Consider the following 217,107-nt stretch of genomic DNA (forward strand, 5'->3'; position numbering starts at 1 on the left):
GACAAGAGCCTAGCCCATGGGTAGGCAAACTAAGGCCCAGGGGCCGGATCCGGCCCAATTGCCTTCTAAATCCAGCCCGTGGACCATCCGGGAATCAGCGTGTTTTTACATGAGTAGAATGTGTCCTTTTATTTAAAATGCATCTCTGGGTTATTTGTGGGGCATAGGAATTCATATATATTTTCCAAAATATAGTCCGGCCCTCCACAAAGTCTGAGTGACAGTGGACCGGCCCCCTGCTGAAAAAGTTTGCTGACACCTGCTCTAGCCTAAAACATGGGGAGACCAGCTGGTTGGGAGAAGGGTGGCCTATGTAGCCTGGGACCTTCTTAAGGGAAGACCCCGCTGGCTTGCTCGGCAGTCGCTGCAGGCCCTCTGAACCTCTTCCCCCCAGACGCTGAAACAGGGAGTGTGTTTTTCCAAGACCTGCGAGACGTATCTTGACGGCAGTTTTTGTTTTGTTCCCCATATTGGGGTATGAACACAATCACGTGCATGAGGCGCAAGCGAGGGGGCTGCAATGTAGAAATCCCTTAAGTGGGTGGGGGCGAGGAACACCTCAAGCGGATAGGGCGGAGAGTGTTTTCTCTCCTCTCCCTTAAGCAGTTGCATTATTCCATATATTTTTTCCTTCATGCTCCCTTTCTCCCACGCCCGCCCCCCCATCCCCTCCCTTGCAATTACTGGTAGTTCTTTCTGACGAAAGGTAAATGTGACGCAGCCTGACCCTGCCTAAATCTGAGGCTCTCTTTATGCACCTTTACCCCTTTTCAAACCAGACTGCTGTTTTCGCTTGCAGAATCGGTCTTTGCTCACAAGTGCAAGCGGGCGAGCAATTCCTGCTGCACCGCGACCCGCGAGCCTCCCAAGTCCCTCATTCAGACGCGCCGAACTCGTCCACCCATTCCCAGCAGCGCGCTTTTGCAACCCGACTCCCGAGTGTGGGCAAGGAAGGAAGGGCAAGGGCGCTTCGAGGCCTGCCACTGAGCATGCTCGGAGTGCCACTGAGCATGCTCGGTAGCGTTTCGATGGTTAAGAGAAAAAAAACCAACAACTTGACGGGTAGCGGAGAAAGGGAGCTCAGCTAGGCCGGTGCGGTTCTGACCGGGCGCCGGGCGCCGCAGGTTTTTTTGCACGCCATGGGCAAAAGGGATAACCGGGTGGTGAGTAAGTCGCGCCGCGCTGGAGGGGAGGCCTCTGGGGGGCGGCGAGACTCTGGAAGGAGGCCCCACGGCGGCTCCTCCTGGACTGGGTGGGGATGCTGGACCCGGGAGTCAAAGACTTGGGGTGCAGGGCGGAGGGGAGGCAGGTTGTTATGGTTTGGCGATCACCTAAGAAGTTTATTTGGGGGGACGGGGACCTGATGTTGGGATGGACTGTGCCAGACATGCACACGGCAGGTCTTTCTTTCTCCACCCCCCGGTTGGGGAATCCGGGATGGGGAGGCGGTCATTAAAATATATATTTATTTATACCCTAATGGGGATCGTGGGACCCTTCTGCGCCCCATTGGACTTGGAGTGTCTCTGAAGTACGTAGGTTAAAAAAACATGATTTCCTCCTGCAAGTAGCAGGTGGCAGACAGGGGATCTGTTGGGCGTGCAGATCTAATTGCAATGTGGCAGGAACTTAACCGTACGGGGCATTTTGCGACTTTGCGTAAGGATTGCGACCCTGTTTCCTAGTCCCTCTGATGTTTACACTTCCACTTTTGTGATCCTGTTTGAATACGTAATTCCGGTGCTTTCTTTGGTGTGTTTTTTCACCATATGGGTATAGGGTTTTGATGTTTTGAGGCTGGCCAAGTAAACCTAAAGGCAAAGCAGGAGTGACTAAATGATATCTGCAGCTGTCCTAAGCAAAAAAATAATAATTGTATTCAAGCTGAACCAAGGCCATTCATTGCTATTAGCACAGATTGGAAATGTGAACGGTTGCACTTTGTGCATTAGCATAGAAATGTTCTGAAGTGCCTGGGGAGGAAGGAGGTTTTAGTGATCTCTGCTAAATAGAATTCCTTTGTTGGGTAAAGGCAGATAGCTGTAAGCAAGCTCAGGTTTCTTTCTGAGATTTGATGCTGAAAGGCCCCCTCCAGGGTTGTTTTTTTTGTTTTGTTTTGGTTTTTTTGCAGGTGTACAGTATTCTGAAACCTGTCATTGACACAATAAGGTTTATGTGTGTGGGATTTATACAAGACCGTCAGCACATCATTCCACTTCATTAGCTGTTTGGAAATGCTTCCCCACCGTTACTGCTTTATTACCATCTGGAGAAGCACTCTTGCACTATAGTGCAACAAAAGCAGGCAACAAACACACTGGAACACTAGTGGTATAAAAAAATTACAGGATTTCAACAGGAAGCAAGGGAGTTGCGCTATTTGGAAATGAAGCATTATGTCTACCCCAAAGCTATTGCATATGCAAAGAATGTTGAAAGTAGGGTATCATCATGAGCACAAATAAGAATAAATGCACAGTAAAGAGAATGTCTGGAGGGGGCCTTACTTGTACAGACCTCTAGAAGTTGTTAGATACGAGTAACTAAGGCCCCTTCCAGACATCCTCTTTACTGTGCATTTTTTATTATTTGTGCTCATGATATTATTTATTTATTTATTTATTTATGTATGTATTTATTTATTATCCCTTATGGGCTGTGTTAAAGCTATATATGTAATTTGTGGCATAGTAAGAACATGGCAATCTCAATTGATTTCTAATTTTGTACAAGTTAGGCACTGTCCAAATGCAAAAACTCTGGCAGCCTTTCTCAACCTGTGGGTCCCCAGGTGTTTTGGGACTGCAAGTCCCATCACCCCTAGCTAGCAAGGCTAAAGATGAGGGATGATGGGAGTTGTGGTCCAACAACATCTGGGGACCCACAGGTTGAGAACCACTGGAAGGGCTTGTCCATGCAGTAGTCTGCCTTATGGTCATTGGGGCTGTAAAACTTAAAACAGAAAATGGCGAAGAGGAAATACCTGCTGCTGAGGTAACTCAAAATTATATTGCTGAAATAAAGAAAGTTTCAGGGTTATTTTTGTTCTGGTACTCAAAATCAATTCTTGGGCTGGCTCAGAATTTTTTAATTCTTAGTGAAAGGTCTTTTGTACCAGGATCCAGTTGGTGGCACTCGAGGGGCTAGCAAAAAACGAAGTAGAAATCCTAGGAAGCTGTGTTATTCCAATTCAGACCTTTGGTCCATGTTGCTCAGTCTTGTCTACACTGATCGGCAGTGACTCTCCAGGTTTCAGACAAGAGTCTCTCTCTGCCCAGCCTGGAGATGCCAGGGATTAAACTTGGGACCTTTTGCGTGCAAAGCAGATGTTCTGTTGTTGAGGCATGATCCAGTAGATCCTGCAAGCTTGAAACCTGTCCATTCTTGTTGTAAACCAAACTCAGAACTAGCTTTGTGTCAGAACACTTCCTCATCCCTTCTCCTTCTCTTTTGCACCATAATTAAATACTTACAGGGTTCCTTCAATCACAGTTTTCTGGTTTGGATATAATGTGAAACTGGTTTTAAAAGCCCTTCAAGTATTGACTTATGGGGCAAGAGTGAAAAGAAAAGGGAAGGGGAGAGGAGAATGGAGCATTGCAGGGGGCAGAGAATAAAACTAGGTTATGTCTGAACCAAGCCACTCTGTCCTTCAGTAGCCCAAAGCAAGTTAGAACCTTTCCATGATGTGAGGATAAATAAGGGACTTCTGTGGGCCAAATGTTCAGTGCTACTGAGTTGTATGGTGCTCTTAAAATTTGCCCAGGCTATAAATATTATCACTAATTTCTACAGCCTTGGTTGTGTGCCAGTGTTTCTTGAACAGAATGATTTCCAGAGGCTGAGTGTACACAGCTTCTGCCGGAAAATGAGACTACAGAGAGAAAAGGCAAAATGAATGACTATTTAGTGCTTGTTATGTGTTCCATTTAAAAATCAACACTCTTTGATAGTCAGAGAGCAGCTGGACTTGGAAAATAAAGCATTGGTCCCCCCCTCATAATTTTGTCACAAAAGACAAAACAGCAAAATCAACCCATAAGGAAGTCTGTGCACTTGTCTTCTAAGAATCTGCTAGCTGCCTGAAGAAGACTGTTGTTGTTTAATTTAAAAATGCTTTCATTTCTCTCTATAAATAGGAGGTTGGGGTGCTATTTTAATGTCAGCAAAGTGGAATGACTTTGAATTTATCGCTTTGTAATCTTTCAGGCTTATATGAATCCCATAGCGATGGCTAGATCACGAGGTCCTGCTCCATCTTCAGGACCTACCATACAAGACTATTTGAACAGACCAAGACCAACATGGTATGTATGGCCATAATGACTTTCCTCCTTTTCCAGAGCCCTTTTGTTGTGAAGGAGAATGGGACTTCAGTTCCGAAGGCCATCACCTGGTTTGCATGTAACTCTTAACCATAGCCAAGTGTTATGTTGGTTTTAACTATGGTGTATCCAAACAATTCAAGTATGTTAACTACGAAAACGACTTTTTCAGACAGACTAAAGTTTAGAGTAATCACAGTTTGTTTTGGTTCAGACATAACAACTAACTACAGTTAGTTGAAGTTAGAAGCAAATGCTCCCAAGCTCCTTATTGTGGTCGTACCAAAAGAGGAGCAGGGACAAAGTATAGTTTATTATCACATGCCAGTGCAGCCAATAATAGGCCAAGTGAATCCCACGGAATAATTACTTGCATCTAAGTCATACATCCCCAAACTCTGCCCTCCTGATGTCTCGGAACTACAACTCCCATCATCCCTGGCTAACAGAACCAGTGGTCAGGGATGATGGGAATTGTAGTCCCAAAACATCTGGAGGGCAGAGTTTGGGGTGTATGATCTAAGTAGCCTCAGTAGGTTTTGGCTTGAAGGCAGTTGCCCAGACTAGATAGATGGATAGATGATAGATAGATAGATAGATAGATAGCTTGGGTCATAACGTAAGTTAACAAAAGGAAATTCATGAAAGGTAACTTTCCCATGGCCACCTCCCTCCTGCCATTCACAGTGCCCCATCCCATATTTTTTCAGGATTTCCTCCCCACCAACACTACCTTCTGGAGAAGATTTTCAGGGGTCATCAACTTCCTTAAGTTAACTTAACTAGGGTCCAAGCCTGTTGTATCAGATATGGTGAATTTACAACTGGCTGCCTTGAAGATTTTAATAAATCAGGGCTTTATATTGTTTTGTTTGCGTTAAAGGGAAGAAGTAAAAGAACAACTAGAAAAGAAGAAGAAGGGTTCCAAAGCCTTAGCAGAATTTGAAGAAAGGATGAATGAGGTTTGTTATTGCTTTAACTTTATGTAGATAGATTACTTAAGATTTTTTTTCTCCTGCTCTACTCTCAGAAGCATAATGAAATTGTCTTGTTATCCCACCCCAGCCATCTGCCTGCCCTTTTACTGTATTACTTTAAAACTGTAGCAGAGTGATAGGAACTATTGCTTATCTCATCCCTTGCCAATCCAATATTATTGCTAAATGCTGTTTCCCCCTCCCCAGGAAATGATAACATCTAATTTGTAAGGCCTCCATTTTGCAAGCTTCCACTGTGAAAACTGCAGATTGTTCTGCTCAGCAAGAGCTAAAATGGAAAGCTCTGTCAGACCTTGAAATACCTTTGAAATGTATTCAGATAACTCTGACAAAGCTATTAGGAACCATTGTGCTACGGGAACATAGTGCCCACGAAGGAGCGATCACTACCAGCAAACATAAAATTCTTGCCAGAAGCCTTAAAAACCAAGGAGAAAGGGAAGAGCAAAGGGAGGTTAACAGACATAGCACTTATAGGTACGCATTCCTAGGAACAGCCGCTGTAGCCCAGTATGTGAGGACAAAGCCTTGTTTTTTTACACTAGAATAATGACCTTTTGGAGAATGAAGACTTATTAGTGACACCAAGGGATTTAGATGTTCAACATTTCTTAGGATGGGTGGAACGCTATGTAACTTTCTCCAAGTTCTTAATAATATAGCTTTAAAAGTTTGTGAGAGCAACTTTTAAAGAAAAATATTCAGGAGAGAGAAAGGCTGAATATGCTCCAGACTGCCCCAACCCCTTTAATAATATAATGCTAGTATTGTTGATATTGTTAAGAGAAAATGCTGGTTATTTTTGTTGCTTTATGGTTAGTTAGGGGTTTTTTAAGGTTTTACTATTTTGTTATGCTTCTTTTTTATCATATTTGTGGGGGGTTTTATAATATTTGTGGGGGGTTTTTTAAAAAAAATATTCAAGGCCCGACATACTATACCATTTTAAATGACAAAGATTCTTGTGGCATCTCAAAGACTAAGAGTGCAATTCTGTGCACATCTACTCAGGCATAAGTCCTGCTGAGTCCATTAGGACTTCCACTCAGGTATGTGGGTACCCTATACCTGTAAGTCCCAGTGAACTAAATGAGACTTACGCCTGAACAGAGGCATCTAGGGTTGCACCTTAACAAATGTATTGTGGCCTACGCGTTCATGGACTCGAGACCACTTTATCGAGCAGACCCTGCTCCGTGGAAGTTTCAACCACAATAAATGTCCCAGATGTTCCAGCAACAATCTTAACACAGCTTTCACTGCAAATTCCCCATCAATAGCCTTCGCGTATCCATGGCTTTGAGTAGATGCTTATTTGTTGAAGGGAGAAGCTGACTGCCTGCTCTGCGTGAAATTACAACTGATTACTTCCAATGTTTTTGGTTTTTTTCAGAACTGGAAAAAAGAACTCGAAAAACATCGGGAGAAATTGTTAAGTGGAAGTGAGAGCACTTCAAGGAAGAAAGAGGTAAAACAGCTTTAGCATATTTATGCAAGGGCAATGGGGTCTGGATCTTTGAATAGCCTTTGCTGTTTGGCAGTGCGGCAGTGCAACTCCTACCAAAGAACACATCACTGAATGTAGAACCCTAACTTCATTGGTGACACACACGCATTGACATACTAATTCTAGATTATTTATTTCCTTTTAGAAGAAGAAAAAGGAGAAGAAGAAATCCAGTAGGGTGAGCAAAGATTTCAGGGTGTTTTTCCCCAATGTACAAGTTGATAAACATTTTAACTTAAGGGAGTTAAGTAAACATGTGCAAGGCATTCTTCTCCAACCTTGAGTCCCCAGGTGTTTTTAGATCATATACCTATCTCATCACCCCTGACAATTAGCTTTGCTGGCTGGGGATTATGGGCATTTGTCCAACAGTATCTGGAGTTCCATTGTACAGGAAAGCTGGTTTAAAGGGAAAAAATGTTTTTGAAGGCTGTTTATGTGTTGTTAATACCTCATCTTGGCTTTAAACCCAAATGATGCATCTTTAGTTAAAGAATGTATCCTAATATCAGTGTTTAGTAGTCAAGAGAGTAATTGTAGGGGCCATCTTCTTGGGCTGTTCATTTTTGTATTTATCTAACAAATTCTGCATCTCACAAATTTACGTTTTGTTGTCTTTGGTCAAGTTGTCTCCATCTTCCTCTTCCTCATCAAGCTCTGATTCTTCCAGTAGTTCTTCTGATTTTGAAGATGAGGTAAGAATGCTGTTAACTGAAACTGTCCCATTCTGTGAAATTGTGCCAGTTCCCCCTTTTCATCTCAATTATTTTGATATGTTTGCATTCGAATGTAGGGGAAAATAAAAACTCCAGTGTGTGTCGTTTTGATCAGGAGGAAGGCAACCTTGTTAGGAACAGGTGTTTTTTTTCAAGTCTTCTACACCCTCATCCTAAGTACATTGGCTTGGATTGAGTTCTTGTACATGGGATACTACATATGGGATGCTCCTGCTGGTACAAGTGACTGGGTGGTGGAAGGATTTCTGACCATTTCTCCTGCAGCCCCCTGGAAACCTGCTCCAGACCATCTGGAACTACATTGAAGGAATGGGAGTGGGGGCTGCAGTCGAAAGGAGAAAATCAATAATTTTGCCTCTTTCCCTTCCCCTCCCTCACACGGAAGCCTATGCTATATTGCAGGCCCTTGCACATTTGAACAGCGGAAGGAAAATGTAGTCCAATCTGTTAATGAAAACCTACAGATAACCATGCCCATAGGAAAGGAATTAGTCAGGCTACTTAACAGGCTCCTGAATTTCGGGTTAGGCTGCTGTTAAGAGGGAGAAGCTCAGTTGTTGCCATGCATAGGTTGTGGGCTCCCAGCCATTATTCAGAAGTAGATCTCATCTGTTTCATCCATGTAAAGGCTCTCATCTTTGGGGAGGGTCTTCTATTGACTCTGCCAAGTCCTTCCGTACTCTTCTCCAAGCTCATCTCAACTAGATAACATGGTAGAGGCTTTGCAAACTCGCCCATCAGAGGTGGTGAGAGGGAGCTACAGCTCAATAAAGTCAGTAAAAAGCCTGTGGCGCTCCTTCAAAGGGAATGACTATTGTGTTTAGCATGTGGGTGTAAGAGACTTCTTGCTTTTTTCCCAATTCAAAACTACTTATGTTATTTTTACATGGAAGAGCAGAAACAGGCTGTTAAATAAACAGCCAGCAAAAATGAACCTTCTGTGTGTGGAAGAGATGAAAATGTGCATTGATTAAGTTGTTGATGGCCCTTAAAGTATTGGTGTGCCTAAATGTAATGAGCTCTAAGCATCATTGCAGGATTAAATGTTTAGCATGCATTGTTCTTCTGAAGATGGCAAGATAGAGTGCTGCAAAAGCTTAAAAGGCTGTGTCCTTATTAACACTGTGCAGGCCAAAACTGTGTATTAGGCAGCCATCTCATGTATTAAAGCCCCAGTGACTGCTTCTTGTCTGCAAAGTAGCATCAGGTGGGGTAATTTGCAGAAGAGAAGGCAATTACTGGAGTGGGTGTTTACCTTTCTCCACCTGCTGTTTGTCTCCTGCAACCTGCCTTCCCCCCCTAACCTAGGTTCCAGTCCTGTATAAGATAGAAATGTGGATATCGCTACCCAGCTGTGTGAAAAGTAGGTTGGAGGAATCTTAGTGGAAAGATGTTGAGGGGTAGGCACCCTCTCCTCTGCTTCCAGCTTCTTTGTTGCAGATCACCTCCTCCTCATGCACCCTGGTACACAAGATGAACACGCAAAGTGTAGTTCTGGCCTCAGTTTGGCTTGTCACAGAGTAGAATTGTGATGTACAAAGCAAGCCCTTGGCCAAAACAATGCATTCAGTGTTGTTGTTCAACAAAGAGAAATGCAAAAAGGCATCAAGGGAGTTTTAAAAGCTTAAGCACTCTGAATGGAAACCGAGACCAATCCACTCCATGGTTTCCAGAGACAAGTGATCCAACTAAATATAAAAAAAAACCAGCAGCCAGAACAACAATAAAATGATTAGCATTAGTAGACAAAACATCAAATCACTGTGCTGGGGAAAGTATCTGGTAAGGGTTCCAGCAGAACCCTTCAAGGTTTTGCAAAGTAAGAAAAACAGGATCCAAACTAGCTGAGCTGCAATAATTAGTACATTAATAGTTCAAGTTAGTCTGAGCTGAATATGTATCTTTTTGTACTGATACTGTCGATACAATATTATATCCACTTATCTGGGAGCAAATCCCCATTGAACTCATTTTTAAACAGGTGTTTATGCAGCTATCAGTGTACTTTTATGGGCTGCATCTGCCCTTTTAATTTTTCACTGAAAGATTATGCTAATGACCTTCTGGATGTTTAAACTTGAGTCAACGAGGCAAGAACTGTAGTGTTTGGCTGGACAATGAAAGCTGTTGGATTTAATCTTGATGACTAAAAAGCAGGTTGCCTGTGTAAGCTTCAGCCGTCCTTGTGTAGCAATACAGCCGATGCCCAAATGTTCCAAGCGCAATGCTTAGATAAAGATTTGCCGTGAACAAAATCAAACCGTTTTCTTAAAATATTTGTGGCTAGGATAAGAAACAAGGGAAAAAGAGAAGAAAGAAGAAGCACCGCTCCTCACGGAAATCATCTGAAAACTCTAGTTCAGATTCTGACTCGGACGGCAAGGTAAAGTGTCCTATTGTATTAGTCACCTTGACATTTTCCTAAGATACCCAGTAGCGGTGTGAGTAGTGGTACAGAGCCGCCCACCCAGCACTTGGTGGTGTTGCTACTGTTAACCTGGATGATGCTGGGGTGGAGTAGCAGTGAAGATGGTGCCATGTGGTGGCACTGGCAAGAGAAGCGGATTGGTGGGAGATCCTACTGCCCCACCATACACATTGCTACTGAAGATACCTTAAAACTTCGTAGAATCTCATGGCACCTTAAAGACAAATAGTTCATGGTGGCAAAAAATAAAAGAAAATTATGGACTTTATTCCGCTTCATCAGATGCAGTATCTTAATATCCCTGCTTTTGTTTTCCAGAGTGATATTTCCAAGATCAGTTAGAAGTGGGTGGGTGGGTGGCACGTCGTGGGTGTGTGATAGCATGTCACAGGGAGTGTGCCGTTCCCTTCTGTCCTTTTGTCTAGATTCACCTACTGGCAAATGTAGTTGCTGACCAACTAAGAACAGCCTTACCCCCCCCCCCCCCGTACTGTAAGAATAATACAGCAGCTGTTTCTACATGACTGGAAGCTTTGTTATGAACATCCATCTTCCAGAGTACCAATAAATTGTTAACTGTGCAAGAGTCATATTTCTCATCATAGGAAATGTTTAGACTTCAGGTAGCATTGATTTTATAACCACTGACAGCACAAGGGCTATCTTTTATACCATAACTACTTTTCATCTCTTTATTTAGGACAGCTTAAAAAATAAAAGGGCAAAGGAAGACTATGAAAGAGAAAAGGTAAAATACTTTCATAAATTGTAAAACAACAACAACTACCTCAAGACTTAGGGTTCATGTAGAAGCTCAGTGTCTCTATTCAGAGCACTTGTCAGCTGGAATTTGATTATCCAGATTTTCATAAGTGCTTCTTTCGCTTTTGGAAATAAGACTTTGACAAACAGGGCAAACTTTTCTGAACCGTGAATGTCAATGAGCGTCCTAATGGGCTGGGCTTTTTCTGAAAATTGTGGTGCAATTCTCACTTCTCGTCAGTGAATTTCTGCCATTACTTATCAAAATGGCTAGTTATTATGCACCTTTATTTGTATAAAGCAACTTTCAGGTTTCTTATACTGCCTAGCATCTGTCTGTCTCAGGAGACAATAGAGGAATGTACCTCTGGGGGTGAAGCCAAGCTGTTAGAAGGTTGCAGCTCCTCCTGGGGCTGTAGACCGATATGGAAGAGACATGTTTTGTTGCAGCTGGGGCAGACAAAGGTGTCCAGTTGTGCTGCTGCAGATGCACTATGGCGCTTCTTCTCTCTGCGCTCCTCCCAGTGGTCATTTCTCCTCTGGTCACTGCTATGAATACATGAATGCATTTTGTCCTCTCAGGTTTTAACTTTTAATTTTTAGGTTAAAGTCTCGTTGCCCTTGAATAAATGTTCAAATGAATTTTAAGCCAGTTGTTCGTAATACAGTGGTACCTCTGGTTATGAACTTAATTCGTTGCAGAGGTCTGTTCTTAACCTGAAACTGTTCTTAACCTGAGGTACCACTTTAGCTAATGGGGGCTTCTGCTGCCGCCGTGCTGCAGTGCGCGATTTCTGTTCTCATCCTGAGGTAAAGTTCTTAACCCAAGGTACTGCTTCCGGGTTAGCGGAGTCTGTAACCCAAAGTGTTTGTAACCCAAAGTGTTTGTAACCCGAGGTACCACTGTATATTCCTCTGATTGTTCAGTACACAAAATGTGGCTTTTATCTTTCATAGGATACCAAAAGCCTTGAAAGGAAAAGGAAAAAAGCAGATCGTGGGGATGGCATGTTATCAACAGAGTCCTCATCAGAATCAGAGCACACAGAGGAGGTTGGTATGCCTATAAAGCCAAAAGCTAATGTAATAACAAATGAATTCAGCAAATAAACATCCTGTTCAACTTGTCCCTTCAGAGATATGGGAGCTATTTTGTCATATGTGCCATTCCAGGTGAATGTGAATGAATAAATCATATGAGCAGGACATCCTTCCCATCTGGATGTTCCTAGTATGGGCCTCTGTGGATGCTTTTTAATTGCCACACACACACACCATACCTGAAAAAAGTAAGAATTGTGAAGCTGTGTACAGAATAGCATACTTTATAGTTGGAAAAATGAAGATTTCTGCATATTTGAGAGAACAGGAAATGTTATTTCTCCACAGCAGTACTAGACAATATTGGTATTTTGCTGTTGTATGTGTATTTCAGCATATTTGAAAATATTACTCTGCTCCTCTCCACATAGGTACCAGCAAAAAAGAAGAAAACCAGTGAAGAAAAAGAGAAAAATGTAAGCATTTTCCTGCTTATCAAATAACCTCCAACAAAAACTGATTTTAAATTTAAGACTTGCATAAATATGTGTTGGCACAAACTCCTCCTGGAGTTTCTCTGACGTAAGCATTTTGGCATAAATGAGAGCAGAATTTTATTTATTGATTTATTAAATTTACATCCCTCCCCTTTCTCCCAAATGAGCTGAGGGTGGCAATCACCTGACTGGCTGCATTGCTTTATATCCTACTTATCCTGACTTTGTATATGGCACAGAAATAAGGACCTAAACAATGAATTTGCATTGAATCAGACCATTAAAGACAGTGCTGCCAACTGTGCTTGCTTGGCAAAAGGTTTCCAAACAACATCGCCTGGATTTTTAGCTAGATTTTTCTCCAGCTTATTTGATATGCCCAGGTTTGACACTGGGGCCTCAAACACTGTTTTGCATAGTAGGTGTTACTCTCTATTTGGTTTAATTTCAGAATAGCTTTGGTTAATCCTTCCTTTGAAAACACATATGCTTAGTCGGGGCCTATATCTGAGTGAATCGACTGCAGTATCCTGTGACCGTTCATGATATTTTACATTTTCTTAAAGGATAAAACAAAAAAACGGAAGAAGCACAAGAAACATGGCAAAAAGAAAAAAAAGAAGACGGCCAGCTCAAGCTCTTACTCAGAATAACTTCAGTCAAGACTCTCTTCCCCCCAACACCTTCTTATCAAAAGTGCAATGAGACTAGAGAGAACTGCAACTGTGAAAATTACGACAAAACTTTACCAAACTGCATGAGTTCTCTTGTGTATTAACAATATTCTAAACTTTCAGCTTGCCCAGTGCAGTTGGGCTGGAAATAGCCATTGTTGTTGCCTGATGCTTAAATATATGTAGTATTCCCCACTCCCCTCGTCCCCGGTGACTGGCGTTAAATGTTTTGAAATAAGCCCTGCACATGGCTTAATGATGTAACAGCAGTGCAAAATAGGGTTGGTACAAGAAAAGGGTTTGCCCATTCCAGGGTCTTTGTATGTGCACCCTGCACCCATGGGTCCTCCTGCATTTTAATGGATTCACACACGTAAACAACTGTGCATGTAGATCAGCCATTTACTGTAATGACTGGGCCAGCCCTTACGGACGGGACACCCTGCCTGTGCACCTCTTCCCATAAAGCAAACAATGAATTTGGGTGTTTTTATTTTTGAACGGGTGGTTAAATTTTCATTATATTTTTTTACAAATATGCAAAATTCATTATCAAAGATGAACACAGCATAGCAACTCCTGTGACATTTCATTACTACTGATGCCATTTTTTGAAACAGGAATATGTCAGTAACCTGTACAAATGTCAGTTTGTGTGTATGTATCATAATTTTGCTCTCTTTTTTTAAAGTGGGGGGGGGGCATGGATGTTTGTGTTCTCTTGGATCAGACAGCTTATTTTGAATCCTTGCAAGCAGCACCAGTGTTTGCTGATGCTGTTGCTGTGCTTCCAAGGGTACTTTAAGCAGCCATTTTTCTTTCTGAATATGGGGTAGATTCCACCGAGAAGACCTTTCCCTGTGAAAACTAAATAGGACCCGCAGAAGAGCAGTTGTGTTGATGACTGGTTACGGAAAGGCTAGATGCGATTGGGGACAGTCGCTTTTGTTAATTTACATGGCCACCCCATTCACGTATAATAGTGTGGAGTGTCTAATTTTTATAACAAAAACCACATGTGACTGAGGAGAGCTGAAATGTGGCAGCCTTCTCAGTTGTGCTTCATTGCTCCCCCCCCCCCCTTGTCTGGCTCACTTCTGGTATTGGAGCTGAGCCGGGGAAACGGTGCATAGAGCAACAAAACTTGGAGAGGTGACAAAGGAGGGTGGGGGTGGGTGGGAAGAGAGGCTACCCCCAACTTTTGCTGTTTAAAAAAGACCCTACCCTCCTCTCCCTGTCTCTTTATGCATGAACAGGCACGCGAACAAATGCGATTTGTCTGTTCCCATCTAGTCTGGTCCTTGGTTTATTCGGAACCTGTAGCACATGGTGCTGGGATAAGCAAGAAAACACCAGCCTAAAGTGGCATACCTGACACCCCAAAAGTGAGGATTTTACCCCTGTTGAATCAAAATAATACTGAGTACTTAACATTATTTGAGGTGGCATTGAGTTAATTGATTTCTCCCCCCCCCCAGCAAACACTGTTGCATTTATTATTATTATTTGTGTTGTCATTAAGGTATTTAGAATTAATGTTCTGCATGATTTTGTCCCATTTTTAAATTAACCAATAGAGAAATACAGTTGTAATCGATGGGATTTTTAAAAAAATTAATTATGTTTCACATGCAGCATTACTTACAGATTTTTATTGCATCCATGCCTATGTTTTAAATGCACACTTGCTGAAGATATTTAGCATGTAAAAAGCTGAGGGAATGATATCCAACAGCTTCATATTGAAGCTGATTTTACTCTACACAAGTTCCGTGGCAGACCTGTTATGCAACTATGTCTTGGTATTCAAAATTACTGCCAGACACATAGTAAAGATAATGTTTGAAAAAATTATTCATTTCTGCATTGTCTCTGTGTGTCTCTGTGTGTGTCAAGGGAGAGGCAGAGTGTGTCCAAACAACTGTATTGGTTGCTTTTTTCAGAAATAAAGTGTAGCACCATATGCATGCTATGGTAACAAGAATAGCTGAAATGAGCTATATAAATTTGCCTCTCCATAGGGACCAGCCCTAAGATTGAGTAATGCTTGCTTCTTCAGCTGCCTGTTAAGCAGATGAGCAGAAAAATACAGTGATACCTCGGGTTACAGACGCTTCAGGTTACGCGTTTTCCAGTTACAGACCGCGGGAAACCCGGAAGTACCAGAAAGGGTTACTTTCGGGTTTCACTGCTTGCACATGCCCAGAAGCACCAAATCGCGTCACACACGTGCGCAGACACGGCGCTGCAGGTTACGAACGCTGCGGGTTGTGGACATGCCTCCGTCACGGATTACATCTGCAACCCGAGCTTCCATTGTATTAATTTGGGTCACTGCAAAGGTAGAAAGTAAATTGTTACTATTGTTCTCAGAAAGCCTGTTTTGTTAGCCTTTTCAGAACACAGGGAGAAAAAGCAGTGGATCTCAAGGTTGGATACCTCCTCCCACCAGCTTCTTGTGGTGCAGAAGTTTTTTTAAAAAGCAAATTGCTGTCAAGATGGCGTCCAGTACTATGGTGGGATGTACTATCTTGTGGGAAATCCTAAGTTCCTTTTGACTCAAAGCCATACATACGTAAAGTGATCTTGGGCTGTCTAAAACTAGTGTAGGCTATACACAGATTACTTTTCAGATAACTATGTGTAGCATGAGGATTACTTGGAAGTTTATCATTGAATTCTTTGAAGATAACAGTAATACTGCACAGCTTCCTTGGAAAACAGTGTTTTCTTACCATTTCTAGCCATAGGGCAGAATGAACAGAGATTCTAGACCAGTGGTTCCTAACCTTTTTTTGGCCATGCCCCACCTAAGCATCTCTAGAATCCTGAAGCACCCCCCCCCAACATATAATTCTTATTATTGAAAAAGTGAACTCATATTCACATAGAGAACGCCTAAAAGGCCATCCACTGTTAATAACACATTCTCTAATTGCCCCCCTTTAAAATCAAATTGCCACCCTGTGGGGCGTGCCCCACGTTGGGAACCACAGTTCTAGACTCTGTACTGTAAGGTGCGTTCCCAAAACCTGCAAACTAAAAATGAGCCCAATACATCTGGCCAAAATCATGCTGAGTCGCACCTAGGCTCACACCAGCTTTAGATATCGGTGGAAAGCGAATTGTTACAGGTGAGAATTTAGACCTGGGGATCCCTGCACATGAAAGCATCATTGAAACATGCAGGATTTTGTCAGCAGCCAAGTAGAAAGAGTGGTGGGAGCAGCTGGCTCCAAAGGACAAAGAAGTTACTTGCTCTTTTTGGGGGGTCTTAATTACAGCTTAATCCTAGCCCCATACAAATCAGTGGGGCGAGTAACGAGGGTCTGGGGCGGGGATGTCGGTCTGGCGCTATATATGCCGTACCATATATTCTCCCTCCAGTTTCTTTTATTCAATGTCCATAGTCCCCACGGTAACCAAACCAGCCAAGCAGCCCGCCTTCCGCCCTGAGTTTCCTTCCCTCGGGCTATTCCTCCTTGGTTCACTTGGGACCCTAAAAACGCCACAGACAAGGAGCAGAGTGACTGAGGGAAGGGCGAGCCCCAGGGCGGCAAACGTTGCCAGCCTAAAGGGAGCCTTAAGAGGGTCGGGAGCGCCCGCCGCCTTCCATTGCGCCTCTCGCGTCGGGAGCGGCCGGGCGGGCGGAGCCTCCGTTGCCACGGCCACCGCGTGGCGGCTTGTGGCGTCCGCGGTCGCCCGAGGAGCCCCGAGATGAACAGGAAGAAGCAGCAGAAGCTCGCCGAGTCGCTGTGCAGAACCGCGAGGCACTGTGAGTGGCAGGCGGGCCTTGCTTCCCCACTCCCGCCAAAAATTTGTTTTTAAAAATGGCTGTCCCCGCAGCATTTGCCCTGACGGTTTTTACACGCGGTCAGTCGTTCAGGGCGTCGGAGCGAGGCCACCAGGGAGCCCCGGTTGACACGCGTGTTCGTGGGTGCGCCCACAGGGGTGTTGTTGAGCGGATAAAGCAGGGCCCTGCTGACCTCCACAGAGGAAGGCAGCGTAGAAATGCAATAATGAAAGCATACACGGGGGGCCCAAGGTCCACACATAGTTTTAGCAGCGTAGGATACGGCCCTCATCATTGGCTGGTAAGCCAGTTTCAGCAACTCCTAAGAAAGGCAGCAACCCCAAAATTTCTTTTTCAGGCTGCAATTCTACCTTGGGTGTTTTCCCCATTGATAACTTCTGAGTAGACATGCACAGGATTCCACCATGGAGCTAGAAATCCAGTGTATTCCTTTGGTTGCTCAGAGGAGCCCATGTTTTCCAATGCCCATTGTGTGCTGTTGTTTTTAATTTGTCACCATATCAACATGGGTCTCCTCCCAGGTGAATGTGCTCTCTTGCTTTTTGAGGTGAGTTTGGTGACAACACAGTGCCCTGTAGGCAGAATGTCTTGTCTTGCAAGGTTAGATCCTATTTCTCTTTCAGCTCAATTCCCCTGGTGTCTGAAGCCTTTTCTTTTTAAACAAGCTTTCGGTTTTATGGCTTTTTTATCTTTTGGCTCTGAGATCCCTATTTTTAACCCCTATTTTTAATGCTGTTTTTCCCCTCCTGGATTGTGTTTGGCATATATTTAGCGTTTTAAGAGGTATTGTGGGGGTTTTGTTATGCTTTGTTAGCTGCTTTCAATATCTCCTTTGGGAGGGAAAGGGGGGTAGAATTGTTTGTTTGTGTGTGTGTATATAAAAACATGTTGTCTGCCACATTGCAGCTACCCAAGAGTTGTAACTAACTTTCAAAACCATGCTAAAGACCAGGTTGTGACTGAACCCCTTTCAATAAATGTACTGTTGTTATGAAGATATACAGCACAATCCTAGAATCCTAGCACATGCCTACTCAGAAAGATCTGCAATGTCAAAGAGGCCTGAGCAAATAAAAAGGTCTGTATCTGATGCCAAAAGGATTCCACCCTGGACAAGACTTCCTGGGGAAAGCATACCAGAACAGGCTATAAATATTGTGGAGATTTTTCCCTTTTTTACCACTCGCTTATTGCCATAACTTCTATTTTATTTCATAGTCAATAAATTTGAAGTGGAATGTCTTATAAAGCTTTTCAACAATTTGGGGGTGGAACCCAGCGACCGGCATGCTGCTGTTGGTTTGGATCGTAACTCCTTTCGAAATATCCTGCATGTCACATTTGGTATGACAGATGACATGATTATGGACAGAGGTGAGATTACATAAATTCTTGCAAAATTGTGATATATGTAAAACATCTTTTAAAATAGCATCTCGCATAGTTTTGAAAACATTTCTATTCCAGTACCCTATAGTTATTCACAACATCAATAGGACACATGATAATAATTGTTCTGGTATTACATTAAATGCTTTACTGTTTGTTACTAATAACAACCCATGAATATGCATGAGTAATAGGTAGGTGCTGGGAGTACTGTTTGTGTTTGCCGTTTATAATGTGGTTTTTGAGCAACTCAAAAATGGCACCAATACAAATATTGCTATACAAGTTGCTATGTAGCTCGGGGACCACCACCCTTTTGGGGACAGTGGGGGAACATTTGGGAGTTTGAGAAGCTATTGTGGGCACAACATACACTGCAGTCATTGAGGCACACATGCTTCACATTCACTGCAATTGTGCATGCTTGCATGCTCCACTGCCGCTGGCATGCACATTCCCCACCCCCACTCCAACAATTAGGGTTACAAAGAATATTCTAACTTATTTCGAGTCTAGTTTGGCGGGGAGGGAAGAGAGGAGTTGATCTTTCTGGACAGTGCACTATTTATGTATGCATGTGAGGCTCACCTCTCCCAAAGGGTGTGGGAGAATGTGACACGTTCAATACCAAGATGAAAATCTGCCAGGCTTGCATGTTGAGCATGCTGCTTTATGGAAGTGGTAAAGGTAAAGGGACCCCTGACCATTAGGTCCAGTCATGACCGACTCTGGGGTTGTGGTGCTCATCTTGCTTTATTGGCCAAGGGAGCCGGCGTACAGCTTCTGGGTCATGTGGCCAGCATGACTAAGCCACTTCTGGCGAACCAGGGCAGCACACAAAAGCGCCGTTTACCTTCTCGCCGGAGCGGTACCTATTTATCTATTTGCACTTTGACGTGCTTTCGAACTGCTAGGTTGGCAGGAGCAGGGATTGAGCAACAGGAGCTCATCCCGTCCCGGGGATTCGAACCGCCGACCTTCTGATCAGCAAGCCCTAGGCTCTGTGGTTTAACCCACAGCAATTTACAACCATCAGGAGTGATGCCTCAACACCTTCCACATGTGCTGTGTCAGGAAAATTTTGGGATATCACAAGACAGAACAGAGTTTCAAACAAAGATGTGCTCTCCAAAGCCCACATTCTCAGCGTGTTCACACTCCTGTCTCAGAGACATCTGTGCTGGCTTGGTCATGTCCACAGAATGGAAGATGGCAGGATCCCAAAGGACGTGCTCTACAGGGAGCTGGTTTCAGGCACCATGCCTGTTGACAGACCAACTGTGTGTTACAAAGATGTCTGCAAATGTAACATGAAGGCTGGCAACATCAACCCTGCTGTGTGGGAATCCTTTGCAGATGAAAGTGCCTGGAGACAGAGAGTCAGGTGATGCATCCCTAGCAATGACCAGATGAGGAATGGCCGCTGGGAGGAACACAGAGAGAAGAAACACCATGGTGCGTCTGCAGCAGCACAACCAGACACCTTCATCTGCCCCAGCTGCAACAAAACATGTCTCTCCCGTAATGGTCTCTATAGCTACAGCAGGCACTGTAACCTTCCAACCGTTTGACTTTACCTCCAAAGGCACACTCCTCCATTGTCTCCTGAGACAGATGGTTGCCAACAGCATAAGGCATTTATACCCTGCCCTTTAGCCAACAAAACCATAAGAGCTATTTAAAATAAATTGGTACTAAGCCAAACCTCACAATTCAAAAAGATATGGCACACAAAGAAAAAGAAATGGGAGGATGGAAATGCAAGCTCAAGAACAATTGCTTCAAGTTATAGTTCTTAACTGTTCCTCCAAACATTAACTTGCAATAATTCAGCTTTTTCTAATTTGCTGAAAATGTCTGTTCAAAGTAGCAATCTTCCCCCAATATCAGTTTATTGGCATAGAATAGTGGAGACATTTGCATTAGACACATTATACTAACTCATTTTGAGCAGTAGTCAGTGTATGTCTTAAGTCCTTGCTCTGTGCAGCATTGTGTAGCATGACAAGAACATTTCTGTTGCTCTAATGAGGCAATTTAGATGAGTAGCAGTTAAAGTGTAAAGTATGCTACAGCTGTTAAAATGTCATCAGAAGCTATGGTTACTAAATTACATAACCGTGTTTTTAAAACTCCCACTTGGTGACACAGAATTGTTCCAGCATTATGACTTGGATCCAAATGCTACTTTAGGTTTACAAAGAGGTCACGGGCCCTGTAGGATTTGTTTTTCTTTTGCACAAAAGACCCCCTCCCCTCCTTTGTATGCCACATCAGAAGCTGCTTTTGAAAAAACCCCTCTGTTTCAAATACAAGTAGCTATATTAAAGGGGAACCTGGTTTTTTTTTGAGAGCTACAAATCTAGGGTCCAAAGAACTTGTGGATGAAGAATTGTTTTGAAAGTTCCAAAGGAATTATTGTGTATTTGAACCACGTAGTTTGTAAGACACAAAGACATTGGGTGAGCGATTAAAGAAAGGTAAAGGGACCCCTGACCATTAGGTCCAGTCGTGAGTGAATACTTTGCTGCAAATAATTTACAGTATTTTGAAATATACCATAACTTTTCTTCTCCTTTCAGTGTTCCGTGCTTTTGATAAAGACAATGACAGCTGTGTCAGTGTAACAGAATGGGTAGAAGGTTTATCAATATTTCTTCGGGGGACACTGGAAGAAAAAATAAAATGTAAGGTTTCCGTACCATTAGCAGGTTTTTACGCTAGTCTTAAAATCTAAGACAATTTAAATGACAAGTGTATTGCTAAAGTATGCGAGCAATTTACTTTTAAAAATTGGAATGTTTCATCACTCATTTTACTACATTTTTATCCTGCCTTTCTTTCAAAGTGCTCAGGTGGCATATGTGGTTCATCAGTCTTGTGCTTTTACAGTGGTGCCTCGCAAGACGAAAAGAATCCGTTCCGCGAGTCTCTTCATCTTGCAGTTTTTTCGTCTTGCGAAGCAAGCCCATTAGCATCTTAGCGGATTAGCGCTATTAGCGGCTTAGCGGATCAGCTGATTAGCGGTTTAGCGGATCAGCTGATTAGCGGCTTAGCGGATCAGCTGATAAGTGGCTTAGCGGATCAGCTGATAAGCGGCTTAGCGGCTTGGGGAAAGGGGGGGAGGGGGAAAAACCCGCAGGAACTCGCAAGACATTTTCGTCTTGCGAAGCAAGCCCATAGGAAATTCGTTTTGCGAAGCACCTCCAAAACGGAAAACCCTTTCGTCTAGCGGGTTTTCCGTCTTGCGAGGCATTCGTCTTGCGGGGCACCACTGTATTGTTGAAAATCCTGTAAGTAGATGAGGCCAAATTAAACTTAGGACAGGCCCTAAGTTTAATTTAGTTTATATGATGATCCATTTTCCAGCTGTGAACCAACATTGCTTCACAATGTTGTTATTTGCATCATAACAAGAGAATACAGTACAACAAAACAATAAGAATCAATCCTTTAAATCAATGGGGGAAAATATCGAGACATTTTGTTTTTGAATAGGGATTTGAACCCATATCGTCTCTGTTTAATTCCAACACTACAAAATTCCCTGACTGTGAACCCAGATCTTATGAACCATCCTAGTTTGTAGTTTAGGTCCTTTAGGTAAGAATGAGAAGGCCGCTCTTATAGCCACTCCTTCTGCACCTGTTTTTACAAAGTACTTGTCATGTATTCCATCACAAACTATACTGCCTTCACTATCATAGAGTATATATCATTTTGGGAATGGCCAGTCTACTGTAATACTGAGTTTGTTTTCAAAGAATTTGCTTTCCAAAATCTGGTATTGCATCTGAATATATAAGGCACGTAGATAAAATGTTTCCTGTTATCAGTCTTAGGATTCACTTCATATTCTCTCTCTCTCTCTCTCTCTCTCTCTCTCTCTCTCTCTCACACACACACACACACACACATATTTCACGAAAGGTAGGTGGTCCTGCAGGAAATGCAAAAGAAAAGTAAATGTATGAATAAACAGGAAGTAAATGTCTAGCTTGGGGGTGTATAGAGTTAGGTTGATTTAAAGCCAATATATGATATTTGACTATAAATATGCAGCAGCTTATTTGGGGGAGGGGGGAATTCCACAAAATGTCTAAAAATTGGCTTCAACAGAGCAGTTCTTGGTTTACTTACTTTAAATATAACCTAGTATCAGCTAAGTTCTCTCATTATGTAAAAGTGCTTTATTTGATATGTATGCCTGCTTTACATTAAATCATTTGTCCTTTCCAAAGATTGTTTTGAGGTCTATGACATGAACAGTGATGGATATATTTCACGGGAGGAAATGTTTCATATGCTGAAGAACAGCCTGCTAAAGCAGCCATCGGAAGAAGATCCTGATGAAGGAATTAAAGATTTAGTAGAAATTACTTTGAAGAAAATGGCAAGTATTGTAATGTAAATATATAGTTTCTCATGCTTTTGTAGCTTTTGTGCACGTACGTATCTATGTGCTCATATGAACTATTGGTTTATGGTAAGAGAAGCTCTGCACCCACATTTTTACAGATGAAAAAGAAGCACAAATTGATTCAATCTCTCCAAGAATACCTAAAAAGATAATTCAGCAGACCATCTCCTGAGTACAGTGGTACCTCGCAAGACGAATGCCTCGCAAGACAAAAAACTCGCTAGACGAAAGGTTTTTCCCTTTTCGATTTGCCTCGCAAGACGAAATTTCCCTATGGGCTTGCTTCGCAAGACGAAAACGTCTTGCGGCTTTGTTTCCTTTGTCTAAAAACAAAGACATGTTTTGTTTATAAAGTTAATTTATTTTCCCTTCAATTTTTGAACTGCTCTTTACAGTATGTGTGACTTTAAAGAGCAGTTAATAAACTGTTGTTGTACCAAATTTGGCTTTGTTTCGACTTTTTTTGACCATAGGAACGCATTAATTGATTTTCAATGCATTCCTATGGGATTTCGTGCTTCGCAAGACGAAAAATTCGCTAGACGACAAAAATTGCGGAACGAATTAATTTCGTCTTGCGGGGCACCACTGTATACTAATTGGCAATACCAGGTTAAAGTGCTTGCAAGAATTGGAGCAAAATACTTCTAAAGGCATCAGCAAGGCAGAGAAACATATACAATAGTAGCCAAAAGCATTTCATTATACTATGCTAGGAAGCTGACAGTGCATTTGTATCTCTACTCAAAATAAGCCCATTGGGTTCAATGAGGCTTACTCAGTTAAATGTATGTGCATCCTAAATGCAACTGAATTAACTAAAAATACCTGCTTTTGCAGGACTACGACCATGATGGCAAACTCTCTTATGCGGATTTCGAAAACGCTGTGAGAGATGAAAATCTCCTTTTAGAAGCATTTGGACCATGCTTACCTGATATAAAGGTATTTATGCAATTTATAAATGCCAGAGTTGATACAATCAGAGGCAGGTGAAGCTTGTGGGCTGCCTAGTCATGTTGTTATGGATACCCTTCAACTTGTGCAATATGCTGACACAATCTGCTTGGAGAAACTGTTTACTAGGCATTTGCCTTTCCTGATTATTGAGATCTGCCAGACGTGCGCTGGGTGTGTAGAGGTAGTGAATGTCTCCTTGAGATGATATGGTTCCTGCTGCCCTTCAAGAGGCACTAGTAGGCTCCCCTTTTAAATAGCCAATTTTTTTGGGAGAACTACCACCTTGTTTTAAATATTCTATTCTTGGGCAAGGTGGTGGTGCATGTGACAGCTGGACAACTCCAGGCAGTATTGGATAACGCTGGTTATTTGGATCCATTCCAAAGTTTTTCTTCCTAGTTTTGGAAAGAACAGCCTTCCTTCTTCTGAATATAAGGGGGGAGGGACACAGCTTTATCAGTTCTCTGCAACCTCAGAGGCTTGCAATATCATAAACCATAGTGTCATTCTGGGTGGTTTGGCACAGGTGGAATGTAGCTGTGGTGACAATGATTCTCAGAGGCGTTGAGGGTGGGACACTAACCACCATGGATGGAAGTCTACAACTAGTTCTTGATAGGGTTGCACTCCCCCCCAAAGAACCAAGTTTGCAGTTTGGGACTACTGCTGGCCTCTGGGCAGTGATTCAAAAGAAACAGAAATGCCTCCAATTTCCTGCCAAAAATACCACACTGTACTTAGATAAAAACTTAATAAATGCTGTCCCAGAGCAAGTTGTATGGAGCCTGAAGAACATGTTCACATTTCTACAAACTGTTAAACAGTTTGCAAACACTGTTGACACCTTTCTGTTTAGGTGCCTTGGGGGTCATACTTGGCCATGGCATAGGGCTACATTTCAAAATACAGTATTTTTTTAATTTTATTTTTAAGTGAAAAATCAGGATAGAAAGAAGTTTGGTTATGGGTGTTTTCAGAAGCACAAGCCCAGAAACTCCCAAGTACAGTCATACTTGTTATGTTCAGTTCAGGTTACATCTTTTCACGTTGCATCCCGCGGCGACCCAGAAGTAACGGAATGGGTTACTTCCAGGTTTCGCCGCTCACACATGTGCAGACGCTCAAAATGACGTCACGCACATGTGCAGAAGCAGCGAATCGCGAACCGCAGACATGGGTTGTGTTCTGCTCATGTTGCGAACGGGGCTCCAGAACAGATCCCGTTCGCAACCAGAGGTACCACTGTAACACGAAAAAACTGTTGTTGTTTTTAAATTGATGGGAGCCTCGAGAACAAGTTGTGATATGACATGGGAGTTTGCTGTTCACATTGGAAGGAGCAGAAATCCCACTGGGGCATGCACAATAAATGCATAATAAAGATTCCTTGATATAAGAGGAAAGTATTAAAAAATTACTGTTAAAGTATAGTGTTAATGTTTTAAGCTTCAGAGGTATTTTATATTGTATAAGACTAATCATATAATAAATACTTATTTTAAAAAACATTCTCATTTTACTTTACAGTGCAGAATGGCATTTGAATCACAAGCATTCCAAGATAGTCCCGATCTGTAGCTATACAAATGACTTATACTATGTGAATGTCCTTGAAAAGGATACCATTAATCTTTTTAAGTAAAGGCAAGTCAGAAATATTTTTCTCTATACCTTTTCCTCTATTTTCATAATGCCTTCATTTCAATATACTTGCTAGAAAAACCAGTAAGACATTAATGGAAAATATTTTGATGTGTCTACACTCTTGTGAAGCAATACATTCATAAGGACTACAAAAACAATGGAACAGGGTACATTTTAGTTGAATTTCAGCATAATTGCTAAGTTTATTAAATAAAATGTACAAAAATACTTTAATTATGCCAGATCAAGCCATACTTTCTAGTAAGAACTATATTCGTCGTCTTTGCTTTAATGTTGGCTTTGCTTGACTATTCACTGATATTCCACCAGATAGATCTGGAGTTTGAACTGGAGTCTGAACAGGAACCACAACCTAATATGGAAAGAGGAAACTAAACTTAGTACATTTTAATTATTCATTAAGCAGTTACTCTAGCTAGATCTTCCAGACGGTTAACTGAACTAGCTGTACAGCAGGGAGTCAAATAAGCAAATTTTCTAATGACTTGCAGCTATTTCTCGATTTACATTTCACCCTACAAATTGTGTCACTAATTATTTTTAGAACCAAAATAAAGAAGGTCCCCTAGGATACGAAGAAACATTGTTTTTGCTAATAATTTTTAGACCAATCTACAGCCATAAACAAGAAGTGCCAGCAAGCTAGTAACACAAATAGTCAACTTTACAAACCTTCCCTTAAGCTGCACAGTATTAACATTTAAATGAAAGTTCTCTAATGCAAGAAGAATATGAGGCACCTTTGTCCTTCATTCCTCTCTCAAGTAGCTATGCTTAAGAAATCAACATAAGACATAGAAGAGCAGCTTATCACCTTAAATAAACAACTGCTATCCAATTTCAGAACTACAGACCACATATTTTGAAAATATAGCATACCTCCTTTAGTTTATTACGAATCAAGTTTGCTGAGGTATTCAATGACTCATCCTCCAGGTCTATTTTAGGTGTTTCTGGTAACCTTGGACCAATAATTATTTCTTCACTATTAATGTCTTTTCCAAAAAGGGCAAGTTTGTTGTCTTCATCTCGTCTCCTCTTTCGTTCCTGCAGCTGAGTTGTTCGAGGCATAAATCTGCCAAGTCCATTAGTACAAGGAACCTTTCTTTGCGGGTCGCAGTGGGTTAATGTATTGTGAACTCCTTGCTGCACGCCCTGAGCCATTGGCGTCCTCTGGCCTGAACACTCAGCTGCTTCAGGACAGTCACTAACATTCCGAGGTGCTGCTAACATACTCTGACATTGCTGTCCTAAAGGAGATGTTACACTTCTCAGTGGCAATTCATAGTAGGATGATTGCTGAGGATGACCAAGATGTACAGATTGATTCCAGTTACTAGTGGCTGCCTGAGATGTACAAGATCCAGAAGCATCTAGCTGCACAGCCTTCTGAAAACTTGTACTGGAATTCTTTACCTGCAGTTGATCTTAAACATAAAACACAAGCCGTTAACATTTTGACTACCTATTATTTTTACATAAAAATACTTTTGAGTACAACTGTGCTACAATGGAATAATTTGACTTTAATACTGGCATTTGTATTAGAATCATAGGAGTTGGAAGGGTTCCCAAGGGTCATTTAGTTAAATCTTCTGCAATACAGAAATCCTGCTCACAGCGACCCTGGATGGGCTCAAACCACCAACCTTCTGGTTAACAGCCAGATGCAGTGACCCGTTGTGCCACTGAAGGCACAATTCAATGTTCATATTTTAGAGAGGACAAGTACTAGTTTTAACTACTATGCTAACTCTTAAAAATTTTTATTGGCAAAATGGAAATGTTCCTCCCAAAGTAGAGGTGTCGCCACAAACACCGCCAAGGAGAAAAACTGTTTAAACTTTCCACCTATTGTGGACTTAATCCTGCTTGTGGGGGAAGAGGCATGTGGCACCAATTTACAGTTCAAAAAAGTTCATGTTAAATGCAAAGGTGTGTTAAATATCATATTAGTTTGGCCCTGAGTTTACCCTGGAACAAATCGCAATGAAAGAGCCAGGTTTGTTTTATAAAGTTGGTGCTTGCCACCCTACACTCTTTAGGAGGAAGAGTAGGATATAAATTAAATCGTAATAATGGCTAAGTACAAGAGAGTCAAAACATTTTTCTACTAGACTAAGTAGCCAGTGGATAGGGTTTCCTTCATATTTTATATATGACAGTTGAGCAATAGTTCTGTCAGACTGATGGCTAGTATGCTTGTAGTCTAACAGCTTTATACATCCGTTAAAGGCAAACAATTGTTTTAATAAACTATTATTCAAATTGCATCCTGCAGATATCTCTGGCACTGGTTATGCTGTTTTCCTCTACTCTTTCCTTGTAGCACAGCATACTGTGGTGGATTTGGAGTAATACAGAATGAATTCAAATTTAACTAAGCGTACAAACCGAAGACATTTAATTTTAGAGAAGTATACAGACACAAACCTTTGCTACTAGTTGCTTTTGCTATATACTTCCTCCTGTCTTGTAGTTTCTCTCTAGTCTCCTGTATAGTCTCAAATTCTGGAGCATAGCACACATGCAGCAAACTGCCAAAGAAACTCCGTTCATCCAGTTTTCTTTTGGCTATCCTAACAAAGATGAAAGTTAAGTCAGACATTAAACACTATCCAGTTACAGCAGCAAACATTTTAAAATCTGTTTGCTCCTAAAACAAAGTTCAGTTATGGCATCACAAAAATCCATTTAACTTACACACAAATATTACTTAACAAAAAAGTCAACACTGAGTTACTGTAGGGTCGTGGGGGAAAGGAAGATGGGCTATTTTTGAAAAATTACAAATACCTTGCACTCTGTATTTTTTGGAACTTGATCAGGTAAACTTCTGTAAACTCTTCTGCTGGATAGTCATCTAGTGGGTTATATTCTTCAATGGTTCCATACAATGCAAATTGCTCAACTAGTTCCTTCATAACACCCAGGGCAGGCACACCTTGTATTAACAAATATCGAGATTCTAAGTTGATGGTATAAACCTGAAAAACCACAGCCACATTAATATTTTTTGCCTCAGTTACAATCTCAAGTACCTGCTTGTTAAAATATGCTTTTAAGTGTTATACTATTCTGAACTCAATCATCCATGGACAGCTCTAATGTAAAGCAACTCAATTAGTATGAGCGCTATACAGGAGAAGCAGAGCGTGTTCATTTAATAATGGTTGCCAACTGTAACCAAGATATTAAGAACAAGCCTCATTTTTTTAGCTGATACTACCCTAAATTGGTTATATAATATTTGAACAAATGTTAGTTATTGGTCAGTATACAAATGATGTAAATAAATAGGTATTTTAATAAATTAATTACTTGGTAAGTACCCTTAGGATAGCCCTTGTTCACCCAGAAATTGAAAATATTTCACCAACTATAGAATTACAAAGGTCATGGTGGTTATATGTCACCTTATAGATCATATGTGCTGCTTTTGGACTTCCCATAGGCATAATTGGTTGGCAACCGTGGGGAGCAGCCAGGATGCTGGACTATTTAGGCTTTGGCTAATCTGCGGGTGGCGCTGTGGCCTAAACCACTGAGCCTAGGGCTTGCCGATTGGAAGGTTGGCGCTTCGAATCCCCGCAATGGGGTGAGCTCCTGTTGCTCGGTCCCAGCTCCTGCCAACATAGCAGTTCGAAAGCATGTCAAAGTTCAAGTAGATAAATAGGTACCACTCCGGCAGGAAGGTAAATGGCATTTCCGTGCGCTGCTCTGGCTTCGCCAGAAGTGGCTTAGTCATGCTGGCCACATGACCCAGAAAAACTCTGCAGACAAACGTCAGCTCTCTCGGCCAGTAAAGCGAGATGAGAGCTGCAACCCTAGAGTCGTTCGTGACTGGACTTAACTGTCAGGTGTCCTTTACCTTTAATCCAGTAGGGCACTTATGTTCTTCTAACTTTTGTGCATGTGTGGCATTTTTTGCAACACCCCTGAAGCAAGTTACAGTGGGGGAATGTCAATGGATATCTGATGCAGAGATTCTTTAAAAGAACACGGTACCTTTTTCTGATCCAAGATAATACTTACTTTCTTAAGCAAGAATGCATAATCAGGATAATTTAGTTATGTCTTACAGTTGAGAGTTCCTAGAATACTAGGAAAATGTAACACTGAAGTGAGCTTACATCCAACCCTCAGTATAAAAGTACAATAAAACATCTCAACAAATATATGCCAATCCTAAAATACCCCCCTTTGGAGAACTGCATTTGCCACAGTTTATTCATCGTATACAGATACAGTGGTGCCCCGCAAGACGGAAAACTCGCTAGACGAAAGAGTTTTCCGTTTTTGAGTTGCTTCGCAAGATGAATTTCCCTATGGGCTTGCTTCGCAAGACGAAAAACGAAAACGTCTTGCAAGTTTGTTTCCTTTTTCATAACACCTTTAATACAGTTGCGACTTGACTTCGAGGAGCAACTCATAGAATGCAGTGTGGTAGCCTTTTTTTGAGGTTTTTGGTATTTTTGAAGCTTTTCCAAAACTTCTTTTAAACTTTTAAAACTTTTTTGGGGGGGGTTGGATTTTGGGTTGGGGTGTTTGGAATTCAAGGACTTGGTGTTGGGGAGGGGTTTGCAAGAATCTGGAAGCTTGTGTGGTTTTTTCCCTGCATTTTTATGATTTTCTGTGACCATTGGGCCACTGCTGTTTTTTTTTAAAAAAAAAAATCTGGGTTTGAATTTCTGTGTGGTGGGTGGCTGGGGGAACAGTTGAGGAGGGGTTTGCAAGAATCTGGGAGCTTGTGTGGGTTTTTTTGAATTTTTACGATTTTCTGTGACCATTGGGCCATGTTGTTGTTTTTTTAAAAAAAGTTTTCTGTCATGTTTAGAAACTTAATTTATTGTTCCTTCAATTTTTGAAATGCTCTTTACAGTATGTGTGACTTTAAAGAGCACTTAATAAACTCTTGTTGTACCAAATTTGGCTTTGTTTCGACTTTTTTTGACCATAGGAACGCATTAATTGAATTTCAATGCATTCCTATGGGATTTCGTGCTTCGCAAGACGAAAAATTCGCTAGACAAAAAAACTCGCGGAACGAATTAATTTCGTCTTGCGAGGCACCACTGTATAGAATGATCTATGTAGGGAGAAACAGCATCACCTATACTTGAATTTAGATTTGACAATTAAAGAAAATAATCCTATCAGTACACAATTGCTTCTAAAGAAAGACAGCCAAGCTGCAAGTAACAAATCGCTCTTCTGGCAAAGAAGTATTTTCATAAAGCAAAGTATTTGCTATACACTAAGAATTCCAAAGGAGGGGCTACTACAGAAGGTGGTCAACCACAAGCACAATCTATATCTATGGGAGCTAGAATTACTCCCTAGTTCCCTTGAAAAGGAGATTAGACAATTTCACAGAAAACAGCTGTATGAGTGTCTTCTTCATTTAGCCATGAGAGCTAAATGGAGCCTCCACACTCAGAGGCAGCACTGACCGAAATAAATCTATTCATTTGATTGTATATCAATAAACAGCAGTCACTGGAGGAGGAAAAGCTACATGCCTTTCTTGCGGCTCTCATGAGCATTCGGCTGGACATTAGGAGAAACATACAAAAATAACAAGAGCCTGCTGGATCTGGCCAGCGGCCCATCTGGTCCAGCATCCTGTTCAGTTGACCAACCAGATGCTTGTGAGAAACCCACAGGCAGGATTCGACCACAAAGAGCACTCGTCCCCTCCTGTGGCTTCCAGCAACTGGTATTCAGAAGCATTACTGCTTTCAACAAGATGCTGAAGGGAATTCGGTCTCATTCGGCAGGCCATTTCCTCCTGTCAACGTGGTTCGTTGACATTCTCTCAGGATCCATCCCTTGCTTTATTTGCGGTGTAGTTATGGGGCTTGCGTTTATTTCAGCAAAGTCCAGTCGTGTCAACTAGCACCCAACGCGCCCCCCTAGATTGCCTGCAGCCGCTTAGAGATCTCCCACTGTTTCCAACTGATTTTTGTCGGTCATTTGTGTTAGCATACCGCCTTCCAGAGGGAGGATGCCAGAAGACGTGGGGAAGGGAGCTGCGCAAACACACGCAGGTAGGCGGGCCCAAGTCCCCCCCCCCCCGCTTTACCTTCACCGCGCGTGGCCTGCGCCCCTCGCGATATTTGGCGCGCGAGGCACAGATCGATTGCTGCGCGTGGTGCTGATAGACGCCGCCGACTTCGCCTCCGCCGCTCTGGTCACCAGCCGCCGCCATCTTCCCGTCACCCGCCTCGCCCTCCCTCCCCTGTCGCACATTCCAAACGCCACTCGTCTTCCTCCCGCCGTCTCCCCGCCCCCCTCCCACAAAAACAACCAATCCGGTAGAGCTAAATCAGGTATAACGCGCTCTCATTGGAAGGCTGGGGTAAGCGGGTGAAAGTTGAGCCGAACCAGGAAACAAAACAAGGGACCGAACCGCTTCAGCCAATCACAGCGAGCGGGCAAAGAGGGTGGGCCGCTCGAGAAGCAGGAAGGAACAGCGGCGGCAGCAGCAGCAAGTACATGTCCTGCGGCCCTTAGCGCGAGCCGCACGGGGCTCCGCGCGGTCGCAGGGCCGGCGCCTGCCATGTGGGGGGTGGGAGGCCCCGGGGCAGCCACGGCGAGCGTCTCCTTGAGCGGCGCCCGGGACTGCTTCCTGCACCTGCCGCCTGGCTTGGCTTCCAGCCTCCGTCTGCAGCAGGTACAGGAACGCGGGGGAGGGTGGCTTTATCCGGGCAGAGAGGATCATGGGAATTCGCTCTGGCTCGTTTGTCTGAGGGCCTTTTCTATCTCCTCAGCCAGCCTCCCCCCCCCCCCATGTCATGTCGCTATGCTAACGTGGGCAGCCGTCTCGTTCACACGTTTGCTCTCCTCGTCGTCTTCTGGCGACGTTCAGTCGCCCCCTTTCTTTCTCGTCAGCCTTGCCAGCGTCCTGGCGTCCCGTTGCTATGGCAGCAGTGGGGAATGGGGGGCTCGGGGGAATCCTCTTTGCCCTCTTGGCGCTGTGGGGTGTGGTTCTCAGGTGACTGGGTTCAGGATACAATGGGGCCTGTGAGAGACTTTATTCGCAGGGCAGAAGGTAGAAGAACACAAAATTAAAGGTTCTTGTTATGTCATGCTCATTATGTCGCCACTGCAGTTTTTAAGAGTGAGAGAACCTGGCATCCTTTCTTTAGCTTCCCACAGTTTGTAAAGGAACAGGTGTCCCATATCTGACACTGTTGCTCTCTTTCACAGACATGCGCACACGGGTTGAACACCCCCCCCCTTTACCTTATATAGGGTACAGCAGCTGCTACATCAAATTAGGAGGTGCTCTTCTGTAAGGGTCCTGGTAACACTAGTGGGACGAAGTCTTAACTTCAGTGCAAAGAAGAATTATGTGAAATGATTTTTGCAGATATTCTTGAAATGGACTACTGACATTGAAATTAATTTAAAACTCAAATTATTGAATTTATCTGCTTGCTTCATAAAGGAACAAAAATATGCTTTCTGCGTCTAAATAAATGTTCTCAATAAAAACAGTTTAAAAGATTATTAAAATCAATAGTAGCCAAAAAAGATATAAAACATGGGTAACTAATGCACTTTCAGTGGTACACCCTTGATTCATGGAGGATATTGGTCAGGCTTGTTAAGCTTCACTGTTGCCTGTTAGTGGCCTCTGTAGCATCTTTCTTCCCCATATATATTACCCTTGCCAGAAGTCTGAATTGTTCACTTGCAGAGGGTTCCCCTACTCCATCACTCCGTCCATTTTATCTCCCTCTCTTCCTGCCACCCCATCCACCCTTCTTTTCTCCAGTCACCTCCCACTTGCATAAAATTAGGCAAAGAGTCTCATGTTCCTCACCCCTGAAATGAACTGTACATACATCTTTGTAGATGAAGGCAGAGTTTCATAATGTTCTCTTGTCATTAACACCTCCTGCAACATTGTTAGGTGTTTTGCCATTGCAGTATATTGGTGTTGGGAATCCTTGTATAAAACGTACATGTTCGTATGAAATAAGGGCTGAAAAGCATTTGGAATTTCTACATGATGAGTTGTGGGACGCGGGTGGCGCTGTGGGTAAAACCTCAGTGCCTAGGACTTGCCGATCGCATGGTCGGCGGTTCGAATCCCCACGGCGGGGTGCGCTCCCGTCGTTCGGTCCCAGCGCCTGCCAACCTAGCAGTTCGAAAGCACCCCTGGGTGCAAGTAGATAAATAGGGACCGCTTACCAGCGGGAAGGTAAACGGCGTTCCGTGTGCTGCGCTGGCTCGCCAGATGCAGCTTGTCACGCTGGCCACGTGACCCGGAAGTGTCTGCAGACAGCGCTGGCTCCCGGCCTATAGAGTGAGATGAGCGCACAACCCTAGAGTCTGGCAAGACTGGCCCGTACGGGCAGGGGTACCTTTACCTTTACATGATGAGTTTACAAACTGCAAGACTGTTGGCCTGGTTCAACAGTTGGGTACAAAGTCTTCAGAGTTTGTGGAACTCCACCAACCACAGCAATTCTTCCATTTGTTTCAGTAGAGGGATCTGACTGTCTTTGTAGACATCTCTTTGGACACATGGGTCGTTTTCTCAATTGAAGTAGATGAGGGAGCCCATTCATAGAAAAGCTCAGCACATGCATCCAATCAAACACAGGACTGCACTAATTTCATTAGCATTCCCAAAAAATCAATTTTTTATCATAGAATTGTACGGTTGGAAGATACCCTGAGGGTCATCTAGTCCAACCCCCTGCAATGCAGGAATCTCAACTAAATCGTACATGACAGATAGCCATACAACCTCTTAAAAATCTCCAAGGACGGAGAGTCCGCCAGCTGTCATGGAAGTCTGTTCCACTGTCAAACAGCTCTTGCATTTACTTATTTGCTCGAACATAAAAGATACACTAATCACATTAGTGTTACAAAATAATGTATGTTTTCTACAAGATTAATATCCTGTAAATAAGAATTCTGTACAGAAATGTGTCATATAAAGTTTCCCTTTGCTGAATAATTCTTGATGCTATTTGCGCTCTCACATATAGATAGCTGGAAAAAGAATTATGGGTACTACGGGCTGCTATGCTATTTAACATCTATCTGTTTTCTGTGGCATTAACAGGACCAAGCTGTGAAAGCGTCTTGGGGCAATCAGCCTGTTTTCTTGGGCTGGACAGAAATCAGACATTGTGGTCAGCATGCTGGAAATGTTGTAGAAATGAACAGACAACTTGCAGAGAAACTTGGCATCAAAGATGGGCAACAGGTTTGGAATGTCGATTTTTATTTTCTTGCCTGGACTACAATATTAAACTAGGCAAATATATTTCATAATCATTGGTCTCCATCTGTCTACTGAGTAATGTCAAAATTGTTTTTAGTAAAGCTTTTGCAAATAAGGGTTCACAAACCTGAATTGCAGGAGCTGGTGTTTAACATTTAGGGTAATACTGAAAATTGGACAAAAATATAGAGCAAGTAACTTTTGAAATGAGTGTTTTTCTATGGCTTCTATTCATTTGTACATTTTTGTTTGCTTTGTATCTGCAAAATATGCAGGCCCCAGTTTCAGGTTCTTTGTATTCAGCTGTGCAAAGGCAGCTGTGTGCAAAGATCTCAATGACAGATGGAGAGTACTGCTAGTTTTGCCAGTTACGATCTGTGATGGGAAACAGCAGTGACTGGAATCAGCCTTCCCTCTCCCCAAAAGTTTATCAGAACTGAAAGTACTTGTTTGAAAGCTTGTTTGAAAGTACTTGTTTGAAACCAGCACAACCCCTGGTTCTAAAAGCTGGGATTCCCCTTACCTTGCCTGGCACAGCATGAACCTAATCAATAAATATATAACATTGAGAGCTGTTTCCATGCATAAATTACAGCTGTTCTATATCAGGGTGATTTGTTCATATTTAGTGAGTTGATTGTTTCATGAACATGAACATGTAAAAGTGTCTTCTATCCAACCTTTTAGCATTTGACAATGTCCTGAACCAAGTCGCAAACTGCTTTTTAAAGGAAAACTGGGAAATGGTTTGTTGATTTTCCAAGGGGAACAAGCAATACTGCTGAACAATAAATGGTGAAAAACTTATAATGCAATTTGGTTACATGCAAGTGCTTGTGGTTCATCCCCATTGTCAGCAACTCCATGACTCACTTCATCTCCACTGCATTGTTTATGTAAATATATTGAGAGTATTTTTTCAAAAAGGTTTATTGTCTGGCAGATCTTCCTCGAGCCCTGTTCTCAAGTCTTGTCCTGTCAGCAAGTAGAAGTGGAACCCCTCTCAGCCGATGATTGGGAGATCCTGGTAATACAGAAATTTAAATTATTTAGCTCTCCTAATGCTTTTAAACAGGGTGGTGTTCTTCATTCCTGTCCTCTCCCACTCCCCCCCACTTCTAATGTTTATTCTGAGTGTTTCCTCTTGTTGTTTTCCTTATGGTTCAGATCCAGTTTAGTATACAAATTTCATTATGAAACACAATTGAGTTCTAATATGAAATGTTTTCTAACCTTCTGCAATGTATTGTAGGAGCTGCATGCTTTCTCACTTGAAAGCCATCTTCTTGACCAAATTCGAATAGTGTTTCCCAAAGCTGTCTTCCCAGTGTGGGTAGAACAACACACTTGTATTTATATCCAGATTGGTAAGTGTTCATGCAAGTCTTCCTACAACATTGCAGGAATAATTGTAAGGTGGCATGTGTATTAACTTGGCCTTCTTTAATTCCAGTTACTCTAAAACCTGCTGCTCTTTACGGGAGACTGGAAGCTCGTACAGAGCTTTTCATACGCCCCAAAGTACGTCAGTATGAAGGAAGTTCCACCATGCTGCCTTCCACAAAACGTGACATCTTACAGGACAATGTTCCTAAAACCATGTTGGATTCAAGAGCAACAACTGAGGAATCATGTGCCAAAGAAACTAATTTAAATACGGGAGTCCAAGAGCCTAAGCCAGATGCAAAGGCGTCATTAACTGCAAGCGTCCTGCCAAACATATGGAATTTAATTGGGAACATTTTCTCCTCTGACAAAGAACAGGAGGCTTCTCGTGACACAGGTGAACTGAATGCTGCCAAAGATGGGCTGCTAAACTTGATTCACATGGATTCTGTTTTCAGAGTATGCCAGATTCAGCCCCCCAGTGTGCAAAATACATTGGCAACATGTACGTTTCAGAAATGCAACGCCATTCATGTATTTCCATGGAATCTAGAATTCCCTGCTTTAGAAGCTAATATTAAAGTGTCTTACGGGAAAATCACTACACTGCTCTCTCCAAGACAGCAGCATCAAGAGTCAAAGCAGAATGTAATGTCAAAGAAAGAAAAACAGATGATCAATGGAGAAGACAAAAAGCAATCCAGCCCTAGTAAAAGTCAAGAATCCAATGAGATATCTATTGTACAAATAATATGGAATGGATTTGAGGATCTAAAGAGTGCTATAATATGTAATAACAACATGGAACAACTGCATGTCGGAAGAGTTTGGGTTAGTCCAATTTCAGAAGCCTACAGAAGATTAAAGATTTTAAGTCAAGTGTTGAATCGTTGCTTAATATTACATTTTTTTAAATGGTTACTTGGAAATAAAATCTACAGATTATAGTGGATTATTTTTAAAGAAGTGTCCACAGGATCACAGTGGTACCATCTCCAAGCCACAATAGTTGTCTTATAATAGTTCCATTAACTTCAATAGGATCTATTCTGAAAATAATAATAACAACAATAATAATTCATAAGTTATTTGTACCTCACCCATCTGATTGGGTTGCCCCAGCCACTCTGGGTGGAGCCCAACATACAGTTTCAAACCATCTCTTCTTTTTAAAAAATATACTTGTCTGGTTTGTTTTATTTAATTGAAATCATTATACTCCCTTACTAACTGAAACTGAGGAGGCTTAAATTACATTTGATGGATAGTCAGGGTATTTGAAATCTTCAGGTACATTTGAAATCATAAAAAATTAAGTCATTCTTAAGTTATACAAACTTCAAGTACAACCATGGTGGATATACCGTATTTTTCGCCCTATAAGACGCACTTTTCCCCCTCCAAAAATGAAGGGGAAATGTGGGTGCGTCTTATGGGGCGAATGCAGGCTTTCGCTGAAGCCTGGAGAGCAAGAGCGGTAGGTGCGCACCGACCCCTCTCGCTCTCCAGGCTTCGCGGACCTCTCCTCAAGCAGCGGGAACGTTCCCACTGCTTGGGGAGAGTTGCAGGCATCCCGAAGCCTGCAAGCGCTGACCTCAGCGCGTCCAGGCTTCGCGGATCTCTCCCCAAGCAGCGGGAACGTTCCCACTGCTTGGGGAGAGTTGCAGGCATCCCGAAGCCTGCAAGTGCTGATCCCAGCACGTGCAGGCTTCGCGGATCTCTCCCCAAGCAGCGGGAACGTTCCCACTGCTTGGGGAGAGTTGCAGGCATCCCGAAGCCTGCAAGCGCTGATCCCAGCACGCGCAGGCTTCGCGGATCTCTCCCCAAGCAGCGGGAACGTTCCCACTGCTTGGGGAGAGTTGCAGGCACCCCGAAGCCTGCAAGCGCTGATCCCAGCACGTGCAGGCTTCGCGGATCTCTCCCCAAGCAGCGGGAACGTTCCCACTGCTTGGGGAGAGTTGCAGGCATCCCGAAGCCTGCGCGCGCTGATCCCAGCACGCGCAGGCTTCGCGGATCTCTCCCCAAGCAGCGGGAACGTTCCCACTGCTTGGGGAGAGTTGCAGGCATCCCGAAGCCTGCGCGCGCTGATCCCAGCACGCGCAGGCTTCGCGGATCTCTCCCCAAGCAGCGGGAACGTTCCCACTGCTTGGGGAGAGTTGCCGGCATCCCGAAGCCTGCACGCGCTGATCCCAGCGCGTCCAGGCTTCGCGGATCTCTCCTCAAGCAGCGGGAACCACCGCTGGGCTCCCACGGCTTGCAGAGAGCTGCCTGTTTGGGGGCTGGGGTCGGGGGAAGCTCGGGCTGCCCCAGCCCCGCGCCTGGGGGGGAAATAATTTTTTCCCTTTATTTCCCCCCCAAAAAACTAGGTGCGTCTTATGGGCCGGAGCGTCTTATGGGGCGCAAAATACGGTACCTTTGAAGTGTGAAATGTGTAGAATAGTCTTCAGCATTTATTCTTTCATATTTCTTGTTTTTCTTAACTTTATTTCAGATACCAGAAGGGCTGAGAGAGAAACTACACATAGAAATGCATTCAGCTGTTAGAATCACATCACTGAAGTTGGATCCTAAAATTCCATCATCTATTAGATTGTATCCCAAAAAATCTTTAGTGAGTTTGCATTCTTGACTGTAATTAGTTGTTAAGCTGCTTCCATGTGTCTTTACAAGTTGGTGAAATTCATATTGCATTATGCTATTATTTGAGGCAATTTATTCCAAAGGCATTATCAACCTATGGTTACCAGTTCTTCATAAGAATATAAGGAGTTTATTTAGACCAGGGGTAGGCAACCTAAGGCCCAGGGGCTGGAAACAGCCCAGTCACCTTCTAAATCTGGCCCGCAGACGGTCCAGGAATCAGCATGTTTTTACATGAGTAGAATGTGTCCTTTTATTTAAAATGCATCTCTGGGTTATTTGTGGGGCCTGCCTTGTGTTTTTACATGAGTAAAAGGTGTGCTTTTATTTAAAATGCATCTCTGGGTTATTTGTGGGGCATAGTTCTTATTCCCCCCCAAATATAGCCTGGCCCACCACATGGTCTGAGGGATGGTGGACAGCTGAAAAAGGTTGCTAGCCCCTGATTTAGACTGTTGAGGAGCAGTAATGTCACAAGTGAACTAAAATGGTTATTGCATATACAATTAAGAGCTTGAACACTATAAAATTAAATATTTAAACTTTTTTTTCAGTATAGATTTTTCCTTAGGAAATAATAAAGAAGATAATCATAATTTGGATAAAACTGGGGCCACTAGTAGATCCGCAGATAATGACTTGCCTCAGTTCTTAGCACTTCTGACCCTTGTATACTTGAATGAGCAAATGTTCATTGTGTGAAAGTGTTAGGAATATTTACTGAACTAACAATGCTTCTCATCCTTTCTTCATTTTAGAATAAAGATATCAGTGACGATGAAATTAAAAATGCCTTTAATTTGTGGATAGAGGATTATAGCAAACTTCCCTTGCTAATAGCAGGCACGAATGATATACAATTAGCGCTTAAAGATGGTAAGCTGAACTGCCCTTAGCAGTGATTGTGAATATATTTCTACCCAATTATGAAAATATATTTGATTAATTTTTTTTAAATCACTAATTAAAATCATTAGTTATTTATCATTGTCTTTTCAATCTGTTACTTAAGTATTGTATTTAAATAAAGGTGCTTCCAATAAATAAAGATCCATACTCTCACCTATGGTCAACCATTAAATGGGTCTTTGCCAGTGAATCAAAGTGTAATCAATGCTTTTAGCCACAAAAATACTTACATACACATTGAAACCCTTTTGTATGAGCTAGTGTATAATACAAGATCTACAAGGTATTAAAATTTACTATTTTGTATCAGACGCAAATTGATGTGTCCATTATGTTTTGAAAGGTATGGAGGACTTTGTCCTCAGTGTCATTACTTCTGAAGAGGAGACGGCAAAAAATATTTACATCCTGAGTCCCAGCTTGTTGCAGAAGACAAATATGCAAGTAAATATCACTTATTTCAGGTATCCAATAACTTAAATTATATCAACAGTGCAATTCTGTTTATTAGGGTATCTTTTGTATTCGTTTTGGTTTTTGACTCATTGTACATGAAGCATTGCAGGAGAGGAGACTCTTGTGATAATCTGTTCATAAATTCAGTCACAATGAACATAATTGGATGATAAATTCAAGTTCCCTTAGAACATTAAAGAACGGTTTTGCAGTAACCTGCCCCCATCTTCCAAAGCAAGCTTGTAGTTCTCTCACTTCCTGATTTTTGAAGTGTGTTTATTGTTTTCTAATTTTCAGTTTTCTATATTGTAATGACAACTTTAATTTTCATTGTAGAATTGATGGAGTGAAAACTGTACAGCAGCTTTCCTGCTTCTACTAACCAACCAGATGTTTTGGACTACAGGTCCTACTGCCCTTGACCATTGGCCATGCTGAATGGGACTGCTGGGAGTTGTAGTTCAAAACTTCTGGAGAGTATTGGGTTGGGGAAGGCTGCCATAGAGTCTGGATGAACTTGGAATACAAGGAAATCTGAAAATCACTTGGTATTTTAAATGTAGTGTAGTAATTAGATACTATTTGGCTATTTATCCAAAGGACAAACCCACTACAATCCTGAGCTTCTTGGGAGACAAGTTTCTTCTATGTGATTTCTTACAGTAAAATCCCATTCTGAATTTTATTGGCGTATGTATTAGTATTTCTCTACTCATCCACAAACACACACAGACAGACAGACAGACAGCATGTTCTAAAAAGGCACCCTCACTTCTAAATAGTGACTGTCTTCTTTTGTGTAGGTTCTGGTACATCCTGTGACCTCAGTAGCCAATGGCAGTGGTGCACAATCTTCTTGTGAGCAGCTTCTTCCATGGTTTGGTCTGAACTGTTTGGGGTGAGACATTTTAATACTATCACAAATTAGAATAAAAAAATCAACAATAAAAAGCTGTGCAAAAATAAATATTAAATGTGTAATATAAATATGAAGCATGTTAGATGTCAATAACGTCGTAGCTAAAGAGGACATTAGATTAGCCGTAGAGTACTGTCAAGATTTAAACACACATATAGTTCTAATCTCATGACTCAGAAATTGGGCAAGTATTTGGCACACCTGTGCCCTCTAATACAGGTTTTGCTGGTGTGGTTGGTCTATCTGAACACACATAAAATGGGGTGCAGCAAATAGTGAAGTTGTATGCAGGATTATTTCTTCACATACATGGAAACTTTTTCAAAATGAATGTTTGACATTCTTAATGGCAGACATTATTCTGCAGTTGCCGCCATTGTGTGCAGTACAGTAGCAAATATTGCAACTGGGTCATTGGCTACAGTTCTATAAATAATCAAGACAGAGAGTACTCTAAAATAGCCAAGCTTTTAATTTTATACGATTGAATTTGACTACAGTACATTGAGAGGGCACTCAATTCTGTTAACATTTCCATTGCAGAGGAGTTGATAATTTAGCAGTATCTTCTTTGAAGCATGTATCTCACAGCCTTTTGAAACGACCACTGTCTCAAAAGCTAGCTCCCATATCTGCAGGGCTATGCAGTGGAGGTATCCTGATTACTGGAGCAAAGGTAACACTTTTACATTTCTCTGTTTTAGCACCCAATAAATTCTGGGTTTTATCATTAGTCCAATTCAAGTGGTTGTCAATCTTTCTGAGCATGTGAGTACATTTAGAATTTTGAGAGAGTGCCATGGAAATTCCTCCATCTGCATGCTTCTTTCCCTCCACCCTTGGATCACTCTATGTGCATGCACACATAGACGATTTGTTTTCCCAAGGGCTATAAATAAACATTGGATCTGGTAGACTTGAACAGATTGCTTTGAATCTTCATGATTTTACACCATCAGGTTAAATATTACAGAAATAGAAAACCCATAGTAGCAAACTTTGATAGTTTTTCAATCTGGGTATTATTTTAGGAGTTTTTAGCCCTGATTTATTTTACAGGGAAGTGGCAAGACAACTTTAGCAAAAGCCATCTGCAAAGAAGCATTTGATAGACTGGATGCCCATGTGGAAGTAGTTGACTGCAAAGCTTTAAGAGGTAATGGATACAACTGTCTCCCTTCTTGTAGGATGTTCAGAATACAATTAAACTAAAAGGGTAAGTTACCAAGTTAATTAGATCAGACCTTTTCAGTGACTCCCAACTTGTGGTCTGCTCTACCCAGGGAGACATGCCTAGCGCCACCCTTATCTGTTTTTGGGCACCAGGTGAATCCTTTTGTCTTAATGGCGGCATTGTGGCCCCTTTTAGTTGGGTGAGATCAGCAAGTCCTGATCTGTTTTATCTGTTCAGTTTTGTTTTTAGATTTTTATTGGAAGTTCTCTATTTGGTTTTAATGTAAGTTGCTCTGGGTCATTTTGTGAGAAAAGCAACTAACACATATAATTAAATAAATACTATTCCTAGTGTTTTTGTTTATCATAGCAACAACTGGTAAGAGTTTGGGCTATATTGAAAATGTGTCTTCTCTGTAGCCACCCAGTACGTTTGAACTTGGGTCTTATGCCCAAACCCTGAGTCCCACCCCACTGGTTTAATATTCACATTTTAGGCCTTGCTGTTATTAGATTGGTCACATAAGCAAGTAGGAGCCAGAACCTTCCTGTTTTAAAAAATCTATTTCAAAAGCAGCATCAAGAATATTGTCTGGGTCTTTCTTCCCTCTTTCCTCTGCCCACCTCACCCCAGTTTGAAATATGTGATCTATTTATATTATTATGTATTATGTCTCTGATGTTTGTACTACTTCATTTTGTGTCAATTAAGATGCAGTCCTGTGCACACTTAACTGGGGAAAAGTCCCACTGAACTCACTTTATTTTATTTATTTATGTAAAATAGGCTAGTGTATTCATCACATATTGCTGATGGAGGACTGAGACTGAGAGAATGGCTTGCCTGTGACCATTCTGTGAGTTTATGGCAGCAGAGTGATTCAGACTAGTGAATTATATTATTCTGCACCAGCTTTCCTTATATGTTCAGCAGATAGAAGATAGGAAATATCTTAAAGGAGGTCCACAATAGGGTAATTTTAAGACCTCTTGGTATAATGAAAATGTCATATACAAGCTAGTCTCTGACCCATAATCTTGCCAAATCATAGATTGTATTGGAAGTTGGCACATTTTTCTTCTGTGTCGTTCTAATCACTATATTTGTTTTTCAGGAAAGAGATTAGAAAACATACGGAAAAAACTGGAAGAAGTTTTTCTAGAGGCAGGATGGAAACAACCATCTGTTGTTTTGCTAGATGACCTTGATCACATAGTTGGAGTACCCCTTGCTCCGGAGCATGAGAACAGTCCTGAAGCTGTCCAGAGTACTCGCCTTGCTCATGGTAATGGTTTACCAACCATTACTGAGTTGTTTTTGCTTTAACTGTCCTGTGATTGGAAACATCTGACCTTTGCAAGGTCCTGAATAGATCACAATGTGTTGTTCATAGCTTCATGAAAGCTAGCAATATTTTAAACTTTGAAATGAATTTTCCACGCAATGTGGAGAAAACCACATTCCCTGCTCCTCTTGATCTGCACGGATCAACTGCAGAATGGGGAGCTCTGTTGCTTGTTTTTAGATGTGCTCTGATATGTGTGTGAAAGAGTATGCAATGGCCATGGCTGTTCTTTTTGCTACACCCACTGCTGCCATGCAGCCCCCGGGCTAAAAAGAATAGCCACCTCTGGGAATGTGCCCTGGCCCAAGTAATATTGATCTTTAGCTTTTGAATGTTTTTGAAAGAAACAGCATAATCCAGCACTTGCATAGTCTTAGTAATCAGCACAACTCTACATAGTGTATCTGTATTTGCAGGTTATCAACAATATATTCAGCATTTGGTACAATGTTATGGTTAAGGTTATGATTTGCTCTTGTATATTAAAGCTGTAATTCTTTATATGGAAGTAAACCTATTGAATTCCAGGGGACTTACTTATGAGTAGATAAGTATATGCTTGTGCTGTAATACTTCTGGATACAGTGTGGGAATGTGCTTTGTTAGGTTATTAACAGCTGATACAAAGAAAATTTCAAGCTTCTGGAACTTTATTGGAACAGACAATGCACCCAAATAAAAGAAGATGCTGTTTCTGTAACACTAAAATTGAGAGGTAGCTGCTATTTTATATGGCCATCAATCCATAAAGTTTGAATTGATTTGTATTTCTGTTCCTAGTTTTGACAGATATGATAAAAGAAGTTATTTCCATGCACAGTTTGATCGCACTCATTGCCACAAGCCTATCTGAGCAGTCACTTCATTCTTCCATGATTTCTGCTCAAGGAATTCACATATTTCAGTGTTTCCAACATATCCAGGCTCCAAATCAGGTAAAAGCAATAAATTATGTTTTAATCAAAGCATCTTAAAACCATGCAATCTAATTCCCAGTAATTTTGTTTAAGATCTCGGTATAAAATGTGATACTGTATGTTGAATGCACATATCTGCATTTTATTATTTCTTCAGAATCTGTCCGTTTTAATTAATTTGAAATTTGCCCAGTCTTCTTATTTTTCTTCAATTCTTTGAAGTTAGGCTACAGATAAATTTACTGTATTTTTTTTCCAGAGACAAAGATATGAAATACTTCATTCCATAATAAAAAATAAACTTGACTCCAATATAGACAAGTTTTGTAATCTTGATCTCCATCTAATTGCAAAGGAAACAGAAGGATTTGTAGCTAGAGATCTGACAATGTTAGTTGAACGTGCTGTACACTCATGTGTTTCTACCAAAGGAACATGTAAAAAAGAAGGTATGTATAATAATTTTATGAAGTATTCAGAAAAAATGTGCATAATATAATGTAATATTTCGGTGTAAAAAATCATAAAGTGAATGTGTTTATCCATTTTAACAGATTTGATTCTGTCAACATCAGACTTCCAAAAAGCTTTAGAAGGTTTTACCCCAACATCTTTGAGAAACGTTAACCTTCATAAGCCTCAGGAGTTTGGCTGGGATAGAATTGGTGGCCTCAAGGAGATACAGCAAGTGCTTATAGATACTATCCAATTGCCTGCCAAGGTATTTTTCTCTTACAGTTGTGTCTGCCATTGGTAGGTGTTTGTAGGAACACAGACCTTTGATGGTTCTGGCTTGAGGGGGTGACAGCTTCTTATACCAAAATGGACAAATATGCACCCATAGTACAGCCATTTCTCATTCATATGTAAGTTTGCAGAAGCTGGAGAGGAGAACGGTACAGCTTCTCAGCAACGGTATGTTAAAGGGCATAAACTAGAAGATTATCCCTGACGGTTATGCGCAGAGCTGAGGAAAGAATGAAGATGCAACAGCTGAGGATTATTAAGGCAGGAAGGTTCACGAAGAATCCTGGGTGGCTTAGCTACCTCAGATCATGCACAGTGTGGGAGGCAGTTATCTGGAGTTGCCAGCAGGGAGCAGCGGTGCTACAGACCTGACATCCTGTAAGCAGCATGACAGCCAGACCCAGGGACAGTGCAGGACAGCGTGGGCACATCCGTGAAGCCAATCAGGTGTTCTGCATCATCCTGCCACGTTCTGGTACATGGCAGTGGTGCTACTCCCAGGAGGCCAGGTTAATAATGGCACCCCTCTTCATCGGTGGCTGCTAGGGATGTATTTTCCTTATCTTCAGCTGCCTTGCATCAGGCATAGTGAAAAAATGCATACTTCTTATGTGTGCCAAATATTCCAGTTTAATGGGGCATTCTTTGGACTCAATGAACGCAGACTATTTCTTGTTATAGCCAACATGTCAATATGAGGTAGAGAAGGTATACCACTATATGTGTAGGGATCCGTACACACCACATTTGAAGTAGTTATGAACATGACCACAGAAATAAAACTCGGTGTGTTTTGTTTTTGTCTATATGAATAATAGACAAAAATAGGGATGCAGGTGGCGCTGTGGTCTAAACCACCGAGCCTAGAGCTTGCCGATCAAAAGGTCAGTGGTTCAAATCCCCACAACAGGGTGAGCTCCCATTGTTTGGTCCCAGCTCCTGCCAACCTAGCAGTTCAAAAGCACGTCAAAGTGCAAGTAGATAACTAGGTACCACTCCGGTGGGAAGGTAAAGGGCATTTCCGTGTGCTGCTCTGGTTTCGCCAGAAGCGGCTTAGTCATGCTGGCCACATGACCCGGAAAGACTGTCTGCGGACAAACGCCGGCTTCCTCAGCCAGTAAAGCGAGATGAGCGCCGCAACCCCAGAGTTGTCCGCAACTGGACCTAATGGTCAGGGGTATCTTTACCTTTATATCAATAATATGTATATGGCTCTTTGATCATTATTGAACTGTTTCATAATGCTCATGCCCCAGCAGACTAAACTGAAGCCTGGAAATGCAGAAAAACACCCAACACCTGTGGATGATAAAACACTTATGCAAATGTTAACATATATAGATGCATTTAGTCACATTTCAAAATAAGCATAGAGATGTTATGGTGACTCATTGGTTCCACCACAGATATGGATTTTGCCAAAATTGATATTATGCTGCATATCATAATAGTAATTATGGAACTACATGAATAATAATAGGATTAGGGTTATGAATTATTATTATTATTATTCATTTCATTTCTATACCACTTATGGTAATATTTTTAAAGAAAAAAAATCTCAAAGCGATTTACAATCGGCATTGATACATCAAAGAAAACAATCCAGAATAAAGCATTACTGATTTAAAACATTACTGAAGAAAGTCAAGTATACACTCAAAGCAACGTAATTAACAGGATATTAAAATATTACCTTAAAGGTTTCAAACAAAACATGACAAAAGTGGTCATTTAACACAGCAAAGTTAACAAAAAATAAAAATCTTAAACATTTCAAAAGAAAACATTGCTAAAGAAAGTCCAATATAAAATACACATTTAAAGCAAGATAATAAAACATTATCAATAAGCATAGAACATATCTGCTGCTGTTGCTGCCAGTCCTGCCAATGGTGGTTCATAGTGGGTGGTGGCTATGGAAACTCAGGATCCATGACCTCAGTCTGCACTAAGAGACCTCCAAGATGATCTCTGGCCTCTTCAGCATACTGAATCCAATTTTTCACACTTAGTTATCCTGCTCAGAGGTTCTTAAACAGGTGTTATTAAGGGATCATATACTTTTTAAAGCAGACACAATTTCTAAAGACTTCATATGTTTTCAGTATCCAGAATTATTTGCAAACCTGCCCATACGACAAAGAAGAGGAATCTTACTATATGGGGCTCCAGGAACAGGGAAAACTTTGTTAGCAGGTGTAGTTGCCCGAGAAAGTGGAATGAATTTTATCAGCATCAAGGTAAGAATGTAAGATTTTTCAGGATTTATTGCAGTAACTGAAAATACAAAGATGTGTTCCGTAAGTCAGAATCCAATAAAGTGATAAAAAATATATGCTACAGTTTGTCTTTCAGAAGCCCTCATATGTTTTAGTAAATTTATTTGTTTGTGATGCACACATACATATGGAATATGAACACATCTGGATTATGACCCATGGTATTTAGCCTAAAGAAAATAGTCCAACTTTCTACAGTCCAAATCAACACAGTCCAAACAGCAACCTTAAACTCTTGGGCAAAGTAGCTTCATTTTTGCCATAGATTTTTTTTTTGGCACACTACTTAATGGGTTTCAATTCCTTTCTGTCCTTCTGTGTGTTTGTTCTCCCCCTCCCCCTGCCTGCCCGCTCTTTAACAAGCAGTGTTAATGTGATCCCAGTAGAGTAGATCATAAGTAGAAACTACTGGACCAGTCTCATATTCAAGGTATGTTCCTTTAGAAACCTATATTTTGTAATGTTTTTAAACAGTCTGTAATTGCCATAGCCCAAACAGTACTTTGTTATGCCACAGTTTATACACTTTACTTTATAAGTATTGATTAATTAAATAGCTCAGGTTGCAGAGAGTATTCTTCTCTTTCTCTCTCTTTTTTTTACAGGGACCAGAACTGCTCAGCAAATACATTGGAGCAAGTGAACAAGCAGTTCGAGATGTATTTAACAGGTTAGATCCAGATTTATGGTGTTGCTGATAGATTCTGTTTTTGGAAGTAGTGCTGAAAATAGATGCTGGATTTGTAATGTGGAGAAGAAACAGGCTTAGTAAGTGTAAGTTGGGGAGGTGTGAAATAACAAGACTTGCTGATATCACATGTCCAATCTTGGCAGGGTCAGTTTATTCCTTTTGTCCTAATTGTGTTGTATTTATTGCAGAGCACAGGCAGCCAAGCCTTGCATACTTTTCTTTGATGAATTTGATTCCCTCGCTCCTCGAAGAGGTCATGATAACACTGGTGTAACTGACCGCGTTGTTAATCAACTGCTGACTCAACTAGATGGAGTAGAAGGCTTAGAAGGTAATGATCAAATCATCTCTGTTTCTTCCAGGGAAAGGTTAAGCTGGCATTTTATTAATAAAGTCCCTTTCTTTTTCTAAGGAGTTTATGTACTAGCGGCCACTAGTCGCCCTGATTTGATTGACCCTGCTCTGTTGAGACCAGGCCGATTGGATAAGTGTCTGTATTGTCCACATCCTGATCAGGTAAGAAATAAAACACTGTACCAAATATTGAAAGGAAGACTCACTTCTATGTGGATTAATGTCCATTCCATGCTTTCGATGGCTGAGTTTCCATGAACATAAGATGAAGTCGTTTTGAAACAGATTCAAGTTTGATTCTATTTTATTTTTTTATTAGATTGGTGGTGGTAGAATTCTATGTCAAGGCAATGATCTTGCATAGTCTAATGATTTCTCTCAGGCCTTTCTCATCTTAGGTTTGATGCTGTCGTCTGTAGGCATTGGTGTGTGTATTCTATGATCTACAGGTGTGTTAAAAAGAAGATCAGAATGTGGTAGTGGGTACAGAATCTGGCTTCCAAAGAATCTCATCGTGCTATTATAAAAAGCAAGTTGCAAGTCCCTTATGGTTGAGAAGAGATGCTTGAAAATGTATAGAAAATTCAAAATAATGTTTACATCACTGGGTCCTTCCACATGTTGTTTTACCTTCTCCAGTGCCCTTTTCCTTATTGGAAAAATACACAGAAGTCTGAAAAACAAAACATTAAGTACTGTCTAAGGGCAAGAAATCAGTATTTTATTAACAGGGTTACTTCTAATTTCCTTAGGCTTCCCGACTGGAAATTTTAAGAGCACTGAGTCATTCTCTCCCTCTGGCACATGATGTGGATTTTCAGCATTTGGCAGAAAAAACAGAACATTTCACAGGAGCAGACCTAAAAGCTTTACTGTATAATGCACAATTGGAGGCCGTGCATGCTAATTTTGGTTCAACCTTGCCCCAGGTAAGTGCACTGAAATTTAAAGGATTTCCTTAAAAATCCTTAAGAGTTTGCTACCCATAACATTTTTGAATGGTAAAAATTTTTCTCACTAATAATTTTAGGCTGCTTTTCCAGGCAAATAACAAATCCCAAATGACTTGCATTCCAAATATCCGAAGGAAATACAGTAATATAACATTTCAGACTTAAACTAAAACTCATCAACATTCCATTTATTTATTTTTTAACAGGGCTAAAAATAATGCAACTCAACCAAACCATCATGCTTTGGAAGGCCAGTTGAGAAAGAGTGTTCTTCATGGCCTTCTGGAAACCCTGAGACATAGAAATTTGATGCAGGTCCATGGGAAGATTCTTTCCCTTGTGGCCACTCAGCTTAGCAATCTAGGGGATGGGCATACCAGGGGAGACGCCAAAGCAGATTTTAAAGTGCAGGAAGTCCAGTAGCTTGGCCACAATCTGAAACTGGGCACTAAAATACTTAATATTCCAATTACAGTGGTACCTCTGGTTAAGAACTTAATTTATTCTGGAGGTCCGTTCTTAACCTGAAACTGTTCTTTAGCTAATGGGGCCTCCGAGCTGCTGCTGCGCCGCTGCCACCGCACGATTTCTGTTCTCATCCTGAAGGAAAGTTCTTAACCCGAGGTACTACTTCTGGGTTAGCGGAGTCTGTAACCTGAAGTGTTTGTAACCTGAAGCATTTGTAACCCGAGGTACCACTGTAATTTGGCTTTTCAAGAGTGGTGCCTAGAAATGTTAAGGTGATGTGCAGCGATTTGATTGTGATATTGTTGTACGATGAGATCCAGAGATCTGAATTTTAGCGTGCCTAAGGATTTATGACTGCTTTTATTTGAACAGCAAATTTATATACCAAGGATCACTGGGCAGTTTACAATTTAAAAAACACAAAATCACATAATGTAATAAACAAAACAATAACCCCCCCCAATTTAAAAGGCCATAGATTGTTTAATTAGCCAAAAACCTGAAAGAAGAAGAATGTTTCTGCCTGGTGCCTAAAGATATGTAGTGAAAGCACCAGATCAGCCTTCCTAAGGAGAGCATTCCACAAACAGGGAGCCACCACAGAAGAGACCCATTCTTGTGTTGCCACCTTCCCAACTTCTTGTGGGGCAGGCACACGAAGAAGGGCCTCAGAAGATGAGGGTCCTGATTTGTTCATATGGTGAGATGTGGTCCTTGATGTATTGCAGTCCTGAGCACACTGCTAACTTCAGCACACTGCTAGCTCTTCCCTGCCAGAAGACCAGAAGATAAAGAGCCACACAGACATCCAGAATGAGGGAAGTGCTACGGAGTTGGAAATTCTAATTTTGTTAATTTCCATCCGCAGGAAATAGGTTCTAGCTCAGATAGCGATCTCAGTCTATCATCGATGGTTTTCTTAAATCAAAGCAGTGGATCAGATGATTCTGCTGGAGATGGAGAAGGAGGCTTGGAGCAATCTCTAGTTTCTCTTGAGATGTGTGAGCTGCTTCCAGAAGATCCAAGGTCCAACATCTATCGTCTTTACTTTGGCAGCTCCTATGAATCAGAGCTCGGCAATGGAACTGCTTCAGAAATGGTAGCTGGCTGCTTTTGCTTAATTGATGCTGTAAACATTCTAGCATCTAAATGTAATTGGGGAGAAACAGTGCTAATTCAATCTATGCCAGTACTGGGTGACAAATATAAATTCTGAGTAACATAAACTTAAAATATGAACTCAATCTTCCTTGACCAAAACCAGCAACAAGTCCTTGTCTTTTTGGGAAAACAATGAGGACCTGTCCCATCCCTATGAGAATTGATCCAGGGAGAATCCCTTATGAATGCACAGTATTTAGAAATGAAACATATTCATATTTAAACTTTCATATTACTAATAAGTTATCTGATCAACAAAATACTTCCTAAAGCTTATATTGCTTGATAAATAACTTTGGTGATGTAACTGTTGTTGTGAAAAACATAACTGAAATATTAGTAACTGTAACCACAAAATTGATTACTATAATAATAACGGTATTATGTTACCCCACCCACCCACTTGTCTCTACAGAGTTCTCAGTGTTTCTCGGGACCAAACTCCATAAATCATGATTTAGCTAGCATCTCTCTGAAGGATTTAGTATCCTATCAGCCCCCAATTCTAAGAACAGCCTTACAGGAAGGTTATCAAGAACTTAATCAAGAGCAGATAGAGCAACTCAGGGCTGAAATCAATGCTATCAAGGCCAACTACAGAAGCAAAAATGGGGTATGGAAGACATTTTTTTGTTGATTCTTTTGATCTTTAGAAATGTTCTGTTGTAGAAGTAGTAATAGTAACTACTGCAAAGTTTTGCTATTTCAAAAGAAGCATAGCCTCAGAGAATGTCCTGAAGCATTCAGACAAACTCACTGGCTCAGTTAAGACATACATCAAACTATAGATTACAGACCTTAACTATGGTTAGTCAGGACATCCAGATTGGTAGCCCATGGTTTCTGCAAACTGTGGTTTGGTATTATTTTCTGATTGACAAACTGTTATTACACTTGTTGTGCTTCCTCTTCAGGTCACCATGCCACATGGAGCGGAAATCTCTGCAGACAGAATAATTGCATAATTGGCCTGTTGTCCGTTGTGCTGGAGGTTCCTTGACTTCACTATCCCCCCCCCCCACACACACACACACTGTGTAGGGTTGCCAAACAATAGTAACGAAGCAACACATGCCAATTTACCTGCAGAAAGGATAGCCTATTGGGGAAGGCAGGGAAGAAAAAGCACAGCTTAAATCATAGTTTGCCTGTATACATAAGTGTATACATTGTAGTCTGGTCTCTAGTCTATGGTTACTGCAAATCAAAGTTAGCCCCAACTGGGCCATTGTCAATATCAGGGATTGAAATACAGTCTTTTATAGTACTTTCCCTTAATGTGATTTTTTTTCCAGGAGGAAGTCACTCCTCCATCATCAGTACCCAGCAAGAACACTTTAAGCATTACTCAGCTTCACCTGATAACTGCACTTGGAAACACAAAGCCATCTATTAGTCAAGACGACTGGAATAATTTTACTGAACTGTAAGTACCTTGTGTCAAGGAAATCACACAAATTATTTATTAATATTAGAAATATGCTCACACGTGTTCCGGAACAGTTGCTGTTATTAGTCTATTGCCACACAGATACCATTTTCTGTCTTAAGGTGTCTACACATCCTGAAGACTTTACTGAAGTGTAGTGTGGCGAGAGGTTTCAGTGAAATTGTATGAGAAAGAAGCTGGTACATGGAGCCCTAGAGGCTGCGCTACCAAAGCCTGAAACATAAAACGTCTAAAATGGCTGGAGATTTTCTATCAAATGCATATGAAAGTTCTTTTAAATTCCTTTTCAATGGTGGGCCCTAAAGATTGTATCCAGTGGTGTTCTGTCCACTGACAGAAGACTTTCATCAGCAGAAAGGGGAGGCTGCCCACCCCCCAAATCTGCTTGGGGATGGTGGTGCTAGAGGAACCTCTGAAACAGATTTGTAGGGTGGGGCTGTAAAAGGGAGGGGAAATTGCTTGAAATATCTTCCGTCAGTGTGGGCACCATTTGCTATCACTGTAAAATGTTTGAAATACCTTTTTAAGCAGGGATGATTATTGAAGTCATGGTCATGTTGACCTGCCAGCAGCTGTGCTGCTGTATGATTCCAGTCTCACAGCTCCTGCTTCCAATTCCTCACTGTGACGTCCAGGAATATGCTTATCATCTCCCTCAGTTGCCCTTAGTAGTGGCAGCAATTTGTACTGTTGACTGACTGACTGATTGATTGATTGCATTTATATCACACCTTTTTTCCTCTGAGGAGCTTGGGGTGGCATACATAGTTCTCCTCATTTATCCCCCACAACAACCCTGAGAGGTAGATTAGACTGAGAGACAGTGACTGGCCCAAAGTCACCCAGTAAGCTCCATGGCCAAGTGGGAACTTGAACCCTGATCACCCAGGTCCTAGTTCAGCACTCTAACCACTATGCCACATTGGCTTGCTAGCTGCTTCTGCTTCCAAGAGAAGTCTGCTGAAGCTTGCCAGTGATTGTTAACAAATGTTGTAAAAAAGTTTTCTGTGGACGTTAAACATTTTCTTAGTTATAGGTTATTTGCTCTGATTGTTATTACTTTAAAATTCTTATTTAACTATAATGAATTTGTTTATTGTTTGTTAGTTTTCCTGAATGGGGAAGAGAGAGTTGAAGAATGCTAATAAAAATGTTAACTGCTACTTTTAAATGTTTTTGCCAAAGAAGCCTCTTAGGTATTTCTGGTTTTACTTAGAATTTGGCCTTCTTTAGATTTCACCTGAATATTTTTCTTACAAAGCATAGTTCTGGTGGTAATGCACTACTATTGTTGTTTTTTAGCTACGATAATTTTCGCAATCCAAAGAGGAAAGGGCCCAGTGGAGCAACTTTCAAACCAGGACAAAAAGTGACATTAGCTTAATTGCTGTTTAATGCGTTTATGGTGATTATCCCAAAATAATTTTTAAAGTAAAGTATTTCCATTATTAAATCATATTAAAATATATACCTGCAGCTATGTTAATGCTGAAATGACAAATAATAGAATTCTTTAAAATTAATTGTTTCAAAACTGTTTTACATAATTTTAGTTTTCAGATTATGTCCTCTTACAAACCTATAATAAAATATTTGAGATATTATTGGCTGCATTGTGTTTTAAGTTGTTTTAATTTCCTATTTAGATTAAGCTATCATCTTGGACTGCCTAGAGCTCTAGCTGGCTTCAATTCTGATAGCCACCACACTGAAACTGAATATAAAACTGTATGAAGTCATATTCACCCTTCCTGTTCATAGTAGGCTTATAAAATCCATGTTGTCAGTATCAGAATTAAGTTACCATTATCTTCAAAAGGAAAAGGAGATGTGCATCATATATTCTTGGGGTAGCACCCAGTGTGACCACCTTTCTACTCCTGGCTTTCTTTATGCAAGTAATATGCTAGAGAGAAGGTGCTTCGCAAGATGATGCTACCAATTCAATTGGATTTATCTATGCTTAGGCGTGTTGTTGTACAGAGAATCCCATTATTTGTTTCCAGAATTTACAAAGAATTTTAAGCCGCCATCTAACACTGTTCTGCAACCTAGGTCAGCTTCAAGTGCTTAGAATATTTATCAGATTATTCCCATTTTTCCCATGACACTGATATGTCTTCAGTGTGGCCTGTGGGAGGTGCCCTGGTTTTCATTTCATACAATCTCTAAAGGATTAACAGTTTATATTTAGTCTTTTAGACATTCAAAAAGAATGGTTGTGGTGTCAGTGTCCCTTGGGACAGCAATAGTTGTTGTAGCTCCACATGATGTAAGCAGAGACAGTATCCTTTTGTAAATAGGGAGCCAATTACTTCTATTTATTACTGATCTTTGCCAACCTGGTGTCTTCCATATGTTTTTTACTACAGCTCCCATCAGCCCCAGACTGGCAAACACCACTAATCATAGAATTGTAGAGTTGGAAGTTCCCCCAGGAACCATCTAGTCCAACCCCCTGCAATGCAGCAATCACAGCTAAAGAATCCCTAAGAGATGGCCATCCAACCTCCCGAGGGAATTGCATCATCAAACAGCTCTTACTGTCAGAAAGTTCTTCTTGATGTTTAGTAGGAATCTCCTTATGACTTGAATCCATTGCTTCAGGTTCTAGCCTCCAGAGCAGGAAAAAAACAAGCTTGCTCCACCTTCCATGCAACAGCCCTTTAGATATTTGAAGATGGCTACCATATCAGTCTCCTCTTTTCCAGGCTAAATATACCCAACTCCCTCAAGCATTCCTCATAAGACTTGGTTTCCAGGGCCTTTATCATCTTGGCTGCCCTCCTCTGCAAATATCAGAATTCATCTGTATCTGAAGCAGCAGCAGATCAGCACTCCATTACTAACCCATCTCAGTATCATAGTATCGCACTCTGCCCATGTGGTATGTTAAAACCTTAATTCAGTTTCTCAGTATTTATTTCAGACGGTACCTGCTGACAACCCAAGATATATTTCCTTTCACTGACCTAACAGCATATGAGTTGTCAGGTGGTCTTCTCAGTTGACCTATCCAACAGACCTTGAGTAACCTTCCCATAATTATTTCAGAAAATAATGGTTTTAGAAGCATATAAACTCTCAAATTTGCACTTTGTGGATTAGTATCTGGAATTACCATTTTAGCAATAAGCAGATGTCAAACTATTCTGAATAGTAGTAGCATCAAGACCTTCCTTTGATGTAACCCAAACTGTTATATGAACCAGTATATATACTATAACCATGTCTGGCAGTATCAGCAAGTGTTTAATTTACATAATGCCATATAACTGCTTCTAAAATGTAGTAACCTACTATGGTCTTAAATCTATCAAATTACAGTAACTTAGTTTCCACTTCTTGTAGCTGAAAACAGCATTCTGCAATGACATCTGACTACAGGATCTTAACCTGGCTTGTTAAGATCAATTATAGCTGCCTTTGTTTGGCAAGGGCCCTCCTGTGGTGGTTGGGGCATTGGGCAGGATCCATCCCAGGGGTAATCAGGGATGAGCTCTGTGTTCCCTACTTGGACATAAGATTTAAGGGATGTTGGGATGTTGCTTCAAGACCCAGTCACCTTCGGGACTTGCATGCCTGTAACACACCCAGGTGGCAGGACAGATCTTGCCTTTCTCTCCCCCCCCCCCCATCCCTTAACATTTTTCCAGAGGGTAAGCTAGGTGAATGGATCAGCCAGCAGTGTAAGTGTTTTCAAAAGAACTAGACACATACTGCATTCTCAGCTACATCAGATTATAGTACCTTAGTCACAATTGGCTGTAGCATGAGATGTTCCCATGAGAAGAAATATACCCCAGTCACATTTTATTCAGTCATTAATAAATCTGAAGAACAGTTGATGATGCAGTTTTGTCAGATTTATTTTACACAACTGTCAGTCATTGACCAATTCCTAAATACTAGCTGAAGTATATTTTATTGGCAATATGTTACTTAGGAGGATTCAGGTTTGAAGGCACTGGGTGCGATTCAAACAATTTTTACTTAAAGTAGACCTAACACATTCATTACTTTAAATAGATCTACTCTGAATAAACCTTAATTTATTGACACCCACTATATGTTGTGTTTAGTTATTCTCTGATTATGGGAACAACAACAATACAATAAAAAAATAAAAAACAGCAATAATATGTGTTGTTTATTAAATTTCTATACCACCATTGTAGGATCACAGTGCTGTTTACAATATAAAAATACAGCGCATGATTTTTTTTACAGCTTTTATCAAAATGCCAAGAAGAGGATACTTTATGTTAATATTTCACTTTTAAAGAAAAATGTGACTGCATGCTTCATTCAGAGAAACTTCCATGCAGTATTAGCATACAAGTAGCTAAAGTAATGGAAGCTGTATTCTGCTTTGATTATATTGTTATCAGATCAAGTTCCTAATCCAAAGTGAAGACAGAAGCAAACAAATCGAGAAAGCTGCTCTCAACAAATGTTTGAAGAAAAAGTGATTTGATACTTTTTTGTGTTAACAAGTGTTTATGTACCGATAAGAATATGGTATCTTTTCTTTTCACAGGGTAGATTATTTCCGAAGGCCTATGACTTTTCCTAGCATAATCTTTCCTAGGCTATTATGCAAGCATTATATGGTATTAGCTTGCTATTAGATAACAGTCTGTCTGTAGGATAGATGTCTGTTTACACATAGCAATTATCCTTGACTGACCTCGCAAAAAAAACCAGTGGCTTGCTCCAGCTGGAATAGATCTTAAGATTCCTTAAAAGAGAGTGAACACGGGTAGACGCAGTCACATTGAGGGATAGATGAGCTGCCCATAAATTCTGTCTGGGGAAATTTCAGTCACAGGTTTTTTCCCATTTACAGTAAAGTAAATATGTAACCAAAATATTGTGCTGGTTTTTGTTTCAGGGTATTCATTTTAACTTTGTGTACTTCTTCCATAAATAAAGGTTCTCTATTTGATGTGGAGTAGTATAAAAAACACAAGAACAATCAGAATTTCAGAGTTTTAGATGCATGCATACAGTTATCTGAAATGTAACCATTTTATTTTCTGTTAATCCAATTTTCTCAAGGTAGCAACAACCATCTTACACCGTTGCCCCGGAGTAAGTCTCATTGGATCTTACTTCTGAGTAAGCAGAGCAATCTTATGCACGTCAGTTATGAATACAATTTGAGAAGAGGAATTAACAGTTGCAGCATTGTTGTCTGGACCTAGCTTCTATTGTATAATATTGTCTATTTCAATTTGCTTTAACATAAAAGAAAAATGGCTCTGACCTGACAACAGTTGTCTGTAAAACTCTCTTTCTGAAAAAGTGAAACAAGGCTCTTAGGCATGCATTCCTATGCCTGTTTAGTGTCCTATTTTTTAATAGGCACATCTCACAAATGGGGAACCACCATGGAAAAGGACAATATCAAGTGGGTACTCCCCACTAGTACACCACCAAGGCCTTACCTGCCACTTGTAGGATCTGAGATGGATTTATTTATTGAGTTTCTATCCTGCCCCTCCACCTGGTTGATAATGGATAAGGCACACTTTTAGGCAGTTTGGTCCCAAGCCGCCACCTAACCTCTTCCTCCAGTCCACCTAGTTGTAAAACACGTGTTCTAAGTTCCTAGCATCTTGAGTGAGAATAAAATTCATCATTACCAATCCAAGGCAGTAGGTCAGGAACTTGAGATGTTCATTCTGCTGAGTGAAGCATGTAAAGAAAAGACTGAGTGCTATACCTAGCCAGGAAGGTCACTGGGTGACCTTGGGCCAGTCACTGCCTCTCAGACTAACCTACCTTGCAGGGTTATTGTGGAGATTAAATGAGAAGGAGGAGAACTTAGAGGAAAAGGTGGTATTTAAATGCAATTAATACTAACAACAAAACAGGCAGCAGGAAAGAAACAAACACACCGAAGTAACCAACCAAAAAATATTATTCTCTACACACCTTTTATATTGATCAAGAACTGAAGGTAGGTGGGATGGACTTCTGCATTAACTTAATTGCTGGCAGCCATACATAAAACATGGACTATGAATTACACTATTCCCATTCTCAGTTGTTGCCATCTGTTTTGTCTTGAGAGACAATGGAGGGTGTCTCTTGAGGGTGAAGTCAAACTGCTGCATTATCAGCACTGAAGTGACCTCCTTTGGGTGCAAGCCCACACAGTGTGTATGGAGGCCCTAGGCTGCCCAGATGACAAGACCCCACTCTCAGCCTCACTGGTGTGGCCCAAAGGAAAGCAGAGCAATATGTTGGGCACCTGCTTGGCTGCAGGAGTTGCCAGAAGGCAGTGTACAAGGTGCCATCCAACCACCTTAGGGACTCCACTCCGGATTTACTCCTTAGCCCTTTCTTCTCCCACAAAGCGGAGGTTTAGGTTCAGAGTTCTCCTTCTCCTCGGTAGGCTACCTTCCTAGGTTGGCTAGCCCCATCTGCCCCTTACTTCCCTCTACGGCACATGCAGAAACCACCTTCTTGACGTTAGACCCACTATTAGTCCTATCCGCTCAGTTGGCCAGAGCCTGTCTTTGCATGCAGGGGAAGTCCCTAACTCACTCGCCTGGTTTAGCCAGCCAGTTTACTGTTCTTGGGATGTGGCTGCTGTCACACACTGACATCTTCTAGGAGCCACAGGTGGGAGCTGAGTGCAGGATGGGGGAACAAAGGTGGACAAACTACCACCGAAGGAGCACATGTGTCCCCCACCAGAGGTACTACCCTCCCCTAAAACTTCGGCAGATTATGGAAACTGGGTTGCTTTACTTCAGGGGGCTGGGCTAAAGACACATCCCCACTCCTTGTCTAGGCGATATTGCCTGAAGAGGGCTTTTAACAGCTCCAAAAGAGAAATAAGACAAATCCCCATCTAGTCAGTCCTCTGAGGTGACCGTCCCCAGCTCAGCTTCTGGATCCCATGGAGAGATGGGAGTGAGTCACAGGAGGGGCAAATTATAGTTCTAGAGAAAGAAAGAAAAAAACACAGTATAATGACAGGAGTTCAGAAATTAAAAACGTTGGCAGCATTAAGATAAATCAAATAAGTGCAAATAAGTTTGGATGGATGTAATAACGGAATAGTAAATGGTTTAGTTTATGTAACATATGCAGGGGTTTACGATATGCAAAATGAACCATGGAAAGAGAAGAAGGGAAGTCATTGATATTTTAAGGATGTTTAAATGAGTATTCTAAACAGTAAAACAGAAAATGTAATAAAAATGATAAAAAAGGAGTTCAGAAATGAGGAGGGGCAAGTAGGGATGAGCTCCTTGTTTTTTGAGGGGGGCACTTGTGTGTGTGTCCCGCCCGCCTGTGGCTCCGCCTGTGACTGACCACAATATTACCGGCTCCCCAAAAGCGCATCCTTCCATTCCGTTCGCACCGGCTGAGGAGACACGTCTTCGCCGCCCTTTCCCGGCATTCGCTGCTCCTCCCTTCGCGTCTCGCTGCCTCTTTTCCTTCCGCTCCCTCAGCGCAAGGCGGCGGGCGGACTCTGGCGCTTTCCCCGCGCGCGGCGGCGCCATGGCGGACGGCGAGGCGGCGGCGGCGGCGCCTGATCCAGGGCTTTCAGCTCGGGGAGCCGGCATTGCCGGCAGCGCAAAGGGGCTGCTGCAGAAGGGCTTCGACATGTACGTGCGAGATCCGTTCGACGCCGCTCACAACCCTCAGGTGTGTGTGAGAGAGTCGGTGGTTTTTGTAAGGGGGGGGGGTGTAAAAGAAGCCGCTGGTGGTGCAGGACGTGTGCGGGGGGCGAGGGGCTTCTCTGCTAGTGTATGGAGGAAATAGGGCGCAGGGTATAAAACATGGAGCCATGGGTGGGTCAAGTCAAGTCCTTGTGACAAGAGTGTGAGAACAGAGGCTTTTGTGAGTGGGTGGGTTTTTTAAATGGGACGGTATTGTGGTAGGGCAACCATTTTCAGCCCAACGCCTGGAAAAGGCGCCCAATTTCATCGGAAATTGCCTTATATAGAGACAGGCAGTTGAGTCTATCAAGCTCAGTATTGTCAGCACTGACAGGCAGCAGCTCCCTGGAGTTTGGGGTAGGAGTCTCTCCCAGCCCTACCCGCAGATGCTGGGGATTGAATCTGGGACCTTCCGCATGCAAAGCCCATGATCTACCACTTATTATGGGAAAGCGGGGGGGGGGGCACATGCTGGTGGTGAATGGGGTCGGAGGCATAAGTGGGTGGGGCAACTGATGTAAATTTGAGCTTTAATCAGTAAATAATAACAACAATAGTAATTTAAAAAAAAACTAATTTCCATGCACACTCATACACATTTCCTACACTCATGCAAGCAGCAGGCATTATCAGAGTTGAAGGAGATATTGTAGCCAGGCAAAAGCAGTCAAGGAGGTTGTGAAGCGTAACTGCTGAGGGGTGTACAGTGGCGTAGCGTGGGTTGTCAGCACCCGGGGCAAGGCAAGTAATTTGCGCCCCTAACCCATGGATTTGCACCCCCTAACCCGTGGATTTGCGCCCCCTAACCCATGGATTTGCACCCCCTAACCCTAACCCCCAGATGTTGCGCCCGGTGCGGCCGGCCCCCCCTGCACCCCCACGCTACGCCACTGGGGGTGTATGACTGGGGAAAGTCTGGAGGACCAGAAAGAGAAGCTTGGCTGGACTCGTAGAAGCCAAATCTTAGAGGCCAAAGTCTCTTCCCCCCAATAAAATATTTGTGGGGGGGGGAGTTGATGGGCATGACCATTCAAATGGTGTGTACATGCCTTGTGATCAATTACGCAGGCCAGGGCTTACCTCCCCTCCCCCCCAAAATTTTTTTAATTCAAGTTGGCATTTGGCACTCCTTTGGTTGGGGATAGTGGGAAGATGAGGTGAAGTAGAATGGAGATGGAAATGAGAAGTTTTGAGTCTGAGTGAAGAAATGGCTTGGTTTATTTTATTAAACTTCTATCACTTCACACAGCCAAAAGGGAATCCCAAATCTAAGACTAAAAAACACTAAAAGTGTTAATCCAAAAAGTCAGCTAACAGTGTGAAATCCCCACCCCCATCCAACACAAGAATGAATACCGAAAGCTGAGCACCAGTGGTTGTGCTGTGGAGGAGGGGGGCATGGAAGAAAAGTTAAGGGGAGCAGAAACACTTGGAAATGATGTGTGTGAGGGTTGCAGAAAAAAACAAGGGGATGTGAAGAAAGAGGTGTGGTAATAAAACACTGTATGGAAGAAGGTGTGGAAATGAGGCAATCTTAAAGACTGTGCAGATACGAAGCTTCCAAACCTTGGGTCAGAGTTTTGCAACAGCCTTCAGGAGCATTCATTGCATACAATGTAGCAGAGGGGATATTTTGGAGGAGAGGGGAGAAATTGTGGCAGCAGAAATTGTACTGCTGCTTTTCAGTCTAGGCTCCATTGGCAAAGTGCCAGCTGGGTCCAAGCAGAAGTAGTTCAATCTGGTTTGCTCCAGCATGGGACAGTTACATTATCCTCTGACCTGAAATCTCCTTACTAGAAATATGTTGTTGGTGCTGCTGCTTCCAACTTCTGCAGTCTGATCAGTAGAACAGCTGAGTGTGAACATAGTTGCTGTCTGTACTCTTATGTAAGAGACTCTTGTCCTTTCCAAGAGACCTGTTTTTTAAAAACAAAGTGGTTGTACAGATATTAAAATGTGAAGTTAAATATATTTGAAAATAATACCTGTTAATTTAATCTATTTCTAGAAGACTTCAGTCCTTAAGAAGCAGAAATGGTGGTTAAGTTGGGAACATAGGAAGGTGCCTTAAAGAGAGTATGAAGTTGTTGCTCCTTTGTTTATACAGTGGAAAAAATATATAATGGTGGCAGTTTATTTTCATACTGTCCTTTAGACACTAGGTTTAGTTTTCTGACCAAGAGGGTTCATGGAAAAAGTAAACAGAAATTTTTTTTTAAACACCAACCCATTAGTGGTGGTAGCTATCTAAAATGTCATTCCTATTTTCAGGGCATTTTGAATTTTGGAACAAGTGAGAACAAGCTTTGCTTTGATTTAATACAGGAAAGGGTAAGTTTGGCTTCCCACATGAATTGCGCAACTTAGTTTTGAAATTGTGATCAGTAGGTAGTACTAATTAGTGGTCATGATAGTTTCTTATGACTAATCAAGCACTGTGTTTAATAACATTACCCATGCAGTGTGTAGGCAAAACAAGCCTAAGCCCTGGACTGGGACAGCAGGTCAGAGTGGCAAATCCCCCCCTGCGTCTTGTTGGTTTACTCCAACCAGGACAGAAAGTGAGGAGGGGCTATGATATCTTTTGCTGTTCTGACTCCAGGCTAGTGCAGATGAGGAGCCAAAATCAGACCCAGCTCTGAGAAATGGATTGGTTTTCATCCAAGATCAGCTAAGACAGCTTAACTCGAAAAAAATTGATAAACTGTGGGAAATATAAATAGCAATGTGTGAATCTAACTACCTGTCATATAATTAAAAACTTTGTCTCTTTTTAAAAAAATGACAGCTCGTAAAACCTGACATGGCTTATGTGGAACCTCACTTACTTCAGTATTCAGATACACAAGGCATTAAAAGGTATCAAAAATTGCTTAGCATTTCAATCTATTTTTTATAACAGCTACCTGTTTTTCTAGTTCCAGTTAAACATTTCAAAAACTAAAACTGACATTGTGCAGGAGATTTAAGCTATTCTGTAGAGGTCCTCTTAAAATAAATGGTTGTGGCTTAGACATATTTTCTTTTGATGCAGTAGTGTTAGTGCTTGGAGACTGCTTATAACACAGCATAAATGTCTAGTTGTTATTTGAACACATTTAATAGAAATAGGTTCAATTGTACATAAATGAATGTTCTTTCGTGCAATTGTTTGGTATAGCTGCCTTCAATTTACAGTGTTTAATAGTTCTAGAATTCAGATTTCTGGACTCAGTCCAAAATCAAGTTTCAGAAAAGGGGCAATTTAAAATATGTGATCCTCTACATATATTTACTTTTAAAATAAGTTCTATGCTTCTAAAGAAATCAGTAGCAAAATTTCAATTGAATTGAATAAAAAGACTAATTCAAAGTTGTGCCAGAACTAACTTTATATATGAATATGTTGATGCAGATTTTCTGACTGTGTTAATTTTAAACTTTAGTTTTAGAGAAGAAATTGCAAAGTTTCTTACGGAATATGCAAAAGCTCCAACAGCACTAGATCCAGATCATGTAAGGAACCACATTGCTTTCCTTTCCTTTAATTTTGTGAAAGTTTGCTGAATCTTTCATAAGATCTGAAATGAGGGTATAGCAAAAGTTATCACTTTTAAATCATTTTGGAAACTCTGCAACACTGAGAATTATCAGGTTGTTATTGCAGATAAAATTTTATGTTAAAGCCAGTACCTAAAAGAAATTTATCAGAGGGAGCTCTCATAACTTTGCTTAAGATACCCATTTGTCTTCAGATAATGACACTCAACTTTGATACATTCAGAAACAAAGGCACATAGTTTGAAAATATTGGGCGATATCTAATATCCAGCTAATGAACCAAATTCTTACTTCTCCTGCCATTTACATTTGACTACCCACCTGTCAATCACCTGACATCACACTGCCCTCAGATGATGATTGTCAGGACTTCAAAACACCACACATAGAGTCTCATTGCACAGCTTCAGCAAGAAGCTAGAATAAGGACATTGTTCCTGTAGCTTTCGCAAGCAACTGAAGGCTTTTATCCAAGAGCCTGCTAAGTCCCACCCTAGGCACTGCTGTTGATCTCAGCTATTGAACTCTCAGTAGTGTTGGGTCTACTCATGAGGAAGCAGCTCCTCACAAGTAACTTATCATTCTCAAGGAGGTATTGGCTTTCAGGTGGACTGCTTGGTCCTGCCCTTTCATCTTTCACTGCTCTCTGAGGGTTGGAGGTGACTCAGCTACTGCCTCTCAACTCAGGCCCTCTATATATAGGAGATGGCAGCTGCCGGGATGTTGCATTGCCTGATAGTCCTGCTTCAGCCTTGGTGCTGTCTGACCCCACCTGAACGTCTGTGCGATTCCCTCCAGGGAGTACCAGGCCCTCCTCTGGTGAGGATTCCTCTAGCACGGTCATGAAATGTCAGCTGATTGACAGTGAAAGCCAGCCTCCCTTGCCAACAACAGGAGTGCATTTTAAGCGTCCCATTTTTTGATTGGCTGCTGCACAGCTGATATCGCATGGTATCAGGTGTGGAGCAGGTGAGCACGATTTGGGGGAAATGGCCTTATGGGCCAAATCATGACCCATGCCAGGCCTAATAAAGCCAATGGGCTAGAGGTTCCCCTTCCTTGAACTAAGTCATACTCAGAATAGATCCACTGAAATCAATGGACTTATTTACACTTTCCTTCTTTACACTTCTAAAAAGTGGCAGATTGCTAAATTTAGTGCTTGGATTATCTCTATAAAACAAGGAGGTCAAACATAGCACTCTTCTCAGACGTTGACTCTGCAAACATATCTTACTCACTCCAATGCCATCTTAGATGGTCATTGCCAGGGACATACACCTAGGCAACCACTTGGAAACCAGAGCTACTAAATGGTACATAATTAATGGATATTCTGTTGGTCTGTGTTTATATCATATATTATAGAGCATTGAACCCATAATTTCAATTACATTATAGCTCAACAAAACCTTTCAATGACTGATTGGATACCATCCAATAGAATTCACATATACAAGAGGAATTAAGGGTTGATTGTTTTGAAGTTACAGTGGTTAATTTTTTTAATTTGGTTTGAGTTGTTGACACTTGGATATGATATCCTTGACTTAGACTTGTCTTTAATTTCTTAAAATAAATTTAGCTGCTTTTGTAGCTTTGTTAATTGTATCTTGCTATTTTGTCTTCTGTTTCTAGTTTATAGTTTTGAATGGCTGCTGTGCCGTCTTTGCTACGCTGTCAACTGTGTTATGTGATCCTGGAGGTAAGGGGGCATGAATATGTATCACATATTGTATGTACCGTATATGTATCACATATTGTAGCAGTCATTTAGTGGTAATTAGTGTCTGAACATCTTAAAGAAGGTATAAAATCTTGTTCACTCTGCTGATAATGGCTAAATCAGGCTTCCTCAACCTCGGCCCTCCAGACGTTTTTGGCCTACAACTCCCATGATCCCTAGCTAGCAGGACCAGTGGTCAGGGATGATGGGAATTGTAGTCTCAAAACATCTGGAGGGCCGAAGTTGAGGAAGCCGGGGCTAAAGCATGTAGAAAATGAACTGCTTCATTGCTTTATTTTATGTGCCCTTTGAGTAAGCTAAAAATAGTTTAAATTACGTGAAGTACATGCTAGCAGAATGAAACTATTGGTCTGCACCCCCCTTTCTAAGTAGCTATATATATTATAGCAGAGTCTTAACAATTGGTTAATGGCAATAAAATTATATGTGGAATGGGATAAAACCTCTACTATGAAATTTGTTTCACTTTTTTTAGTATGCTAGTAAGAGTATTCATTTAGGAATAGCACAGACCTGCAAGTGGTTCACACAGTGTTTTTTTCCCTATTCTGGCAGCACAGTGTTTATGCACAAAGATTTTGAAAGTAGTAGTCTAAAGATGTGTGTAAGATGAAGGCAAAATAAATTATCATTGTTTTTTAACAAACTAGTAAAATTCTTTGTTTAAAAAGAAAGTAAACCTTCATTATTTATTCTTTTTATAGATGGGTATCTGATTCCTACCCCATATTATGGTGGAATAAACTCCAAAGTGTGGCTGTATGGTGGAATGCAACCTATCCATGTGCCCTTGTTCAGTGAGGTAAATATTTACTAAATATTTCCTTTCTTATAAATACTGATATGTTGTCTATGTATGAACACAATTCTATAACGCCCAAGCAACAAAACAACTACTGACTATGGAAACCAAACTGTAGACATGTCCCTTCTTGTATGACTGTGCTATATGTTTTGGCAAATAAGTTTACTGTGGATGTTGTCTCATACACAAGTGTGTATATAGCAGAGGTGGCAACAAACTGTCCTACAGAAGTCTTGACTGTTTTCCTCAGTCTTTTTAGAGTGTGTGTCTATCTCTTCATTAATCATCATTTTCAGAGAGTAACAGTTTCCTGGGATGACATAATGTCACCACTGCCCTTGATCCAAGCATCCTCCAAGAATCATAGAGTTTGTTGAACTCCCTTTTACCTCCTCCAGAACAAGTTGAAAAGGGAGTATCTGCATTGAGTTCATCCCAGCAAACAAGGAAAAGAAAGCTCCATCAGTGTTTAAGCCACATCCACCATAACTTGCTTGTTCATTTTGCTGTTTTCTCCCTCAAATTAAATTAATAATAATAATAATAAATTTATTATTTATACCCCACCCATCTGGCTGGGTTTCCCCAGCAACTCTGGGCGGCTTCCAACAGAATTTTTAAATATAATAGTCTATTAAACATTAAAAGCTTCCCTAAACAGGGCTGCTTTCAGATGTCTTCTAAAAGTCTGGTAGTTGTTTTTCTCTTTGACATCTGGTGGGAGGGCGTTCCACAGGGCAGATGCCACTACTGAGAAGGCCCTCTGCCTGGTTCCCTGTAACTTCACTTCTCACAGCGAGGGAATGGCCAGAAGGCCCTCGGTGCTGGACCTCAGTGTCCGGGCAGAACAATGGGGGTGGAGACGCTCCTTTAGGTATCCTGGACCGAGGCCGTTTAGGGCTTAAAAGGTCAGCACCAACACTTTGTGAAAATAAATAGGTATTCTGAGCAGATTGCATTATTTTACTGAATTTCTGTCTTTGAACACCTTTTGAAATGTTTATGCAGGTGACTAATGAAGAAAGTCGACCATTTCAGTTAACTGTTGAAAAATTAGAAACTGCACATCAAAGAGCCATAGAACAGGTAGGAATATTTTTTACTAAACTCCAACTATTGTGCTTTCGGTTCAATACTTCCTTATCAACTTTTTAGTGAAATATATCCTATTAGAAATGTAAATTGATAAATCTGCTTTTCCCCCCCATGTGCACAACTTGGCCAAAAGCAGGTTGTCATGTCATTTTAATGCATCATTTTCAAGAATGAAACTAGAATCCTAAATTATATATTTCCTGTTCTTATGTGAGCCCATTAAAATATTTGCAAGTAATAAATGGAGCAATTCATATTAAACTTAATACTTACCTTTTACAAACTGCTTTAGTTACTTCCCTTTATTTCCAAAGTAGTTCATCTTTTCTGCTGTTGTTTCTTGGTTTTTTCTTAAGTAGCTTGAAGCTACTAGGTGGCAGAATCTTTTCACAGGAGAAAATGTACTGAAAATAGTGGATGGGATTCAACTGTCATGCTTGCAGTAGACCTATCAAAATCTACAAGACTTAAGTTAGTCATGACTAATGTAAGTACTACTAATTTCAGTAGGTCTGCTCTAAGCATGACAGTCTAGACTTAACCCTGTATGTTTTAGTTACGCTGAAATTACAGAATTTACATAATAATTTGGTCATAAGAAAATTTATTTCCTTCCTTAATATATTTCCATTTAAACATATTTTAGTACCATTAGTTTAAAAAGAATCCTAATTTTACAGTCTTTCTATACACTGGTGTTATATATACATTTCTTCAAGAAAACAATCATTTCATATATTACATCAAATCTATAGTTTTGTAAATTAAGTCATTTGAATTATAGCAGATGAAATTTAAAATCATAACTAAATACAGTGGTACCTCGCAAGACGAATGCCTCGCAAGACAAAAGAGTTTTCCGTTTTTTGAGTCGTTCCGCAAGACGAATTTCCCTATGGGCTTGCTTCGCAAGACGAAATGTCTTGCGAGTTTGTTTCCTTTTTCTTAAAGCCGCTAAGCCATTAATAACCGCTAAGCCGTTAATAGCTGCTAAGCCGTTAATAGCCGCTAATAGCCGCTAAGCCGCTAATAGCCGTGCTTCGCAAGACGAAAAAACCGCAAGACGAAGAGACTCGTGGAACGGATTAATTTCGTCTTGCGAGGCACCACTGTAACAAAATGCCATGCTGTGATGAAAATGAAATGTGATGCCATGAAAATGTGATACTGGGATATGTTTTAGGGTTATAAAGGAATATATATGCTCATATTCAGTCAAGAAACTTCAATACTTGACACTTTATGAAAGGATGGCAATTTTGCAGACTCGCTACTCCTTTGTTTGACGTCATGATGGCGTCCCCGACTATCAGTTTTTCTTTTTTCAGGGCATCAGAGTCAGAGCTTTAATCCTGATCAACCCTCACAATCCATTAGGGGACATTTACCCAGCACAGTTACTGAAAGAATGTCTAGACTTTGCACACAGGTTTGAGTCCTAGCACTATTTGTTTGGGTTTTTAATTTTCTATGATGCAGTATGTTAGTTTTGAAAGTTATTTTGGTAATTTCCTTAGTTCATTTGGCATATGGCCATAAGAAGGTTTGTTCAGAAAATTCATTTATGGTAATAGTCATCTATGGTTATTAGTAGCGTGGAAAAACATTAGAATTCTTAAATTGGCAAACTTAGTTTCTAAATGTATAACTATGGTGGAGATGGCTTTATGTGCCTCTAAAAAATTTTTCCTGTACGCGTAAAGCCTGACTATATTGATTCTTTAAAACATATGTCAAATATGAGAACTGGTAATTACCAAAATAAGTAGTGGTAAGAGTGTTTAATATGGATACATATGTTGATTTGAAAAGTAAGTTTGAACCAATTTATGAAATGAAGCGTCCTTGTAATCTGTGACTTGTCCATCCAGTCTGTAGAATTTTTATATTTCTCAAAGAAGGATCCCTAATGTTTCCTTAAAATTTCAATACATTTTCTCATACTTCCCCGTAATGTCTATTTTTTATCCTTGGCCACATTCTTGTAATGCTTACTCTGAAATCCTATGTACGCTTACTTGGACATAAGTCTCACTATGTTCAGTGACACTTCCGCCTCCTTAGTTTATCTGCGAAAGGACGCCATCCTCCTTGCTTGTTCCATTTGCTCCCCACCAATCTACATGAAGTGGATTATATTTTTTTAAAATGTGGCTTATTTCTAATGAAGGTAACAACTAGCTCAGTCAGTAGAACATTAGACTCTTCATCTTTGGGTCGTGGGCTTGAGCCCCATGTTGGGCAAAAGATTCCTGCATAGCAGTGAGTTGGGCCACATGACTCTTGTGGTCCTTTCCAACTCTATGATTCTAACTAAAGTGGTTCTTACATATTTAGTAAGCCTCAAAACATGGCACAGTTCTTTTCACTTCAGCATGACACTGCATGAGACTTGGGGATGCAGTCTGCGTCTGAAGTTGAAAACTAAGAATCTGATGTTTTTAATTTTTTACAAAAAATAATAATAATAAACTTTAATTGGTTATACTTTTGTGATATTTAAGCATCTTTCTGTCAGTCATGTACTTCTGAATGCCTGCTTATATTGGGAATAAGAATTCAGTTTGATGTGTTTTCTGGCTTGTGCATGCATATATAATAAGCTGTGTGATGTGTGTTTTCTGGCCTTTATGTCTTAATTGTGCAATATATTACATATGGATACTTGGTTCTTAACTTCTTGCTTTTATATATCACTGTTCAGTTTTTAAAACCATTTTGCTTTCTATTAAGTAGCAGCTCTTTGGGTGCCTCTTCCACAAGAGGGTTGGAGGGTGGCAACACTGAAACCCTTTTCTGCAGTGGCTCCCTGTTTGTGGAATGCTCTCCCCAGGGAGGCTCGCCTGGCACCTTCATTACATATCTTTGGATGCCAGGCAAAAGCGTTTCTCTTCAGCCAGGCCTGTGGCTGATTAACATTCTATGGCCTTTTAAATGTGTCTGTGGGATGAGAGTTATTGGTTGTTTTTGTTTTTGTTTTATTATGTATTTTATGTTTTCATTTTGTATTTTTATTTTGTGAACTTCCCTTTCATCTTCGGATGAAGGGCAGTAAACATATTTAATTAATAATAATAATAACTGAATTGAATATAGAATATGCAGCTTTCTAAGGAATTTGCTAAGCAGCAATTGCAGTAATGAATGCATATATATATATATATATATATATATATATATATATATATATATACTTTAATGACTTGTGTGTGTCTCTTTCTTTATATAGACATAAATTACATGTAATAATGGATGAAATTTATATGCTGTCTGTATATGGTGATACCACATTCACAAGCATTCTTAGCTTGGAGAGGTGAGTGTACCTTCCTGTTGCTTTTTTAGAAAAAAAATAATGTCAGCTTTTTAGTTGAGTAACATAGCAAATCTCTTCTGTTTGTTTATACATGCACACATAATCTACCAGTTACTGTATGCATAAATTATTATTTCAAAGTAATTATTGGTGAAGTGGTAGCATATGTATGATTTTCAAGGGTTGGTAGACTTTTTTTGTCTTGCCATTCTCTGACAAAATCCTACATGTCAGTTGATTTAGGACTAAGCAGACCATCGCTCATATGTGAATTTAATGCTAACTACTATTGTAGCTATTCTGCTTCCTCCGCATGCCAGGGGGCTCCTCATACAGGTCTGTTGTGACTCTGCCCAGTGTGCATGCATGCTGTAACATGTTAGGTCACTTAGTGCAAGCCAAAATTCTTCCATGTCTCACTTGGAAGTATCTAGTGCCAAGTTCCTTTCTGGACTTTTACATATGTTGCATGCTTTGAGGAGAGTGGGGTGGAGCTGAGTAGCAACTGGTCGTTGGTGAAGTAAGAGAGAGCCTGCTTGGCAAGTATTGTGCCCAGCGCAGCAGGGTTGCAGCCATCACAAGGGTAGCAGGAAAGTATAAAATTATGGCGAAATACATCTGCACCCTGTTGTACACATGCTGAAGGAGCGGGACTATTGACTGTATTCCTTCATGTGGCAAGTAAATTATACCTTCTTTAGCGTGGGGGGGGGGGAGACTGCCATCCAGTGCCCTCCATCTTGTGCTCCTTTGGAGGAAGGTTGGGGTGAAAACATAAATAATAAATAGAACATAATTAGGACTTCCTTGATCCAGATTTCTGTATGTACTTCAATGCACATGCACACAGGGATTTGCATTCATTTCTCTGGAGAGTACAGAACATGTGCTGTCTGTGCTGTGGATTTCTATATCTCCAATATTTTGCTGGGTCGGGGTAAATTGCCATTGTCCTTACAACTGAAAAGTGTTGATTCCCCACCCCAAATAAATGTAAGACATTAATTATCTTGAAATCTTTCTCTTTAGTTTACCAGATCCAGACCGGACACACTTTATGTGGGGATTTAGTAAGGTAGGTTAGAAATATTTGTTATCAATTATTATTCAAAATGTACTTGAATTCTTGAAACTGTCAAATTCTTCCATCTACCCAATTCATTGTTCCAAATAAATTTTGATGTGAGAACTTAAAACCTACAGTGTAATCATAGATTATAATGTTTGCCTCTGCCACAGTTGCACAGCAGGTCTACCCATTAGTGGAAGATGGTATTCTGTTATAAACTCAGTATCATTTGCAACTATCCCAAGAACTATCAGGCAACTAGGTGGCTCACCAGAATCTGGCCAGTAGACTATGAACTAGTTTATACTCTTCCATAGTTTAGGATATGACTTGCAGTGCAGTGCAAACCTTATGGATGTTTATTTCGATGTAAATTCTACTCCAAAATAAATAGATTGCAGCCTTAGGGTGGCTTCTGATTGCTTAGGCTGCAGAATATCCATTTATAATCTCTCACCATGTGGGAGCTGCAACTACATGTTGATTTGGTTAACTCTAGCAACCAGTGACAGGTGACATTCTCTTGCTTGCTACAAAAATAGTGGGTTTGAGAGGGCCAAGTAAGATTGGCTGTAAACAACCAGGACCCTGTGTGGATGCAAGTGCCACATATTGTTTATAATTTCACTTGTTCTACCACACTGGAAATCTAAAACTAGTCTTCAGGGATCATCATATAGGTTTCAGCCAAAAATTCTAACCTAATGAAATACTTTATGCAAATCAAATCAATTATTCTGCTTTTGTTTCTTAATACGTAAATGGACTTTAAAACTTTTTGTATAGAATGTTAAGTGCTTTGAAACTTGAGAAATTATATTTTATTACAAGAATCAGAAATTATTTAGTCTTCATTGGATAATGCTAATTTGGATAGAAGTGTGCTTTGTTTACGAACTAACATTTTAGAGTGACTTTTTAATTACAAACTTTCCCCCCTTCCCTTTCAAGGATTTTGGCATGTGTGGCATCAGAGTTGGAGTATTATACACCAGAAATCATGAGGTCAGGAAAGCAGTTAATCAGCTGGCTGTTTTCCATGGTTGTCCTGGACCAGTGCAATATGTTCTCAGCCAGTTCCTTCATGACAGAGGTTAGCAAAATTGAAAGTGCACAAACATACATGGCCCTGATTCCAAGTAATGAACACCAGTCCTCACACTATATAGTTACTGCAGACCAGGAAAATCCAGCTCTGTTTTTTTCTCTGTGCCTGGCCAGACCGTGATCTAGCCAGCTTTATTCCACAGTTTCAAATTATTTATGAACTACATTCATTTTCATTTATTAGATATATTGTTGAAGTTCGTGTAAAATGGCTGAATTGGTGTTGGGTCCATCTGAGCAACCAGGGAACAAGTTCTGTACAGAACCTGTCTCATCTTGCTTTGCCTTGCCTGTAGTTACCTTGCCATCATTAACTATTAGGACTGATGCCAGCAAAACAGAATTTCCAGATTAGTTAACTCGTTTAGCTGGTGATGTGAAACGCCTCTCTCCTTGAAAACCACTGCCAGTTACAGTAGACAATCTTGGGTTGGATGAACAAATAGCCTGACCTGGAATAAGAATTTTCTTAACTTCATAACACTGCAAACAAAAACCCTCTCAATCACATAAGCTACTTTTTACACTTTACATTTGCCATGCAGGATCCCTTTAACAGAGTGCCTGCTGTTCCCAAAGTTCCCTACCCCTTAATTTGTCAAAGTACTACTAAGACTGAATAATACAAAGAGGGGGGAAACAGTGTGGTCTGATTTGTGCTCTTATTTTGGCAGAATGGCTGGATAATGTGTTTTTCCCAACCAATAAAAGAAGACTTAAGGAAGCACAGAACATTCTTGTGGATGGTCTTGCAGAGATGGGAATACCTGTTTTTAAAAGCTCAGGAGGATTATATGTGTGGGCTGACTTCAGAAAAGTACGTGGAGGACCTGGAGGGCTCAGGGAGGGTGGATTAAAGGACATAAATACAGTTGGCTGTATTGTGGCTGGTCTTGTGAGCTCCTTCCTTCCTGCCAGGCTTTGTATTCAAAATAGGACCTGCCCCTTCCAGCGAGACATTGAGAGATCATAGGCTTATGAGCAAACCCATTCGGAAGAATGCATCATCACAATGCTATCTGGCACTTCTGGTCTGCGACTGGACCAGTCCCCTGCCCCTTGTACATGCACAGTCTCAAAGTGCACCAGGTTTTCATTGTTGATAAGATAAGGGCTTGGAGCTCCCCACCCTGCACCCTTAAAAGAGGCTTTTGAAAAAAAGTACTCTTTATTAATTTTGGACATAGTTAAGTGCCTAAACCATCAGAGGAAGGAGGGACGGAGGCTGGTGGCACACCAGTTGAAAACCACTGAATTAAATCATAACATGATAAACAATAAATAAATGGTGCAGCATCTGGTCCTAAATAATATTTTGAGTAATTGGCTAAGCAAGAAAAATAATAGAGCACCAAGGCTTCAATTGAACTCAAAAGATGCTTTGATAAACCTGATCTTTTGGTTCTTTTGCGGGTGGGGAGGTCAAGTGCTTTGTTTGCTAATGTGGCATTTAGTTAACGTGTATCTTTGTTTTCTCTTAGTTCTTAAAGTCACAGACATTTGAAGCTGAAATGGATTTATGGTGGAAAATTCTTGGTGAAAAGCTGCTCATTAGTCCTGGGAAAGCCTTTTGCTGTTATGAACCTGGATGGTTTAGGCTGGTCTTCTCAGATTCTATAGACAGAATCTACTTGTGTAAGTTTCAATTCTATAAAAGGGTTCGCTCTACGCGGGGCTGCCCTTGAAGCCGTCCCAGAAACTCCAGCGGGTACAGAATGCAGCAGCAAGGCTCCTCACGGGGTCTCTGCCATGGGAGCATATTCACCCAGTGCTTTTCCAGCTGCACTGGCTCCTGGTGGAGTACAGGGTCAGATTTAAGGTGCTGGTTTTGACCTTTAAAGCCCTTCACGGCCTAGGACCCTCGTATCTACGGGACCGCCTCTCCCGGTATGCCCCATGGAGAGCCTCAAGGTCCATAAATAGCAACACCCTAGTGGTCCCGGGCCCTAAGGAAGTTAGATTGGCTTCAATCAGAGCCAGGGCCTTTTCAACTCTGGCTCCGGCCTGGTGGAACGCTCTGCCTCATGAGACCAGGGCCCTGCAGGATCTGATTTCTTTTCGCAGAGTCTGTAAGACAGAGTTGTTTTGCCTGGCCTTTGGCTTGGAGCCAATATGATTCCCTCCCCTCCCCCTCTTTCTTTTTCCTTTTTCCTTTCTCCTCCTGTGATGAGGCTGCATTTTAATATTTTAATGTTTCAATATTTTAATGTTGTGTTTTAATCTTGTTTTTAAGTTGTATTCATTCAACTTGTTTTTATTATTGCTTGTTAGCCACCCTGAGCCTGGCCTTGGCTGGGGAGGGTGGGGTATAAATAAGAATTATTATTATTATTATTATTATTATTATTATTATTATTATTAGATCTCTTTCTCCTTTCTCATCCTTCACTCAGCTATATGCACTGCTATAGACTTTCAAGCCATCAAGGAATATACAGTGGTGCCTCGCAAGACGAAATTAATCCGTTCTGCAAGTCTCTTCGTCTTGCGAAGCACGGCTATTAGCGGCTTAGCAGCTATTAGCGGCTTAGCGGCTATTAGCGGCTTTAAGAAAAAGGAAACAAACTCGCAAGAACTTGCAAGACGTTTCGTCTTGCGAAGCAAGCCCATAGGGAAATTTGTCTTGCGGAACGACTCAAAAAACGGAAAACTCTTTCGTCTTGCACGTTTTTCGTCTTGCAAGGCATTCATCTTGCGAGGTACCACTGTATACAGCCTTACAATATGTTCTGTACTGCATACAAGCAGACATTTAGGAAATATTTTACGCCTTTAAAATGTTTACGTTGCTTCCTTTTTGTAGGTATTCAGAGACTTCAGCAAATGCTAAGTGATAAAATAGATGAACCTATAGCTTCATCTCATGAAGAAAATGAGCATATTGAATTAGATGATGAAACTTCAGCCAACTACATAAATACATCAGTGGATGATGTCTCAGAAGGATATTCACACTTGAAGAAAATAGCTGTCTTCTAAGAACCTGAATGCAAAAACAAAGCATGGCATATTTATATTTACTGTAACTCTGACTCCCCTTTGTTTTGTTTAGTATGGCAGGCAGGCATTAACATTTTGTTGTAACCTATGGTTACTAATTTGACTATGGAGATTCTACTTATTTGCAACCTGGCAGACTTTCTGTCCTATATTCTCCTCATTGGAATACTTAGTTCTGTTCCTCAGAACACTATGGGCCAAATTAGATGCAACAGTGACTTCTTCCCAGCTGTTTTTCCGTAGAGGAATTTCAAGGCTAAAGGTAACCCCTGTTAGGACAAAAATAGGTGGGAAAGGTACAAGGGAAGCGTCATTGGAGGAGGGAGCGGTTCAGCACCTCCCATTTGTCCCCAGGATACTGTAATATCGACCATGCTTAAACTATATGCACAGAGTTGAAACTAGGCCACGCTCCTCCTCCTCCTCTATAGAATTCAAATTAGGCCACGCCACCATCTTATTTTCAAGTATTTGAATTTCATTCATATTCAGGTCAAGCATGTGACTGATGCTTTGAACATGGACAATCTGCAGAATAGAGCTGAATCTTGCACATTATCTTGCATATATCTCTTGGTTCATACAGGGCAATGGAAAGCTCAGTTGGTTAGAGTGTGGCACTGGTAACACCAAGGTTGTATGTTCCATCACTGTATGGAATGGTTGCATATTCCTGCATTGCAGGGAGCTGGACTTAGATGATCTCCAGGATCCCAACTCTACAATTCTCTGATTCTAAACATTGGTCCACTGAGACATAAGCAATATACCTTGTATGTAACTACATTAGAAAATGTTGACTCAGTTGATAATTGGCTGTTGATAACTAGTTGCCAACTTGCAGACTGTTTTTATAATGCACAGGAAGTAATCTAAAACAAAGAAGCTTGGGTTTTCTATATGGGTGTTGTCACTGTAACTGCTTTCTAAGAAAGTGTCTAAATCTTGTTTTCATTCTGTTGCTGAAAATGGTTTATTTGTACATTTTGCTGTTGCATATCATTCTTGCAAAATCATTGCACTCTCTGATCAGTTTTGCACTCTTGACATAAATATTTTTTAAAAAACATATGCTTGGTTGTGCTGACTGGGAAAGGAGCGAGGATATTTGTGTAATTTAAGATCCAATACAGTTTACACACGTTGTCACTGATGAGGTGGGCTGCTTTCACTGCTACTAGCTTTTTAAATCATTATATAAAAGACGACCCTGGATTTTTTATTGCTGCAGTTTAAAATTAAATTACAGGCCAGAATAGAACTAGGATTTTGGTTAGTACCTGAAGCCACAACTGCTGTTGCCCAATGTTGGTTCTACTTCAGCTGTGCAAGGACAAGAACAGAATTTACTTTGGTTCTAGGGCAGTATAGCAATAAATGTACCTTGCCTATTTTTTCTGTAGGTGTTACACCTTGGATAGAGGAAAGGTAGATCCCAACTGCAGTTGGGAAATGAGCCTGAAATTTTAAGGAAGTAATGCATAGATGCCTAGAGCTTGCGCCGGATCTAACAGCAAATACAGGCTGCAAACCTGATACTTAGAGGGAGTACCACTTGCCTAGAACAGGTAAAACCACATCCATTTCCAGATGGATCAGTTATCAACCAAATTCCTATTTTGTTTGGATTGTGGTTCAGTTTATTGTTATTTATCAATCATCTTCCACATACTCTAAAGTGATGTAATATGGACTTTAGACATGACATTTTCCACCATTTTATGTTATTGAAAGGGAAAGTAGAGCTAGGTGTCATCAGTACATTGCATGCAGTAGCTTCCTTGGGTAGGTGTTGAAGGCCCCCCCAAAGATAGAATTGCTAAGCATGAAAGTGCAAGTATTATGGGGTACTAGTCCCCCGCTCCCAAACTATGTTCTGAAATGGCCTGCTCAGCTACATAGGAATGGACTCACTTGAAGCATGGTGCCACCAGTTCCTACACTAACTAGTGGGTGTAAAAAGGATACCATGGTTGATGGCATTACTGAGAAGCCAAGGAGAATTGTGTGGATCACTATATTGTTGCTCCCTTTACATCTTACCTGGTACACAGTAAGACAGTTCTTATGAACCTTTGGCAAGCAGCTATTTAAAAGTCTGCTCAGTTGAAACTTTTGTAGTTTCAGAAAATTAACAGCATAATCCTGTAGTAAAATTTGTTCATTTGGGCAATGAACAAGGATAGAGATCTTGCGACAATCCAGATGGTGTTGAACTAAAACTCCCATTAGCCCTGACCACTGGCCATGCTGGTTGCGGCAGATGGGAGTAGGACTCCATGTATGTTGTACTATAACAACTGCAAGTTCCCCATTCCTGGCATATAGTAATTTGGAGTGGGGAGGAAATGAACACCTGCAATTATGCCTTCCCATCACGACAATAACTGAACTTAAGTTCTATTTACTAGATGCAATGGTTTTTGTAAATGAACACATAGATACACAAGTTTTTCACAGTGATAGTAACAACAGGCTTTTTTGTGAAGAAAGGTAGTCAATAACTTTATTTTTGTATAAAGCAATACTAACAAATACAAAATGTACAGCTTCTCACTAGACTCAACAAGCATGTGAGAAGTTACTTTTGACAGAGAAGAAAAACAAGTTTCAAATAACGTGAAGAAATTTTGATTTTGAAAAAGGCACCCAAATTTAAATAATAAATAAAAGTCACTCATAGGCCTAGCTGGATATACTAAAACATAAACATTTGTGAAAATTAATATACATAAAAAGGAGTCTCTCAAGAGCAAGACACACTACAAGCTGCTGGCAACAGTTTCCTTGATAGAAATTGCTGGGGTAGGTCCAACGTGAGTCCAGATATAACCTTTTTCTGGTCTAGTAGGAATGGTAGGGAAAGGAGATGACCGAGACTTGAAATATTCCGAAGGCGCATGACAAACAAACTCTAAGTACTCAATTTTTCTTGGAAGATCTTCTTCTGGCCCTTAAATTAAAAAGTTAGTTGGTTATTCCCCCACTTGGAGCTTTATGGTACATCCAGTTGGCCATTGACACATATCTCCTTAAGTATCACTAGCAAGACAGGTACTTTCCCCAGCATGGATATAGCTCTATGCAGGAAATAAAGCTATGCAAGCTAGGCCTGCAGTGTTCTCCAAAAGACATTAGATGGGAGAATCTAATATGAAGTCCTCCATCCTCCAAAGTAAGGGCAAAACACAGAATTGTATAAAATGCAGCAACACAAGGATACCTGGTATCTCGCTCCTCCTAGGAAATAATTTCAGCTGGTTTCAGATCAATACCAACACTACTAACAAACAGCAGAGGAAAGGAAGGACTTGCACAGCTTGAGGCTGTGTAACCATACTAATGATGATGATGAAAGAGGGACATGCATTCAGCATGCTGCATCTCTGTAGCAAGCATGTTGCCCTCCAGCCCAGTTTCTTTGGGCCTAAGAAGAGAAGGTTCACATGTGTAGAGGACCTTGTGTGTCCATAGCAACTTCTGTCCGCCGAAAGTAGCTAGGAGACAAGTTTTATCTGGTGGAACTACTGATTTAAACTGAGGAAGACACTCCAACATCAGCACGCTTCCAAGGAGAACATGTTGCTGTCAAATATACAACTCTGAACTTCATTTCCAACACAAATATACATCTCTGCCAGAACTGCAATTCATGAGCAAGTCTAAAGGCAACGTTGCTTAACTAGCTTGTACTACAGAATAAAAAGAAATCTAGCACTGTGGAGTTATATCACATGTAGCACTTTCTGCTTTGTCAGGACAGGTAGAATTTTAACATTTTGGGCCTTGGAACTTACCTATTATGTAAGTTGCAGGGTCAAAACAGTCTTTGGGGCTAGCTGCAGTAGGAATGAGCCATGTTAAAGCTGCACTTTTTTCGCAGTATTGGTCTTGAATAAACCCTCTAATCTGAGCATAGTATGTTTTACCATCCTGCTCATCAATCACTGAAACAACATCTCCAATCTGATAGTAAACTCCCTAGAAAAGATATAGATCATTAGAATTAATTTTTTAAAAAGCTAAACTGATAATAGTTTCTGCTTTGGTGTCACAGAGTGAGCTGGCCAGTAGTCACACAGATAACTCGTTATTAACAAAAACAGTATCTTCACAGACTTGGTTGAATGTCAGGCCTAACAAGTACAACAGCTCATTCCCGGTAGGTCCTATCCCATTAAATCAGTTGCCAAGACTGGAAGTCCCTGCCTCCCCACAACCATCTAAGTCCCCTCCTCTCCAGGGCTTTTCCCAAGCAATTGGAGTCTGTCACCGCTCTGCCTGTTTCAGCCCTCTTCTAGTTCTGGGAGATAGAAGGGGAGCTTGTTGCAGCAGGATGGGGGCACACCCTTGACCCTTCACCAGCCTGCCTCATCTCTATTGGCCTCCATCCTCCCACTTGCCAGCTTCGGCTTCAGCCTCTGACTCGGATTCTGAACTTCTCTCTGCCACAGGTTCTCCCAGCTCACAAAGCCCTGTTACCTCCTCCAGCTTCCAACCCCTCCTTTTCCCAGTCTTCTCCCTCATTGTTGTCCCACCACCGCTCCCCAGGCTCTTATCCTTCTACCCTTGTTGGTCCCCATCTGGTCTATGTACGTTATCTGTTTCCCCCATGTTGCAGTTGCAGAAAGCCATATTTGCATTTTCCCTTCAGTGAGGCCACAGTACTAAGTTTTAGGGCAATTTCAGTGTTCCCTGACAACAAACAGGACTGAAACAACGTGCCTGCATCATTTTTCTCCTTCCCCTAAAATATGGCTGTTCAGAGTTTTAGTCTGCACTTCTACGGCAATAATGCTGATTTAATGTGGTTTAAAGCAACTCAAAAAACAAAAAACTCTTTCGTCTTGCGAGGCATTCGTCTTGCGAGGCATTCGTCTTGCGAGGTACTACTGTAAGTTAGAGTTTTAATACAGTAACATAAATAAATATATAACAGCTTCGAGCTATGTCATAGCAAACGATTTGATAGTAACTAATGGAGTTTATCAATTTGAAAATATCAACTACTTTGTTCTTGAAGAGTATGAACTACAGCAGAAAGTCTCAGTTCAGTCATGAACATGCTAGCATCCTTAGCAAGTTATGTGTTTAGGAAACTTCAGTAACAATGTACAGGAAAAATGCAAATTACAGTGCAGATTTATAGTGCTACAGCAAAAACACTAAATACAGTGGGACCTCGCAAGATGAATGCCTCGCAAGACGAAAAACTCGCAAGACGAAAGAGTTTTTCGTTTTTTGAGTTGCTTCGCAAGACGAATTTCCCTATGGGCTTGCTTCGCAAGACGAAAACGTCTTGCAAGTTTGTTTCCTTTTTCCTAAGGGAAACCGTTTCAATGCATTCCTATGGGAAACCGTGCTTCGCAAGACGAAAAATTCGCAAGACGAAAAAACTCGCAGAACGAATTAATTTCGTCTTGCGAGGCACCACTGTACATACTGTATGTTTGAGTCACAGTCCAATATATTTTCTTACCAAGTACTCATTTAAAGATTTATTAACTTTTGAAACACTTCTATGTTCATAAACTTCTAATAACATACCTTATGGAAGATAGATTCTGCTGTAATAATGGTAGCTACAGACTCTGGAGCTTTGATGGGCTGAAAAAGGAAGGTTATAATGCTTAAACTGCACAAATAACGTAACAGTGTCAAAATTACAATATAATGCATTTTTTGTAAATGAGATTTGGATGAAAAATTGATAATCTTTGGACCACTGTATATGAAAACATCAAGAAATTAATAGCTTCAGTATCAGTAAGCTTTGACAAAATACATCTATATTTGTTACGTGTTTTAACCAAGAAGGATTTCACATTCAGAAATGCATAGAATATTGATATTATACACAAATGAAAAAGTCTTTTAAGACATCGCTCAAGAGTCATTTTGCACATTATGCTCAACAAGTATGAGCTGAAGCATACTAAATACATCTATTTCAATGCAATAATGTGCATAATCTTATGTGATGAATACTCATGGTTCTTCAGGAAAGCAATACTAATGTAGCAAAGTTGTATATAATTTGATAAGCATGTAGGAAAATATGTATATTTGGTACAGCTTTTTGTAAACCTTACTATTTTTTAGTACAGCACCTGCCACACTGCTTTAATTTAGAAAGTGCTCAACTGTAGCTGGAGTCCATAATCACCTTACATTTTTTAACTTAAAAATATGCCTTCTCCCTTTTCCTTTAGTGGAAACTTTCTTTTCAGCAGCTGGAGCAGACTTGTATTTTGTGTTTCTTAATCGAGCAGATCTTCTGTGAATTTCTTGCTTACTCTAGTGTACAAAAGTAAGAAACAGTGGGAATTCATTAGTATATACATGATCAAATATACAACAAGACATATTTATATATAGTTATTCATAGGGTGGGGGGACACAGTAGGACCCACTTTCCCCAGCCAGAAAGAGATGAAACACCTATTCTAAACACATTTACTAAAAAAAGTACATGCAGCTAATTTCAACAGAAAGATTTTTATTTGTTTCAAGTGCTTAAACACTGTTGTTCAAAAAAATTTCCACAGGGCAGCTAATAATAATAATAATTTTATTTGTACCCCATCCTCCCCAGCCGGAGCCGGGCTCAGGGCGGCTAACATCATAAAACTAACACAGTATACAATGAAAGAATGGGTATCAATCTAGAGAGTTTCAGCAACTCAGAAATAATTTCAAATCATAGCAGAATTTACAGCGCAGTCCTATGCATGCTTACTCAAAATTCCCACTATATTCAATGGGACTTATTCCCAGATAAGTGAGCCCAGGATCTCAGCCTAAGGCTGCAAACCAATATAGAATTATCTGAGAGTAGGCTAGTGTCATGCCTAAGCTATGTGGTGTTCTGGCACTCCCCTCAGCTCGCCTGTACCACCGCACCATTCTTTGTAAGAAAACTGGGTTTCTGATAGGTATTCCTGAATTTTCCTTCTTGTTTCCACACCAGACACAATATTATGAATAGTTCTAATCTCTGACATAACCAGTCAAGAGGCATGTGGTGCAATATGGCGCTTATTAAAAAACAAATAAGGGTTTGATGATCACAGGGTTCAGAAGCATATGGTATCGGTTTGGTATCATTTGTTACTATTTTCTCATATAAAAACGTAGCTAGTTAACAATATTGATCCTGCTCTAGTAAACCAACCCTGCTACCACCAAAACTCTCCATTTCCAACTCTCACTCCAATTAACCACCCACTTCCCAAAACCCAACTCACTTCTCAGCTGCCTCCCAACAGCATTCAAACTCTTATCTAATCACCATTCACTTCCAACAACCCAAACACATTTCCAATCCCAACATATACCTTAGCTCATGTATTATACTCACCTACGCAGTTACCTTAATATAAATTACACACACACATACACTCTCTCTCTCTCAAGATAGCATGTGCACTAGTTGCACCACCCACTTTTGCCTGCACCCGCCACTGGCATGTAAGCCCTTGGAAGGCTGCCCAAGAAGGGAAACCCCCACCCCTGAGTTAGAGGCACAACTCGGATCAGGTTAAGTTTGAATGTGCACCGTAAGGTTGAAAGTTGTTGAGCTTTTATCCTTGCAATGCCTATTAACTTGAAGAGCTGGGCGGCACCGGGAAGTACGGAAAATAGATCTGAAGCATAACGAAAAAAACGCTACGTGACCCACAAGAGGTCCGATATCACACAGTTGACCTAGACCTATAATTGTAGCGCTGGGAGGGACCACGGGGGTCATCTAGTCCAACCCCCTGCTTCAGTGGGGATGCTCTTTAGACCGAGCTCTCCCTCCTTTTGTTCAATGGCCTCTTCTGGGGAGGGTGGCTTGGCCGCGCCAGCGCAGGAAGGGCGACCGAGGAGGCCCACTTGCTCCAGCGGCGGGCCCTGCTCCCCAAGAGCGCTCAAGGGACCCGCCGCAGCCCGAAACTGGCCCCACCTGCTTCCCGCCGCCGCTCCCTCCGCCGCCGTTGCTGTGCTGCGCAGCCGCCGAGGTGGTGGCGTAGGCGGCTCCGGCGGACCCGGGAGGCCCCGGGCGGCCCGTGCAGTTGTTGCAAAGGATCTCGCCCTGGCCGCCTTTCTTCCACATGGACGAAGAGGTGGTGCGGCACACGCTGCACGTCGGCTTCAGGCCCAGCGGCATCTTGGCGCCGGGTGACCGCTCGCTCGCTCGGCCTCCGGCTGCGAGCCCGCTCGCCACGACGGATGTTGTGCGTGGAAGCGGAGCGGCTGAGGAAGCGGCGGGGGGGGGGGAGAGCAGAGCGGCCGGGAAGGGAAGCGCCGCAAAAGAGGGGCCTCTGCCCTCTGCCGGCTGCCCACTAGGCTGCATGGCCTGAGGGGGAGAGACAAACGAGGAAAGCCGGGGCTTCCCGCCCTCAGGCCGACTGGAGACCCAGGGCGAGGTGGCCGGTTTTGCGGGGAACACCCGGGCGGTATATCGTGGTCCTCCTCGGGAGCCCCAATGCCTTGAGTCACCCTTGAGGTCGGCTGTAGTCAGCCGAGCAGACACTAGACCACTCCTTTCTCTTTCTCGGGCCCAAGGATAACCGGCTAACCTCGTCTAGCCTAGGGACGTTATAAAGTAGGGGGCAAATAATATAGTATGCATACAGTTGGAGCAGTATATTAAAAATGCTCAACAGCGGGAGAGGGATGTGATAAAGGCCGGCCTCGAAAAGCAGGAGGTGAAATTATACTAAATTTATGGGCCATCTGTATCCTGGACTTGTTTACTCAGAAATGCACCCCCCCCCAGTCAGTTTATTGAGTGGCTGGTGGGTAGGATGGAAGACAAAATGCTGCATAGAAGGCTATAGCTGTATTTCTAAAAATTTCAGGGAAACTTGTACCTATCACAAGAAAGCAGCTGAAGAAAGTTAAGGACAAGATTTTGCTGGTGGGTGGGTGTGTATAAATCATGGGGATTTATGTTTGTAGGCTCCATTCCTCTTCTGTAATAAACAGCAGTTTACAATATAAAATACATGTTACACAGAACTAAAAGCAACATTACTAATCACTAAAACTAACAGCAACCAGTTACCTTCTAATAGTGTTCACTCTGAATTAGAGGTCTCCTGGACCTCCTACCATACCATTGTAGCACCCTGCTTGTGGTTAACGCTTAGCTGGAATGAAATATTCAACGCAGCAATAGAGAAATTAAAATAATTATTTATTTGTCAGACAAATAAATGAGAGGCACAGTGGTATATGGTTACCAAGCTCTGGCCTGGGCTCCTGCCATTATGGCCAGCACTTATATCCCCTTAATCCAGCCCCCTTTGCTCCTCCTGTGGCTGCCTCTGTCCAATCAGCCTGGTTGGATTTCCTATTGGCTGATTGCTATAACCAATCCTAAAAGATACACCCATATCCTCCTGTCCTTATAAGGAACACAAAGAGCTATATATTGTTACATCTATAAATGACAAATAAGCAGTAATATATCTTACATGTGTCTCAACAAGGAATCTTAATTACCAGCTCACCTCTTGCCCTCTTTGCCCTATTGCCTTCTAAAACAAATGGTTAATCTTAAATTTTTATCTTAAACATATGTCAAGGATCTTGAGTTTCACATCAACATTGAAAGATATCCTTCATTTGAAGGTTTCCAAACAAATGTCTGACAGCCATATATCAGGACAGCTTGGATGGCGTCTCTTTGTCTAGCAAGAGGGCTGGGCTGGTGTCTGACTTAATTCCAGGATAAATACAACTCTTCTAGCATTTGTTAAATCCTTTGCATAATTACATTTAAGACAATACATAACATAGGTAGCCTTTTAAAAAGAATAAGGCCTTTTTTAAAAAGAGAACTCAGTTTAAAACAGTTTCAGAAGAAACCTCTTTAGTTTACATTCCCCCCCCCTTCAGCCAGCTGCTTCAGCCAGCTGCTTTGTTTCCATTAGCTCTTCCCAACATTTATTGAAACTCTCTCAGTTTAAGAAAGAAACAGCTTTAAAAGACTTCCCAGCTAGATGCTTCTCCATTTGGTCTTGGCCTTTTTAACCTTAGAAGATCTGGCTCATTTTACTGGGAGGCACATTGGCATTATTTTTCTATTTACCAACTATTAATTATGTTTATCTCTGCCTTTTTTATCTTCTATAACATGTAGGGTCAGTGCCTTACTCAGTCTGTAATTTCAGCTTTTACGACTTTGAGAATTGTCTTCTGCTATCAATCAAGGGGCCCCTTTGTCTAGGAAAAACATTGCCAGTGTTTTCTTAAGCAGCTAGCCTTCTTGCCTGGCATGAAACTTTTGAAAATCTTTTAGGCTCTCTCTTTAATATACAAGTCCTGATCAAACATTAATAAAATGCAGGCTTATGCCTGATGCCTCATTCCCCCCTTTCAAGCTCAAGGACCTTCGTCCCAAGTGTCCTTGATAGCTTGACCTTCATCATGTTCCTGAGGTAAAGCTCTGTATAGGGCCATGATATGAGGTAGAGTTTCATTTGAAACCATCTTGCTAATTGTACTTCTAAAACATGAAATGATACATGGCATCATACATAAAACCATTACCACTACTGTCAAGAAAAACAAGCAAGACAATAGTATCCCTTTGAGTCCTGTGACATTAGGTAACCAATTGGTGAGCCATCCCATATCCCATCCTTCCCATGTTTGTACTGGGACATGTGCTATATTCTCCATCTTTGTGGCCAACACACGGATTGCCTCACCATTATCTGAAATGTTAAAGCAACAGGCATTCCCTGTCAAGTTCAAGACTCCACATAGGCCTCCCTGCTTGGCAAGTACATAATCCATTCCCATTTTCAGCTGCAAAATGGCGGCTCTACTTTCATCCAACTGTTGTGCAATAAGTCTCAAACTCTTGGCCGTTGCATTGGTTACAAGTTCCACTACTGCTTGCAATCGAATTATTCTGTTTAGATTATAAATAGGATCCCGTGCCCCTTGTATGAGCTCACCAGGATTCCAGGAGGCAGGATCATAATAGGCTATAATGCGCTCTGGTGGCCAATCATCAGTACCGCTCCAACTTTGGGTACTTCCTCCTGCTATATGAGAAATATCAGCGTTTCTTCGTGTACGCTTGGCCAAATTAGTGGGCATAATCCACATTGGTGGTAATACCCATCCCAGGAAACAAGTCCCACTCCATTTGGAGGGGAGTTTCTTGTATGCCCATTCTCCACATATCCACCACAACCATCGGGTCTGAGGTTTTTGGTACGTGGAGTACAGAAGGCGAAATATCAAAAGAGGTAGAGAGTTCACAGTGCAGTATGTCAGATTGCCTTTTTCTGTCACAGTTATGTTCCATACCACTTTCCACGCATGAATAAAAGGAGGTGCACAGGGCAAGGCATTCCGAGTTCGATAGGTAGTATCGTGTGCCCAGGTATTCTTAATATTATCCCAAGTATAGTGACAATGAGAAGAGCCTATCATGGTAGAATCAGCTGCATTTGATGATTTATGTACACAGAATTCCCCTTGTACAGGTATAACTCGTAATGGTTTAGTTGAGTTCCATCCGGGGAAATTCTGTATTTCTGTTTGGTGTGGTATTTCGCTTACCATACCAATGGCATCTAATGGTATCGGTAATAAGGGCATACCTCCCTCTGAATCATCTGGCCCAAGAGAGCAAACAAGGCAATTGGTCCTATTTGCAACATTGGCTACCATTTCAGCTAAACCTACCCACATATTGTGGTCATGGCGGAATCCATATTTAGTCAATTTGGTCAGATTCAAGGACCCTTCCCCTTCCCAAGGGATCAGGATTAATAATAGAATCATGTTGATGTCTAGCATATGCATTCCTTCCACAAAAGATTACCTTATTGTGATAGCAAATAAATATTAGTCCCAATATAATTCCCCCAGTGACAGAAATGGGGAACCACCAAGACCAAAACATATATCCCGAGGATCCCCAATGAGTAATATCTCTGATAATTGTTCCACAAGGGGGGGGGGGCATTCAATTAATTGTATAAGAGAATCTTTCCTTTCACAATCGCTGGTTCAGATGCTCCTCAAGCTTCAGGCGTGCGCAGGTCAGCCAGCTTCCAGGTTGTGGCTGCAGCAGGCCGGTCGTCTAATGTTGCCCGTGACCTAGCCCGTTCCCGGTAGGGCTAGATACAGGGGTTTTTGGAGAGAGTCAGTTTAAGAGGATTAGAAGGGTCACCTTTGCACGTCCAACTGCCTTCGGACTTCTTCAAACGGGAGTGATGAATCCAGGGGGTCACCTCAGCTACCTTCACCGCTGTTGGAGTAGAGAGCAAGACGGTGTAAGGTCCACGCCACTTAGGTGCAAGTGGATCACATTTCCACTCTTTCACCCATACGCTATCGCCAGCCTGGAACTGATGAATCGGCTCGGCAATGCTGCACGGCGTGCGCTCGAGGGCCCACCTGTTAAGAGAAACAAAAACACGGGAGAGAGATTGCACTTGTCCCTGTGTCACATGGTCTCCTATTTGTTTAAGATCAGCTGAAATATCCTGAACAAAGGAGGGCGGTCTCCCATACAGGAGCTCAAAAGGTGACAACTTAAGTCTTTTTGTGGGTGCACACCGAACACGAAACAGTGTTATGGGTAACACATCTACCCATCCCAATCCCGTTTCCTGGGTTAATTTTGCCAATTGGGTTTTCAGAGTCCGATTCATTCTTTCAGTTTTCCCTGAACTCTGAGGCCTATAGGCTGCATGCAGTCTCCATTTCACTTGTAGGACTCGACATACTTCTTGTACTACTTGATCAATGAACGCTGGCCCATTATCACTTCCAATGCATCTAGGTAACCCAAACCTCGGGATCAATTCAGTCAGGAGTCTCTTAGTTACCTCTCGTGCCTTTTCAGTTCGGGTGGGAAAAGCTTCAACCCATCCGGTAAGAGTATCTACAAACACAAGGAGATACTTGAATCCCTTAGAAGGGACCAGCTCTGTGAAGTCCACAATTAGGCTTTCCATGGGGACATATCCCACATGTTGGATTCCAGGAGGTTGTACCGGTCCCTGCCTGGGATTGTTTTTAGCACAAAGAACACATTTCTGTGAAATGCAAGTTGCTAATTGTGATAGATTAATAATATACAACTTCCGACTGAGACTCTCTCTGGTTGCAGTACCGCCAAGGTGAGTAGATTCATGATAATTTCTTACAATTGTGCCTGCTAGATGATGAGGTACATAAATCCTATTGTCTGGCAGGATCATCCAACCATCCTTCACAACTGCTCCTTCCTGTTCAGCCCACTTCCTCTCTTCTGGGGTATAGTGAGGTTTAACTTCTTCTGGAACTACCTCTGGTATGAGGGCTGCTATAAATCCTCCCACAGGCTTTTGGGCTGCCTCTCGGGCTGCTTTGTCAGCAGCATGATTTCCTCTGGTTATTGGATCCCTTCCTCGTCCATGACCTTTGCAGTGCATTACAGCAATCTGTTCTGGAGCCCATACTGCTTCTAACAGGATTTCTACTTCAGGTCCATATTTCAAGGCCTTCCCGTGGGCTCCTGTTAGACCTCTTTCTTTCCATAGAGCACCATGTGCATGCAGGGTTAAGAAGGCATATTTAGAATCAGTATAGATGTTTGCCTTACATCCGGCTGCCAATTGCAGAGCTCTAGTTAAACCTATAAGTTCAGCTTTTTGTGCTGAGGTGCCAGCAGGCAAAGCTTCAGCTTCCACAACTTCCTCATTGGTGACCACAGCATATCCTGCTCGTCTGGCACCTTCATGCAGGTAACTGCTACCATCAGTATAATATACAACATCTGGATTTTTCAATGGTTCATCTTTCAGATCGGGTCTACTGGAATAAACTTCATCCATTACTTGGAGACAATCATGTGATTCTTCATCATCTACCTCTGGTAGGGGCAGCAAAGTCGCTGGATTGAGCATATTCACTACTCGTAGATGAATCCTGGGATTTTCACACAATAGGCCTTGGTACCTAGCCATCCTTGGGTTCGTTAGCCAATAACTACCCTTATATTCCATGAGTGTCAGAACAGCATGAGGTACATTCACATACATCGTCTGGCCGAAGGTAAATTTATCAGCTTCTTTGACAAGGCTCGCAGTGGCCGCTACTGCCCTTAGGCATGGAGGCCATCCTTTTGCTACTGAGTCCAATTGTTTTGACAAATAAGCTACTGGACGGTTCCAACTTCCTAATCTCTGGGTCAGGACTGCCGCTGCAATCCCATTCTGTTCATGTACATACAGCTGAAAGGGTTTTTCCGAATTAGGCAGTCCAAGGGCTGGGGCCTCCATAAGTCGTTGTTTGATAACTAAAAAGGCTTGTTGCTGCTCAGGTCCCCATACGAATGGGTCCTTTTCTGCACCTCGAGTGCTTTCATGTAAGGGCTTGGCCAGACTGCTGAAATCAGGTATCCATAGTCTACAAAACCCTGCTGTTCCCAGGAATCCTCTGAGTTGTTTCCTTGTGGTAGGTTCCTTGATAAGGCAAATAGCTTCTTTCCTCTCTGGCCTCAATGCTCGTTGTTGGTGTGAGATGTCAAAGCCCAAATATTTGACCTTTTCTAAACATAACTGTGCCTTTTTCTGGGAAACTCGGTAGCCAGCTTGCCAGAGCAAGTGGAGCAGTTCCTCTGTACCTTCTTTACAGGTATCAAAATCCTTTGCTGCTAGTATAAGGTCATCTACATATTGCAGAACCACCTTTTCTCCAGGTATTGAGGGGTAACTTGTTAGATCCTTCGCCAAGGCAGTGCCAAATAAAGTTGGGGAATTTTTGAATCCCTGGGGCAATCTCGTCCAGGTTAGCTGGCCTTTTGTTCCTGTCAAAGGGTCTTCCCACTGGAAGGCAAATATAGGTTGGCTCTGTGGTGCCAGCCGGCAACAGAAGAATGCATCTTTCAAGTCCAATACAGTAAAAAATGTTGCTTCTGGTGGGATCAAACTCAGCAGGGTGTATGGGTTTGGTACATTTGGGTGCAAGGTCTCGATAGCCTGGTTTACGAGCCTCAAGTCCTGCACTGGCCTGTATTCATCTGTCCCAGGTTTTCGAACAGGCAAAAGGGGTGTGTTCCATTCTGATTGGCAGGGCTTAAGCAGACCATATTTTAATAAGCGGTCCAAATGTTTCTGGATGCCCTCTGCTGCTCGCCGGGGTAAAGGATATTGCTTTACAGATACAGGGGTAGCCATAGGTTTTAAGGTTACTACAATTGGAGCTATATTCTTAGCCATTCCTGGGGGGCTATTTTCGGCCCATACTCCTGGTGGCACCTGTAGAGTTCGGAGGAGCTTGTTTAACTCTGTATCCAATGTGGGTTGGACTTGCAGGGCTGACATTAGGCGCCATGATTGTTCCTTAGGTACTGAGAGGGAAATTATTCCTGCTGCCTTTGATGGCAATTTCATTTCTGGACCTCGAGGAGTGAAGGTGATTTGGGCCTGCAATTTGGACAGCATATCTCTACCTAAGAGAGGTATTGGACACTCAGGTATATACAAAAACTGATGGGTTAAACGATGTCCCCCAATCTGGCATTCCAAAGGTTGGAGGAAAGACCTCTTAGCTGACTGACCAGTGGCACTTTTAATGACTACACTTTTGGATGCCTTTTTCTGCAATAGTTCTGGGAGTACTGAGTATTCAGCCCCAGTATCAATCATAAAGTCTATTAAATGGCTTCCTAATTGAATCGTGACCGTGGGCTCCTGGAAGCCTAACTTTATGGAGTCCGGTCTTTCCTAGTCTTGGGTAAAATCCTCCTCTGCCAGTCCAATGACATTGTCCCTACTCCGTCCTTGTCCAGGTCTCTGATATCTTCCATCTCGGATCATTCCCCGTCCCCGTCCCTGGTTTCTTGGGCCGGAGCCTGGGCCTGGGCCTGGGCCAGGGCGTACTTCTTCCAACCTCAGGGGTTCAGGACACTCCCGCTTCCAATGACCCTCCTTCTTGCAATTCGCACATTGATTCCTTCCCAGTGGTGGATTCCTTCCCCGCCCTCTTCCTCCATTTAAGGGGCGGTAGTCTTGCTTCACTGCTGTGGCTAGCATTACCATCTTTTCCTTCTGCCACTTCTTCTTCTCTTGTTTCTCAGCCTCATCCCTATTCCGATAAACTCGGCGTGCAATGGCCATAATTTGGCTCATCAGCATCCCTTCCCATCCTTCTGATTTCTGAATTTTCTTACGAATGTCAGAAGCGCACTGGGCCACAAATGTAGCAGTAATCATTCTGCTGTTTTCAGGGGCTTCAGGGTCAAAAGGAGTCCATATACGATAGGCTTCTTGCAGCCTCTCTAAAAAGTCTCCTGGACTCTCATTTGGTTTCTGTTCTACTTCTGAGACTTTAGACATATTAGTGGGCTTCTGGCATGCCCTGCGGATACCTTGCACAAGCGTCTGGCGATAGGTGGTAAGCCTGGCCAGGTGAATTACATTGTTTGGATCCCAATTAGGATCTTCCAAGGGAAAGTTGTCTTGGAGATGACGGTCAATATTATAAATATTTCCCACTCTGGCCTGCTCACGCAAATATATCTGTGCCTTTTCAATTATGTCTCTCCTTTCCTCAGTGGTGAACAGAGTATTCAGGAGCTGGCGGCAATCTGTCCAAGTAGGACTATGAGTATTTATTATTGAAGTCACCAAGTCCATCATAGCCTGAGGTTTTTCTGCAAAAGATGGGGTGTGTGTTTTCCAATTCATCAGATCCGTAGTTGTGAATGGAATATATTGCAGGGTCGAAGTTCGAGGTGGCCGTGGTCCGAGTTGCCCGTTAACCAGCACAGGCTCCTCAAGTGCATCAAATACTCTTCTGAGAGGGGCTACTACGTGATCTTTCTCTTCACTTCGCTCTAGGGGCCTCAAATCATAGGGGATGGTATTTGTCCCAAGGCGTTCTTTTAGCAGCTTTATACGCCTGGCTGTATTGCTTGCTGACCGATTAAGGTCTCCCTGTAACTTCTGTAATAATTCTCTAGGACTTGGATGTACAGGAGTTTGGGGTAGGCAATCAGTTGTTCCACTAAAAGAGACTGTAGATGGAGTTCTACTGGGACTCACAGATGGAATAACCGCTTCTGCTTGGGCTTTATTATAGGCCTCCAATGCCTCCTGAAGATATTTATCATAATCTATCAAGGAATCAAGTTCTGTGACTCCAGCCCCATTATTCATTCCACTTTCTTGCCTTGGGGTTACAACTGGTGGAGTGTTTGGATTAGGCTCCCTTCGATGTGGAGCATAGGGTGGAGGTGGAAGCAGCTCTTCCTCTGGTCCCTCAAAAATGGGTTTGAGTTTATTTGGCAAGATTCCTTTCCTAGCTTCGGCTTTTACAGCCAATAATTTGCATCGTTGGACTTTGCATTCCCTTATCCATGGAGGATTTTTATTTAATGTGCTCAGCCAGGAATCTATATATGAAAATTGTTCTGGGCACCCTCCAGTTTCTTTGGCGATGTTAGACCAAAGTTTGCTTACTAAATTTATATCAAAGGTTCCTTGAGATGGCCATTCAGTATTTTGCTTTGGCCACTCTAATTCACATAACGTTCTCAGGCGCTCTGGCGTCATTTTGACTCCATACGCCCCTGAGAAGGCTTTCTTAAAATTATTTAACATACATTCAAGAGGTGTATTTTCCCCTTTTGAACCCCCAACTCCCATTGTATGGCCCTGTGAAGTATCCACTCAGTCACTCACACACACGCTTCGTGGGTTTCCTTGCCTGGTGAAGTCGCCTTACCAGGAACCGAAGTACTGCCCACTCCACACTCAGGTCAGCTACAGATTGCTCTGTACTTTCTCACACATACAATGCGCTAGATACTTCACCACACACTACCTCCCATTCTTCCCTTTTCCCCCACCAGATCACCATCTGATGTATCCAACCACCTAGCGTACTCAGTTCCCACTTACTGAGACGCAGAAGTTTGATCAAGACTTCTCTTCCTCCCAGTTAATTGGAGGGCCAAAAATCCCTTTGTGCACTTACCCTTGGTTGGTTCCGTTTCCCCCCGGTCCGTCGCCGCCAGTGAGCAGGGTATCAGACAGACGAGACTTCTGCGTCCCCCCTGGAAAAATTTACCAGTGCGCGCTTGGGTAAGCAATCAGTTGTCTTCTCTCTTGTACCCCGCCCAGTGAGGCGAAGGGGCTGCGTTCCAGCAGACCACTTATCCGAGTCACAGGAGCACCATAAAATGTAGCACCCTGCTTGTGGTTAACGCTTAGCTGGAATGAAATATTCAACGCAGCAATAGAGAAATTAAAATAATTATTTATTTGTCAGACAAATAAATGAGAGGCACAGTGGTATATGGTTACCAAGCTCTGGCCTGGGCTCCTGCCATTATGGCCAGCACTTATATCCCCTTAATCCAGCCCCCTTTGCTCCTCCTGTGGCTGCCTCTGTCCAATCAGCCTGGTTGGATTTCCTATTGGCTGATTGCTATAACCAATCCTAAAAGATACACCCATATCCTCCTGTCCTTATAAGGAACACAAAGAGCTATATATTGTTACATCTATAAATGACAAATAAGCAGTAATATATCTTACATGTGTCTCAACAAGGAATCTTAATTACCAGCTCACCTCTTGCCCTCCTTGCCCTATTGCCTTCTAAAACAAATGGTTAATCTTAAATTTTTATCTTAAACATATGTCAAGGATCTTGAGTTTCACATCAACATTGAAAGATATCCTTCATTTGAAGGTTTCCAAACAAATGTCTGACAGCCATATATCAGGACAGCTTGGATGGCGTCTCTTTGTCTAGCAAGAGGGCTGGGCTGGTGTCTGACTTAATTCCAGGATAAATACAACTCTTCTAGCATTTGTTAAATCCTTTGCATAATTACATTTAAGACAATACATAACATAGGTAGCCTTTTAAAAAGAATAAGGCCTTTTTTAAAAAGAGAACTCAGTTTAAAACAGTTTCAGAAGAAACCTCTTTAGTTTACATTCCCCCCCCCTTCAGCCAGCTGCTTCAGCCAGCTGCTTTGTTTCCATTAGCTCTTCCCAACATTTATTGAAACTCTCTCAGTTTAAGAAAGAAACAGCTTTAAAAGACTTCCCAGCTAGATGCTTCTCCATTTGGTCTTGGCCTTTTTAACCTTAGAAGATCTGGCTCATTTTACTGGGAGGCACATTGGCATTATTTTTCTATTTACCAACTATTAATTATGTTTATCTCTGCCTTTTTTATCTTCTATAACATGTAGGGTCAGTGCCTTACTCAGTCTGTAATTTCAGCTTTTACGACTTTGAGAATTGTCTTCTGCTATCAATCAAGGGGCCCCTTTGTCTAGGAAAAACATTGCCAGTGTTTTCTTAAGCAGCTAGCCTTCTTGCCTGGCATGAAACTTTTGAAAATCTTTTAGGCTCTCTCTTTAATATACAAGTCCTGATCAAACATTAATAAAATGCAGGCTTATGCCTGATGCCTCACCATCACAAGGACTGCAGTGAAAATGTATAAAGCAACCTACAAAACTGAAATAAGGAAGATACCGTCACAACCAATAATACCCCACCCTCTGGCACCTATGGTATCTCTGCTTTAAGGACAGAACTGAAAACTTGTACTGTTGTATAGCTCAGTAATGACCTTCAGAATCCAAGGTTGTCAATCAATATTTTTCATAAACTATAAATTCACCCACAAAAAGAGTATGAAGGGAAGTAATAAAGTACATAAAATGAAACAAAAAATAATAGTTACTTAAAATGAAGTAAGTCATCTTGAATGTGTATCAATAACATGCTCACTAAAAGGTAGCTAGGTGTTCCCTTACCACCTCTTTTCCTATCTTGGGCTGCATCTCCCTCCTTGCATTGTTTATTCTGTTATCATCAGGTTGGGCACGGCTTTCCTTTTGGGTGAAGACAGAGACAAAGTAGGTGTTGGGCAGTTCCTCCTCTCTGTCATCTAATAGCATTTCTCTGTCTTCTCCATTCAGAGGACCTAGTACGTGCTTCTTCTGCCTCTTGCTTTGAGCATAGCTGAAGAAACCATTTTTAAAAATTGTTTTTAACCTCTCTTGTAAGCCTGAGCTCATTCTGAGCTTTAGCCTGCCTGCCTTTCCTCCTGCAGCTGTTGGCTGCTCATGTATACTCTTCCTTCATGATTTCCCCCTTTTCCTTTTTCTTATACATGATGACCTTAAATTTCAGCTCATCTGCAAGCTCCTTATGCAGCCACACTGGTTTCTTTAGTTGCCTCCCACTTTTATTTCTTGTTGGAATTGTCTGCATTTGTGCCTTCAATATTTCACCTTTAAGAAACTCCCATCCATTTTGGATTTCCTTCTCTTTGAGTATTTCTGACCATGGAATCTCACCCAGTAGTGCCTTAAACATTTTGAAATCAGCCTTCTTAAAGTCCTGAGTGCAAGGACTACACTCAGCTTTCCATTGCCTCTGTATAATGAAACCTGTGATTACTTCCTCCCAAGGTTCCCAGTACTTCTACTTCAGCAATCAGTTCATCCCTGGTGGTAAGGACCTGGTCCAAGATAGATGATATGCTTGTTACTTCTTCCACCTTCTGGGACATCAAATTATCAGTGAGGCAATGGAGGAACTTGTTGGACCTTACATTCTTGGCAGAGCTTGAGTTCCAACAGGTATCAGGGAAGTTGAAGTCTCCCATGACTACTATATCTCTCCTTTTTTGAATGCTTGGTAATCTACTCTAGGAAGGTATCATCCAAGCCTTCAGTCTGGCCTGGAGGTCTATAGCAGACACACACAGTAAGGTCACTGGTGTTCTATCATTTTTACCCTTATACTCTCAATCTGCCTTCCATGCTCTTAAGTTATGTATCTCTTCACAAGTGTACATACCCTTCCCTTTCCTTTTGGTCTATTCCTTTTGAATAGGTTATACCCTTCAGTTTCTATATTCCAGTCATGAGTCTCACCCCACCAGGTTTCCATAATGCCTGTTAGATCCTGTATTAAGAGCTCAACTTTGCCTTTCTTGTTTCCCATACTCTGTACATTAATGTAGACAACTGAAAAAATTAGAGACAGTTTCCCTACTCCAATGCCTATTGTAAACTGCCTTAGAGCTCATTTGGATGAGGGGGATGTTTTGAATTAAAAAAATATGAATTAACATGGGGTCACAGGGGTATGGCCAAAGCAAGTGGTGAAAGGGGCCAGTCTTGTCCCCCTCTCATCTATTTTTGTGCTATCCTCTTGAGCTCTCTTTTGCCAACTGTCACTTTTAGAATTCTGTTTCTTGAAACTTCTGGATGCCTTGTTGCCATAGTGTCCTTACTAAGTTATCACAGAGTATTAGTTTATATCTTTGGTAGGTAATGCTGCCTTGCCTTTTAATAGTGCCAGTCCATTCAAGCAGAGGCTTTCAACCTTTTTGAGTCCACAGCTTCCTTGACCAACTACAGTCTTTCTGCGGCACCCCTGTGGGGCTCAGGAGCCCAGTTATGTCACCCCTTTCCTTCAGAGCTTTTTTCTTCCCTTTTGTTCATTGTTAGAAAGTAAACTACTTAACAGTGGTGGTACCTTTACCTCTAATGACAAGTTGCCATATTTTGTATCCGTCTCTTCTCTAACTATTTGGATTCGGATTTAGATAAGTTTTAGATGACAAAGAAGGATATTCCCTGGAGAGCCATTTTAGATCAGTTTTAATGCAGGGGCTCCATAGGAAATCCTAAAAAACTAACTATAGAAATATAGTTTTATGGAACTGTTTATGTAAATAGAGAACATATTTTTAACTCGATAAAAAGTTTTATTCTTCTTCATTACCTTAATCCCTTAGCTTCAGAAGCCCTCTGAAGGAGAAGTGGTTACACAAGGCTATTGCACAAGGGTGTTACGATCTAAAGTGCAAAAATGGGTAAGTCTCCTAATAGTAGCGATAAGGGAAATATGTAAGAAAGTCTGGAGGAGATGGCTGACAGTCCCTCCCTCCCAGTTAGCCATGTTTCTGGGAGATCTTCATAGATGTCATAGCCAGTCTCCGCAGTCATGGGAGTCACAAGAGCATGAGCCCAAGATCTTGTGAGATCTGGATTTCCAGCCCTTACGAGATTTGACAGTGAGGTTTGTGGGACTGGGATGCCTATAGATGGCTTCTCCCAAATCAGGTTGGCTGCATTCTGTGCAGGCAGGTGATGAAGCCTACCCTCCTTTGTTTCAGGATTATCTCAGTTTATAGTTGGTCATGCTATGGAAAGCCAGGATTGATTTTTTTTCATGCTTTCCAGATTGACTTGGGGATTTTCCCCCCCATCTTCCTTAGAGTATCTCCTTTAGAACAAGATATAAGCAGTGCATAGTTTCTTAATTTTTGTCACTTTAATATATATATATATATATATATGCTTTCGTAGATTTTCACGGGTACAGGAATGTAGGTTTTGGTGTCTTCGGGTGTCTTCCCGTGTAAGAGTTGGGGTGTCTAGGCGACGTTTCGACGAGGTCTCACTCGTCATCTTCAGGCTGGTGCTTTCGGCTTCTTGTTACTAGAACAGAGCAGGATCTCAGTGTTTGAGTTCCTATAAATACTGTTGAGGGGGTGTGGTGTATGGCCTCCAACGTTCTGGGCAGAGAGGAAGTTCCTAGGTTAATGTGCCTTTTCTTCTTTTGTTCATTAATTACTTGAGGGATATCTTGAGTGATTACTTGAGTGATATTCTGAGTACCACTTAGGAGGGTCATTAGGTGTGGATTAGTTGCTAAAGCTTTCGTGTCTTGACCTCTTGACCTTGTAAAGAGTTTTTCTGAGAAGATGGCTGTACTGCACTTAGTTGTGCTCTGGCTTGGCTTCGTGTATAGGGGCGAGCTGTGGTTTTGTGCCCTGTGCCAGCCAGATCTGTGTAGGGATTGCAGGGGGGTGCAGCATCCGGAGGTGCCACTATGGTTTGGCTACTGGATGGTGTCTGTAATTTATCTGTGGAGAGGGTCTGGGTTTGGGTCTGGTGTGGTTGATTGGAGATGGCGTTCTGTGTGCCTCTGGTTCTGGTGTCGGTTTTTGTGGGGAGGGCTAATTTCCAGATGTCTGGCAGGCGGGACGTGTCGTCACGCTTGTTCATGTTGTGAGGGTGTTTCTCTATCTCGATGGCTTCCATGATTATTCTCTTGTGGTGATGTTCCATGTTAAAGAGCAATTTGGAATCTGCAAAATTAATTTCGTGTCCTGTTTCTTTCATGTGTTGGTAAAGAGAGGAAGTTTTTTCTTCTTTTTTGACGGCATTCTTGTGTTCTGCGATACGTGCAAACAGACGAATAAATGCACGTATCGCAGAACACAAGAATGCCGTCAAAAAAGAAGAAAAAACTTCCTCTCTTTACCAACACATGAAAGAAACAGGACACGAAATTAATTTTGCAGATTCCAAATTGCTCTTTAACATGGAACATCACCACAAGAGAATAATCATGGAAGCCATCGAGATAGAGAAACACCCTCACAACATGAACAAGCGTGACGACACGTCCCGCCTGCCAGACATCTGGAAATTAGCCCTCCCCACAAAAACCGACACCAGAACCAGAGGCACACAGAACGCCATCTCCAATCAACCACACCAGACCCAAACCCAGACCCTCTCCACAGATAAATTACAGACACCATCCAGTAGCCAAACCATAGTGGCACCTCCGGATGCTGCACCCCCCTGCAATCCCTACACAGATCTGGCTGGCACAGGGCACAAAACCACAGCTCGCCCCTATACACGAAGCCAAGCCAGAGCACAACTAAGTGCAGTACAGCCATCTTCTCAGAAAAACTCTTTACAAGGTCAAGAGGTCAAGACACGAAAGCTTTAGCAACTAATCCACACCTAATGACCCTCCTAAGTGGTACTCAGAATATCACTCAAGTAATCACTCAAGATATCCCTCAAGTAATTAATGAACAAAAGAAGAAAAGGCACATTAACCTAGGAACTTCCTCTCTGCCCAGAACGTTGGAGGCCATACACCACACCCCCTCAACAGTATTTATAGGAACTCAAACACTGAGATCCTGCTCTGTTCTAGTAACAAGAAGCCGAAAGCACCAGCCTGAAGATGACGAGTGAGACCTCGTCGAAACGTCGCCTAGACACCCCAACTCTTACACGGGAAGACACCCGAAGACACCAAAACCTACATATATATATATATATATATATATATGGTAGAATACTGTGACCCACTGAGAGAAAGGGAGGCTCTCTTGGCTGAACCATGACACCCAATACAGCCTGAGGGCAAACACACAGCATGGAAAGCCGGGTTAGCTCCTTGAGAGGTGAACAGCTTTGATAGCTGGCTGTCTTCCCACTACTATCCTAATACCTGTCTGCAAGGTATTGTGGTGAAAGGAGTAGGAGTATTATATATACAGTGGTATCTCAGGTTACATACGCTTCAGGTTGCATACACTTCAGGTTACAGACTCCACTAACCCAGAAATAGTACCTCAGGTTAAGAACTTTGCTTCAGGATGAGAACAGAGATCGTGCGGTAGCGGCATGGCGGCAGCGGGAGTCCCCATTAGCTAAAGTGGTACCTCAGGTTAAGAACAGTTTCAGATTAAGAACGGACCTCCAGAACAAATTAAGTTCTTAACCCGAGGTACCACTGTTATGGGCAGATGTCAGAGGTTGCTGGCCTGGAATATACCAGGCATATATCAGGAACTGAGGATAGACTCTAGGTGATGAGCCCTATGGAGCTAAATGCACTCAGGGCTTGCAGACACTTTCAGGCAGCAGGGAGTGGTGTTTGTGGTTGAGCTTTTTGATAGGCAAGCACATTCAAATGGTTAGGTAAGAAATAAATATCAGGAACCTGGCCCTTTGTTCTTGCCTGATCAACAAGGAAGTACTTCTAGCCACTGTTCTCTAAGTTCATAGTTGGTTTATTCAACAAAGTCCTCTAGGTGGTCCACAAAACAACATGAGTGCACTAAAAATGAAGGATATGATACGTTTTGTTCAACAGTATTTTCCTTTTATGGTAGTCCTCTCAGTGGGGCTGGTATTTTAACAATAATATAAAGGAAAGTTGTCACCCCCTACGTCACCACTTCGTTCTAAAGCAGGTGAGGAATTTGTGACCCTCCAGACATTGTTGGACTCCAACACCCAGCCAAAATGGCCAATGGGAGTCAAACATCTGGAAGGCCACTATTTCCTGGTGCTTTTCTACAGCTTTCTTCTATTTTTAAGACTATCATCCTCAACACATTTATTAGAGAACAAGCCCCATTTAATTCAAAGTAAACGAGCTTGGCATTGTGCTTCACCTGCAAAAACCACTGACTAGAAGGTTTCTTGGTATGAATCTGAAGGTGTAACTCGAATACATTTATCCAAGATGGAGAATAATCTACCAGTAAGCTTTTTGTGGAGACATATTATGCCTCAAATACCAACATTCTGGTGAAGATTCTTCACAAGTTACAAACTCAGTAATACTTCTTGCAGAAACAGAACCTCCACCTTCTAGTAATCAGGAAAGTACTGTTGAAGAACCTTCCCCTGTTCTCGAGGAGCATCCAGCAAAAGTAAGAAGAGCAAAATCATCTCGGTCACAACACAGGCGTCCGAGAGGTGCACGGTCATCACATAAAAGACGGCGACCCATGACAGCCGTTGAGGAAGAAGGTCCATTTTCTGACAGAGCTGTCTGCACAGGTAAGTGACAACAGTTTCTGTCCAAGGACTTACGATGAGAGAGTACAGGAAGGAGTGCAAAGTAATTGCTTGCATTGTTGGTCAGGCATAGACTATATGTCATTCTAATAATAGATCCCTTTTGCCTTTCTCCCCTTTAGATTAGAATTGGCATTCTAAGGTAATAGATATTTCAATAATAGATTCTGGTAAACTTAACTGAACAATTAAAAAACAATAAGGATGCTAAACTGCAGTGATGTGTTAGAAATGGAAAGGATTAGGCCCTTTAACAGGAGATTCTTAAACAGATAACAGACCTGTGTAGGTTTTTATTGTACTGGAAAAAATACTTTGAATATTACTATTTCAATGCAATTTGCATAATGGGAATTTTAGTTGAAAATTTAACTTGAAGTGGTCAAGACCAATGGCTGGTTCAATATAGTTGATGCTGAGGAACCGATTCTTTTGGAATAGATTTTTTTAAAAGGTAAGAACAGTCGTGCTAACGCCTGATCTGCACTGGCTTAGGATAAGGTCTGCATCATTTTGCTTTAGTTTAGATTCCTGCATTGCATGTAAGGTAAAGGTAAAAGGACCCCTGACCATTAGGTCCAGTTGTGACCGACTCTGCGGTTGCGGCGCTCATCTCACTTTATTGGCCGAGGGAGCTGGCGTTTGTCCGCAGACAGCTTCCGGGTCATGTGGCCAGCATGACTAAGCCGCTTCTGGCGAACCAGAGCAGCACATGGAAATGCCGTTTACCTTCCCGCTGGAGCGGTACCTATTTATCTACTTGCGCTTTGTGCTTTCGAACTGCTAGGTTGGCAGGAGCAGGGACCGAACAACGGGAGCTCACCCCGTTGCGGGGATTCGAACCGCCGACTTTCTGATCAGCAAGTCCTAGGCTCTGTGGTTTAACCCACAGCGTTGCACTAAATGACCCACAGGGTCCCTGCCAACTCTACAATTCTATGATAAGCCCCCCAGACAGGGTGTTATAGGAACGGTTGATCGGGCTACTGCCTCTAAAGCTAGTCCATTTCCCAGAAAGGGGCCTTGTTTGCAGCCTGCAAAAGTAGGCAATCACTGCCCCCTCCCACCCTTTCCATTCCCAACAAGTGGCAATACTTTGGATGCAGCTGTTGATCTGCTGTTCCTGGCTGGGATTTTGGATTGCTCTCTTTAATACAATATATTTGTATGAGACAGCTGCATATTCCTGCATTGCAAGGGGTTGGGTTAGATTATCCTCAGGATCCCTGCCAACTCTACAGTTCTATGATTCGACATTATACAGTATATAATGTCTTCTCCATTTGGATGAGGTAAGGGTGAAAGGTGGTGGCACAGCAGGAAACATTTGATCCACACTGTTCAAGAGTACTACTACATATATGTGAAAGCGTCTTAGAACCATGGAAAATCACAGATGCACTCTACTTATTCCAATAGGTAGAAAGGACTTGAGTCCATGTTCAGCACATGGGTAGTTAATCCTGGGTTTGACTGCTACATTTAGTTGTAATTGTTGCCCATTCATAAATGATTAATACTGCATGTATAATTCCAGATGCATACAGACTCCTTAACTTAGTAAAATACACAGAAAGTTTGGCTTTGGTCTCCTTGGAGTAGTGTTTTTAATATCTGGGATTTTTAAAAAACTAAATAAATACTTGTTTTGGAGTTTTGAAAATCTTTCAGATACTTATTGAGAAGTAATGGGAAAGCATGCAAATGTTAATAAAATATTTAAAAACAGCCAGACAAGCCATTAAAATAGCTCCATTGTCTTCTGGGTTCCTTCCTTATCAAAACCAGATTAGGTTAATCCATGAGCGTAGCCGGGGGGGGGGCAGGGGGCAGCTGCTCCCCCCCCCCCGATCAATTAAAACAATATAAATACAGTACTAAACTAACTGACCAATCACGTCGGTTCTGCCCCCCCCAACAAAGTCTAACAAAAATCCTGGCTACACCCATGGCTTAATCCATTCTTCTCCCCACCCCATATAACCTGTACCATTTCCCTAGTTTTCTACAGGAAATTATATCTTATGTCTACACTTCAGCTGGGCTTGACCCTTGGTATAATTTGCACGTTCGTCTACTGGTAAGTATAGCTAAGTAATCACAGTTTCGATTAATTTAAGATGCAACATGGTGAGCTGCATGTTTGTTCTATTGTGGCAAAACTTGGTATCTTAACCACTGCTTCTATTGGGGGGGGGGGAGGTATTCCATACCTTTTATGATGCCCCCAGCTATTATGTTAAGAGGCTACATGGCAGCCATGATTTTACCATCTACTTCTGTTCAGTCCCATCTCACCTCACACAGCTGCCTGGATCTGTTTGTCAGATCTTTCTGTGACTGTGACTGTGGCTGAGAAGGGCAGCCTGCTCTCCGGTTCTGTATTCCTTTGTTTGGCTGGCTGTCCAGATCCAGCCATGTTTAGTTCTTGAATTACAGGGGAGCTAGAGGGGTTTGGCTAAAGGGCTGAACTTATGGATTTCATAAAGCCCGCCCCCCCCTCGTTCTCCTGCACTGTGGTTAACCAATAAAGTGTTGTGACATCTTTTTATTAACAGGGATATTTACAGGAGTTACTGCTTTCTTTGAAGAAAGCAGTGTATCAGTTTTCTAATAAAATATATTGTTATGAATTGTGGGTGCCAAAATTCCCAAAATTCCTAATAGGTGTTAGAATATAATCAGTGCACAGAGTGTTAAAGTTGCCAGACACAGGATTAATAAAATCTTAAAATACAGGCCAAATCACCTTCCTAAATTCAGGAAATTGTCTGGGAGATGAGCAATTAACCAAAATCAAAGGGACGGTAATGAGCCATTAGGAATGTCATTAGGAAGGCAAAGGCTGTGCCAGATGGTAAGGCCCTCCCTCTGCTCAGACTTCATTTTGGAAGGCAATAGAGAGTAGAGTTTAGGATTGGAGTGGCTGGAATTTGACCTAGGAGAGAAAAATTGCAGTCTGTTCAACACAGCAAGCTGCTGAGAGTTAGAGCCATGGCTGGGGTCTGTTTAAATACAAGGCTGCTGCAGTTATGGGAAAAGCAAGAACCTTTGGGAGTGCTAATGCTGGGAACCCCTCCATCATAGGGTCAGGTTGCATATGTGTGTGAATAAATCCTATATCATAAAGACACCACAGTCTCCATTGTGCCTCATTTCCAAAAGGAAACACGGACCCTGGGTAAAGTGTGCTAGGAACCCCTGGAATCTCACACTGCTGTGGAGATTGGGGGGCATGTAACAATATATTAGTGTTGAGTGTCTCCAGCCATAACATCTCACAAAAAGAAAATGTGTATCATTCAGCCTCCCCCCAAGGTCCAGTGAAGCAGCTGCCTCAGCTGGTGGAGGCCCCCAAGGCTACATCCTCGCAGGCATTCCTCTCACCTCTGCCCCCTCTGTCAGAGAGGCACTTCCTGCTTTGTCTCAAGCAGTCAAACGGGACGTGCCACCCCTGAGCCCAGGTCAGGAGAGCTGTGTATTGAAAGCCCCCAACCTTTCATAGGAATTAGTGCCTATGGAATAGTCACATTGAAAGGACAACCATTTAGACCAGGCATAGGCAAACTCGGCCCTCCAGATGTTTTGGGACTACAACTCCCATCATCCCAGACCACTGGTCCTGTTAGCTAGGGACAACGGGAGTTCTGGTCCCAAAACATCTGGAGGGCCAAGTTTGCCTATGCCTGATATAGACTATAATATCATTGACTAAGGTTGCTTCTAATTTGATATATTTCTTATATCAAATATATTATGTTTTAGCTTTGTTTTAAATGCTGTTATGAAATATCGTAAGTGTAGAAATTGTGTGTTAGAATAAATAATAAACTACCAGTTCTCTGCATTGGGATCCTTTCTGTAACTGCTTTTTGCTTGGTTTTTTGGCCAGGAAATACCTTAAAATATGGGTACGAAGACGCCCATGGTTTTGCTATACCATGTTGTAAGTATAGTGCATGTAGCTGCCAATGAAATAAAATCTAATCTCTTAATAATTACAATAGAGTATATTATTTTTTTACAAACATGTTTTATAAAATCAGTGTATGTAAACAAGGAAAAATGTTATTTGTAGTATCAATTATGTATGCAAACAGACTGAACATCTATGTACATCAACATGCTTTCAAGAAAATATGCAGTTTTAAGTTAATTTCTCTTGTAACTTAATTTAAGCTCTTCAGTAGCAATTAGAGCATTTTACCATGCAAAACTGTAACATTTGCTTTTGTTTTGTTTTTAGACCATTAATCATGTTGCTGGCTATTACAATAGCCTGCTGTGATCAAGCCCGCAGGCGATTTCCACTGGACGTCATTATGTTGTTAATATTTGTAAGTATTTTTTGAAGGCAGTGTTCTGTTTAGGGCAGTGTTCTTAAACCTTGGATCCCCATAAGTTATTATACAGCTCCCATCATTCCCAGCCAGTTTAGTAAATGGCCAGGGATTATGGCAGTTGTAGTCTAACAACATTTTGCTGTTTGAATTTGGTAAAAGGGAAAATAATAAATACGGTAAATAATAAAAAGGAGAAATCCCTGGATGGCAAGATCCAGGTTTGGGGCAAGTACTCTTTGGTAAGAGCCCCAGCAGAGATTTAAAATCACACAATATAAATCAAAGTATAGTGTGGGAAGATAGACTGTTAGACCTTTAAAACATCCCCTTCCAAAGTTCAATACTTCCCTTAGCCCAGAAAGCAACCACACATTTGGTAAGTTAAAAATGGTGTACTTACAAACTTTCCAAAAGTCAGAATCGTGTGCTTTTTCATGCACCGTTCAGAAAAGAAAAGTAGTAAAATTTCGATTCTAAAGTGGTAAATATTTATAAATTATTTGTATAGAAACACAAACATTGCTTGCTTAAGTCTTGGAGCATTCAGCTTAGACATCCTTACTGGTAGGGTTCACATGGTTGAATGGGAAGAACAAAGGCTTGATAGCTATTCCTCCCAAGGTGATGGAGAAGGACCTAGCTAAGCCTGGCAGGACAACTTACTCTATGGTCTCGACTGACTCATGAATTAATTAGAGTTAAGCCTGTTGGTTATATGAAAGTCCCCCACACCTCGGGACTCAGGGTCAAAGAACCCTGGTTTATTGTACAAATTGTAACATTGCTGCCCCAGACAGGCTCTCTCTCAACCTGTTGATGTTGTGCAATCTAGAATTTGGCTTACCAAGAAGGAGGTAGGAAGTATGGTGTAAGAGAGGAAGCACAAGTTTATTATGCACACTTTATTTGCAGCTTTGTCCATTTGTTGTGAGCACTCCAGCCTTCTAGGACAAAGTTCACCAAAATGGCGCCCATGGGTGCTCGGGTGCCCACACATACCTCCTATGGCACCCATGAAAATTCTCTGCAAATGTTCACTTAAAAAATCCACAAAGCATGAGGGAGCTTCTCTTCGTAAATGTGGTGGTGACTGATGTGTCTTTCCCCCATTGATAGGAGAGGACTTCTGGGTGAGGCTTACCTGCACCATTTTTGTTGGCCTATCTGTTTTTCTACTCTTTCAGATATAATGGCCACCTTTTGCTACGCTATGCACTACACCACAGCCATTTTGTGACTGGCACCCCTGCATCATTTTCTCAAATTTCTAAACATGCCCATTGGCTCAAAAAGTTGGGAAAGCTCTGGGCTAGAGTCATATTGCAGCCCAGCTCTTCCATTGCATTGGGCTGTAAAAATGTGATTCTCTGTTGGGAATTAGGATGCATCCAAGTCAACTGTGTTCCTTCTAGTGCTCAAAGGCAGGAGACATTGTTACTCCAAAGGAAGATGTCCAGCCCCTCTCCCTTGAAGTATCAGTTTTGTTTTCTGCCTTCACTCAAAGCAGCCCATCCCAGCATTCCCTGTTCCCTTGGCTACTGCTTCTAATGCAGGGCGGTTCAACTTCTCAGACCAAGTGGGCCGCAAGAGTACTTTGACACAGAACCCACGGGCCACACACTGAATTAAATGTCCACATCGTAAATTAAAGTGCTTGCAATATAGTTAATATTATTTAATATACACAATTAATATATTTATTTGGACTACCTTGATCTGAAGTGGTTTTTGCCTTTCAACTTGTGTTATTTCCCCAGGGCCTTCCAGTTCAAACAGCGTCTTCTGTCGGTGATCTCCCATTTGGTGTTCTTATTGTTAATTTCCTTTTTATGAAAGGAAAATAAGGAAAAGGGGGGGATCTGTTTGTTTTTCAGTTGTCTGCTTACCTTTCCCATCTCTTTTTCTCTGTCCCTCATTGCTTCCTTTCATAGTAAGCATAATTAGGTAATAAGTCAAATGCCTCAAAAAAAGGAGACACTGCCTTTTCTTCTATAGCAGTGTGCCTCCCGCTCTGGCCTCCTGCTCTGTGAGCATGAGAATGTACACTGCCAGAGTGAAAAACAGATGTTTTCAATTGGCTGCTTCTCATCCACTTGGTGCACATGATTATGTCCAATAGTGACATTCCCAGACATGGCCTAAAAGAGGTGCAGGCAGGAGAAGGCAGAGGTTCCAGACTCCCAGAGGCCTGATCACATCTCCACAGTGACTGCTGCAGTGCCAGCATCGGATCTGGTATGCAAAAGACCTGGTAGATGGGCAAACCAGAGTATGCAGCGGGACTCCACAGAACACCTGTTCTTAGTTTCCACCAGGCATTAGCAGGACAGAGGTATTAGGAGGGTTTATCAGAAGAGGAAGAGGTGCTTGAACCAGCTCTAGCCCTGTAGTTATTGTTCAATTCTGCTTCTTCCTTGGGGCAGATTTTTTGGGGTTTTGATGAATCACCACCCCAAGGTATTGATACTGGGCACCAGTGAGCCTCTTGGCTTCCCTATCAGAAGGTTGGCGATTCAAATCCCTGTGATGGAGTGAGCTCCCGTTGCTCTGTCCCAGCTCCTGCCAACCTAGCAGTTCGAAAGCACACCAGTGCAAGTAGATAAATAGGTACCGCTGTGGCGGGAAGGTAAACGTGCTCTGGTTTCAGTCACAATATTCTGTTGTGCCAGAAGCGGTTTAGTCTTGCTGGCCACATGACCCAGAAAGCTGTCTGCGGACAAATGCTCACACCCTTGGACTGAAAGTGAGATGAGCGCCACAACCCCATAGTTGCCTTTGACTGGACTTAACCGTCCAGGGGTCCTTTTACCTTTACTGGGCATCAACTTTCTACCTCTGCTCTGCTAAGCTTGATGCAGATATACTTAAACAGAAGAAGCTTTGCTTTCTGATCTGTCAGCTTAACTTGCTGTTTCGTCAACCTGCCATTCAGAATGCATCTGCATTAAAGCCAAAGTAATCCCACATGGCAAAGTCTGTTGTTTCCCAAGGGTGCCCTGAATTTAAGTTGTACCGCAGGGGCTCATATGAATTCTTACCCTGTGGCTAGAGGTCAAACACAAATTTGGGTTTCCCCTTCCCAATTGAAACTAGCCAGACTTCATCATATACAATTTGCAGATTGACAGCCTATTGTATCCATCAGGATATTGAGGATGGATAATGGAGCAATGGGTCAGATTTAGAGGAACCTATTTCAGCAATATTGTTTAATGAAGCTCATTTTTGCCCTTACCTCTCCTATTTTTATCAGGATGTCATAGAATTGTAGAGTTGGAAGGGACCATGAGGATTATCTAGTCCAGTCCCCTGCAGGATCCCATACAGGAATCAAACTTGCCACCTTGGTGTTATCAGCACCACACTCTAACCAACTGAGCCCAGTTCATGGGTTTAAGGAACATCTAGAATATGCACCTTCTGTAGGGCTTAATTCTCTGTTTAAAAAAAAAAGGGTAATATGATTTAAGATTTGCACAGGATGATAGATACAAAGTTAGATGCTATTCTGTTTTTCTGCCAACAGATTGGCAGTTCAGTAATAAATGTAATGTATACTTTAAATGTAATATAATTTTACTTTTATTCCTTTCTTTGACAGGTAGTCCTTTTGGAGAGTTTTTGAAGACTTTTTAAAAAATAGAATCCAGGACAGGAAGGTGCTTCTTTCTATGTCTCCTAATTAAGGGGGAGAAGAATCCTCCAACTTTTTGCCAGTCTCTTCAGTCCCTTTATGCAGCAGTTTAAATGTTGAGATAGTGCTGGTGCTGCACAGGTTCTTGCAGTGCACAAAAGTTTGAGAAGTTTTCTTTCACCTAGCTCGAGATGTTTCTTTCACAGATAACTTGACGATTTCATAGTATTCAGGCGGGTTGTTACCCAAATTCATTGTCCATTATGAATGTTATTTCACCTCTGATTGCAGGATAGGGAGCACATAAATCTGTTCCAGCAGTCAGATTGTACTTCAGGTGCATAGCCAGGAAACTTTAGGGTGTTTACTTAATTTTGTTGTTTTAGTGAGCAAACACATAGAAAGCATCAAGACAGTAGCAAAAGCTCTCCTTAGCTTCTGTGGATGGTATGGAAGCATATAGTCTTTTCCCCAATGGCAGAAGCTTCACAGGGTTTCCTTAGATCTGGCTTCCAAAGGCAAATATAAGTAACACAGGTTCCTCCCATTTAAGCATTCAATTTCTGCCAAAGCTGATTGCCTGCTTGCTGCATTGACTAAGGTGCAGGTGATTCCCATTAACTTCTAGTTCCCTAACTATTGCAACAGGTACTCAACAGTATTTAGGTCACCCTGCACTGGGTTGCATATGGGTTCTCTAGCAAAGTACTGTGGTAAGATATTTGTCAGGTTCTATGCCCCTTTGCCAGGGAAAAGTAAAAGCTGAGATGATGTTTTTGTCTTATTCACAGTTAGCGTTAGGCAGCATAGGCAGCATAGGCAGATGCTTAGACAGATGCAAGCACAGATTCCAGGGCAGGAGAACTAAACAACTTCCTTTGGTGCGACAGCATTTTCTGATTTTGAGCAATGGGAAGAACGTAATCCCACTTGAGTGCATCCTAATTCCCAGTAAGAAAGACCTTTCAGAGAAGACTAACATTCCCTTCTAAAGACATGTACTTAGAAGTAAATTACGTTTAAATCAGCTGGATATAGTTCAAGGCTTCTGCAGATGGGATTGCCCTCTGGACTGGAAATTGCTCAGGCACTGTGCTACTGTATGAAGTTAACTGTAAGGTTAGTTGGAACTAAAGTTGTTTTTTGAACTGGTGCATGGAATGAAGGGTTTCTGAGGAGCACCAATACAATACTGAAACCTAAGATAACTGTTTGGGGATAAATTGTAGCAAAACCCACACAGTATTAAAAGTTCCTTTGTTATACTCTTCAGTTTTATGTGGCAAAGTTGCCACATTATGTGTTTTACAAAGTTGCTACAGCAACTATTACAATAACAACCCCATCCCCATAAGGATCCCCCATTAAGGGTCTAGGTTTGTTGGTTGGGAAATAGCAAGGTAGGGGAATTCTATACACTGAATTCTGTACACTATTGGAGAAACTCCTAGGCTGAATAAATGGAGAGGATGTTATGCTATAATAATAATAATGCGTTTCCACTTGCATATAATTATTTCTATTTTTTATTTTTAGACAATTTGTGAGGGTATGTTGCTTGGATCAATTGCAGCGTAAGTAGTTGGTCAATAAATTGAATTGGCTGTACTGGTGTAATTAGGCATATCACGTTTCACATTAACAGTTATCTTTCCTTGGCATTTAGTTTCTTTGATGCTGATGCAGTTATGTGGTCAGTTGGTGCCACTGCGTCGGTGACATTTGGACTTGCCGCTTTTACTCTTCAGAAAAAAGTAAGCAATCACTTATTAACTGTCTTGACCCACTATTTGATAAATTAATCGCTAATTCAGAATTAAAAATAGGTTTGTTCTGTCATCTGAAAAATGTCATCAGTGTGTGATATTTTGGCATAATGAAAGAATACTGAGAAAGATCAGTAACACAAATTGACACTTAGGAACATATATCACTCTCTCCAATATATATCAGTGGTCATTGAATTTATTTATTTTTTGCCTACAGCCCAGATTAAAATATTTGGGCTGGAATCAAGTAGAGGCTATGATGTTCCAAGAAATCCTAAAATAACTCTCCTTTTGATTCTTTATTCTGAAGTAAATGAATACCGATTTACAGCTGATTACTACACTACTAACAACAGCAAAACAGTGTATTGCACAAAAATTGAAAAATAAAACTCCCCCTACTGTAACTGATTGGTTAAGGAAAACCTGAAATACTATTTTAATGGTAAAGCATAAATATGAGAGAAATGCTATACATAATAATAAAACAAATTTATTGGGAAGTGATTTGTTTTTACATTTTTGGAACGACACTGTAAATGATATATTTTCTTTTAATCTGGTCACTGTACTTTAGTTTCCCCCCCCCTTTTTCTTTGCTGTACAGTACTGCCCCTTTTCTCCTTCATAAGCCATCTTGCATTTCTTTTTTATTTCTCTCACTATTTGTTTTATTTTTTCTTGACCAGCAAGCTTGTTTGATGATGTACAACGGTATTGGCTACAGTGTGTGTGTGTGTGTGTGTGTGTGTGTGTGTGTATTGCTTTTTTCTAAAAAATATGTTTAGGGTCCTCTCATTTTCCTACTCATATTGAAATACTGCCCCTCAATGTGGCCAAACTTAGATTCACAAATTGTTTAGGGGTATGCATCCCCCTGCATCCCCCCAGAAAAAAGCACTGTATGTATATAATACCGTATTTTTCGCCCTATAGGACGCACTTTTTCCCCTCCAAAAATGAAGGGGAAATCTGGGTGCGTCCTATGGGGCAAATGCAGGCTTTTGCTGAAGCTTGGAGAGCAAGAGGGGTCGGTGCGCACCGACCCCTCTTGCTCTCCAGGCTTCAGGAACACATCCGCAGCCTAGGAGTTCCCGCAGGGATGTCTAGGCTGCGGATAGCAGCCTGCCGCCCAGCGCGAGGGGCACCCTGAAGCAGAGTGCCCCCCGCGCCCGGTAGACATCCGCAGCGTAGGGAGCCTTGCAGGAGTTCCCCGCAAGGCTCCCCACGCTGCGGATAGCAGCCTGCCGCCCAGCGTGAGGGGTGCCCTGAAGCAGAGCGCCCCCCGCGCCCGGCAGACATCCGCAGCGTAGGGAGCCTTGCAGGAGTTCCCCGCAAGGCTCCCCACGCTGCGGATAGCAGCCTGCCGCCCAGCGCGAGGGGCGCCCTGAAGCAGAGTGCCCCCCGCGCCCGGTAGACATCCGCAGCGTAGGGAGCCTTGCAGGAGTTCCCCGCAAGGCTCCCCACGCTGCGGATAGCAGCCTGCTGCCCAGCGCGAGGGGTGCCCTGAAGCAGAGCGCCTCCCGCGCCCGGCAGACATCCACAGCGTGGGGAGCCTTTGAGGAGTTCCCCGCAAGGCTCCCCACGCTGCGGATAGCAGCCTGCTGCCCAGCGCAAGGGGTGCCCTGAAGCAGAGCGCCCCCCGCGCCTGGCAGACATCCGCAGCGTGGGGAGCCTTGCAGGAGTTCCCTGCAAGGATCCCCACGCTCCGGATAGCAGCCTGCCGCCCAGCACGAGGGGCGCCCTCAAGCAGAGCGCCCCCCGCGCCTGGCAGACATCCGCAGTGTGGGGAGCCTTGCAGGAGTTCCCCGCAGGGCTCCCCACGCTGCGGATAGCAGCCTGCCGCCCAGCGCGAGGGGCGCCCTCAAGCAGAGACATGGGCCAGCCCCACAAGCTCGGGGGACAGCAGGGAGGCGCAGCGCCGCCATCCTGCTGTTCCTCGACCTGGTTCGGTTTCCCCGACCTGCTTTTGGGGGGGAAATAAAAGAAAAAAATTTTCCCTTTATTTCCCCCCCAAAAAACTAGGTGCGTCCTATGGGACGGAGCGTCCTATGGGATGAAAAATATGGTAATTTCTGTGTTGGTATGTTGACAAAAGCATAATAGTGATGCTAGAGTATACAGTCGTACCTCCGCTTATGTATCCCTCCAGTTACATAAACTTTGGGATACGTAAGCGGCAAACCCGGAAGTATATTTCTGCGTTATTGCTCTACCGCAGCGTGCATGTGCACAGAAGCGGTCCCTCCAGTTGCAGAAACCTCGGGATCCAACCGGAGCTCCAGAATGGATCCCATCCGCAACCGGAGGTACCACTGTAATTGTTTGTATGCCACAGCATAGCTGCTTATATGTTATCTAAATGAGTTTATTAATTGCTCCATTAGTAAGATTTTGGATTCATAAATTCTTATCTTTATTAGAGTTATAGCCAATGCTCACATAGAATCATAAAATTGTAGAGTTGTAAGGCTCTCCAAATATCATCTAGTCCAACGCCTCTGCAATCCAGAAATCTCTACTAAAGCATCCATGACAGATGTCCTTCCTAACTCTGCTTAAAAAACACCAAAGAAGGAGAGTCCACCACCTCTTATGGGAGCCTGTTCTGTTTACCATATTTTTCGCCCTATAGGACGCACCGGCCCATAGGACGCGCCTAGATTTGGGGGGGGGAATAAAGGGGAAAGAAATATTTTCCCCCCCACAGGCGCGGGGCTGGGGCGGGGGAAGCCCGAGCTTCCCCCAGCCCCCAGAACGGGAGCCAGAGTGATGCCGGAGCCATGCCGGGCTCCGGAGGGTTGCTCAGAGCTGCGCCGAGCCTGGGAGCGCAGGCAGCTCCGTGCAACCTCGGGAGCCCGGCGTGGCTTTGTGCCGGGCTCCCGAGGGTTGCGCAGAGCTTCCTGAAGCCTAGAGAGTGAGAGGGGTCGGGACGCACCGACCCCTCTCGCTCTCCAGGCTTCAGCGAAAGCCTGTATTTGCCCCATAGGACGCACACACATTTCCCCTTCATTTCTGGAGGGGGGAAAGTGTGTCTTATAGGGCAAAAAATACGGTAATTAGAAATTTCTTTGTGATGTTTAGTCGGAGTCTCCTTTCTTGTAACTTGAATCCATTGGTTTGGGTCCTACCTCCAGAGCTGGACAAAACAAGTCGGTGCCATCTTACATATGACAGCCCTTTAAGATATGTGAAGATGGCTATCGTATCTCTTCTGTCTTCTCAACTACCCAACTCCCTTAAACATTCCTCATATGTAGATAGGTAGCCGTGTTGGTCTGCCATAGTCAAAATAAAAAAATTCCTTCCAGTAGCACCTTAAAGACCAACTAAGTTAGTTCTTGGTATGAGCTTTCGTGTGCATGCACACTTCTTCAGATACTTCTTCAGGTATCTGAAGAAGTGTGCATGCACACGAAAGCTCATACCAAGAACTAACTTAGTTGGTCTTTAAGGTGCTACTGGAAGGAATTTTTTTATTTATTCCTCATATGTTTAGGTTTCCAAACTCTTAGTCATCTTGGTCACCCTCCTCTGCACATGTTCCAGCTTGTCAATATCCTTCTTAAATTGTGGAAAGGGAGTAACACAGAAGGGGCCAAATTTCAGTTGTGAAAGAAAGACAGAAAAAATTGCTTGCAGCTCATTTTTTCTGTGGTTATCTGACCTTGTTGCAGTTCAGGAACTCCAATTTGATCAGATAATATGGTTCTCTGTATTTTGTATCTCATAACACTGAAAGGCTAGGTGTAATTTTAAGTGCATTGGCTCTTAAAAGTAGTTTTCTGATTTACTATATTATTATGTATGGCTACTTCATCTTATCTAGACACTAGCATATTAATTAATAGTAACCGCATGTATGCCATGTTAAAATTTGTTTGATTTCCCACAAGATTCCCCTCCTAAGTGGTAAAATTAAGATATATCCTTCGATGATATTTCCTTCTGGTAAAGCATCAGCAGACTTCTGAAACAGAGGGATTTTTCTGCTGTTGGAATGTGCTCCCTTATTCCATCCACTTTGGTGTGTTTTTTCCATGCTGAAAGGTTTTTTTTACCGGGTTTTATAAACAAGAATAATGTTATACAGTACAAATAAGTATCAAGCTATATCCCTTGAGATACTTTGCAAGATAGGGTAAGAAAATGTATTAACACCTGATATTCCTTGGTGAATGTCTATTCCAGTGTTTCCCAACCTTTTTTGGGCAAAGGCACACTTGTTTGATGAAAAAAATCTCGCGGCACACCACCATTACAGCCCCGTGACGTCAGCGCGCAGCGTCACGCCGGGAGGGACGCACAAAAGTGAAAGTTTTCAATTTTTTTCCCTCCCCCTTGCCGGGGAACCTCCAAGCTTTGGGGGTGGGGGGGAGGAGGCAGCAAAGCGAGGGACGGCGGCAGCTGAGGCGGCGGCGGCTGTTGTGGTGGTGGCGGCGATAGCGGGCGGAGGAGGGGGCAGCGGCGGGGCCGAGGTGGCCGGCGGCGGCGGGGGAGGCGGCGGCGGGTGGAGCAGGAGGGCGGCCGAGGCCGGTGAGGGAGTAGGGTTGCCCGGGGCTTGAGGAGCCGTCGCCGGGAGTTGCTGCTGCTGTTGTTGCCCGGACATGCCGGCCTCCTCCTCGTCCGCTGTCTCGCGCTCCTCCCTTTTGCACGCGCTGCCCCGCCGCCCCATTGGCTGGGTCCTGTCAGCTGATCCTGTGTTATTTCCTCTGTGTGTGTGTGAGGGGAGAATGGAGAGAGAAACCTCGGCACCACCACCGCGGAGCCGCCCCCGGCTCGACGCGGATCCTCGCCGCCGCCGCCTCTCACCGCCCGCCTCGCCCGCCTCCCTCCCACGGCACACCAGCCAACGTCTCACGGCACACTAGTGTGCCGCGGAACACCGGTTGGGAAACACTGGTCTATTCTATGGGTTGGGTGGAGAACCTCCCCATTCACCAATTTCTGTTCTTATCACATCTGCATGGCAGGAAGTGCTCATACCTCTCTTCTTTTTCTTTAGTGTGACCTTACGATCACATCAGGAATACTGCTAGTTTTGTATTTAGTCTTGCTTATTTATGGATGTTTTTGTGCTGTCCTGCAATCAATGGTAAGTAAAACATTTTACTTTTTGAAGTAAATAACCCCTTTGTGTTTTATTGTCTGCATCCCCTCCAAGCTTGTTTCGTTCTCCTCTTTCCCAGTATTGGTTCCCCCCTCACCAAAGTTCAAAGACGACTCAGGTACCTTAATTATTGTGCGCTAGACTTTCCCTCCGAATTATACTGCAAGTGCTTTTGATTCTGCCCAATCAGGCTTTGTTCTTACCTTGGAAGGGTCTTCAGGTAGGATCTTGGTCCACATTGTGCCTGAATGTGAGAATCACAATCCTTTCTGGGGAAGTAGGCAGCTCTTCCCTCCTTTATTTCCTACCTTCACCTGGAGGAATTCCCTTTCCATCTCAGTTCTCCATTTCTGTGTTCATCACCCTCAGGCTGCTGCACCCTTATCTGGACATGGGTAGCCTAACCTCTGCTGTCTATGCTCTGGTAACCTCTAGGTGAGATTACTGCAATGTGTTACACATAGGGCTGCCTCCAAAGACAGTTCAGAAACTTCAGATAGTGCATTAGCCAGGGAATTTGGGTGTCCCCTAGTTTGTATTTCTTGTGTTAGCTTGTCTTTGTTGAAGTTCCTTTGTAGAAGTCTTTTAGACGGTGTAGGCCTTTGGTTTGGAGGTTTTGTGCTGTGTGTTGGAATAGTGGGTGGTGAGCTGGGGGGGTGTTAGTGGGGCTGGGGACAGTTTGCCTACTTTTTTCTACCATGCACTGTATGAACCTGTTTAGTGTTGTGGGAATTCTCTATATTTTGTTTTGGAGAAATGGGTATGCTGTTGTGGGGGTGTTTTCAGTGGCGTCTTTCTCCAAATGGACCCAGTGTTTCGTCTTCTAAAATATATGGGATTATGTGGCAGACTTGGTTGGCAATGTAATATGATTCTATGTTGCGGAAAGCCTTGGGGGCAAAGACAAAGACTGCTGAGAGGGACAATATTTCTTCCATCCTTCCTCTCTTCACCCAGCGGTTTACAAGGTGAAGGATAGGTGGCTTCTGCCAAAGATATGAACAGATTTCTTGCGGAATGCTGTTGAAATTAGGCCAAGGGCCATATGAAATTAGATGACGTTTCCTTCAGTCTCTGGTGAGGTTGAATGGCCCACTGGATAGGCCTGAAATGGTCTTTGACCCAGGACAGAGAATCCAGGCAGGAAACTAGCAAGCACAGACGCAGGTCCTGCCCAACCATTAGGCAAATCAAAAGCAGCCACTTTGTGCAGAGGAGTCCCATGGGGTGGTTCCCCTGCAGATGTGCTGCTCACCCCTGGCTGCCGCAGCTGAATAACACCAGTCAGATTTTGTGGGCAGGTGTGGTGGCTTGACACCTTCCTGTTTGCCTCAGGCGGCACATGCCTTCACTTGTTCACTCTTGATACCCACCCACTTGCAAAATAAGTGGGTCTGTACCTTGCTTTGTGTTCTGTGCCAGCCTTGACAACCCTGGCATCTGCTGCTACTACTAGCATTTTCCTATTTCACAGTAACAGTGCGAATACCAATGTGCTAATCAGTTCTCTTGGTTTTGCATACTGCTAACTGTAAACTCTGTATTTGCAGTGGTTACGAATAATACATGCTGCTGTTGGAACACTAATTTTTAGCATAGTAAGTCTTAAAGGAACTGAAGGCTGAATTGACTGAGATGCTCTGTATGTGAGAAACAAAAATCTTACTTTTACTCATAGCATTAACTATGACCGGGCTGGGGAAGCTATATTTGTGACTGATTTTCCTCTGAATCACTGAGTTGACGACAAGACTCTCGGGACCATGGTTCAGATGCTAAATCAGTTAAATTATAGGAAATGACCTGAGGTGAGCCTCATTCTTGTCTGCTCCTATTCTGTTCTCATTTGTTTATGAGAAGAGAGTGAAAGCTTTCACTTTAGACCAGACTGCAGTTCCCTATTATGTATAAAAGCAGAGAACCAAAGTTTGTTCTATCCACGTTTGAAATTGAAGGCATGTTTTGGTCCTTGTTTAACTAGTGAGTAAAAGCCACAGTTCCAAATTGATATGTAACAAGGAAGCAGCGTTTGTTCTAAAGTGAAAACAGAATATTTCACTCTTTCCCCCTCTTCTCATATGCAAAGGGAGGGAAAATATTCAAGCCTGATGCTTACTGTGGCTCATTCAGTCATATAAACCATAGTTCAAATGATATCTGAACAGGGCCACAAGGTGTGGATGGTTATGTATCTATTAGTTTGTTTAAAATGGTGTTTACTGAAGAATCTTTAATTGAAATCAGATCTTAAACACTTAATGCCAAAATAAACTGTCTTGAGTTTCTAGAATGAAATTGATCCCTGTTTTGGAGTGATATCAGAGATATCCAAGATAAAAAGCCAGTGAGCATATGTATGGGTGGGATTTGACTTTCATGTTTATAGCGTTGCAAACAGTGGAATGGTGAATCACATTTAGTTCCCATTAAAATCTTTACCAACTTGTCCTACTGATTTCAACAGGACGGGTTCAACTAATTCATTCCGGGATCCAATCCTGTATTATGAGCAAACACACTCTACATGCTAATTTCACTTCTTTTTTAAATGCCAACAATGACTTCTGTAACTTGAAGTGGCTTCTGTTATTCCTAGATAAGACATTAATAAGGAGACCTATCTTTCCCATACAGGAAGATCAGAAACTGGCTAGAGGGATACAATGAGTAGTAGGTTAACAATGTGTACTATTCTGCTAGGTATTTGCTTTCAAGAGAGCCGTTATTTAGGATAAAAAAATTAAAATGACAGCATACACTGACTTTTTTTTCTTTTTTAAAAAGTATCTGTTGGTGGACACACAACTAATGCTTGGAAAGAGGGACCAGTATCGTCTGAATCCTAATGAGTATATTTTTGCAGTACTGAACATCTACATTGACATCTTTTCTTTCTTTTTATTTTTATTGCAATTTGTTGGTTGGAGGAAGTGAGAAGCACATAAATAAAGGGGATTGTTTTAGAAGTAGCCTAAGAGTCTGAAGAGCATTGCTTTGCGGGGGGGGGGGGGTTGTTTTAAAAGCATCATGAAATATGTTGAGGAAGCAAAACTATCGGCTAGCTAAACAAACATTTTTTTTTTTTTTTAGAGTGAGCAATAGGTAAATGTTTAAGGGTATAAATTCACTAAATTTCTTGCATGTACATTTTAAATGGGATATCAAAATTCTGTATGAAGTATTCAAAGACCTTCTCCTCAAAGACACAGATCAACTTCAAAATTTAATATGAACCTATTAAAGTCCAATTTGACTATTCCTATGCTCATACTTATGTAGCCAAAACTGAAACACCACTGCACGAGAGATGTACCATCAGACTCTGGGCAACCTCAGGATTTGCAGGTACTCAAAATATCTTTAGAAAAACAACCAGCCCTATAATGTAATGGTGTGAGATGTTGAGTGGGCCCCTTATTGAAAATGGAGTTGTGATGGCTGGCTGGGATTGAGCATATTTCTACCACACCACCAGAAACCCCAAATGGGGAAAACCTGAAACAGGCCAATGAGTATTCTCTGTAGGCACGGGATGCTGTTTCGGAGAGAAAACCTGGAAATGGAAGGTACCATTGAAGGGTGTTACTGAGTGGGTACTAGGATACCAGCAGGTGGGTACTGTTATCACTTGAAGAGGCAGAAAACGTCATCCTTTTTTTGGATGTGGGATCCTTTTCCTGTAGAGGGCAGTCCCCCTTTGACTTTTTCAAGGATAAAAGGTAAAGGGACCCCTGACAGTTAAATCCAGTTGCGAACGACTCTGGGGTTGTGGCGCTCATCTTGCTTTACAGGCCGAGGGAGCTGGCGTTTGTCTGCTCCGCAGTCAGTTTTTCTGGGTCATGTAGCCAGCGTGATTAAGCCGCTTCCGGCGCAACAGAACACCGACACCAGAGCAGCACACAGAAATGCCGTTTACCTTCCCGCCAAAGCGGTACCTATTAATCTACTTGCACTTTTTGGGGTGCTTTTGAACTGCTAGGTTGGCAGGAGCTGGGACCGAGCAATGGGAGCTCACCCCGTTGTGGGGATCTGACCCGCCGACCTTTTGATTGGCAAGCCCATGGCTCAGTGGTTTAGAGCACAGCGCCACCCGCATCCCATTTTCAAGAGTAGAGGTCTACAATTCACACTGGTGGTGCCCTAATGCCCACTTGAGAATGCAGCACATGAAGCTCTGAACAGAAGGGCTCTACACATTGGGCCAGTTGTTCTCGCTAGTTCTAATCCAACAATGCAAACATGTAGCCCAGTTAGCTACTTTAACCAACTGTTTGGTGATGAGGGAAAAGTGAGGACTAAATCCAGTCCTGATTCCCATCCTGAACAGCTGATTGGTTATATTTCTGAACTTTTAACAGGTTGGAGAACTGTGCATGTAGCAGCTATTTCTTTGTATTTTTGCTACCCTGATTCCTAGCTAGATCAGGGATGTGTCTACTTACTCAGACTTTCTGTTCAATATGTAAACTGATTAAGCAAAGACCACATGCGCTCGCCTTGTATCAACAGAATCAAGCTAACCAGATTAGTGAGCTGTATACACCTACTGATGTATTGGACTTATTTGTCTTTACACACACACACCCTATAATTTTCCCTTTCCATAGCTTTAAAGTTAACTATATCAAATAACCCAATTATTTAAAACTCCATGCAGTTCAGCTACTTAGGTAGATACCTTGGTTCATTATTATCTTTTTAAGTATCTCTGCACACAGTACTTACTTAATGTTACATGGCACTTTAAATACGTAATAGTAGGTTGGATCCAAAAGTACTTAAGTGAAACTAAATCAACAGATGCTCTTCCACAAGAGCTTGTGCAAGCATATTGATTGCTTTATTAGATTGGTTTAGTAGCAATGTACAACGCTTGCAGAATAGGACCAGATGTTATTTTCTTTCTATTCCCAGTTCTTTGGCTCCAATCCACTATTTGTTAAAGAGAATTAAAATTAATGAGACAAAATGAAATTAGATTAAGTAATAAATGTTTAATCAAAGAATTTTACATATTATTAACAGCATTCATTTGGCCAAACATCTACATGGTTGTAATATCCTACTGTATATAAAGTGGGAATGTATCAAGTATAGACTATGAAAGTGCAAATAGCATTTTCAAGATTATTATTTTTACATTACAAAATTAATTGGTTTACAAAATAGGCTTGCCAAACTTTCTTTCTGAATTGCAAATTCAATTACTGGGGTGGTCTTAAATTTAAATAAGTACCAAGAAAATACAAATTTAATATGCTAAATTTCATGCTCAGAATAAAGTCAACACAGGAACAATGGTGTATACTGCACAATCTAAACCAAATTACAGTAAAACCAGAACCCACAAACTTCACTATTCGTCACAGAGAGCACTTGTACATATCTTCTCTTAGCTTTGCAAGACATCTTAATGCAATACACAAAATCTGTGTGAGGATCGTCCTATTTGGAAATTATAACTCAAGGATACTGTATGTGCGTCTCGAATTAATTTCAGTTTAAAACCAATTAATGAGGATAGAATCTTCAAGTCCTATTTTTGGTTAAGAAGATTTTATACCAGACAGCTGTTTAAATAGTTTCTCAAGGCTGAAAAGAGGGTTTCAACATCAATACCTTCAGGATAGGGCAGTTAGAAGCCAAGCTAGAAAATGTAATGGATCTACAGAATACAGTGAACAGAGCAGCGAACTATTCCTTCTAAATAAACTTCTAGAAGAAACAGATTTATTTTTTTAAATTTTGGAGTAAATAATTAATATGTAGTTATTTAGTATTATGAGCCACAGGGACTGCAAGATTCCAACAGTAATCTTTAAATGAAAGAGTTAAAATACTTTTTCTTGTAACTCACAGTAATCAATATACATACAACCTTATTTCCCATCATAATACTTTACTATACACAGTCAGTAGCGAGAAACCTTTATATCAGACATCAGCAGATCTCTCATATCGTCAAACATAAAAATGGAACATTTCACCTATTTTCCTTGTGTTATCCTAGGATTCGATTATATGCAAGCAAAACAGTAATTTAAACAATTTCTTCTAGTTAAAATTACAAACTGCGTCACTGTAACTTACAATGAGGTCTTGATGCTTTTAAGCCAATCTCAACAAGAATTTTCTTCACAGTAGGACACCACTAGGGAAGGTAATTTTTGTTCTTCCTTTTACATTAAACAGCAACCACACACCAAACGAATATTGTGCAATTGAAAGAATACACAGTAGTGTTTTCATTATTTATATAAAAACTTTTGAGCATTTAGGGTATGGTACTTCCCAATGTGGGCACAGTGTCTGCATAGAGGGATCTGCACAGAGGGGTTTTTCTAACGAACCCCGTTTCTCCCCTCCCTTTCAGAATGCACGCCCTGGTGGCACCCTTCCCCTATTCCACTCTCAGGCTCTCTCTGCTCAAGATGCAGAAGTCAGATCGCACAACTTGAACTGTATTGAGCAGGAGGGCTTGGCTGGAGATAGATGAAGCACCCACAGATCTGGTGCAGCCTGAACTGCCATGGCATGCATGCTGGGAGGGGGAAATGGGGCTCAGCTGATTTGTATGGGGATCCTTCTATGTGTTAGCACCACACCTGTATAGGGAAGAATTTTACGCTATGTCATTATTTACCAGAAAGGCAAGGCCATGAGTGGTTTTTATGGAGGCTTTTGCACTTCATAGCATAGTAACTCCAGAACAGATAACTACTCATTCAACTGTGGCAACTATCTATTTGAGTTAGGCAAAGGCACGGTAACATGTTGCATGTAATATGTAATATTAAATCTTTATTGTGGGACTGCCTCTAATGTCAAGAAATTTCAAACTTCTTTATTTTATAATTATCATTAAAAGCAACTGCACTGTGCATAAAATGTATTGTTAATTATGAAAACAAAAGGCATATGATTGCACTTCCATTAAAGTGTCTTTTCAATACAGCATAGCTGCTGCTAAATCAACTATTTAAAATAACTGTTCTTAACAGTAGAATTAGGCTTAATTAACTTAAGGTACAGCTTATGTTAATGCAGTCACCATGGCAATAAATGCCAGTTAAATTTGGAAAAGCATTTCTTTCAAGTGGTCCTTCTATCACTAATAATTATAGGTGCACTTTAAAACAGCAATACTGCATACTTTTTGTGTTGAAGTTGTTTGCTATTTACAGTTTGGCACATCTGTACTGTAAATAGACATTAAAAAAACAATTTTAATTAGAAAAGAATATCCACTCCTTGGTTTGTGAAGCAGCAGTGAAGAGAAGTATTGTATACCTCAATTCACACTGCAGGTTAAAGATTAGTTGGGGAAAGGCAATGACAAAGCAAGGTATAAAAAATACTGCTAAACACTGGTTTGTTAGAAGACAATTCAAATAAGGGGGAAAGAGGAGAGAATGGTTTCGTAGAATCAATAATTCAAATACTCAGTGAGCCTTTAATCCACACTTTCAAGTTAAGGATCACCAGCCTAAGGCTAAATAGATGCTGCATTGTATTAGGAATGTGGAGTACAAACTATCTCTCTCTCTTCAAAGTGAACAGAACACTGTCAAATGCAATGGAAATTCCCTGAAAGGTTCACATAACCATCGTAAAGAACTTAAAGGGAATTCCTATATATTCCATCTCCACACCACGGATAAACAACCACGCTCTGCTTATGCGGGCCAAAGTCTCCAGAATGCTTACTCCACGTAGTGTACCACTGGCAACTGCCTAGCCATTTTGGCTCCATAATCAATTTCTGTGTTCAGGCTTGTTTGTGTTCACACCAAATGTACATGTTCATTCCACTCAGTTGAGCTCTGAGATATTTGACTTGAAACATCTCCTGAAGCATCCACTTGGCTAGCTGCCTCCCCAGCTGAGTCCCCACTTGGTGGTACTACTTCTCCTGTAATAACATTCCCAACAGCACCACTCTCTTCTGTCTGGGTGCTTCTACCTTCATTTTTGAGCGAATCCTCAAAAAGTGCATGCTCCTCCAGAGGGTCCTGTCTTGCATCAGGAACATGTGGTTGCTCCAATGACCCCTCTTCAGTACTGGGTTGCTGTGAATCATCATCGGTTTCCGTACTTGCTGAAGGAATAAGTGCAATACTTTGAGGATTCATGTCATGGAACCAGGCCATAATGTTCCCAAGGAGATTTTCATTTATATTAGGATCTTGGCTACTTGAATCAGCTTCACTAGATGTTGAATACAGGCCACTTCTTGCATCACTGAAGGTGTGAGAACTAAGATGGTCAGTTGAAAATGGATCACTGTCTGCACTTAGTTTCATCAGACTATCACCAAGTTCTAGAAGTTCAGAGCTACTTAGAGCAGCTCGTGGATTATCTATACTTATGGGACCAGAGTCCAGCCTTGTAGGCAATGAAGTACCTATTGCTCCTAAGGAAGCTTCATTGGTTAGAAAGTCTCTGGTTTCATCAATAACTAAACCAGATTCTTGCAATGATAACTGAATAGCAAGCAGAATGTTTGGGTCATCTTCATCCAAGGAGCTTAAAGCCTAAGAGAGAGATTAGAATAATTTTCAGAATAAATGCAATATATTTATATCTACATACACACATCTACAATCATATACTTAGAGGAGTGTTTCCCCCCTAAATTGCTTCCAATTTCCAAGAAGAAATTAAATTTATGCATTCAAGAGAATACAATTTCATAATACTTAATTTAAGCTAATATTTTTGGTGTGAAACTAATGTCCAAAAGATGCTAACTGAGACACAAGTCCCATATAAATTCATGGTACTTCTCATTAAACCTGTTTAGAAGCTTAGGTGTTCAAATTATTGACAACCAGAGTTAGCTGACAAATTAGCTAACTAAAAGCAGAGGCACGCAAGATACAGATACAGGAAAGGAAAGGAAAGGAAAGAGAAAGGCACAAAGGAATATACCTGCAGAGAATCTTGGTTTTCAGAGTGACTAACAGGAGTATAGTCATGAAGAGAAGAGCTGTGAAGAATACTCATGGAAGCTGAACTCACCATGGAATTACCATGTCTTCTGTTACTACCTGGTTCTTGAGTATCTGTTCAAGAAAAGAAAGTTTATCCCTTAATTTTACTGAGAAACCTCGTCACCAGATACTCCAAACCACATTCAGTTAGGCCAGTGTTTCCCAACCACTGTTCCGCGGCACACTAGTGTGCCGCGAGATGTTGCCTGGTGTGCCGCGGGAAAAATTAAAAAATTCGAAAGATCTTTTTTTTTTAAAGTCAAATTTTCGATTGGGGCGCCGTCACTAGATGACCCCTGGGGTTCCCTCCCTCCCTCCCGCTCTGCGCCTCCCTCCTCCTCCTCCGGGGAGGCCCTTCCTGGCTCTCGGCCAAGGCTTGGCGGCTGCCACTCACTCACTCGCTCGCCCACCCGTCCCTCCATCCCTGCACCCGGCCTCTCCCCCTCCGTCCCCGGCGCAGGGGCTGCCGGGATCCGTAGTCCCCTCGCCCTTGGGCTCCGCGCCCGCGCGGGGTGCGCGAACTACGTTTCCCAGCGTGGCCTGGCGGGCCGGGCGTTTTGTTTGAAGCGCTCTTCTCCCGGCCATGGAATGAGCGCAGCGGCGGCCGGGCGGGCAGGGGCTCTTCCGCGCAGACCCCGCGCAGCCTGCCTGCGCCCCCGCGGAGATCGGGCGGCAGGATGGAGCCCGGGGATCCCCGTGGAGGCGGAGCGGCGGAGGCGGAGGCTGCCCCCCAGGTAGGGCTGCGTCGGGGTTTTTTTATTTTTGCAATGCTGCATCCGCGCCGGAGGGGACGCATCGGACCGCGGGGAGACCCCTTGGCGGGCGTGCAAGGCAATGCATGCGTGCAGGCGTTGCATGGAGTGCAGTGCAATGCAATGGCAACGCGGCGCCCTGCAGGCATGCATGCAACTTCCACCGGCGCTCCGGACTTGGCAGGTGAGGGGGGGTCCCCAGTGGGCGGCAGAGAGAGCCGGGAGGGCGAAGGGGAGCCGGGGGGGGGAGCAGCGCTGCTCCCCAAGCCGAGCCCGGGGGGAAACTTCGGCGTCATTGCGCCGGGTGTTGGAAGCGGAGGCTGGCGGGGGCCCCTCACCTGCAAAACCTGGTCGCCTCTCATATATTTCGTGCATTGCATTCATCACCCGCTTTCTCCTCCAAGGAGCTCCCGGGGGCGCGCGTGGTTCTCCCCGTGTTATCCTCGCAACAACAGCCCTGCGAGGTGGGTCAGGCGAGTGGCCCAAGGGAGCACCCAGGGATTGTCCTGGCCAGGTGGGGTGATTTGAACCCTGCTCTCTGCCCGGTCTTCGTCCTCATTTAGCCCACACATGTGCATGACTGTGCATGACTGAGGTCCCCCCCCCCCTCGTCTTGGCTATGGTGTGAGTCTGTCCTGTTAATTAATGGGGTTCTGCCTTCGGAGAAGATGAGCCAGCCCTCAAGGAGGTGATTATGTAATTTGCTAGCAATTCATGTCCCTCCCGGCATGACGCTGCGCGCTGACGTCACGGGGCTGTAATGGTGGTGTGCCTTGAGATTTTTTTCATGAAACAAGTGTGCCTTTGCCCAAAAAAGGTTGGGAAACACTGAGTTAGGCTACACATGATTTATTTTGGCATTTAAGGCTTGCTAATCAAACACTAACAAATTGCTTCACTGAAAATAAACTACAATCTATAATTATACAGAATTCCTCTTTAAAAAGAAGGAATATCGCTAGCAAAAAAGTAAAGAGACCTTCTATACAAGTCTCACCTAATGTGCTTTCACTGGGGTCATCGGGATCTGGAGCATTACTAAGCAGGCTGTGCATGTCTCCACGTCGACGCTGTCTGTGCCTCCTCCGATACTGAAATTCAGCATATTCCTGCATAAACCAAACGTTACAAAATACAGGGGAGCATGCAATAATAGTTTTGGGCATAACAAACAGCACATTTAAAGAAAAAAAAAGAGTGCCTGTGATTTTATGCATTATAAAATCACTTGTTTTCATAAAAGTAAATAGCAGCCTATACCATGCAAGCTTTTTCAAAAGAAAAATTGGACAGATTACACAAACTACTAAATTAAACTAACAAGACTATATAAAGCTGCTGCTGAACTGCTTGCAAATCTTACTGCAAGAATACAAAGGCATATTTATCTTGTATAAAATATTTAATTATGCATTTTTATACTTACTGTTTAATTGCTTTCCCCAAAAAGTTTGTGTATTATATTGATGAATTTTACAATTGCCTAACATTATAATACCACATGGCTCATCCTCAGCAAAAACACTGGCTTATCTGCATCCATTTCAGCAATGCTTAAAATGTTAAGGATGCACTTAGGGTGTTTTATAAAGTTAGGCGTGGGTATAAGAGGCTAGTATAGAAAACAAGATTTAGGTAATGGAAAAGGGTGCTTATCAATAAAGTACAGTAAAAAGTACAGTACAGGGAATTATGTGTTAATCAGATGCTCATGTTCTCTATTGGTTATCACTGCTTTGATATAACAAGCTGGATAAATAAAAAATTGTTTCCGTTATGGGCAAAAAGGTTTGTGGCAATATCAGTGCTTTCAGATATCAAATACTACAACTTTGTAATAGGAAAACAAAAAAGGAAGTTTCTCGCAAGCTTCAGGAATGGAGCAATCAAGGCTAATTTTAAAGCCAAGTCTTGGACCTGATTTTTTAAATAAATAAATAAATAAATAAGGACTGCATAACTAGGATTAATGCAGCAATGGACTTAAATGTTAGTATATTTAGGCTGCAAGTCTATCCCCATTTACCTGAAAGTAAGCCCTTCTGAATTCAATAGGACTTACTTCTGTGGGGCTGAACTGTTAGGTTTTCAGTAATTCTGAAAAGCTATTTGCATACAGTTTCAACACTGATATATGAGTTTTATACATCAGCCAAAACATTGCCTTAAAAAAAGAAGGCCAAGTCTATTTACTTTAGCTAATTTTTGCACAGTAAAGTAGTCTAATGCAATAATCCTGTGCCTGGTGAATTTATTTTCAAAAAGAATTCCAAGAGTATAGCCTTGCACCAATTCAAAGATTTACTTTTCTCTATCAACATGTAGCTTTCTCACAGCTGCTCAAAGTATCTGCAAAGCATCTATCAAGAATCACACTTTGCTGAAATATGTTTCATTAAATTATCCAAGAAAATAAATTGTTAAGAATCATGGCTAAACAGAATGTATAACTTTATTTAAGCATGCTTTCCTGCCATGTCCCCCCCGTAATATTCCCCCCCTGTAGTTTGTCTTGTGTGGCTTGCTGAACTAAGTTCCTCTTTGCAGAACTGGGAGATTCTTGTTGAAGACCAACAGGCATTAACAAGAAACAGACTGAGTTTTATTTACTGAGGGCATGATTGTTTGGGATAAAAGCATTGCTACATTTTTTTTGAATGAACAACAGAATGGCAGATGAGATTGAAGCTAAGCACAACATGTTAAGAGTTTTTAATGCCAAATAAAGCAAGAGAGCGTTGTCCAATGTTCACTAGAAACCTCAGTAAGAATGTCAGCTCGGTGTACTGTTACTGTGGAAAAGACTTTCCAAACTACATTTTTTGAGACAGGACAGGACAGCGATTGCCCATGATTCTTGGTATATCTCATATAATACTTGTATGACATTTTACAATTTTAGTTTGCAGGTGTTTTCTCCAATAACGTGTGTGGGTGCTAGGTATTTGTAGCTCCACTGCATCATTTAATTTTCTCTTTTATTGTGTTATTACTTTTATAATTTTTCTTGTTCTATTTGTCCTTTTTCAGGTTTGTATCTGCTTTCTCTGCTTATGTAACAAAATGAAATAAAGACATATTTGATAAAAAGAAGTCCTATTGAATTCAATGGGGCTAGGATTTTTAGGGGTCATTTTTATAATTATTATTGGGAATTATTGGGAACCAAGTATTATAGGAAGAACTGGGAAAAGCAAGCAAGTTCATTTGCCTATAAGAAGCAAGCTATATTCTTACAAGCATACTGCTGTTCAGCAACAATAGAAAAGGAAATATGCAGAAATGTGTGGCTCTTACAAAAAAACCCCAAACATCACACACTAGGTGTAGAAAACCTATCTAACTCGGGGATTTTCATACTTGAGGCAGGAACAGAGGCTGCAAAAGGAACAAAATGTAAAATTAACCTATTCAGATCAATCTGGTGTGGTTTTAAGTAGTATACTTATTTCTTCCCGGCGTGTTTTGCATCTGATGACAAATTTTGTATAAAGTTTAAACTAAAGAGATATACATCTCTGGTTAGATGCCTGTGTCTCACTACAAGTACAAGCCTGCACCCGCATACATTTGCATTTCCCTGAAATGGAAAATGCTTAAATACATACAGGTGGGAGGAATGAAAAAGGGAGGGAAATTAAAAACAATGTGCCAGCACCAGACTAATATAGATCTTTACTGATCGCTGGCCTTGATTAAAGAGCCAACTCAGAATGAGGAACAGAAAGGTATTTCGTGTTACAGAACTGGCATGGATCCTCTAGGCCCATAGAAACTTAATTCATGGTTTAGTCCCTTGGCAATGAGGAGGAGGAGTATAGGACCTTCCCTTAGGAGGAATAATAATAATAATAATAATAATAATAATAATAATAATAATAATAATAATTATAATAATAATAATAATAATAATAATAATTTTATTTATACCCCACCCTTCCCGGTTCAAAAACCGGGCTCAGGGCAGCTAACAACAAATTTAAAACACTTAATTGATGCAACAAAAATAGCATAAAATATGGTATAAAACGTGAATAACGATAAATTCAGAATTGAAAAATCAATTTAGGGGGGAAATCCGTCCAATAAACATTAGATGATCACGTGGGCTAGCAGGCTAAATTAGACCTATTTGGGCCAGCATGGAGACCAGGGGAGAATTAGCTGTGGGATCCCAGAGTGGATAATCTTCATAAAAAGGGGAGGGGGGAAGGAAGGGGAATAAAAGATCAGGCTAAGTTCAAGTTGGAAGCCAGGCAGAATAGCTCTTGCAGGCCCTGCGGAAGGAGGTTAAATCCTGCAGGGCCCTGCTCTCATGACACAGCATTCCACCAGGTTGGAGCCATCACTGAAGGCCCTGGCGGAGAATAATCTAACTTCCTTAGGGCCTGGGACCTCTATGTTCATGGACCTTAAGGTCCTCTGTGGGGCATACCAGGAGCATGGAGCAAGATGCCTCTCCCATATCAAACAGGCATAGATAGAATGCTACTTTAGCTGAGACAGTTGTCACACTGTTTGCTGGGACACAGTTGAAGCAGAGCTAGAGGATTAGGGTGCCACGTTGTAAGCCACCTTGTATATCTACCACGAGATATAAAATTAAATATATTTCCTTCTATTGTAAAGCAGCAAAAATAGAAAGCTCATCCAGACCTTGTAAACCTTGGTGCAGTTTGCAACATCATCAGGAAGCTAATCATGCAAAGTGAAATTCCATCTTAATTTCCACAATAATACACATTTTAATTAAAAGTGACAAAAAATTACCTCGGGGGATGCAAATCCTAAATATTCCCAATCCCATGTTCCACCAGCAAAGCTATAAATTAAACAGAATTTGTTAAAGAAGACTAGAATAAATCGTGAACACCCCCTCCAACAAAATGTGTACAAAAATGAATGTGTTCATTTGATCAGCTTCAAGGGCTGTCCTGTGCAACCTTTCTGGAATTTTACTTCAAGGGCAATTGTGTTAACATTTGTGTCCTTCCCTCAAAACTACCTCCTTTTGTGCAGTGCAGCTGGAGCATCCTTTCTCAAATGCCATGGGGAACTTGCTAGTCCTTGTTACCGACAATGCTACTATATCCATGTAAAAAGTTCAGCAGTCAAGAAAAAAACTTTTGCCAGCCAGAAGCTTACAAGAGTAAGCTGAGGTGTTTTAAAAAAGTTATTCCTGCATTTTATTTCAGAGGAGGAGCACTGCACATACACACCTCAGTCCAGCTAGCAGATCTTTCCCTTGTTACAATTCTGGCCACAAGCACATGTCTGTGTCTCCACCACACCCCCACCGCTGCCCCTTTAAAACTGTTAGGTGGGAAGTGGTGAAGCATCAATAATAGATTTTTAAAAATGAATTCCGCAAAGCAAACCTACCAGGACTACCTGCACTACAACTTGAAGGCTAAGCAGAGGAGTTTTCAAGGCAGGCTTACCAAGCCGAGTGGCTGTCAGGTGAACCTCTTTGGCCATACTGATCTTTGTTACTATTAGGTTACCTGCGCCTTGGAGCTTCTGGGGAATCTGCAGGAGCAACTCCTCGGGCCACAGAGGCCAAGAACTCTTGCCTCTTCTGCTGTACAAGGCAGGCTGCACGGATAATTTTATGACGCGGAGTACGAAGGTAAGGCCTGTTCACTTTCTGAGCAAGATCCTCAGTGACCATCTCAAGATCTGTCTATATCAGAAAATAAATACTCATGTAAATTCTTTACAGGACAAGAAACCATAACTCTGGATACTTGCTGCGCATGTTATTTCCATGGGGACAAGAAAGAACAAACCAGGGAAAAGTGGGTTAATGGTGCCTAGTACAGGGTGGATCACATTGCATAGTTTTGGTTATTCTGATTCCTGAGGCTCTACCCTAGTTCTGCTCATAACCAAGCTGGACTTGGAGCATAACATGTTCAGCCTGAAAGAAAAAGTCTGAAGAAAAATAAAATTCCCTCCTTAGGGAGCATGGCTGGAATACAAGGATGTAAGGACTGGTGAGTTTTAACTGAATGAAAGATGACCCACTCACCTACCTGAGTCAGTGATGGAACTGGCTTCCTCCTGTATAACCCCTGGAAGGAACATTAATGGTAAATGCCCAATGTTCTGTTCTCTGGCTGGCCTGCAGGAGTAAGCCAGGAAACAGTGGGACTTGCCTAAGCTGAACCAAATTTGGGAGAGAATTGCATACAGGTGGCTAACTCTAACAGGGTGGCAGAAAAGACCATTTGGGTTCTTGCCTGGAAACAGGATTTCTATGCATGCAGAGAGGTGACCCCAAGTGGGACTTGACCACCACCTAGTGGTCAAAGGCAGAATTACTTCTCAAAAGAGAATCTTCAAAACTCCTTCAATTTTCTATTATGACAAGCCAAGGAAGTAGAAACAGAACAGAGGAGAGTGACAGCCAACACTAACTAACAAGCAATAATACCAACTTCTAAATAAAAAATAACAGTAATGACTAAAAAGCTCAGGCAAACTGTACCATGAATGCAGAAAGCAGACTCATGATTGAAGGCTTCGACACATCATACTTGTTGGCATTGGCCACATGCCTTTGTGTATCCAACTCAGTTACAGTGTTAATTAACACAGTTAATTTTACCACTCTGGTCTTGGGCAAAAAGTTCATACATAAAGCAGCTGCCCTGGAAGTTGAAGGGATGGGCATCAGATCCAGAGCCACCACCAATTTACACAGGAGGAGCAGATAGTGAAAGTACTGAAAGAGATTATAATAGTCAGGTTCCTCCACCTCACATTCCCCTCTCCGTTCATCCTCATCCAGAATAAGATCAGAGGCGACAGGGTCCCGCTTGGGTAGACTGGGATGCTTTGAAGTTGTTCTGCCCTATCATGAGGGCAAGGAGAAAAAGTAGTTTTTCCCTCTGCAACTGAGGCTGGGAGAGTGTAGGGGGGGGAATGTAAAACTATTTTGAACAGGGCAGGCACACAAAGAAATTAAGAGCTAAGAAATTAAGAGCTAAAATAAGAGCTAAACTAAAAGCCTGAACCAAATACAGAGTGGCAAAGGGTAGAACGGGAAGCAATTTGGTGAAGGCAAAATAAAAAACAGGATTCCAAAGGTGGGTGGCCCCTGTGAAGGGCCCTTCTCTTTTGAGCAGCAATTTTGCCTTCAACCACTAAGTGGACCTCAAGTGACAGCTGCATTCACAGAGTACGCAACTGCAGTAATGTGCACTGCCCAAAGGGAGCCTCAATTTTTTAAGAGCTTTGTAAAGGAGAAGGCTGCCCTGGTCACCACCCTGAAAATACACTAAAGTGGGTTGTTTTTTGGGGAAAAGATCACTGAAGTAGCTCCTTATCAAGTGGAGCAAACCTGAAAGTAAATTGGGAAGAAGCTTTTGAGTTTTGCAGCATCTGCTCTAGGTGCCCTAAGCCAACAAGTCAGAATGGATCTTTGGCTTTCTTCCCAGAGTGGTAAGATCATGATCACACACACACACAGAGAGAGAGAGAGAGAGAGAGAGAGAGAGAGAGAGAAGGGGGGGGGGGAGTTGGACTTCCAGAAGGGCTCCATAAAATTTTAATGCCTGCCAGACATCCTATCTATGCCATCTTTGCTCAGAAGAATGAGAGGAATTAGAGCAGGACATTTTTAGCACACATTACACTAAGACCAAATGTTTTGTTGTTCATTGGTACACAGTCTTACGACTTCTAAAATGGAAAACAACAATATGACACTCTAAAGGCACTTTTAAGGATCCTTGATTTCCATGGGAGAATTAATAGTACAATCCTCTACATACCCACTCAAAAAGAAACCCAAGTAAGTTCAATAAAACTTACTCCCAGGTAAGTATGCATAGTATTTCACCCTAACACTTCTTCATTGAAGCCAATAGGATACAGTACATATCTGCTTAATCTTTTGAGTTGTGCTCTTAAGAATGCAAATCTAGAGGAAGTTACTGGGAAGCAAGTAAGAATTACTAGAAAATATCAATTCAATATATACAACTAGTCAACTGTAAAAAATTAATCACAGAAGCCACTAACACAAGGGCCTCCTTTACCTGCATAAGTTCGAATATTTCTTTTTTTGTGCTTTTTGGCTCTAGAAAGAATCCATATGGGTAAGAACACTTCAGGATGCGACGAGTTTTGAGGAGTTCTTGTACTGCATCTTCAATGAATGTGGTATCTGGACAACCTCCTTCAGCTGCAAGAGAAATCCAGGCATTGCAAAGAGTATTTTGTTTTCCATTTGCTGATGTGATGACTATTTCAGCAACAGCAGAACTTATTCTAAACAGAGTATAATGTTTTGTGCAAAATCAAAATTGTTTTTCAAATCCTAATCTAGCTTTCAACAGAAAAAGCTCTATGTCCATTGTTTGACTGCATTCAGATTTCTGCATTCACAAGACGGCATAGTCACATTAGTCCAAATTAAAAGAAATTCACATTGAAGTCCCACTGAAATTACAAAATACAAGCGTGAGCACACAGAGAAGATGGACAGTGCACTCTAAAGACCACTTCAAGCAAATGCAGGAAGGAACTTAGGGCTTCAGATCGAGTAAGATCAGGGGTAGGCAACCTAAGGCCTGGGGGCTGGATGTGGCCCAATCGCCTTCTCAATCTGGCTCAAGGACGGTCCAGGAATCAGCGTGTTTTTACATGAGTAGAATGTGTCCTTTTACTTAAAATGCATCTCTGGGTTATTTGTGGGGCATAGGAATTCGTTCATTCCCCCCCCCAAAAAAAAATATAGTCTGGCCCACCACATGGTCTGAGGGACGGTGGACCGGCCCACAGCTGAAAAAGGTTGCCGATCCCTGGGTAAGATGCAGAAAGTTCTCTGAAGTGTCTGTGTTCCTGCCTTCAGTTGCTAGGGGCAGTTGCAGTCCCATGTGAGGACATCTTATACTCACAGGAGAAAAACCATGTCATATAGAACACCATCTACTAAAATCAGAACGTGTGCAAGAGAAGAGACAGATCTGAATAGCCAAGGATGGAAAAGCTGGGTAGGAACTAACTCCCCAAGAGAAGAGATCCTACATGAAACTAAAGTTTCTTGTTGCTTTTCAGCATCAGCACAGATAAATGAAGAAAAGGAAGCAACAGATTGGTATCAGAGAGGAACAGCATGACAAGTAGATTGGGGAAGATACTAGCTGGTATTGAAGAAAATATATCTTTATTTAGATTAGAAGACATAAAGCACATGTCATATACTGCAATATATTGTTTGTTCACCCATTAATCAAAGTAAATCAAGCCACACAAATGCTCAGTTTGATGTACACACATTATTCTGAGCACCCGAATGTATCACATAAACTCAGCACACTTACGTCCACTAAGAGCTCTACTCAGTTGTTCCATCTTTTCTTTGGCTGTTTTTAGAAGGCGCTGTTCTAACTAAAAGTAAGATAAAATTTTAAAAAGTGAAAAACACTGTTTTGAACTAATAAAGCTGGAAAATAATTTTATAGAACTATTTCCAACCGTACTTGGTAACTGAGCTCATGGTTCTTAAACCTTGTGTAATAGTGCATAAATCTATCAAGTTCTTGAAATCGTTTGTGTTTCTTTTCAGCCTAGAAAATAATTACGGGAAAGAAAGATAAAAAAAATTAACGACTTGCTAGTTTTATCTTAATGTAACATTTATGAGCAAAGGGAAATGGGCAATCAACCATTTAAAATGTGAATAATAGAGCTTTATTCACAAGCAGCATAGTGATGCATACTGTATGAACAAATCAGCCAGCTGGAAATATGCCTTAACACATCTCACAAGTCAAACTGCACTTTGGCATTATTAAGTCAAACTCCTAAGCCAGTTTTTTTCTGCCTTACGTTGTATCCTTTGGTGGGTAACATTTTCCTTGTGCACCCCTCCTTCTGCCTTTCTAAGGCAGCCCTCAGAAGTTTCACAGCAGGGGCATGCAAGGGATTGGTGAGGTGAAGATGCTGCTTTCTTGAAGTACATCAAGCTCTTGGGAGCCTGTTGAGCTGCCAGCAGCCTTGCAGCTAGGTCACACCTGTACAGCGGCATCAAGTACATACACTGGTGGCTCCACGTGGGAGTTGTATAAAGGACCACTGCCATATGCATCACAGTGCCCCTAACCAGGGAAGTTGCAGTGGCCATGTACGCAGCTCTGTAGCGAGGCAATGGTAGATATATTTGCTGGCTTTGCATGTTGAACTACAAATCCTTATGCTACCAAGCACAGAGTAAATGACACCCTCTGCCTCTTGTGCGAATTTCAGGCTCAGGGGAGAAGTGGAGATTATGTCCAACTTTATGCTGTGCTTCCAAGTCTTTCTGAAGCACAGTGTGAAGTTGGAGATGAGAAATGAATGCTAGAAGAGGGAGGTGTGACGGCCAAGGTGAACATATTTTGGGACCCTACTCTGGTTAGCAGTGAAATACCTGAAGTTTAAAAATCAAATGAATTGCACAAATTAAAAAGCTTAAGAAGAAAGGCAAAGATAATTACCCTTCTGTACCTCCTCAGTATTTGTTAGCTTCTTACCTCTGCTGTCATTTCCTTGGACTGTTCCTCTACATGTTGAATGACTTCATAGCGAGTACATCTGTAATAACCTCCAGTGGAAGAACTATGCTTCTTCCATTCTTCAAGGCAAATCCAACAGAAGTCATATTTACACTTGAAAAGGAAAAAGAGAGCTAATTTCTTAAACCAATTCTGTTAAAAGAATTGAAAGGAGACCTAGAATGTTAAAAACAACAGCAATTTGTGTTTTCATCACAGTTATTCAAAGGGTCTATGGGAATTGGTTTCTCCATGTCTGCTATTTACATAACAAAAAATGTGTGTGTTAAAACTGCATTCACACAATTAAAACTCCATGTCTAGCTTGACCCTAAGTGGAACATGATTCAGAGGATTCTCTCAATGCAACCCCCATAGTTCTATGGTTAAGTGGCCTGCATGCAGTTCTGTTAGTGCAGACAGCTGTTGCCAAAATCTTGACCAGTGCCAAATATTGGGATTATGCAACTACGTATGCAACAGTATCAGAGAAGGGGATGCTTGTTGGTTTCCAAGTGCAATTTTAGGTGCTAATCATTACAGGCATACCTCGTTTTGTTTCATTTCACTTTACTATGCTTTGCAGATATTGTTCATTATGAGGATGCAGTGTAGCTGCAGGCAGCCTGTCCGCTTCAAAGGGCTGTAGGTGGATTTTTCCCCTACTGCCCCTGCAGCTAGTGGGTCTGGCTTAAAAGACTACAGTATAGTGTAAACATAACTTTTATGTGTACTGGGAAAATAAATAAATTATGTGACTTGCTTTATTGTGATATTCGAACCTGCGGTATCTCTGAGGTATGCCTGCACTTTTAAAGCCCTATATACCTGAGTCCAGTATACCTGAAGGACTACCTTCTCTCAAATGAATCAGCCAGTTCTTTAAGATGATGAGAATCTCTTGTGCCTTCCATTGCCTTCAACATCCGAAGACATATCTTTTTCAACAGGTTTTCGGAATTTACTGCTGATTAGACTGCAATGCATTTTTTAAAAATTATGGCAGCTCTGGTTTATATGCTGTTTTAATGCTGTATGCTATTTTGTTATATTGCTGAATTTTAAATGATTATATAATTTTTAGATCTGTTTTTGTTAGCTGCTTGAAACATCTCTGTTTGGAGAGGAAAGTGCATGATAGGAATTTAATAATGAAGGTTTGTAGCCAACTAAGTTTTACTGAGAGTAAAGGTGAAGGGTAAAGGGACCCCTGACCATTAGGTCCAGTCGTGACCGACTCTGGGATTGTGGCACTCATCTCGTTTTATTGGCCGAGGAGCCAGCATATAGCTTCTGGGTCATATGGCCAACATGACTAAGCTGCTTCTGGCGAACCAGAGCAGCACACGGAAACACCTTTTACCTTCCCACCAGAGCGGTACCTATTTATCTACTTGCACTTTGACGTGCTTTTGAACTGCTAGGTTGGCAGGAGCAGGGACTGAGCAATGGGAGCTCACCCCGTCGCGGGGATTCGAACCGCCGACCTTCTGATCGACAAGTCCTAGGCTCTGTGGTTTAACCCACAGTGCCACCCGCGTTACTGAGACTAGACCTACTTAAATTAACTTGGGTACATGAATTTCAGTGGGTCTACTCTGATTATGACTAACATGGGATACAACCCGAAATAGATAAATTAATACATCAGATAATGCTTCTTGTCAAAAAGAACTGAGGGTGCTATGGATGTTACCTGTTAAAGAAAATGAAGACTGCAAGAAAAACTACTTTCTCACACCATCAAGCAATCAACACAAAGGCAGTTCTTTTGATAAAGCAAAATACTGATCAGCAGGGAGGCTGGGAGAAGAAAGGGAAGCTCCCAAGGTGAGAGCTGGAAGGTCCACCCCTTTCTGTGTGAGACAAGGTTTAAGATCTACCTTTGAGAGCAGACTTTGCATTTTCTTTTTCTCTTTATTAGATTAGTTTGTTTTTATTGTGTTGTTTTATGAAAAAGCGTCAATAAAATTTCATGAGAAAAACAAACAAAATACTGATCACCAGAGTGGATATTGTGGACTTTTTAATACATTGCATGAAGTAAACATTTCTACTTATATTTATATGAACTGTAGAATTATTTTGACTCTTTGCTTACTTTTGCACACTGCATATGATTGCAGCCTTCGTTCTTCTGAATTGGGGATTTGCAATTGGCACATGGTTTAGAATTTGTGAGTAACCATAAGCAGTTGGCAGCATCTTCATAAGCCTCACTAACGCCCACAACTGTGAAAAAGAAAAAATAACGTTAAGGTTTTGTACATGTAATAGTGTGTTAATAGCAAGTTCATCATTGCATTTTCTAAATTTTCCGAGTATGTGATTAGGCTATTTTTAAATACACTGTAACTCATCCTAAGCACTTATTGTAGGGTGAAAAAGATTTTCAAATTTCTTCATAAACCAGTGTTATGAGACTGGTACTACAAATATCCACAACAAATGCTAAAAATAATGCACAGTCCAAAGGTTAGAAGCACACACATTTTCACTGCCAGCTTTTGCAATATCTCTTTATAAATTTGCCCACTAATTATAAACAAGCTGTTATTTCCATAAAACATCCCGCAAAATTAAAGCATACTAATCACTGCAACTCCCAGCAAAGAACAGTATATTTTGCAGATTAATAAGTAGTTGAAATGTTGCATTCCCCTTACATTTTATTTTTAAATTCCCTCAATTTCTTAGAAATTACTTGTACCCTAATCAACCAAGTCTACATCATGTTTATTTCATCATTATTATTAAACACCTGCCCTTTACCCTAAGGTCCCAGGGCAGATCACAACAATTTAAAATACAACATTAGAAACAGTTTATAATAAATTACAATCACAGGAATAGGTCAAGTGTCAGAGGTCAGAGTAAAGAATGTTGTTTGGTGAGACTATGGATTTTAAGTCTACATTCTCAAAAACTTAAAACTCAATGCTCTCAGTTTTGAAGCTCAGCTTCCCCAAAGATGGAAATGTACAACTATACACCACAGGGAACTCTGTCCAACCTGTCAAAATTCAGTTCAAATTCTTTGCTGTTTACCTGTGCATTATTAATGCCCTTTCATTTTAGGCAGGTTTGAGAAACTACAGTTTCTCTGCATCACTTACATAATCTGATTTAGGAGACAGACTATGGGTCTATCTAGCTCACCATTTCCCATGCAAACGAGCAATGGCTCTCCAGAGTTTCAGGCTGGGTTTTCTCCCAGTCCTTCCTGTGGAGAACAGGGATTGAACCTCAGACCTTCTGCACACAAAGCAGCTGTGCTACCACTGAGCTATAACCCTTACTCTTGCCCACACTCCCCTTAGGAGGCCAAGCTGCCCATTGTGCAAATCATAATTTAATATACTGTAATAAATAATAACACAGAATTTCTACAAATTAACAAAAATACCATAATGGCCATTCTTACGCTCTTCCGGTTTCATTTCTGTTATCTTCTGCAGCCAGTTCTTCCATGTTTCACAGTCACAGGGTTCATGTGCTTCACCTAAACACTCCCTGAAAAATTGATCCAAGGCTTTAATAAGCTGAAGATTAAACTCACTCTTTATTAATATTATTATCGTTATTAATTATTATTTACTGTGGATTCAAGAATACTAGTTCTTAATTCGGGAAGGAAAAAAAATAAGATAATATGTTTTGCTAACATGACTAGATATTCCAAAGCTGATAGCAATACAGAAGAACAAATCATAAACAATACCCCAAGGCATAAATGACATAAAATATATAAACCTCAATAACTTGCAGTGGAATTTAGGTGCATAATTGCAAAGTGCACTTTGAAGTCTCCCTTATGTAATTTAAACTGTTGATTGGAGTTATGATTTGATTTAGCAATCCACTAAGTCTTGAGTTGAGTATTGATTTATATTAACAGTACTCTCTTCTGTCTCTTTCTCTCTCACACAGAGTTGCATTCTTTTATGAATACAGACCAAACCACTATGAATCAAGATTCTCAAATCCTGCTCAAGGCTTTCTGAGTCATATGTATGCGTAGAACAACATTACTATGTATGTTTACCTTTTCCTCAAACACTTCATAGTGGCAGAATGTGAGGATCTCTCATGCAGCATTTTGTCATTTTAAATTTCTTAGACGCTTTAGAGATCCATGCAGAGCTGAAGGAAGACAGCAGTCAGTCTCCTTCCAGACTCTAGCTGGCACAGGAAGATGTACTTATAAAAGTAGGCTAGTGACTCAGACATTTTAGGGCTGCAAGTGCTGGGAGGAGAGGCATTGCAATGGTCAGAAATAGGCATTTTGACTCAATCTCGCTTTGACACTAGGCCACACTATATCAGATGGGAGGCTGTCACCATGTGTACTGCCTAACAGCAAATTTCAAGCTGGACAAGAGATGGAGGGTTTTTGAAAGGGCTCTGGCATTAATATTGCAATAATGTTATAAATTGTTGAAGTGCTTTATAAAGATAACAGAATATCTGTCACAACCTTTAACAGCTTAAAAAGGAAGTGTCTTCTGTAACTAGGGTAAATGTCACTTAATTAAGCACTATTTTCTGACTGAGAACATGCATTTGTCAAAAATAGGGACAGTCACTGAATATATCATCTCTACTCCACCTGCCCTTTAATTGAATAGGGACTAATATCAGGAACTGAGATTTCTACAGAGGACAACCCCATGAGCTTATTTCATTATTGTTTCTAGTTTTCAAAGAAGCAATCAAATTTCTGGAGCAGAAGATGCATCGTTTCCAGATGGTGCCTGGGTGTAGATGTGTCAATATGATTTCCAGATTGGTCACGACTCGCTCTTTTTTACGGGAAATACAGCAAAATAGCTTCAGACATCTGCCACACATCCAACATACAAAAAACAGAACAACTAAAAATAGCATCATTTCAGAATTATAGGTTTATGGAGGAGCCTGATATAGTGCAGGATGCAAGGAATTTTCTCTAGATCTAATGATGAAGAATCTTCTAAAATGCTTTTTGTTAAGTGAAACGCCACAAACGCCAGAGCAAAAAGAAAAAAAAATGTAGAAAGGAAAATGTAACATTCTGTCATATTAGAAATAAAAAAAAACAGCTTTGGGTGCTCCTTCACCTCTGAATTTATGTTAGAATAGAAGTCTATATATAAATATATATCTCATATACGCAGAGAAAAAAATTATCCACACCCCGCCCCGAAAAAGCAGAACTATGTATACTTAGCTCACCCTGAGAGGATCAATTTGCTTATATTCCATTATTATTTAACTGAACTATACTCTTTTTGCAAAAGATTTATACCCCCAATCAATGTAATCTTGAATTTTAAAATACCAAAAAGTGCTTTTGAGCAGATAAAATCCTTTTTGGTTTAAGAGTCTGAATATGAAGAGAGAAATGAAAAATTCAGAATAGGATTTCACAATGTGAGCACAAAGATCTATATGAAACCAAAGATGAATTTCCCACAAACAGTAATTATTTTAATGCTCGTACATGGACTGTACGGCACGGTTTCAATTTTTTTAAAAGATCAGCAATCATGTTTAAATCATGTACAAGAAAGCATTACTAACCAGCAGAAGAGATGCCCTTTCCCACAGTCCACAGCGGGAGCTCTTAGCAGTGGGAAACTAAGTGCTTCTGAACCTGTTGTATTTGACCCTTGCCTTGTTAGCCTGACGGCTCTCTCACAAGCTGGTGTAGGACACCATTTAATAGAAGGATTATTTTCAACAAAGGCCTGAAAACAAAAGGAGATAGAAATTAGTTGCCATTTTCGATCAGGACCTTCTAACGGATACAAAGCTCAATTTGATGGTGCAAAACTCTGCAGTTTAGAACAGGTGTAGGCCTTAAAATAGCTATAAAAGATAATCATTTTATCCATTATACAATTTTAGTTATTTGCTATAGCAACATGTAAAGCTCAGCCAAAGAACTCTGTTTGGAACATTCATGTATTTTTTTTATGCAAAAGCTTACAAAGCTCGATCTGGCACAATCTACAAATTAATAAGGAATGTCTGAAAGGCGGAGAGCGAGGTCTTGGGGCGGGGGGGGGGGGGAGGAAAAGATTCCTGTTCCCACCTACTTTTCTCTCCACCCCCCACCTCCAAATAGGAAATTAGTGGAGCATTAAGTTACAGGCACTGGTGCACTGTGAGGGCCAAACTCTTCCTAGTAAGATTGTAACATGTAGAATTGGGGAATAAATTTAGCTACGGAGAGCAATATTACTATATCTCAATTGGGGCTGAATACTAATGGGAAAACTACTTGTAGTACTTAGATGCAATGTGACTGAAGTGTCAGATGTGGTGGGTTGAAAAAATTACAAACTGTTTAATCATTTGAGGAGCAACAACTGGTACATTTAAGAGGTATGTTGACTCACGAAAAAGGTTTGCAATAGTTCATACTTTTTTCTTTCTTTCTTTTTACTGGGTCAGGATCTTTTTGGCTTGAATAAAGACAGCGGCTAAGTGAAAGTGTGACCTTTCTCCCATTAAGCTACCATCACTTTGGGCAACAGCTATCAGGAAAACATTTGTTATAATTTGTATTTAACAAAACAAAAAACAAATCATAATATTTCTTGTAATAGTTGTCTATAATACTAGATGCATTTCTTTCTAAGAGTATTTTTAATAACGTCAGAATAATCATCTCAGATGGATACTTTAGACACATGCCGCTGGCAGTTTACCTTAATGTCAAATTGTAGGTAGCGTTTATCCATCTCCTTGGAAACCACACTTTCGATGATCTCCACTGGAACAAGCTGGAAGCAATCATACGCTGGGCAAAAAATATTGTGGGCTTCACCCTCTTGAATCTTCATATTCAAAAATCTGTTAAAATGTTCATCAGGTTTGAGCAGGAAATATTAACTCCACCAAAATTAGGGAGCAAAAATCAACCTATTAATGCCTAAACCTCGCAGGTAAGTAAAGAGAGATTATGACTACCTTACAAGCTCTGCAAGGTATTCGGGAAGGCTCTGAGTCAGCAACTCACAGAGCATTCTACAATACTGAACAGAACAAGGAAGCCTCTGAGCATGTGGGCACACAGTGGAGTATCAAAAGGAATGATCTAAAATATATTGAAAGGGTTTACTTTTAGCAGCCCTTTACTGATTTGTGTGGGGTGCATAGCATGAGTCAAAAAGTACCATATCACATTAAGAAGTGGAATATTTTGGTCACGGAAAGCTGACAGAATGAACTTTATGTCTGCAATTTTTGTCTCAAGGAAAAACTAGAATAGAAACTGACTTAGTAGCTGTGACTTAGATAATCTCCCCATGCTAAGGTGGATAGGGTTTCTGTCCAAAGAAACTCTCCCCACATGCATGATGGAACTGCATTATGTTTAACTTTAATAATACAAGATAACAGCATCTCATGGCCAGATCACTTTATGTCCAGATTTTCTCCTTAGGCTTCTTTTCTCAGCTGAGTCAGACTTTATAAGGGGCAGTTAACTCCTTAGGATCCTTTGGATTACAGAAACAGAACTGGTCCTGCAAGGGCTGCAAAATGTCCTAGAAAGCGACTTGGTGTGGTTGATAGACAGATGATTAGAATGGCAATATGTCGCAAAAATCTTTAGTGCCCTCCTTAAACCCACTCTGGAGTAAGAGAGTAGTACCGCATCATCTGCGTAGAGAAGTAAAGGACAATGATAATCTGCTATACGAGGGGTGTGGATAAATTTTTGTGAGTCGGCTAATGGGTTCCTCATATCATTAATAAATAGGTTAAAAAGAAGTGGCGCTAAAATACAACCCTGGCGAACACCCTTATTTACTGGCACTGGGTTAGTTAGGTCTCCAACAGGGGATAATCTCACCCTGGCCACGGACCCGGCATGAAGTTGGGAGATAAGCCACAGGAGCCTTCTATCTATTCCCCAGCAGGCACGTTTATCCCATAGTAATTTCCTCGGAATACTGTCAAACACAGCTTTCAAATCTATGAAAGCTGCGCAAAGTTGGCCCCGTCGAGGTGTCGAGTATTTCCGGGCTAAGTGAAAAAGAATAATTGCCTGGTCTGTTGTGGATCGGTTTAATCTAAATCCAGCTTGCTCATGCCCAATCAGGTCAGCCTCAACTGACCACTTCATCAACCTTGCCAGCAAAAAACGGGCATATATTTTCCCAATGGACGATAGCAGACTGATATTCCGGTAATTCCCTGGGTCACCGGGAGGGCCTTTTTTGTAGATAGGAATTATAATGGCCTCCTTCCACGTTCCTGGTATTAAGCCCGTGGCATTTATTGCATCGAACGTTTTAGCTAATATCCCTGCCCACCATGCAGAATGTAGCTTTATAGCCTCAACAGGGACCAAATCTGGCCCAGGGGCCTTACCAGTTTTCAGCTCAGCTATCAATTCTAGGATTTCAGCAGGGTCAGTATTGGGCCAGACGGGAAGGGGATTAGAAGGTCTCCAGTGAGTGTCCGGAGCTTCTGCCACTGAGAAATATTTTCTCAGGAACTGCTCCCATGTAGGGGCCGGGATCACCGTTAAGGGACATTTCGTGTTTCTTCCCTTTATTAAGAACCAAAATTTCCGGGAGTTATGAGATTTTGAGGCAGAAATTATAGTCTGCCAGCGATTTAAATGCCATTCCCGTTTGGCCGATTTCTGGACCTGTTTGTATGCTTTTTTAGCCAGGGAATAAGATGGAGGTAAGGCCGGAGCGCCGGAAAGTTTGTAATCATTATATATTGTATGTAGATGGAGTCTGGCTAGTTTACAAGCAGAGTTAAACCAAGGGGCGCCAAATTTAAAATAATCGTTTTTAACTCCATAGGTTGGAGAAGTAAAAAAGCGGGTTAAAACTTCTATCAGGCAAGAAAAAAAATTCATACAGGTAATAGGATCACGCGGGACTATTCCTACGTCCGGCTGCTTGCCAGAAAACTTTTCTCAGATAAAATCCATATATCTATGGGCGAGGGCAGGGGACCATCTAGTCCCCTTTATTTTAGTGGACGACTCTACAATCACCGGGATTGGGTGGGAGCACTCGAGCAACTGCCAGTCAACACATAACTTGGTTGTCAGGCGAAGATGATCACTAAACTGGGCATTATCAATTTTAAAAGAGGTGACATTCAAAAAAAGATCCCGGGAAACCAATACATAATCGAGAACACTGTTTGATTTTAACCCCAGGTGGGTGAACTCTCCTGGTATATCTGGAGGACATCTGCCATTTAATATAATTAAATTAAGGCGTAAAGTCATCTGATAAAGCATCACTCCCGCCTTATTGACTTTTACATCCTTTGATATTCTAGTGGGGATATATACTAGATCGTAAGTTTGAGCGTCGGGGTCAACCCACCATTTAGACCATATAAGAGCCTCCCGATTTGAGGCTATCCGAGCGTTAAAATCGCCCCCAGTAATGGAGGGGACGTTAGGATATTTAAGATAACAAGAAAGTAAAAAATCCTCTAGGGAATCCCATTTAGAAGTAAGATCAGCTGCTAACCCTCCCGGAGGGAAATAGACATTTGTAACCAATAAAGAGAAGTTTCCACCAGAGATCAGTCCGGTAATAGCATAAGGCAGTAATACATAGAAAGTGGTTCTGAGGCACATCGCAAAATCATAGAATTGTTGGGTTGGAACAGACATCATCATAGTAAATACTGTGACTTCCACATTACCCGCTTTGTGCCCAGTAGCTTTAATATTTCATAAGCTTCAAATCCACTTCAGGCTCATACTAGAGCAAAGACAGAAGACACACAATCTTTGCTTAATTTTTTTAAATGTTTCCATTCTAGGGCAACTCTAATTTTTAACGACAGCCAGCATCTAAAATGGAAATTAAATTGTCTTTGGAATAGAATCCTAGGGACATGAACAAACCAACATTAAAAATAAATAAAGACATATTACTACTAGTTTACTAAGTAGGATAATCCCCCCCAGTAGAGACAATTTTTATATAAAAATGCCTAAATATATACTTACGCTTCCCAGCATGCTCTACAGAACTCATGTCCACAAGGCATATCCACTGGGTCTTCAAATACAGAAATGTTACACATGCAAATTTCACACTGTAGATAAAAGAAGAAAATTATTTTTCAAAATATTTCAAATACTATATAATAGGGATGATTAACCTGTAGCCTGTACAGCCTTTTTTTAAAAAATAAAATAAAACTTAAACAGTATGTTTTAGAAAAGTGTTTTGTGTTTTTAGTTAACTGATCACTTGAGTGGGCCCGTTGTGATGCCAAGATGCCAAGTTGGACAACTGTCAACATAACAAAAACATCCATTGGTTAGTCACTTACACCTCATATTTGTTCAGAAATAAAGCACTACTTGGAAATAATGTAATTAAGGCATATTAATCCAAACCTAGATGTCTGAGAGTAAAATTACACCTGCAGTGCACAGAAAGTGCCTGGAATGAAAAAACAATCTCAGGGCTACCAACTGAATTTTACATCTGGAGTTTTTGTTTGTTTGTTTTTCTTCAGAGCCCATGTAATGTACAGGGACAAACAAAATTTGATCCTGTGATATAAGTGTCGTCCCTGCCCCCCAGATTTGAGAAAGGAGTGTAGGGGGGAATTTAACAAAATTGCTTTTGTTACTATAAGCAATAGAAGTATTCCATACTGCAAAAAAGTCACCTGACACCTTGTTTTCTTATAATGTTCAGCTAGTGGCCGAGTTTCTCTGCTATGCCAATATCACAATCTACTGCACCACAGATCAGGAATGGGGAACCTCATGCCCAGGGGCCCAACACAGTCCTCCAGGACTCTCTATTGGCTCTCAAGTTTCTCACCAAGTCACACACTCTCCCAATAGATAACTCTTCTCCAAATGCCACATCTCCTACAAACATTGTTTCCCACCCTCATAGTGCGTTATTGCCTTGCTAGAATGTAAATTAACATTTCCTGCTCCACCCACTTCTGCTTTTGGCCCTGCCACCACTAGCATGTTGGTCTCGGGCCTTGCCACAGAATGGTCCCATCATTTTCTCAATCAAACTGATTCATTTTCTCAAACAAACTGATTCAGAGAAGCAAACTTATTTGCCATTCTTCTGAAACAACCCAAATGGATTTTATTACCCCCAAATACACTAGAATTTAGCATGTGGAAGGGGAATGTTCCCCAAACAATTTGTGTTATGTTACTGCTAATTTACCCCCAGCTGATGAGATACACGCACACACATACAGTGGCATGAAAGGACAGCATATAAACGTTTCTATAAATAAAATAAATGCAAAGATGTGTTTAGCATTGCTCTCATGAGCTGATTCATATATAGAGTTGCTATTTTTCACCTCCACAAATCAGACACCATCTGTGTCACCACCATCGCGTTAAGTGGGGAGCACCTCTAAATGCCCCTTTTTCCTGTTCTCCAGCTCTCTTTCTTCAACTAGAGTTGAAGCTCTGGGGCTGGCTGGAAGCTGGAGGATGCTGGCATCAGCTGCTGGGAAGGGAGGCTGAGCAGCCTAAACAAAGTTCCACTGTGCCTCTGGTTTCTTTGGAGCTTCCTCCACCCTCACTGAAGTCTTTTTGGGGCTCTGTGGAGGGTCTCCTCTTGAGCCACAAGGGCTCTCCAGCTCTTTCCCACCATTTCTTGGTTTAATCTATTTATTTCCTGGTGCCACTCATATAAGCAGCCGCACACGAGTCAATCACAGGTTGGGGGGCGGGAATCTGTATTAAAAATGCAGATAATGATTTTTGATTTGTGAAGGTGAGAAATAGCAACTCTATATGAATCATTCTTTTACAAGTCAGCTCACGTGAGCAATATTAAACACATCTTTTATTTATAGGAACGTTTACAGGCTGCCCTTTTGTGCCCCTGTAAAAATGTATATAAATAGCATCAGCTGGAGGAGCTGATAATTACTGGAAACATAGTAGGTGTGGAGCAATAATTTAAGCCTTTCCTGCCGCTGCTGTACTGAGGAAAATCCCTATTGGGCGGGAAGGGGGGGGTGTCGGTTCCTTCATTGACATCAATGGGTAATTTCCTCCAAAGCCTACACCAGTTTCAGAGGAATTTCCCCCCCTCAGGTCCACATAAGGGGAGAAAGGGTTAAATTATCTCTGCATGCCTGCTTTGTTCCCAGGAATTATCAACTCTCACCAGCTGCTGCTATTTGCATTTTTAAAAACCTGTACATAAAATACAAGGACAAATATAATATCGCATTTAGTTTGGTCCTCAGTTCAACACAAAGGATAACATTTGCCAACAACTTCTCCTAACTTTTCCTCCCATTTCAGTAGGGGTGGTACAAAACCTTCACTGTACATTAATAATAGTGATACAGAACATATATGCTATAACACACACACACACACATACAATAAAATCCTTGTGGTGCTTCATTTAAATAATTAGGATAAAATCAGATAAATGACAATCTAACTATGACAACAAAGTAAATATTGAAACAACCTAGCCTACTCTTTTCTTTTTTTAAAAAAGAAGTATCTTGATCATTGCGCACAAATCTGTTCCAGCTGCAGTTACTGCTGTAGAATCTTTAAAAAAGAGAGACTGTTTTTCAAAAGAGCTTTTCCAATAATTATAAAAGACCTTTCGTATATTAAAGCTGTGTTGATCTTATAGACTGGTGCAAACAAACCTACATAGTTTGTACATATCTGGGTATTAGTGGCTTGACCTTTAAAATGCAGACAAAGAGAATGTTGTTTCCTAAGTTGGGGGAAATGACACGAAGCAGGGCAGAGAGAGTTTAAGTATGCTTAAGAAACAAAATATAACAGAAGTGAAAAATCTAGAAATTTCCACACAACACACTGCAGCAATTTCAATTTTCCAACACACACTTTATATAATTTCATGCAATGTGAGCTACAAAATGCACAATAACTTAACAACTTCAATTTCTTACACAAACTGTCATCTCTCAACCATCTTACAGTGGTTCCACCAGAGATGGAACAAAACCCTTTACACTGTCGTTCACACAGATGTGGAGAGCACAAAGAGACAGTTAATCCAATGTTGTTTTAAAATTGCTAGATGAAGATTTCCTTTCTGGCACCTCTCTCTTTCCCTCTCTTCACAGTACAGGCTGGGATCCAAGGCACACCAATACTGTTTCTGCATGTCTAATAGAGGTTTGAGGAGCTTCTATTTCTCAAACAGCACCCGTCATGCAATGTTGCAAACCATATTTGAAACTAATGCATTTTTTTAAAGTTTCTGATATGGCAAGGAGATTGCAGTTGAAAGAAAAGATGTTTAAGAAAGACATATGTAAGCTCTTGGGAGTGCTTAATAGCTGGATCATAGCCATACTCTTACTGATGGCAATAATTGAGTACATTTTAAAATTGTTTTAAACTGAGTATGTTGAGTGACACACTATACATAGCAAAAGTAGGCCTTCATAGGATACCTTTGTGCATATGTTTACTCAAGCATTGGTCAGTTGATTTTTTGCCTAGTATTATTATTGTTATCTAATGGAAGTCCACACTTATGGGAAGGAGAAGGCTTTGCCTCTAGCATTAAGAACAGAGGGCCATAAAATCACTTGAAAAGGGACTGACTCCTTGGCTTGCCAAGTTCCTGTAATGGTCATCAGGAAACTAATGCTGCCACCAAAGGAGAAGTTGGGACTTAATGCAAAAAAGGCAAACTGTATGTGGAGAATGTTGATAGCAACCTAGTTCTGGACAAAGTGGAATGGAACCTTTTACCACCAATAAGGAGTCATCTTGCTTCAGTGTGAGCACAATACCCTTCAAGCTACCTGAAAACACAAATCAGTAGGAAAAACGTTTTTCTCTTGTAGACAAGAGTGGCAAAATACCAAATTTAACAAAACATATTAAGGAAAATCAACATCTGATTCTTTTATATGCTGGAAAAATCATATAGCTGAAAAATCAGTAATAGATTTTTTGCAGTCCAGAAATGTTGCAGGAGTGCAACTTTTAAACTTCCAACCAATTCCTTTATAACAATTATTCACACAAAATATATTCTTGTTCCAGAAGCAGTAAGTTATCACAAGAATTAAACATTTTTGGGGATGCACACACACAAGAATCACACACACACACACACACACACACACACCAGTATAGATCACTCTTCATACCATAGTTGTCTCAATGTCCCCTGGCGAGAGGCTGATTTCATCTGGGGAGGTGATGGAAGAGCGAGTTGTCCGAGGAGTTCTTGGTGAAGGAAGTGTGTCCCAGGCATTATACCCACTAGGAGGTGGTGTTGGCATCTGAACACCTGAACGTTGGCAGCAGTTCTCAGGATTAGACATCCAAGCTTCAAGTAACTTCTCCCTGTCCCAGTCTTAAAATAAAACCAGAAAGTGTTAAAAAGGAACATGGAAATGATTTGGTGGTGATGTGTCTGCTTATGATTATATTTATGATTAAAATCACTGCAGAATAGAGGTAGCCAACCTGTGGCCACCCAGAGGCTGTTGATCCCATCATTCCTGGCCAAGGTTCCTGACAGTCTATCCGTTTCATTTATAGAACACTATTCTTTTTATTACGAAAGCACATATTTACATATAGGAAATGTTAATACATTTGGTCAAGATTTGATATTAAAATTGGCTGAATGTTATATAGTTTCCTGATTACCATGGGCTCGCAGCAGAGCTTCTGCAGTAAACAATGGAGCCTGAAGCATGTCAGCAGATTCTACTATCAGCATATCTTTGAGCCTTCGCAGGTCCTGAGGTCTTAGTCCTTCATACGGCTGTGAAAGGAAGCAGAAAAGCAAAGTAGCAGTAGAAATAAGTCTTTAATTTAGAAAGTGGCACCTTTCCTATTGACAGTGGTGGGCCCCGGTTGTTCTCATAATATTCTTGAGTGTGTTTTGGCTTCTCTCGGGGCAATCTGAAGTGCTTATTTTGACAAAACCCTAAATCACATCAGCCCATGTATATATTAAAGAACACTTTCCTTACACATTGTCTCAACAGTCAACCAAGAACTGCTTCACAGGATGGGATCAGAATGGCGGAGGGAAGGTTCTGTCACATTAGCACATGCATAGACTACATTTAATGCTAAACAGGTTCCCACTTAACTATTAGGATATTTCCGTTCCACCTTAAAAGGGAGCAGGCTTTGTGAGTCACAGAGTCTGCGTATTTCCTCTTCACAGGAAGTTTATGTTTTGTCTTTGCTTTCGTTTCTCTCTCTGTGCCTGAACACTGAAGCAGGCAGTCATGTTTTTCTTTGTTCTGACCAACGCTGAATAAACTTGTAAATAATACTCTCCTGCGTGCATCTTTCGCTGTGCATTATCTGATGATAGAGCGTGCACCAGCTCTGGAATGTGGCAAGCTATTTCTGGAGCTTGTGTCGCTACTTGCTGATACTACGTGTCTATGGGAGATCGATGGACGTCCGGAGACGACGTGGAGTCATGATGGACAATGTCTCCCTGGCAGTATCCCAACATTAACAAGGGTATGTATTAGTCTTTTATAAACTAAAAAAAAATTGCCCAAGTTAGTTATGCAATTTGAATGAGACACAGGGAGATGCATAACTTTGTTATTGAAATAAATAGGATTTTACAGTGCTTTTATTGGGTTTAGTTACATCTTAAATTTGATACTCGTATATAAAAAAGCATAGGGTCTGTTTTTAAAAGCTATCCTCCCTGGATTTTTCCTTGGGAAAGAATGGAACTGAGTTTTGGATTTCTGTGCTCTTTTCCAATCATTATGTGATAAGGTAAACAGCTGAACAGGAGATCGTGCAGTTATTTGGATGCAACTCCTCCAACTGTGAAAAATCAAATAACCTTCACATTTTGAATACTGCAGGATCTCATGTTCAGTCATTCCTTTTTGTCATGATGAAGGAAGCAGGATGGAGGAAGCTAGCAGTTCAATCTCCAGGTAAGGCAAAAGGAGAATGGAGTTAGAAGTGAAAGCAAAAAGGTTTCCTAATCCCTTATACCAGGAATCCAGCCTGTCCAGAAAGCCATTACAGATGTCAGAAAGTACTGTCTGACCTGCTCCAACCTACTAGTATAAAGAGGCTTTTTGCTGATATGATTGATTTGCATGAAGTTTCCTAAACTGCAAAGAACTGAGTTGTGGCTCACAGACTGATAAACCCTTTGGTTTGTTAGTTTAAGTTTAAGGCTGGAGATGAAGTTTGAAGGTTTATAAGCCATTAACTTCTGAAAGCCTATTATCGCCTCTAATTTTCTGGATCAAACAACATAAACCTTCCAATAGCTTTTTTGCCTCAATGAAGCTGAGAAATTTTCAATAGTATCTCTTCCTACATATGTGTTCTACAGCTGTTTCAAACTGTTTAAACAATTTTAAGGGTGTAAAACACATGCTTGGTATACAGAAGGTATCAGGTTCAATCTCTGCATCTCCAGCTTAAAAAAATATGATGTGCCAGGTGCTGTAAAAGAGCTCTGCTGTACAAATAAACTATTGCTAATTAGAACAGACAATACTAGCCCAAATGGATGAATAAAAAAGGAGCTGGTGAAAAGTAACAACTCAAGAGCTTTAGGTAGTCCTTTTCCCAAGTATGCACATCTCCCGTCAGAGTAACCAATTACAAATTTTATTTTACCTCTCTTTTGTCCAAAGCAGCATATTCTGCTTCAATGCTTTCAGCTTCAGGATCTCGTGAGAACACCATCTGGGATTCTAGATTGAGTGCCAATTCTTTATGGTGTTGCTTCTCTGCACAGTCACATGGAGTATCTTTATTTTCATTTTCAGCAAACAAGTCTCCACCATGTTTTACCAGAAGCTGCAAGTTAATGCAAACCATTTTAAGAGCTAATTTTAATACAGATCCTTGGAAATTATTTTTCACTTGAAATTTGTCGCCAACGATTTATGCAGAATGGAAGAATGCTGAACAAAGAGAAATAAACCAGACATGTGAACCCAGGGAAGATTATCGGTTACATCCAACAAAGTACAACTCAGAGTAGATCCACTGAAATAACTGAAACTAGGTTTGTTATGTCCATTAATTTCAATGGGTCTACTCAGAGTATAACTTTGGCTAAGTTCCTTTTCAGCAGAAATATAGACACCCCTCAGAATAAAGGAGGGTACGTAGTGAGATTGTTAACCTTTAGCGAACACTTAAAGTTTAGAAATATTTGAAAAGATCAACAAGTAATACTAAAAATTCCACAATATAAATACTAGGTTAATGTTCCACCATTAAACATGTTTTTACTCATTCACAAAAGACAAGCATATTGAAGCAACAACTGATTGCTGATACACACACACAAAAACCCTTTTGAATGGCAACTCTGCACATGGCATCAGAGTTTAGAATTAGATCACTGAGCCTACAAGATTTCATGTACATTATTTATTTTTTCTGTAATTTTGAGATACAGGGCATCTGTGTGTATTTTCCTGTCTTAGGCAAAAATGGCAATCTCCCCAAATTCTGTTCCTATCACACACATGAACATTAGTCCCTTTCCTGCTCTCTTTTCAAGCTGTTCACTTTGGGGAGGGAATCACTGAGAATATTCTTTTTCTAGATATAAAGCAACAGCACTGATATAAAGAAATCAACCCAGCTTGAGAATGTTGGCCAAACATTAGTAAAATGCAGGTCTGCTTTGAAAGGGCTAATTTGACTGTAATAGAAAGAAATAATGCATACAAAGAACTGTTTATCAATATGCTAATTCTAGAAGATTTCAGAAATGTCTCATTTTTCACTTGACAATCAAACCTTCATGATTTTGAAAACATGTATTTATACTTCCCCTTCCTCTCCAATAAAACAGGCACATTACAATTAGTGGAGAAACAGCCAAGAGCTATTCAAGGATTAGAACACAGTAACATGCTGTCAATATTCATAGACTTTTCTCAGATAGTCTGGTAGTTATGTTCACCATGCCCCAGTTTCTTACATTCCTCAAGTCAAGTGCAGAGTTTTGTGTAGTGGATAAGTATTACAATTCCTTTCCACCCAAAACACAGAAAACGTCTAAATGTGAATTAGTGGGCTGGTTCACACATAATGCTAAACCATATTTTGTATTATGTGCATGAGCCTGAATGATGCCTTGTGCCTGAGTACTCTCTTGTCTTCCCACATAGTTAGGAGGAGGACAAAATCAGGATTCATATCTGCATTCCCAGATTTTTGTCATGTCATTACGTACAAACGAGAAATTTTGCTTTAAAATAAATTAGAGGATGTTAAGGAAGTCACCTTCACAACCCATGGTTTGAAGCTGGCTTGTCTGCAATTGCTATAATACTTTAAACCACAAGTCAAGTTTCGGAAAGTGAAACTGAATTATGGGTTATTTGTTATTTCTCCTAGCTATATGGGAGGAGAGGGGACCTATTGGAGACAGAGGTTCATGTACATATATATAAAAACATAGTAAAACATTAAACCTTAAAAAGCCCTATACAGGGCTGCCTTCAGATGTCTCCTAAAATATATATAATAACTCATCTCTTTGACATCTGATGGGAGGGCATTCCACAGGGTGGGTACCACTACCGATAAGGCACTCTGCCTGGTTCCCTGTAACTTTACTTCTCACAGTGTGGGAACTACCAGAAGGCCCTTGGTGCTGGATCTCAGCTGTATCCTAGTTCAGCATTATAGGCAAACTAGACCAGCTGCTCCAGATGAATGAATTCTGATTCTGATTGCATGGAGGCTTGGCTCATGCAATTCTTTTTTTCTCTCCCCCCCCCCATATTTTATTTTCAATTTTCAATAATTTAGCATCCAAATTACTTACTTATTCATCCATTCTAGACTTCCCTCCACCCCTGGTTTCCAATTTCTCCCCTTTATTATCTTACACATCTTTAGTTTTCCATTCTGTTACAAGTCCATTGATAACCCTGGCTCATACAATTCCCTACCATGTGATGAGGCATTGGCGTAGAACATCTTGCTCTCAGAAGATACTATCTGCTGCTCCTCAACCATATGAATTTATGAAAGAGCAAACTTCTTTTTAAATTGGGATTAGTAAAAAGTGTCATTTTATTTTTAAATGTTTATACATATATACTTAAAACAGTTTTAAGTGGTTTTATAAGTTATAGAAGCTTATTTGGTGAAAGTTGTAAATTGGTATTAAGTTGATATGAACTAGTATTTCAAAGCCCATATTAAACTAATTTAACAGCCTGTTTCCATGATGGTAATTCTGGCAAAAGATCAGGCAGATGGTCCGTCAAATTGAGCATACACTACAATTTCCAGTACAACAGCTTCTGACAGCAATTGCTCCTTTCCCAGCATTGCAAGGGAACAGCCCCTACAAGTCATTTTGAGACAATTCAAAGGTCTTTCTGATCTATCACTGACTGGCACAACACTGTGTCTGGCTTTCCTGCAAATAAACACTGGCAAGAAAGTAAGGAAGAGTTTGCATCAACAGCAGCAGCTGTTTATGTCATAGTACCTATGCAAGGGTATAGAACTTGACTCGTCACTCTGCAAGATTCCACTGACAAATTAAGGCAAGCCTAAAAAACAGATCAAGTGGGTGGTAGCACCTGGAAGGAATGTAACTTGAGCAATTATTTAAGCAGCTGCACTGCAAATAGCTCTGGTGAATATACCATGGTGAAACTTCTTTCAATACACAAATGGACTATTACATTTTCAAGCAGCGAGTCCTACTTATGTTTGAAGTTTAAGGGGCTCGTGGAGATAACTTTCAGGTGAGCAACAGGACAAGGTCAAATCTGAAAAAAATGTTATTCCCTTTAATAAATATTTGCGAACTGCTGATATGGAAGACTAAGCTTTTTTTTTGGCGTGCAACACTGTATTAAGAACAGTCAATTAACTGGAATATACAATAAATTTCAAATATCTCATTGGGAATTTTTTTGTCTCATTGGGAATTTAACAGTTTGCACTTAAACACAATATTCAAAAGCAATACTCCCCAAAGCAAGTGATAAAAAAAGAATAAATAGGAGGTGGGGTTTTTTTTAAGCATAATACAGTGGTGCCCCGCAACACGAATGCCTCGCAAGACGGAAAACTCGCTAGACGAAAGAGTTTTCCGTTTTGGAGATGCTTCGCAAAACGAATCTCCTATGGGCTTGCTTTGCAAGACGAAAATGTCTTGCAAGTTCCTGCGGGTTTTTTTCCCTCCCTCCCTTTTTCTAAGCCGCTTATCAGCTGATCCGATAAGCTGATAAGCCGCTAAAAGCCGCTAATAGCGCTAATCCTCTAATCCGTCAATGGGCTTGCTTCGGAAGACAAAAAAACCGCTAGACGAAGAGAATCACAGAACGGATTCTTTTCGTCTTGCGAGGCACCACTGTAACTGGTATTGGCACATGCACAGGATCTGGTCAGTGCATGAATGAAACACTATCAGGGAATACAATGTACACTGTCTTATGTTTCACCATGAAAGAAAGTAAGGATATAAATATAATAAATTTATTCAGTACGCACTGAATAAGATGATGTCACTTCTTTTTGCCATTTATATATTTTTAGATACAATATTAAATGCCCTTAAAATAGAGCTTCAGTTTTTTGAAACAAGTGTATGCTCCATCATTACTTTGATTACTATTTATATGAATTTTACCTCTACACAGGTCTTCATTCCTGAGGCAGCAGCATAGTGCAAAGGTGTATTTCTTTTATTATCAACGGCGTCAATGGCTGCTCTTTCATATTCTCCTTGGTCAAGTTTTGCTCCTTTCCATTTCAGGATCATCTGCAGACAATCTGCTCTTCTGAAATCATCTTCAAAGGGCCGTGTCAATCGAGGCTGAAGAGCTCCGTCCGATATCATAATCTGAGGCCCCATGCAAAGCAAGTGCATAGAGGTCTCATTGTGCACATTTCGTTTATTTGGGTTGCCATCTCTTACAAAAAGAAAAGTTCTATACAGAGAAAGTAAAGAAATAAAGCAGTAAATAAGAAGCAGATTTTTATAATGACATGGGAAATAAAGGTACAGTAAAGATTGAGGAAAATCATATATAAACTGGAAATCTCCTAGGAGGCTTAGTTTGGTCAGAATCGAATATACACTTCCAGAGTTAACGCTAAATAATCACTTCTGGTAAGTGAACCACCATAGCTGCTAGAGGGCCATGGAAATTTGTGTCCTGGGCTTTTTAGACTCATCTGCCCATGTACATTGGTTGCCAGATGTGAATTCTTTTTCAGCTTCCCTGCCCCACTAAAAGTATTTATCATACTTCTAATACATTTATAAATACTGTATTGACCCGAATGTAAGCTGCACCTTTAAAATTCAAGGGGGGGGGGGGAGAAAAAAAAAGACAATACTCGAATATAAGCCGCTCCCTTAAAATTCCACAGGAACTCACACCTATTCTGTTTTACTGTATGTCTGTTTCAGCAGCAATATTGTAAAAGCCCATTTTTGTTAGGTCACAAATTTTAGCTGTACTTTAATTTTTCACGGTCAGAATTTGGAAAAAAAAGTGTGGTTTATATTCAGGCCAAAACAGTACTTCTAATACATTTATCATACTTCTAATACAAATGCAAAAGAGAGGCATCTTCTCATCTGCAAACTTTTAAATGAATGGGCTATTCTGTAGCCGGAAGACTTTCCTTGTTTCCATACATCCTATTTGATGAAGCCTGGCAGAAATCCCACTCAATGTTGTTGGCGTTATTATATTAGATCTTCTCATACTGTCATTTAAAAATGCAGCCCTGTAATGACTATTTGATAATATACTGTATAATCTAATATTGCTTTATGACTCACTGAATCAGGATGATGTGTATCTTTGTTTTAAACTGCTCTGTACCAGTGTTTATAAATACAGGAAGCTGTTTTCTTAAGATACTCCTGATAATATTAATATCCTGTAGCTTCCTGGTAGCCACAAATAGAATTTATGTGTAATAAAAAATGTTAAACCAAAGAGCCATACACTATAGGGCATACACTGAAGAATTTATATTATTTAATAACCAGTCTGGTTTAATTAGATCTTGTTTGTTCCAGAAGCATCTGCCACAGGGAAGATCAACTGCAATTCCAGAAACAGAGGATTGATGCTTTAAAAAACTACCTTTCCTCTCTTTTCCAAATATTTGGCACAGCAGATACATTGCAGCTCTTGAAGTGCTGCCTTCCACCACTTAAAGATGAAAGCTTCATCCCTTTCTCAAAATTGCAAGTAGAGCCAACAATCATATCCTTGCAGTCTTTATTTTACAAACACTTGCACAATACAGTGTTCTTGTACTAACTCCGACTTTTCCATAGAAAAGAAAGAAGCATAGTTATGTTCATTTGAACATTGGCCTACATAGAGCAACTCCTGAGCTGAAAGTAAATACCACCAAGGTCTTCAGCAACCTTTTAGGGCTATGAGGATAAGAAATCAAACATGCATGCCCTCATCTTAGAACTATTCTGGAGCATATGTGCACATTGGAACTGGAGCCAGTGTAAAGAGGTTATCCATGGCAAAATATTGAACTTGTACATCAAAAGGTAGTACTACATTAGATTATGATGATATCAAAGCACATGATATGTCACTTAGCACATCTAGAAACACTATGAACAAAGCAACAATACTCACCCCAATATTCGGTTCATCCCATGCCTGGCAGCATAATGTAATGGAGTGTTATGCTGGTAGGGTTCTCCATAAGAAATATTAGGGTCCAGAGATTCTTTTAGTTGAGGGTTGCTCTCATATATTTGGCAGGCCAAATTTTCATCTCCATTTATAAGTGCTTTGCGGAATTTAGTAGTTGTATTTCCCATGTTGTTCTTAGTGGGGTGGTGCTTCTTCTGCCCCCCTTCAAACACTTGGTGTGGAGGTCAGCAACATCTTTTAAATTCTGAAACAAGCAAATAGCATTGCAAATTGGGTTGAAGAAGCTATACTAGGAATCTGCCTAAAATTAATCAACCCTTTAGGCAAATTACAATCTAAAAAGCATTTATACTGTCCTTATTTGAAAACAATAAGATTCCTTCAAATATCTAGTTCGACATAGTTTTAACTTGTGCTCTGTAAAATCATTAACATCTTTACTACATAAACTTGGTAAAACATTTCCAGATACACACTTTGGACCCAAATCAGTGGAAACTGCATAATAATAACATTTCCGTCAACCTCATCCTGCAGTGGTACAAGACAAATCTCAAACAAAATTTTTGTTAGTAAATAAAAAACTCTAGGAAAGAATTGGGATTTGAAGAAAGCCTGGGGATAGGAAAATTATTTAAACTCCATTATACATTAAGGTAAATCATGTGCATCTGATCTACAAATTTTCCTTAATCCAATCATTGGGGAATATTTCCCAGTAACTTTTATATCATACTTGTGTGGAACAGCAGATAAATCTACCATGCTGATGCACTCAACTCAAGTCTTTACTAGGAATTTTCATGAACAACTATTCTCAGCATTAAACAGGAGCTTTCATGGACCTGAAATATTCTTCAAAAGTAATAGTTTTGTGCCATTTTGCGCCTGTTCAATGAAGCACTTCAACACATCCCACCCCATTTTAGAACAGGGTTCTTCTTACTGGCTTTGTGTTCAAGTCAGTCAGAGATATCAGGGCCAGTGTGACAATACAACAGCACCAGATAGCCAATCAACGAATGCTACACTGCTGACCCTAGGTTCATTAATTTCAATGGGTTTACTCTGGGTAGGACAAGCATTGGATACAAGCCACAGACTGTTGGCCTGGCAAAGGCATTCAGGCATGAGTAATGGAAGCTAATATTCCCAGCATAGCCACCAGTGACAATCTGTAGACATGGTGATGTTTATCAGACAAGCATCTGCTAGCGAAGACCTATAGTAGTTGCTAGCTCAGCTGTGCGAACAACCAGCTGTGGAGATGAACATGACAGTTCAATACTCTACAGCGCTGACATGCTCAGACTGCAGACTAGAACTGATACCTGAATGCATTACACAAACATTTGTTGATTCTACTTTAATGTATAAATTATTTAGATTCAGCTGTGTTACTTACCTATGAATTGTACTAAAAGTGTTTAATTATTATTACAAGCCCAAATCATTAATACAATAAAAAAACTGGAATTTTCAATATATAATGTTGTAGAAGCAATCTAAATATATTTGGTTCAAAGAACTAGTCTTAAAGCAGATTTCATGCAGAAGTAAATAAAGACACAGGAAGAAGATGATATGTCTATGGAATGGAAGATGAAAACCAGGAAGAAGATTATCATAACATGCTGATTAGATTATGGAAAATAGGGGTAGTTAACCTATCACTCATAATAAACTTTGCAAAGGGAAGCAAAAGGCAGGCATGGGTAAAGGAAGGAATAGCTGAAGGAGAAAAGAATGACATGGATACTAAGAATCCACATCTTTAAGGGCATGTTTATATAAACACTTCTAAAACGAGGGACAGGGAGTTAGATACGACCAATAGGCCAGATCCTGAATGTCCCCAACCCAAGATGCCATTTTGAGAGGAGGATAGGCCACCCATGATGAATCATTTGCTTTTACCATGATATCAGAAGAAGGGTTTTCTTTCCTCAGAAAGCCTGCCTTGTACCCTAGATGTGTCCCGAAGTTGAAACAAAACACAAAGGTTCCTGGGTAGGCAGAGAGCTAAAGTAAAGAGAAACATGCTAGTCTTTAATTTAACAAGGGCAGGGATTAATTTGGGATGGTGTTACTAGGTAGTAAGTGTCAATTTAAGTCAAGCCAAATTATATAGTATTACTGAATGGCTAGCCTGCTTCTCTCACTGGACAACCCAATGCCTACAAGAAGCTCATAGGCATCTCTGCCTTTTATTCCCTGGAACTGGTGTTCAGTGGCATGGTTCCATGGATCCTCCAAGTATCGTGTAAGTATCATGCCTAGCAGCCACTGATAGTCTTCCTCGCCCCTTGAATTCTTCTACTCTCCTTTAAACCCATGTAAGTTGGAAGCTATGAGCATATCCTGTCAGTGCTTTCCATAGTTTTAACTATGTACTATGCAAAAAAGTGTTCCCATTTGTCTTCCTTGTATTTTTCACCATTCAGCTCCAATGGATGACCCCAAGTTCTAGTGTCTTAACAATGGGAGAACAACTGAAATGAAGATCTGTTAGTACCATTGTGCTTGCAGATCTTTGGTTTTGACAACTGTGCACATCTTAGCCATGAATACTATTTTTTCTCAATAAAAAAGCCCAGGAGAAGGACAGAAATCCATTTATACTTTCCATGAAGGATCAAAAGATATATCTAATTACAGCATGTGATTAGAAAAAAAACCCTGGTTGTGTTATACTTTCCAAGAATTAGCATTATGATAATTTTATAAATGCTACTAGGCAAACAGACATTATTGCTCTCCTAAAGACATTCATTTATATTCCTTTAACAATGAAGCAATTTAACCAGCACATGCCACTTAAAGACACTTCATTTCAAAACATAAGTCAAATACAAATGAAAGATACCATTTCAAAATATTAAAAGAACTACAAAGTGAAGAACACCATTTTAAAAGAAAGCATTGCTATCTATCCAAAGTCCATGATTATTTATAAACAATCTGAAGTCTCAAAGATATTTAAGAATTTGAGGGAAGGAGTCCAAGAACAGCCTTTCTCAAAGCTGATTCTTATACTTCCTTCTGAGGAGAAAAAGTCTCTAAGTATCTCATATTCCTACACAGCCCATATGAAAATCTCAACAACTATCAGGTATTTTTCCTCGCAGACCTTTTTCTGACAAAATAAACTTCTGATTTTTTTACATGTAGATTATGTTGGCTAAACAGCTCCGGGTCAAAGGGTTGCAGGCAACTAAGTTTTACTCAGAGTAGACCCACTGAAATGAATGAACCTAAGTTCATTAATGTCAATTTATTTCAATGGGTCCACTCTGAGCATGACTAAATATAAGATACAACCCAAAATGTAGTCCTCACTCTATTTTACAACATTATGCCAATCAATAAGCCAATATCAAACAATTATACTTTTAAGCCAAGAAGTGAACCAACCTTTTCTTTTCACATATAGCACCTTTGGTCCTTCTTTGCACCAATGATAGCTGGTGATCAGTTTTCCAGCTCAGACACAATAAATTTCATGACTTCCTAAAATGACCTTGGGTGATACTTTACATCGTCCAGAAAGTTGGCTGTAATAGCAGATTTCATGGACTTCACTAGATGATCCTTTGGTGTCCCTTCCAACTCTACAATTCTATGATTCTCATGTGGCCTGCCACAAACAAGCCATCATCCACTTGACTTCACTTTGCTGCATGGTAGGAAAAGCTTAACTTCTTATTTTATAGAGGTGATCGCTTGTGTAAGCTAATTTCCTTTTCCTGAGAGAATTCCTTGCTCTCTAGCTGTCAATCATGACCCCCCCCCCCCCAGATTAAGATTTGGATTGGATCACCCTGATTAAACAGCATAAAACATGGAATATGCCCATAAACATTTCCAGAGGAGACCAGCTGCAATAGCCCTAGGTGTGTAAGTCCTGGGTATATTCGGTTGTCTGGTATATGACTAAATCTGAGATGGGGAACCCATAGCCCTCCAGATGCTATTGACCTCAACACCCAACAGCCTGAATCACTATGGCTAATGGTCAGGAATGATGTAAGTGTTAGTTCAGCTACATCTAGACTGCCACAGGATCCCCAACACGAGACAAGATAGACCAATATTGTGGTTCAGTGTTTTGCTTTGGTCTTTTGATTGTGCATACCCTTGTTTCTCTTTTCTTCCCATACTCCAATTAAATAGACTTAATAATTGAATACTGTATATATACTAGTCTCTGGACACCCTCAAGAGCTGCCTGTTGCCTCCCCCCACATTGTTTAGCTCACCTGGGCTATGATACTTGGATTAAAGGGCATGGGAGATCAAGAGGGATGATGAGATGAAGTTGCAAAGCCAGAGACTTGAGAGTTCAGCTGGCAGCTCCAGCAATTCATAAGGCAGTGGAGATCTTGTGGTTTTATATCTGGATAGCTTAAAACATTGGCAATGTCTCCCATAGCCAATTATCTTCTCTAAAGAGGAAATGCTTGGAGGAAATCTGTCAGAAGTTGCTCTGAGCACATTATATATTTGTGCTTTATGTTACCTAAATCAAATAATAAATACTAATAATTTTATTATTTATATGCTGCCCATCTGTACAGGGTTGCCTTCCGACATCTTCTAAAAGCCATATAGTTATTTATCTGTTTGCTATCTGATGGGAAGGCATTCCAAAGGTTGGCCCCACTACTGAGAAGACCCTCTGCCTGGTTCCCTGTAACTTCACTTCTTGCAGTGGGGGAACTGCCAGAAGGCTTTTGGAGCTGGATCTCAGTGTCTAGGCTAGACGATGGAGGTGGAGACGCTCCTTCATCTATGCACTGAACAATCATCACCAGTAATCTTAAAAATGTAATCAAGATCAACGTGCTTTCTTAGTATTACAATATTAGAATCATACCAACATAACTATATAAACATTTCCCATACACATGTCCAGGACTAAAATAATGAACATTCCATATACCTGCATTTATCACACACATTACAAGATTTCAACTGAAATACATGAATATTGCATGATCCAATGCAAATCACAACTGTTAGCATATAAATAGGATAATTAAAGTCAACTGATAATTAGAAAATACTTGTCTTCAAACAACAAAGATGACTTAGCTACTTTGTTGGGCCCAGGAGGTGGAGGAAAGATTTGAGCTACTAAGCAACCACAATATACATTCCCCAGCAAGCATTAACATCAAGTTGTGTCTCTGTTGCAGTTGCCAAGCAGTGTCACTGGGGAAGTTAAGAATAGTGGTGGAACCGAGCTACTGGCTGCAGTATTCTCCCTTCAGAAGACAGCAGTCTCACATATAAGGAAGCATTTCCAAGCAACTCTAAAGAGGATTTATTTTAAATAACTGAAAACCGCCTTTGTACAGATACGTTACTAATTGCTAAGCACCTGTTAAGCAGGCCACCACTTGCAGGCCACCACTACTGCCGCCACCACAACAAGGCCTTGCAGGCTGCCGCTGCTTCTGTCATGATGAGGCTTCGCAGGCTGCTGATTATTGTGCCACTACTGCCAGGCTGCTGTTTCTTCTGCCTCCCCCTGCCATTGTTGATTCTGCTGCCGCCTAGTAGGTCTGCTGGCAGTCCCAGATTATTTGTATTCACTATGACTCATCACTGTACTTTGGTAAAAGGTAAAGGGACCCCTGACCATTAGGTCCAGTCGCACATGACTCTGGGGTTGTGGAGCTCATCTCACTTTATTGGCCGAGTGAGCCGGCGTACAGCTTCCGGGTCATGTGGCCATCATGACTAAGCCGCTTCTGGCAAACCAGAGCAGCACATGGAAACTCCGTTTACCTTCCCGCCGGAGCGGTACTATTTACCTACTCGCACTTTGATGTGCTTTCAAACTGCTAGGTTGGCAGCAGCAGGGACCAAGCAATGGGAGCTCACCCCATCGTGGGGATTCGAACTGCCAACCCTCTGATCGGCAAGCCCTAGGCTCTGTGGTTTAACCCACAGCACCACCCGCGTACTTTGGTAGCCAAGCCCAAAACCAAAAGTCTCATTTAGATGCATTTGGGCTTGCCTGCTGCTGAAAGCGACCATGAGGTGATTGATAATATCATCATTTATCAGTTTTAGACCCTTAAGTAGTAGCAGTTGCCAGGACATTGTCCTGTTCGCCTCTACGTAATTCCTTCCTTATTTCAGAAACTGATATATCACAATGTTTAGCTGGTGATATATCAGGTACCCTGGTGCCTGGGATTTTCCAGACAAGCATTGCAGATACCAAGGAGTAACAGAACGTTCACAACAAGGATTTGTCCTGGCAGCAAATTTTGGAGGAAATGAAGGGGGCACTTACTGCAGTGGAAACTGATGGTATTGGAGCGAGCGCATTCTGAGTTAGTGGAAATGGATGCTTATGTTTATCTGTACAAGCCTCTTTAGTCAATGATTATACACCTAATGATGCTATTCAATGCTTTCATAGCACGAGGAAGTTATTACTGCCATTTGTTTCCTTCCCATTATAGAACTCAGATACCCAAGAAATGAAGATTTAATAGCACTCATGGAATGGGGGTATTAAAAGCAAATTCTGAATATGTTCTTTCACTCACCTCACTTATTTGGCTCATCACTAGGCAGGAAGCCTTATCAAGTGCTGTAAGTGAGGCAGGAGGTTCCTTCTAAATGCAAAGCTCCAAACTACTGAGTTGCCAAATATACAGGAAATTGAATGTTGGAAGCCAAATGGGAAGTAAGGACAGGAGTATAGCTGAGTAGACCACTCTCAAAGAAAGCAGGGAAGCAACTTTGTTTCCTTCTTTGAGCAATTCCACAACCAGTCATTCACATATGGGAAATTACTGTAGTAATCAGCATAGCAGACAAGGTAGGTAGGAGAGGCATATTCTTTCTAGCCAACTAAAATTGTATATTGACATAGATGCCAACCCCAACACAGGGACAGAAATACCAGACACATGGAAAGAGTTAAGACTATGAACTGCTGTTTCATTATTACACAAGAGATGCATGATCTAGGACAACTTAACTCCTTTGGATCTACTTTCCTATTAAAAGATACCTTAAAAGATATCTGTAGCAAAATGCCAAAGGAGCTAAGATAGAATACTGATCAATTACTGGTTGACTATGATTCCATATAATCAAGAATGTTTTTAGGCAAAAGGCAGCATTTCTTTTTATTGGATATCATCCAATACGTATTTGGACTTGCATGCACCCCTCTTGTAAGCAGGCACTCCTTGCTCTACAACTTTCTCCAGAAAGTTTCTGCTCTCTCCCTGATTAAATCACACAGTCCAACTACTTTTACTGACCACATGCTGTTCAAGTACAGACATCTCTGAAAATATCATGGTTCAAGAAGCAACATTATACAAGTACACATACGCAGTAATCAAATGCATATGTCTATAGTTATAAGCTAGCTGATTGGATTCCTGAATTTTGCCGAAGCCAGAAATTTTAACTGAACAGTTTCTTCTATGAGTGTGTATGTGATGAGCATGTGCAGAAGCGCTCTATTGCGCCACGCGTGCACGCAGAAGTGGTGCCTCTGGATATGGACTTTTGGGGGTAAGTACGGACCCCCGAGGCAAATTAAGTTCGTATCCGGGGGATCCGCTGTATGTGTAGGCCTCCCAGTGTGTGCAAGAGAACTTGAGTGTGAACTTCTCCCTGCTCAGTCAAACCGATTGCTCAACCAGGTCACCTCTAAAGCAGCACAAAGTAAGTTGGAACCATCTGCATCATAAGCAGGTATGCTGAAGACAAGACATAGGGCAAGTTTCTCATTTCCCATAAAAGCAAGGGAGCTTTCCCTTCCTAAAGGAAAGGTCCTCTGTATTTGTTGTGTGTTTCTTCAGAAGCACTTTGCCCTCAGGTTCTTTTTAAAGAAACGAACCCCCCCCCCCATATGTGAATTTTGCCCATGTCCCAGATGCAAAGATATTTTAAAAAGATAGGTAGCACAAGTATCCAGGAATCAGGACTACCACTGCCAATTGCATTTGCTGTGGGGAGGAATTATAGCTCAGTGGTAGAGCATCTGCCTGGAATACAGAAAGTCTCAGGTTCAATCTCTGGCATCTCCAGGTAGGGTTGGGAGACAATCCTGTCTGAAACCCTGGTGAGCTACTGCCAGTCACTGTAGCCAATACAGTGGTACCTCAGGTTACATATGCTTCAGGTTACAGACTCCACTAACAAAGAAATAGTGCTTCAGGTTAAGCACTTTGCTTCAGGATGAGAACAGAAATCGTGCTCCGGCGGCGTGGCAGCAGCAGGAGGCCCCATTAGCTAAAGTGGTGCTTCAGGTTAAGAACAGTTTCAGGTTAAGTACGGACCTCCGGAACGAATTAAGTACTTAACCTGAGGTACCACTGTACTGAGCTAGATGGATCAATGGTCTGACTCAATGCAGTATAAGGCAGTTTCCTAGGGTTTTTTTTCTTTGGCCTGGTATCCTGTTAAACATGTGAGAAGTACAATCTTCTCTTGGACCAGGTTTCTACCATTAGAACAGTTCTGTTTTCTGTTACTATCAAATTCTAGTTCTACAACCGGCAAGTCTACAATACAGAATTATCCCAGTCTACTAGCCCACATATATTTTACATGACCTGATAAGGTACTCAAATCATTTTTCAACTGAGTGATATTAAGCGGCTTCTAGATTCGGTGGTTTGAATCCCTGCGGCGGGGTGCGCTCCCGTTGCTCGGTCCCAGCGCCTGCCAACCTAGCAGTTCGAAAGCACCCCCGGGTGCAAGTAGATAAATAGGGACCGCTTACTAGCGGGAAGGTAAACGGCGTTTCCATGTGCTGCGCTGGCTCGCCAGATGCAGCTTGTCACGCTGGCCACGTGACCCGGAAGTGTCTTCGGACAGCGCTGGCCCCCGGCCTCTTAAGTGAGATGGGCGCACAACCCTAGAGTCGGACACGACTGGCCCGTACGGGCAGGGGTACCTTTACCTTTAGAAACAAAAACAACCCTCAATACACAAAGCACTACACAGAACAAATAGCAATTCTATAAAGAAATTTATCTTCAGTATTAATGAAGGCTTAACTTATACTAATCCAGACTACACCACAGAGAAAGCATTAAAAGCTTAAAATATCATCTTATAAAAATTTACCTTTAGTACAATCATATCAAATTTAGAACAAATTAATAGTATCATTCAGCCTTCCCTCAACCTCATGCCCTCCAGATATTTTGAACTACAATTTCCATCAGCCTAGGTCTGCATGCCCAATGGCCAGAGAGTTGTACAACAATTGGAGGGCCATAGCCTCACCTGTCGCACCGTTTATGCTTTGTAAAGACACTTAACTTGACCAAAAGCAGACAGCTAGAAGATCTGCTTGAATATGTCAGCATTCTAGAAGTACTAGAAATATAGTTTTAGGTCTTCAGTACTGTAGTTGTATTAAATTAGATATTGTAAAAAAAATGCTAAGTGATGTATTCATATAGTTAGCACAAATGATCAGAGTTCAGTAGTTCAGCTTACAATTATAGAAAAAGAAAGTTATCAGCTTTCTCTATACCAGAATGTTCACAGCTGAGCTATATTACCACAAGTAAGCTGTATTTGTCAGAAGTATTGCACTATACTCATGTGCTTCTACTCTAAACAATACCCTGTCTGAGAGCATGCTGTGCCATATGACTGACTTCTGTAATAGAGAAGATTCTCCCAAGTGTATGAAATGGGTAATTCAGACCCTCTGAATTCCAATTGCTTTGCTAATTATCTATCCCAACAGACTATTGAAGGGGAAAGTTGTACCTATTAAGTACCAGCGTCTCTCAGTGTTTCTTAACACAGATAAACAGAATGAGGCAGATAGACAAGATTTTAATGGTTATAGATGAATATGTATCTTTATAGACCAAGGGATATTATTTTATTTCTTAAAAAGATGGTAATACATTAGAATCACTCACAATGGACTTTCAGGGATAGGATGAGTTAAAACTAACACATTACTAAGTGAAACTAGGTGGGGGGAAATAGACATATGCTCTATACAAAATCGCTTGTTTCACTTTCTCCCAGGTAGTCAGGACAATATACTGTAATAAATATTAATATGACAACTTCTTAATAAGCTTTATTATATCAAATTCCAGAGGGGAAGTTATATTAGTCTGCTATAGTAAAAACGATGAGTTCTGTTGTACTGTACCTTAAAGCCTAACAGATTAAGACATAGCTTTTGTGGGGTAGGCATAGAAAGTATTCACTACAGAATGACTTTTCACCTTCTGTACAATGTAATATTTTAAAACAGGCAATAATAGTTAAGAATGAGATAATTTTCATTTTAAATACCGTATTTTTCGCTCTATAACACGCACCCGACCATAACACGCACGTAGTTTTTAGAGGAGGAAAATCCGTAGGCATGCCACCCGTAGGCATTTCCTCCATAACACGCACAGACATTTCCCCTTACTTTCTAGGAGGAAAAAAGTGAGTGTTATGGTGCAAAAAAATACGGTATTTATTTATATTACACATTTTAGCGTTCACAATTAAGCAAGAAATAGTATGTAAAAACGAATTCCTTTATACAAAAGTAAATTAGACTAATATTCCACTTTGAAAAGAACAGCATGCAAGTAGTTGTTTATCTACTGGCAGACAGACATTACACAATTGACCTATATCAAATGGAAATTTTCCAATAGCAAATTTCGCTGAAAGTTTCTGTTAAACCAGAGATGGGAAGCCTGTGGCCCTCTAGATGCTGGAGTACAACATCCATTCCTGACTACTTGTGGTGTAGGCTGGGCCTGATAGGCGTTGGAATCAAGAAGCATATGGAAAGCCACAGTTTTCCAGAGTCCTATTTTAATGTACAGTGGTACCTCGGGTTCCATACACTTCAGGTTACATACTCCGCTAACCCAGAAGTAGTACCGCGGGTTAAGAACTTTGCTTCAGGATGAGAACAGAAATTGCGCGGTGGCAGCAGGAGGCCCTATTAGCTAAAGTGGTGCTTCAGGTTAAGAACAGTTTCAGGTTAAGAACGGACCTCCGGAACAAATTAAGTACGTAACCAGAGGTACCACTGTATTGAATGTTTCAATTCAAAGTCACTTGCTTTGAAGCCAAAGTAAACAAACAAGATGAATGTAAGTGATTTCTTCATATACTATATAGTGAAGCTACACAAGGGGTTCAACCATTCTGGAACCAGGAGCTACTGTGGAAATTAAGAAATTGTCATGGATACCCAAAAAAACTCCATTTCACAGAAGATGAACTGCTGATGAGAAGAATCCTGTCCCAGCCAAAATGCCTACACCTCCCATGCAACAAAACAGACCAAAAAATCAGTCAACACCTCCCAACCAAAAAAACTCACATTTACAAAAAAGGGGCATGGGGAGGGGCTTAGTGAGCAGAAAAGAGGCTGTCCAAGGGTGCTAGGTTAGGGTTGTTGTGGGGGCATGGCGGTTTAACCCTCAAGGGAATTGTATACATGCATTAAAGTACTAGCACAGGACATTTTCTACCAGCTGAATTGATTGTGTACCAGCAGTGCAATGTCCCACAATTCCTCAAGTAAATACTACATTCCACCTCAAAAGAATGTGCATGCCTCCTAAAATCTCTACTTACACAACAGCTAGTTTTCTGCAGAGTTATTGTTTGGCTTTGATTTTAAAATCAGACTGCAACTTTTCCAGAAGTGGAACATCTTCCAAAAAATCTGTCCCAAGATCTAAGCAGTCCTTGTCCAATTAATTATATTCTCTTATGAGGAAAAGTTAGCTGAGGTTTACCATGTACCCTGCTTCATAAAATCACCAATTATATTACAAAGTCCTTCTAATTGTTTCAAAAGCAAGGTTCTAACTACACATGACATAGATCCCTAACAAAAACCAGGTGGCTGCTTGTCGTAAAGAAAAGCAGCTTTGGAAGACGGATTTCAAATATAGAAGCAGTGGAAAGATGTTTCATCCTTCCCCTCACACCCATCTACTGCATCACTGGTCCGGATCCCCCTCCCAATACTGTTTCTTTTTAGGAAAAGCAGCTGCTAGCCTTTTGTTACATATGCACGTGTAACATATGACTAGGCTCTAACACGTTAATGATAAGCCTTACATTGTCAAGTGATCCTGACTGCAATTTGTATTCTGTTCTGCTTGTACTATCAACTGAATTAAACAAAGAAGATTTTTCTGGCCTGTACCACTTCCTGTTGTGGCTGTGTGTGTTTGTTTGAATACCGCCCCTCCCTTCCATAATGACTTTCTAGCGTGGGAGGGAAAACCCAGCAAAGAGAAGACTAGTCAGAATCCATCTCCTACCAGGTTAATTGTCTAAAAGCAGGGATCTTTCTCTCCATGGGAAACATTCAAAAAACGCAACCACACTAGCTACATGAAGTGGTACAGGCCAGAAAAAAACTTTGCCAATTGATCCCTGCTGATGACATTAAGTGGCCTTCACTGATTATAAACTATCTGAATGCATAGTAGTAAGCCCGGATGTGTAATCTAATTTTGTGCATCTGTCTCTCCTCCTCTCTATAATATATATATATATATTACACACACACACACACACACACACACGGCCACACCCTTGTACTCAGCGCTATTTGCTCCAGAAATCTGTCTCCTGCCTATAATTTCAGTGTGCTGAAAAGGAGGGCCGGGCACCGCAGGACTTAACGGTGAATCTGAATGAAAAATGTAAAAAAAACAACCCACCACCACCACCAACCCGATCTTACCCATAAACATACACCAAGAGGGTTGGGGCAGGATGAGAGAAGAGGCAACAAACCCACCCAACCATTAACAACTCGGGATTTCCAAATATGGAGAGCTATTATGGTGGTATTAAACGAAGGTCCGAAAGCCGCCGCCCCCTCTCCGCTCTCTAGTCAAAGCCAAACCTCCTGAACTGGGTTTGGCGCCGGCCACCCTTGTCTCCCAAAACAGCCCCACACATCCCGAAAGGCACATTTCTGCGGATGCCCTCGACCCCCTTCCCGAAGGACGATGTCGTTACGTGCAACTCCCCTTTACACACCCTCACCGAAGCAAAAGGGAAACCGAAGCCTGACTGAAACCCTCTTTTTAATTTTATTTTTTGGGGTGCCATTCGACTGCTCCCTCGATATACAGTATATATATTTTAAGCACCCAGAAACTAGAGAGTCACGAAAGGGACCCTCCCCGTGGCAACATAAAGACACACACACACACCTCCGACTCACCGGTTCCTCACAGGGTCACTCCTCGCCGGCTTGCCGGTGCCTCCATCCATCCGCCCGGCGACGGCTGGGAGTAGTTATCCGCTGCCCCTTTCCCTCTTAAGGCGCCGCCGCTCCGCTTCCCCGCTCCTCTCCTCGTCGTCCCCCCCCCCGACAATCCCGCGAGGGGCAGCAGGGCCAGAAGCGGCCGTTCAACTCCCTCTTCTCCTCAGAGGTACGGAAAGGCGCCCCCCGCTAGAGACCCGAGCCGGGTGGCAGTGAGAGAGGGGTGCGCGTGCGCGAGGGCAACCGCCTTTCTCTCGGCTCGCGCGCCGTTCTCAACCCCCTTTGTTCGGCTTCGGAACTCTCCCGAAAAGCTTCTCCGTCCGTCCGGCTGCTGCACCGCGTCTCGCAGGGCCCTTCAGAGAAGCCCCTTTCGCGCTCCAGACCTCGCGAGAGGCCCGCTCCCCTCACGGCCCCAGCGTCTCAAGCCCAGGCATCTCGTGGCAGCTGCGGCATCTCCACACGAAGAAGGAGGAGGAGGAGAAGGGAGAAAGCCGAGGCTGCTGCTGCTGGTACTGCTGCTCCTCCTCCTCCGGCGGCCAACAACACAGCGGCGGCAACAAGCGGTCGGGCCTCCGACCCGGAACCTCATCGGCGCTCGGAGCCGCACGGGAAGCGGATCTGCTGCCGGCTCACGGGGGAGGGAAGCTGGGCGGAGCCCCGGAGAAGAGCGAGAGAGGAACCCCGGGGTGGGGCAGGGGGGAGGGCGATGCGCATCTTACTCCCCGGAGGAAGAGACCCCTTTCAAGGCTGCGCGGCGGTAAGGGAAAGCAAGGCTCCCCCCCCCACACACAAAAGTCGTCGACGCTCCACAATTCGGAGTCGGCGGCGTCTCCTTCTTCCCCCGCGCCTAAGTAATTCTCTCTGCCTCAGATTCGTCCGCTCTCAGAAAACGACAGCACTGCTGCGCGCATCTGCATCGGAATCAAGTACCCTCGCCTGCGAGGAATCTTGAGAGCCACCGGCTGCGTTCCGTGGTAAAGGACCCCTGCTGCACCGGGGCCAGGTTGCAGGTGAGGGACTGCCTGTGGGAATGCTCTCCTGCGGGAGGAAACAAAATGCTTCTTGCACATAGGAAAGCAGCCCGCCCAGGATGAAAAGCTGGACTTGACCCTGATACTCAGGAAATCTTTGTTTTTTTATTGTTGTTCTTTTCTTAGGTTGAGCTATTTATTCAAATATGGGAACCCGCAGCCTTAAAGTGGTACCGTCGAAGCAAAGCTGATCTACTTGGGAGTCTAAAGGACAGGGAAATTAGGGTTTATTGGGCAGTTTAACAGATTGGGAGATTTATTGCACTATAAATTTTTGTGGGTTATAGTCTGTGGAAGCTTATGGCACAACAAATCTTTTAATGTACCACAATGCCCATTTATTTATTTTGCTGCAGCAGTTTAACAGGGGTGTCAGTCTGCAAATCTTTTACCATTGGAGTCTGATGAATGCAATAATATCATTCACTTAAAAACAAACATGCACAGGTTGGTGGCACTTACTCAGCCGTTACCAGTCTGTCCAACTCATAACTGAGGAAGTTAAATGGTTCTTGACAATGTATGGCTTCCACTGGCATCAGAATTATTATTATTTTGGGAACTTTTTAATGTTTGATGTTTTACTGTGTTTTTATATGTGCTGTAAGCTGCCCAGAGTAGCTGGGGAAACCCAGCCAGATGGGGTGCGGTATAAAAAATAAAATTATTATCTATAATTATTATTATTCCAAAGTAATGATTCTGAACATGGGACCAGGACTGGCATTATTTCACAGAGCAATTCTGAATATCAGACATATGTTGTATTCACTATTAAGGTGATAAAAGGATTAGATTTGATTATATTTTTAGCACATTCTTACTAATGGAGTGACATGAAATCAAGGCATGGTAATTATCTCAGAATAATTAACATATAGGGTATGGCCAGATATGTATGTATGTGGGAATCTGGGATGGAGCTATGCATTTGTTTTTCTCAGGGCCGGTCCTACCATTAGGCAGAACAAGGTGACTGCCTTAGGTGGCAGGTGCTGGGACATAAGTGGGTGGGCACTCCTTTAGCTGTTTTCCCTTACCCATTCCACATTTCCTTCTGTTGGAGGACAGAGCTGTGCATGTTGCACTGGCTATTCTAGCCTTCCTAAACTAGCCTGCTACTAAGTGCTGTAGAAGATGCTATCCATGTTGAAGCAACAATCAACTGGCAGTTCAGTCTGCTTCTGTATATGGAACAGGAAGGAGGCAGCATCTTGTCCCTTGCCCATGAGCACAGTATTGTCATAGGCCAACCCCAAACAATACATTTTCAATGCTGCCTCTCCCATAAGATCCTTGCTCCTGCAATAGGATTCATTTTGCTGACTTTCCCAGTCCTTAATCCTCCTTTATTACTAATCTCATAAAGACCCAGAAGGTGAATTAGGGATATGTTTGGATTATCTATGGGCTGCGGGCAGCTGCTTGGTTTTGCCAAGTGGCTAGTGGTGACTGTGCCCAAAGTTTCTCTGTTTAGGATTAATGCTCAGTTTAAATGGGCTGTGGATTGAACTGTTTGTCACCATACAATCTTTACAAATTTCATGCTTCTAATATTTAAGCAGTGGCTTCATTCTAAATTATTTTGAATTTTCAGAACAGTCCTCAAAATGCTCAAAGCAAAATGAAGATTTCCTTTCTTTATTCAGGGAGGATAGAGAGGGAGAGAAAGAAAATTACTAGCATACTTTAAATTGGGGAAAACATGTGGTGGTTGTTTCCTTTTAAAAAAACTTGTTTTCTCAGATAAAATCTTTGGTTTCTGATTATTTTTTCACTAAAATAGATATATTAACAAACCATGGGCAACCCAGAGGTAATAACTGAAGCATACGTAGCTGTAATCCGTCCAAAGAACGCTGCAAGCCTGAATTCTCGTGAATATCGTGCTAAATCATATGAGGTAAAATCATTATTATTTGTTAGGAGGTGTTGAAAATGCATTAAATGGGAGGGTTTTTTATTGTAGGAAATTGTTGTTGTTAAAATTTGTATACTGCCCTTCATCCAAGGATCACAGGGTGGCTCACAACATAAAAATAAAAACACAAAATACATAATTGAAACAAAACACTAACCCTTCTCCCATGAATACATTTAAAAGAACGTACAGTATAAATTAAGGTGTAGCATCAGTGAGAATAACATCCTAGTCCTAGGTACAGACAGAAACTCAGGAAGTAATCTGACGTTAGTGATTGAATTTCCTATAGTAACGTATCTTCTGCGTAAGAAAATAGTTCCTCATAGCCCCATTTCATCATTTCACTTTTGCCTTTTAATGCCATCATATGATGGGTGCAGGGTGATTCTGTCACCATGTAAGTTGCTATTAAATATTTCTCAATTGTTACAATAACCACAATGTACAGCTAGATCATACTGCTGCTTAATATCTCAGAGATACTCCTCAGAATATTGTGGGGAAGTGATGCAGTTACAAAACACCCTAACAGAAGGATGTGTAGTAATATTGCTTAAATTCTATTTTGTTGTTATGTGTTTAGCCAAGCTAGCAAAATTGTTACCAATAAAAGATTATCACAGAGCAAATTATGTGGCATTCACACAGTCAACATTCATGTTATGCTCAACAGAGTTATAGTTAACTGAGTTTGTTGATCCAGGCAACATAACAAACCACAGTTAACCAACCACAAAAGCAAAAGCTTGCAAACATCTCTGCCCCAGCTGCATAGGAGAAGGGGAGAGGGGGAAGCACACAAGGTGAAAGCTTGCCACAGCACATTTAAGATAATCAACTAGTCTAGAGTAAATGTCTCGAAATACGCAGAGCAAATTTCCTTTCTCCCAGTTCTCTTTCAACATTAAGAAGGTATGGGCTTATTTTACAGAATAATTTCATTCAATTCCTCATATTTTGAATTTTCACCAGTCTCTCTTAATGCTTTATTTATTAAATAGCCATTCAATGAATGCAATAGCATGTTAATTGTGATTGTGGACATTTTCATTTTGTACAGAGGGATTTTGAAATTCAAAAGCTTAAGCAAATGCATGAATTTGCATCAGAATAAGAATTGACTTAATAATACAAAAAACAAAATTATGTTATTGAAATGCATGTGGTCAAAGAATAATGAAATAATACTGTATTTCCAAAGTAAAGGTAAAGGTAAAGGGACCCCTGACCATTTGGTCCAGTCATAGCCGACTCTGGAGTTGCGGCACTCATCTCGCTTTATTGGCGTACAGCTTCCGGGTCATGTGGCCAGTATGACTAAGCCGCTTCTGGCGAACCAGAGCAGTGCACAGAAATGCCGTTTACCTCCCCGCCGGAGCGGTACCTATTTATCCCTTTTTATTTCCAAAATAGCAGCAGGTAATTCTGTGGTACATCCATAAAGGATCTTGTTTGGAGACACAATTTAAATACTGTACAGATTTTTTTTAAGCTTCCTGATATTTCTTTTTATTCAGGAAATTCAATGCAGAAATGGACCTTACAGTATTTTGAATACAAAAAAAAAAATGCATCATGAGCCTAAACATTTTTTTTTACCATTATCTACATCTCATACCAACATGGCATTGCCTAAAAAGTAAAGCTTGCACATTGGTATATCTCATTCTAAGTATATGAGTGCAAGGGAAGCCTCTGTTTAGACAGTGCTATTATTCTTTCAAAATACAGATCTTTGTATTAACTAATGTTTACCATGATTTTCATCAGATTTTGTTGCTTGAAGTTCCCATCGAAGGACACAAGAAAAAAAGAAGAAAAATGTTGTTGGAAACTAAAATTCAGGGAGGTGGTGATATATCCCAAAAGATCTTGGATTATATACTAGAAACCACCAAACCAATTTCGCCAGGAAATCAAGGTATTAAAGGTAAGGATGGCTGTTTCTGCTTTCTAAAATAAATAACCAGGTCAGTCTCCCTAACCCCATTTATTTTCTGCTTGATAACCAATGACAGTCAGTATAGCTAAAACAACAATCATTATTCTGCATAATGCTTGTCATAATATGAAGATTTTTACTTATTTTTCAAAGTTAATAAAGTTCTTATCCAGCTAAAGGAGAGGTTCTGAAAGAAGAGCTCTGGTATTGGAAAAGCCTGCTCCTTGTCTATGCCAATCTATTCTTAGAAAGAAGTGAAAGTTGGAGCAAGCACTCATTTGAAGTCTCCCCAATATGGGGAGACAGGTACAGAAAAGGGTGCTTACTCAGTCAACTGGAGCCTAGGTCATTTTAAAGTTAAAATCACTACTTTATACTGTGCCTTGAAACTAACTGGGTGTCACTGCAGTTGTTATATTCCAGGTGTAATGAGCTCCCTCTAGTTCCCTCCTCTTAGGGCTTATCCACACTTACCTTTAACCAACTCTTTCCAGGCAGAGATCCACACTTTAATGCTTGCTCCATGTCCGAGTGTGGTTCCCCTTGCCTCAAAACCCACTATTTTAAAGCTGAATTGGAGCAAATGTCAGTTCGGGTTTTCCACAGATTGATACTTGCTGCAATTCAGCTTTAAAGAGTGGGTTTTTGCAGGGCAAATTCTGAAGCAAAAAAAACACACCAGGGTGCTTAAACATGGAGCTTTAAATCACACCTGGAAAGAACAGAGGAAAACTTAATCAAATGGGTGGCTGCACTAATTGAAGCTTCCAAGCCATCTTCAAAGGCAGCCCCATATAGAGTGTGCTATTGTAGCCTAACAATTAACAAAGGGTTAAATCCAATGTTAGTTGTACTCATAATGCACCTATGGGGATAGAATTCAATGTATCACTCAGTGGAATATGTGTGCAGGAAACTAAGTCATCTCAAGCAGTGGGACTTTCCCTCCCTCCCTCTCCCCCCCCCAACCTTCTAAACCTGTTCTGGGGTTTTCTCCAACCCTCCAGAGCAGATTTTAGGGCCATGGGGGGGGGAGTAAGTCCCATGCATGCAACAGTTTAGTTGAATCCTGCCTATTAAAATGAATGAGCATGGCTAACTTAGGTCCATTTAATTTCAATGAGTCCTATACTGAGTATAATTTAGTTGGATCAGCCCACTGCATGGATCACAGTCGCCTGGCTATTATGCCATCAATGCCAGATCTTGATTGATAACAGCCAAAACTAGTGAACGTTAATCTTGGTCACAGCAACAGCTTGAGATTTCAGGAGAATTGCCAGGGCTGATAGTACCCCAGAATCTCCAATCCAGAACAGTGGGACCAGTGCGTGCTGTCAAGAAAGACAGATGCGAAACAGGAGGATAATTTCAGCCATTTAATTAAAGGATTATTATTGTATACAGGAAAACGAGTTCTGTTAATGAAGACTTTCCCTCTTGATGGCGAGAAGGCAGGCAAGGATGCATCCCTTTTTGTTGTACCAACAGTAGTCAAAGGTAAAAATTAAAATGTTAACATTAAAGCTGCACATAATTAGCAAATGTTAATATCATTTCCTTTAAAATGTACGTGAATCGCACAATCCTACGATTTCACACCAACCAGCTCCACTCAGGGCTACGCTTGAATGCATTTAAGAAATGGAACTTCTTTTTCAAAATGAAAGGGGGAAAACATTTTATGAGGATGAGAGAGGATAATCAGTTGAGGAGCGGGAAAGGGAGAGAAAGGATTGTGGCAAGCTGCATCAGGCACTGGTGTTTGTCAGGCCTCAGAGTTGCTTGCTGCTGATTAAATCGCAAATTATATTCAGTTTGTGCCCATCTGTGCAATCCTATGCATGTATTCACAGATGCAAGTGTCATTGAATTCAGTGGGGATTACTCTCAGGTAAGTGGGAATAGAATTGAGGCCGTAATGCTCTCGGAACATCATTCAACAGGGTTACACTGCAACTTATATTGGGAGAAAAATGCATTTTTCCAGAAACAAAATAATGTACTTTGATGAATGTAATAATGAGATGTCCATGCAGCCTTGGGAATTTAATTTGTGGGGCATAGGAATATAAGAACAAAATGTAATGTTACCAGGCCAAAATTGCGTAATAGAATAAACGAGATTTGTTCAGCCTTTTTGTTTTAAAAAGTATCTTCTCCTTTGTAGATAATACAAAATATGCCTACAGTCCTGGATGTCCAGTTTTCTACTGCTTACAAGACATCATGAGGGTCTGCAGTGAATCCAGTACTCACTTTGCTACAGTTACAGCTAGAATGTTAATTTACTTGGATAAGTAAGACATTTTTAACAGAACTCCTTGAGTCTATAAAAAGAAAATGACACTAAATAATTAAATATTTTAAAGTATTCTTAACATTTTACATACCATAATATTTCAAGACAGATCATGTTTTACTTTTTTAAAAAAAGTTGCAGGTCCTAAGCACTTGTTCTTAAGTGTTTGTATCAGTGTATCTCTCTAACGGCTTACTTACTATGGGTATGTGTTTACGTTATGCTGTGCTAATTATTTGCTAATCTTCAATAAAAGCAACAATGCTAAAAAGTTTTTGCCCGTTGTGTTCTGCAGGTGGTTAGAAGAGCGGCATTCACAATCCCATTCAATCCCCGCTTTATTCAGACCATCTCCCTTGGAGCGGATTAAAACAAATGTCACAAACCCTGCTTATGCTGTTGAACCTGGGCAGACAGAGAGCTCACTTCATATGGGATACACAGCATTGGAAATCAAGAGTAAAATGCTGGCACTTGAGAAGGCAGACATGTGCATCTACAACCCTTTATTTGGCTCAGATCTTCAATATACCAATAGGGTAAGTAAGAGGAGATCATTATTAATTTACCGTATATACTTGAGTATAAGCCAACCCGAATATAAGCCGAGGCACCTACCGTATTTTTCGCTCTATAAGACGCACCAGACCACAAGACGCACCTAGTTTTTGGAGGAGGAAAACAAGAAAAAAAATATTCTGAATCTCAGAAGCCAGAACAGCAAGAGGGATCACTGCGCAGTGAAAGCAGCGATCCCTCTTGCTCTTCTGGCTTCTGGGATAGCCGCGCAGCCTACATTCGCTCCATAAGACGCACACACATTTCCCCTTACTTTTTAGGAGGGAAAAAGTGAGTCTTATAGAGCAAAAAATACGGTAATTTTAGCACAAAAAACTGGGACAACTTATTGACTTGTGTATAAGCCGGTTCACCACACCATAAACCTGGTGGTGGCAACAGCGGAGGAGGAAGAACAAGCAGCCCGAAAGGGCTCCTTTTGGGCTGCTCGTCCCTCCGCCGCTGCCGCCCACCTCACTCGAGTATAAAAAATGTGTTGAAAAAGTCGGCTTATACTTGAGTATATACGGTAAGAGTGTTAGATTTTTAATGTTCATTAGGGTGTACTTTGAGCCTTTTTCTTTTTCTTCATTATATGGTATTTCCAGGTCGACAAAGTGGTTATAAATCCATACTTTGGACTTGGAGCCCCAGACTATTCAAAAATACAGATTCCAAAACGTGAAAAGTGGCAACGCAGCATGAGCAGTGTCATGGAAGACAAGTACTGTGCTATTTTTATTCATTTCTTTATAAAAGAATTGCTCCCTGAAGTCCAAACCCTTTTTTATTTATTTAAAAACTGTATAGGCATTATTGCTTCCAGAGTGGATCAGGGCAATCCTAAATATGTTTACTCATAAGTAAGTCCCATTATGTTCAGTAGAGTATCCTCCTTCGTAAGTTTGCATCAGTTCTTTTTTTTTAGTAATAATTTTTAATAAGCTTTCAATTTTACATTTCAAACTAAAACATTTGTGTTTAATCTGCAAGTTCTGCACATTCTGTCAGCTTAAGTTGCCAGTCCTCTTTAGTTGGACTTTCCATTTTTGGGCTAACAAAACATGGTCCGCAGTTGTTGCATACATAAATAACCTTTTCTGACACCTAGGAATTTCTGCCTGGGTCAGTGTTTTTTTCTGGGGGTACATGGGTACGCATATCCCTAAACATTTTGTGAATCTTTGTACTTTTGTCCATTTACTGTATTTATTTTCCCCAGTTTGAACTATAAAATGGTGATTTTCCTGAGTTAAAATGAGAGTACACCTAAACATTTTTTTAGGGGGGGAAAGCAATTATCTGGGTTATTTCCAACAAAGTTTTAAACATTTTTTTCCAATTCATTATAAATTATTTCCGCATCTAGAAATATTAGTGCAGCCTGTTTTTCATTTCTTACTTCCAAGTACTCTATTAAATTAAATACATTTCTTATATTCTCTTTCATTTGTCAGTCTGGTAAAAACCTGGCCTGGTATCTGTGGACTGACTCAGTCAATGTCCTTTTCAATCTATTAGCCAATATCGTAGCAAATAGTTTGTAGTTGTAATTCAATAATGAAATAGGTCTGTAATTTTTGGTCTTTTTTAAGTTGCTGTCTTGTTTGGGGATTAAAGTAATGAATGAATGTCTCCGTGAAGCTGGAACTACTCCCATCACCAAAAATCTGTTAATGGTGTCCTTAAGTGGTTCTATAAGTGCATCCTGAAACTTTTTATAATAAACTGCAGTAAGTCCATCTGGCCCTGGTGTTTTCCCCATTTTCATTTGGTTTATTGACATTTGCAGTTCCGATACCGAGGTGGGCGCATTCAGAATTTGCCAATTTTTCTTAGATACTCGGGGTATGTAACAGTCACTTAAAGTAAGTTTGCATAAGTTCTGTAATGACCTCAGGTCCCTTGCCAGAGAGGGTAGTGGCAATGACCACAGTCAAAGCTATGAGAAGCCTTTTAACTTCCCCTCAAAGTGTGTTGGCTCTTAAAAGTGAAATATCCCATCAGTGTACTAAGACCGTAAAGTAGAAATAGGTTTTAAATGCAGCCCCACCCCCACCCCGCATTGCATTAGTGGGAGGAAAACCAACTCCTTTACTGCCTCGTGCCTTTTCTCTTTAGATCAAAGCAACAGGATGCTTTCGATGAAGCAGTTGTATAACATGACTGAAATATCATATCTTAATTCCCTCCCCACCCCACAGGGAACGTCAGTGGGTTGATGATTTCCCTCTTCATCGCAGTGCTTGTGAAGGAGATTCTGAGTTATTGAGTCAACTTCTCAATGAAAACTTTTCAGTCAACCAGCTGGACAGTGATCATTGGGCACCCATCCATTACGCATGCTGGTGAGCAGAGTACTCTTGCATTGAAGTCCAAAACAGGGAATTGTTCATAATTAAAACCATCTGTTTGTGTCTTCATGCTTATGTGTGTGTCTGTGTGTTCAAGCTTTTGTCATGCTCAAACGTAGCTGAGAAATAGAATGCAGCTATATGGGTGAAGGGTGTGGCTCCACAGCTCAGGATTTGCTCACTTCTCTGTGTCTCTGAGCTTTAGAGGGCAAAGTAAACCATCTGTAGTCTAACACAGACTTGGAAAAGGGCAAAATGTGAAGCTCACTGCAGATGCTAGGATCATAGGACCCCCACTGAAATGAATTGCAGTTATTTTTTTCAGATGTAACTGAACGGCTGCCATTTACCCCATATATATTAATCAGGCTGAACTTGAGGAAACTTTATGGTGGGAACAAAGCCACTCTCCATTTCCTATAGTGGAAGGCCTAGATTCCACTGAAACTCATGGAAAAGCGCAGTTTGATGTATCACTGTCCCTCAGAAGTCTTCCCTGCATGCACATAGACTGCCCCCATCAAAAAGATGGGCATTTTGCTAATTTCGAATAATTATTGCACATCAGTTGCCCAGCTTGCATGTAATGTTAAGCCAAACCATGGTTTAGCATGAACGAGTGAAGGCTGAGACTGTCAGATTCTTCCCCCAGGCCTGCCACTGTTGGACTACCCACGGCTAAGCTATTGTTTGGCTTAGTATTATGTCCAAACCCAGGGTTGTTTGTTTCTCCTATATGAACTACAGCCAGAACACACCTTGGTTATAACTTGTGGTTTAGTAGGAGCAGGAGAAACCACAAGTCCAGATTCAGACATAAGCTAAACCATACTTTAGGTGCAGATTCAGATATATGCCAAACCATAACTTAGTTGCAAGTAGTGCTACAGCAGCAAGACCAGGGAAGGAGCAAAGTGGCCCCGTTTCCTCTTCTGAGTACCCATGTTTGTTCATTTGTGCTAAGCTATGGCTTTTGGCTTAGTATTAGGTGCAAATTGGGTCAGTGTGAAAGTGGGTTCTGGCAGCTCAAAGGTAACCCAGACTTCGTGGTAACTTTGCATATGCTATAGAAACTGGCAATCCAGTTAAGTGGCTAGGGCCAGCTTTAATGAAAAGCACCACTGCTGTAAGAAAGGCTTTCTGCAAAAAATGTACTTAAAGGTAAAGGTAAAGGTACCCCTGCCCGAACGGGCCAGTCTTGACAGACTCTGGGGTTTGTGCGCCCATCTCACTCTATAGGCCGTGGGCCAGCGCTGTCCGGAGACACTTCCGGGTCACGTGGCCAGCGTGACAAAGCTGCATCTGGCGAGCCAGCGCAGCACACGGAACGCCGTTTACCTTCCCGCTGGTAAGCGGTACCTATTTATCTACTTGCACCCAGGGGTGCTTTCGAACTGCTAGGTTGGCAGGCGCTGGGACCGAGCAGCAGGAGCGCACCCCGCCGCGGGGATTCGAACCGCCGACCTTTCGATCGGCAAGCCCTAGGCGCTGAGGCTTTTACCCACAGCGCCACCCGCGTCCCCTCCCCACCCGCGTCCCCTTATGTACTTAGCAGTTGCTAATTTAAAAATGGATGTAAAAATTTTGGGGGGGAAACCCTCATATAGTCTTAGATTAATTGAAAAAATTGAATTGAATTATTTATTTTAGAATAGTAACTTCTCCCACAACTAAGTGAATTTCATTAAATTGCAAATACTAATTATTTTTGTGGGGCATGAATTCATTCCAGAATGCTGGTAGTGTTTCAGACACTTAGACTGAACTAAAATAATTAACAAGTAAGTGCAGTTTCTTACATGTGTCTTTGGAACCATTTCATAGACCATATGCAAGCTTACCTTTATTTGTATTTGTTCTCTCTGTAGGTATGGTAAAGTTGAAGCTACTCGAATGTTGTTAGAGAAAGGAAAATGCAATCCAAACTTGCTCAATGGACAGCTCAGCTCGCCTCTTCACTTTGCTGCTGGGGGTGGGCATGCCGAAATTGTACAGATTCTCCTAAACCATCCAGAAATTGATAGAGTAAGGTGTATTTGTAATTTCAATCATGGTTTCTTATAAAATTAAATTCTGCTTTTGAACAGTGGCTCATACTTCCATTTGCAAAAGAATAAAAACAATTAAGATGTTTCTTGAAGTCAGTCCAAGGAATGACAGTATTGTGGAGCAGGAAACACAACAGTAAATACTTCAGAGAAGTAATTCCTATTGCAAATAAGTAATTCCTATCATTGCAGTTTGTGCTAAGAAGAATTGGCACCATGGTCAGCACTTTGAACAGTACCCTGAAAATGTTTAAGACAAGTGGTGCTCTCTAATTTAGAGCATTGAACACCCCACAGAACACTGCATCTGGAAGTGCTTTTAAACCTTCATTTCCTAATCATGGGCATGATTCTGTTATTTGGTGGTAGGATTGGAAAACACAGTTCAGAAGTGAAGTCATGCCAGCTGATAAGTGAAGGGTACTTTCCAAGAAGGGGGTGGTGGATGTTGTTGCAGCCTTAACTTGAGGGGCTGTAGCTTAATTGTGGAGCACACGATTTGCATGCAAAAGGTCCCAGGGTTTTTGAAAGCCTTTGAAAGAAAGGCTTGTGTCTGAAACACTGGATGGCCCCTGCCAATCATTGTGTAAGCAGTGCTGAGCCAGGTGGACCAGTGGCCTAACACAGCATAAGACAGGTTGCTATGTTGCATTTAGAAAGCTGTGTTTTAAATCTCGTATTGTTTCTGTTTGTAGCACATCACTGATCAACAAGGAAGAACCCCACTGAATGTCTGTGAAGAGAACAAACAAAATGAGTGGGCAAAAACCGCTAACTTGCTGAAAGAGGCTGCAAACAAACAAGTATGCAATGACCTTTCAGATTTTAGAAAAGGTCCTTAAGAGCAAAAGGAAGTGTTTACTGGTTATTGTATTTGTTAAAAACCAATGTATATATATTAATAAAAAGCAAATGGAAGCATTAATCCAGGAGCAGTCGGTGTGGTGGGGCAGTGCCATAGATAGACGCATTCCTGATAGATGCATCCTTTACCATGATGGGGCAGGACGCTGGTGAGGTTGAGGCTGTATGGGTATAGTGGCAGGGGCAAGCTTTGCTAGCTTTGCTTTGACCTCATCACCAACCTGCACAGCATAATCCCTCTGCAACTTACATTTATCTCATATGTAGTGACATGGTGTTATGGCAAGCCCATAAACATAAGATGCTGCTGAGTAGAATTTATTATTTCCATTTTAACCCAATTTGTTAACACCACAGACCTTCTCAAATATTTTCTTCCCAGAGTTATTTAATGGACTTTCTATAATGAATAAATTCTTGTGCAACAGAACAACTTGCAATAGTGCAAGTCTCGAAATTGCAGTTCAGCATGCCATTTGAATGAGCTCCCCTATGTCATCTGTACTGCAATGGGCCTCGGAAGCAGAGCTTGACACAAGGGACCTCTGACCCCTTCTCCTAAGCTTGTACCTGGAGAAGTGGATTATCCTTGACCATGTGTCTCATTTCAGGGATGCTTAGACACCAATATTGCCCCTTTTTCCACTGGAGGGGGCAAGGTACTGGCACCCACAAATTTTGGCTTGCTACCAGGACCAGGCAAGGTTTCAGTATTTCCTGTTTTCATTTATTTCCTCTAGTATGAGAAGGTACGAATTTATCGAATGGATGGGTCATACCGCTCTGTGGAGTTGAAACATGGAAACAACACCACTGTGCAACAGATAATGGAAGGAATGCGTCTTTCTCAAGAGACACAACAGTATTTCACTATCTGGATCTGTTCTGAAAATCTTAGTAAGTAATTGGTATCTTGATGACATCTGGTGTGGGGTGGATGGGGAAGAACAGTTTTTCAGGCAAAAAATAGGGGCCCTTCCAGGCCTAATTTGGCCCATGCGCCGGAGGTTGTCCTTCCTCTCTCCCTAGCAGCCACCCTCCTCGTTTGAAGCAGGATCTCTGGAGAGGTTCTGAAGAAAGCAGTCGTTCACGTGACCTGCTCCCAAGCCTTTAAGAGCTTCAAAGTTTACGAACAGAACTTTAAATTGGATCCAGAAACTCAAGTGGGAGCCTGTGCAGCTGACAAAGCAGTGGCATAACAAGATCAGAACTTCCAGTCAAAGTTAATAATCTTGCAGCCCAACTTTTGGACCAGCTGTAGTTTCAAAACTACTTTTAAAGACAGATCCAAGTATAATGCATTATAATAGTTTAAATAGTTCACCTGTACACCAGTAGCAAACGATGCCTCTAGCTCCGATTGTAGCTGGTATATTAGCTGAAGCTGACAAAAGGACTGAGCTCTTCGTGTTTCTGTCTTTTCTGACAAAAAGCTGACTTTTGCACTTTTTGTTAAGTGCATCCATTTTTCTAGGACACTGCTAACTGGTGTAGACCACATTGCATTTGCATGGTTGGGAAAGATGCTGACAGTACCATGCATATTCAGTTGACTTGTTGTTTTATGTGCTTCATAAATACAGTGGAACCTCGGGTTGTGAACGTGATCCGTGCGGGAGGCACGTTTGCAACCCGCAGCGCTGTGTCTGCGCACGCGTGGGTCATGATTCAGCGCTTCTGCACGAGCACAGAAACCCGGAAGTAACCCGTTCCGGTACTTCCGGGTTCGGCGCAGTGCACAGCCTGAAATCATGTAACCTGAAGCGTCTGTAACCCGAGGTACCACTGTAACAAGAGACATCCCAAAGCAATACAATACAATAAAGACACATGTAGAGCAATCACACGTATAAAAACGTGTGTGCGTGCCATTCAAGTCCAGTACAAATATCAACTGCAGGGGGAATCCATGTAAGATTGTTGAAAGAACTTCAACAGTTGCCAAAGGACAATAGGAAATATCTAACATTGCTATTTATGACATTTTGCTTTTATAATCCTGCCTTCTTTCAAAACATACTCGGTACTGTACAGCATTCACACATACTTGATACGCACACTGAGACATTGTCTTGTTTGCATTTATTTATATTAAAGAGCTTTTTTTGTATAGATCTCCAGCTGAAACCGTATCACAAGCCTCTGCAGCACGTTCGCGACTGGACGGAAATACTCACTGAACTGACAAACTTGGATCCTCAAAGGGAAACCCCACAGCTTTTCCTGAGGAGGGATGTAAGACTTCCTTTAGAGCTTGAAAAAAAGGTTGGCTTTTTATGTTCTGCTATATCAATTTCAGGATCAACGCCTGAATCTCTAGACAGAGTCCAGTATAATGATTTCACTTAGTTTGTTCTTCTGAATTCTCCAGATAATACAGCTTGGCCAAGGGAAGCCAACGTGATGCTCTTCATATTTTGCTGGACTACAAATCCCATCATCCCCAACTGCTGACCATGCTGGCTGGGAGTGATGGGATCTGTAGTCCCAACAGCATCTGAAGGCTATTTATGATAAATAAGAGTGGCTGGGGAAACCCAGCCAGATGGGCAGGTTGTTGTTGTTGTTAAGTGGGCGGCTAGATCTAAGTTGTGATGTAGCATTTTTAATGTTCAAGCTTTTAAACATTTTAAATTTATTTTGTTTTAAATAACCGACTTGATCTTAAAATTTAAATAACTACATTAATTGCTTTGCTACTGAGCAAGTAAGAACTAATGATGTTTAAAATTTTAATATAGACACATTTTATTTTCTATGCTATAGATTGAGGATCCACTGGCTATTCTTATCCTATTTGATGAGGCCAGGTACAATTTATTAAAGGGTTTCTATACGTCACCTGATGCCAAGCTGATAACACTTGCAAGTCTGCTGCTGCAAATAGTCTATGGACATTATGAAAGTAAAAAGCACAAGCAAGGCTTCCTAAAGTGAGTGGATTTTAAAATATTGATATGCTTATTGTTTTAAAATGAAGATATTCAAATAAGAGAGTCTAAAAGACTACTTCATGATTGGAGATGTTGGCTGATTCTGGGCTCCCTCGCTTCTACATAGATAACCAATACAGTTAAAGGTGACTTAACCAATCACCTGAGCAGCAAGATGGATCATCAGAATGCTATAATGTGCATTATAGCCTATTTGCATGCATGAACTGTTGATAAAAGAGCAAACAGATTTTGTTTTTTATCTGTTCAATATTATAAAAGTGGTTAAACGTGTTTGGTTTTTATTTACAGTGAAGAAAACTTAAAATCTATAGTGCCAATCACCAAATTAAAAAGCAAGGCACCTCACTGGACAAATCGAATACTTCATGAATACAAGGTACAATATTGAGCAACATGTCAGAAAACCTGAAAGCACGCCAATCGTAAATTTTAATGTTGTTAATTTCTTTTTATATTGTAAACTGCTACAGGTTACGTTGTGTGATTTTAGATGAAAGTTTTCCTTTTATTCTCTGTTGTTCATTGTAAAGGCCTTTGGCTATATACAGTAAAATTGACTCTCACCATTAATAATTTAAAATGTCCTTTATTTTCTGGAAATGTTAGGGCAACAAAAATAAAATGCCAACCAAGAGGTCTAACGGCTAATTTTTGAGTCATTGCTATCGGTGACCAGCTTTGCGTGCCACATTAAACTATTGTTAAAATAAGCTCTGGTGTAATATGAATCCATTGCTTCCTCTCCACTGGTAATATGCTGCTGAGGAACTGAGCTATGGTTTGGCATAGCACTATGTTTGAACCTGGGCTAGGGTTTGTTTCTGTCCAAACAAACTAAGGGGTACTGGATTATTTTGGAGAATCAAACCATGAACCCAGGTTTAGCAGAAATGCTAAATGAAATTTAACTTCCTGATCTCCCCTGCCCCCACAAAAAAAAAAAAAATTCTTATTGAAGTCAACAGCATGGTTATGAATTTCTTTCCATCTTGTATGTATTCATATGTAATCATATCAAAGTATCCTTAAGCAAAGTATTTCTGTCATTTCACCCTGTGCAAAGAATCTGGATCCAAATACAATGGAACCTCGGGTTACGGACATAATCCGTGGCGGAGGCACGTCTGCAACCCGCAGCGTTTGCATCCTGAAGCGCCGCACCTGTGCAGGTGATTTAGCGCTTCTGTGCAGGCACGAGCAGCGAAACCTGGAAGTAACCTGTTCCAGTACAGTGGTACCTTGGGTTACATGCGCTTCAGGTTACATACGCTTCAGGTTACAGACTCCGCTAACCCAGAAATATTACCTCAGGTTAAGAACTTTGCTTCAGGATGAGAACAGAAATTGTGCTCCAGCAGCGCAGCGGCGGCAGGAAGCCCCATTAGCTAAAGTGGTGCTTCAGGTTAAGAACAGTTCCAGGTTAAGAACGGACCTCCGGAACGATTTAAGTACTTAACCCGAGGTACCACTGTACTTCCAGGTTTCCCACGGTCCGCAACCAAAAAACACGTAACCTGAAGCGTCCGTAACATGGGGTATGACTGTGGAAGTTAAAATCTCAACTTTTGTGGGTATGTCAACTTGTATTTGCAGAATCTCAGTACCAGTGAAGGCGTTAGTAAAGAGATGCATCACCTGCAGCGCATGTTTTTGCAGACCTGCTGGGAGATTCCTACCTATGGGGCTGCTTTTTTCACAGGACAAGTATTCACAAAAGCAAGCTCAAGCAATCATAAAGTCATCAGAGTGTATGTAGGTGTAAATGTCAAAGGATTGCACCTTCTCAATATGGAAACAAAGGTACAGTCTTTGTTTTTCAGTTTTGAGTCTTAACACTATCTGTGAGCATAAAGCATAAAGTGTGCATATTTCATACAGTATATGTCAATAATATTGGTGCCTTCCATGGTTCCAGTTACAGATGGGTAGCCGTGTTGGTCTGCCATAGTCCAAATAAAAAAATTCCTTCCTGTAGCACCTTAAAGACCAACTAAGTTAGTTCTTGGTATAAGCTTTCGTGTGCATGCACACTTCTTCAGATACACACTGAAGAAGTGTATCTGAAGAAGTGTGCATGCACACGAAAGCTTATACCAAGAACTAACTTAGTTGGTCTTTAAGGTGCTACAGGAAGGAATTTTTTTATTTGGTCAATAATATTGTTATTCTATTTAACATAGTAGTATTTCATTTTTTTGTATTTCAGAACAGAATATGTCAGACAGTGAGCACATATGTAGCTTACTGAGGAAAGCACTTTTATTTAGTGTCAAATTTATAGATAATGTTGGCTTTTCAGCTTGTTTCCTTTATATTGACAGGCATTGCTCATATCTTTAAGATATGGTTGCTTTATGTGGCAGCTGGGAGATGGAGACAGCTGTTTTCAAATACATAGTCTGGAAAACAAAATGAGCTTTATAGTCCATACCAAGCAGGTAAGCAAACTACTGATTTCACACATTCCTTACCTCCCCACTCCCCAATTTTTCCGCTGGTGCTGTGCATGCCTAACAATTACATTTTCGGACAGATATCGATTGCTGTTAGTTTTGGAGAGGGGACGCGGGTGGCGCTGTGGTCTACACCACTTGAGTCTCTTGGGCTTGCTGATCAGAAGGTTGGCAGTTCAAATCCACACAATAGGGTGAGCTCCCGTTGCTCTGTCTCAGCTTCTGCCAACCTAGCAGTTTGAAAGCATACCAGCACAAGTAGATAAATAGGTGGCAGGAAGGTAAACGGCATTTCCATGCACTCTGGCCCTCATCACGTTCCTCTGCCAGTAGCAGTTTAGTTATGCTGGCCACAAGACCCAGAAATCTGTCTGTGGACAAACGTTGGCTCCCTCAGCCTGAAAACAAGATGAGTGCCATACCCCATAGTGACCTTTGACTGGACTTAACTGTCCAGGGGTCCTTTATCTTTACCTAATATTGGAGAAGAATACTGTTGATTGGACTACCATTAGTTTAAAGAAACACAGTAGTTCTGCACAATAGTTTGATTTAGGCAGATGAACAAGTAACACTACTCAGCTGTTTAAAAAAATTCAATGTCTGCCATAGAGCCCTAAAAATCTGTGCTTGGAACTAATTCACACTCTTTATAGTCCACAGAGCATACATTTTCAACACTAACAAGCAGTTATCTCTATTTGTTAATGTTATTTATCCTTGTCTCACAATATAGCTTGGGCCATTTTCCTGAACCTGGTGCCCTTCAGATGTCATGGGCTACAGCTTCCATCATCCCAGGCCAGCAGGGGAGGATGGCAATTGTAGTCCAAAACATTGAGAGGGCACCAGATTGGGGGAGGCTGATTTGACTAATATTTTATAAAAGCAGATTTCTGAACTAAAGTTATTCTTTCCACCTGCACTGTGGACTAAGGTTAAGGTTTTTCATCATATTTAAATGAAGGTTATACTACATTAAATTAAGCTGTGATTCTGGTGTCTCCTATAAAAAGGGTAAAGGTCAAAGAGACATGAGTTCTTTCACAAATAGTCAGAAGAATTCGCTAGATAGAACAGGGAGGTATCCCAAATTAGAAGGTGCATAGGTTGCACAAGCTGCTTCTGCCCAGTTTTTGGCAATTCCCCACTCCCATGATGTCCTAGGTTCCTTGACCTTCATGAGAGGTAATAATAGTAATAATAATTTTCTTATTTATACCCCACCCATCTGGCTGGGTTTCCCCAGCCACTCCCCAGGTTTCTCAAGAGGGTAAGTGGAGGGTGGAGATGCTGACAAATAAGCCGCCTCATACAAACAGACCTGCTCACAACATTGGATGCAGCCCAATAAAAATAATTACTTCCAGCTCTAAAAAGTAACATAAAACATGAAGTTCTGACTTTGCACTGAGCATTTAAGGCTGCAATTCCGAAAACAATCCTTTGAGTTCTTCTCACTGCAGCTCCCATGCCACATCCCAGGAATTTTCCGAAAGTATCCTATCCTCCAGCAGTTTTTTTGGGATGCAGAGAACTGGCGTGGGGAAGAGGGGCAGGGATGCCCACTTGCACAAGTGGGCTTCCACTCACAAAGTACTAGATAGAATACGTCATATGACCCTGATTTGTTTTTTCTGTTTGCAGGCGGGACTTGTTGTAAAATTGCTGATGAAATTAAGCAGCCAGCTGGTTCCCAGTGAAAGAAGTAACTGAAATAAATGGAGAATGATTATGCAATTAGCTACATTAAGCACATTTTTTTGTTTCTGTAAATAAAAGCCTTGCATGTATATGAATTGTACAGGATGAAATATGCTCTCTATTGGACTTCATACAGGAGTTTATTTGTTTATTTGTAAAATAGAATATATCTGTTATTTTTATAATAATGTTGGGGGGTTTATTTTAAAAACCATAACATGCATCAAGAAAAAATGTGCATATAACCAACAGCAGTTGAAAACACAATAGGATGTAAGCCCCATTGGACACAATAGAACTTACTTCTGCGTAAACTTGCATAGGACTGCACTGTAAGTCTATACAGCCGTACCTTGGTTTTCGAACAGCTTAGTTTTTGAACGTTTTGGCTCCCGAATGCCGCAAACCTGGAAGTGACTGCTCCGGTTTGCGAACTATTTTTGGAAGCCGAACGTCCGACGGGGCTTCCATAGCTTCTGATTGGCCGCAGAATCTTCATGCAGCCAATCGGAAGCCACGCTTTGGTTTTTGAACGTTTTGGAATTTGAACGGACTTCCAGAATGGATTCCGTTCAACTTCCAAGGTACGACTGTATTCTTGTTTAAAATGGGCAATAAATAAGATTTTGCACCTCGGCTACCGAACAGAAGATTGCTTTGCAGGTTTTACTACATTATTCTGTCATGGCATGTGAACTATTTCAGTAGAGCATAATTGGAGGAATGTAGTGAAACTTTAAAAATAACCTTTAGTAGTCAGCCTAGTAACAAGTGGCTATACTGTAATTAAACTCCCCAAAAGTAACAAGATCTGGGGACCTCTAAAGCAGCATTCAATCCAGTGCAAATAGCTGTAGCCAGAAGAGAAAGCCAGCAACTTCCCTAGCCTGATTTTTTAAAAAAGCCAACACAACAAAAAACTTTCTTTATTACCCCTTTGTTTAGAACCTAATTTCATTAAAAACAACATCTTATTATATATTTAGAATATTGCATGGAAAGAGTCAGGGGGTTAGATCTAGCTTGGTCAAACAGAGTCCATCCATTGAACTAAATGGACATGATTAACTCAAGTCCATTTATTTCAGTGTATCTTCTTTAAGCATAATTTAGTTAGCTGCACCGCAGGAAGAACTTCGTTGAATAAAATCTAAAGTATTGTGTACTTTGTTGCTTTTTTATACTTATGAAATAATTGTTTTGCTAATTTATTGTTATGTTTATGAAGTACAGTTTTTTAAATAATATATTCTTTGTACAAAGACTTGTGAAAATTAGTGTGTGTTTTTTATTTAAAACGAAAAGAAAAAGTCTGATTGACTAAACCATTATTAGTGATAGTAGGCCTGTTCATTTCTATGCTTTTGTTAGTATTCATCTGGGCAATTTCCGACAAAACTAGTCTTTCATAAGAATCCTTCTGAGCCTGCCATTTTCATTCACGGCATTCCTATTTGTTTCATGCCTGAGTAAAATCTTTGGTTGTAATCCAAACAGAGTGGAGGGGCCATAGTTCTGTGGCACAGAACATATTTTCCATACAGGAGGTCCCAGGTTCAGTCCCTGGCATCTCTAGTTAAAAGGATTGGGTCACAGGTGAAGTGAAGGATCCCTGCGTAAGACCTGGAAAGCCACTGCTAGCCAGTGTCTTTTCTGACAGTACTCCGGAAGATAAATATTCTGACCTCATATAAAGCATCTTTTGTCCCAGATCTGTATATCTAAAGAAGTGTGCATGCACACGAAAGCTTATACCAGAACAAACTTAGTTGGTCTATGTGGTGCTACTAGACAATTATTATTATTATTATTATTATTATTATTATTATTATTATTATTATTATTATTATTATTATTATTATTATTATTATTTCAACATATACATTGTCAGACTAGGAAGGGAGAGGAGGATTTAAAAACGTATCTCATTAAATGACTGGAATCAGACTAAAGCATGGAATTAATCTCAATGTGCCACTGAATATATAGCCATACATTGTTATATTATATTTGGGTTGGCTTGTCTGAAAATATATGGATATTTACAATATCTCTTGTGTATTCTAAAATGCATGTACTTACAAACAATTATCCTCTTATTTCTTAACTTCAAAAATGTTGAAAGACTTGACGTCAGGACACAATTATTCAAATGGGACTTGAGCAGCAAACGTAACAAGCAGCTAAATGTGAATGTGTGTATGGAAGCAGGCCTCCCTATTTATATCTCCAACTAAATGAGCTGTTACTCATTTTTGTTGTCCTGCATTCATTTGAGAACCAGGAAACTACAGTGCTACAGACTCTTTCTCTCTCTGTTTGTGTGTGTGTGTGTGTGTGTGTGTGTGTGTGAGAGAGAGAGAGAGAGAGAGAGAGAGAGAGAGAGAACGCGCACCCTGGTAATGTTTAACTTTAGCTACTTGATTAGAATTTTCTTATTTATTCTCAAATAAATTTAATGGAATAATATCCTGGCTGAGTTCTTAAAATTCAACTGACAACTATTTGCTGCTTCCTAATTTAAGATATCTAATGCATGCGATGTAGAAAGTATTATAAACTTGTGCTCCCTATATTCAGCATGCCTTGCTCTCTTCATATATGCAGTCAAACCATGAATCAGGATGATCTGGACATGCAAAACTTCAAATTTCTACCGAGCCATGAATTCATAGCAGCTTTTCATAAGACGCTCTGTCCCCCTTCAGACATTTTCTTACTCACTTTGGTTAACTATTGTATAATGTAAGAGTGGATGCAGGTGGCGCTGTGGTCTAAACCACTGTGCCTAGGGCTTGCCGATCGGAAGGTCAGCGGTTCGAATCCCTGTGACAGGGTGAGCTCCCGTTGTTCGGTCCCTGCTCCTGCCAACCTAGCAGCTCGAAAGTATGTCAAAGTGCAAGTAGATAGATAGGTACCGCTCTGGTGGGAAGGTAAACGGCGACATGACTCGGGAAAACTGTCTGCAGACAACTGTCGGCTCCCTCGGCCAGTAAAGAGAGATGAGCACCACAACCCCAGAGTCATTTGCGCTTGGACTTAACTGTCAGGGGTCCTTTACCTTTACCTTTAAGAGTGGCTGCAGAAGAAATGAAACCACAGCAGCCACAATTAAGCACTGCACCTGCACTGAGCTAATCCCAGTTATGGCAGTTTGTGTCTACACTGAACAACAGACATTGCTGATTATCTCAGAAGCAGAACTTCACGTATTAAAAGCATGATTTCAGGGAAACTTTGAAATCTTAACCAAGGTTAGATCATAGTGGAGCTAACTGTGATTAAGCACAAGACTGGCCTACCTCACAAGGCTGTAAAACTGAAGAAGCCAAAAATGCTAAAGCATCCTGGAGACAATGTGATCCACATTTCTGTTGCACAAATAAGCATTTAGTTCCATTTCTCTTAACCGCCAGATGTTTTGGACAACAGCTCCCATCGTCCCTGAGCACTGGCCAAGCTGGTAGCGGCTGATGAGACTGTAGCCCAAAACATATGGAGGCTGAGCATAAGGCTGAGCTAGTCATTCAGAATACTTGGATTATTACTGCGCTGAAAGTCTACAACACCTACCAAGGTAATTTTAGTGGGCTAGCAAAGCAGAAGAAATATATGGAGCAGCGGTAGGGAGCCTGTAGCCCTCCAGAGATTGCTGGGCTGACTACAGCTTCCATCATTCCTGACAACTGGCCATATTGGCTGCAGCTTATGGGAGTTGAAGTCCAACAACATCTGAGTGGCCCTTCTCCTTAGATCTGGCAAAATTGGTAATCCTCTCAATTATGCCCACAAGTGGCAAAACTGTATTGTAAATATCTGCCACACTTAAGCATAACTGAACTTGCTGAATTGCTTTTCAGTGTGGGGAGAGAAATGGGCCAATCAGGATTATGCTGGGACGGAACATCCACTTGAAACGCAGCGGCAGTTGGGAATTCTGAGAGGTGAGATAGGAAGGGAATGTTTTCTAACTCATTTGTTTTGCAAACACTGCCGCTTTGTATGACAATTTCATCAATCCTGCTTGACCTCAATTGTTTAATATTTAAATTCACTGCACATTTTTCATGCTGTTGTCTGTTGTTTCTGTTTCCTTTTTCTATAGAAGGCTGGAATGAGCACATACTTTCCAGAATAAATCTTCCATCATGTCTGGGGGGGAAGAAGAGCAGCCCCCCAATATAAATCCAGAGGGAGCAAATGAAGAGGAGCAGCCCCCCAACACAAATCAAGAGGGAGAAAATGAGGGAGAGCAGCCCCCCAATATAAGTCCAGAGGGAGAAAATGAGGGGGAGCAGCCCCCCAATATAAGTCCAGAGGGAGAAAATGTGGATCAGTCGGTTAATATAAGTCCAGAGGGAGTATTTGAAATCTCTCCAGTGATTTCTGAAAATGCCATAATGGAATTATTAGAAAATCTTGATGCAACTGAAGATTTACCAAGTCCAGTTGATGGAAATCAGAGTGAATCTAGTCCTGATGACACTACACTTAAAAAACCATCCCCAGAAGCAGATTTGAAACCAGATGCATTACAATCAGGTATAATTTCGTCCACAAGCATTTCCGCTGACGAAAAGCCATGTGTATCCAAGGAGAGTCTCATGGAACAAATCATGGAAAGCTCTTTAGAAGTTTCTGAAAAGGTTATTTCACGTTCCACAGAGAAACTGCAAATGCTTAAAAAGCTAGAGGGAATTTTGACGCCTGACACAATTAATGCAGAACTTCTTGCTTATCTGTATGCTGAAGGATTAAGTGAAATCCCTTCATCTTTTTTCGAAGGGCGAGCTAGGAGAAATTTATTACAATCTTTTGAGAATGCTACGATACCTGATATGGGATTAGCAGAGAGGCTGTCTGAAATGATTGATGACGGCACCGTTCAGCTAAATGCTAAAGGGCTGCTTGAAATTCCTTCAGGGCTTTTTGACATTCAAATGTTAAAGTATTTGCATTTAAACAATAATGAAATCAAAACCATACCAAGAGACATAAGATTGTTTACAAACCTGGAAATATTATCCATAGAAAGAAATCAGTTAACATCTTTACCTACTGAAATTTCCCTACTTCAAAGTCTTAGAACTTTAAACCTCAGTCATAACCAAATATCATACCTCCCTGATGGAATTTCGAAACTTTCAAGACTTAAGTGCCTTTTATTAAGATATAACAACATTGAAACGTTTCCTGCTGCTTTGGAAAAACTTGAAAAATTAGAAATTTTGGATCTTAGTGGAAATAAACTAACTCTGCCAGACACAATGACTACCATGAAAGGTTTGCATATGCTGTACTTAAATTCCAATAAAATGTCTATATTCCCAAAGGCTCTCTGTTACCTTCCAAATCTATCTAAACTCAGTATGTCAGATAATCAGATCCAGAGTTTACCAAAAGAAATTAAAGAACTCAAAAATTTGAAAGAACTTTCGCTAAATAACAACAAGCTTATATTTTTGCCTGTACAGCTCTTTCAACTGATAAATATAGAAAAACTGAGACTGGATGATAACCAGTTGGAAAGTCTATCTGATAAAGTGGTGAATTTACAAAAGCTTCGGGAACTCAGTCTTGCAAAAAATTTCTTCCAAAATATTACAGAAAATATTTGCAGGTGTACTAAACTGGAATATCTGAACCTAAGTGATAATCAGCTGAAAATCTTTCCTCCCAAACTGTACAAATTAAAATGTCTGAGAGAACTCTACATAAGCAGAAATAAACTGATCTTCTTAGACGAACAAATAGCATACTTTAAAGACCTTTCAGTTTTAGAGATATCAGGAAATGCTTTAATGTACATCCCTGTTGAAATAAAAGGCTGTACAGAACTTACTAGAATTGACTTGAGTTGCAACAAGCTGTCCTTGTTTCCAGTTGGACTGTGTGCACTAACTGCTCTTAAACACCTAAATATCAGCCAAAATTATATTTCAGAAATAACAACTGAAATTTCATTAATTAAAAACCTGCAGCATTTAAATTTTAGTAAGAACAAACTGCCCTCATTTTACATATACTTGTGCACGCTTACCAAATTAAGCTACTTAGACCTAAGTAACAATCAAATAAGTAGTGTTCCAATAAATGTTCAAAAAATGAGGTCTCTTCGGGTTCTGCTGTTACACCATAACAGATTCGTTTTGTTTCCCAGGGAGTTGTGTGTGCTAAATTGGCTTAAGGTACTTGATCTTTCAGAAAATAAGATACAGGTCATTCCTTCAGATATTAGTCAAATGCAAGAACTAAAAGACTTAAATCTGTCAAACAACCAGTTTGCATCATTTCCAAATGAAATATGTCAGCTTTCATCACTGCAGAAATTAATATTGTGCCAAAAAAGTGGATTGAAGGTAAGATGGCATTTAAAATATAAGTTTGTGTTATACATAACTTTGTACTGTATACCAGTCCTTTGTAACAAAGTTTACACTCATCATGTGTTTTTCAGGCTCATCACAGCCTGCATTCAAGCTGTGCACACTCAACCTACATTTGCCTTTGAGTAAACCCAGGTTTCAGATGTTTTTGTATTGCTTACATACTTGTAAAAAAAACAAAAACATCCTTGACTGGAGGCAGCAAAGCTAAAGCGACAGAACAAATCCATGAGAAGCAATGCCTCTTTCAAGTCATTTTCAGCTCTCATAAAAGCTATTGCCTGTTGTTACCCTATGCAAAAGTAATTCAGGAAAACGTGTGGTTTTTTTACATAGTTCCATGTTGGACCAAGGCAGAGCAACAAAGTCCTGAGGAGCTAAGGAAATCAGGGGCCAAGAAAATTAAATCTGTAGCAGGGATTAGCACCAGGGCTACTTCCCTTATTATTCAAACCATATTCCTGAAACCTTTAGTTTATGTTGCTGGTCTGGGTGGCTATTATACAGTTCCATCCTTTGACCAGAACTTAGTTTGCATATCTACCTCAGTGGTTAGAATGAGCAAGTTCAGTTTCACCAAGTTCACTGAATTAGTTTAAAATCGCTGAACTACCCCTGAAAATAGTTCCTATAATTGCTTCCTTTCAACAAGTTCCAGCTCATCTTCAGGTTCATTATATTACATGTGCATTTTCCTCTTTAGACTTTGCAAGGCTTTAAGATTAAAGACCATAATTGTTGGGGGGAAATAAATTAAACAATTCACATTCCACTGTGTGTACACTGGGGTATTTTCTTAGTCTTCTCAAGTATATTTCATACTTCAGCAGAGCAGATCGTAACATTCTGAATGCTGGGGTTTTTAAAATGGGGATCGTTTTGATGAACTTGAATCAAACTGTGAATCGAACGCGAACTGAACTAGTTCATTTTGTAAAGGGACAAATGAGAACTGGAATTACTTCCTCTTTGGACATGTTGAACTTGAACTAGAACTAGTTTCTTTGTTAAAAAATGAACTTTCCCAGTACTGATCTACCTGACACACTAGACATTCAGTACCCACTGTGGGCTTGAGTCATAGGAACGTAGGAAGCTGCCTCATAACAACTCAGACTCTTGTTCCATCCAGCTCAGTAACATCCACACAAATAGAAAGCATCTATCCAGGGTTTTAGGTAGCAGCCCCTCTCAGCACTATCTGGAAATGCTACGTTGCATATTCTTGTGTTTTTCTATTATAAACTGCTCTCTGAGCCTTCAATGAAAGGCGGTATAGAAATTTAATAAAATTAAAAATAAGTGCTAGGAGTGACCTTGGGACCTTTCTGCATGCAAAGATGTGTTCTGCCACTGAGTTTCCCCAATAATGTAAAAAGCCTCTCTTTATAAATGTGTGTTGCTTAGCTCTTTTGTACTTTTTATCCCCAGCTGAAATCACTTTCAGAAGAAATATCAAAGCTGACCAGCCTAAAAGTGCTTGATGTATCTCATAACGAATTACAAGAAATTCCAGAAGGCTTAGGGGAAATAAAAAGTTTGGTTACTTTAATAGCGAATAACAACTGCTTAAAAAAGCTTCCAGTGAATTTTTCAACACTCCATAACTTACAATGCCTGAATCTCAAAGGTAAGGATTTAAATGTTTAATGTCATAAGAAAATTCAGGCATAAAATCCTATAGTCCCAGTTCCAATGTCAGCAGTACCTGCGCAAAAATAAGTTTCCACTCCCAGATCAGGTATAGTGAGTACACAAACGGCTTCCTCAACTGGAACACATGGCATCCAGCTGCATGTGTTATTCCATTCTCTATGTATCAACCTACATGCAGGAGTTGCAGGAGTACAACTGAAGGACTCTAGCATTCTGCTCCTGTTATGGTCTTCCAGGCCAGAGCAGATGAGAACAAAAATGAGAAGGAAAGTTATAAAATTATGATTTTCTTGAAGAGAAAACATGCACCTTGAAAACATGTTATTTTTTTGTGGTAGCTGTGCTTGGAGATTGTGTACATCCAAGATGTTGTCCTCCAGGTGCTTCCTAAAGAGACAACCCTTTTACATAAGTTGCTAATGGTACTATCTATAAAGTGGGACAGTTGCCTGTTTGTGTCCAGAAATGCTCCAGATTAACATAACGCAAACATTATCCATTTATTTTGCCAGAAAATAAAATGCTACATTTGCCTAGCGATCTGCACCTTCTTCTGGAACTGAAGGATATAAATTTTGATGAAAATACTCTGATCAGACCTCCGCTGGAAGTCTGTAAAGCCAAGCAACTGCTCCCCATAACACGCTACTTAGAAAGTGCTGATGAAAGAGATGGTAAGATTAAAATAAGTTTCTCACACCATCACTAGGGATCTTAAATCAGGGATGGGGAACCTGTGGCCCTCCAGATGTTGCTGAACTGCAGCTCCCACCAGCCTCAACCAGCATGGCTCACCTTAAGGTATTCTGATACCCTGAGCAAAATATAGAAAGACAGGTCTGTCCAGGCCTCCTGAGATCCTGGAATTCTTAGACTTCATTGCCCATCCTTGTTCTGTGGCATGTCTATTCTAACAGGGTCCAGATAACCTTCCATTCTATTATCAGAAATGCACAAAACAGCCAGCTTCACTTTGCAGCTCTCAGTAAGTCCCTTCCCAAGGTGGTCCATCAGCTCATCTTGTCCACTGCCTATCCAGGTCACTGTTGCCTGCCCTTTCCTTGCTTCTCCATGCCATGAGGTCTCTATCTTTCCTTACTCCTGCATATTCCACAGCAGCAGAAGCATGTGGTGGGTGCATGCAGGGAAGTTAAATGTCAAGCATTAACAAAAAAGATGGCCTCATCCAATTTCCCTACGCATCCACCTAAAGTTTTGTCTGTTACAGTTAATAAACCAGGGGCAGGTGTCTGTGGCCCTCCAGCTGTTTTGGAGTACAACTCCCATTAACCTTGAGCATGCTGGTGGGAGTGTGGGGCTAATAGTTGGAATCCAGCAACCTCTAGAATGTTACAGGTTTCCCACCTTTACAAACTGCTAGCTATCTCTACACATTTCCAGGTATGTTAAAAAACCAGCATTTTGGCTCTATCCTCCCTGCCCATTAAAGTATATAATTAACACTGCCACCAGTTGTTAAAAGAGTAAAGTTCCTTAGATTCATGCATAAAATCATATGAAACTGCTGTTCTGTAAAGTTTATGATCTGCTTATTTTAGAAAAAATCTTGGAGAAAGTTTTGAAGACCATTGCTAGCAATATCGCGTTTGAACATTTTGAATTTTTTTGTCAAAAACTCCAGCTTAACAGTATTGTAATCAAAACAATAGAAACTGACAGGTTAGTGATACGTAAAATTTATTTTTTTCCCCTTGGTTCAGGTTCTGCTAATTTCATCCATCTGGTTTTTATGTTTTATGTTTTGTAGATTCACTGATACACCTCCCTGTTTAAGGGAGCAATCCTAACCCCCAATTCATGCTCCTGGAAGGTGTTCGGTTTGGGTGGAAGCCTGTACCCACTAATGGTGCAGATTGCTTGGGAGTTAAGCATGCTGCTGCCCCCCTCTGGGTTTTTTTGGGTGAGGGCAGAACACGGCCACACAAGAATTTTCTGGATCCTAATCTGGCCCACTGACAAGCGAGGGGTCCAGTTTGGTCCCCTCTGCTGCAGCCATCTTGAGCTGGCACAGCACACCCTCTGAAAACTCTTGACTGCCCACCTACCACCCTGACCTGCAGGAGCCAGCAGGGTTGTGGATGTCACCATCATCCCCAGGGCCACGTGACCCAAAGTTAGGATTGCTGTGTGAAGGAGTTTAAGCATCTTCTCTGTATATTTTTTTCTATTAGGACTCTTTTGTTGGAAGAAAAAGTTACTCAGGCATTGAACCACTGGAAAACTGCAAATCAAAACCTGTCTCCGGCAGCCATGACAGACCAGTTGATCAGAATACTAACTATGGCTGGCCTGTATTACCTGACCAACAAAGTGAAATCTTTAAAGCTCTGTTCAAGACTGGTAAAGTTCTAAAGAGCAAATAATATTGGTATTTTCAGTTCTGTTGCTTGGGCACATAAAATAAGCTGAATAAAACTACCTTGTCAGGAGTCAGTAATTTACTGTGTTCAATGAATTGCTATTGCTGCTTTCAGTTAACTCTGATTCCAACCAGGCTTTTAAAATTAATTTTCCTCTCATTTTTTTATTACTTACACACACACACACACGAAACAACACAAACAACAAATAATGGGTATTGGTCACCAAGTAGAAAGCAAAATCCATTCATGACATGTATACAGCAGGAAATAATAGCAGCATGTTACGTTAAATAACCAGGCTAAAAAGATGTAGGAGTTACAGGGAGTCTAGGTTGCTCTGGGTGAAAGTTAATAAACAAACATCAACTGATCAGTACCGAAAGCATAACAGCGTTGTGCAAGTTTGTCAAAGTAATGTTGTTTGTGGAAATGCAAGTGTGGCATTTGCCTCCTAGATGGGTCATAAGGAAAAGGTTAAAATGGGTGTGATGTGATTGGCTAGTGAGAATACAAGGGGGGAGTAAAAGTTAGAGCAGTGTTTCCCAACCGGTGTTCCACGGCACACTAGTGTGCCGCGAGACGTTGCCTGGTGTGCCGCGGGAAAAATTAAAAAATTCGAAAGATAGCTTCATATCCGGAGAGGCGGCCTTCAGGCAAGTTTTAATTTTAATTTTCCTTTTCCCACTTAATGCCCCACGCTCGCCCGAGCAGCTTGCAGTCCTCGGTAACCACGGCGACCCGAGGGAGGGGAGGGAACAGGGAAGTCGAGGGCGGCGGTGAGCCGCGATGACGTCAGTGGGCCGCGCCGCCTCGCCCTGGCACGGTGTGAGAGCCCCGGCTAGTGGCGCGAGCTTCGGAATAAGTGGGATCCGCATGCGCGAGACCGAGATCGCGGGTAAGGAGCTCAGCCCTGGGCAGGAGGAAGCGGGGCCGCGCGTGCGGGCCACATCCCCACAGAGAGCGAGCCTCCCCCGGCCCACCACTCCGGGCAGGTCCACTCGCATGAGGGGGCGGCGATGGCGACGGCCGGCAGCTTGCCTGCAATGCCATCCCTCGAGCAGGCGAGGAGCCCGGAGGCTACCAGATGCGAGTCCTCTTTCCCACCCTGCTCGGGAGTCCAGAGCACTTGGTCGCATTCAGGATCTAGAGTGGGGAAGCGGGGCTTGTGTCTGGGCTGGACACATTGGGCTGCCTGTGCCGCTCGACCTGCGGGGAGAAATCAGGGTGGGAGTCACGACCGTGAGGCAGGGCTGCCAAGTGTGGCAGAAGAGGACACGGCCGTCGCACCTGTCCTTAGGTAGGAGCTTCTTCCGTGTCGACCTGCTGCCCTAAAGTCTTGGCTTTTTTCTTGGCTTTTTGGCGGTTGGCACGGAAGGAAGGCAAGGGGGAGGGGGGAAAATTGAAACTTACACTTTCGTGCGTCCCTCCCGGCGTGACGCTGCGCGCTGACGTCACGGGGCTGTAATGGTGGTGTGCCTCGAGATTTTTTTCATGAAACAAGTGTGCCTTTGCCCAAAAAAGGTTGGGAAACACTGAGTTAGAGTGGGAGGTTTTGAAGGTCAGCTGAGGTTTGGGAGTTGGGAGTTAAAGAAGGAAGAGGGAGGATTAGGTGTGGGTTGGTAGAGTTGTATTGTGAGAGAGTGAGAGGAATTGTTAGGTTGAGTCAGATAGATAGGTGGAATAATCAGTTTGGAGTTGTTAGGAACTAAGATTAAGAAACTGACAAGAGAAAAATAAACTGAAACCATACGCTTGTTCCTGCATTTAAAAATAAACTTGATTATTTGTTAATGTTAACAACTGTCTGGACTCCGTGTGTCCCCGTGAGAAGCCGGGTGGTGGCAGCGAAGAAAGCAATCACAGTGGTGGCACAGGGCCAACAGACCGTCAAACGTCCGGGGCCCTGTGTGTTCGTCACAGCAAGCTCTATAAGTACATGAAGATCTTTAAAATTACTGGGCAAGGTTATAATAATAATAATAATAATAATAATTTATTATTTATACCCCGCCCATCTGGCTGGGCCTCCCCAGCCACTCTGGGCGGCTTCCATAAAAACCAAAAATACAATAAAATATCACACGTTAAAAACTTCCCTGAACAGGGCTGCCTTAAGATGTCTCCTGAATGTCAGGTAGTTGTTTATTTCTTTGCACCACAGGCTGTATCAGAAGAACATCTTTGCCACTGTGCCTTTGAACTGTTCCCATTATTTTCTCCCACACATCCTAAGTCATGTCACACTCTTTACTCTTGACTCTTTACTGGCTCTTTACTGCATAGAGCTTGACTCTTGCGTCTAGGAGCTCTATAGACCTTGATGCGAAAAGCTTTTTATTTTCCTGTATGCTGTGGCACTGTGCATGATAACAGAACAGCAACACGGTGGTCTGGAGAAGAAGAAAAACCACAGCCTGGTCTGCTTCTGTCTGCTTAACAGAGACTGGATATATAAAGAAAGAATCAATAGAAGCTTCTCACAGCATAGAGACGAAAGGTTTATCAGGACTGCAGATGAAATAAGCTCCTCCGCGTGTGCCCTTTTGGCTACTAAGCATGGCTCCGTCTCCTTTTCTCCACAGGTGGAGCACCCCGACCTCTTATCATGGGGTTGAGATTATTATGGGAGATAGTTTGGGAAAACATCCGCCTCACCCTACCTCATGGCGCCTCAGCGTCCGCCTCCTCCAACCGCTGCGCCGCCGCCGCGGTCACCCTGTGGCGGCGCGCTCGCCGATTGGTTTCCGCGCCGCGTTCGTCAGATGGGCAGAGATCGGCCCAGCTCCCGCCGGCGGATGATAGGCCACGCCCCTCCGCCCGGCTTCTCTCGGCGTCCGAGTCCCCGTCGGTCCTGGTCCTGTGTGCCTCAGAGCCGGGAGGATGATGGCGGCGCCGAGCTTGCTGGAAGCGGGCTACTCCCTGCTGGAGAAGGCAGCTGCTGGCAGCCCGCTCTCCCTCTTGCTGGCCGCCTCTGCTTTCGCCCTCGGCTTGGGATATTTGCTGCAGCTCGGCTCCCGGCAGAAGATGCCCAGCGCCGGCCAGGTGGGTGGCGGCGGGGGCGGCATTGGGTGGGCAGAACTTGGACCCGTGCCGGTAGTTTGGGGTCGCAGCAAACCTGGGCAGCGGGAGGGGAAGCGGCGGGTCCTTGCAGCAGGTGCATCCAAGCACAGGCAGCCGCCGCCTTGGAATGGGCAGCCAAAGGAGGAACAAGGGCACTCTGTGCTTGTGCAGAAATCCCCCTTCCTCAAACGCCTTTGTTTTGTTTCCAGAGAAGAAATCTGGAGTAAAGAAGTCAGAGTAAAGAGCCCGGGTGCTCGGCATTCCTTTAATTTCTATAGATGCGTGTGGGTGAAAAGGTGGAGATTCATAGGGGCGGTGCTGTTTCCTGATCCAAAGCGGAGCATTGAATATCTGTCATCCTTTTTTTTAGAGCCAGCCTTGCTGGTTAGCTCAGTTGGTTAGATCGCGGTGCTGAAAACAGTTTAGTGAGAGCTGCTTTTTGCTAAACTATATAACAAAAGGCTTTCTTCTTCTTCAGAATTACCCACCTTACATTTCGTCGAACGTCCCCTTTTTGGGACATGCGATTGCATTTGGGAAGAATCCTATCGAATTCTTGGAAAACGCCTATGAAAAAGTGAGTCTATAATCATTTTGCGGTATAAGTGTTAGGGCTCCAAAGTAACACAACTATTCAGAATCCTTGAGCTCAAATATTCAGCTGAATGAAATTCCAAGACTGAAGTCTCATAGGCTAGCCATGCATCCCATGCAAATATGAGAACCTTGATGCTACTTTAAAAAAATGAAAAGCTGTTTTAGAAGATTTTAGAATGCAAAAGTGCGCTTTGAGTTCTTTCTCTGTATCAGCTCCTAAATCCTCCTCCAAGTGGCTTCACCTCATCTTGTGTGGGGTTTCTGTGGTTCATCATGGATGTTCGAGATCTGAGTTCTTCTCATGATTGGTTATGCATTTGAGTATATTAGCCTATTGAGACTAATATTTGGTGCAGAGTGATAATAATGGTCTGCCCAAAATCTTAACTAAAATAACAGTAAGTTACCGGTAAATCAATATTCACATTAGTAGTAAGTGGGTGAACAGGGATGTGGTTAACAACAACACTCTTTTCAAAACCAAAGCTACCATAGGGTAATATCCAACTAAGTCATGCTTGGGGTATTGATAGAGGGAATCTAAGTACTGGTTTCATTGGGTTTACTCTATGAATAACCTTGGATATTAAATGAAATGAACAGATGCAAATAATCTACATGTGGTTAGTATAACTTTTTCTATGGGAAAAAGAGTGGTGTAGAATTATAATTGGGTGGGCCTGGTGAATCTCTGGTCATTGTCTACTTTGTCTGGCCATTGCCCATCTGTCTACTTGAACAAGTTTAAACATTATGTGCAATTCAAGTCTAAGTATGTTTACCTGGAAGTATTTACATACATACATATATATATTCTGCCTTCCAAGAAGCTCAAAGCACTGTGTAATCCTACTCTGATTTTATCCTCCCAACTACCTTGTAAAACAGTTACCGTATATTGTGCCTAAGGTTGCAGCCTAGACACAGTAGATGTCTAGGTAGATGCATTTTTGTTTTCGTTTTTGCTTCTTGTATACAGCTATTTATGTTTTTTAAAAGCAGTTACTATACATTTTATGGATTTCAGTGAAAATTCTCACTATCTTTGCTGTATGATAATAAAGTCACATTCTTGTACGCTTCTGTTCCCTGCCCCTTCATTTCCTACCTTCTCGATTTGTTTCCACAGTACGGTCCTGTATTTAGCTTCACAATGGTGGGGAAGACGTTTACATATCTCCTGGGTAGTGATGCTGCTGCTCTGCTGTTCAACAGTAAAAATGAAGACTTGAATGCAGAAGATGTGTATTCACGGCTAACCACACCTGTCTTTGGCAGGGGAGTAGCTTATGATGTACCCAACCCAGTATGTGTTATTTCCATTTCAGTTTATTTACAGTGGTACCTCTGGTTGCGAACGGGATCCGTTCCGGAGGCCCGTTCGCAACATAAAAAGAACGCAACCTGCAGCGGTGCATCTTCACACACACAGGTTGCAATTTGCTGCTTCTATGCATGCACGTGACACCATTTTGCGCGTTTGTGCATGCGCAAGCGGTGAAACCCGGAAGTAACCCTTTCCTGTACTTCCGGGTCGCCACGGGATGTAACCTGAAAGAACGTAACATGAAGTGCACGTAACATGAGGTATGACTGTACTTTCATGATACATATAGAACACAACAAGTTGTTGCAATAACAAAACAACAGAGTTAGCTTCAATTACTCATAAGTATTGCTGCCATATTCAGTCTAATACAATTAGCCAAACTGATGACAGAAGATGAAATAGTAGATAGTACAATTTTATGGCTGAATACCCACTCCAGAACTGCTGATACACTCTATCAGGGTGCATTGTATTACTTTATAGTTTAACTCAAGCATAGCAAACTCGACCCTCCAGATGTTTTGGGACTACAACTCCCATCATCTCTAGCTAACAGGACCAGTGGTCAGGGATGATGGGAATTGTAGCCCCAAAAATATATGGCGGGCTGAGTTTGCCTATGCCTGGTTTAACTTATGGTTCACTTCAGAAAGAAGTTAGTAGCCTGAAGGCATTTTATATAAAAAAAGGTTTGGATCAAGACGGGTTTTTTGTGCACATGTAAATGCTTCACAGTTTGTCTTATTATGTCCTAAAAAATTGCCATCTTTGCAATTAGTTCTATAATGTATTATAGCCACAAGCCAGCCAAAGTGAAACTGATTCTGATGTGGGAAGAAAGTGGAACATATGTGCCTTACTTTTTCCTACTAAAATTAGTGGCAAACAAGTCCTTACCTTTTTGCTAGTTCATGCCTAAAACATACAAGTTGAATATTTTGTAAATACAGCATTCTTTGCTTTTTAAAGGTATTTCTGGAACAGAAGAAGATGCTTAAAACTGGGCTGAACATAAGCCAGTTTAAAAGCCATATACCAATAATTGAAAAAGAAACTATGGAATATTTTAAAACTTGGGGGGAAAGTGGAGAAAAAAGTAAGTATATAGTTTGAAATATTGTGCTTCTATTTGAACTGGATCATTCTGGAACAAGTGTTGGTGTATCAGGTTGCAATCAATTATTTGTAACTTCTTAGGTGTATAGAATCCTATATCAACAACTTCAGGGCAAATAAAATACTCAGTTGCTATCTTATGGGCAACAAATAATGAAATGAAAATGGCAGGAAAAATAACACTATGTGCTCAGTTCCAGACCTATTTTTGCATAAGGCTTTGGTGCTGGTATTGAAAAGGAGTTTGGAAGGTTTGCCTCCTGCTTTTCCCTATGCACGTTGCTTGAGTAAAAATTGTAGTGAATGGCTACTCATTGGCTCCATCGTGATGGATAACTGTTTTGTTTTTTCCCTCCTTGTTATAATGACCTGAGATGATTGTTTGAAGGGTAGACTTGCATTTTTTTTAAAAAAAAGATTTTATTGAAATTTGAAAAAGAATACAAAGATTAATATCAAATATCTTTTTATCAAGGCCAAAAACCGATCTAAATAAAAGACAGAGAAGGAAGAAAGAAAGAAAAAAGGGAGTACTTTCACAACCTATTCTAGGGTTGATGGGAGCCTTGTGTGATGTTTTCATCCAATTTGAGCTATTTCATCCCTATGTAGGACTGAAAATAAACATGCAACCAGTTCTGTTCAAACAACCTGATGGCACATTTCATTAAAGCATGTGGTCAGGAATGGATTTAGTTCATGGGTCTGAAGTTTCTAGGTTGTAGGCTCTCAAGTTAGATGGGATTTTATAACCCTGTGGGATGGATAACTCTAAATCTGGCTTCAGCACATTTCATCTGGCCCATTCCTTACAATATATTTTTAAAAAAGAAATCTTCAGTAAATTCTGTCACACAACCTCTCCCACAGACAAAGGTAAGATACTCACAAGGTAACAGGGTTACAAGGTACTTTTAGGGCTGTCTTTACTTTTACTTTATTTTATTTTCCATGTAAAAAACCATTTGCAGCATCTAGAAACAGTAGCTTCTGCCACACATGGTGAAAATGGACTGTGTTCATTTATTTTTGAGGATCATTTTGATGGTAAATGTGAATTCTTCCTCTGATTTACTGAATTCCCATTAATGTACTTTCCCCCTCTATGCACAGACTTGTTTACAGCACTTTCAGAACTAATAATTTTGACAGCAAGTCACTGTTTACATGGGAAGGAGATAAGAAGCATTCTTGACGAGAAGGTAGCACAGCTCTATGCCGATTTGGATGGGGGATTTTCTCATGCAGCTTGGCTTTTGCCAGGCTGGCTGCCTTTGCCCAGCTTCAGGTACTGAGAAACTTGATGAACAGGGAATTTAGTTAATCAGATATGCATTCTATAGATTTTATCCTACCCTCCATAAGGAGTTATGGGCTTTCTATGCAGTTCCCTTCCCTTTGTTACACCATCACAGCAACCCTGTCAATTAAATTGGTCTTAGTGATGTTGTACTTCAGGGTGGAGCAGGGATTAACATTAATTATGTTGTGCTGTAACCTGAGATACTTAACTTCACTAATGTTTCAGTTCAATTCCAGTTTACACTACTATACTTCTTGATGTTTGGTTTATTTACTGAGTGCTGCTAAAACAGAACACTTAGTATTTAGCTTAAATATTAATTTGGTTTCACAGCATTTATTTTCGAATCTATAGCCACAACATTCTATGTATGAGTCAGTCCTGCTTAAGGACCTCTTTGCTCTTTATGTGGTGTGGGAGCTGCTTCAGTGCAGCCCCTTGCCAGCCCATGGAGGACCACCAAATTCCACTGTTTTCTATGCCAGTATTGCCCTGGTTTTCAAAAGGGGAAATACCAGCATGAGAAGGGAGCAATCTCCCTTTGAACCATAACAAAGCCTCCATTACTGTTGGTGCTAGACTATGAAGTACAGATTAGAATGTGGATTGTTTCTCAGCATGCCAGTGTTTGTCAGATACAGTGGTACCTCGGGTTACATACGCTTCAGGTTACATACACTTCAGGTTACAGACTCTGCTAACCCAGAAATAGTGCTTCAGGTTAAGAACTTTGCTTCAGGGTAAGAACAGAAATCGTGCTCTGACGGCGCAGCGGCAGCAGGAGGCCCCGTTAGCTAAAGTGGTGATTCAGGTTAAGAACAGTTTCAGGTTAAGAACGGACCTCCGGAACGAATTACGTACGTAACCCGAGGTACCACACGTATTGAAAGAAAGTCCCACCTTTCAGGTAGTAGTATCACGTTAGCCCAGGGGTCAGCAAACTTTTTCAGCAGGGGGCTGGCCCACTGTCCCTCAGACCTTGTGGGGGGCCGGACTATATTTTGGGGGGGAAATGAACAAATTCCTATGCCCCACTAATAACCCAGAGATGCATTTTAAATAAAAGCACACATTCTACTCATGTAAAAAGACGCTGATTCCCGGACCGTCCACAGGCCGGATTTAGAAGGCGATTGGGCTGGATCCGGCCCCTGGGCCTTAGTTTGCCTACCCATGCATTAGCCTCTCAGTAAGTACACTTTTGTATAGAATTGTAGGGTCAATCTAGTCTTTTAAGTTTGTGTAAATTGATACAGCCTTTTAAGGAGCAATGCAGGCAACATGCATGCGTGTTGAAATTGGAAACTGATATGTAGAATTCAAGCCCTGTAGATTAAATTCCCCCCCCCCCCTTGTAAACACGCTGTGACTTGGATTGTTTTAATTACAGGCGCAGAGATAGAGCCCACAATAAGATAAAGTCCATTTTTTACGAAATAATTCAGAAACGACGGAAGTCTTTGGCAAGAGAGGACGATATGCTTCAAACACTGCTGGATGTTACCTACAAGTACGTGATGTAGCAAAAATGTTGCTGTTAGTTCCAGTAAGGTCTTTTCAGCTCTGAGTTTCCAACAACTTTTTATTCAGGAAGATAAAATAGCAGCAGAACAACTAGTAGCCTGACTTATGCGAAGCAGAGCAGGCTTTTTTGCAGTGCCAACCCTGCCCCTCACTGCAAATGCAGTGGAAGGACACAGTATGAATATTTGTGTAGAAATTGTAGAATATTTCTAATTAATTGTCTGTATAAATTCTAGAATATTTCTAATAAATTGTCCTAGCAATCCTGAAACGATTCTATGTATTTTGCTTGAGTTAATTTGAATTTGTTTTAGCAGAAATGGAAAACAGCAGCCACCCAGAGGACTGTGTCCATGAAATCTGTTTTTTGACTTCCTTGTTCAAGTGGCACATATGACCTGTGTTGTCTGTTTTTAAAATCTAGAGATGGCCGTTACCTATCAGATGATGAAATTGCTGGGATGCTTATTGGGCTGCTGTTGGCCGGTCAGCACACATCTTCGACTACAAGCACTTGGCTTGGCTTCTTTTTGGCTAGAGATAAATCAATCCAGGAGCGATGTTATGGGGAGCAAAAAGCAGTGTGTGGGGAAGACTTGCCTTCATTAAGCTATGACCAGGTTTGTAAGTTCTGTAATTCCTTTTAATCATTTCTGTGTGAATGCATGCAAGTTCCTTAAATGTTTAGGTGGAATTAGTTGAGAGAACAGGTTTTCAGAGGGCTTTTTAGTTCTTGGTTTTTAATTATGAGTGAAGTTAAATCTCCTAAATTGGGGGGGGGGCAAATTGGTGGGCTTTCCTATTTGGCGAAGCCATGTCCACCTTCCCTGCATGTAATATATGATGCCAGGTGTGGGGCAGGTAAAGGTGAGTCTTGGCTGAAAGGGAGCTTGCAGGCAAGACTGATTGGCAATGTCTGCAAAGCCATTTACAAAAGTGCTATTTTCCACAGTGCTTTGAATGGAGTTTCCGAACATCTGACAATCAGCTGCTTCTCAGATCTTCAGGAACCTCCTTGAAAGCCTTGTGTAAAGTAGCAGGCAGAAGAGCTCACTTGCCATCGGTCAGAATAAGGATGAGTGAAGATAATTATCTGGCCCGCTGGGCTAGAGAGGTTCCTACCCTTGCCCTAGCTCAGTCAGTAAAAGCATGTGACTCTTAATCTTAGGGCAAGAAGATTCCTGCATTGCTGGGGATTGGATGGGAAGGTCCCTTCCAACAATTCTATGATTCTAGGTGTAATGAGAGTTAGTTTGGAGCAGAGTTAAGATTCAGCAGTATTATGGATGCTAATGTAAAATTACACGCCAACACGTAGTTTCTTTTTCTCCAATTACATAGAGGAAAATGTGTTTTAAATTGCTTTAGTTCTGCTGGAAGATAATGATCTGCTGTTTAGCTTCATGCTAAGTTATGTTTCTTTCACTAAAGGACGTTATCCGTATAGATATGCACAAAACCGACAAGGTTTGTTTTTACTCATTTGTAGCTCAAAGATATGACTTTCCTGGAACTTTGCTTGAAAGAAACATTAAGACTTCGACCTCCTATAATGACTATGATGAGGATGGCTAAAACTCCCCAAGTAAGAATCTTTGTTTGTTTCAGCGTTATGTTAAAGCAGAAATAATACTTGATGAGGCAGTAAGTGGAATGTGTGGTGGGGCAGAGCCACCTTCCTGTCATTGCTGCTTCTCTGGGCAGCAGAGGAGCCAGCGATACTCCTGCTGGTGAACTGTGACTTTGACCTCACCCCTTCTAACTAGGTAGCAGTGATGTCAAGGTGCCACTACGGACCAGAAGGGTACGCTCCAAAAGCAATATGAAGTTGCAAACATTACTTTTATTGACAAATAACAGTACAAAAGGTGGAATAGTTCTAACCTCTTGATTTCTCCCCTTCTAAATGATGCAATCAGTTAAAGTAACTGGGCAGACACAGTTATGTATGAGGTTGTTGTAGTACCTAAAACTTAATACATGGGCAAAGTAGTCCTTGGAGGCGGGGTTGAAGAAGAAGGGAGTTTATGGCAGATGAGTTAATGCTTACTTCCAAAGCCCTGCTGTGTTTACACTGGCCAGGGTGGAAGGTGGGGGTGGGAATAATCTCCCTCCCAAAGAGAATAGACTACATCAGCTTGAGGGCAGGAGTAGGGCTGTGGCTGGTTTGAAGGCTTCTAAGGAAAAGAGGAACTAAGAGTTTCCACAACATGCCCCCTTTCCATTCGATACCATCCTTGGAGCACTAACAGCAGAGGAGTGGTGATGGTGGAGCTTTTAACTCCCACAAGAAGGACTCTAGTGCTGGACCTCCCTTTCTGACTGCAGAGAAGAAACCCTGTGCTATCCTATAGACGCTCTGCTGCTCTTCCAGGCGTTCAGGACTGCTGCTTGCCTTAAATTATTTCCAGCAGTTGGCCGATTACTGATGTGCTAAGCAATATCTTAAGGACATTTTAGCATCTTTGTCAACTACCCTGGTATAAAGTAGCAGCTCTGCATTTAGGCCCCAACATACTTGTGTTGGTTTTTGGTTAAGTAATAAAAAAATACTAGGTATATAAAAAGAGAATTCCCTGGATGCCAAGATTCAGGTTCGGGATAAGTACTCTTTGGTGAAAGAACCCCAGCAGAGATTTAAGGCCACAAAACAGGCAGCAAAGTGCTGTTGGATCATTAAAATATTCCATTCTAAGTTGCTTCCAAAGTTCCCCACTTCACTTAACACAGAAAAAGACTAGACGTTTGGTAAATAAAAAATGGTTTACTAATAAACTCTTCAATAGACAGATTCATCTGCTTTACCATACAGTAGTCAGAATAGGGGGTAGTAAAACTTAGGTTCTAAAGTAGTGTTTCTAAATTATTTGGTATAGACACACCAAGGCGGCTGGCTTAAGCCATGTGGTCTGAGCTTGGAGCATCTAGCTTAGACTCCCTTATTGGTAGAGTTCACATGCTGGAATGGAAAGAACAAAAGCTTGATCCCTTCCTCCCAAGGTGAGAGGGGGAGTGACCTAGCTAAGCCAAACAGGACAGCTAAAGCTATGGTATTAACCCCAATGCATTAATTAGACTTAAGCATATTGGTTATAGGAGGCTGGATGTCCCACAACTTGAGCAAACATAGAGAAATGCCTTAGCTGGGATAGTGATAATACATTTCTCTTGATGATATGAGTGGTACATGAATAGTATTAGTAAATCAACCAAGGTGAGAGGGGGAGTTACCTAGCTAAGCCAAGCAGGACAGCTAAAGCTATGGTCTTAACCCCTTCATGCATTAATTAGACTTAAGCATATTGGTTATAGGAGGCTGGGTGTCCCACAACTTGAGCAAACATAGAGAATTGCCTTAGCTGGGATAGTGATAATACATTTCTGTTGATGATATGAGTGGTACATGAATAGTATTAGTAAATCAACTATCCAAACTTTTGATGGGTTGGATTTGAATGTACATTTGATAAAAGTGTTTTCTTGCTTTTAGACAGTTGCTGGGTATACAATTCCACCTGGTCATCAAGTTTGTGTATCTCCCACTGTCAATCAGAGACTTAAGGATTGTTGGACAGAAAATGTAGATTTCAAACCAGAGCGTTATCTCCAAGATAACCCCGCAGCTAAAGAGAAGTTTGCGTATGTGCCGTTTGGTGCTGGTAAGTTGGTTGTAGTAGATGTTCTCTAAATAAGGGATACAGTCATTGCCACCTTCAGTCATTTAGAAACAAACAAGCAAAAGACTTTAATTAAAAAAAATAATTTGCGGCATGGACACCTCTGTCGGTCCTCATGTTTTGAAAAGTAGAGTATCAGTGTCTCTAGCTAATCTCTTGAAAATGCAGGCACTTGGCTAATAAACAGTAACTGAGGATCCAACAGGTTAAAGGCCTATCCCACAGCAACCCGTTTTTGTTCCCATGAAGCAGACCTTGTTACACCCGCATGGGTGGGTTTTGTTTGCAGGCATCCAGTTTTGTGGCATCCTGTGGCCCTTCAGCTCCCCCCCCCCCCGGGAATTTAGGCTTGCTCCCTTATACAGATCTAATTTCTTGGTGGTACAAGAATGTTTGCAAATGTAAAATAAAGACCCTTTTAATTTTCTTTTAGGTCGTCATCGTTGTATTGGAGAGAACTTTGCTTATATTCAAATTAAGACAATTTGGTCAACGCTTCTGCGTTTGTATGAATTTGATTTGGTGGACGGTTATTTCCCTACCATAAATTATACAACCATGATCCATACACCCACTAACCCTATCATTAGATACAAAAGGAGATCAAACAGCACAACATAGCTTCTTGCAACTGAACTGCAGGGACATTTCTGTACAAGTTATGTGAAGACAGTTAAAAGAAGTGGCTGTTCCTAGCCTATAGTATTGTGAAGAAGTGTGGAAAGTTTGTGCTATTGGGAGTACTAAGTGGGGGTGGGGATGTTTGCTTTTTATGTTTCTATCATTTCTTACCCTGTACTTCTGATTCTGTAATGTGAATGTGTTCTAATATATGTGCCTTTTAAAAGAAAACTATTAATCTTTGGTAGGTTTAGAAATACAAACCACAGTTTTTTTTAAATGTAAATGAATTAATGAGAATGTATTTTGGTTTCTTTAAAATGTTGGGATAAAAAAATAAGATCCTGCTTCATTGACTCCAGTAGTTTCACTCTAAACTTGTAAAAAAACCTCGTCTAGTGGAATGCTGATTAAGCCAAAGATGACTAATCATGAGAGCTGTAGATCATAGATGTTATTATTTTCCATAAGTGACTTTCTGCCTGTGGCAAAGTTCCAGTTGCAAAGCACTGGATGCAACCCCTTGTTTTTAAATTGGGCAATGCCAAAATGTCACCTTTAATGTAATTTACAGTTAGGCAATCGGGTTGAGATTAATACTTTAGATCTTTATCATATGTTACTAGCGCAGAACATTTTTACTTACACGGTGTCTTATCTATAAAATGTTGGTGTGCAAGCAGTTTTGGAAGAAAGCAGAAGGCTCTCATGGGTGTAGTGCCCTCAGTATGGACTGGGAGCAGAATAGAGGAACAACCAGGTGACTTGTTCACACCTGAGAATCAGACATTCTCCCCCTTCCCCATTTCTCACAAATGCACAAGCAACTCCCCACATTCTATTTGTGCATGATTGTGCACACACAAGCTGGGCGGGCAGCTGATGCGTAGGGAAGACGCTTCCCCTCC

General features: G+C 41.4%; 11 protein-coding genes and 1 long non-coding RNA gene across 28 annotated transcripts; 8 read left to right on the forward strand and 4 right to left on the reverse strand.

The window, feature by feature from the left end:
• The first annotated feature begins 1,003 nt into the window (after nt 1–1,003).
• Nucleotides 1,004–14,823, forward strand: FAM133B (family with sequence similarity 133 member B). Its single transcript, XM_081164040.1, has 11 exons — nt 1,004–1,163; nt 4,210–4,307; nt 5,209–5,287; nt 6,717–6,791; nt 6,976–7,008; nt 7,457–7,525; nt 9,855–9,950; nt 10,696–10,743; nt 11,715–11,810; nt 12,230–12,274; nt 12,862–14,823. The coding sequence occupies exons 1-11, from the start codon at nt 1,140–1,142 to the stop codon at nt 12,946–12,948; spliced, it is 750 nt and encodes a 249-aa protein (XP_081020166.1). The 5' UTR covers nt 1,004–1,139; the 3' UTR covers nt 12,949–14,823.
• A 1,558-nt stretch (nt 14,824–16,381) lies between these two features.
• On the forward strand, nt 16,382–25,430 carry CLXN (calaxin). Of its 2 annotated transcripts, XM_081164042.1 has the most exons (6): nt 16,382–16,744; nt 18,002–18,157; nt 20,755–20,859; nt 22,414–22,565; nt 23,433–23,537; nt 25,080–25,430. In XM_081164042.1, exons 1-6 carry the CDS (start codon nt 16,687–16,689, stop codon nt 25,128–25,130), a joined length of 627 nt encoding a protein of 208 aa, XP_081020168.1. In that variant the 5' UTR covers nt 16,382–16,686; the 3' UTR covers nt 25,131–25,430. The 2 variants fall into 2 exon arrangements, with proteins under 2 accessions (XP_081020168.1, XP_081020167.1); XM_081164041.1 differs by lacking the exons at nt 16,382–16,744; nt 23,433–23,537; nt 25,080–25,430 and adding an exon at nt 16,772–16,920 and having other exon boundaries at nt 22,414–22,599.
• On the reverse strand, nt 25,369–31,466 carry RBM48 (RNA binding motif protein 48). Of its 2 annotated transcripts, none has more exons than XM_081164027.1 (5): nt 31,303–31,466; nt 28,014–28,204; nt 27,651–27,796; nt 26,097–26,644; nt 25,369–25,569 (listed from the first exon to the last, which is right to left on the reverse strand). In XM_081164027.1, exons 1-5 carry the CDS (start codon nt 31,426–31,428, stop codon nt 25,465–25,467), a joined length of 1,116 nt encoding a protein of 371 aa, XP_081020153.1. In that variant the 5' UTR covers nt 31,429–31,466; the 3' UTR covers nt 25,369–25,464. The 2 variants fall into 2 exon arrangements, with proteins under 2 accessions (XP_081020153.1, XP_081020154.1); XM_081164028.1 differs by having other exon boundaries at nt 28,014–28,161; nt 31,303–31,440.
• A 181-nt stretch (nt 31,467–31,647) lies between these two features.
• PEX1 (peroxisomal biogenesis factor 1) lies at nt 31,648–53,923 on the forward strand. 3 transcript variants are annotated; one of them, XM_081164015.1, is made up of 24 exons: nt 31,648–31,893; nt 34,306–34,449; nt 35,411–35,494; nt 35,720–35,834; nt 35,921–36,684; nt 38,345–38,464; nt 39,252–39,369; nt 39,746–39,846; nt 40,662–40,756; nt 41,321–41,453; nt 41,837–41,933; nt 43,066–43,236; nt 44,077–44,231; nt 44,473–44,662; nt 44,768–44,934; nt 47,069–47,203; nt 47,848–47,912; nt 48,122–48,264; nt 48,346–48,449; nt 49,040–49,216; nt 50,577–50,807; nt 51,285–51,482; nt 52,165–52,295; nt 53,622–53,923. In XM_081164015.1, the coding sequence occupies exons 1-24, from the start codon at nt 31,780–31,782 to the stop codon at nt 53,701–53,703; spliced, it is 3,834 nt and encodes a 1,277-aa protein (XP_081020141.1). In that variant the 5' UTR covers nt 31,648–31,779; the 3' UTR covers nt 53,704–53,923. The 3 variants fall into 3 exon arrangements, with proteins under 3 accessions (XP_081020141.1, XP_081020139.1, XP_081020140.1); XM_081164013.1 differs by lacking the exon at nt 31,648–31,893 and adding an exon at nt 32,008–32,214; XM_081164014.1 differs by lacking the exon at nt 31,648–31,893 and adding an exon at nt 32,196–32,271.
• LOC308569852 lies at nt 36,856–52,158 on the reverse strand. The gene is made up of 3 exons (XR_014000898.1): nt 51,667–52,158; nt 48,494–48,730; nt 36,856–36,902 (listed from the first exon to the last, which is right to left on the reverse strand). It is a non-coding gene; the product is annotated as an uncharacterized lncRNA (long non-coding RNA).
• A 5,302-nt stretch (nt 53,924–59,225) lies between the features above and the next one.
• LOC308569845 (1-aminocyclopropane-1-carboxylate synthase-like protein 1) lies at nt 59,226–76,749 on the forward strand. Of its 2 annotated transcripts, none has more exons than XM_081164026.1 (14): nt 59,226–59,246; nt 62,273–62,332; nt 62,790–62,860; nt 63,427–63,496; nt 65,180–65,246; nt 65,993–66,090; nt 67,102–67,179; nt 68,517–68,617; nt 70,418–70,504; nt 71,534–71,579; nt 72,525–72,666; nt 73,355–73,497; nt 74,162–74,315; nt 75,484–76,749. In XM_081164026.1, the coding sequence occupies exons 1-14, from the start codon at nt 59,241–59,243 to the stop codon at nt 75,657–75,659; spliced, it is 1,299 nt and encodes a 432-aa protein (XP_081020152.1). In that variant the 5' UTR covers nt 59,226–59,240; the 3' UTR covers nt 75,660–76,749. The 2 variants fall into 2 exon arrangements, with proteins under 2 accessions (XP_081020152.1, XP_081020151.1); XM_081164025.1 differs by lacking the exon at nt 59,226–59,246 and adding an exon at nt 59,704–59,987.
• A 1,408-nt stretch (nt 76,750–78,157) lies between these two features.
• Nucleotides 78,158–96,768, reverse strand: GATAD1 (GATA zinc finger domain containing 1; the record flags this gene model as incomplete). 3 transcript variants are annotated; one of them, XM_081164035.1, is made up of 6 exons in its annotated part: nt 78,158–78,633; nt 79,478–79,661; nt 81,228–81,287; nt 81,852–81,977; nt 95,467–95,544; nt 96,518–96,768. In XM_081164035.1, the coding sequence occupies 6 exons, from the start codon at nt 96,662–96,664 to the stop codon at nt 78,443–78,445; spliced, it is 786 nt and encodes a 261-aa protein (XP_081020161.1). In that variant the 3' UTR covers nt 78,158–78,442. The 3 variants fall into 3 exon arrangements, with proteins under 3 accessions (XP_081020161.1, XP_081020160.1, XP_081020159.1); XM_081164034.1 differs by lacking the exon at nt 96,518–96,768 and having other exon boundaries at nt 95,467–95,750; XM_081164033.1 differs by lacking the exons at nt 95,467–95,544; nt 96,518–96,768 and adding an exon at nt 83,629–84,018.
• Nucleotides 84,255–119,177, forward strand: LOC308569849 (protein lifeguard 1-like). Of its 4 annotated transcripts, none has more exons than XM_081164038.1 (11): nt 84,255–84,373; nt 97,464–97,541; nt 101,125–101,334; nt 103,354–103,432; nt 105,245–105,298; nt 105,599–105,689; nt 110,866–110,903; nt 110,996–111,083; nt 116,104–116,193; nt 117,759–117,806; nt 118,993–119,177. In XM_081164038.1, the coding sequence occupies exons 2-11, from the start codon at nt 97,538–97,540 to the stop codon at nt 119,140–119,142; spliced, it is 852 nt and encodes a 283-aa protein (XP_081020164.1). In that variant the 5' UTR covers nt 84,255–84,373; nt 97,464–97,537; the 3' UTR covers nt 119,143–119,177. The 4 variants fall into 4 exon arrangements, with proteins under 4 accessions (XP_081020164.1, XP_081020163.1, XP_081020162.1 ...); XM_081164037.1 differs by lacking the exon at nt 84,255–84,373 and adding an exon at nt 96,162–96,297; XM_081164036.1 differs by lacking the exon at nt 84,255–84,373 and adding an exon at nt 96,925–96,989 and having other exon boundaries at nt 101,240–101,334.
• Nucleotides 119,178–121,182: 2,005 nt separating this feature from the next.
• On the reverse strand, nt 121,183–172,645 carry ANKIB1 (ankyrin repeat and IBR domain containing 1). Of its 5 annotated transcripts, none has more exons than XM_081164019.1 (20): nt 172,367–172,645; nt 159,118–159,382; nt 157,125–157,425; nt 153,122–153,304; nt 151,148–151,265; nt 150,640–150,848; nt 146,483–146,571; nt 143,193–143,337; nt 142,060–142,226; nt 139,904–140,010; nt 138,599–138,729; nt 136,477–136,611; nt 135,445–135,531; nt 135,286–135,352; nt 133,999–134,144; nt 131,458–131,636; nt 130,724–130,775; nt 126,951–127,044; nt 125,140–125,273; nt 121,183–124,742 (listed from the first exon to the last, which is right to left on the reverse strand). In XM_081164019.1, the coding sequence occupies exons 2-20, from the start codon at nt 159,303–159,305 to the stop codon at nt 123,993–123,995; spliced, it is 3,282 nt and encodes a 1,093-aa protein (XP_081020145.1). In that variant the 5' UTR covers nt 159,306–159,382; nt 172,367–172,645; the 3' UTR covers nt 121,183–123,992. The 5 variants fall into 5 exon arrangements, with proteins under 5 accessions (XP_081020145.1, XP_081020146.1, XP_081020142.1 ...); XM_081164020.1 differs by having other exon boundaries at nt 125,230–125,273; nt 126,951–127,062; XM_081164016.1 differs by having other exon boundaries at nt 126,951–127,062.
• Nucleotides 172,646–173,171: 526 nt separating this feature from the next.
• On the forward strand, nt 173,172–193,809 carry KRIT1 (KRIT1 ankyrin repeat containing). The gene is made up of 17 exons (XM_081164024.1): nt 173,172–173,418; nt 175,226–175,342; nt 177,134–177,293; nt 178,713–178,805; nt 179,476–179,605; nt 179,903–180,146; nt 180,774–180,889; nt 182,370–182,513; nt 184,388–184,544; nt 185,263–185,370; nt 186,172–186,328; nt 187,545–187,696; nt 188,198–188,364; nt 188,677–188,764; nt 189,982–190,188; nt 190,710–190,826; nt 192,489–193,809. Exons 2-17 carry the CDS (start codon nt 175,241–175,243, stop codon nt 192,555–192,557), a joined length of 2,211 nt encoding a protein of 736 aa, XP_081020150.1. The 5' UTR covers nt 173,172–173,418; nt 175,226–175,240; the 3' UTR covers nt 192,558–193,809.
• Nucleotides 193,810–196,396: 2,587 nt separating this feature from the next.
• On the forward strand, nt 196,397–203,045 carry LRRD1 (leucine rich repeats and death domain containing 1). 3 transcript variants are annotated; one of them, XM_081164022.1, is made up of 6 exons: nt 196,397–196,489; nt 196,651–198,904; nt 200,363–200,561; nt 201,100–201,261; nt 202,147–202,267; nt 202,780–203,045. In XM_081164022.1, the coding sequence occupies exons 2-6, from the start codon at nt 196,694–196,696 to the stop codon at nt 202,958–202,960; spliced, it is 2,874 nt and encodes a 957-aa protein (XP_081020148.1). In that variant the 5' UTR covers nt 196,397–196,489; nt 196,651–196,693; the 3' UTR covers nt 202,961–203,045. The 3 variants fall into 3 exon arrangements, with proteins under 3 accessions (XP_081020148.1, XP_081020149.1, XP_081020147.1); XM_081164021.1 differs by lacking the exon at nt 196,397–196,489 and having other exon boundaries at nt 196,511–198,904; XM_081164023.1 differs by lacking the exons at nt 196,397–196,489; nt 202,147–202,267; nt 202,780–203,045 and adding an exon at nt 201,535–202,047 and having other exon boundaries at nt 196,506–198,904.
• Nucleotides 203,046–205,764: 2,719 nt separating this feature from the next.
• CYP51A1 (cytochrome P450 family 51 subfamily A member 1) lies at nt 205,765–216,547 on the forward strand. Its single transcript, XM_081163242.1, has 10 exons — nt 205,765–206,013; nt 206,510–206,608; nt 207,758–207,934; nt 208,928–209,054; nt 210,188–210,362; nt 211,768–211,887; nt 212,326–212,521; nt 213,391–213,486; nt 215,392–215,560; nt 216,012–216,547. Exons 1-10 carry the CDS (start codon nt 205,852–205,854, stop codon nt 216,197–216,199), a joined length of 1,509 nt encoding a protein of 502 aa, XP_081019368.1. The 5' UTR covers nt 205,765–205,851; the 3' UTR covers nt 216,200–216,547.
• The last annotated feature ends 560 nt before the right edge of the window (nt 216,548–217,107 follow it).

Source organism: Podarcis bocagei, assembly GCF_964188305.1.
Source record: "Podarcis bocagei genome assembly, chromosome: 12".
In the NCBI taxonomy this organism is placed as follows: Eukaryota; Metazoa; Chordata; class Lepidosauria; order Squamata; family Lacertidae; genus Podarcis; species Podarcis bocagei.

Excerpts from the sequence above, each read along its gene's own strand:
- LOC308569845 (XM_081164025.1), top strand. The coding sequence starts at position 59,841 with ATGGCGGACGGCGAGGCGGCGGCGGCGGCGCCTGATCCAGGGCTTTCA. Across the intron at positions 62,333-62,789 it reads TTGATTTAATACAGGAAAGG|CTCGTAAAACCTGACATGGC; the intron begins GTAAGTTTGGCT and ends AAAAAATGACAG. Across the intron at positions 73,498-74,161 it reads TGTGGGCTGACTTCAGAAAA|TTCTTAAAGTCACAGACATT; the intron begins GTACGTGGAGGA and ends GTTTTCTCTTAG.
- LRRD1 (XM_081164022.1), top strand. The coding sequence starts at position 196,694 with ATGTCTGGGGGGGAAGAAGAGCAGCCCCCCAATATAAATCCAGAGGGA. Across the intron at positions 198,905-200,362 it reads GCCAAAAAAGTGGATTGAAG|CTGAAATCACTTTCAGAAGA; the intron begins GTAAGATGGCAT and ends TTTTATCCCCAG. Across the intron at positions 201,262-202,146 it reads AAGTGCTGATGAAAGAGATG|AAAAAATCTTGGAGAAAGTT; the intron begins GTAAGATTAAAA and ends TGCTTATTTTAG.
- KRIT1 (XM_081164024.1), top strand. The coding sequence starts at position 175,241 with ATGGGCAACCCAGAGGTAATAACTGAAGCATACGTAGCTGTAATCCGT. Across the intron at positions 177,294-178,712 it reads AGGAAATCAAGGTATTAAAG|GAAAACGAGTTCTGTTAATG; the intron begins GTAAGGATGGCT and ends TATTGTATACAG. Across the intron at positions 188,765-189,981 it reads GAATACTTCATGAATACAAG|AATCTCAGTACCAGTGAAGG; the intron begins GTACAATATTGA and ends TTGTATTTGCAG.
- FAM133B (XM_081164040.1), top strand. The coding sequence starts at position 1,140 with ATGGGCAAAAGGGATAACCGGGTG. Across the intron at positions 4,308-5,208 it reads AACAGACCAAGACCAACATG|GGAAGAAGTAAAAGAACAAC; the intron begins GTATGTATGGCC and ends TTTGCGTTAAAG. Across the intron at positions 6,792-6,975 it reads GCACTTCAAGGAAGAAAGAG|AAGAAGAAAAAGGAGAAGAA; the intron begins GTAAAACAGCTT and ends ATTTCCTTTTAG.
- CLXN (XM_081164042.1), top strand. The coding sequence starts at position 16,687 with ATGAACAGGAAGAAGCAGCAGAAGCTCGCCGAGTCGCTGTGCAGAACC. Across the intron at positions 20,860-22,413 it reads ACTGGAAGAAAAAATAAAAT|ATTGTTTTGAGGTCTATGAC; the intron begins GTAAGGTTTCCG and ends TCCTTTCCAAAG. Across the intron at positions 22,566-23,432 it reads AAATTACTTTGAAGAAAATG|GACTACGACCATGATGGCAA; the intron begins GCAAGTATTGTA and ends CTGCTTTTGCAG.
- LOC308569849 (XM_081164036.1), top strand. The coding sequence starts at position 96,931 with ATGCCTTGTTGCCATAGTGTCCTTACTAAGTTATCACAGAGTATTAGT. Across the intron at positions 96,990-97,463 it reads AGTATTAGTTTATATCTTTG|CTTCAGAAGCCCTCTGAAGG; the intron begins GTAGGTAATGCT and ends TTAATCCCTTAG. Across the intron at positions 117,807-118,992 it reads GAACACTAATTTTTAGCATA|TATCTGTTGGTGGACACACA; the intron begins GTAAGTCTTAAA and ends TTTTTTAAAAAG.
- CYP51A1 (XM_081163242.1), top strand. The coding sequence starts at position 205,852 with ATGATGGCGGCGCCGAGCTTGCTGGAAGCGGGCTACTCCCTGCTGGAG. Across the intron at positions 207,935-208,927 it reads CTTATGATGTACCCAACCCA|GTATTTCTGGAACAGAAGAA; the intron begins GTATGTGTTATT and ends TGCTTTTTAAAG. Across the intron at positions 215,561-216,011 it reads GTATGTGCCGTTTGGTGCTG|GTCGTCATCGTTGTATTGGA; the intron begins GTAAGTTGGTTG and ends ATTTTCTTTTAG.
- ANKIB1 (XM_081164016.1), bottom strand. The coding sequence starts at position 159,305 with ATGGGAAATACAACTACTAAATTCCGCAAAGCACTTATAAATGGAGAT. Across the intron at positions 151,266-153,121 it reads CTGCTTTGGACAAAAGAGAG|CCGTATGAAGGACTAAGACC; the intron begins GTAAAATAAAAT and ends TTCCTTTCACAG. Across the intron at positions 135,532-136,476 it reads CCAAGGAAATGACAGCAGAG|GCTGAAAAGAAACACAAACG; the intron begins GTAAGAAGCTAA and ends ATTATTTTCTAG.
- RBM48 (XM_081164027.1), bottom strand. The coding sequence starts at position 31,428 with ATGGCGGCGGCTGGTGACCAGAGCGGCGGAGGCGAAGTCGGCGGCGTC. Across the intron at positions 28,205-31,302 it reads GCAGGCCACGCGCGGTGAAG|GTTTATACCATCAACTTAGA; the intron begins GTAAAGCGGGGG and ends GTGGTTTTTCAG. Across the intron at positions 25,570-26,096 it reads TTCGTAATAAACTAAAGGAG|GTTGTGGTTCCTGTTCAGAC; the intron begins GTATGCTATATT and ends TTTCCATATTAG.
- PEX1 (XM_081164013.1), top strand. The coding sequence starts at position 32,023 with ATGCTAACGTGGGCAGCCGTCTCGTTCACACGTTTGCTCTCCTCGTCG. Across the intron at positions 36,685-38,344 it reads TGCATGTCGGAAGAGTTTGG|ATACCAGAAGGGCTGAGAGA; the intron begins GTTAGTCCAATT and ends ACTTTATTTCAG. Across the intron at positions 47,204-47,847 it reads TGAATTTTATCAGCATCAAG|GGACCAGAACTGCTCAGCAA; the intron begins GTAAGAATGTAA and ends TTTTTTTTACAG.